This window comes from Lissotriton vulgaris, chromosome 4_1, assembly GCF_964263255.1.
Source record: "Lissotriton vulgaris chromosome 4_1, aLisVul1.2, whole genome shotgun sequence".
Lineage (NCBI taxonomy): Eukaryota > Metazoa > Chordata > Amphibia > Caudata > Salamandridae > Lissotriton > Lissotriton vulgaris.
In genome coordinates, this window is record NC_141691.1 from 1904510563 (window position 1) to 1904798920 (window position 288358).

The 288358-nt window shown below is 47.1% G+C and overlaps 1 protein-coding gene across 1 annotated transcript; it reads right to left on the minus strand.

Annotated features, from left to right (window-relative positions):
* Positions 1-64934: 64934 nt before the first annotated feature.
* DNAAF11 (dynein axonemal assembly factor 11) lies at positions 64935-240835 on the minus strand. Its single transcript, XM_086918090.1, has 12 exons — positions 240787-240835; positions 238892-239059; positions 236602-236679; positions 236039-236211; positions 210035-210258; positions 208522-208710; positions 168430-168504; positions 165483-165548; positions 129013-129082; positions 71178-71273; positions 67969-68051; positions 64935-65141 (listed from the first exon to the last, which is right to left on the minus strand). Exons 1-12 carry the CDS (start codon positions 240833-240835, stop codon positions 64958-64960), a joined length of 1455 nt encoding a protein of 484 aa, XP_086774216.1. The 3' UTR covers positions 64935-64957.
* Between the last annotated feature and the right edge of the window lie 47523 nt (positions 240836-288358).

The window sequence follows — 288358 nt, forward strand, 5'->3', positions numbered from 1 at the left end:
GAGCCCACCTGCATCGGCCGCCACCGAGCCAGGACTGGTAGCCAAACGCTACGACCACCGCAGAGCCCACCTGCGTGGTAGAACAGGCCCGCCGGCCGAAAGTGAGCCCCAGCGCAGGAGAAGCGGACCGGGCAGTGCCTACCTGCGCCGACCGCACCGGTGGCCGGACCCGAGGAAAGCGACGGCGGAGCCCACCCGCGATGTGAATAGGCCCGTCGGCCGGAGGTGAGCCCGGGCACAAAGGAACTGCCTGGGGGGCCGCGCGAGCGAGAGGCGACTCCCCCTTGTGTCCGTAATCAATAAATTGCCCAGTGATAAGGCAGGACTCGCGGAGCCCACCAGCGGCCTGCCTGCAGCGTCCCCGCCGCGTGTTTGAAGTGTGGCGGCGGGGGAATGAACTTTGCACCAGAGAGTGCCCGCAGTGTGAGGGAAGCTGCGGGGCGCCGACTAATAAAGCGGAGCCCACCCGCTGCTAAAGTGACGCTGTGACCCCGAATGTGTGAGCAACGCCGGCTACTGGGCCCCCGGTAAAGCGAGGCCAGCGGAGCCCACCCGCAGCCTGCCTGCAGCGTCTCCCCGCCGCGCAGCGTATGTGAAGTGCGGCGGCGGGGGTGATTAAACTTAAAAGAGCGCCCGCAGCGTGAGGAAAGCGGCCGAGCGCCGAGCAACGAAAGCGGAGCCTACCTGCAGAGAGGGAGAAGGCCCCGACCCGGACAAAGGTGAGCCCTAGCTGCGGAACATGGGCGCGAGGACGAAAGACCAAGGCGGGAGGACGGAGAGCGGAGTAGCTAACTGCTCCCCCATCCCCGCCAAGAGAGTTATATTGTGCCGACTGCTTTGCCCCACCACAGAAGGGGAAAGAGACTACAGCCCTAGCCCCAGCGCAGCAGGCAACGAGGAAAAGCAGAAAAAGAGCCCCATTCCTCACTGAATGTACTTCGTGCTCCCAGAACCAGGGGGCACGGAAACAGAAAGAGACTCACGATTTGAATCACAGTCCTCCGGTCGTAATTGGCTGCCTGTGGGTGTCCCGGGGAGCAGTGTGCACGAGGCTGTGAAGGCCGTAGGAAAACTTCCAATACTCCAGAAGCAAAGCAGCAAGCTCCCCATCAGCAAAGTGCCAAGAGCAACTCCAGGGCTGATCAGCCGATGCTCCATTCCCAGCAGGAAGCATCCAGACCACCGCAAACCCGGGCCCACAACGAGATCAAAGAATACACTGCCATCTAGTGGCCATTTTGGAAAACTACCCCCCTACATGAAGGAATTAAGCAAATGATGGCAGAATGAGAGGCTCCAATGAAAGAAAGGACGTTTAACGTGTTCAGGCCAGATCTGCCCCAGGTAGCAAAGAACAGCCTGCAACATCCCTGAACACTTTTGCCCGAGTGACGCCCAGAGACAGATAGAGAACCACCTGCTGGCAGGTGGCCACTCCCAAGAAGAGAGGAACGCGCCACAAAGCACAAAGAAGGCTTGCAGCAAAAGACTACGAAGGGCAGCAACCTGCACGCCGTCACGTCCAAAGAAGTATACAAGCCATCACACCGCCGAGGAAGAGAAAAGGTAATGGCGCAGGAGCGCGCAAGAAGTGCAAAAGAATACAAACACACCCTGTGAAGTAACGGGAAGCGACTTTGAACACTAAGAAGCTCGGAGCGGTGATGTAACCCTCCGCACCCAAAGAAGCACAAGAAGAGCGTGGACAAAAGCGCGCCAACGCTACAGCACCGGAACGGAGCGAACAGCAATCAAACAGAAGACAGCAAAGCGTGAGGACTCGCGCAGAAGACCACCCGGATGGTCTCCCGGAAAGAAAAGGAGAAGATGACCAGTCAGTTGGTCGCCCGGAAAGAAAGGAAGAAGCTGACCAGTCAGGCGGTCTCCTGGAAAGAAAAGGAGAAGATGACCAGTCAGTTGGTCGCCAGGAAAGAAAGGAAGAAGCTGACCAGTCAGGCGGTCTCCCGGAAAGAAAAGGAGAAGATGACCAGTCAGTTGGTCGCCCGGAAAGAAAGGAAGAAGCTGACCAGTCAGGCGGTCGCCCGGAAAGAAAAGGAGAAGATGACCAGTCAGATGGTCGCCCGGAAAAAAAAGGAGAAGATGACCAGTCAGATGGTTGCCCGGAAAGAAAAGGAGAAGATGACCTGTCAGAAGGTCACAACTGCGAAGACCTGCCAGAAGGTCAAAGCAAAAGCAAAAGTAACTGAACATTCTGACATGAAGACCGACGTGAAGTTCAAGAAGAGGTCCATGGACGGGACCCAGAAGAGGTCTGATAACACCGACCCGAAGTAAAGGAGGAGCGACAGGAAGAAAGGTGCGATGCCTGGTCTTGGTCATTGGAAGAAGAGAAGGCGTGTCCTAAAGGGTAGGACGCAACCAGGGAGACACGTGTGGAGTGCACGCCACATGGAGATGGCCTGGGTGGTTGAAGAAAAGGAAAAGGATCGACCACGTCATGAGAGGAATGGAGGAGAAGAAGGGTACTGAGTGCCACAGTGCCACTAGAAGATCATAAGAAGAGAAGAGGTGTGACCAGCCAACTCACACAAACATCAGGAGAAGATGGCGACATGCACCAGAACACCTGAGTGCAGCGGAAAACAAGGCCTGGCAGGAACACCGGCAGCACAAGTCAAAGATATCCACCTACAAGCCATTCATCCATGTGGCAATCGCAGAAGAGGGCAAGTTTGGATGTTTGACAACAATCTACCTTTGGGGTTGAGCGGAACATTGGATGGCGAGAGTGCTCACAAATCCGGCCGAGGAACTGACCACTCCACACCAACCCGTGGCAGCCCAAGAAGCAAAGGCCTCAAGGGACTCTGGTGGCAGCAAGTCCCGCAAGAGAGACAGATCCACAACGACCCACAGAGAGGAAAAGCTTTGCGTGCAAGAAAAGAGTCAACAGCGTAACCTTCAGGTGGAACTAGGACACAACGGTGAAGATCGTGGAGCGCCCCGCTCACGGCCCGAAGGCTATGGTGGAGCAACATGACCGAAAACACCAGTCCAGTGTAAACCTGGTCCTCCCGGACATCTTGTGAGAGAGGAATACCGGCGAGAGGGGCATCCTAGTGAGAGGGATGTATACACCTACTCCTTTCATCTGCCCAGAAATACTTTGAAGCCTGCCCGAGACATCACCAAGGACCAGGACTGAAGAGGAGAACCGAGAAAACAAACAATACGCGGATCACGTCACCCTTCTATCTAGCTACCAACTGTCACCAGTGGTATGAAACAAAGACAAGGCAAAGGACAACGTCCAGGCGGCGCAGACAGAAAATAGGACCCGCCGAACAACGGCAAGCCATGCCACAGTGACTCATGAGTCCTGGATGCAGTAACTACACCATCTGCGACCTGCAATCCACCAAAGAGACTCACTTCAAATTATAGAGTCCAGTGTTATATTGTATGTACATTTTCCTTCCCACAGGTTGGACTTTGTCGTGGCGTTTGCAAACTGTACTTTTTATTCCACAGGTTAGACTTTCGTTCGTTTTCATTTTCCCCCAAGTTTGGGAGGGATGTAGTGACCCAGAGTCACAGTCAGCGGTCTAGTTGTTTTATGTATGCCCTACACTAAACACCCACCCACCACTGATGTCACTGGTCAGGTGACACAGTTCTAATAAAAGAGGCCGAGCGCACGTGCTCTGGGCCAATTGTACCCTGTAGCTGATGGTGTCTGTGTTAGTCCTTTACAGCATGAGGGCCCAGGGCCCCCAACATTACACTTTCCTCTTGCCCTATAACTTTTGCAGATTCTAGACCTTGCAATCAGAACCTGTTACAGCTTGGTAAGTTGCGATTTAGTGCCTTCTTACTTGTTGTTAATATGCATATTGTTACCTACCTGGCATACCTATTTTTTTTAAAGAGTTTTATATAGCCCAAACTTGACCCGAATCGGGTATCTGAGCGCTTTACATAGCACCAGTTGCATTACATGGGGACACATTCATTTTTGTTAGGCATGGTTGGCTTTCTTTCTACATGCATTTTGTTCGCCACAAAACCAGAGCATTGCCACAAAATATTATGATTGATTACGTTCTTCTTTTTACTTGATGCACCCAACTGAGGAAATGATGGGCTTGATTTCTAATACAACATTGGTCGAAAAGTGTCTATGTATACACTGAGAGCCCACGTATTTGAGTCCCCAGCATCAATGTGTAATACTTTAATTCTGTTACTCTGGATAAATACAAACCATATGTATATCACATATTAATGTGATGACATTGGAAAATTGAGTATTAAAGGCAAAACTCTGTTGGGGCATTGCCGGTACCACACTCACCTGTGCGGACCCCTGGACTTCACGGCTTCCTGCTTCGCTCTCCCCCGCCGCCGCACCTGACCTCGCGGCCGCCGAGAGGGGGGAGCGTCCTTGCCGCCTACATTTACCAGCCTGCCCTGCTTCACCTCGGGGACGCCGGCTGCAGTGTCAGCTTCCCGCGCACGGAGGCGCATAAGAACAAGACGCTCCTGCTGGGGAGCGGGGGCGAAACTCTGTTGGGGCATTGTCGGTACCACACTCACCTGTGCGGACCCCTGGACTTCACGGCTTCCTGCTTCGCTCTCCCCCGCCGCCGCACCTGACCTCGCGGCCGCCGAGAGGGGGGAGCGTCCTTGCCGCCTACATTTCCCAGCCTGCCTGCTTCACCTCGGGGACGCCGGCTGCAGCGTCAGCTTCCCGCGCCCGGAGGCGCATAAGAACAAGACGCTCCTGCTGGGGAGCGTGGCGAAACTCTGTCGGGGCATTGCCGGTACCACACTCACCTGTGCAGACCCCTAGACTTCACAGCATCCTGCTTCGCTCTCCCCCGCCACCGCACCTGACCTCGCGGCCGCCGAGAGGGGGGAGCGTCCTTGCCGCCTACATTTCCCAGCCTGCCCTGCTTCACTTCGGGGACGCCGGCTGCAGCGTCAGCTTCCCGCGCCCGGAGGCGCATAAGAACAAGACGCTTCTCCCGCATCGCGGGACATGCGCGGGCAACGCCGGGCTGAGCCCGGGCAGAGGGTGGGCCGTCTGTGGCCGTCAGAGGTCGAACGAGGCCGGGCTGGGCCACGGACCTTGGTTGTTACGGCCCCCAAATCCCTCAAACCTGTAAGACTCTTTATGCTTCATATTAAATGTCATTTAGTGTGCTTTTATCGATATTGTGGCTTATAACTGAACCTGCGTAAGCAATAGTGGCTGGTTTTGTATTATTTTGCACCGTAATCATCTGATAGATCCCTATAATGTCCAAACTTAGGTCGGCAAAGACCCCTCCTATGACGAGCACTATGGATAACTACTTGGTAAAAGTAGTACATAAAATTAACAAAGAAAAGCGCCTCTCACTAAACCGCATAAGTCCTCCGGCTTCACCTACAAGTCAGGGCGCCCCCCCAGTCACTCCCCCGCTAGAACGCAGTTGCATAGAAGACTCGCAAACAATCATTGAACATGAAACATCTGCACTGATAGTACAATCTCAGGTGGAGTTGGATAATCCTTTGGATATTTCACTACAATCCTCCCCGATATGTACGCCGGCACCCTCTCCGGCACAAAGAGTAGTTAGAGCCTGTAGGAAGCAAGCTGCCAAGCGGGGGAATAGAAAACCTAAAAAAGCTGGGTCAACATCCATTAGTACTGGGGGAGTTATCGATACCTCAACCCAGGCCGAGTTGTTTAACTTGAATTCCAATCAAATTGATTTGCTGGCTAGTATTTTTGAATCTAAACTAGAAATTATGATTAAACCCCTTGTGGCAAAACTAGATGAGGTACCAAAGGAAGTAACCAGATTGGGTGCCTTTTGAACTCCCATTTAACTCAGACCAAAGTAAATCAGAGTGTAAAGGCCGACGAAAATATAAACAAGGAAGTTGTTGTATCTCGAAATGGGGGGAAGAGGCTAACTCATACTGCACACACTGTTCAAACTTCTCCAGTCAGCCAATCGCCCCCCTTACCGGCTATTATTTGCCAACCATCTGTACAAGTTACTCAACTACCGCTCACGACCCCTAGTAACCAATCTACCACAATAGGGAGAAACAATGATGGGAGGATTTCAGGAAAGAAAAGATGCTCAGTTAACCTACCACCAGATTGCGCACCCTACATAGTAGTACTTACAAATGTACCAGAGGGGGACTCCTACCTTACTGAGTCGAGGCCGGAATCCCACGACTCTCTGAAAGATAAATGTCTATCCTGGTTGAGCAGGAATTGTGGGTTACCTCTTGCCTTTTCCAACGACATTATATCGACCTGTAGAGTCAGTTGGATAGGAAACTCTAGGAAGAATGGTAAGGGGGACTGCATCATTGTTAACTTTAAGCATCCGCAGCATGTTGCTACAGTACTGCTTAGAGCGGCCTTCCTATTAACTGCTGATAACATTGTATGTGCACGCCCTCTCGGTTTCTTCTATAATCATCTTCATACTACCACACATCTAAACACCGACCAGCCTAAGCCATTTCAATATCTCCCTAGGCGCTGCTTTGTTACCCCTCCTCCCCAATTTGGAATTCATCCACCAAACAGTCAGGACCCATACTGCTATAGGCTGTCCTGGAATTACAACCAATTTGATCAAGCTCTCCCACTGGCCAATCGATATGCCCCTCTGGCATCTTTGGAGGAAAATGATTGACAGCCAATTGATCCAAGGATTAATATGAAGCCTCCTCATCCTATAGCTAGAATAATGACTTGGAACATTGATGGCATTAAGGCTAAAGTAGGGAACGATATCTGGACTAACTCATTAAAAACTTATGATATTATAGCTCTTCAAGAGACTTGGGACTAGACTAACAGCTTTTCTTTGGATGGGTATAGACACTTTTTTATTCCAGCAACATGCAGTGTGGCTAGTAGAGCCAAGGGAGGTTTACTAAGTCTATTTAAACTTGATTTAAATGGCACACTAACCCAGTGTAATTCAGGTTCTCAGAACTGTTTAATCGTTGAGCTATCATATTCTGATACTCCCAAGATTTTCTTTATTCATTTTTATAATTCATGTCCCAATGAATGTACTGGGACTAATCTAGATTCATTGGAGAAATTTCTGTCAGTCTATAGTACAAATGTGAATACTTTTGAATTAATATTTTTAGGGGACTTTAATATCCATCCCTGTAACCAACCGTGTGCCAGTAATGAAATAGAAGGTCCACCAAATTCCTCATCTATGCATTTTGAACATTCTGAGAGGGGGAAAGCACTTGAAAATGTTCTTGCGAGATGGAATCTTTACGAATCTGGTTGGGGGGAAAGTGATCCTAGGCCCCCTACTTTTAAAGGAACAGACGAAGGCACTATAATTGATTATATTTTCATGACTTCTTTTATGTTATGTAAGGTACTAAGGTATAAGACAGAGGTATCGGTCTTTAGTGACCACAACCCAGTGTTAATAGAGATAAAGTCTTTGGATCTATTAACCCTGAAATCTGTAACTAATAAGGGTGGTCTATGCGTGGCTGTAAAAGATCAAGGCCGTAGGCTAAAATGGTCAAACATAGTCCCCGAAACTTTTCTGCAAGACGTTTTGGAGAAGGTTGAGGACGATGTGGCCATATGCCTTGAGAAACAGGCCCAAAACACAGAGGTGGTCATTGCCTTTGATAATATCTGCAGACAAATGAATTTAACCTTATATGTTAGCCCTAGACAGAGGACAAACCATGGCAAAACATGGTTTGATAAAAAAATGTTCTAGGGCACATGGAGGTTTACTGATGGCCCTAAAAGCGACCCCTAAGGACAGAGCCCAAATAGCTATCCTAAGATCTGCCTATAAGAAAGCAATCTTAGAGAGGAAAAATGAGTTGAAAGATGAGGCCTGGTCACAATTACTTGCCCCTGAGACTCTTAGAGATAGTGGGCTGTTCTGGAAAATTGCAAATCAACCGTTATTCTCAGGAGAGGAGAACACTCCCCTTGAGTCTAACATTCCGGACGAGGGCTGGTTAACTCATTTTGAGGAAATATACTCTACCCCAGGCCCCGAAAGTCGAATGGCCAATACCCATGTTAGTTCTGAAGGGTGCCAGGTGATTTTTGAGGCCAAAGAGATTGAAAGAGATATTGAGCTGACATTAAAAAATAAGGCTCCAGGTCCCGACGGGGTCCCCGCGGATGTTTTTAAGTGCGCCCCAAAATTCTCGTCTAAGATCCTGTGTAGTGTTTTTAACGCTTTAAACCAAAATAATATACCGGTCTCATGGAAAAAATCCATTATTATACCAGTCTTCAAGAAGGGCGATAGGCAAGACCCCTCTTGTTATCGACCTATCTCTCTAATAGATTCCTCGGTCAAAATTTTGGGGCGGGTAATCTTGCACAAAATTACAGACTGGGTTAATGACAGAGGGCTCCTGTCCAATTTACAGTATGGGTTCAGAACAAAAAGGAGTACATTAGACAAATGCCTTAACTTGCAAATGTTAGTGGACAAATATACCAAGGTCAAAGAGGGGTCAATGTATATGGGGTTCATGGACCTCTCTTCGGCATTTGACCTTGTAAACAGGGCCAAGCTATGGCAAATTCTAATTAACATGGGTCTTGATCGGGCCTTAGTTGATCTCCTGGCAGACTTACATTCTGGCCTTTTGGCCTCCGTCAGGGTCACTGCCGAGGGGCGCTGTACTAGTCATTTTAACTCAGAAAGGGGGGTCAGGCAAGGGTGTATCCTGGTCCGCTTCTTTTTACGGTATATATAAATGCCCTTGAACCTGCCCTAAAGGAGGCTACCCTTGACATACCGTGCATAGGGGAACTGGGTATACCAGTTCTCCTCTACGTGGATGACGCTGTCCTTCTTTCACGGACAGGGGTTGGACTACAGCGGCTTCTGGATGTATTTGGGAACTTTATGGGATTCTTGGATCTTAAAATAAATGTAAAAAAGTCCCAAATCATGATTATGGGGAAGTGTTCTAGGAAAAAGCAGTCTAAAACTTTTTTCTGTGGCAAAGAAGAACTTAGCAGGGTGCCCACATTCCCCTACCTGGGTTATTACATTTGATGAGAGAGGGAATTGGGGCCCGCAGCTTAAAAATAGAAACATCTCCTTTGCAAGAACTACCTCTGCACTCCAGGGCTTTACGAAAAAACTTGGGGCTAGGCCGATAGCTGCATTAATGAAGATCTATAAGGCAAAATGCCTCGCAGTAGCCACATATGGCAGCTCAATATGGGGATATAGTTCCCCTGACTGTTTACAGGTGACCGAAAACAAATTTATGAGTTCAGTCCTTTCAGTGCCACAGTCTACGCCCTCATACACTATCCATTCTGAATTGGGGCAGGCTTTATTTCTGACATGATAAGTATGGCTCCTGTATTATGCTGGTTGAAGACCTGGATGTACCAGGAAATCTCCCTGAACCATATTATCATGAAAGATTGTCTCCTTCGGAAAACATATAGCAAGAGTGAGTGGTTGACTTACATTAAAAATACCCTGATCAAACTTGGGAGACCGGAGCTTTTCTAATCTCCGGAGTCAATAAGACCAAAGGATATTGCTCTAATTAAGGGAGCTATGGCAGATTTGCTGTCTCTGGAGAGAGAGGAACGTGAATTAAAAAAACCTATTGTAAGGGCTAATCTCATTATTTCCAGCTCATGTGGACCTGAAACCTACCTTAATGTGGTGAACCGTCCCTTTCATAGGTTTCTCCTAACCCGCTTCCGTGTTAATTTGATACACTTGAATTTAGGACGGTTTCCTTCTTGAAGTACCCTCGAAAATGCACCGCCTTGTTCTTGTGATAACTTTTCCACCCAGAACACATTGCATTTTTTGATGTTCTGTAGTCACTACACGGAATTAAGGATGACATTTTTGGTCCCAATACTTAAGGATGGGGGCTTTTTGCAGGTCAAGCCTGCCCTCCTTTACTTGCAATTATTACAGTCCTCTAGGATCACCTTTCATGTTGGAAGTTTTTTGGTGGGTGCTGTAAGGATTAGAAATAAGAAAAACTGTGTGACTAATTGTACATAAATGAATTTGGATGTATATATGTATAATGACTGTTTTTCAAAAATTGTCAGGGAGGGCACTTAAAAGGGTTAATGTTCTTATTCTATTTACTGTGTTTTTAATTGATGAAAATTTCATTCTATGAATATTCCTGGATGATTTTTAATTGGACTATGACTCTGTTTTTATTCTGTATTAATGAGTGTATTTAATTGTATATTTTGTATAGTTCCATTGCCTTTTTATGATGTTGATTTATCGAAATAAAGTATTCTGACTGACTGACTATTATCATGTTTTTAGCATGTATAATAATTCAATAACCTGTTCTTTTTATTCATACTCTTACTCCCATATGTATCTAAACTGCTATCCCTGATGCATGTTACTCAATCTTTTTTTCTGTGTACTTATTTTTTTTATATAGTTTTATATAGCGCTAGCTAGACCCGTGGGTATCAGAGCGTTTTACATACACAGAGGAAACGAAAAATTACATAACATCGCAGGACATGAGGATGCATAAAGATAAAAGCAAAGACATTATACTTATGTATCCAGTGAGGGGGGAAAGACGCAGGTGGTTGAAACAGTCAGATAACCTCCACCCTTGGGGGTCAAAGTGAAGGGGGAGACCATCATGTTATTGATGCCTAGGTTGGTTGACTTGGTCGGTAAAGTATTGGTTGAGGAAAAGGAGTTTCAGGGCCTTGAAGGAAGATAAGGAGGGGTTGCATCTGAGGTCAATAGGGAGTGAGTTCCACATCCTGGATACGTTACCAGAGAAGGACAATCAATGGGTCGTTTTCCTTTCCAGTTTCGGAGGGATGAGAAGAAGTGAGTTGGTGCTTCTCAGAGTTCTGGATTTTCCTGCTTTTACCAGTTTACTGTTTAGGGAGTTGGGGGATTGGGTGTGCAGGGCCTTGTGGGTGATGCAGGCCAATTTGTAAATGTATCTACCTTCCATGGGAAACCAATTGAGTGCTTGAGGGTTGGTGTGATATGTTCAAATCTTTTTACACCAGTTACGAGTCGAGCTGCCATGTTAAGGACTGACCTTAGTGGGGGTAGGTGAGCTTTTGGTGAGCCAGTTAGGATGGCGTTCCCATAGACCAGTTTGGGAAGGACTAGGGATTGAGGTCATCTTGGGGAATTAAAGGTTTAATTTTCTTGAGGTGTTTTAGAGTGGAGCGCACCTTTTGCAGAGTTCTTAATGTGGTCCTTCATTGACAAGCTCTTGTCCAGGGTAATGCCTAGTGACTTTACTAAGTCGTATAGGACGAGGAAGCAGTTTAGAGCATCAAGGTCCGTGAGCCAGTGCTAAATTGGTCGGTGGTTACTTTTTGGAGAGAACAGTATTAATTCAGTTTTGTCCGGGTTCAGTTTTAAGTGTTTTGCGTTAAACCAGGTCTGGATCTTGGTTAGTGTGACATTGAGGTGTCGGACGTCACTGGGTGATTTTTTTTTGTAGTATATTTGTATATTTAGGTGGTAATGAACCCCAGTTTATTTCAGAATGTTTGCAAGGGGTTCCATAAAGAGATTGAAGAGGGATGGTGAGAGGATCGATCCTTGCGGGACTCCAAGTTTGACTTGTGTTGGTGCAGAGAGGCAGGAGTTAATTTTAATTTGTTGTTTACGGTGCTGAAGGAAGGAAGTGAACCATTGCAGTACTGTGCCATTAATGCCAGAGCGCCTATTCAGAGTCTCAAGTAAACCTAGATGGTTTATTGTGTCGAATGCCGCTGATAAGTCGATAAGGATATGGAGACAGGCTTCACCTTCATCTAAGGCTCTGTGGATATCATCTGCAATATTGAGCATCGCTGTTTCAGTGCCACAACCTTTCCTGAAACCCGATTGAAAGGTGTTGAGAAGGTTGAAGTTATCAATATGTTTATTAAGTTGTTGGAGAACGCACTTCTCCAATGTTTTAGCCAGGAACAGAAGGTTGGCGATAGGTCTGAGGTTGTTTAGCTCATTTGGGTCGGCCCCTGGTTTCTTGAGTATAGGTGTGATTTGTACAAGCTGAAGGGAGTCTGGTACACAACCTGATATGAGAGAGGAAGTGATGATCTTTGTCCAGAAAGGAGCAATGATGTGATCGAGTGCCTAGTTGTCGGTGGTATGATTACGATCTGTTGGGTCAAGGGCGGTTATAGGGGGGCAGGTTGCGAGGGAGGGAAGATTTGCGATTTGGATGAAGGATTGCTCATTTTTTGTGACTTTATCTGTGAAGAAGCTGGAGATTTCTTCCCATCGATCCTTGGTGGCTATTATTTCTTGAGAGGGTGTGCCATTTGTTTGACTTTTAACAATGTTGAAGAGTTCTCTAGGTTTATTCTTCGCCTGGTCTAGTTGGCTGCGGAAGAAAGTGGCCTTTTCTCTAAAAATGTGTTTTTTATATGCCAACCGGGTTGATCTAATGTAATGTAATGTAATGTATGTGTCTTGTAAAGCGCACTGCTGCCCTGAGGCGTTGTGGCGCTGTAGACCGCTGAGGAACCCGTCCTGGCTATCCCTGTGAGATGGTCCCTACTGGGTATCTCCAAGGTGAAACCAGGCATCCCCGGCGAATGTGGGGGGCCGTTGTAGAGATGAGGCAAGCCAATGCCCAGAGTTGCCGAGTGTGATCCCTGGTTAGAGTAGGCACCGAGGCGAGAATTATCAAGTCCGCTGACCATGGTCCACGACCCTGCTGCGTCGGGAATTGAACCCTGGTCCCGGGCCGTTCTCTGCTTACGGGTCTGCCGCCTCTAACCAGTGAGCCACACCACTCCACTAAGTTGTGCTAGGGGAAGAGTTTAGTACCCAAGTCCTTTCCGATTGTCTGAGTTGTAGTCTTTCGTTATTAAGCTCCACATTGAACCAAGATTTAGGTTTCATACATCTCAAATGTTTGAGTGGTGCTACTTGATCTAACACCTCTGTCATTGTGGAAATAAAGTCGGCAGTGAGGTGAGGCGTGGTTTGGCGCGCAACAAGATGGCAGCGCAGTAGGGCTGCTCTGCTAGCCGTCACCAATATCCTTCTACATATCCTGCTCCTGAGTGCCCATCCGTGCGTTTCTGACATCCAAGGGGGAAGGTGCGACTAAGCGCTGCATTTTGAGCCGACTTTGGAAGCTGAAGCGTGCTGTAACTGTATGGAGACGGCGCCGTGAGGAAATGCTGTGCACCAACATGGCGGTCGCGAGATTCTAGCGCGACCACGGCCGTGCAGCGGACTGCTGTCGGATCGGGAGGCAAGTGTGCACTGACTGCCGGTGATGGCACGGGCGGAGTCAGCTTTCACGGAGTGAAGGTGAGGCTGCAAGTGAGCTCCATACAGTGACTGGTATCTGTGGGACAGCCTCCCCCGAGCGTGTGACGAGGCCGGTGCCTGCTCTGGGGCCTGGGGGATCTATGTGAGGGCTCATATCTGCACAGCAGGCTAGGCCCCTCACTATTATTGGCGGCTGGCCTTCCTGGGCTTTGGGCACTGTGTATAGCTTCTCAGCCTATACATTCCCGCACATTACTGAGACGGCGTGGCAGGTGAGAGGTTCCGGTGATCTACTGTGGCCTGGGCAGGGTGCTGAGTGTGCCTGCCGCATTTCATCTGTGTGGCCAACAGCGGGCTTGAGACTGGGGGTCTTGCCTGCATCGGTGCGCCACTCCGGCATCCTCCAAACTTGTGGCCCTGGAGAATCAATGCGGCCTGTGCGTGGTGCTGGGTACACGCGCTGCATCTGATCTGCATGGTAGTCAGCGGGCTTGAGTCTTTTATGCCTACATCGCACGCTACTTAATTGAAACTGGTGGCCATGACTTTTATGGGGTCTGTTAGGGGCTGGGCATTACTTCACTGCGTTGGAGGTGTGTGAGAAATACTGCACCCCTGCGACCACGCTCTTTGGGTTCCAAGATCACTGACTTCTGGGAAGACTCGGTGACCCACCTGTGTTTAGTTGGAAAGGTTGCTCATCTCTTCCCCCTTTTATATACAGGCGAGTCGGTCACTGGGCATAATGCACAAACCCGAACAAAATCAGCCCAGGCTCATGTTTGAGCTCCAAAAGGGTGGAAAATCGACGTAGAATGCTGCATCCTACTCTGAACTTGATTCCACTGTGCAGCCACCAACGGCACTAGAAAGGACGCTGGCAGCAATTCAGGCCAATTTACAATCTATTGACGGCAAAATTGAGGCGCTAAAGGCAGAATGGATCACATGTGGTCCAAACTCGATAAGCATGCACTTCGCCTTGGTGAAGCAGAGCAGAGAATATCCGACACTGAGGATGGTTTACAACAACTGGCTCCAAAAACCTTGGATATGGACAACATATTGATGCTCATCAAGGAAAAGAATGATGACATAGAAGAGCGCTCCCGGCGCAATAATGTGTGCATTTTGGGCCTGCCAGAGTTGACCAACGTGGGTAGGCTGGAGGAGTTTGTTGAAACACTGCTGCAAGAGGTTTGCGGGGCGGACAATCTTTCCAACATGGCTGCTTGTCCCCCCCAGGTGCCCTGCCGAGGCCCATAATTGCCAGATTGCTGAACTTTCGCGATCGAGATACTGTCCTCCGCATTGCACGTCAGAAGGGTACCATCTCACACCAAGGCAACACACCATTGTTTTACCCTGATTTCACGGCTACGGTGCGGGCAGACAAAGGAATTTCAAGGAGTCAAGAAGATGTTGTCAACGGAACAAGTGCCTTATGCAATGCTGTATCCAGCCCGCCTGCGGATAGGGGTTGGTGATAAGGATAAGATTTTTGCTAACCTGATGCAGGCCATGGAGTACGCCAAGACATTCAAGCGCCCAAAACAGGTTGCAAGTGCAACGTCAGACATTGATGAATAATGTTGATGCTCAAGCGAGCTGCTCTATTCTGGTTTAGGTTATAGTTGACCACTGTTCATTTGGTGGTAACACACGGTTGGTTTTTTCATCTTCGCAATTGGGGGACATTGCTAGCACAGTAGTTATTCGCTGCTAAACCCAGGGCCCTATTGCACCTCAGTTCTGTCAAAATTTAAGTTTATGATGCTGCCTTAATTTGTACTTGTTCACTGCCAGTGGCGCTTGTTCTCTCGTTGTGATGGCACCCCCTTCACTGTCAGGAATGATAGATATTATTATGTATTGTGAGCTGTTTTGTTCTGGTGATATATGACCGCTGGTCATATGGTGGTAACACATTGCTGGCTCTTCTCTTTAGGCGGCTAGTGGACATTGCTAGCACAGATGCTAGTGCTGGTACGCCCCAGGCTTTGATACACTCCAGTTCTGTCAAGATTTATGATTATGTTTTTACCACAAGGTATATCTATTCACTGTCACTGGTGCTCATTGTTTTAATGTACTGTCACCCCCTCCCCTGGCAGACGTGGGGGTTATTAGTCTGCATTGTGGTGTTAACAATGCTGCAGGACACTGTTCCTTCCCCTCTTCTTTAACCGGATGGTGCCAATCTGGAGTAATCTATCTACCTGCAGTGACGGCCCCTTCTCCAACACTGCAGAGAGTGGTAGGTGCCACTACGACCCCACAATGGGTATACTGCATCAAGACACTGTTGTTTTGGGTTTGTTTTTTAGGCTGTTGGTTATCAGGAGATGTGGCTTTGGCGTATTTGTGTTGCCAAAGTGGGTGGGGGTGGGTATTTTTCATTGTATGCCATTGTTACATGTGCAGAGATGACTTGCGGATTCGTGATCGCAGGTATGGTTCTTGAGATGAATGTGCTCGGGCTGTTCTGTGCTCCTGGCTGGAGTTCGTGTTGCCTAAATGTAAACAGGTGAAAAATATAACCGTATAACATGGAACATTCGAGGGTTAAACACTCCGAAACAGATTTGTCAAGTGCTGGCTTACCTAGATCGTCACAAGGTATACGTTGCCCTCCTGCAAGAATCGCATCTATGCAAACAAAAGGAAGGTAATATTGCCACCAGATGGTGGTATCGCCGAAGGCGCGCCTAAGGCAAGCCCGTCTGCGCCCGTCCGCGCCTGTCCCGGGCCCAGGGCCATACCCCCTGGCTCTGAAACCATCCATCTTTCCGGTGCCCCTCTGCGATATTCCTCAAAACACCTAAGGGATCTTAATACTAATAAGATCTACCCATGTTGCCAGTAAGGGTGGGCGTAAAATCAGTTTCGCAGGCGAATTTGCGGATTTTCCGCGATTTCGCGATCAGCGAATCTCGCGAAATCGCGGTAAAATCCGCGAATCAGCGGGGACGAATTTTCAGCCAAGCAAGGGTTACAGCAGCAGGTGCAAAAGTTGAACCTAATCTCTTTGTAACCTTTTACAAAAGGGTTACAAACAAATTAACTTCAACTTGGACACCTGCTGCTAATTGCTTCCTGGCGCCTCGTTGCCTACTTGCAACTATTCTCTGACCCTGCTCTGACCCTTGAAGCAGGGTCAGAGAATAGTTACAAGTAGGCAACGAGGCACCTGTCCAAGGAATTAAACCTCATCAGGAAGCACTTACAGATATAAAAAACAGGAAGAAGGGAGAGGATGGCAAATACACCCATTTTGAGTTGTCAGGAGGGGTTAAACTAAAAGAGACCTTTACAGCACAATTTTCATATGCATTTTGCTAAAAATAAAAAGCTGTATGTTCTGTAGGGGCAACTCAGGAATCTGGCCCTTCAGAGATACGGCCTCTCTTTCTTTCTCTCGTACTCTCTCTCCCTCTCTCTTTCCCTCTCTTTCTCTCTCTTTCTATCTATCTATCTATCTATCTATCTATCTCTCCCTCTCCCATAAACGACTGCATGGGTAACTTCGCTGTGCAAGCGGCTCGGGAAGATGCAAAAAGCCTTGCAAACACGCAAAAAAAACCTGCGAACACGCAAAAAACCCCGCGAACACGCAAAAAAACTAAAATGCGCAAATTAGCACAAATTCGCGAATTTTGCGGATCGCGAATTCGCAAATCCGCAAATTCGCAGATCGCGAATTCGCAAAATTCACCCATGCTTAGTTGCCAGACACTGTCACTACTCACCCACAGTATTACAGCTGCAGAAACCTGCCCGGGCTGTAAGTTTAGAATTCCCTCTTCCCTGAGAACAACGAGCCCCCGGACTAAAATCCAGGACTCCAGGCCCACATATCGTATGGCACTAATCAACGCTCGCTCCCTCCCCAAACACCATCTAGAAATCAATGAGTGTATCATTGATCAGGAACTCGACATTCTCTTTGTCACGGAATCGTGGGGAGATGCGGCCTCTGGCCCTGATTTTCGCCCCGCCACTCCCGACGGCTATTGTGTGGCTAGACTGGATAGAACCAAGGGTAAGGGTGGTGGCTTAGCCATTATCCATAAAGCTAACTACCCTGTAAAAACAGAACCCATACATGGATCAGAATGTGAGGCCTTGGCTTACTCCATCTCCCTCAATCACAACCAAGCCTTTAAAGGCATCTTGCTATATCGCCCCCCTGGACCCCGCACACGTTTTCTTTCCTCTTTAGACCAACTTACAGAACTCTCACTAGAAACTCTCGACTACACCATTTTGGGAGATTTTAATTTTCATTTAGAAGCCACTGGTGACAAGGACACCATTCAGTTAATCTCCGACTTACAGTCAGCTGGACTACAACAATTAGTCACGGGCTCTACCCATCAAGCAGGTCATACGCTTGACGGATTATTCACAAACAATCACCACCTCTCACTAGCCACTATTCTCCCTCTGGCATGGTCAGACCATTGCGCAGTCATTTTTACATTACCAGCCCATAACCCTAACCCTCTACAGACCAGAACCCATGTGCCCAAAAGTACAAAAGTCTGGAAGAATCTTGACATCCCACTCCTATCTGCTACACTTATAAATTCCCCATTTGAGACCTCCCAAGACCCAATCCTGGCCTCAAATAGGTACCAGGATTGGATTCAGGAGGCTGTTGACCAATTAGTCCCGACCAAATGCATCTTTCCCAACCGTGCTGCGCCATCTGCGCCATGGTTTTCCGAGGACCTTAGACTCCACCGACAGCACTGTAGGAAGCTTGAGAGACACTGGCGCAAACATTACAGCGCCGAAGACAAACTAACTTATAAAAATGCCATAGCAATATATAAAAGAGCTATCCTGAAAACCAAAAGGGAGTACTTTTCATCCCAGATCGACCTGGCTCAGAACTCAGCCAGGAAGCTGTTCCAAGTTGTTGATTCCCTCGCTAATTCTCCAACAGGCCCTCCCATTGAGGCATCTCAAGACCTCTGCAACTCTGTAGCTACATTTTTCGCAACCAAAGTCACCAACATATACTCCACTTTCACCACCCCTAACTCTCCAGAAATTTCGTTGTCTTACCTTCAGCCCCCTGCCCCCAGACCTACCTTCTCTGCTTTTCACCCGGTTTCATCTCAACAAATCAGTAAACTCACCACATCCATAAAGTCAGGATCCCCCTTAGACCCTTGCCCACCTTCTGTATCTAACTCCATTATGGAGGCTACTACCCTCCTTTTGACAGACATTTGCAATTCCATTTTCCAAACAGGAGTCTACCCGGAAATATGGAAAAAGGCAATTATCAAACCATTGCTCAAAAAACCCTCCCTTGACCCTGGTGAGTCAGCCAATTATAGACCGATTGCTTGCCTCCCTTTCCCCGCTAAAATCTTCGAATCTCTGATGAACCAACAGCTATCAGAGTTCATTGATACTCATCAGCTTTTGGATGACACGCAGTTTGGTTTCAGGAAGGGCCACGGAACAGAAACCGCCCTGATAAAGGCCTCCGATGAAATCAGGAACATCTTAGACCACGGCGGGGCGGCGGTCCTTATATTTCTAGACCTATCCTCCGCCTTCGACGCGGTTGATCACTCCATCTTGATCAACCGTGTCGCAGCCTTGGGGGTCAACCACCTGGCCAAAGACTTGTTCACCTCCTTTTTTGCCAACCGCACGCAGGCGGTGAGGTTAGGGGAGTTCTACTCACCCTTTTTCACCTTACCCTGCGGGGTACCCCAGGGCTCATCGTTAACCCCTACATTATTTAATATATATGTAGCGGATTTAGCGAGAGTCATAAAAATGCACGGATTATCCTTAACCACCTACGCTGATGACACACAGCTGGTGCTAGCGGTACACAGGGACGGACCGGCAGTTGCCTCGAGATTCCAGGAGGGGATGTTAGCCATCTGCTCCTGGATGTCGAGGAACTGCTTGAAACTCAACTCGGACAAAACCGAGGTTATGACCTTTGGCACCCTCTCACCAGATTGGTCTCCCTCTGGTGGCCCGAGCAAATGGGGCCCCCACCGAGCCCGATGACCAAGGTCAGAAACCTGGGAGTCATTTTTGATGACAAGCTGTCATTTAAACACCACGTGAATTCAGTAGTCTCTTCCTCCTTTTTTATACTGAGGAAAATTAAAAAACTACTTCCATACCTGCCAGCCTCAGCAGGAAAAACCCTGATTACCACCCTGGTCTTCTCAAAAATAGACTACAGTAATGCGCTATTTCTTAATGCGCAAGAACAAGTTTTAAATAAACTGCAGTCCATTCAAAACGCGGCAGCCAGAGTCTTGCTCGGCATTCCCAAACATCACTCTACCTCTTTGGCAATACGTCATCTCCATTGGCTACGAGTCAGGAACAGGATCAAATTTAAGGTACTCTGTATCGCCTATAAAGCCATACATGAGACTGGGCCTCGCTTCCTTAGGAATGCATTCCAGATCTATGCCCCAAAAAGATCTCTGCGATAAGCTTCCACTTTCCTGCTACCTGTTCCCCGCACCAGAACCTCAAATTGGGGAGATAGACGTTTTCTGGTGGCGACCCCCAAACTCTGGAATTCTCTACCCTTGTCGATCAAAACCAGTCCCAGGCTCATCTCATTCCGAAGATCCTTGAAGACCTGGTTATTTGATCAATGATTCCATCTGCTGGCCCTTGTCCCCTGAAGTTCAAAAGCGCCGAGACACCCCAGGGTATTTGTTGCGCTATACAAATTACGTAAACATAAACATAAACATAAACATAAACAGATGGGCGGGATATAGATTGGCGTCCTCCTTTTCAAACTATGCCATGGGGGGTCCTGATTTTGGTTAAAAGAGGCATCACCTTTCTCCTGATTTTATCCCACACAGACACTGAGGGTCGATGGGCCACGGTGCAGGGTAAGCTGGGGCTCACTATGGTAACTATCATTAATGTGTATGGCCCAGTTGTAGATGACCCCACAGTCTTTGTCCAACTCCTTGAATTGGTACGTACATGGCCGGAGTCAGCTATAATTTGGGGAGGTGATTTTAATACACATCTCGACCCCAACCTTGATAAATCTAACCCACAGGAAGCGTACACTGTTAGGATTCTGCAATGTGTGCGGGACACCATGTGGGAAATGGTTCTGGTAGATGTCTGGCGGATCCGCAATGCTACCGATAAGGCTGGTACAAATATCACACCAGCTTATAATAGCTGGTCCCGTTTGAACTACTGGCTTGCTAATGAAGAGGCAAACGGGTGGATACAACATGTGCACATTCTCCCTCACACCCTCTCTGATCATAACCTGGTACTATTGTGTGGAAATTAGAAAAATTAATGTACATAAGCGGCGTTCATTTGCCTTTTTCCATTCCCCTCCCTGTAGGCACCATGAACACCGTGAAACACTGACCGCATCACTCCGCCAGTAAAGGCCCGTGCCCCTATGTACATGACAGCCATTTTGGGCACCATGGCCTCTTTGCCCGCTCATTTGGAATCCCCGGCTTCCCTCCTGCACGCATTTGAACACCCCCACCCACTCTCGAATAACCCTCACCCTCTGCGCGACCCTGCTCTGAGAAGTAACCCTCCTGCTTGACCCACGCACCCCCCATCTCCTCTTGAAGAAGCATCCTTCGCCTCAGCTGACAAACCCCCCAGCTGTACCTGACTGCCCCCGCTCTCTCATGCACGGGTCATAAGACATCTCACTCTGTGCGACTCTGCCCTTGGGAGTCACGCTCGCGCCTGACCAACACCTCCTTTCCTTTCATGAATAACCCCTCTGTTGGTAAACCCTCCCTCCGCAATTGACTGTCCACACAGGTCCGAGGCCACCGCCTAAACCGGGAGATACTGTTTACTGCCCCTTATTGTATGGAGTCACTCCTCTTCAAAGGACCCACTATTGATCCTGGCCTCCCCACCCCCTGGGGTACGATCAGGCGCACACATCCTAAGAATCGGCGGAACACTCAGCTGCGCGATAACCCCCCCCTCCTGATGTCAGCAGGGTGAGGGCCTCTATTGTGGATATATGTGGGGTGGGATTGACACGAGGATTACGGGGATGTCTTTTTCCTTGCTTCATAATGTCTTGATTGTAATAAAGAAAGGTCATATGTCATAAACCAGGGTATAAGAGGCCAGGCCTCAGAGAGGTTGTTAGAGCACCTCCCAAAAGACACCGTGTTTCGTGTCCGAAATGACAGGCTCTCCTCATGAGAAATAAAACTTTGTTCTTGTGATTCCTGCCTCCAGCGCCCGTCTCTTTATTTGGTAACTATTCAGAATGGGAACTAAGAGGCGACTTACGCCAGCAGCCCGGGCATCGATAGTAATGTGGGCTCACCTTTTACAATTGAACATCCTTATCCACGCAAACAGACACCTCCCTTTCACAATGCGGTTTAGAGCGGAGATACCCATAGACAAGCCATGATACAATACTTCTAAATAAATGTAGGGTCAGTGGACAGCGCAGCTGTGCTTTGGGAGGCCTTCAAGGTTACAATACGGGGGGTCTGCATAGGTACGTCCTCTGGAATCTTAAAAGACATTGTAGGTCAGTTTGATAGAATAGAGACGAAACTCAAGGAGTGTGAAAAACAATACCTGGTTGACCCAACACCGACTTGCTTGGCTGAAATACAGGGTTTACTTAAGGAATATGATACTATGGCGGAATCAGAGGCTCGCTATATGTCACGCCGACGTGTAGCCAGGGCTTATGGTGAAGCTGGGCGCCCAGGTAGAAAACTAGCCACTACACTGCGTTTTAGATCCGAACATCACCACATCACCAAAAAAGTAGATATTCACGGGGTGGAACACTATAGGCCACAGGACATAGTGAAACAGTGTTGTGCTTTTTACGGTGACCTATATGCAATTCGATGTGGCGGGGAGGATGAGGCCCTGAACGATTACCTTGCGGACATCGCTTGTGTTTGACTATCTGATGGGCATGGGGAATATCTCAGTCAACCTATCAATGAAACCGATGTTAAAGAGGCGATTATGTCCCTACCCAACAATAAGGGGCCAGGCCCAAATGGGCTCACAGCTGAATTTTATAAACGGTATTCCGAGCTCCTTATTCCTCATCTCCTTGAAATGTATGCGGAGGCCCACAACACAGGTTTTCTTCCGCCCTCCCTGCAACAGGCTCTTATCATTACATTGCTGAAAAAGGATAAATCCCCGGACTTTTGTGAGTTATATCGCCCCTTATCACTTATAAACTTGGACGCCAAGATATTGGCGGAAATCATTGCCATCAAACTACATCCCTTATTATCCACTATAGTTCTACCGGACAAATCCGGTTTTATCCCAGACCGATCCACTACCAACAACTTATGCACGATATTTACTATGTTCCACATCCTGAACCCGGACCTTCCAGTGGCAGCAGTCATGCTTGACGCTGCCAAGGCTTTCGACTCCATTGAATGGTGCTACATTGTTTTTTATTTTACCCAGAATGGGATTCCCCGAGGTCCTGCTGCGGTGGCTGCAGGTCCTCTACAGTGATACATCGGCTAGAGTGAGGGTGGGTGGGTTGACATCTGATCCCCTTAGAATAGGACGCGGCACCCATCAGGGGTGCCCCTTGTCTCCCCTGATTTTCGCTATACTTTTGGAGCCCCTTGCTTGCATCATTCGCCAAAGGCATAGACATACTGCGCTTAATTTTAATCCTTATTTCTGCTCTTACCGATTGAACTTTTGGAATATCCAGGATCAGTCTTGCCGCCGCATTTTGTACTGCCTGCAACTTCCTGAGAAGGGCAGCCTGGACCTTGATGTACAAACTATTACAATAATCAAGTTTTGACAAAACTAGGGCAGTCACTACTGATCAAACTACAACCCTTATTATCCACTATAGTTCTACCGGACCAATCCGGTTTTATCCCAGACCGATCCACTACCAACAACTTATGCACAATATTTACTATGTTCCACATCCTGAACCCGGACCTTCCAGTGGCAGCAGTCATGCTTGACGCTGCCAAGGCTCTCGACTCCATTGAATGGCGCTACATGTTTTTTATTTTACCCAGAATGGGATTCCCTGAGGTCCTGCTGCGGTGGCTGCAGGTCCTCTACAGTGATACATCGGCTAGAGTGAGGGTGGGTGGGTTGACATCTGATCCCCTTAGAATAGGACGCGGCACCCGTCAGAGGTGCCCCTTGTCTCCCCTGATTTTCGCTATACGTTTGGAGCCCCTTGCTTGCATCATTCGCCAAAGGCATAGACATACTGCGCTTAATTTTAATCACAGACCCATCGGCATATCCATGTACGCAGATGACATGGTTCTCTTTATTCGTGATCCACAAGTCCACCTCTCTTCAGTGCTTCGTGAATATATCCGGTTTGGCCTGTATTCAGGGTTGACCATAAATTGGGAAAAAATCGATGTTAATTCCACTCACGCTGTGCACCTCCCCTCCCTCACTGGAATATCCCCTCGTCTGGACGACTGACCAGGTTAAGAACTTGGGGGTTTGGGTGCATCCGGATCCGGCAACGGTTATTAAGGAGAAGTACAGCATGGCATGCAATGTCTTGGTGGGTCAGGAGGAGAGATGGACTCTGCTTCCCCTATCTCTGGCCGACGTATTGCTGTGATCAAGATGGTAATTATTCCACGTTTCTTGTACCTTTTTCTCAATATTCCAATCAAGCTGACCAAACATTTGTTCTCTATGCTTAGATCACAACTTCTCTCACTATTATGGGGTGGCAAGCAGGCGAGGTTCGGGTGGGCCACACTTACGCTCCCATTGACGCGGGGGTGGTTCGGGGGGCCAGATTTTTACATCTATTACTTGTGCGCACAGGCTCAACACGCCTACTATTGGTTCAAGCCACACGCATTTACCCTGCATGTTGCTGTGGAGGATGGCGACGCATATCCGACGCCACTGACAGGAATTATCACACACACATAGGGGAAGCCCTCATCTTGAGATAAACACCATTGATACCACAGTGGCAGCATGGCAGGCAATTGGTAAGTTAGCAGATAAGATCCCTCTATATGCGCCGTCTCTGCCGCTGGCCGGACACGCTGCAATTTCTGTCACATGTGTGTCTTGACCACTGAAGGCACTGCGCGAGGTGGGAATAACACACATGCAGGACTTATTCCCAGATGGCACATACTTAGGTGATGATGACATGGGCTTTGTTGCTAATCCTACCCCACTCTTCCTATACACCGGGTACTGATTAAAGAGGGCCATCAAAAGCCACTACCCTTTCTTTCCTGCTGAACACCGGCCCTCAAATCGCTACAGCTACTGATTATAGCTCCCTCCAAGAAAAAGCTCATCACTAAATTGTACAGGTCAATCCAGGAGCAGTTGGTTTGGAATGGGGATAAAAGCTTAGAACGATGGAACTCCATATTAGACCCCCCATAATGCTGGATGACTGGGAACACATTGCATGTTGACAGGGAGGTTATCGCCAAATGGTAACTTGCGGAATTTACATTTCAAACTTCTCCACCAAACATATCATACACCTGCCAAATTACACAAATTTGGGCTGAGAGACTCGCCTCAATGCAGGAGATGTGGACATGGGGAGGCTGACTTTCTCCATCTTAGTTGGAGCTGTGGATCAGTTTTAAATTCTGGGGTGAGGTGATCAGCAAATTACACACCATGACGAAGGTCCTACTTCCATGCACACCTCTTACATGTCTACTCCATCATGTACCCATAGTGAAGGGAGTGCAGGCCAGACTTGTCCGAAAAGCCTTGCTGCTTGCAAAGAGACGTGTAGCGATAGCATGGGACAGTAAACGCATTCCTAAAGCAGATGTGTGGGTCAAAGATTTGGTTTACTGTCAGGAAACTTTAGAACTATAAGCTGAAGAATTGCCTACGACCTCTCGCCCTAAGGACATCTGGAAGCCGTTACGAAAATACCTGTTGCATCAGACACGAAACTCTGATGCCTCTCCCTGAGTCAGTATTGCATTGTTATCTGTATATGTGTACTGTGTACAATTTTAGACGGAGACAGGACATGTCCAGAGTCTCTATACATCATCTTCACCTATAGGTCCCGTACAATATATTTTTCAGCCGTCAACCTGTGCATGTACTGTTTTTTTTCCTTTTATTGTTTTACAGTCTGTTCCAGACATGTGTCAGATTGTTTTTTTGATATAATGCTTTCTGTTTGCACATGCTCTAAAACTTTAATAAAAAAATAAAAAAGTGCGCAGTGAGGTCATCGGCTGTCATAGTGGTGGGCTGGAGTTGTAGATGGGCATGAATCCTGGAATCAGTTCGGTTATGGGGACTCCTTTGATGTTCCTGGTCCAGTGCCTGGGTTTGTCAGGTCTTATTGGTTGGTTTCTGATATGGGAGTCAATATTAAACAGTATGAGGTGGTGATCAGACCAGTCAATGGAAGAGATTGATCTCAAAGAGACCAGCTCATTTTTGGTGATGATTGTATCTAGTATTGCTCCCTTGATGTGTTGGTTCATTGCAGTGTTGTTTGGTTGATAATTTCAAGTAGGTTGGAGAGGTTCTGGGTTGTAATGTCTTCTGGGTTGTTCCAGTGGATATTGAAGTCATCCAGGAACACGTCTTCCGTGTCTCTAAGGGAGAAGCGTGTTATTAGGTTAGTTCTTCCATGAAGAAAGTACGTTCACCAGGAGGATGGTGGATGGTGTGAAATTTGATGGGCGTGGTGCCTTTAACTGTAAGTTCAACACCTAGGTACTCAAGAGTTCGGTATTCTGTGGATTTTAATCTGGTAAACTGTATTCCTTCTTTGTTAGATAGCTAGGCTGCCACCTGTTTTGATCAGTCTGTCGATTCTGATGATGTTGTAGCCTGGAGGAGTGAGAAGGTCTAGGATGGGGGTAGAATGGTCATTGAGCCAGGAATCTGTGAGGAATGCGATGTCTATTTCTTCCTCGAGTATAACTTTAGCAGTATCTGTGACGTGTTGTACTGCTGATCTACAGTTGAGGAGCATGCACGAGAGAGGCTCAGTTTTGGTGTGTGCTGTATGTATAGAAGTGTATTGAGCAGGAGGTCTGGGTGAGAGGACAGGTCTAGGGATTCTCTCAGAGCTCACTAAAACAGGGATTGCAGAAGGGGCCGTGTTCTGGCTTACTGCGACATAATAGTCGTTGATATCATCTGCTTCTCATTCTGAAATGTGGCGGATCGCTCGGTTAGGTCGATGTGCCTGATTCCTCATAGTATTGGTGGGCCATGGGGTGCACAATGGGGCCATGGAAGATGCTGTGTGGGGGGAAGGTGTGTAGCTACCCGGAGTGTGTGAGCAAGGTGGCTTAATCTGGTTGGGAAGGTCTTGTTGAAGGTGTAGGATATCTGCAGCTAGGGAGTCTATTTTCTGCTCCATTCGGGTCAGTAGCTGGGTAAGTGTGCTGAAAGGGCATATTACCTTCGTCTGGAGCAGTGTCTGACTACGGTCTGTGGAAGGAGAGGGTATTAAGTTGTGGGATTGGGTGGCATCATTGGGATTAGGAGAGGGGATAGATTGGACCTGAGGAGTCGGGTCGTTGTTGCTTCTGGTCAAGAGGTTAGGAGGAGGTGTTGTGGGTCTTGGGTCCAAGGGAGGAGATTGAGCAATGGTTAGGAGGAAGTCCGTGTCCAGGGGATTGACTGTGTGATTAGAAGTGGGGGCAGTTTGTGCCCGTGGCAGTGGGTCGGGGAGGGAGAGTGTGCAGTAGTTTGAGGGAGGTCAGTGTCCAAGGGATAATAGGTGATGTTGGATATGGAGATGGTTTGGGAAGGAGGAGTAGGGACAGCAGTGGAGTTGAGGATAGTTTCCGATGGTAGAGTCGGGTCTCCTGAAGTTGAGGGGGGGGTGCCTGTAGTGGGTTCAGTAATGGAAAGACTGTCATATGAGTCCGGTCTGCCTAGTTCAGGATTAGCCTTGCGGTGTTTATTAACTGTGCATTTGCTGGACCTGGTGCTATCGGTTGAAGCCAGTGTAGAGGGTGTTTGACGGCGGAGTGTGGTGATAGGGGTAGTGAGATTATGTTAATGTTAATAAGATTTGTACAGCGCACGAATACCCTCAGGCGTCTTGGCGCTAGCGGAACAAATACTACTGATCTCAACTATACTACTACTGAAATAACCAGGTTTTAAGCTGTTTCCTGAATTCCAAATGATGAGTGATTTTTCTCAGATATAGCGGGAGGGAGTTCCATTCTTTGATGGTATTAAATGCTAGACTCCTTCCACCCCAGTTCATCTTATGGATCCTGGTTGGCTTCATAAGGTAGGCATTTGCTGACCGCAGCACTCTGTTTGGGGAGTACCAACTAAACAGGTTCTCTAAGAACCTTGGTCCTTCTCTATGTAGTGCCTTATGTGCAATGCTGAGAGTTTTAAATTTTATCCGCTGGCGGACTGGCAGCCAGTGAAGTTTCCTTATTTCTGCTCTTACCGATTGAACTTTTGGAAAATCCAGGATCAGTCTTGCCGCCGCATTTTGTACTGCCTGCAACTTCCTGAGAAGGGCAGCCTGGACCTTGATGTACAAACTATTACAATAATCAAGTTTTGACAAAACTAGGGCAGTCACTACTGATTTTCTTCAGGATTTAGGAATAAAAGGCAGGACTTTCCTAATTGTCTTAATCATATAAAATGAAGACGACACTACTTTAGAGACTTGGGTCTTAAAATTCAACTTTCCATCTATAATGACCCCAAGATTTTTTGCTTTTTCCACAGGTGTAGGGGGGTTGGGGGGGGGCCAAGTCTATCCGGCCACCAAACGGGAGACCAGGGGGGAGAGAGATTTCCAAACATTATCACCTCTGTCTCGAATTCAACTTCAAGCAATGGGTCCTCATCCAGTGGCTAAGACACAGCTTTCCAAACTCTTCATGTTGGAGACACACTTTTTGGAGATGCATCATTGTGGGACACAGTAAGGCAGTGTAGCGAGCCCGAAACACCTAAGGGGAGTTCGAAGGGTTCTCTCTTTCTCTCTTTCTCTCGCTCTCCCTCCCTCTGCCTCTCTCCCTCCGCCTCTCTCCCACCCTCTGCCTGTCTCCCTCCCTCTGCCTGTCTCCCTCTCTCTGCCTGTCTCTCTCCCTCTCTCCCTCCCTGTCTCTCTCCCTCTGCCTGTCTCTCTTCCTCTCTCCCTTCATCTGCCTGTCTCCCTCCGCCTGCCTCCCTCCCTCTACCTGTCTCCCTCCGCCTGTCTCCCTCCCTCTGCCTGTCTCCCCCTCTCTCTCCCTCTGCCGGTCTCTCTCCCTCTCTCCCTCCCTCTGCCTGTCTCCCTCCCTCTCTCCCTCCCTCTGCCTGTCTCTCTCCCTCCCTCTGCTTGTTTCTCTCCCTCCCTCTGCCTGTCTCCCCCTCTCCCTCTCCCTCCCCCTCTCTCTGTCTCCCTCTGCCGGTCTCTCTCTCTCCCTCTGCCTGTCTCCCTACCTCTCTCTCTCCCTCTGCCTGTCTCTCTCCCTCTGCCTGTCTCTCCCTCTCCCGCTGCCGATCTCTCTCCCTCTTTCCCTCCCTCTGCCTGTCTCCTTCCCTCTCCCTGTCTGCCTCCCTCCCTTTGCCTGTCTCTCTCCCTCTCTCCCACCCTCTGCCTGTCTCCCTCCCTCTGCCTCTCTCCCTATGCCCGTCTCCCTCTGCCTGTCTCTCTCCCTCTGTCTCTATCTCTCTGTCTCTCTCTCTCCCTCTGCCTGTCTCTCTCCCTCTGCCTGTCTCTCTCCCTCTGCCTGTGTCCCTCTCTCCCTCCCTCTGCCTGTCTCTCTCCCTCTCTCCCTGTCTCCCTCCCTCTGCCTGTCTCCCTTCCTCTGCCCGTCTCCCAGTCTCCCTCTGCCTGTCTCTTTCCCTCTGCCTGTCTCCCAGTCTCCCTCCCTCTGCCTGTCTCCTTGTCTCCCTCTGCGTGTCTCCCTCTGTCACCTCAACCCAGCTTACAGGGCACACACACAGCTACACCAGAGTACTTCGCAGGTCTTTAAAAGACCATTAACCTCTTAATGGGGCTTTGTTGTGAATCACCGCCCCCCATAGAGAAGAGTGTCTCGGAGTCCGCTGCGGCAGACTCTGAGACACTCTTTCAAACGAATGCCTCTTAATTAGCAGTAAGTGCCTTTAATACCGGTGGTGTCATCCCGTGACACACCCACCACTTGCAGGTGACACAGAACTGTGTCGGGACACACAGTTTGGAAAGCTCTGGGCTAAGAGATGACATACAATTATAGAGGTTAAGTGAGTGATTAATATCCTTATCCACTGTAGAAATCACCAGCTGAGTATCATCAGCATATGATGTAGAGATCAAATTGAAGCTTCTAATCAAAGGTGCTAACTCTGCTACGTAAATATTAAAAAGCGTAGGGCTTAATGAGGAGCCCTGTGGGACCCCACAGGGAAGAAAAAATGATGCCGACCTAAAATTCCCCAAGTGCACTTATTGAGTTCTCTCAGATAGGAAAGACGTCAGCAGGGCAAGAGCTTTGCCTCCAATTCCGATTTCCTTTAGACTGCGAACCAAAAGAGAATGGTCCACTGTGTCAAATGCTGCGCATAGGTCCAGCAGCACCAAGGCTGCTGAACCTTCGCTATCCAATGACACACGTATTTCCTCTGTGGTCTTAATCAGAGCAGACTCAGTGCTATGATTCGATCTAAAAACAAACTGGCTATGATCTAAAACTTGATTGTCCGCAATAAAGGTTGCCAATTCGGCATTCATGATCTTCTCCATTATCTTGGCTGGCAGGGGGATTCTTGAAATCGGTCGGTAGTTGGAAGTGTCCATTGCATCTAAATTGCTTTTTTTTAAGAGAGGGGAAAGATCCCTGATCTATCATTTGGTTAAATATTTTAGAAAGATGGGGACCAACCAAATTATTGATAGATTGTAGGATTTTATGGGGGCAGGGGTGCTCTGGAGAGCCAGACTTAATCTTGGTTATTAGTTCGGTGACTTGCGTAGATGAGGTCAGCGCAACTTGAACCCCGAAGCATGTTCGGTACTGTCATTTAAAACTGTTTTATCTACTGCAGCTGATTGAGTGAACTGCTCATAGATATGCTCAACCTTGAATCTAAATGAAAGGGCCAGGTCATTGCAAAATTCTTGACTAACACTAGTAGGCTCATCTCTTTGAACTGTAGTTAGATTTTTCACATTTTTCATTATAATTAGTGATGGTGGATATCCATGAGTTGTAACGTGGGTCATCCGGGGAGGGAGATTGGGTCGGTTCCAGGTTTTCTGTCACAGTGGGGGGGATAGGAGGGATTGGGTTTGATGGTACTGATGATTCAGAGAGGAGAGTAATGTTGGGAAGTGCTGATCAAAAGTGGGGAGGTGCGCTTCAGTGGCCTGTATGAGAATGTTTCCTGTTCTGAAGATGGAAATTGGGAGTTCGCCTTTAAAGGTAGGGGTAACGGTTGTGGAGATTTTTTCGCCATAGGGAATATTTACTGACTTGGTGACTTGAAAGTGAAGAAGGAGGGTGTTTTTCCACTTTGTCGGCCGATTTGTGTAAAACATGCAGTTAGTTTTCATCTTGCTGTTAGTCGTGGTGTGGTAGTTGTCTACTATAAGTGTTTCCGGGTGTTGTTTTAAGGTTCTGTGCCGTAGGTTCTTTTTAGCGTTATCGGTCAGATTTTCTGGGTAATTTATTGACCATGAGTTGGGTCCATGACGCACGAGTTAAGGGTTCTTGGTGGGGTTTGGCGGGTGCATAGTTAATGACTGAGAGTTCTGGCTCTGTATGAATCGATGGAATCGATGTACTTAATCTGCACTTTAAATCACACTGAAATATCCCTCATTTCCACTTGAACTACACTGACACCAATGTCCACCCCATCCCACTCTTCCTATACTGTTTTCATTTTCATAAAAATCACACCAACTTTTCCCCTATTCCCACTTGAACCACGCTGACACTAATCCCCGCCCCCAACCGACCCTTCCTATACCTTTTCCCTTTCCCTCTCATCTTATTTCTTCCTAACTTTTCTTCTCTTTTCCTTTCCTTCCTCCTCAAGTTGACACATATCGTATTTTCCTGCACCTAACTTGCATGTCAACTTATTCTTCTTGGGCCTCTACTTGATACTTGTTTATCCACTATATATTGGCCTATTCCATCTCACTACTGTTTTTCTGATTTATTTATGCTCACTTTTCTTAATCAGCCTTGAAAAAGCCCTTGGCCCGCTGACCGTTTGGGCAAACATGTGTCGGCTGTTCCTGTGTTCACTTGCATTTGAATAAAGAAAAAATACTTAAAGCATAGTATGTTACTTCCTGTATCCACAACGCCTATCAGAATTTGGGATTTCCTTACCCTAGGATTTTACGTACTTACCTCTGGCACAAATCTATCACATTTTTGGAGGAGTTAGCCTCACTGTAGTGGAAAACAATACATGTCCGACCTTTTATTTACACAGCATTCTGCCCTTAGGTCTACCTAGGACCTACCATTAGTATTGACTTATGTATGTGAGTTTAAAGCTTGAGAAGTGGTCTTAAATGTCAAGTCGAAGTGGCGCTAAACTGTACACACAGTCCCTGCAATGGCAGGCCTGAGGCATGTTTGAAAGGCAACTTGTGTGGGTGGCACAACCGGTGCTGCAGGCCCACTAGTAGCATTTAGATTACTGGTCCTGGGTATATGGTACACCACTTTACAAGGGACTTACAGGTAAACTGATTATGACTTTCAGGTATACACCAATGTCACTATGTTAAGGAGTGGTAAAGTTCTAAGAGTCCGAAGGCCAACAAAAAGATACAGCAAAAAGTGGAAGTTAGAAGGCAAACAATTTAGGGGAACACCACCCTAAGGGTAACAGGTCAAACAAAATCATTGATTTGATCTTTACTGAAATGTAATTTAAAACTACAGTTTGATTGGTTAATGATTTCAATTGAGTGCAAATATCATCAACGATCTTGGTTAAGGTACAACTAAGCGCACTCATAGCTGCTAGAACAGGATAAACAGGAGGGGTGAGCGAGGGAAGCTGATTGTTGGACGATATCTATTGAGAGTTAGACTGAACATGCTCCTTCACGTTTGTGCATGCATTTTCATTTATGTTTTCAAGACTTTTTTGTGCTACAAAGTCTAACTCATCTGAAAAGGCAAGATCAGCATTGTGGAAGAAGTCGAAACAGCATTAATAACAACGTTTTCCTTTCTCCTGTGACTAGAATTAGGTTCCACAATGCTATTTGGCAGTAAATCAGTAGTGTCAATGTGAGATATTATATATTCTACAGTGATCACATTTTAATTTGTATTGGTGGAATTACCACAATTAGTATTTTGGCTCAAGATTGGCGTCCCTGGTTGTGATTGTTTGTAGCAGAACAAGTTGTCAGCAATCCTGAAGTTTCTTGTTGACTTGTTTCTTAAAACAGAGCTTGATTATCATCAGGCACAAAGCAAAACAAATTCAAACAGTGGTGGTCCCGAGCCACAGTTAAACCCCCTCCCACAGACATGACGGCAGACTACTCTATCAACGGTTCAGGAGAAAGAATAATGCCAAACCTGTAAAATACCAAAGTGGCACAGAAATACTGGTCCAGTGGTCTGACCACCCATCCATAGTGAAAGAAAGCCAAGCAACAGAACAAAAGGCAGGCGAGCTGGCGGCTGGGATGACTGGTGGTCAGTAGTACCCCTAGAGCAACTGCCGGTTGTGTGCACTTGACCACGACATACTCAACATATACGTTCGAGAGTCAGATTGAGGGCAGGAGCTGTTCCCCATCAGTAAGTAGGAAATCACATGCTAAGAAGGTCACACAACGAGGGGCGTGGCCAAGCAGCATGGCCGACAGTACATAAGCTCCTTCGGCTCCTGGCTGGCCGCCACAGAAATCCTGACTAAACATCCTTCCCAGGTTCCTCGGGCAGAGAAGAGGGGGTCTACGAGCCCCGAGGGGCACATCCTGACCAAATTTGGGACTGCCAGCTTGTCGGAAAGCGGAGGCGACGGCCCGGGCTGTACGGAGGCAGGGCCGGATCACGCGAGGCAAGGGTCTGCGGCCTACTTTCGCATGAGGGAGGCGGCCCGCAATCGGAGCGCCCACGGACATCTTGGCCCCCCGAGAGGAACGTCACCACAGGAGAGGGGCCCACTACCATCCGGGGCCCCAGCGTGGAGGGGATCGCCTGTGGACTGGCCGGACACTGCTGGGGGCTCCCGGAGTAATCGCCGCGCCAGCCTACACTGAACTTGGGGGAGCGGCTCGCACTGCCGGAGCCCCGCGGGCCTACCCCTTGGAGTGGCGATCCGGTTTGGGAGGTGCCCACTGACATCGGGCCCTCCTGTGTGAGCCGGAGCTCGGCAGCCTTATCAGGGCCTGGAGATGGGCTCGAGCGCAGATTCAGGTGAGGCCTGTTGACTGAGTAGTGGCGGTGGGGGCGCCCCCAGCCCTCCTGCTCTGACCCTGAGGAGCAGTTGATGGGCGGGGAGGACATCCTCTGACATCAGGAGCCTCCGGAGGACTGGAAACCTGCGTGTGCTGCTGGGGCCTACCGGAGATCGTCGCTGCAGGCGGCCTGGGCTGAGGCTGCAGCCTGTACTGCCGAGGTGGGGGGTGTCCCAAGACCCGGGCGAACCGTGTGGACAGCCCCAGGAGGGCTGAAGAGACGGCGGGGGGCACCCGCTGCCATCTGCGAACCGCAGGGGGTCCGCTGGGCCTCTGGCCAACCGACACACTGGAGGACTGGGCCTACCATGACTGGTGGAGCTGGGCCTGAGGCCGTCTTTTGGGGAGTCAAACTTGAGCTGGGCTGCAGCGTGTGAGTACCGAGGACCATTGCAACAGGGCCCGGTGGAGGGGTGAGGGTCGGCCCCTCGTGGTCTGGATCATCGGGGCTGCCTTGGTCACACGGCCACCACGTTGAGCTACAAGGGAGAGACGGCGGCACCTGGGGCTAGTGGATGGACCTGGCCTGCCTGAGGAGTTGACGCAGCAATTTTCACCTGTGAGATCCACCACGATTGCGCTGGGACTGGCCCCGGCTGAGGCATCGACATTGGGCCCCGATACCGAGGACACATCTTGAAGGGTCCGTGACGCATGGGAATGACACTGTGGTGAGTTGGTGCGGACATTGTGGGGGACTGCGACAGGGGAGTAAGTCGTGCATCACCTACATCCACGCAGGCCTTTAAGTGGGACTGTTAGGGACTTCTTCGCCATCTAAAAGCCCAGAGGTGGTTCCATTTGATGTCTGCAATGCGTAAGGCTATAAGATGCCCCGTGCCTCGTAGCTAAACACCATAACGCAATACACCACTCAGCGACTCCCCTCGCAGCGGATCACGCGTCAGTCCGGGCAAGACGAGGGGGGGGGACTCCCGACGAACCCTCCCGGGCGGAGTTGCTAAAGGCGATCCAGGGGTCCCACACAGCCCTGGAGCGACAAATCGAAACGGTGTCCATTGATGTGAACTTACTACGGACAGATCTGCGAAAGGTGGCGGATAAGGTTTCTGATGCAGAGGAGAATATCGTTCAGTTGCAAGGAGAGGTGGTGTCCCTCAAAAAAACAGTCTCACAACTTACTGCCACAATGGGGGCACTGGAGCGGAGGGCAGAAAATGGGGAAGGGAGAGCACGCCGCAGTAACATCAGGGTTCTCTGTATTCCAGAACGGGCGGAGGTGGGCAACCCGGAGCGCTTCCAGGAGCACTGGCTTCGTACAACACTGTGCCCCGCGGGTCTGTCGGAGGTCTTTGTGATTGAGTGGGCCCATAGGGCGTTGGTTCCACCCCCGAGGCCTGGAGCTCCTCCACGGGCCCTCATTGCCAAGATCGTTAATTATCGGGATAGGGACTGCATCCTGAGAGCAGCAAGGGAGACTGCAGATCTCACCTTTGAAAATGCAAGGGTCTCCATGTATCCGGATTACACCCAACAGGTACAGGAGCAGCGGAAGTCTTTCCTGGCAGTTAAACAGACGCTCCGGGAGTTACACCTACAGTATATGCTGCTCTACCCGGCTAAGCTTAAGGTTCCATCCCAGGGAAAGGTGCACTTTTTGAAGCCCCTGAAGAAGTCTGGGAGTGGCTAGAGATCAGGGGGATGCCCTTCCCTCAGGAGAATGTGGGGGAGCCCGAAGAACTTAGGGGACACGACCGCCGAGGAGGCGCACTAGCAGGCGAAGACGTCGCTCAAACACGGTTGAGCGCGAGGAGAGGCGGAGCGTCACGGTGGGGGATGATAAGGCCCTCCGCCTAGAACCGATGGAGTCTGTAGGCTTGCCGACGACATCGAAGACTCCCCCTCTGGCAGAAGTACTGGTCCCAGATGCACTGCACCCCACCACAGATATTATTTCACCTACCAGTACTACGATTCCTGAGATGGCGGGGGTCCAGTTGCTGACCTCGGCGGCCCCGTCGTGAGGGGCGGGTATGGTCCTGCATTGTTTGTTTGACACCGGGACTTGTGGCCGGCCTCGCTGGGCCCTCTCTCAGAAGGGAGACTACACTCAGGTTATTGCATGGGGGGACGTAGCTGCTTGTCAAGGAGCAAAGGGTCAGACATATTGTATGATTTTTACCTGTGATGGCCCGAGCCCTGTATTAATGCTGTGATAGCTAGCCTTGCCAGGAGCTGGGTGGGGGGTGGGGAGTTTTCCTTTTTTATCTTTTGAGTGGTTTCGTCCTGTTGGGCGAATGAGGTGGCTGTGCACGTCCTGGCACCAGCAGGGGAAGGGCATATTGGCAAGTTTTGTTGTTGCAAGTATATTGCTCGTGGGTGGGGGGGTTTGGAAAGGGTTGTTGAAGGGGAATGTTTCAGGCATCGTATGTATTACATTTCAGGCACAGGGTTGGAGTGACACCGTGGGTGGGGCACTATGGTGGGGTTGGCCACATCGTCAGACATGGGGTAAAAGGTAATGAGCTGGAACGTGAGGGGGCTGGGCACATGCACTAAAAGATATAGGGTCCTTTCTTTTCTTCGTAGACATGGGGTCTCCATTGCATGCCTCCAAGAGACCCACGTAGCGGGTGAGGGAGCACAGAAATTGAGAAAAAAGTGGCGGGGCAAGTATTCCACTCATCATTTTCCACGTATGCTAGAGAGGTACTGATTTGGGTGGCGCCCGGTGTCCCGTTTGCTATCCAATATGTGGAGGCAGACATACACGGCAGATACCTGCTTCTTAGGGCGAAACTGGATGGGAGGGAAGTCGTTATACTAAACACGTATGCACCAAACACGGATGATCCGGTCTTTTTCCAGACCCTCCAGGACGTCCTGAACCATGATTTGGGGGCGCCAGTCCTTTGGTTCGGGGATTTTATTTGTGTTCTTGATCCTGTTTTGAATAGGTCTACACCCCGAGAGGGCACAAAGCCCCGTATGACTGCATGGCTTAGGGAGGTCATGGAGAATATAGGAGTTGTTGATGTTTGGCGCCAGAGAAACCCGACACAGAAGGTCTATACCTGTTTTTCCCCTATCCATAACACGCACAGTCGCCTAGATAGGGTCTTAGTGGTGAATGCAGAGCCCAATATGTCCCTTGAGGTTTCCCACCAGGCTCGTTTCTTATCTGATCATTTCCCGGTAGCATGCATGGTACAATGGTGGGCCCCGGTTTCCCGTCCTCGGATTTGGAGGTTCCCGGTTGATATCCTTCAGGACCAGGTGGGGAGGACCCATGTGGAAACAGTTCTCGGGGACTACGTGGACCTTAACTGGGAGGAGGGGGGACTACCAGGTGGGAGGCCCTGAAGGCAGTGGTGAGGGGAGCCTGCATGGGTCTCACCTATGGGGTCCGGACACAGATCCACCAGGACCTCTGGAAGGCGGAAGATATTCTTTTAAATGTCCAAACCTCGACGGCCCCTGACGCCTTACAGTGGGAGGAGGAGCAGACCGCCCGGGCTCGGGTGCACAACATTCTTGACCGGCTCCACAAATATACCCTAAGCCAATATAGGCAGTGCCTTCACAGGGAGGGCGACAAGTCGGGCGACTTTTGGCTTGGATCCTTCGGAAGGAGCAGGCCCTGGAGCGTATTGTAGCCCTGCAGGACCCAACCGGGGCCATGGTTCATTCGGAACAGGGCATCCTCGGGGTTCTCCAGTCCCACTTACAACGAGTATATACCGCAGACCTGGCTATTACCGAGGCCTCTTATCTCCCTTAACCTCCAAGGTCTGACCCTGCCGACCCTTCCTGGAGCGGCTCAAGAGGAACTAGATGAGGCCCTAACGCTGGGGGAGGTGCGAGCAGCTCTGGGCTGCCTGCCGCGTGCCAGGTCACCCGGGAGCGATGGGTTGCCTCCGGAATTTTATCAAGAAGTTTGCGGGTACACTATCTCGCCTCCTCTTACAGGTATTCCACGAGGCGTTTGAGAGCGGGTCCCTCCCACAGAGTATGATGCAGGGTAAATTTGCATGATCCTCAAACCGGGGTTGTGACAAGCACGACCCTTTTTCGTATCGCCCGATCATTATGATCAATACTGATGTGAAGATCTTGACCAAGCTACTGGCCACCCGCCTCGCACCATACATGGCTCATCTGGTCCATCCGGACTGCTGTGGGTTTATTTCTGGGTGCAATACAGCCATGAACCTGCGGCGCTTGAATCACATTAAAGACGAGGTACAGGGTAGTGAGGAACAGATGGTTCTGGTATCCATCGACCTCGCTAAAGCGTTTGATACGGTTGATTAGGGCTATTTGCAGGAGGCCCTCCGAGTGATGGGCTTCGGCCCCAACTTTTGCCGATGGATTCGCATCCTATATAAATCCCCTCGTGCCAGGGTATGACTTGGAGCTGCGTGTTCGGAGGAGTGGCAGCTGGGACGGGACACGCGACAGGGTTGTCCCCTCTCGCCACTCCTCTTTGCCCTGGCCATAGAGCCCTTTGCGGTTAGGGTCCGTAATGAGATGTCACAATGGGGCATTCCGGTGGGAGACACATGCAATGTTATCTCTCTATATGCAGACAACGCCTTATTTTCTTTGAAAACCCGAGGGAGGCGCTTCCGATATTGTGGTACCACCTGGATCGGTTCGGCGAGGCGTCGGGACTAAGGCTCAACCGCAACAAGTCTCTGATCTTCCCGCTGTCAGGGCTTGAGTCAGTGCCCTTGGAGGACTTGCCGGAGCTTGGGCTGCACTGGGACCGGGAGGGCTTCCGTTATCTCAGTATTCAAGTGGCCTCAACAGAGGCACAATTGCTGGCCCGGAATATTGATCAGGTGATTCAGTCCCTGCAGCAATCAGTATCCTTTTGTAATACCCTGCCTCTATCTGTAATGGGTCGGCTGGCCGTCGCCAAGATGGTAATACTGCCCAGGACGCTATACGTCCTCCAAAATACGCTGTGTCCTCTTCCCCCTAGGGTCTTTTGTACCCTGAACATGCTCCTCACATCCCTGCTCTGGGCGGGCCAGCGCAGTAAAGTAGCTCTTCATACGTTTGTGCGCTCCTACGAGGAGGGAGGCCTAGAGGCCCCGCGCTTTGACTTATACTCTTACGCGGCGCAACTGCAACCTGCAGCCAGATGGTTCGCGGACGCAAATGTTTGGGAAACACGACTCTTGGCAGGCAGAGCGACGGTGCAGGAGTACAGGTTGCATTGATGCAGGTCAGGGGGGCAAACGAAAACTTGCCCTACGTGGTGCGGAACACGGCGGGCGTTTGGCAAAGATTTGTAGAGAGGGTCCTGCGAAGAGCGCCCTTCCATAGAGAGCTCCCGGTCTGGATAATGGCCCCCCTGGTGGCGATGGAACAACATATGTCCTTTCATGACTGGCAGGAGAGGGGATGTGAGGTTCTGACCGATATATACCCCACCAAGACTTTTTTGACGTGTGAACAGGTGGTGGAGACCTTTGGTCTCGGCAGAGGACAGTATCTACACTATCAGGGCCTGCACAATGTGGTGCGGACGACCTGGCCTCAGTGTCCGGAGACACCTCCAATGACTAACACCCTACATGTTATTTTGTCCTGTGGCAGGGGGCGCAGACTAATCTCCCTGCTATATGCAGCTATGAAACAAGACTCCGCCCCATCGGTGGCACCGGCCTGGGCGGCCTGGGAAGCGGACCTGGGCGAGCTGCTGGAACAGGGTCAGCGCAAGCAAATAGGGGCTCTTACGCGCGAGGTCTCACGTAACGTCGCTTTAAACTGATACACTTTAACTACCTACACCGTACCTACCTCACCCCGATCTCGTTGAGGCGTTTATCTGCAGTCAGGGGGGATAGCTGCCCCAGATGTAGTGCAGAGGGGGTGGTCTTCCTTCATTTAGCTTGGGACTGTCCGTTAATTAAGAGCTTTTGGGTGAGCATGGTAGATCACATAGTTGCCACTTCAGGCCTCCACATCGCACTGAAACCCTTGCATTGCCTACTGGCATTGGTCCCTACGCCTAGGAAACTGAAACTTTCCTATAGATTACTGCAACTGATGTTATTGCTTGCCAGGCGCAGGGTAGCAATTACTTGGATGGGACAGAGGGCCCCAGAGATACTCACGTGGCTTAGGGATGTGAGAGAATGGTTCCTAGCCGAACAAACACATATGCAGCGCATCAGGAGGGATGAGAAACTACCCGAAGACTTACTTGCCTGGCGAGCCATGTGTATTTCTGGATTGGCAGAGAGAGGGCAGTCTTCTCAAAGCGACTCTGAAGGTATAAGTGGCGAATTATTCTTGCCGCAGGGATCGGGTTCTGATGGAGAGGCTGGGGGGGGGTTTCCTAGGGCCTATTAATTACAGGGCGTAGTGCGAGGCCTGGTTGTTTTCCTCATGATGCTATCTATTTATTTGTCTGTTATCCTGTCAGTCCTCATGTGTCCAAGTATATCCAGGTGAAGCCTATATCCAAAAGTGCCATAATGAGAATGTCGATCTGTATACATGTGCTGTTGTGATGCCATCCGGGGGGGTATTTTCCTTTTGTAAACTGTTGAAACTAAATAACTGAAAAATAAAGTTAAAAAAAAAAAAGGTCTCACAGCACAATGGTAATGTCTGCCCAATTGTGCTGTTGCGGAGGAAAGATATCTGGATTCCAGGATATTTCTCAGTGTAACATTCACCAGTGTAAGGTTTGCGCCGGTATTTGCTGTGTAGTGAATTTTTCACTAAACGATTTGTTAGACCTGAGAACTTGGTGTCCTCTTCCACCAAACTTTTTCCCTTTTCTCCTCTTGTTTGCTGAAAATCGTTTTTGTTCGCTTTAGGACTTTGTGCACATTTCCATTGTTAACCAGTGCTAAATTGTTTAGGCTTTCTACTTTAGCCATGGTAACATTGGCCTACACCTGATTGGTACATTTAATGTACTTGTAAGAGCCTAGAATATAGTACCACATGTATACAGGGCCTAAATAATTAAAGGTTACTAGTGGTCCTGCAGCACTCAGTGTGCCACCCAGATAAGCAGCACTTTAAACCATTTTTTAGGCCTGTCATTTCAGCCTGTGTGCAGATTAAACTGCCAATTTGACCTGGCAGAATAAACCTTTTAAAATAATACCCTTTCAGGCATAGAGCGTCGCATAAATTATGCAATAAAGAAGCAGAGAACTGTGGGTACTTCTCAAGTTTAGGTGGAAAGCAGCTCCTGTATAGAGCACCCTCAACACCAGCGACACTCTATATCTGCTCACCTCAAATGTCTGCTTTTCTACCAAAGGCTTTAAGCGTAGGATTAGCACAGTGCTATCCACGCCGAGACAGAAAGAGACAAAGTCTTTTGCCATTTCTACAGCAAAGTCTTTAAGCATAGGACTAGCACAGTACTGTCCATGCTGAGCTGTAAAAATACATAAGCCTTTTACCACTCCAGGCACAGTATTACAACTCTGAATTGGTAAAATATCAACCATGCAACCTGAAATGAATAAAAGCAACCCCCTGACAAGTGTTTCGCTCTCATCAGAGCTCTTCAGAGGTATAGCTTTGTCCAATCAAAAGGGAGAACCCAGTATAAGTCAAAATAATACATCTTCATGCATAGAGTGATGCATAAATTATGCTAAAAAGAAGCAGAGAACTTTGGGTAGTTCTCTTGTTTAGGTGGAAATCAGATCTTGTTTAGAGCACCCTCAAAACCAGTGACACTCTAGATCTGCTCAACTCAAATGTCAACTTTTCTATCAAAGTATTTAAGCGTAGGATTAGCACAGTGCTGTCCATGTCGAGCTGTAAAATTACATCAGCCTTTTACCACTCCGAGCACTGAATTACAGCTTTGAATTGGTAAAATACCAACCATGCCAACCTGAAATAATTAAAAGCAACCCCTGACACGTGTTTTGCTCTCATTAGAGTTCTTCAGAGGTCTTTGATAGAAAAGCAGACATTTGAGGTGAGCAGAACGAGAGTGTCGCTGGTGTTGAGGGTGCTCCATACAGGAGCTGCTTTCCACCTAAACTTGAGAACTATCCCAGAATTTTCTGCTTCTTTTTTGCAAAATAAACCTTTTGCAAGGCCCAAACTATCTCTTTTAATACATTTAAGTCACACCAAATTTAGGCCCTAAACAGCACAAAGGGCATGGTGCATTGTATTTTAAAAGTGGCACGTGTTTTTAAGTTTTACATGTCCTGGTAGTAAAAAACTCCTACATTTGTTTTTCAATAATGTTAGGCCTTCCGGATAACATTGTTACATTATTACATTTAATAGGTGCTAACCTTTGACTTGGAACAGGTCATGTTTGGGCTCAAATGGTAAAGTCAGATATTAAGTCACAATTCTGAAAATGCCACATTTAGAATGTTGAGAAAGGAGGGGGTCGCGTTTTGCGTCCCCGTCTGTTGCACTGCTTTTTAACTGAGGAACCATTCCTCATGCGTAAAGTTATATCCCTGTTATAGTTCGACAATATGATCAAGTATTCCATAATTTTTACATCGTTCTCATGTTTCAAGTGGACTTCACAAGTGGATCACTCCGGAGACAGCCAGATGGTGCTTAAAATGTTTTATTTAGCATTTTCAAATGTCTGATGTTGCCGAGGCTTTTACACAGACATGTGCTTCCAACATTGTTACGAACAAACCATTATTTTCACCCACATATATATAACTTTACGCAAGAGGAATGGTTCCTCAGTTAAAAAGCAGTGCAACAGACGGGGACGCAAAACGCGACCCCCTCCTTTCTCTATCTTCAAGATTGCTGTGTTGGGACAAACACAGTTCTGATTCGCACGCAAATGAAAAGTCTAAAAAGATGAAACGGATAAAGCATTAAAGGGAAGGTGTGCACACGCTACTCCTTCAAATGTTCAACTTTTAGAATGTTGACATTTTCTTGTCCTAACCATTTGGTGCCTGCAGCCTGTGCCATTGGGCACATGACTGAGTAGCTGTCAATTGGCCCTTGTGTATTCCTCTCAGACAGTGACAGAAATGGCGACTAGGTGTTTTGGGAAGATGGGCAGTGTAGCTAGGATGGACCATGTTTGAAGGATGGGAGGGTCCGAGCTGTTCCCTGGCCCATTTACATTTCAAAGGGCTGGCTCCAGCATACAATGAAAGGTACTTGACAACAGCCTTTTGTCACCCTAGATTCCTTGGAACCTGGGCAGGGAAAGGAAGTAACTTTTCAGAACTAGATGCAGGGGTAGACTACTTCAAAGGATGGTAATTTGTATAAGTATTGGATCCTTTGAACCACTCCTCAGAACACACCTGGAGCTGCGTAGGACCACCCAGAAGGACAGCCTTGTACTCCTGAGGACTGCTCAGTTGCTTGAGGCAGTGTGAGCTACAGGGACATAAAAAGCTGCAGTGACCTTGTATAGGAAGCTGGCTCCTTATATAGTATCTTACAATAAGGAGCTCTAGAGGGAAAGAAAATGATCAGTTCGCCCTCCACTCAAATCATATATAGTATACCAAAAAGAGGTATACTGAGCAAACAGTACATGTATTCCCTTATAAGTGGACATGGGTTTGCTCTAGCAATCCCAAAGTGCTCCCTTAGTGGGTAGTGCGTCAGGTAGCCTGAGGCTTATCAGAGAGGAGTGTTAAGACATCAGCAAAAACACCCACAGCGAAAAAATGATGCACACAACTTAATAAGGAGATCCACACCAATTTATAAAAATAACACATATCTTTATAAATATTTACACACCAGAATCAATGCGATCAGGTAAGTACATTTCAAGATAGAAATACTTTTCATTTTCAAAACTTGACACAGTGCAATTTTCAGAGACAGCACTGTTATCCTACAGAGAAAAAACAAATATTGTATAAAGTTACTTCACAGCGACTTGGGAAATTAATCCTTAGCTCCACAACAGCTTGCAGGATGAGTCAACTTTGTGGAATCAGTGGGAACTGCATACAGGCAGGCAGGATTGGCGCCAAGTCAGTTGCTCCTTCCATTGTTCTTGCTTTTGGAAGCTCTTCAGTACTTCTTATTTTTGATTGGCAGGACCCAATTTCCTGGTGCCAGGGACACCCCCTAAATACTAAATTTAGGGGCGTTAGAGGAGTGGAGGCTTGTAGCCAAAGGGCTACTTACCCCTGGGGTCACTCCTCCTATGTGACCACTATCTGTGGGAAGTGGACATAACCCTGTCCCAGGTCTCCAAAGTTTGCCATCACAAAGATGGCAGACTTCTGATTTTTGTATTCACTTCACACAGCCCACTTTAGGGGTGGAACTAGCCTGAGGGTGAAAACGCCTCACTACTAACTTTCCTGCCTTTCCATTGCCCAGGTTGGCATCCTCTCCTGTGAGGGAAGCCAGATTTGCATACCAAAGGCGGTGGGCTCTTTGAAGCTCCCTACCTTGGAATACTAATTTACAGGTCATCCTTTGGGAGGGGGTGTAAACACCCTCTGCCCAAGCAGGCTTTTGTTCCTGCCTTGCTGAGAGCAAAGGCCCTAACCCCTGGGGGCCAGAAACTAATCTGTGGTGGCAGGCTGGCTAGGACTAGTCTGTTGGCACACTCTTGGTTTTCAGGAAGTACCTCTGGGTATATGTATTTATAAATCCATCACTTAAATCAGTGTGGGTTTATTAACACAGAATATTTGATACCATGCATCATGTAGCTGGGGAACTCCTTTTCACCTGTGTCCATCACATGTACTTAAAATGACTTCCCCGGACACTTGTACTGGCAACAATTTATTTGACCGGCACAAGGGCATATTTGCTCATGCAGATAAGTTCATACATGCATTTTGGTGCACCCTGCCTTAGGGCTGTAAGGCCTGCTGTAGGGGTGAGTTACCCAGGCTGCATGCAGTGTATGTGGGCATGGCACACAGGGATGTGTGCCATGCCCTGCATTGACTTTTGTCTGCACCAAGACATTCAGCTTGCAATGGCAGTCAGACTGTGCTTGTTGATGGGTTCCTTAAGGGTTGCAAAATTCATGCTGCAGCCCTTTATGGATACTCTTCAGTACCCCATGCCCAAAGTACCACGGGAACCATTTACTTGGGGGGTGCTAAAGGTATTGCCTAGTACATTTGCACACTTTTAGGGAAAGAGGTCTGGCACTGGAGACATGGTTAGCTGGAACTCTGTGCACTTCGAGTCAAAACTGCATCAAATACCAGGCAAAAAGGGTTGGGTAACCATGTCTAAAAGGGGCACTTTCGTACACCTTGCACCCTGCACCTGGTGTGGGGCACATCCAGACCCCCAAGTGTTACCCAAACGTCCTGTGGTGCCCAACCAGTCCTTGACCCTTGGAAGTAGTGTTTAAGGTGCGCCTCCCGTCAAAACCTGAAACGTATATTAGAAAACTTTAAATCAAAAAGTGGCCTGAGTACCTCCAGGAGAATGGAACCTACTCACTTGCCAATCCGCCCAAAATACATCACTGGTTGGCCTGATTTCACTGTAGTTCCTGCTACATTCTTCTCCACAGCAGCAAATACTTTTCAGAGCAACCTCTTAGAGATGTTATCCGGCATCATGCAGCGCTCGTCAGCAATAGACTGCAGCTTTATCCCACTGGAGATTTTGAACTTCCAAAAAAGTGGCAGATTCTGAATGTAGAAATGTTCAACGTGACTTCATCCAGCGCCTTCCCAATGACAAGGTCTTAATCGGGAACCCAGGCTGCCTTGCACTGCTGAACTTTACCTTTTCAGGAACTTTTCCTCAAGACTGTTTCTAAGTCCAAAGGTAAGAAGAGGTAAGGGCCAATCCACTACGTGTAGCTAAAACATGCTTCATCATGGTGCTTTTGACTTTATCCCGGTCTTGTGGGACTAGATACTTGCGATCGGTGCTTTGATCTTTATGGCGATAGTTTTCACTTAAAACCTAAAGAATTCAAAGCTCCAGGTCTACTGATTGGATTTTCTCTGCCTTGCTGTGTTGATCTGATGCCTGCTGCCCTCTTGCCTGAGTGAAAAGGACTGGACCTGAATCTCTTGAACCGAGAAGCCAGAGTGACAAAGGGCTTGTTGGCTGACCTCCTGGTCTAAAGCCTGACTGACTGAAGGTATTTATAGAGCGCACTACTGCTGAGGCGTCTTGGCGCTGGGGGATGTGATTAAAAGTAATGGCCGACATGTTCAGGGTTGGGGAAAGAACCATGTTTTAATTTCCTTCCTGAAGACAGATCTATTTGGTAGAAGTCTCAGGTGTGTGGGCAGTGAGTTCCAGAGTTTGGATGCCAAGAAGGAGAAGCATTTTCCTCCAAATCTTGCTCTTTTTATCTTTGGGAGTTGTACCAGGCCAAAGCAGGCCGACCTTAAAGACCGTGATGGTATATATCGGGAAAACAGGGATTGCACATCCTTGGCCCCACGACAAACAAGGCTTTATGCACCAGGCATAGCATCTTAAAATCAACACGTCGTCAGACTGAGAGCCAGTGAATTTGTTTTATATTGGTCGATGTAGGGAGATGTTTGGGTAATTTGAGCAGAACTCTAGCAGCCGTGTTCTTTTTGACTGAAGTTTGGCAAATTGATCAGCACCTTCTCCCAAATAGAGGGCATTACAGTAGTCAATTCTAGATAAAATCATGGCTACTACCACTGTTTTCCTCAAGGTAAAAGGAATGAATGGGAGAATCTTCCTCAGGCCTTTTAGCATAAAAAAACAAGCTGATGAAACTTGGTTAATCTGAGAGGCCCAAGTGAGGTCTTTGTCAAACATAAGACTGAGGTTCCTGGCTTTATTGACCAGAGCGGGACAGATACCGGCTTCAGTTGGCCACCATAGATGGTACCAGACCAAGACTTTCTGACCAAACTCTATCACCTCTATCTGCGTTCAGCTTTAAGAAGTTAGAGTTCATCCAAGTCATCAGGGCAGAAGTGCATTTGCAGAATTGGGCTGCCGTAGCATCCACGGACTGTGTTACCGACACTATAAGCTACATGTCATCAGCATATGACACCAGCGTGAAACTTTTTTTTAGTCTAGCCAGAGGGGCTACATATATATTAAAAAGCGTAGGGGATAAGGCCGAGCCTTGTGGGACTCCTCCAGGGAGTGTGAACTCCTCAGACCGATATCCATTCCAAAAGATCACTTGTTCCCTAGACGATAGAAAGGAGGAGAGGAGGGCAAAAGCTACACCACTGATACCTACATCCTATAGCCTTTGTGTTAATACTGCGTGGTTCACGTAATCGAAGGCTGCTGTTAAATCAAGCAGGACCAGTGCAGCCCTTCCTCCATCATCTATCACCTTTCGTATTTCCTCTGCTGCCATGATCAAGGCTGTCTCTATAGAGTGTAATGATCTGAAGCCATGTTGAGTGGCGTCAAGGATGTTATTGGTCTCTAAATAGGAGGTTAGTTCTGAATTCATAGCCTTCTCAAGGACTTTGGCAGGCAGAGGCAAACAGTAGATGGGACAGTAGTTTTTTTCGTCTAGGGGATCCAGCTTGTTTTTTTTAAAGAGAGGACGAATACAGGCTTATTCCAGGTCGCTGGAAAAACTCCTGAGATCAATGTTTGATTTAGGCTTCAGTATCACAACAGGCTTCCAACAACGTTCCACCTCCACCTGTACTCTGCCATCTGTAAGTCTACCCTACAAGTGGTGCCACCCCCATTTTAAACACTTAGAATTCGGTTTAAGGTGCTCTGCCAGTCTCTGTGATCCAGCAGAACTGACACATCTCTGCTGCATGGTGCAAACCCAAGCAGAACCGACTAATCACTGCTGCTGCGAGGATTAGACCCGTCGCAAATACCCTTATCACAGGCCATCGAACCACCTCTGCACAAGGTATCTTCTGCGCAGTCCCTAGCATCCCTTGCCAACGGCAACCACATCAAGAATGCCAGACTCTACATTGCAGCCTCCTAGCTCCTTGGAACCGATGCATCACCTGACTGCTCGCTGCATCTTCGACGGTGGACTTCCCATCACAAGCCCTGGTCGCAGGGATCCTTGAAGATGATGCAAGACCTTGCACTGCAGCCTCACCACATCTCTGAACCAACGCATTACTTCAGCTGCACAACGCATCTTCGACACCAATCCTCACAACACTCAGTAAACCCGGATATAAGGTACTTTGTTCAGCTGGCCTAACTGGGTACCAGTAGCCGGCACCTGCTCTACAACAATCGGCCTGAACTTGTGACTTAATTCCAGTCTGGCACGAACAGATTTCCAGAGTTGACTCTTTGTGCTTTTTGGCACAATTTTTACCTAAATCTAAAAAACTGCCTTCGATCTTATTTTGTTTATTGAAGACATGTCTATGTTTGTAACTTTTATGGGATCTTTTTTGTGTTTTGTTTTAACTTTTACTTTTTTAAGTGTTGCACAAATACTTTACATATTGCCTCTAAGTTAACCCTGACTGCTCTTTGCTAAGCTACCAGAGGGTTGAGCACAGGTTAATTTAGGGTTGGCTTTTGCCTCATCCTGACAAGGATTGTAGTTGCTGCTTGACCAGAGTCACACCCCAGTCAACCAACACCCTTAGTTCTCACAGGCAACCACCCATACCTTGCTTCTTTTTCCTTCATGTAGAGGGGGGGTCTACCCACACCTCCTTCTTCCTGATCGCTGTTCCTTGATCCAATTCATACCTCTGCTGTTTCCCTACCTGAAGAACAAGTTACTTACCTTCTGTAACGAGACCTCAACTTCCACCTGGGGAACAACAATGACAGCAATACCACCACCCTGCTGGACAACCTCACAAACCTCGGACTGAAGCAACTGGTGAACACCCCCACCCACTACGCCGGCCACACGCTTGACCCCGTCTTCTCCTCCAGCAAGCACATCTCCTTCAGCCACTCCACTGGACTCCACTGGACAGACCACAGCTGCGTCCACTTCACCTTCAAGAAAACCACTACCCACCACTACCCGCAACAAGCCCCCCGCAGAAGCTGGAGCAAGAACTTCCGACCCATCTCGCTCCTCCCGTTTCCTGCCAAAGTCATCGAGAAGACGGTTAACAAACAACTCTCCGCCTTCCTCGAGACAAACGGATCCCTCGACCCGTCACAGTCCGGCTTTCGAGCCAACCACAGCACGAGACAGCCCTCATCGCAGCCACCGACGACATCAGGTCTATGCTCGACAATAGGGAAACCGCCGCTCTCATCCTCCTGGACACCTCAGCAGCCTTCGACACGGTATGTCACCGCACCCTGATACAACGCCTCAGCGACACCGGAATCCAAGGCGCGGCCTTACAATGGATCTTCTCGTTCCTCGCCGGCAGAACCCAGAGAGTCCGCCTCCCCCCGTTCCGGTCAGCAGCTGCCGAAGTCATCTGTGGCGTCCCACAAGGATCCTCGCTCAGCCCCACCCTCTTCAACGTCTACATGAGCCCCTTGCGGCCATCGCACGCAAACACAACCTCAACATCATCTCCTACGCCGACGACACACAGTTGATACTCTCTCTCACCAACGACCCCGCCACCGCCAGAGCCAGCGTCCAGGAAGGAATGAAGCTTGTCGCGGAATGGATGAAGCTCAGCTGTCTGAAGCTGAACTCTGACAAAACAGAAGTCCTCATCCTCGGACCCTCGCCCTCCACTTGGGACGACTCCTGGTGGCCACCTGCCCTGGGCACCGCACCCAAGCCGGACCACGCACGCAACCTGGGCTTCATCCTGGACTCTTCCCTCACGATGACCAAGCAAGTCAAAGCCATCTCATTGTCCTGTTTCAACACCCTGCGCATGCTCTGAAAAATCTTCCAATGGATCCCACCGTAACCAGGAAAGCGGTCATCCAGGCCCTCGTCACCAGCCGCCTGGATTACGGACACACCCTCTACGCCGGGACCACAGCCAAGCTCCAGAAAAGACTACAGCGTATCTAGAACGCCTCGGCAAGACTCATCTTGGACATCCCCCACCACAGCCACATCTCTGCCCATCTGAAGAACCTGCACTGGCTCCCCGTCAGCAAGAGAATCACATTCCGACTCCTAACCCATGCACACAAGGCTCTCCATAACGCGGGCCCCAGGTACCTCAACAACCGCCTCACATTCTACACGCCTACCCGCCAGCTCAGCTCCGCCAGCCTCGCCCTCGCCACCGCCCCACGTATTCACAAAACCAACGCCGGAGGCAGATCCTTCTCCTACCTGGCAGCCAAGACATGGAACTCCCTCCCCACCCACCTCCGGCTGACACAGTACCATCTCGCCTTCAGGAAGCAACTCGAAACCTGGTTGTTGGAGCAGTAGCAACCCCCCTTAGCGCCTTGAGACCCTAACGGGTGAGTAGCGCGCTCTACAAATTCCTTGATTGATTGATCTGTAAGAAACATTAGTTAGTTAGATTCCTTACCTTAGATTCCTTACCCCCAGGCGTCAGACTGGATCTGGAAAAATTTGCGTAGCAGTACCCCTGCGCGTCGGTCGGCGTCGTCTGCGGCTCCGCTTCCGTCGTCGGAGTCGTTGGCACCGAGATGACGTCGTCGGAGTACTTAGACGCCGCCCTCGCGCGCTGACGTCAGTTCTTATACACAGCTTTTCTGCCATGAAACTAGGGCCCTGAAAGGGATGACCTTAACCCTAGATATATCGGTTCGCAGAACAAGGAGGATGGGTGGGGCGGTAAGGAATCTAACTAACTAATGTTTCTTACAGATATATCGTTACCAAAGGTAAGTAACTTGTTCATCTGAAAGAAACACGTTAGTTAGATTCCTTACCTTGGAATAGATACCCCAGCAATACCAACCCCGGTGGTGGGTCTGCAAACCAAAAATACACCAGAAAGTCCTGGAGAACAGATCGGCCAAAGAAGTCACCTCTCCGGACTTGGCTGTCCAGGCAGTAGTGTCTAGCAAACATGTGCAGCGAGGCCCACGTAGCTGCCTGACACATGTCCCGCAAGGGGACTCCCCGACCCAGGGCAGTAGTAGCCGCCGTGGCCCGAGTGGAATGGGCCTTCAGCCGAACAGAAGGCTCCTTTTTCACCAAGGAGTAGCAAACCTTGATGCACAAGACGACCCACTGAGAGATGGTTCGTTTGTGCACCGCCCGTCCCTTCTTCGTGCCCACGTAACCAACAAAAAGCTGGTCATCCACCCTGAACTGGCGTGTGCCATCCAGATAGAAAGAGAGTGCACGTTTTGGGTCCAGACGGTGGAGCCTCTCTTCCTCTTTCGAGGGATGCGAAGGCGGAAAGAAGGTGGGCAAGGTGACATAATGCCCGATGTGGAAGGCTGTGACTACCTTGGGCAGGAAAGAGGGACGCGTTCTTAAAACAACCTTATCCGGATGGACAGAAAGGAAAGCAGGTTTAGAAGAAAGAGCCTGGAGCTCACTCACTCTCCTGGCAGAGGTGATCGCAACCAGGAATGCAGTCTTAAGAGTTAGAAGACGAAGAGGGCAATTGTGAAGAGGCTCGAAAGGAGCGCACATCAAAAAGGTCAGAACCAGATTCAAGTCCCACTGAGGCATCATGAAAGGAACAGGATGAAACATGTGAGTGATGCCCTTTAGGAATATATTTACAACCGGGGACTTGAAAAGAGAAGGCTGATCAGGAAGCCATAAGAAGGCCGAAATGGTAGGCCTTGATAGTGCCCACAGCAGAGCCCTGCTGGGCAAGAGAAAGAAGAAAGAGGAGAACCTCTGAAATTGGTGCAGAAAGGGGATCCACAGCCTTTGCTGTGCACCATGCCACAAATTTGTTCCACCTGCAGGCGTATACCGTTTTTGTGGAGGGACGCCTGGCTGCCAGAATGACATCACAGACTTCAGGAGGCAAGTCAAATGGCCTCAACTGCCGCCGCTCAATCTCCACGCATGGAGGTGGAGGCTGGACAGGTTCGGGTGGAGGACTGTCCCCTGCTGCTGGGACAGATGGTCTCCTGAAGAGGCAGACGAATCGGGGGATCGACTGACATGCTGAGTAGCTCGGGATACCAGTACCTTCGTGCCCAGTCAGGAGCCACAAGAATGACTTGGGCCCGGTCGCCCCTGATCTTCTTAAGCACTCTGGGCAGAAGTGGTATAGGTGAAAAGGCGTACAACAGACCGCAACTCCACTCGTGACGAAAAGCGTCTCCGAGCGAGTGCCGCCTTGGAAATCCCAACGCGCAGAACTGATGACATTGCGCGTTCTCTTCTGTGGCAAAAAGATCTAACCAAGGCTCTCCCCACTGCCAAAAGAGGCCTTGCACCACGTCTGAGTTAAGGCGCCATTCATGATCCATCATGCACCGACGGCTGAGTTCGTCCGCCCTGGCGTTCAAGGAACCTGCCAGGTGTTGAACCACCAGGGTGACGCTCTGGTGTTTCAGCAATTGCCAGAGGCCCAGAGCCTCCTAGCAAAGGGTCCACAACCCCACCCCACACTGTTTGTTGCAGTACCACATGGTGGTGGTGTTGTTCGTGAACACCTGCACTACACTCCCCGGACAGAGGAAAGGAATGCCTCCAGTGCAAGCCGGATCGCCCGCAGCTCCAGAAGGTGGATGTGGATCCGGGACTCCGCCGGTGACCAGAAGCCTCTGATCTCCGCCTCTTCCATGTGGCCCCCCCAACCCAGGAGGGACGCATCCGTCACAACTACGTGCTCCGGTTGGGGTAGGGAAAGGGATCTGCCGCTGACCCAATCGCGGTCTGTGAGCCACCACTGTAACTGCCTCGCAGTGCCCTCCAAGATCAGGACATGGTCGGACAGGTTGCCCTGATGCTGGGCCCACTGAAACATCAGGTCCTACTGCAGAGCCTGCATCCGCCACCTGGCGTGATGCACCAGAAGGATGCAAGAAGCCATCAGCCCCAGAAGCTGCAGCGTCAACCTGACCGAGACCCGGGATAAAGGCTGAAAGATCGGAATCAGAGCCTGAATATCCTGAACCCGCTGTTTGGGAGGATAAACCTGAAACTGCGCCAAATCCAGAACCGCTCTGATGAAGAGGAGCCTTTGAGAGGGACACAGGTGTGACTTCGGCACATTGATGGAGAACCCCAGCAAGTGCAGGAGGTCGGCCGTAGTCTGAAGGTGGCTGACGACTGTCTGGGGCGAGCCCGCCTTCAACAACCAGTCGACGAGGTAGGGGAAGACTGACACCCCTAACCTGCGCAGATGAGCTGCGACCACTGCCATCACTTTCGTGAACACCCTTGGGGCGCTGGTAAGGCCAAAGGGGAGCACAGTGAACTGGAAGTGCTGGTGGCCTACCATGAACCGCAGGTAACGCCGGTGGCCAGCAGGACGGGGATGTGGAAATACGCGTCCGGCAAGTCCAACGCCACCATCCAATCTCCGGGGTTCAGGGCTGCTAAGACCTGAGCCAGAGTCAGCATCTAGTACTTCTCCTTCCGGAGGAAGCCGTTGACGTTCCGTAGGTCCAAGATAGGGCGTAGGCCCCCTTTGCCCTTCTTGGGAACCAGAAAGTAGTGGGAATAGAAACCACATCCTACTTCTGGCCCAGGAACGCGCTCGGCGGCCCCCTTGGCCAAGAGGGCCGACACTTCCTCTTGCAGAAGTTGCAAATGATCCCCCGACACGCAGTGGTACTGCGGTGGCATGGCTGGAGGGGTCGCCTCAAAGGGGATGGAGTAGCCCCTGCGGCCGATTTGCAGCACCCACCTGTCCAACGTGATGTTGCACCAGTGGAGGAGGTGATGGCGGACCCTTCCCCCCATCATCCTCCCTCGCTGATTGGACCTGAAAGCTCGGACTAGGAAGGCTTTGAGGCAGATGCTGCGGGGTGGATGTGGACTGGTCTCGCCGCTGTCCCCTGGCACCGCCACGGTGGTTACCACGTCCGCCACCGCACTGGATGTTAGACTGCGGCCCGTGGCTGGTAGGACATGAAGGGGCGCCCCTTCCTTGGCCACGAAAGGAGCGAAAAGCAGACTGCTGCTGGCGCTGGCCCGAGAGGCCCAAGGACTTGGCCGTAGCCCTGGAGTACTTGAAGCGTTCAAGCGCATGATCTGCCTTGCCACAAAAGAGGTGGCTGCCATCAAACGGCATGTCCATGAGGATGTTCTGGACATCAGCCGAGAAGTTGCCGGACCTCAGCCAGGCGTGGCGGTGAACCGCCACCGTCATTGACATCGCCCTGCCCAGCAAATTCGTGGTATCCAGCCCACATCGTATGGAATACTGCGCCGCGTCTCATCCCTCCGCGAGGGCTTGAGCGAACTTCGCCCAGGCCTCCTCCGGGCACTCTGGCAGCACGGCCGCAACCGTATCCCACAGAGAGTGGGTATAAAGGCCCAAAAGGCAAGCGGTGTTGACTGACCGCAGTCCACAACTGAGGGACGAGAACGGTTTCTTACCAAACTGTTCATACCTTTTGGATTCCCGATCTGGGGGTGCAGTCGAGAATACGGATTGGGAAGTAGAGGCCTGGATAACCAGGCTCTCGGGTGGGGTGGGTGGACAGGAAGCTAAGGTAACCCGGAGCTGGGTGGTGGCGCCTGGCGACATTCCTATCTACAGGGAGGCCTGTAGCGGGCATGGACCAGGTGCCCAACAGGACGTCCATGAGAGCCTCATTAAACGGCAGCAGAGGCTCAGGAGAGCCTGTCTGTGGTTTAAAGACATCAGTGAGGATGTTTGACCTCACAGTAGCGACGGGGAGCGTAATCGCTAAGGCCTTGGCTGCAAGAGGTGGGCACCACACTATAAGCAGCCCCCTCCTACGTAGCCACAGAAGGAGGGGAGACAAAGCCAGTGTCAGGGGAAGTGTCGAGACCACTGGCTTCCCCTCGCTCCTCTGTCCAGTCCTGAAAGGACTGACACTCATGTGTCAGAGGGTCCTCAGACCCCTCCCAATCCCCCTCGTCCCGCATCTCCTGATATTTAGGGTCAAAGGATGGACCCGGATCAAAGAAGAAATGCTCTTCAGCCGGCGTCGAATCCGGACCAAGGGAGGGATCAGGGACGGCCCCGTGTGGGGACGGGGGCGGGGGCAACACCCTGGGGGTCGATGTCGACGCCGGTTGGGTCGTTAAGTTGACCAGTGGCGACCCGGAACCGGATCCCGCGGGAGCCTGGGGCGTCGGGACCGGAGTCGCCGATGGCGCCGGGGCTGAAGCACCCAACGGTGCCGGGGCCGAAGCACCCGGCCCGCGTGGACTCCCAGTCGGGGCCATGGGGCCCGGAGGCGCCGTGGGACCCAACGGAGGAGAGAGGGACCTCATGGCCATGAGGAAGGCCTTGATCTCCTCCGGCGTCCATCCAGGAGACCGGCGGGTATGGAGCTGCCCGCGACGCCTGCGGCTCCGGCGGAGCTGCGGGGGCGGTGTCGCCTGGACCCCTGGCCGCATCGAGCAATGTCGTCTCTTCGACTTCTTGTGCCTCTTACCTGAGGACTTGGAGCCCGACAAATGGGGTCGACTCGCCGAGCTAAGATGACTGTGGCCCCGCGACCAGTCCCTCGACCTCCTCCTGGACCAGGACCTTGAGCGGCTGGAGCTTGAGGCGCTTACGGGACCTCTCCCGCCAGCCTTCGAGTCACGGTCCGGCAGTCGGGGCACGACCGGTCATCGTGGTCGGCCCCAAGGCAATACAGGCACCGGCGGTGGGGATCGGTAACCAACATCAGTTGGTTGCAGTCGGTACAGGGCTCGAACCAGGGCATTCCTACCGGCACCGAGAGTCATGAAGACTCGAGAAGAGATCAAAAAATGACCAAAAAAGTTTAGTCAAAAAGTGACTAAGGTACTGCTTTCTCCAGATCTGCTTTTGCTGGCGTGGAAAAAAGAAGAACTGACGTCAGCGCGCGAGGGCGGCGTCTAAGTACTCCGACGAAGTCATCCCGGCGCCAACGACGCCGGCGACGGATGAGGAGCCGCAGACGACGCCTAGCAACGCGCAGGGGTATTGTTACGAAAAAATTTCCGGATCCAGTCTGACGCCTGGGGGTTATTCTAAGGTAAGGAATCTAACTAACGTGTTTCTTTCAGATACTGTTGTACAGTTTATATGCCATGATAGAGTGTATGATTCAGAAAAGGGGGTGGTGATGAACAGAGTGTCTGAATTAAGCAGACCACTCTTACCCAGTCCAAAGATCAGGGCTTGATCCATCACCGTTTTTTAGCTCACTGCACCATCCCAGCTCAGAACTTGGCTATATGCAAATTAGTCTGACCCTGGCCCAGTGCATCATGGAAACAGGGCAGACCAAACTACCAAGCCAATTCTTATACTGGGAAGGAAACAAGCTACCGGGGACCGGTTTCTGGCATTTCAGCCGTCTTCGGCCCGGCTTGCTTGAATCCTGATGGTGCAATGAGCTAGGGACTCACATCTGAGTATACCCTTCCACGCTTATGGTGGACAAAAATGATTCAGAAAAGGGGGTGGTGATGAACAGAGTGTCTGAATTAAGCAGACCACTCTTACCCAGTCTAAAGATCAGGGCTTGATCCATCACCGTTTTTTAGCTCGCTGCACCATCCCAGCTCAGAACTTGGCTATATGCAAATTAGTCTGACCCTGGCCCAGTGCTTCATGGGAACAGGGCAGACCAAACTACCAAGCCAATTCTTATACTGGGAAGGAAACAAGCTACCGGGGACCGGTTTCTGGCATTTCAGCTGTCTTCGGCCCGGCTTGCTTGAATCCTGATGGTGCAATGAGCTAGGGACTCACATCTGAGTATACCCTTCCACGCTTATGGTGGACAAAAATGATTCAGAAAAGGGGGTGGTGATGAACAGAGTGTCTGAATTAAGCAGACCACTCTTACCCAGACCAAAGATCAGGGCTTGATCCATCACCGTTTTTTAGCTCACTGCACCATCCCAGCTCAGAACTTGGCTATATGCAAATTAGTCTGACCCTGGCCCAGTGCATCATGGGAACAGGGCAGACCAAACTACCAAGCCAATTCTTATACTGGGAAGAAAACAAGCTACCGGGGACCGGTTTCTGGCATTTCAGCCGTCTTCGGCCCGGCTTGCTTGAATCCTGATGGTGCAATGAGCTAGGGACTCACATCTGAGTATACCCTTCCACGCTTTTGGTGGACAAAAATGATTCAGAAAAGGGGGTGGTGAAATGCCAGAAACCGGTCCCCGGTAGCTTGTCTCCTTTCTGGTGAAGAATTGGCTTGGTAGTTTAGTCTGCCCTGTTCCCATGATGCACTGGGCCAGGGACAGACTGATTTGCATATAGCCAGGTTCTGAGCTGGGATGGTGCAGTGAGATAAATAACGGTGATGGATCAAGCCCTAATCTTTGGACTGGGTAAGAGTGGTCTGCTTAATTCAGACACTCTGTTCATCACCACCCCCTTTTCTGAATCATGATAGAGTGTAGGCAATGAAATGTCCAGTGCAGAACTGTGTCTGAGAGTAAGAATGCATACTGAGTTGGCCACAATGGTGTACCCCCCGCATTGTGAACTTTACTCATCTTTTTTCCTGATGGTGAAGCATTTCTGCAAACCTAGAAGCAATGCATTAAACGTCTTGCAGGATACACATTGACAAGGATTCTCTTCCAGCCAAGGATAAAGGGATTAGGGGCCTCGGAATGGAGGTAGGCATTTGCACTATAGTATATAAGTATCCCTCAGTGCTCAGTATCAGCTGATCAATTATACATGCCTAACCAGGAGTCACTTTACTTCCGGATTAATAATAACATTTGATGCAAAATGTGATTGAAAATGCCCAGATTGCACCCAAGATGGGGCAAATCTTTTGCACTTTGTCATTGAGAGGTATGGCAGAAACGGATAAAATGTCTGCTGATGGTATTCCACTGCTATAGATTAATGTAGTAATGCCACATTTCCAAAATGCAGTAACATTGAATCGGATCATAGAAACACCAGGATAGTTTAGCCCAAAATATTCTTGTTTGCTATGGTGTCATTACTGCATCATTAAATAATCTGAGATGTAGTACAGCACCCTGAAAGTGCATCTCAGTGTGGAATTGTTAAATTCTGAATATGCCTTGACTTTAGTCTTACAGATTAGCGTGGCAGAAGCCTTCCACAGCATAATATTGTTTGGTTGCTTGTTCACATTAGGGGTGGGTGACGAATTCTCCGCCGGCAGAGTTTGCAGAGTGTTGCCCACTCCACGCGGAGTTCCCAAAAAGTGATGCAGAGCGGAGCTCTTTCTTTGAAACGGCTTGCCAACGGCAAGTTGGTGAGTGCTCACGAGCAAAAGAAAGGGCGTGCTTCTCAATGCGGGCAGGCGCAGTAGGTCACGATCGCTCACGCTGAGAAACCTGCTGCTCTCGTTGAGGAAGCTGTGTCTCGAGTAGAATGTCTACTCAGGCGGCAGAAAGCTGCAGCGCCCTTTGGCGTGACACGTAGGGCCATTCTCCGCTGACTTTACATCACAGGACAAACTCCCAGCATTAAGAATCAGTGCAAGAAGGTTGACTTAATAGACTCTGCAAATGGTGGAACTCTGCGTAACACAGTGGACTTTTTCCAACACTTCGAAGAGCTTCGTGGAGCAACACTCCGCAAACTCCGCCTAGGCCTAGTTCACATCTCAAAGCTTTCATCTCCTCAACTAAAATTGCAGGGCCCACTATTACTTTGGCTAAAAGGAGAATATTCTTGAGATGTACGATAATTAACCCCACGGATTTACAGATGGCTATGCTCAGAAAATTCTTGAAGGCCCTTATTACAAGTTGTGTGGATTACAGTGGGATATTTACCACACCCTGTAAATTCTGTTATCCCAAGGTGATGTATTTAACGAGTATGATAATCCAAGTTTTCAATTTGAAAATTAGGTGTAATATACAGAGCCTGTATTTAACACACTAAGGGACATATATATATATCTTTGTGTTTATGATTACCTAATTTGAGGTGAGGTGTAGCATACAGAATCTGTATTTAACACACTAAGGGCCTGATGTACATACCTTTGTGTTTGCGATTACCTAGTTTGCAATTCGCTATTAGGTAATCACAAACAGTGATGTAATAAAGTGTGTTTTACACTGTTTACGATTCCCAGTGGATCGAAATAGACCTACCTCATTCATATTCATGAGGTAGATCAAAATTGGCGACCAAGTGGGAATCGCGAAAAATCACAGGGAATGTGGCCTGCTGAAGTCAGCAAACCGCCATGTCTATGACTTCTTTCAAATAAAGCATTGTTTTTTTTGTATGCAGCAATGTGTTTCAAAAACTAAAATAAAAAATGCCTATTCATTTTTTAAGAGTAGGCAGTGGCCCATAGGCCATCACCTCCTTGTCCTCTTTCCATCATCTATGTTTGTATCAAGCTTCTCACCAATGGCTGTAGCTTCAGTTCCTCACCTCCACTGCCCTGGGCTCTAACAGCAGTTTGCAGCCTGGTGCTATGAGCCTACAGGCTGTATGCAGTTTTATTCAGGGTGGACACCACCATTGTAGGCCTCACCATGCCTTTCAAATGCAGGCTTGTTCAGTGCCTTGCCTCTCCACTGCACTGCACTGAATTCAGACCGGCCCCCACCACACCAGACATTTCAGTGCTCTTCATCTGGGCTCAATAGTGAAATGCTCATGGAATACACTACCTAACAGAGCTCGAGCTGAATGTACCTTTTGGTTCTGGCCCTTTTTGCAGAGTTATCCCCAAACTTTTTGCCTTCCTCCTCCTATTTTTCTGACTTTTTTTGTATCCGTTAGGACTCTGGGCATTTTACCACTGAAAATAATTGCTAACATGCATATGCTCTCTGTGTAAATTATGATTGTGATTGGTTATTCAAGATTGCCATATTTGATTTACTGGTAAGTCCCTAGTAAAGTGCACTGTGTGTGCCCAGGGCCTGTGGATCAAATGCTACTAGTGGGCCTGCAGCACTTATTTTGCCAGCCACATGAGTAAGCCTGCAAACATGTCTCAGGCCTCCCACTGCAGTGCCTGCAAGTGCAGTTTTAAACTGCCATGTCGACCTAGCAAGTGCACCCACTTGCCAGACCCAAACCTTCCAGTTTACTACATGTAAGGCACGCCTAAGGTAGGCATAAGGCAGCTCCATGGGTACGGTGCAGTGTATTTAAAAGGAAGGGCATGTACTGGTGTGTTTAAATTTCCTGATAATGAAATGCTGCCAACTTCGTTTTTTACTATTGCAAGGACTATATCTCCCATAGGTTATGATTGGAGCTATCTTGTAACATCTTATAAGTGTAATTTCCAATTGGGAAGAGCATGGGATTTGGCGTTTGGTCTACCTGAACTTAGAATTTAAAACTACATCTTGTAAATGAAGTTGGTTTTTTATTTTGTGTGTTTTAAATGCAACTTTTAGAAAGTGGGCATTTAATTGCTTTGCCATTCTGCTCCCCTGCTTGCCTGTGGAATCTATGTCTGGTTGAGACTGATAGTTGGGTTGTTTGTGCATTCACTCTAGACAGTCACACAAAGGGAGTTCAAGTGTGCCTTGCATATCTTGATTGCCCATCACCAGACTGATGGGCATTCCTGAACTAGAGTGGTGGGAGGAGTTGTCACTGACACCTGAATAGGGCTGTGCCTGTCCTCTCACAATGCTTTCTCCCCCGCTTTTAGTGTATCTGGGAGGCTGCACAAGGCAAGGCAGGACCCGTGCACTACAAAGACTATCCTTTAAAGTATGCCTACTTCAAAGGCAGAAAGGGGTATAAATATTGGGCCTGTAACCCTATATGTGGGAAACACTTCAAGAAAGAGCTGTCGAGCTGACAGGAAGGGTACTGCCCCTTTGCTTTGTTACTGTGCTGGGTTGGCCTGCAGTTGCTGCTTCTGCCTTGGAGAGGAAAAGGACTGGACTTCGTTTTGTATCCTGCTTGAGAGAATTCTCATAGGGCTTGAGTGTGCTTGTCTCCTGTTGAGAAGTGTCAGGGTCATCAAAGATTTCAACTGCAGTCCACTGGGCTCATCTCCTGGGAGTTCTGACCTGTCAAGTTTTGCCAATTCCAGTTCTGGGCCCTTGGAGGTGGCTTTGCTGCCGAAAGAAGAAGAAAATATAAGTGAATACCTTCCATGCCGGTTTTTCCTGCGGCAAGCCTGCCATGTGGTTGAAAAAACAACACATCGCCGTGCTGAGGCAGAAGGCCAGTTTGCGGGTGGAAGAATCGACACAGCGCCGGTTTGCGTGGCTCTAAATGCACCACAGCCCGAGTCCCGAGCACCATGTCTCCTCTCATCTCATCTGAGACACCCACTTCAACTTTAAAGCAGGCCTGGCTGTGCGGCTAAAAAATCATTGCATTGCGGCGCTGCGGCCGAAGGATCGATGCAGCGCCTGTTTGTGGCTGGGAGAACTGATGCAGCGCCTGTTTGCAGCTGGGAGAATAGATGCAGCGTCTCTTTCACCGCCGCCCTATCGACCCTCACAAGTCAACATTGATGCTGGCCTTCAGTGTGGAACTAAGGACGCACAGTGAGAAACCGACACACCATCTCCCTGAGCAGTAAGAAACTGAAACATCGCCTCCTCTCCGAAGTAAGGAAGTAAGGAAGCGACGCATCACCTCCCCTCAGTGGCAGTAAGAAACTGACACATCACCTCCCCTAGGAGGAAGAAACCAACGCCGTCGCATCACCTTCCCTGCATGTGCTTTTGTCTTTGATTTTGAAGCATACTAGGTACTTTGTGCTAAAAAGTGATGCATCTATGATTTTATAAGGACTGATCTGTTTAAACCTTTTGAAAGAGATATCTTGATTTATGTATTTTGGAGTTCTGGTCTTGTTTTGATTAGATAAAGATTGGTTATTTTTCTAAACTGGTGTGGAGTCCTTTTGTGGTGTTTTCACTATGTTACTGTATGTGTGCACACATGCGTTACACATTGCCTGTGAGATAAGCCTGACTGCTCGTGTCAAGCAGGGGTTATCTTGGGTGTGTAACTCCCTTACTCTGACGAGAAGAAAGGATCCCTATTTAGACAGGTTACAAGCCACTGGAAAGTAGAGAGCCCCATTTCTGACAGTTCCCTCGTACTATCAGAATAACTCTGCCAAAGGCTAGGTCTTTACTTTGAAGTTAACAATGAACATCCACTTTTTAGTCCAATGGAGAATGAAATAGTCCTACGCAGGCACAGGTTTGAGCTTGGAGTTAATATGCCATACACGAGCCAAATATGCCAATAGGTATATTCCCAGCCATCAACGACAAGAGCACCCGGAAATCCTGGGCTTTACTATTAAATAATGTTGTAAACTTTTCTGCTACAAGTAGATGAACTGCCTGACTGCTAAATGAAATTCAGTAGGCCTGATGTCTACGACTTATCCTCTGGCTTCTCTTTTAAGAGGGGGTGCTTTTTCGGAGGTTTGCCCCTCCTAGGGTCCTGAAATCTGCAGATGAAGACACGGTGGGGAATACTTTGAAGTGTTTTGTGTATAGTGTTGGCATGAGAATGTATACATGTTCGCCACAAATATAGTACAAATTACCTGCTACTTAACAGAGGCTCAACCATGGTTAGACTTTAAGAGAGGAGACACTCGTGTCTATGTTAATTGCTGATTGGATATTTTTTTCTATATTTGAATTATATTTTAGAAGTACCTAGGTTCATTAATGTTAGTTGTTGAGGTGCAAGTTCTTAATTTAACTGAGGCACGTGTAATCATTTTAAAGTTGTCGTAGCGTTTGTACTTTCAATCTGTACACTTCCTAAATTATGATTATCTGTTATGGAGTGATCAACCACCTTGAAATACTTTGCTTGACACTGTGGACAGCAGCAGAAAATAAACATAATAATTCACTTAAATTGCTAGTTTGCCTATTACATTTTAATTAGTGCCATAAACAAGAAGGTTACACGTTTATTTTTGTATTAAATAATCTTCTAACAAAAAATGTTTTCAAGTCTGTCAGCAACTGCAAATACAAGGGCACCACAGGGCCCAAACACTACTAACAATAGAGTTAAAGCTTAGACACTCCTCCCACATGAAAACACGTCTAGAAATGCACAGTGGCACTGAAAATAATACGAAGAATATACTGATGCCGAAACACATCTCTCTATACCGATTTTTATAATATTATGATACAAGCATATGGACCCTGGAACTATGCCATCATCTTCCCCTGAATCCTGGTCCAATGCAAATAACAGTTTATAAGGTGACAGATGCTCATAACCGAACCATAGGTTATTAGGTGAAGGCTGTTTTTGTTCTTGCACACAGGACCCATAAGCAGATTTTATATAGGTTGTATATGATTTGTTAGAAAATCAAATATGAAGAGAATAGTTCTGGCGAATGTATTTCGTAGACCTTTTTTTTGAGGCCCTCTCCTTTTGAATGGCTTTCACTAAATTGACAAAAAACAGCCCTCTAGAAATCAATTTCTTTATTTTCATCATGTTTGATTTTCATTTTTTTGAGTCTTTTGAGCCACCCCCCATTTATTTGTATGTTATTTTTTTCCAAGATCTTCTTTCCTATCTTTCATGCCCCTTCTGCTACTCCTCCCAAATTACACCAGTAAGTTTTGCAAACTCCTTACTCCCGTTTCTTCTTTATTGCTCTTTTTGTCTGCAAACTCCTTACTTCTTCCCATACTTACTTCATTTTTAAATACCCCTTAAGCACCTTCTCACTTTACTACTTTTTTTACAAACTCCTTACTTAAACACTCCTGCTTTACTGTTTTTTTTTGTAACATACCACTTACTCCCATTTTAATACATTTTTTTCAATCCTCATTCTCCTTTCCACCATATTCCCATTTTTACAGACCTTATTCCCCCTCCTCTTTCATTCCTTTTTGAAGCCCCTTACTCAAGCTTTCCCTTTACTCAAGTTTTTATTTTTACAAACACCCTACTCTCACTTTGCTGAAACTTTTTCGAACCCGTTACTCCCATTCCCTCATTTCTTCCATTTTGTTTTTACAAAATACTAATTCGTCCTCCTGCTTTACTCCCTATTTCAAACCCCTTATTTCCCGTCCCACTTTACTACCTTTTTTAACAAGACCTCTACTCACACTCCCATTTTATTCGGCTTATTTTTTTTTCAAACCCATTGCACCCTATCCCGCTTTACTCCCATTATTGTTTTTAAAAACTCCATATTCCCTCGCCTGCTTTACTACTTTTTTCAAACCCCTTACTTCCTCTCCCCATCCTGTATACTCACCCCCATTTCCCTTCTTACCTTTTTATCATGTTGTTCCTTACCTTTTCCACTGAAACATATTCCAATGGAAAATGTATCTCGCCATTTCAACTTTTGTCTAAAATAAAGTTTCCTCAGCCAGTTGTTGCCAGGCTGACTTTCTTCATTTTAGAAATTAGTCACAATAACGGATTACCTTTATAGGTATTCCCTGTTAACTTGAGATCAGTAATATAATATAAAGCATCACAGGAGTAGAGTGAGCTAAAAAGTGCATTTGAACGTTTTACTTGTAAATGATTTCCCATATTTTGTGGGTGGAGAGGTGAGGGTACGGATGTAAAATGCACTTTTGAAACTACACCATGTACATATACTTCATTCCCATTTATGTTTAGGATTACCGTGATAGTGAGAAGATGAAACAAGGGCAGTCGAGGGAGGCACATGTAAAAAAAGATATTGTTATCCTATGTCACTGAATATATTAAAGAAATGTATACCCCCATCTAGACCCTCTCTTCAATTCCATATACTGACTTTCCCTCTAAGGGATATCAAGAACCTTCTGCTGAACCTGGTCACGAGGAATCCCACTGAAATGAGGAGCAACTTTGGGTATGTGAAAGCCCACTGGGCCCAGAAGAAGAAAAATATGGCGGCTTGGGGCAAACAGCTCTACTCCAAGGTGAGTTTGTGGTTGAAAGGGAAGATAAAGAATGTTAGTTCTTTCTAAGACGTACACACCTTAAATGCATCTAGAAACATAAGCAAATTAAGCTTCACAGATAAGACTGTAGATGAATCAACACATCTTGCTGATTTTCCACTGTCATTGTGTGCAATCTTAGATATTAATTTCGTGGGGACAAACATTTTTAGGGGATTTTGCACTTTTCGAACACATAACTCCCTTGCACAAAATAGTTTGTTAGTGTTGCATATAGTGCCTAAAGTACATTACACGTTGTGATTGGTGACAATATAATTTAAAAGAAATTAGGTGTATACTCATTTTATGTACAAAGATAAAAAAATGTGTGATTGTGCCTTATGACCTCGGTAAAGATGATTCTGGAGACATAAAAAGAAATATTATCCGGTAAGTCCATAACTTGCCGTTCCTCGCACTAATATGGGCTACTCCTACATCTTATATTAAAGGTGGGACATCAGCATTATCTTCAAACGCTTCACAGGTCTCAATGCTCATCAGCTTCGGCCGCTGTAACTGGACAGGACCTTGGTGAATCGCCTTTTTTTCTAGAACGATATTTGCCACATCAGGAAACGAATGCAAAGTTGGATCAACTTCCAGCTTTTCAACTGTCTTTGTTCTAATGAAGAAAAGATGCAAAAACCTGAGTGAGTGGTGCATTAATGAGCCTTCTTCATGTACGCATTGTCATCTTTGCCATGGCAGATATCAGAATTAAAGTTACCAAAATGTATAATCCTTTCAGGACACAAAAATTACACACATACTTCTTGCCCATAAAGGTCAAATTGCTTTATCAATAGAGAATTAACTGCTCAAGAAAAGGAAGAGGATACGTAGGAAATAAATATGCAAAGGTGAACACCTTGTGACTACCTGGACTGAGAATGCCCCTACAATTCACCCTGCCAAGGTCAACATCAACATGTTAAGGCTTCTAGGAAACAGAGCGTTGAAAGACTACTATCCAATAACAAAAAACAAGGGCCCAACAGCAAAGAGAGATTACCCTAGGGATGTTCTAAACTAGTATATGCTGACAGAAGAGACTACAGAGACAGAGGCGAGGTAGCCCCGGGGGGCATATTTCACAAGGAGGGCTTGTAATTAATCAACCAGCATTTGTAGAGCGCAGCACTGTCACCCCTGGGGGTATCTGGGCGTTGGGCATGGCTGCCCAATGGCTGCAGACTGGCCGTAGCGGGCACCGGGTCATCCCCCGGTGCGCCTCATGGGTGGTGGCCGGTTTGGTGCCCCTAGGGCCCGTTTTTGTTACTCAGACGTTTTTGCAGCATAACTGCAAAATCAGCCCTGTAACAAAATCGGCCGAAAACCGACCTAGGCAAAGAGCTAGGCGGCATCCACAACCTCCACGGGAGGGGGTGGAGGGGGGAAGGGTTGGTGGCCGGCCGAGCACTTTGCCAGGGCCGGTTTTGGTTCCCAGTCCGGCCCTGGCGTTGGGGTGCAATTTATCCTCCGAAAAGTCAGGTCTTGAGGAAACAGCAGGAGGAAACACGCAGAAAAGGCAAAACAGAAGACAAAAAAGAGCAGCAAATGCAAAACAGGACAGAAAAACAAGCAGAACAGAGCAGAAGAGGGCAAATGAGAGGGCAGAAAAACGAGCAGAAAAGATAAAACAGAGCAAGAAACAAGCAGAGACGGAACAAACAGAGGACAGCAGGTAGACATCCAGAGAGAGTAAAGGACTGTGGGCAAGCTGAACAGGAGAACTGTCACAGGGGGAGCTGGCACGAGGGCCTGCTCATTGGGGTCTCACTGCAGCCTTCATTAAGGGGGTCCTGGAGGAAGGGTGGGGCAGTGGGAGGTCGGAGGAGGGAAATAGCAGGAAGAGGGAAGAAACGAGTAGAAAAAAGGCAGAAAAGAGGGCGGGAACAAGAACTGGAAAGGCAAATCAGAGGGCAGAAAAACAAGCAGAAAGGGCAAAACAGCAGAAGAGGACAAACAGATGACAGAAAAACAACCAAAAAAGGCAAAACAGAGAGCAGAAAAAATTGCAGAAAAGGCAAAACAGAGAGCAGCAGAAAAGGCAAAACAACAGGCAGAAAAACGAGCAGAAAAGACGAAACAGAGGGCAGAAAAGCAAGCAGAAAAGGCAAAACAGGGCAGAAAAACAAGCAAGATGAAAAGTCAAAACAGAGGGCAGAAAAGTCAAAACAGAGGGCCCGAAAACAGAGAAAAATTAGCAGGAAAATGCAAAACAGAGGACCGAAAAACATGCAGAATGGCCAAAACGGAGGGCAGAAAAATGAGCAGAAAGACAAAATAGAAGGCAGAAAAACAAGCAGAATAGGCTAAACAGAGGAAAAAACGAGAAGAAGAGGCACAAACAGAGGGCAGCAGTAGACAGGCAGCAGAGGGTAGCAGAGTGCGGGCAAGCTGGACAGGAGAACTGTTGCAGGGGGAGCTGGCATAAGGACCTTCTCAATGGTTGTGCTGCAGCCCCCATTAAGTAGGTCCTGGGGAAGTGCAGCTGCTGGGAGGAGGGAAATATTGGGAAGAAACAAGTAGAAAAGGGCAGAACAGAGGGCAGAAAAATGAGCAGAAAAGGCAAAACAGAAGGGAACACAAAAGGCAAAAGAGCAGACAGAAAAACGAGCAGCAAAGGCAAAAGAAAGGGCAGAAAAATGAGCAGAAAATGCAAAACAGAGGGCAGAAATCAAGCAAGCAGAAAAGGCTAAACCGAGAGCAGAAAATGAGCAGATAGGCAAAATACAGCAGAAGAGAGTAAAACAGAGGGCAGAAAAACAACATAGGGCAAAAAAACTAGCCGAAAAGGCCAAACAGAGGGCAGAAAAAGGCAACACATAGGGAAAAAACGTGCACAAAGGTAAAACAGAGGGCAGAAAAGGCAAAACAGGGCAGAAAAACGAGCAGAAAAGGCAAAACAGGGCGGGAAAAGGCAAAACAGAGGGCAAAAAAACGAGCAGGCAGTAAAAACAAAAGTATAATTTCTATCAGTTCGCTCTGCGCTCATTGTAATATGTGCAGATCACTTATACCTGCTCCTGCTTGGTATAAATGCTCCATATACTCACCACAGGGTGCAAATCTGTGAATATTGCAAGGAAATGTTAATGTGCACAGTCTCCCCACTGCCATGTCCCTGTTCATATGCGGAATTAGTAATGAATCTTGTGCTTATTTAAGTTGCAGTTGCATTTTATAATTCTGCCATAAAGCAAATGGTTAGAAAATCTGTTGAATAGGTTGCACTGCACAACCAACAATTGACGTAGAACTGAAGCTTTCTAAAAGAAAATATATATAGATTTATTTTGCTAGATAAACCCTATGACATTCATATTAAACCAAAAAACGCTCAGCACCTTCACACAATGTCTGGGGCATTTATTAGTCAGCATAAAACGCATGATTTATTCATCTGAGGTTTGAGCTTTGTCCTAACAAGTAAAAAATAAAATCACCTCTGCTTTGTTTCCATTTTACAGCTTTGATTCCCACTAGATTTCTTGGAGAGCTTTGAAGTAGCCCTGATAATTTCTGTAGCCTGCAGAAAGAAGACGAAAATGGTATTTGCTTCATTTTTAAAGACACTTTTATTTGACTTTTCCATGAAATGTAGGCTGAGAATGAAAGCACAGCGCCGCTTTTAAGATATGACATCTGTAGGATTTATACGGTTCCGGGAACACTCATATCCTGGGACTCCCTGCTAAGGGCATTTAAACTTAGTGTTAGAAGCTATACAAGCATAAAAGATAGACTGGAATGTCAGGATCATCTTGCACTAATCATACATTTCATATTCATACAGAATATTTAAGCATTTTTAGGATAAACTTGTGATTTGTTTTACTTGTAAAGTAGGTCTCTGCTGTACACCGTCTTCTGGGTTAAAGTGATGTTTTTAGGCATCTGATCGCCTTCCTGCGCGAGAGACGTACTCCTACGTTCACTGGGGATTAAGGGCCTGATGACAAGGCAGGCAGAGTGCTATCCACAGTTACTGCTGCGCCTATCTCTTCCCTAACCCTTAATTGGCCATGGGGATCCCATCTTCCCAGGCCAATTCCAAAAGGCCCTGGGGACCCTCTCACCTGGGGCCAAATACAATTAAACAGGGGAGGAGAGTGTGTAGCCCCCCTCCCCGAGGCTAAAAAGCCCCCAGGGACCACATCTCTCAGAGGCAAATACAATCAAAAGGGGAGGGGCGTGAAGCCTGCTTGGGCCCTGGGACCCCATCCCCCAGGGCTGAGGGAAGGGGGGCACGAAGCCCCACTCCCTGACTCTCTGTAGGCCCTGGGGACAAACCAACAAAAAAAGGGGAGGGCCGTGCGGCACCCCTCCCTGAGCCTTCATAGGCCTCTCCCCTTTTTGTGTTTAAAAGGGGAGGTGGGCTGCACTGCACCTTCCTGAGCGGGGAGGGGGGGGGGCCCTGGGACCCCATCCCCTGGGGCCAACGTCAATCAAAATGGGGCCCCTGTAATTAATAAATGGAGGGGGCATGCAGCTCCTTTCCCTGACCATAATTTGGCAGTGGGGACCCCCCCCCTGGTGTCAAAATGTAAATAAAAGGGGGGGGAGGCTGTATGACCTCCCTCTCTGAGCGTTTATAGGCTCTGGTGTCCCCATCCCCCAGGAACATCACTTATTATGAAAGGGAGGGGGCCTAGCAGCGCCCCCTTCCCAAGCCTATTTTGGCCCAAGGACCCCATGCCCCAATCCTATTTTGGCGCCGGGCCCGCATCAGTTACAAATGGGTGAGCCCACCAAGTTACACACCAAGCACAACATTATGGGGCCCCTGCCGGCTCCCCACATTGTGCGGGAGCCGACATGGTTCCCCATGAGGGAGCAGCTATTTATGCTGCTCCCTCCAGGTGGGAGCAATCTGTTGTTCTGTTTCCCTACATACATCAGTGCCGGCAGGGAATCAGATCGCAAGTCTGCTCCCAACTGGCAATAACGTTTTAAAGCTCCAGCTGGCTGGCAGCATACTTAGTATTTGCTCCCGTTTGGCAGAAGATTTGAAAATGCCCCCACCAGCTGGGAGCAAACACGTTTCCCTGCATGGGCTAGTGTGGGGGGGGGGGGGAATTGATGTGCCCTGGTTGTTGGTTACCTGACACACAACATGTGAGCCGGCACAGGAGGATGGAATCCCTGGGGCCAAAATAGGCTCTGGGAGGACTGCTGTGCAACCCCCACTGCTTTTTGTTCAAAATGACGGCTTGAGGGATGGTGTCCCCAGGGCTCTTTTAAGGCTCGGAAAGGGAGACTGCATGACACCCCCCCTCCTCCCCTAAAAAATACTTTGGGTCCCAGAGGATGAGGGCCCGAGGCTGAAAATGGCTGTGCACCCCAATTCCCTTAAGAAAATTTTGGGCCACTGCCAATTTGACTGGTGAGGGGGATCCCTCTGGGTTCCTCCCATGGGGCCAAGAGGTGCAGGGTAGCCCCACCCTTCCCCATTACATCATTTTATTTCACTTCAGGATAGGGGTCTAAGGGCCAGATGTATCAAAGTTTTTTTTGTCTCTATGGGAAAATGAGTTCTAACAGATGGCCTTAAGTCCACGAGTCCAGTACTGGCTGCGAGCAACATTCTTCTAATGTTCCTGGCAGCAAATTTGTTTGCTCGCTCCCAAAAGGTTCTGACTCCTGCAGGAGCAAACTGGCCCAAGTGAAAAAAAGCTCCCTGGGCCACTCAGAATGCTCTATTTTTCATTTGGCACCCCCACAAGACTCTTGCGCACACAACCGTCAAGATATACAAATATTTTTAAACTTACATTTTTCAAAAACTACTGAACAGATTTACACAAATTCACATAAATAACAATCTGTGAATTAAGATTTAGGTTCCTGCCAAATGTGGTGTAATTACGTTCACCAGTTTTTGCAGTAGCACTGCCTTAAGAATTCTATGGAAAATGCATTGGGAAATATGCTTGCCCCTTTTTATCTTGGCCCCCGTCTGACAGATCACCCGGAAAGTTTCCAGGAAAGAGCTGAAGCGAATGTGCTTTTTTTGGAAAGTTTTGTGAAGATCCATCAAATGGCGCAAAAGTTATTAACAAAACAAAAATGCTCTTTGCCTATGGAAATGCTGGCCTAACTATACCTACGGTTTTGGTAAACATATTACAACTTTCATTACTATCTGCATGCAGAATTAAGAAATGCAGGACAAATATTCTAGTAGTGAAGAAAGTCAGTGAACAGTTGAGCAGTACTGTGTGAGCACAGGTTAACGCTTCCAGGTAAGAGATTCTCAAGTATAAGGCCCTCTTATGTAGGGCATCTTGGATCCCCTATTGTAGGGCACCTATAAGAAACCTTCCCATTATAGGGCAGAGCACTCTGCTGTAGTTTGTCTTTAAAGCCTGGCAGCTCTTATTGTAATGCCTGGCCAGCATTCCCTCCAGCATGCTCTCTGCTGAGCGACAGCAGGCACCGAAGAGCTGAGAGCACTTCCAGGCACCCTGCAATGATTATTCTGTCAGAACCACCTTCTGTTTATGCCGGAGAAATGTTCCCTGACGGGAGAACAGCGGCCTGCGCTCCATTAGCTAATAAGATGTTCCATGCCTGACTTGAACATGCTTCTCGAGCACCGCTCCCAGATGAATCAGACATTTCAAAGGCCGCCTCTCAAAGAGACACTACATACCCTTGGCATGGTGATCACTAAATGTCCAGTTGTCTGAGACCTCTTGGCCGAGCTGCTGTCAGGCTTCACTTCTGTGGGGAGCACAAGCTGAAAGGCCTGAAGACAGAAAGCAATGAAAAGTTAACATCAATCCGTACACGACATAGAAATGAGAATATCCACATATTGCCCACCTGTGTCTTCTTTCCCTTTAGAAGAGCACTATATAATGCGCTTCAACATAAAGACGCATTTCACTGATATTTCAATTTCATTTTTGGAAAATATTTTTGCATCTGCACTATCAGAGGATGTTGATCATTTTCAAAAAGGATACTTACAGGAAAGACTTATTTTGTCTGCATGATTATTATGTTAATTTTTGCTTACTGGGAATTACATACTAACTGCATTTTACTCTGTTAAATTCGCCCCAGATTAACCGACACTGGGGAACCAGAACTCACAAGGATTACAGGACAAGCACAGAGGCTCCCTTGAGAAATGAGGAATGAGGAATGAGGAATGGCCAGATAAATTGTACATTCTGCATTCAGTTTCTCTGTGATTCCCCAATCCGTAGAGTTTCACTCAGATTTTGGCCCTGTGAAACTGAGCAGTTGTGCATCACTTCTTGGGATGAAGTGGCAATGAATGGCTTAGCGGCTTCTACCACTGACTCATATGATCGCGGCTTCTCTAAGCTAATGTACACTAAGCAGACATTGATCCATGGACAAGATGAGGGGTTTCTAGGTCTGAATGTACTACAACACATATAACATTAAATATATAGCAAACCTAGAATTAGTAGTCCCCACTTATCTCTCCATGCAAAATGACTACTGATGTTGGATAGACTAAAGATGTTTCAGGTGGGCAATATATAGCTGCCCGAAGAGTAAAACAGATTTTCTGCTTCATAAATGTGCCAGCTATTTTCTATGTCGTCTCCGATTTTCTAAGAAGGTTCAAATCCATCTCGAGACATGATAGTCTAAAAATGCACCTTAGGATTTTTGATAAGACACAATTAACTTTTCTTGAAAATCGACAACTATTCAACCCAATAACCTCACAATTAATAAGGCTTGCTAAGTGTAGGAAGGTTGCACAGGCAGAGTAAGTAAAACTATTACTTTGTTTTGGAACTTTATCCCATGTTGTTTCTTAGTATTGTATTGTATGTCGCTTTCCTAATGTCCCCACACCCTCCTGGGTAACACTCTATTCTACTCCATTCTACACCACCGTTCCTTAAACTTTTCCAAGCCCAGCTTATCCATCTTAATCAAATCTAACACCACATCCTGCACCAAGTCATGTTCAACCAAATGAAGTACCAATGCATTCAGGCACAGCCATTTGTCCTTCACTTTCAATAAGGTGTCCTCATCTCAACCCTCTAAAATTGTTACCTGTAGGAAACTGAGTTATTGGTTAAGGAGGGTGGAAGCCCCACTCAGTCAACAACTACAATCCTAGTCAGTCTGGGTCAATAAAGTGACTAAATTAGATTGTGCTTAATCCACTGGCACCTTGGCACAAACCATTAGGCTTAACTTATAAAGTGTAACATTTGTTACGTATTTACTTAGCACACAAACAGTAATAAAGTGAAAATGCAACACAAGAAGAATCCCAAACCAACCTAGAAAAATAGAGTACATTTTAAGAAAATTATTTCAGAATGACAAAAATCAAATCATCAGAACTAGAGATATTCAATTTTAAAGTTTTCGGGAAAAGTAGTGCATAAAAGTACAAAGTGTCACTCTCGCTCATCTAGTTGTGCTAGACCAGGGTAAAGTCCCAAATTAAGGCCAACCTAGAAGGAGCATGGGTTGGATACAGGGACCAGGTTAGTTCCTCTGAAGAGTTTCTTTCTGAGTCTGGTGCAAAGAGTTCTGGTTGCTGTGGAGGAGGTCATGAGGAAGAACAATAATTACTTACCTGTAATCTGTGGTTCTCCAGTATTGTTATCTTACATAGATTCACATGCCTGAATCATTCCCGTCGTCGGAGTGGGAGTCCCATGGTACATAATAACCATAACATAAGTAACCTAGAACCAGGAAGTGAAGTAGCCATAAACTGCAAGAAAAAAAACTTCCACATCTATGACTAGTCCAAGTCATTATATACAGTCCAAACTGCAGCCAATCAATCAATCAATCAATCAATCAATCAATCAAAGCATTTGTATAGCGCGCTACTCACCCGGAGGGTCTCAAGGCGCTTGGGGGGGGGGGGGGTCCTCTACTGTTCGAACAGCCAGGCCTTGAGTTGCTTCCTGAAGGAGAGGTGGGCTTGGGTCAGGCGGAGGTGGATGGGGAGGGAGTTCCATGTCTTGGCAGCCAGGTAGGAGAAGGATCTTCCTCCCGTTGTGGCTCTTCGGATGCGGGGAACGAAGGCGAGGGCGTGGCTGGTCGATCGTAGTTGGCGGGTGGGGGTGTAGAAGATCAGGCGGTCGTTGAGGTATCTGCGGCTTTGGTTGTGGAGAGCTTTGTGTGCGTGGGTGAGGAGTCGGAACGTGATTCTCTTGCCGACGGGGACCCAGTGCAGGTCTCAGGTGTCCGGTGATGTGGCTGCCTCAGGGGATGTCCATGATGAGTCGTGCTGAGGCGTTCTGGATGCGCTGGAGTCTGTTCTGGAGTTTGGCTGTGGTTCCGGCGTAGAGGGAGTTGCCGTAGTCCAGTTGACTGGTGACGAGGGCCTGGGTGACCGTCTTCCTGGTTTCGGTGGGGATCCACCGGAAGATCTTGCATAGCATGATTAGGATGTTGAAGCATGATGAGGAGACGGCGTTGACTTGTCTGGTCATCGAGAGGGAGGAGTCCAGGATGAAGCTCAGGTTGCGTGCGTGGTCCGTTGGTTTGGGTGCGCTGCCCAGGGCGGTGGGCCACCAGGAGACGTCCCAGGCGGAGGGTGATGATCCCAGGATGAGGACTTCCGCCTTATCTGAGTTCAGTTTCAGGCGGCTGTTCCTCATCCACTCTGCTACGTCTTTCATCCCTTCATGTAGGTTGGTTCTGGCGGTTGCGGGGTCATTGGTGAGGGAGAGGATCAGCTAGGTGTTGTTGGCGTAGGAGAGGATGTTGAGGTTGTGTTGGCGTGCGATGGCCGCGAGGGGGCTCATGTTGACCTTGAACAGCGTGGGGCTCAGTGATGAACCTTGCGGTATGCCGCAGATGACTTCGGTGGCGTCGGATCTGAATGGGGGGAGGCAGACTCTCTGTGTCCGGCGAGGGAGGAGATGATCCACTCCAATGCCTTCTCCTGGATTCCGATGTTGTTCAGGCGCTGCACTAGGGTGCGGTGGCAGACAGTGTCGAACGCTGCGGAGAGGTCAAGGAGGATGAGGGCCGCTGTTTCCCCGTTGTCGAGCAGGGCTTGGAGGTCGTTGGTGGCTGCGATGAGGGTGGTCTCGGTGCTATGGTTGGCTCGGAAGCCGGATTGTGAGTGGTCGAGGGATCCATTCGTCTCGAGTAAGGCGGCCAGCTGTCTGTTGACGGTCTTCTCAATGACTTTGGCAGGAAAAGGAAGGAGCGAGATGGGGCGGTAGTTTTTGAGGTCGGTGGGGTCTGCTGATGGTTTCTTCAGTAGGGCGCGGAGTTCAGCGTGCTTCCAGCTCTCTGGGAAGGTGGCGGTGTCGAAGGAGGTGTTGATGATGTCCCGGAGATGGGGTGCGATGACGGAGTCGGCCTTGTTGAAGACGTGGTGAGGGCAGGGGTCGGTTGGTGAAGTGAGTGGATGGAGTTCATCGTGCGGATGGTGTCTTCCGTGTTGACCGGGGTCCAGGTGCGGAGGGTGGTGATGGGTGGCGTTGGTACGGTCGTAGGGTGCGTCGGCTGTGTGCTGAAACTGTTGTGTATGTCTGGGATCTTGCTGTGGAAGAACAAGGCGAGCGAGTTGCAAAGGTCTTGCGAGGGAGTAATGTTGTTTCCGGCGCTGGGGTCGAGAGCTCTTTGACGATATTGAAGAGTTCCTTGGTGTTGTGGGCGTTGTTGTCCAGTCGTTCCTTGAATGCGGTTTTCTTGGTGGTGTGGATCAGCTGGTGGTGTTTTCGGGTGGCGTGCTTGAGGGTGGTCATGTTGTCTGTAGTCGGGTCTTTGCGCCAGGCTTTCTCGAGGGCCCGGCAGTTCTTCTTGGAGCTCTTGAGTTCGTCGGTGAACCAGGATGCTTTCTTGCTGCCGGGTCTGACGGGGGGTCTTCAGTGGAGCGAGGTCGTCTGCGCAGTTGGTGATCCATCTTGTGAGGCTGTCGGCGGCTTGGTTGGGGTTCGTTGAGCTGGCGGGAAGGTTCTGGCTCAGGGATGAGGTGAGTTGGTCGGTGGTGATCTTGTTCCAGCTTCTGCGGGGAACCTGTTGCGGGTGGTGGTGAGTGGTGGTCCTACTGAAGCTGAAGTGAACGCAGCTATGGTCTGTCCAGTGGAGTCCGGTGGTGTGGCTGAAGGAGATGTCATTGCTGGAGGAGAAGACGGGGTCAAGCGTGTGGCCGGCGTAGTGGGTGGGGGTGGTCACCTGTTGCTTGAGTCCGAGGTTGGCAAGGTTGTCCAGCAGGGCGGTGGTGTTGTGGTCGTTGTTGTTCTCCAGGTGGAAGTTGAGGTCTCCTAGAAGGATGTAGTCAGCGGAGGGGAGGGCGTGCGGGCTGATGAAGTCGGCGATGTCTTCGCTGAATTGTGTGCGGGGTCCTGGGGGTCTGTAGATGAGGGTACCTCGAGAGTGGTCTTGGGGTCGGTGTGTATCTGGAAGTGAAGGTGTTCGGCGGTTGTGAGGGTGTCGTCGGAGTTGGTCGTGATGCGGATGGTGTTGTTGTGGACGAAGGCAATGCCACCTCCGGTCTGGTTGACGCGTTCCCTCCAGATGATCTTGTATCCGTCCGGGATGGCGATGGCAATGCCGGGCGCTGAGGAGGCGTTCATCCATGTTTTCATGAGGAAGGTGACGTCTGGGGATGTGGAGTCGAGGAGGTTCCAGAGTTCGATGGTGTGTCTGTGGACAGAGCGGGTGTTGAGCAGGATGCACTTCAGGTGGTTGCTGCTTGTGCTCGGCTTGGCGGGTGCGGTGCAGGTCCGGGTGCAGGAGAACTTGCAGGTTTGGCAGGTGAAGGGTCCGTGGGTGCGTCCTGGGGTGGCTCGGTGGCAGCCGGGGATCCGGTTGGTGTTGAGTGCTTTGAGGGTGGTGGCGTCGTAAGTCCGGCTGGTGGGACGGCATCTGCGGGGACCAGGGGGTCTGGCGCTGGGCGCGGTCCAGGCGCGGACGGGCGCAGACGGGCTTGCCTTTGGCGCACCCGCTGGGCGTCAACGCTGCGCGTACGCATGGACTCTGCCAAAAATGGAGAGTTGGGGGGGGCGGGCGAGGGAGTAGCAGCTGAGAGGCGGCAGCGATGTGGCAAGTGGGGGGGAACGGTGCGGTGATGCTGGAGGGAGCGTGGGTGGGGCCGCGGGGGAGCAGCTGCAGGGAGCGGGGTGGGGCAGGGAACAAGCAGGGACAACGGGACAAAATAAAGTACAATGCAGAAAACGACGAAGGAACCAAAATACAAAATACAGTACAGTAAACGAGGCAGGCACAGAGGTCGACGGAACCACTGTAAAGTACAATGCGGGAAGGACGGCAATACAGTTACCAGAACACGAAGCAGGCACAGAGGGCAGGCAGGGTCAGGGGGCCAAACCAGCAGGGGCAGAACTCTCTAGGCAGCAGGAGGAGGCCGGGCACACTCGGGGTGGGCCACGCGGCGGGAGGAGCGACCGGGTCTGACCAGGTCAGGTCAGGTCACAGCTCCTCGCCCGTGAGCCTCGCCTAATGAACCCTTGTGGGAGGGAGGAGCAGCTGGGAGGCGGGAGCGGGGTGGCGAGTGGGGGGGGGAGCGGTGCGGTGATGCTGGAGGGAGCGTGGGTGGGGCTGCAGGGGGAGCAGCGGCCGGGAGCGAGGTGGGGCAGGGAACAAGCAGGGACAATGGGACAAAATAAAGTACAATGCAGAAAACGACGAAGGAAACAAAATACAAAATACAGTACAGTAAACGAGGCAGGCACAGAGGACGACGGAACCAATGTAAAGTACAATGCGGGAAGGACGGCGATACAGTTATCAGAACCCGAAGCAGGCACAGAGGGCAGGCAGGGTGAGGAGGAGGCCGGGCACACTCGGGGTGGGCCACACGGCGGGAGGAGCGACCGCGTCTGACCAGGTCAGGTCAGGTCACCAATCAGGCAATCAGGCGAGAGCACCCTCCAGAACGTTCTCCTCAGAGGCTGAGGCTCTCAGATTTTCTCGCACAAGAGTGAACCAAGTGATAAGAGCATAAACCAGCCTCTGAGGGGAGGTGGGTGGGTTGCATGTGAATCTATGAAATATAGCAATACTGGAGAACCACAGATTACAGGTAACTAACTATTGTTCTTCTCCAGCATTGGGGTATCTTTCATAGATTCACATGCCTGAATCAGAGTAGAAAGCAGTACGCCAATAATGCTTGTAAGACGCTATTTGTAACATAAACATATGTACAAAAGACATTATGCAATAACATACCTAGAATGCTATACTATGCATAAATACATGTATATACAGGGCAGTGCTATGATATATGATAATCATGTCTGAAATGAGTCTGAAAAAAGATACGGAAAATCGCTTGTCCCACTGATGTATCTGCATCACTGGCAGCATCCAAACAGTAGTGCTTGGTAAAAGTGTGTCTGCTGGACTAAGTTGCAGCTCTGCAAATTTGATGAAGAGGCACATCCTCAAAGAGAGCAGTAGAAAAAGAGATTGCTCTTGTAGAATGTGCTCTCGGAGTTGTTTGCAATGGTATTCCGGCTTGCTGATGGCAGAGGCAAATTGCGGCAGAAATCCAATGAGTTATAGTCTGCTTGGATACTGAATGTCCCTGCCGCATCCGATTTCCGGTCAAGGGAAGACATGGCTTGGCAGTTTGGGCTGGACTGTTCCCATGAGGCACAGGGTCAGACTGATTTGCATATGGCCATGTCTGAACTGGGGTGGCGGAGTGAGCTAAAGAATGGTGATGGATTAAACCCAGATCAGTTGACTGGGGTGAGTGTTTGATTTGCTCAAACGCTCCGTCCATCATACCCTTTTGTATCGCTTTGTTCGCCCTAAGTTGGCAGGGTATGCTCAGACGTGAGTCCCTTGCTTATTTTGTCACTGGATTCAAGATAGCCTGGCTGATGAGGGTTATGTACCCGAAACCGGTCCTAGGATGCTTGTTTCCGGTCCAGGGAAGACATGGCTTGGCAATTCGGGCTGGACTGTTCCCATGAGGCAGAGGGTCAGACTGATTTGCATATGGCCATGTCTGAACTGGGTTGGCGGATGAAGCTAAAGATGGATGGATAAAACTCAGATCATTTGACTGGGGGTGAGTGTTTGATTTGCTCAAATGCTCCGTCCATCATCCCCTTTTGTATCGCTAATCTCAGAGAGGCAGGGTCCGGGTGGCAGATCTGTCCGTTCTGGATGGATAGGAGGTTCGGTATTGGTCGAAACTGAATGGGATCGCATTCTGAGAGAAGGAGAAGTTTGGTAAACCAGAACTGGCAAGGCCATCTGGGAGCGATGAGAATTAGGCGACATGGCTCTTTCTTCATCTACTGGAGAACTATGGGAACCAACGGTATTGGAGGAAAGGCGTAGGCATATATCTGCGACCAATTTATCGAAAACGAATTCCCTCGTGTCCCCTTGTGGGGAAGCCAACTTGCAAAGAATGGGCATTTGCGTTTCTGATTGGTCGCAAACAGGTCCAGGTCAGGACGACCCCACTCCTGAAAGACCCGATTCAACGTTGGTTGATGTAATTCCCACTCGTGATTGGATACTGTCAATCTGCTGAGGGAATTCGCTAGGACATTGGAGACTCCTGGGACATGGATCGCTGATAGGCTGATTCTGTGTCGTATCGCCCAGTCCCTGATTTCTTGGGCTTAAAGAGAGAGTAGGGCAGACTATGTTCCTCCTTGTTTGTTCAAGTAGTGCATACTTACTATAGTGTTGTCTGTCCGAATTAGTACTGAAGCTCCCAGGATGATGGTTCGAAAGAACTTTAGGGCTAAAAAGATGGCTCATAATTCTAGAAGGTTGATATGCCACGTCCTTTGCTGGATGTTCCACTTGCCGTTGACCGTCATCCCTTGAAGATGTGCCCCATCCCTCGAGGGATGCATCTGTGGTGATGGTGTAATTTGGAACTTCTACCAGGAATGCACACCCTTCATTCACGTTCTTTCTTAGAGTCCACCATAGTAAGTGTCTAATGTGGCTTCCAAGAAGGACTTTATTTGTGATGGAACAAGATGAGACTTGTCGAGGTTGATGGAGAGACCTAGAGATTGGAAAAGTGACAGACATCTTTGAATGTGTGCGCTTGCGGTTGGAAAAGAATTCGCCTTGATAAGGCAGTCGTCCAGGTATGGATAGATTTTAATCCCTTCCAGACAAAGGTGAGCGGCCATTGGAGCCAGAATCTTGGTAAATACACGGGGTGCTGAACGTAGTCCGAACGGAAGGACTTCGAACTGAAAGTCCCCGCCAACCACTCTGAACCGCAAGAATTTTCTGTGTCTGGGTAGGATTGTCACATGGAAATAGGCATCTTGGAGGTCGAGGGTGGCCATGTGATCCCCCGCCGAGAGGAGCTGAAGGATATCTTGAAGCATTAAAATCCGGAAGGATAATTTCTTCAGGAATTTGTTGCGGGACCGAAGGTCACGGATGAGGAGCCATTCTCCCGACTTTTTCATTTTCAGGAAAAATCTCGAATAAAATCCTGTTCCTCTTTGTAAATGAGGGACCCTTTCGATCGCTCCCTTTCGAATCATCAAATTTATTTGGGAAACAAGCTCGTTGAAATGAGCAGGAGGTGGGCCCTTGGGAGGAGAGTTTGGAGGAATCTTTATGAACTCTAGAACATGGCCTCTGGCCACGATGTCCAGGACCCACTTGTCTGATGTGATAGCGGACCAGCTCGAGTAAAATTGGGAGATTCTTGATCCAACTTTGAAAGGGTAGGGCGGTGGAAGTGGTGGTTCTCATTGCTTTTTAGCTGAATCCCGTCCACGGTAGGAGGGCTTTCTTTTATTTTGTGAATAGGTGATATTTCGCTGTCAGTATGACTGTTGTGTTTGGGACTGATATCTCTGATTGCCTTGAAAGGACTGGTATGACCTTTGTTGGTTGTAGCCTCCTCTATTAGAAAAAGATCTACGTCCTTTAGCACCCCGAAAGGGCGGCTTGCGAAATTGAAGAGTACCGATAGATCTTGCTGTCTCTCTGCCTTTTTTAATGGCCTGAAGGGCCTCCTCGACATGCTGGCCAAATAGTGATTCCCCACCAAACGGCATGTCGATAATCTTTGCCTGAACCTCCTGGCAAAAAGATGTCGATTTCAGCCAGCCTTGCTTTCGCAGTAATGCGGCACCCGCTAGCACGTCCGAATCTATTATCTCAGCAGAGATACGCTCTCCTTCTTGTAAGATCTTTAAGGCCTCAGACTTTGATGGTTCCGGCAACATGTTGATGTAGGGAGAGATGTCCGACCACATCTGTCTGTGGTATCGCCCTAACATGGGCATTGAATTAGCAGCACGGACGGTCTTCGCTGCCATGGTAGAAACCTTCTTCCCAATAGCATCCAATCGTCTGCTGTCCCTGTCTGGAGGAGCTGTGATTGGAGAGGAGCGTTTCTAGCTCGTCTTTGTGCCACTGGGGCAATAACAGAGTCAGCTTTCGGCAGGACTATGAGGCATGCAGGTGAGTTATCAGGTGCCTTATGTTTTTGTCTAGTCGAGGCAAGACCGCAGGAATAGAAGCAGGCGCTGTCATGACCTTCAATCCTTCCTTCCAAATGAAATCAATAATGGAAATGGTCCGTATCTGTTTCCTTGGCTGATACTTAAAATCGTAGAGGAAGCACTCATCCTTCTTAGTTTCCATCAGTAGAAGGAACCTTTGTGTTGCCCTTTCCAGATGAAAGCATCCAATATCGACTGGAGGAGAGTCAATGGGAGCTGGAGTTGAAGGGGACGGAGTTAGAATTTGGAAGTCATCCTACTCCGTAAGAAGAGATCCATCTCCCACTTCTCCTTCTTCCCTATCATCGTCAGTGGTGTTAGCATCTGTGCGGTAGGTATCGTATCAGGAGCTGGAGCTACAGACTCCGGGAAAGGATTTTTATCCTGGTCATCCTCCTGATATTTACTAAGTAATTCCGAAGGGCTCCTGGCAGTGCGAAATCTGTCATCCTCTTTGGACTCCTCATCATCCTCCCCAGAGTCCGGTAATTGCTCTGGCAACTCAAGAGGTACTTTGGTAGGTGAGATACGCAATGGAGAGAGGGCCTCCAATGAAGAACCATGTCTCTGCAGTAAAGAAGATGTTGTCGTAGACGATGCAGAGGAGGCCGTGGCCGTAGATGAAGACCATACCTGCAACTCTGTGCAAGATGACAATGGAAGCATCGACGAGGGGGCCATTGACGGTATTGTCGTCGATTGAGCTGGTGTCAAGGAAGTAGCCGTCGATGAGGTAGTTGCCGTAGACGACGCAGCAATCTTCGACGATGAGGCAGTCTTCGCCGACCAGGCAATTTTTGTCGACCAGGTGGTCGTCGACGCCGAGGCAGTCTTCCTCAACGAGGAGGTCGTCAACGACTACGAGGGAGTTTTCGACGACGAGGCGGCAGTCGACGATGAAGTCTTTGACGACAAGGCGACCGTCGGCGAGGCAATCGTCGACGAGATCTTTCTAACCTTTGCCGTTGACGGGGCGTCGGCAGATGTAATTTCCTTCGTTGACTAGATAGGCTTCACAGAGACAGAGACTAGCGTCGACGGAGATGAAGCTGAAGTCATGATCATTTTTGATCTCGGCGACGAGAAGGTAACAGTCGACATCGAAGTCGCGTCGACGATGATTTTCGTCGACAGAGAAAATCTGAGAGCCTCTGAGGAGAACATTCTGGAGCGTGGGGTCGCCTGACTGGCTGCAGTTTGGCCTGTATATAATGACTTGGACAAGTCATAGATGTGGAAGTTTTTTTCCTTGTAGTTTATGGCTACTTTACTTTCTGGTTCTAGGTTACCTAGGTTATGGTTATTATGCGCATATTTATTGCTTTTTTTATGTATCATGGGGCTCCCACTTTGACGACGGGGAATGATTCAGGCATGTGAATCTATGAAAGATACCCCAATACTGGAGAATGGGTAGATCTTTGCGGCTGGTCATCAGTGTAGCGCGAAGAGCAAGCCCAGCGTCATGGGCTATTGACTCTGTAGAGGGAAGAGCCAATCGGGCATTGCCAATGGTCATTGCCTAGGCGTTACATTGGCGGTCACTGCGTGCTGTGTTGCTGTAGCATGAACTGCAGGTCTTGAATTGCAGGCCGTCACTGTAGCACAATGACAGCGCCGGTCCCACCAGAGCTTAATGTTGACGGTCACCGTGGGCAGCAGAGTCTTGGAGCGAACAGGCCCCTTCCCAGTTGCTAGGAGCCCTAACTTCTGGATTTTCACCTTTTCATGTAGAAGAGTACAATCTGATGCTAGCCAAGGCTCCAGGGCCTGGGGGGGCACCTTTTCGGAATCAGGGACTCACACCAGCAGAAGTTGTAGGGAGGCCTAAGAAACCTGTTGTCTTCCTGTAGCTCACACAGGTCAGTTAATTGGCCGTTGGAGTCACTCTGGATTAGCGTGGGATGAAGGTAGGCTGGTCCAATCTTCCCTCTCAGACAGAAGGGCAGTCCTCTGGCAGCAGGTCAGTCCTTTTGTAATGTTAATGTAAGATCGGAAGTTTGTTTCCGGTCCAGGGAAGGCATGGCTTGGCAGTTCGGGCTGGACTGTTCCCATGAGGCACAGGGTCAGACTGATTTGCATATAGCCATGTCTGAACTGGGGTGGCAGAGCAGGCTAAAGAACGGTGATGGATTAAACCCAGATCTTTTGACTGGGTGTGAGTGTTTGATTGGTTCAGATGCTCAGTCCATTACCACCCCCTTTTGTACCGCTTTTGGCCACCATAAGTGTGGCAGGGTATGCTCAGACGTGAGTCCCTTGCTCACTTTGCCACTGGATTCAAGCAAGCTGGGCTGAAGACGGCTGGAATGCCAGAAACCGGTCCTCGGAAGCTTGTTTCCGGTCCAGGGAAGGCATGGCTTGGCAGTTCGGGCTGTACGGTTCCCATGAGGCACAGGGTCAGACTGATTTGCATATAGCCATGTCTGAACTGGGATGGCAGAGTGGGCTAAAGAACGGTGATGGATTAAACCCAGATCTTTTGACTGGGTGTGAGTGTTTGATTGGTTCAGATGCTCAGTCCATTACCACCCCCTTTTGTACCGCTTTTGGCCACCATAAGTGTGGCAGGGTATACTCAGACGTGAGTCCCTTGCTCACTTTGCCACTGGATTCAAGCAAGCCGGGCTGAAGACGGCTGGAATGCCAGAAACCGGTCCTCGGAAGCTTGTTTCCGGTCCAGGGAAGACATGGCTTGGCAGTTCGGGCTGTAATGTTCCCATGAGGCACAGGGTCAGACTGGTTTGCATATAGCCATGTCTGAACTGGGGTGGCAGAGTGGGCTAAAGAACGGTGATGGATTAAACCCAGATCTTTTGACTGGGTGTGAGTGTTTGATTGGTTCAGATGCTCCGTCCATTACCACCCCCTTTTGTACCGCATGTAGTAGAAGTGGGCTGGTACATCTTCAAAGCGTGGACATTGCGGGGCTGGGAGAAATGCAGCCTTGGGCAGTCGTGCCGGTGTAAGATATGCGCAGTGTAAATAGTATATCTGTATAAGGCGAGGTTTGGCAGATATAGTGAGTGTTCTGGGGGCCATAAGAGCGTTCTTCCAGTCTTCTTCTTCTAGAGGACCCACCCAACCTTCCCACCTGTCTCTAAAAGGGTCTAGTGTGGATGGGGTATTGTTTATCAGGGGTCGGTATATTTGGGATATCCCTCCCTTGCCTAGGGCTCCCATGAGAATTTTGGCCTCCAACGGGCTGAATTCGGGGAATGACTATTTGTTGGGGATGTGAGTGGCTAGGGTGTGTTGTAATTGGAGATATTTAAAGAATTGAGTAGATTGTAAGGAGTATGCACATTGTAAGTCTTGAAAGGAGGACAAGTGTTCTCCTTTCCAGATGCCTCCTAAATAGGTGATGCCTATTAGGTCCCATGCTTGAAAGCCCGTCAAAGTCCCCACTTCTCTCAGCCATGTGCCATGCAATAATGGAGTTTGTAATGCGAGTCTGTTGTCCCAGTGGATGTGTCTCAATGCAGATCGCCATGCTAGGAAAGCTGTACGAGTGACTGCTGGCAGGGCCTGAGGGATCAGGGCTCCATACAGCATAGCTTGGGCCTGAGAGAATCCTAGACAACCCAGTTTGAGACGACATGCTGGGTCCGACTACCCCCGTTAAACCAATCATGGATTGTCAGATGATGGGTAGCGAGATAGTACAGAAAGGGATTTGTCATACTCATTCCTCCATCATATGTGGTTCGTTGGCAAGTCGTGAGAGCTAGACGCGCTCTTGAGCCCCCTCAAAGGAAGTTGGTAATCACCCCATATAGATCGAGAAACCAGCTGCGAGGAAGGTGGATCGGGAGATTTTGGAGAACATATAAGAGGTGGGGGAGAACCATTCTTTTGAAGAGGGCGACTCTCCCGAGACGGTTGAGGGGAAGTTTTTGCCAACGAAATAAGTCATCTTTCGTGCGTCGGAATAGTGAACCAACATTTAGAGAACAGGTCAATGCTGGGAGACACACCACCCAGATACCAAGGTATTTAAAGGATAATCTTTGTATGGGCATGGTTGCCTGCCAGTCGAAACAGTCTTTAGAGGCATGAAGGGGCACCACTGTGGATTTGAGTGGTTAAGGCATAACCCAGATGCTCGCTCGGAGTGGAGAATCTGCAGACATCTCTGCCCGGACGAGGCAGCATCAGCGAGGTACAAGAGGACATCATCAGCATACAACGGTCTTCCTGAGATTCTTGCCACCGCCAGCCCTGATCCCGGTCATAGGTCTGGATGTTACGGGCCAGAGGTTCAATCGCAAGAGAGAAAAGTAGAGGGGAGAGCGGACACCCCTTGCGATCGGGAAAACCTCGGACAACGCCCCATTTATAAGGACCCAGGCTGATGGGTTAGAGCAGGGGTCTCCAACCTTTTGTGTAGTGTGAGCTACTTCTGGTCAGTGAAAATCGTCGTGAGCTACTAAACCCCAAGCAACTCGCGCATTTTTCGAGCGACCTTCCCCGTCCAGTTTTATTGACGTTAAGCCTATTTCTTCAGAGCCCATGGCCCCATACTGTGGATTCAACACAATAACACTGAAAGAAACAACTTTTTTTCCCTTTTTACATGTGCACTGCCTTCTGCAGCACAGTGAGACAAAAAGCTAAAGCACAAGCCACAACAGTGACACAACAAAAGCACAAGCGGAGGCTGATGCTTGTCGGAATGGGACAGAAAAGAGGCTCTGGCACCAAATTAAAAGCAGCCCCATAAGCCGGGTCTGATGGCTCACTGCACTAAAGCAGCCACTGCAGGGTCCTGTGCTTGACCTCATGGTCACAGGTTTAAATCCCAGCAGGTACACTCATCCTTTCATCCATTTGAAATCGATATAATGAATAGCCTTGAGTTGGGTAACAATAAACATCTGCTATTCAGCCCCAGTACACCTTTGGGTAATCGTGCGCTTTGCAACTAGACCTGTTATGTTATTAAATATAGGGCAGGCAAATCAAATAGCTAAAAAAAAGTGGCCCAGATTTGCAAAATAAGTAAAACTTAGACATGTTGTAGGACGGTGTTTTTCAAGGTATGGAAGACTACTTGGCTATTTGCGCTTGCAGCAGGCAATGTTTGGTACTATCAGGAAATTTTACAATAAAAAGCAGCCCACCAGCCAATAAAATCGGCACACAAATAGCCAAAAACCCACAGACAAGCATTGGCACAGACTACCAACCAATAAAATTGTCACACAAACAAACCACAAAACAACCATACATAACATCCTGAGTGGCCACACGACACCATGAAACAGTCATGGCCTCACTGTGGAGAGGCCAGAGCTGCCTGTGTCCCTGAAGAGCACAAGGAGGCCAGTGAAAAGGCACATTGTGGTCCAGCCCACCTCTGGTTCAGTCAGCACAGGCTCAGAATGGACCAGCTTGAGAAGCTTAAATGGGGCATGGCAGGGGAGGTTGGTGACAACTATTGGATGTTATATTGAAGTGAAGGCAAGAGCCAGAAAGCTAGCATCAGTGTAACAACAACCTTTTTTGTCAAAAGGCCTCCTGCACCTCTATCTGACTTGTTTTCACATACAGCTGTGTTGCACAGGTCCATCAATCGAGCCTCTTTGCTAAGGGCGAACAGGGTGTCTTCAGTCAGAGGGGTCTCGACATTCAGAGCAGTCTTATCCTCCGAGTAGTTCTCAATGTGTAAAAACCATCATTACGATGTTAACTGCTAACTGCTCGCAATGGTGAGGTGATCAGCATAATATTCCCTGCCCACTCTCACCATGTGCTTTCGATGCCCTCTCCCTACCCGGCTCCATGCCCATGCTATCGCCCCATGCACCCTGTCCCCTGTTTTTGCTCTCTGTCCTCCCCTGCTATCATTCCGTGCTTCCGGTACCCCCTGTCTGTCCAGTTCTGTGCCACAGGACCCTGCCTCTGTCCCACTCCCAACTCACTGCATCTCCATGGCTAAGGTCCCTGCACCTGTCCCTGCCCTGCTCACCACTGTCCTCTATCGCTGCACTCCTTCCTGCCCCTTGTTCTGCCCAACATGTCTGCCTTTCTGCCACTGCTCCCTGTCCCAACCCCTGCACTCTGTCCTGGCTCCCAGACACGCTCTCTGTTACTGCACCTTGCCCGTGCTCCCTGCCCCTTCTCAAACACTACACTGCCCTTGCTCCTGTCCTGAGCCCGGTTCACTGTCTCTGGCTCTCCCTCACTCTTTCCTTGCCCCCCCCTCTCTCCCGGTGTACGCCCTCAGTCTGTCGGTGACATCTCGACAATCTTCTCGTCGAACCCTCTGTCTCTCCCCAGCCCCTCTCTCTCCTCCTACCCCTACTGTCTCCCCAGGCCCCCTCTCCGTCCTGCCTCTCACGGTATCTCTGGGCCTCCACTGTCTCTCTTGAGCCCCTCTCTCTTGCTCCTCGCTGTCTCTGTCAGTACAGCGGCCCCTCTCTCTCTCACTCTCTTTCCAGCGCCCCAGTCTCTCCCTAGCACCACTGTCTCCTCCTGCCCCTGTCTGTCCTGCCCCTCACCGTGTCTCTCCAGCGGCCCCTCTCTGTTTCTCTCGGGCTCCTCTGTCCCTCCCCATCCCCTCCCTCTCTTTCTTTCCAGCCCCTCTCTTAACACCTCTTCAATCTCGTAGTCACAAAACCAGAGATTATCAGGTCACCACCCAGATGGCAAGAACTGAGAGCAAAGACCTACTTTGCTCCAGCATCGCTCTCGTTCCCCCGCCCCTCTCTGGATCTGTCCCGCCGTTGCTTTGGTCACAGAGCTGATAGTGCCCGAGCCCGACCTGTGCAAAGGGGGAGGAGGGTGTGTGTGGGAGTGTGGGGGGGAAGGTGTGAACAACTCTTGCACCAGCTGCAAAATTGCCTCCTCCGCTTCATATGACCCCCCTCGATGACCTCCGCTGATCGACCCTCTCGCAGCTCTGACCCTCCCCCCTGCCCATTGTTTCTCCCTTACCGGGCCCAAGCATTTTTCCAACATCCACACCACTCAGTATTTCCTTCGGTGCGCCCGGCCCTCGTCACCATTCCACCGCGAGACTGCAGCAAAGGAACGTCATCCTCTTTGGCCCGCCCACCCCATCTAAGCGCAAGCCAATTGGAGCAGCTGCGTTGGGTGAGGGCGGGCAACAGACACGGAAATAAGCCTAAATAGCCAAAAATGAAACTAATGTGCTACTAAATTGAGCAGCACTCGGCGAGCTACTCCCAGTGTCTCGGCGAGCTACCGGTAGCTCGCGATCGACCGGTTGGAGACCGTGGGGTTAGAGTAAAGAACCCCTAACATTTTCCAGTAATGGCGTCCGAAGCCTGCTCTTTCTAGCTCGTCTTGCATGTAACACCAGTCAACCGTATCAAAGGCCTTCTCGAAGTCAAGTAAAACTAAAGCCAGGTACGGAATAAGAAGATCCCGGAAGGCAAGAGTCACATGCAGGCGTCAAAGGCGATGAATGGTGCTGCGGTGTGGCATGAAGCCACATTGGTCCGGGTTTATAAGGGTGTGAGGCACTCTTTTCATCCGGGTGGCCAAAATCGTAGCATATACTTTGACTTTGTTATTGATGAGGGAGATCGGGCGATATTGTGTGCAGGAAGCCGGGGGAGGGTGTGCCTGGGTATGACCACAATGGTGACTGTCTGTAAGGGAAGGGAAGGACCCGTCCTCTATAGCCTCTTCAAATAAGGCATGGAGGCGTGGGGTTAGAGTCTTGCAGAACAATGCGTAATACTCTGCAGGGAGTCCATTCGCGCCCGGAGTCTTGCGAGTGGCGAGCATGGAGATTGTTTCGCTCACTCTCTCAATTGTGATAGGCTCATCTATGGTTTTCTGCTCTGCCTCCGATAGCCTTTGGAGAGGGATATTTTTCAAGGAGGCGGAACTATCGCGTGGTGTGTGTGGGGGATCCTCGGAGTATAGTGTCTTGTAGTAGTTCGCAAAGGTTTGTGGAATTGCTACGGGTGTACAGAAGGTTTGGCTCTGTGTGTCACAAATTTCATGGACTATTCAATTGGCCATGGGATGAGTAGCCAGCCAATGGAGCAACTTGCCATTTTTGTCTCCCTCTAGCTACTGAGGATCTCGAAATCATCTTGGTTGACTCAATGGAGATAATTCTGATTTCATCCCCCACTAGTTGCAGTTGTCGGAGTTCCACTTCCCCTTCCGTCATTCCTGACGCCATTTCCATATGGAGCGCCCTAGCTTCAAGTTGAGTGAGCTGGTGGTCAAGGGCCTGACGCCTGCGCTTAAGGAGTCCCTTAGCATACCCCCGAATTGTGGCTTTGCCCGCCTCCCAAAGTGTACTCGGACGCTGCACTGTGCCTTCGTTAGTATGAAAGTATCTATAAAATTCCTCCCCAACACTCTCCTTATATTCTGGGCCGAATGGTCGGATACTCTGCGTGCTAGGATCTAGATTTCCGAAACGGTGCAGCAGTCTGGAGCAGGCATGAACAGGAGGTCTGTACAGGAATGGTTGTGGTGCGCCACAGAGGTGTGTGTATACTGTCGTATCTTAGGGTGCCTAGTGCGCCAGACATCACAGAGACCCAGTGTAGCACTCCAATCCCAAATACGTCTGGCCCCCAATTTTCTATGAGAGGATATGGGACCTGTAACATCCTCTGTGGGCTCCCGGACAGCATTAAAGTCGCCCCCAATTATCATCAAGCCCTGATGCAGAGCGGATAGTATTTTCAGTGCAGCTTGGAGCGTGGGTTCTAAATTTGCTGGAGGAGCATATATTGACACTAGATTAACCTAGGGGATCTATGACAGAATTTCGACAGACATAATTTCGACTTACACATATATCGGCGCAATTATATCGATTGCAAGAATATCGACGCCCTATGTACAACATAGTAAGTACCAAAATATCGATGTTAAAAATATCGTTGTTAAATATATCGTTTTTTTTGGGGGTTTAAATAAACATGAAAAATACTGTAAATAATACTTATAAATTACTTAAACATATTTAAATATATTTAATAATGTTAAAAAAAAAAATTACATATTTAATTTAAAAAAATTACAAATTAACAAATCATATATAAAATATACTTACTTAACAATAATTACTATTCCCACTCCAGAGGGTGCAACAGTAGGGAAAGTGTTGGATAGCATAAGGGTAGAAATTACTATTCCCACTCCAGAGGGTGCAACAGTAGGGAAAGCGTTGGATAGCGGGTGGGTAAAAATTACTATTCCCACTCCAGAGGGTGCAACAGTAGGGAAAGTGTTGGATAGCGTATAAGTATAAATTACTATTCCCACTCCAGAGGGTGCAACAGTAGGGAAAGCGTAGGATAGCGGGTGGGTAAAAATTACTATTCTCACTCCAGAGGGTGCAACAGTAGGGAAAGTGTTGGATAGCGGGTGGGTAAAAATTACTATTCTCACTCCAGAGGGTGCAACAGTAGGGAAAGTGTTGGATAGCGTAGGGGTAAAAATTACTATTCCCACTCCAGAGGGTGCAACAGTAGGGAAAGTGTAGGATAGCGGGTGAGTAAAAATTACTATTCCCACTCCAGAGAGTGCAACAGTAGGGAAAGTGTTGGATAACGATGGGTAAAAATTACTATTCTCACTCCAGAGGGTGCAACAGTAGGGAAAGTGTTGGATAGCGTAGGGGTATAAATTACTATTCCCACTTCAGAGGGTGCAACAGTAGGGAAAGCGTTGGATAGCGGGTGGGTAAAAATTACTATTCTCACTCCAGAGGGTGCAACAGTAGGGAAAGTTGTGGATAGCGTAGGGGTAAAAATGACTATTCCCACTCCAGAGGGTGCAACAGTAGGGAAAGCGTTGGATAGCGGGTGGGTAAAAATTACTATTCTCACTCCAAAGGGTGCAACATTAGGGAAAGTGTTGGATAGCGTAGGGGTAAAAATTACTATTCCCACTCCAGAGGGTGCAACAGTAGGGAAAGCGTTGGATAGCGGGTGGGTAAAAATTACTATTCTCACTCCAAAGGGTGCAACAGTAGAGAAAGTGTTGGATAGCGTAGGGGTAAAAATTACTATTCTCACTCCCGAGGGTGCAACAGTAGGGAAAGTGTTGGATAGCGTAGGGGTATAAATTACTATTCCCACTCCAGAGGGTGCAACAGTAGGGAAAGCGTTGGATAGCGGGTGGGTAAAAATTACTACTCTCACTCCAGAGGGTGCAACAGTAGGGAAAGTTGTGGATAGCGTAGGGGTAAAAATGACTATTCCCACTCCAGAGGGTGCAACAGCAGGGAAAGCGTTGGATAGCGGGTGGGTAAAAATTACTATTCTCACTCCAGAGGGTGCAACAGTAGGGAAAGTGTTGGATAGCGTAGGGGTAAAAATTACTATTCCCACTCCAGAGGGTGCAACATTAGGGAAAGCGTTGGATAGCGGGTGGGTAAAAATTACTATTCTCACTCCAAAGGGTGCAACAGTAGGGAAAGTGTTGGATAGCGTAGGGGTAAAAATTTCTATTCTCACTCCAAAGGGTGCAACAGTAGGGAAAGTGTTGGATAGCGTAGGGGTAAAAATTACTATTCCCACTCCAGAGGGTGCAACAGTAGGGAAAGTGTTGGATAGCGTAGGGGTATAAATTACTATTCCCACTCCAGAGGGTGCAACAGTAGGGAAAGCGTTGGATAGCGGGTGGGTAAAAATTACTATTCTCACTCCAGAGGGTGCAACAGTAGGGAAAGTTGTGGAGAGCGTAGGGGTAAAAATGACTATTCCCACTCCAGAGGGTGCAACAGTAGGGAAAGCGTTGGATAGCGGGTGGGTAAAAATTACTATTCTCACTCCAGAGGGTGCAACAGTAGGGAAAGTGTTGGATAGCGTAGGGGTAAAAATTACTATTCCCACTCCAGAGGGTGCAACAGTAGGGAAAGCGTTGGATAGCGGGTGGGTAAAAATTACTATTCTCACTCCAAAGGGTGCAACAGTAGGGAAAGTGTTGGATAGCGTAGGGGTAAAAATTACTATTCCCACTCCAGAGGGTGCAACAGTAGGGAAAGTGTTGGATAGCGTAAGGGTAAAAATTACTATTCCCACTCCAGAGGGTGCAACAGTAGGGAAAGTGTTGGATAGCGTAGGGGTAAAAATTCCTATTCCCACTCCAGAGGGTGCAACAGTAGGGAAAGTGTTGGATAGCGTAGGGGTAAAAATTACTATTCCCACTCCAGAGGGTGCAACTGTAGGGAAAGTGTTGGATAGCATAAGGGTAAAAATTATTATTCCCACTCCAAAGGGTGCAACAGTAGGGAAAGCGTTGGATAACGATGGGTAAAAATTACTATTCTCACTCCAGAGGGTGCAACAGTAGGGAAAGTGTTGGATAGCGTAGGGGTATAAATTACTATTCCCACTCCAGAGGGTGCAACAGTAGGGAAAGCGTTGGATAGCGGGTGGGTAAAAATTACTATTCTCACTCCAGAGGGTGCAACAGTAGGGAAAGTTGTGGATAGCGTAGGGGTAAAAAGGACTATTCCCACTCCAGAGGGTGCAACAGTAGGGAAAGCAGTGGATAGCGGGTGGGTAAAAATTACTATTCTCACTCCAGAGGGTGCAACAGTAGGGAAAGTGTTGGATAGCGTAGGGGTATAAATTACTATTCCCACTCCAGAGGGTGCAACAGTAGGGAAAGCGTTGGATAGCGGGTGGGTAAAAATTACTATTCTCACTCCAGAGGGTGCAACAGTAGGGAAAGTTGTGGAGAGCGTAGGGGTAAAAATGACTATTCCCACTCCAGAGGGTGCAACAGTAGGGAAAGCGTTGGATAGCGGGTGGGTAAAAATTACTATTCTCACTCCAGAGGGTGCAATAGTAGGGAAAGTGTTGGATAGCGTAGGGGTAAAAATTACTATTCCCACTCCAGAGGGTGCAACAGTAGGGAAAGCGTTGGATAGCGGGTGGGTAAAAATTACTATTCTCACTCCAAAGGGTGCAACAGTAGGGAAAGTGTTGGATAGCGTAGGGGTAAAAATTACTATTCCCACTCCAGAGGGTGCAACAGTAGGGAAAGTGTTGGATAGCGTAAGGGTAAAAATTACTATTCCCACTCCAGAGGGTGCAACAGTAGGGAAAGTGTTGGATAGCGTAGGGGTAAAAATTCCTATTCCCACTCCAGAGGGTGCAACAGTAGGGAAAGTGTTGGATAGCGTAGGGGTAAAAATTACTATTCCCACTCCAGAGGGTGCAACTGTAGGGAAAGTGTTGGATAGCATAAGGGTAAAAATTATTATTCCCACTCCAAAGGGTGCAACAGTAGGGAAAGCGTTGGATAACGATGGGTAAAAATTACTATTCTCACTCCAGAGGGTGCAACAGTAGGGAAAGTGTTGGATAGCGTAGGGGTATAAATTACTATTCCCACTCCAGAGGGTGCAACAGTAGGGAAAGCGTTGGATAGCGGGTGGGTAAAAATTACTATTCTCACTCCAGAGGGTGCAACAGTAGGGAAAGTTGTGGATAGCGTAGGGGTAAAAAGGACTATTCCCACTCCAGAGGGTGCAACAGTAGGGAAAGCAGTGGATAGCGGGTGGGTAAAAATTACTATTCTCACTCCAGAGGGTGCAATAGTAGGGAAAGTGTTGGATAGCGTAGGGGTAAAAATTACTATTCCCACTCCAGAGGGTGCAACAGTAGGGAAAGCGTTGGATAGCGGGTGGGTAAAAATTACTATTCTCACTCCAAAGGGTGCAACAGTAGGGAAAGTGTTGGATAGCGTAGGGGTAAAAATTACTATTCCCACTCCAGAGGGTGCAACAGTAGGGAAAATGTTGGATAGCGTAAGGGTAAATATTACTATTCCCACCCCACCCTATTCCCCTATAAACACACAACACGCTCCAGTACTATCACATAACATTTAATTGAAAATTAATTATCAATTAAATAATTACTTAATCAATTGAAATAATTAATCGCAAATAATTTTTTTATTAAAAAATAAAATATTCATAAAACTATCATAAATTATTTGTAATTAAATCAGTTCCCACCCTATTCCCCTATAAACCGACAACCCGCTCCAGTAGTAACACATTACATTTATTTAAAAATTACATTAATTACCAATTAAATAATTACTTTATCAATTAAAAATATTAATTACCAATTAAAGAATTAATTTCTCAATTAAAAAAATTAATTACCAATTAAATAATTAATTTCTCAATTAATAAAATTAATTACCAATTAATAATTAATTACACATTAAAATATGCTTAAAAAATATTTAATTAATTACAATTAAATTACTTCCCACCCTATTCCCCTATAAACCCACAACCCGCTCCAGTAGTAAAACATATAATTTACTTATAAATATACATAAATTATCAATTAATTAATCAATTAATCAATTAAAATAATTAATTGCCAATTAATATTTAATTACAAAATAAATAAATCATTAAAAAATTATTAATTAATTACAAATAAATTACTTCCCACCCTATTCCCCCAAAAACCCACAACCCGCTCTGGTAGTAAAACATATAATTTACTTTTATATATATTTTTTATATATAAAATATTAAACACATATTATAACAATTAATTTAAATACTTAACTAAAATTTCCAACACATATTAGTAAATCGAAATTACTTACATCGATATATATGCTATCGATATAAGTAATGTCGATATTACTTACATCGATATATATGCTATCGATATAAGTAATTTCGATATTACTTACCTTAGGGTCGATATTCTGTCCATCGATATTCTGGACATCGATATTCTGTCCTTTCGATATTAGCAACTCGATATAAGTGTAAGTCGAAATTAAAGATTCGATATTTTGACTGAGTACCTAACCTAGAGTACCAGAGAGAGCTGGGAAACTTCTTGGGTCATTGTGAAGGGAAGGGATCGACGTAGGAGCATTGCTGTTCCCCGAGCACCTCTGGAGAACCCAGATTGCCACACCCTTGACACGCCAGGAAAGGGCAGTGGTTCCCAACTAGGTTTGCCTCTTGTAGTGATAAGACATCTGGGTTATCCCTTTGTGCATACTTTAAAATCTCCGTTTGTTAATTTTATCTAAGAGGCCATTCGTATTCCACAAGAGGATTCTCATGGGCATGCTCTCATTATATGGACCTGGCATAGTGGCAAACTGGCAATGATTGGGACCAGCAGTTTGGAGGTCTCCAGGAGATCAGGTATTTGGCTCCCGAGGGAAGCTGTGTGTACTCAGAGGTGTTATTCGGGCTGCTTGAGGGAGTATCTTGCGTACGGTGCACAGTGGTACCATAGAACTGATCAATCTGAACAGTGTCTGGAAAAACATTCCTAGAAGAAAACCCCAACCAACCACCCACCCCATACTTCCCCAAATGAAACATCCGTCGCTCGAACAACGAAGGCTTAGAGTGTAAACAAATTTATCAGGGGTCGTAATCAATGTTCCTGCCCTTCTGAGCTCAAGGATGTTTGTTCCTCTGGTGTGGAATTCTGGAAGCAGTACGTAAGTTATATACAGGGGCTGCTGGGTAGCTCAGTGTCATCTAAGCCGTGTCTGGAAGATCCCCCCCGAGTTGGTCTCATCCGGCTGGGCAAGGTCCTTTGCGGTCTTCCTGGTCTCCGGCGAGTCATCTCTGACCTGGATAGAGCTACTTAGCGATGCGTACTGTGTACCTCGGGTCCTGCATCATCTACGGGAGCCTGTACGTTGTCCACGGGGAACTGCAGAGTCTTTCCCAGTTGGACCTTTCGGATTGATTGCTGCTGGTGCATTTTTTGGTAGGCGGTGTGGACACTCCTCACTCGCCCAAGTCCAAGCTGCCTCAGATGTGTCAAAGAAATAGGATTTGTTTAGGAATATCACTTTGAGAGGGGCTGGGAAGAGGAGTCTGTAGGACAGGTTTAGGCCCTGCAACTTTTGCTTAACTTGGGCATAAGATCGTCTATGGGCCTGCACTTCCTTGGTATAATCAGGGAAGATCAAGATTTTGGATCCCTCATAGCTGAGTTCCGGTCAGGCTCAGGCATCCTGCAGGATGGCATCGCCTTACCTGAAGTTAAGGATCCTTACGATTATTGATCAGTGCGGTGCTCCCGGTGGAGGTCAAGAGGCTAGAGAGCGGTGGGCTCTCTTTACCACAAACCAAGGAAACAAGGCCTCCGTAGGCATCCATGACCGAAAGCAATTTTCGACTGAGGTGTTGATTTGGGCTGGCTCTGCGCCCTCCCGAAGGCCAACCAGGCGCAGGTTATTCCGGCGGGAACGTTTTTCAGAGTCCTCCACCCGTTTATGGAGTTCCGATGTGCGAGATAAAAGCAGCTTCACTTGAGTTTTCAATGTAAAAACATCACCCCCCACCTCAGAAATACAGGACTCTGCCGCTGTCACACCGGCCGTTACATTGCGAAGATCTATTTTGTTTTCCATGGATTCCTGGCATGTCTTTATCACTTGTAGTATGGTAGCAAGGTCCCCCTCTGGTCGGCCAGTCGCAGTGGGGCCCGCTCCATCCTGGGTAGACCCGATAAGTGTGAATTGATCCATTCGGGTATGAATTGGACAGGTTTTTTGCCCCTCTGTCCTACCCCATGGTAGGAAGAATGCTCCCAAGCATTTGACACTCAACTAGATTTCACTTTTCCCCGGACGAGGCGGCGGAACACAACTGGATTCAGTCAAATCGGGGGCTAGAGGGACTACCCACTCCTACGATCTCAGGGACCAGGGTTTGGATTTGGGGCGGGGGGGACGATCCCTGAGTTCATATATCCTTAGTAGGTGCCTCGCGGGTCACCCTTGCGGCATCTGCCTCACCAGTCCGTGTTCAATTTCAGGTTTCTCATCCAGGTCACCTCCGTCACCTAAGACCAGGCGAGGGCCCTTTTTGTTGTTCATGCTTCGCCCCCTACATCTCCTGAGTAGCAGTCAGGATCGCTACGGTCGTCCTCAGTGTTACAAAAGCTGCAGGGCTGTTGACTGTCTCAATGGGCCTCACTTAGGGGGACGGGATCCGGGTCCAACCGAGGTGGAGATCGCTCGTCCCGGGTGCCAGGATCCTTGGGAGGGCGAAAGGCCCCAGTCCCCTTTCTGTGTTGTGGGAATCCTGGGTTCTTTGTTCTGTGGCCTCAGCTGGGTAGCAAAGAGCTTTGGGAGCACCCCCACCGCCACTTCAGCGTCAATCGGAACCCACCAGTCTCACCCTTCCTGGGGGAAGGGGGATGAATGAAAGGGAGTTGAATGAGCTCACATGAAGGGCCGACTCCTCCATCGCAGCCCCGGCGGCAGGCGTCTCTCCCGTCTTGCGCCTCCGGAGATCTTTTGCTACTGGAGGCGGGGCCCACCCTACACCAGTTCAGGACTGACCGCTAACGGGTTCATGTCACAGGCGCAACCTTACCGGATCCTTTCAGGGATCGGAAGAAGAGATGGAGCAGCGCCCACAGCAGTAAGCTCCGCGCCTCTTCCACACTTTCACACTCTGCCGGGGACCTACCGACTCACCTTCACCTCCACAGGTGTCCTCAATACTCGGATGGGGCCAGCACCTTCCTGCTCAGCAATGCAGCATTTACTCTGTCAAGTGAGGAGAAGCTGCAGAAGCGCCGTATTTCCTTGCCACTCTGCCCTGAAGTATCAGGTAGGCGCCATTTTGTCTGTCGGGCACGGGGAGGCCTCAGGTTTCCAGTCGCCTTTGATGTTGCCGTCAAGTTTTCTTGCTGGTCTCAGGAATGCTACCACTGATGTTACTGGATGGTGGCATTTTCCACCCTGATCGATGCTCGCCAGAGGATTAGGATGTCAGAGGATTTAAGAGGGGTCTGGAGCACTCCTAGAGTGCGACTGCCATCTTAGCTCGCCAATCCACACCCTCCCAAGCCTTCATGCTTTCTACCAGTCACTTACTGTTGGACTTGGCCCTCTCTGCAGTGTAACCCCAAAGTTTTCCCTTCAATCCCTTCCTTTGCTGAACCCGTTTTTGTTGACTTTTAGGACTCAGCGCACTTTACCACTGCTGACCAGTACTAACATGCTTGTGCCTGCTCCCTAAAACTTTGTACAGTTGGTTAATAGCTGATTGGTACAATTAATTTACTTTGGGGATGAGTGACCATATCGGCTATACAAACCATTGTATTCATTATTCATTATATATATGGCAATATACTCAACTGTTTCATCTTCTTTCTCCTTCACTGACAGTGCCTGGCTGGGCCCCTATGTGTTTAACTCTTTTTGGTGTGCACCATTAACACTGACTGTCCATTAGTCTCATTCCAGGTAATAGACCTATCTGGTATTTATCAAATAAGGATTTTTTCCTTTTTTCTGTTTTGGCAGTTTGAGTTATTATCCCTCTTACTCTATTTCAGGTGTTCCGCATTGTTTGGTCCTGATGAGACCCCTTTACTTGCCTCGGGGTCGAAACGCTGTTGACAGGTATTACAAACAAACCACTCTTTCAGCCTTTATTAATGTATAAAAGGACTGTTAATTTATCAAGCATACTTACCTGTGGTCATTTTGTACAAACTGATACCATGTTTATATGTCACCAACTGTCACTCCCCCTGTTTAGGTTGGAGTAAACTTGGGACACTGATCACACAGTCTGTCTGATTTTATGAGGCAAAGAGTAAAGACTTAGTAAAAGTACTTCTGGAAATCTAAGGTGTGTATGACTTGGATTCTTTCTCTGACGTTCCATTCTCACGAATATATGCCATTGAGCGTTTTAATTACACATAGTCCATAGGAACTGTTGTTCCCTGTTACATATTATTAGAGGAAGGCATCTGCGGAAAACAAACCTACCCTATTATGTCTTAAACTTATTGACAATTAGAATGCAGCTACCTATACTGTGAGGCTAAAGGTTGAAGCTATGCAGGTATGCAGACATCTAATCCGGGAAAGTTCTCTTAGTAGATCTGTAGATATCATAAACATAAAGGGTGTTATCTTAGCCCTTTCAAACAACCTTCTCACTCCCCCCAAACCAATGGAACACAGAAACAATCAACACAAAATGACCCTTAATGTCTGTAGACTTAAACTTCTAGATTGCACTAAATGGGAAGAACTATAGATAGAGGGGTCTCCATCGTCTTCTTCAAATGGGTCCCCTACCATGACAACTTGTAGGCAGGTAAATGCTCCCCCTTCTAAATAAGCCTTCCTCTCAAACACTGATATAACATGAATCTTTGAAACTGCCATTAGACCCTTGTAAGCTACAAAGACAAACTGAAGGTAGCAAAGCACAACAAGCACAACAGCTATGAAGCGATCAGGTTCAGGGCACCGGATCTCCCATATCTGTTTGACATTTCTAAACAGCATTTGGATCACCTCTACCTCCTCCCAATTTAGGTTTGTGCAACAGTTAACCCTTGTAGAGCAAGCTTCACTCATTTCACCATCTGCTGGATGATTTAGATAGTTTTCAAAATATTCACTACTGCACATCTATCCGCGGTAAGTGGATCCTGCATAGTCAAAGTGATCCCAAATACATGTGACTATCTGTTGCAAATGTTTTTGAAAACTAATTTCTCAGTGATAAGTCTGAAAGGGTCACGCCAATGCAGGGTGGTTTGAGCTAACTCATGAAAAATCATGCATGGGTAGTTCTGAAAAAAATATCTTGCTTTAATTCCTTATGGCTTTCAGTACTTCCTCCTGTTCACTATAGTAGTGGAATTTAGTTAAGATGTTGCTAGGCCTCTGATGTTGTTCCACCTTCCGCTGCACCACGCGATGTGCTCTGTCTGTAATAAGGAGAGAGTATCCCCCAGCAACACAATGATCATGATGTCTGATCACTCCACATGTTCTCACAGGCCTCGGACATGCAGATTTTCTCTTATCCATCCATTTTCCAACCCTACTGCTTTTTAAGGAGCACCATTTCAAGGCATGCCATTGTCGTTTCAAGGTGATGCTCAGTGGTTGTGTTGAACGCTCCAAGAATCTCCAATCTTTCTTTGACTTCCAAGACTCTGGAATGCACCACATCGATGTCTTTGGGTATGACATCAAATTTGGAGAGGCTTCGGGAACGGTTGAAAGCTGTTCTCAATGTCTTTCTTGCGGTCACCCCTCAACTCCTGCCTGAAGGTTTGTAGCCTACTCAGCAGATCTGTTATCTTATGGCAATACTAATTTCAGTTAACTGGGCCAAGGATTCAGCCTAGGTAAGGTAAGGAATGAAGCCCATTGGTGACAGTTTTGTAGGATGCATTCAGTCATCTTGATTTTGCCTGCCACTTTCAGGATGCCACTTTGTACTGGATTGATAAGGGAAAAGGGTTGAGATACCACTTTTGAAGTATAGTTAATCCTGACTGCTCACATGTCAACTAGAAGAGGGCCAAAGTTATCCCTTGTGTGCTGTGCAAGAACCCTCAGGTCATTGGCAAAAAAGCAGTATATGTGCCTCATTCCCTTAGTTGGATATGCATGCAAGTACCACAGAGGTGTAGTAGTGTCTGGTATAGGAAGAACAGAGTTCACAAGCAGTCGGCACCCAGGAAATCAGTTCTCCTGCCACACTGCGAATGAGGGGAGCTCTGTGTGCACTCATTAAGGTGTCAATTTATGGTGCAAAGTTCTGATTTTGCTTGCAACAAGGACTGGCACCAAGATAAAGGGGGCATCCTATGGAATACGTTTCATGATATTCCAGCGTCGCCGCTCCTCTGTCTGGCATGTCCCTGCAGTATCGCTTCCCACACCATTTAAAGTGGTAGAGACTTGGAGCACATCATCAGGGTCGGTGGGTGGGTTCTTGGCGAGTGTGGAGGTCAGCGGGTCTTCAGTGACTTTGCTCCAGCAGCGGTGGGGCAGCTGTTGGGTGCGGTGGTGCGTGATAGGGTTCTTGAAGGTGAAGTGGATGCAGCGGTGGTCGGTCCAGTGGAGTTTGGTGGTGTGGTTGAAGGCGACGTGAGTGCTTGTGGAGAAGACGGGGGTCAAGCGTGAGGCCGGCGGTGTGGGTGGGTTCGGTGACGAGTTGGTGGAGGCCGAGGTTGGCGAGGTTGTCGATCAGGGTGGCGGAGTTGGCGTCATTGTTTTTCTCGAGGTGGAAGTTCAGGTCCCCGAGGAGGATGTAGTCCGTGGAGGCGAGTGCATCAGTGCTGGCGAGGTCGGCGATGGAGTCGCTGAATAGAGCCCGTGGACCGGGAGGTCTGTAGACGAGTGTTCCTCTGAGGGTAGTGTGGAGATCGGTGTGGATCTGGAAGTGCAGGTGTTCGGCGGAGTTGAGTTTGTCGTCTGCGTGGGTGTAGACCTGGAGAGTGGACTTGTGGGCGATGGCTAGGCCTCCTCCGATTTTAGGCCTTGCAAAAGCTTCATTTGCCTTCCCTGCCTCCACCTCTGCTTTAACTCCTGCACACTTTCCTCCATAGCAGAGGACAACTGGGTGCCTACCCCACATTTCCAGCAATCATGTCAAAATTGTACGGATTGCTGTAGTATGATCCCTTGCTGAGGATCAGGCCTGTTCTGGCCCACCACCCTAGAGTGAAAAGAACAGTAAAAATGAGAGGCCGGCAATGGTAAATCATTCACAGCATGTCACCATGTCTGCATGGGTCGTATGGGAATCATGAACTGTAACCACAGTTCACTGTCTAACGCCACATTTTATTTTATTTTTTAGCATTCGCTCTCCTCTGTGAGTCGAATTTCTCTGTCTTTTCAGAGTCTTTATAAGGTGCTACACTATACCCCAGGCTTTTCACACAAATGGTACTGGCACAGATTGTGAAAATTTATTTTCCCGAGTCTATGTTTGTTGGCACTCAGGCCATTTAGCATGCTCTCTCTCATCCTTACTCACCATTATACTTCTTTTTGTATTTATTAGCAAATTTCCACCACCCCATTGTATGCAAATTCACTACTTCCTCACTATCACCTTGACTCGTTCACTTCTTTTTCTCCCCCTTTCCCTCCTTCTCTGTGCTAAACATCATATCTACATCTGCACTTTTACCTATCTCACTTTGCTACCCTGCCTGCTCCAGCCTCAAACTGTTTTGCACCACAGCTGCATCCTAGCTTCTTTTTTTTCTAAAGGTTTGTCCCAGGATTCCCACCATTCTTTCTGAAACTTCATAAAGTTCTGACTGATACCCCACTCATCACTGCTCCTGCGCACATCATACTTCCTACTCTCATTCAAATCTGTCAGCCAATCTTCAAGCCTTCATGCTTTCTTTATTTGATATTCAATTATGTTGGTATTTTGTAAAAACAAGGTAACCGATGTAACATTTATATCACTGTGACATGTAAAACATTTCATTACAAACCCAAATTTTATCTCCCCATCAGTAGGCTTAAAAAGATAAGAGAAAGGAAAGGGCACACCCTTAGCGCTAAGAGTAATCAGTCCAATGGTCCTGTCCATTGCCTCATACACGACCATGTTTATTCGGACACCCTCTTGCTTCATAAACCGCTTTTTCTTGGCCAGCACAACCAGTCTACTCCCCTATGCCATTTTGAGATAGAGGGAGATTTGAGTCTTTCCAGGCCCTTGCAATGTCCCTTTTCACAATCAACATGGCTGTTCTTAGAAACAACTTGTCTGCTCGGGACCCGTCCATACCTTCCATCACCCCCAGAAGAATAGCAAGAGGATTAAGGGGAACCTCTCATCCCAGTATGTCACTCAACTCAGCTTAGATTTAAGCTCATTATTTAGATATGACCAAGCAGGATCAGACCATGTAGTAGAAGTCGTACAAAAGGGGGTGGTGATGGATGGAGCATCTGAATCAATCAAACACTCACACCCAGTCAAAATATCTGGGTTTAATCCATCACGGTTCTTTAGCCCACTCTGCCACCCCAGTTCAGACATGGCTATATGCAAATCAGTCTGACCCTGTGCCTCATGGGAACAGTCCAGCCCGAACTGCCAAGCCATGTCTTCCCTGGACCGGAAACAAGCTTCCGAGGACCGGTTTCTGGCATTCCAGCCGCCTTCAGCCCGGCTTGCTTGAATCCAGTGACAAAGTGAGCAAGGGACTCACGTCTGAGCATACCCTGCCACACTTATGGCAGCCAAAAGCGGTACAAAAGGGGGTGGTGATGGACGGAGCATCAGAATCAATCAAACACTCACACCCAGTCAAAAGATCTGGGTTTAATCCATCACCGTTCTTTAGCCCACTCTGCCACCCCAGTTCAGACATGGCTATATGCAAATCAGTCTGACCCTGTGCCTCATGGGAACAGTCCAGCCCGAACTGCCAAGCCATGTCTTCCCTGGACCGGAAACAAGCTTCCGAGGACCGGTTTCTGGCATTCCAGCCGTCTTCAGCCCAGCTTGCTTGAATCCAGTGACAAAGTGAGCAAGGGACTCACGTCTGAGCATACCCTGCCACACTTATGGCGGCCAAAAGCGGTACAAAAGGGGGTGGTGATGGACGGAGCATCTGAATCAATCAAACACTCACACCCAGTCAAAAGATCTGGGTTTAATCCATCACTGTTCTTTAGCCCACTCTGCCACCCCAGTTCAGACATGGCTATATGCAAATCAGTCTGACCCTGTGCCTCATGGGAACAGTCCAGCCCGAACTGCCAAGCCATGTCTTCCCTGGACCGGAAACAAGCTTCCGAGGACCTGTTTCTGGCATTCCAGCCGTCTTCAGCCCGGCTTGCTTGAATCCAGTGACAAAGTGAGCAAGGGACTCACGTCTGAGCATACCCTGCCACACTTATGGCGGCCAAAAGCGGTACAAAAGGGGGTGGTGATGGACAGAGCATCTGAATCAATCAAACACTCACACCCAGTCAAAAGATCTGGGTTTAATCCATCACCGTTCTTTAGCCCACTCTGCCACCCCAGTTCAGACATGGCTATATGCAAATCAGTCTGACCTTGTGCCTCATGGGAACAGTCCAGCCCGAACTGCCAAGCCATGTCTTCCCTGGACCAGAAACAAGCTTCCGAGGACCGGTTTCTGGCATTCCAGCCATCTTTAGCCCGGCTTGCTTGAATCCAGTGACAAAGTGAGCAAGGGACTCATGTCTGAGCATACCCTGCCACACTTATGGCGGCCAAAAGCGGTACAAAAGGGGGTGGTGATCGACGGAGCATCTGAATCAATCAAACACTCACACCCAGTCAAAAGATCTGGGTTTAATCCATCACCGTTCTTTTGCCCACTCTGCCACCCCAGTTCAGACATGGCTATATGCAAATCAGTCTGACCCTGTGCCTCATGGGAACAGTACAGCCCGAACTGCCAAGCGATGCCTTCCCTGGACCGGAACAAGCTTCCGAGGACCGGTTTCTGGCATTCCAGCCGTCTTCAGCCCGGCTTGCTTGAATCCAGTGGCAAAGTCAGCAAGGGACTCACGTCTGAGCATACCCTGCCACACTTATGGCGGCCAAAAGCGGTACAAAAGGGGGTGGTGATGGACGGAGCATCTGAACCAATCAAACACTCACACCCAGTCAAAAGATCTGGGTTTAACCCATCACCGTTCTTTAGCCCACTCTGCCACCCCAGTTCAGACATGGCTATATGCAAATCAGTCTGACCCTGTGCCTCATGGGAACAGTACAGCCCGAACTGCCAAGCCATGCCTTCCCTGGACCGGAAACAAGCTTCCGAGGACCGGTTTCTGACATTCGGCCACCATAAGTGTGGCAGGGTATGCTCAGACATGAGTCCCTTGCTCACTTTGCCACTGGATTCAAGCAAGCCGGGCTGAAGACGGCTGGAATGCCAGAAACCGGTCTTCGGAAGTTTGTTTCCGGTCCAGGGAAGGCATGGCTTGGCAGTTCGGGCTGGACTGTTCCCATGAGGCACAGGGTCAGACTGATTTGCATATAGCCATGTCTGAACTGGGGTGGCAGAGCAGGCTAAAGAACGGTGATGGATTAAACCCAGATCTTTTGACTGGGTGTGAGTGTTTGATTGGTTCAGATGCTCCGTCCATTACCACCCCCTTTTGTACCGCTTTTGGCCACCATAAGTGTGGCAGGGTATGCTCAGACGTGAGTCCCTTGCTCACTTTGCCACTGGATTCAAGCAAGCTGGGCTGAAGACGGCTGGAATGCCAGAAACCGGTCCTCGGAAGCTTGTTTCCGGTCCAGGGAAGGCATGGCTTGGCAGTTCGGGCTGTACTGTTCCCATGAGGCACAGGGTCAGACTGATTTGCATATAGCCATGTCTGAACTGGGATGGCAGAGTGGGCTAAAGAACGGTGATGGATTAAACCCAGATCTTTTGACTGGGTGTGAGTGTTTGATTGGTTCAGATGCTCAGTCAATTACCACCCCCTTTTGTACCGCTTTTGGCCACCATAAGTGTGGCAGGGTATACTCAGATGTGAGTCCCTTGCTCACTTTGCCACTGGATTCAAGCAAGCCGGGCTGAAGACGGCTGGAATGCCAGAAACCGGTCCTCGGAAGCTTGTTTCCGGTCCAGGGAAGGCATGGCTTGGCAGTTCGGGCTGTAATGTTCCCATGAGGCACAGGGTCAGACTGGTTTGCATATAGCCATGTCTGAACTGGGGTGGCAGAGTGGGCTAAAGAACGGTGATGGATTAAACCCAGATCTTTTGACTGGGTGTGAGTGTTTGATTGGTTCAGATGCTCCGTCCATTACCACCCCCTTTTGTACCGCATGTAGTAGAAGTGGGCTGGTACATCTTCAAAGCGTGGACATTGCGGGGCTGGGAGAATTGCAGCCTTGGGCAGTCGTGCCGGTGTAAGATATGCGCAGTGTAAATAGTATATCTGTATAAGGCGAGGTTTGGCAGATATAGTGAGTGTTCTGGGGGCCATAAGAGCGTTCTTCCAGTCTTCATCTTCTAGAGGACCCACCCAACCTTCCCACCTGTCTCTAAAAGGGTCTAGTGTGGATGGGGTATTGTTTATCAGGGGTCGGTATATTTGGGATATCCCTCCCTTGCCTAGGTCTCCCATGAGAATTTTGGCCTCCAACGGGCTGAATTCGGGGAATGACTATTTGTTGGGGATGTGAGTGGCTAGGGTGTGTTGTAATTGGAGATATTTAAAGAATTGAGTAGATTGTAAGGAGTATGCACATTGTAAGTCCTGAAAGGAGGACAAGTGTTCTCCTTTCCAGATGCCTCCTAAATAGGTGATGCCTATTAGGTCCCATGCTTGAAAGCCCGTCAAAGTCCCCACTTCTCTCAGCCATGTGCCATGCAATAATGGAGTTTGTAATGCGAGTCTGTTGTCCCAGTGGATGTGTCTCAATGCAGATCGCCATGCTAGGAAAGCTGTACGAGTGACTGCTGGCAGGGCCTGAGGGATCAGGGCTCCATACAGCATAGCTTGGGCCTGAGAGAATCCTAGACAACCCAGTTTGAGACGACATGCTGGGTCCGACTACCCCCGTTAAACCAATCATGGATTGTCAGATGATGGGTAGCGAGATAGTACAGAAAGGGATTTGTCATACTCATTCCTCCATCATATGTGGTTCGTTGGCAAGTCGTGAGAGCTAGACGCGCTCTTGAGCCCCCTCAAAGGAAGTTGGTAATCACCCCATATAGATCGAGAAACCAGCTGCGAGGAAGGTGGATCGGGAGATTTTGGAGAACATATAAGAGGTGGGGGAGAACCATTCTTTTGAAGAGGGCGACTCTCCCGAGAGGGTTGAGGGGAAGTTTTTGCCAACGAAATAAGTCATCTTTCGTGCGTCGGAATAGTGAACCAACATTTAGAGAACAGGTCAATGCTGGGAGACACACCACCCAGATACCAAGGTATTTAAAGGATAATCTTTGTATGGGCATGGTTGCCTGCCAGTCGAAACAGTCTTTAGAGGCATGAAGGGGCACCACTGTGGATTTGAGTGGTTAAGGCATAACCCAGATGCTCGCTCGGAGTGGAGAATCTGCAGACATCTCTGCCCGGACGAGGCAGCGTCAGCGAGGTACAAGAGGACATCATCAGCATACAACGGTCTTCCTGAGATTCTTGCCACCGCCAGCCCTGATCCCGGTCATAGGTCTGGATGTTACGGGCCAGAGGTTCAATCGCAAGAGAGAAAAGTAGAGGGGAGAGCGGACACCCCTTGCGATCGGGAAAACCTCGGACAACGCCCCATTTATAAGGACCCAGGCTGATGGGTTAGAGTAAAGAACCCCTAACATTTTCCAGTAATGGCGTCCGAAGCCTGCTCTTTCTAGCTCGTCTTGCATGTAACACCAGTCAACCGTATCAAAGGCCTTCTCGAAGTCAAGTAAAACTAAAGCCAGGTACGGAATAAGAAGATCCCGGAAGGCAAGAGTCACATGCAGGCGTCAAAGGCGATGAATGGTGCTGCGGTGTGGCATGAAGCCACATTGGTCCGGGTTTATAAGGGTGTGAGGCACTCTTTTCATCCGGGTGGCCAAAATCGTAGCATATACTTTGACTTTGTTATTGATGAGGGAGATCGGGCGATATTGTGTGCAGGAAGCCGGGGGAGGGTGTGCCTGGGTATGACCACAATGGTGACTGTCTGTAAGGGAAGGGAAGGACCCGTCCTCTATAGCCTCTTCAAATAAGGCATGGAGGCGTGGGGTTAGAGTCTTGCAGAACAATGCGTAATACTCTGCAGGGAGTCCATTCGCGCCCGGAGTCTTGCGAGTGGCGAGCATGGAGATTGTTTCGCTCACTCTCTCAATTGTGATAGGCTCATCTATGGTTTTCTGCTCTGCCTCCGATAGCCTTTGGAGAGGGATATTTTTCAAGGAGGCGGAACTATCGCGTGGTGTGTGTGGGGGATCCTCGGAGTATAGTGTCTTGTAGTAGTTCGCAAAGGTTTGTGGAATTGCTACGGGTGTACAGAAGGTTTGGCTCTGTGTGTCACAAATTTCATGGACTATCCAATTGGCCATGGGATGAGTAGCCAGCCAATGGAGCAACTTGCCATTTTTGTCTCCCTCTAGCTACTGAGGATCTCGAAATCATCTTGGTTGACTCAATGGAGATAATTCTGATTTCATCCCCCACTAGTTGCAGTTGTCGGAGTTCCACTTCCCCTTCCGTCATTCCTGACGCCATTTCCATATGGAGCGCCCTAGCTTCAAGTTGAGTGAGCTGGTGGTCAAGGGCCTGACGCCTGCGCTTAAGGAGTCCCTTAGCATACCCCCGAATTGTGGCTTTGCCCGCCTCCCAAAGTGTACTCGGACGCTGCACTGTGCCTTCGTTAGTATGAAAGTATCTATAAAATTCCTCCCCAACACTCTCCTTATATTCTGGGTCGAATGGTCGGATACTCTGCGTGCTAGGATCTGGATTTCCGAAACGGTGCAGCAGTCTGGAGCAGGCATGAACAGGAGGTCTGTACAGGAATGGTTGTGGTGCGCCACAGAGGTGTGTGTATACTGTCGTATCTTAGGGTGCCTAGTGCGCCAGACATCACAGAGACCCAGTGTAGCACTCCAATCCCAAATACGTCTGGCCCCCAATTTTCTATGAGAGGATATGGGACCTGTAACATCCTCTGTGGGCTCCCGGACAGCATTAAAGTCGCCCCCAATTATCATCAAGCCCTGATGCAGAGCGGATAGTATTTTCAGTGCAGCTTGGAGCGTGGGTTCTAAATTTGCTGGAGGAGCATATATTGACACTAGATTAACCTAGGGGATCTATGACAGAATTTCGACAGACATAATTTCGACTTACACATATATCGGCGCAATTATATCGATTGCAAGAATATCGACGCCCTATGTACAACATAGTAAGTACCAAAATATCGATGTTAAAAATATCGTTGTTAAATATATCGGGTTTTTTTTGGGTTTAAATAAACATGAAAAATACTGTAAATAATACTTATAAATTACTTAAACATATTTAAATATATTTAATAATGTTAAAAAAAAAATTACATATTTAATTAAAAAAAATTACAAATTAACAAATCATATATAATATATACTTACTTAACAATAATTACTATTCCCACTCCAGAGGGTGCAACAGTAGGGAAAGTGTTGGATAGCATAAGGGTAGAAATTACTATTCCCACTCCAGAGGGTGCAACAGTAGGGAAAGCGTTGGATAGCGGGTGGGTAAAAATTACTATTCCCACTCCAGAGGGTGCAACAGTAGGGAAAGTGTTGGATAGCGTATAAGTATAAATTACTATTCCCACTCCAGAGGGTGCAACAGTAGGGAAAGCGTAGGATAGCGGGTGGGTAAAAATTACTATTCTCACTCCAGAGGGTGCAACAGTAGGGAAAGTGTTGGATAGCGGGTGGTTAAAAATTACTATTCTCACTCCAGAGGGTGCAACAGTAGGGAAAGTGTTGGATAGCGTAGGGGTAAAAATTACTATTCCCACTCCAGAGGGTGCAACAGTAGGGAAAGTGTAGGATAGCGGGTGAGTAAAAATTACTATTCCCACTCCAGAGGGTGCAACAGTAGGGAAAGTGTTGGATAACGATGGGTAAAAATTACTATTCTCACTCCAGAGGGTGCAACAGTAGGGAAAGTGTTGGATAGCGTAGGGGTATAAATTACTATTCCCACTCCAGAGGGTGCAACAGTAGGGAAAGCGTTGGATAGCGGGTGGGTAAAAATTACTATTCTCACTCCAGAGGGTGCAACAGTAGGGAAAGTTGTGGATAGCGTAGGGGTAAAAATGACTATTCCCACTCCAGAGGGTGCAACAGTAGGGAAAGCGTTGGATAGCGGGTGGGTAAAAATTACTATTCTCACTCCAAAGGGTGCAACATTAGAGAAAGTGTTGGATAGCGTAGGGGTAAAAATTACTATTCCCACTCCAGAGGGTGCAACAGTAGGGAAAGCGTTGGATAGCGGGTGGGTAAAAATTACTATTCTCACTCCAAAGGGTGCAACAGTAGAGAAAGTGTTGGATAGCGTAGGGGTAAAAATTACTATTCTCACTCCAGAGGGTGCAACAGTAGGGAAAGTGTTGGATAGCGTAGGGGTATAAATTACTATTCCCACTCCAGAGGGTGCAACAGTAGGGAAAGCGTTGGATAGCGGGTGGGTAAAAATTACTACTCTCACTCCAGAGGGTGCAACAGTAGGGAAAGTTGTAGATAGCGTAGGGGTAAAAATGACTATTCCCACTCCAGAGGGTGCAACAGCAGGGAAAGCGTTGGATAGCGGGTGGGTAAAAATTACTATTCTCACTCCAGAGGGTGCAACAGTAGGGAAAGTGTTGGATAGCGTAGGGGTAAAAATTACTATTCCCACTCCAGAGGGTGCAACAGTAGGGAAAGCGTTGGATAGCGGGTGGGTAAAAATTACTATTCTCACTCCAAAGGGTGCAACAGTAGGGAAAGTGTTGGATAGCATAGGGGTAAAAATTTCTATTCTCACTCCAAAGGGTGCAACAGTAGGGAAAGTGTTGGATAGCGTAGGGGTAAAAATTACTATTCCCACTCCAGAGGGTGCAACAGTAGGGAAAGTGTTGGATAGCGTAGGGGTATAAATTACTATTCCCACTCCAGAGGGTGCAACAGTAGGGAAAGCGTTGGATAGCGGGTGGGTAAAAATTACTATTCTCACTCCAGAGGGTGCAACAGTAGGGAAAGTTGTGGAGAGCGTAGGGGTAAAAATGACTATTCCCACTCCAGAGGGTGCAACAGTAGGGAAAGCGTTGGATAGCGGGTGGGTAAAAATTACTATTCTCACTCCAGAGGGTGCAACAGTAGGGAAAGTGTTGGATAGCGTAGGGGTAAAAATTACTATTCCCACTCCAGAGGGTGCAACAGTAGGGAAAGCGTTGGATAGCGGGTGGGTAAAAATTACTATTCTCACTCCAAAGGGTGCAACAGTAAGGAAAGTGTTGGATAGCGTAGGGGTAAAAATTACTATTCCCACTCCAGAGGGGGCAACAGTAGGGAAAGTGTTGGATAGCGTAAGGGTAAAAATTACTATTCCCACTCCAGAGGGTGCAACAGTAGGGAAAGTGTTGGATAGCGTAGGGGTAAAAATTACTATTCCCACTCCAGAGGGTGCAACTGTAGGGAAAGTGTTGGATAGCATAAGGGTAAAAATTACTATTCCCACTCCAGAGGGTGCAACAGTAGGGAAAGTGTTGGATAGCGTAGGGGTAAAAATTACTATTCCCACTCCAGAGGGTGCAACTGTAGGGAAAGTGTTGGATAGCATAAGGGTAAAAATTACTATTCCCACTCCAGAGGGTGCAACAGTAGGGAAAGTGTTGGATAGCGTAGGGGTATAAATTACTATTCCCACTCCAGAGGGTGCAACAGTAGGGAAAGCGTTGGATAGCGGGTGGGTAAAAATTACTATTCTCACTCCAGAGGGTGCAACAGTAGGGAAAGTTGTGGATAGCGTAGGGGTAAAAAGGACTATTCCCACTCCAGAGGGTGCAACAGTAGGGAAAGCAGTGGATAGCGGGTGGGTAAAAATTACTATTCTCACTCCAGAGGGTGCAACAGTAGGGAAAGTGTTGGATAGCGTAGGGGTAAAAATTACTATTCCCACTCCAGAGGGTGCAACAGTAGGGAAAGCGTTGGATAGCGGGTGGGTAAAAATTACTATTCTCACTCCAAAGGGTGCAACAGTAGGGAAAGTGTTGGATAGCGTAGGGGTAAAAATTACTATTCCCACTCCAGAGGGTGCAACAGTAGGGAAAATGTTGGATAGCGTAAGGGTAAATATTACTATTCCCACCCCACCCTATTCCCCTATAAACACACAACACGCTCCAGTACTATCACATAACATTTAATTGAAAATTAATTATCAATTAAATAATTACTTAATCAATTGAAATAATTAATCGCAAATAATTTTTTTATTAAAAAATAAAATATTCATAAAACTATCATAAATTATTTGTAATTAAATCAGTTCCCACCCTATTCCCCTATAAACCGACAACCCGCTCCAGTAGTAACACAATACATTTATTTAAAAATTACATTAATTACCAATTAAATAATTACTTTATCAATTAAAAATATTAATTACCAATTAAAGAATTAATTTCTCAATTAAAAAAATTAATTACCAATTAAATAATTAATTACTCAATTAATAAAATTAATTACCAATTAATAATTAACTACACATTAAAATATGCTTAAAAATATTTAATTAATTACAATTAAATTACTTCCCGCCCTATTCCCCTATAAACCCACAACCCGCTCCAGTAGTAAAACATATAATTTACTTATAAATATACATAAATTATCAATTAATCAATTAATCAATTAAAATAATTAATTGCCAATTAATATTTAATTACAAAATAAATAAATCATTAAAAAATTATTAATTAATTACAAATAAATTACTTCCCACCCTATTCCCCTAAAAACCCACAACCCGCTCTGGTAGTAAAACATATAATTTACTTTTATATATACTTTTTTATATATAAAATATTAAACACATATTATAACAATTAATTTAAATACTTAACTAAAATTTCCAACACATATTAGTAAATCGAAATTACTTACATCGATATATATGCTATCGATATAAGTAATGTCGATATTACTTACATCGATATATATATGCTATCGATATAAGTAATTTCGATATTACTTACCTTAGGGTCGATATTCTGTCCATCGATATTCTGGACATCGATATTCTGTCCTTTCGATATTAGCAACTCGATATAAGTGTAAGTCGAAATTAAAGATTCGATATTTTGACTGAGTACCTAACCTAGAGTACCAGAGAGAGCTGGGAATCTTCTTGGGTCATTGTGATGGGAAGGGATCGACGTAGGAGCATTGCTGTTCCCTGAGCACCTCTGGAGAACCCAGATTGCCACACCCTTGACACGCCAGGAAAGGGCAGTGGTTCCCAACTAGGTTTGCCTCTTGTAGTGATAAGACATCTGGGTTATTCCTTTGTGCATACTTTAAAATCTCCGTTTGTTAATTTTATCTAAGAGGCCATTCGTATTCCACAAGAGGATTCTCATGGGCATGCTCTCATTATATGGACCTGGCATAGTGGCAAACTGGCAATGATTGGGACCAGCAGTTTGGAGGTCTCCAGGAGATCAGGTATTTGGCTCCCGAGGGAAGCTGTGTGTACTCAGAGGTGTTATTCGGGCTGCTGGAGGGAGTATCTTGCGTACGGTGCACAGTGGTACCATAGAACTGATCAATCTGAACAGTGTCTGGAAAAACATTCCTAGAAGAAAACCCCAACCAACCACCCACCCCATACTTCCCCAAATGAAACATCCGTCGCTCGAACAACGAAGGCTTAGAGTGTAAACAAATTTATCAGGGGTCGTAATCAATGTTCCTGCCCTTCTGAGCTCAAGGATGTTTGTTCCTCTGGTGTGGAATTCTGGAAGCAGTACGTAAGTTATATACAGGGGCTGCTGGGTAGCTCAGTGTCATCTAAGCCGTGTCTGGAAGATCCCCCCCGAGTTGGTCTCATCCGGCTGGGCAAGGTCCTTTGCGGTCTTCCTGGTCTCCGGCGAGTCATCTCTGACCTGGATAGAGCTACTTAGCGATGCGTACTGTGTACCTCGGGTCCTGCATCATCTACGGGAGCCTGCACGTTGTCCACGGGGAACTGCAGAGTCTTTCCCAGTTGGACCTTTCGGATTGATTGCTGCTGGTGCATTTTTTGGTAGGCGGTGTGGACACTCATCACTCGCCCAAGTCCAAGCTGCCTCAGATGTGTCAAAGGAATAGGATTTGTTTAGGAATATCACTTTGAGAGGGGCTGGGAAGAGGAGTCTGTAGGACAGGTTTAGGCCCTGCAACTTTTGCTTAACTTGGGCATAAGATCGTCTATGGGCCTGCACTTCCTTGGTATAATCAGGGAAGATCAAGATTTTGGATCCCTCATAGCTGAGTTCCGGTCAGGCTCAGGCATCCTGCAGGATGGCATCGCCTTACCTGAAGTTAAGGATCCTTACGATTATTGATCAGTGCGGTGCTCCCGGTGGAGGTCAAGAGGCTAGAGAGCGGTGGGCTCTCTTTACCACAAACCAAGGAAACAAGGCCTCCGTAGGCATCCATGACCGAAAGCAATTTTCGACTAAGGTGTTGATTTGGGCTGGCTCTGCGCCCTCCCGAAGGCCAACCAGGCGCAGGTTATTCCGGCGGGAACGTTTTTCAGAGTCCTCCACCCGTTTATGGAGTTCCGATGTGCGAGATAAAAGCAGCTTCACTTGAGTTTTCAATGTAAAAACATCACCCCCCACCTCAGAAATACAGGACTCTGCCGCTGTCACACCGGCCGTTACATTGCGAAGATCTATTTTGTTTTCCATGGATTCCTGGCATGTCTTTATCACTTGTAGTATGGTAGCAAGGTCCCCCTCTGGTCGGCCAGTCGCAGTGGGGCCCGCTCCATCCTGGGTAGACCCGATAAGTGTGAATTGATCCATTCGGGTATGAATTGGACAGGTTTTTTGCCCCTCTGTCCTACCCCATGGTAGGAAGAATGCTCCCAAGCATTTGACACTCAACTAGATTTCACTTTTCCCCGGACGAGGCGGCGGAACACAACTGGATTCAGTCAAATCGGGGGCTAGAGGGACTACCCACTCCTACGATCTCAGGGACCAGGGTTTGGATTTGGGGCGGGGGGGACAATCCCTGAGTTCATATATCCTTAGTAGGTGCCTCGCGGGTCACCCTTGCGGCATCTGCCTCACCAGTCCGTGTTCAATTTCAGGTTTCTCATCCAGGTCACCTCCGTCACCTAAGACCAGGCGAGGGCCCTTTTTGTTGTTCATGCTTCCCCCCCTACATCTCCTGAGTAGCAGTCAGGATCGCTACGGTCGTCCTCAGTGTTACAAAAGCTGCAGGGCTGTTGACTGTCTCAATGGGCCTCACTTAGGGGGACGGGATCCGGGTCCAACCGAGGTGGAGATCGCTCGTCCCGGGTGCCAGGATCCTTGGGAGGGCGAAAGGCCCCAGTCCCCTTTCTGTGTTGTGGGAATCCTGGGTTCTTTGTTCTGTGGCCTCAGCTGGGTGGCAAAGAGCTTTGGGAGCATCCCCACCGCCACTTCAGCGTCAATCGGAACCCACCAGTCTCGCCCTTCCTGGGGGAAGGGGGATGAATGAAAGGGAGTTGAATGAGATCACATGAAGGGCCGACTCCTCCATCGCAGCCCCGGCGGCAGGCGTCTCTCCCGTCTTGCGCCTCCGGAGATCTTTTGCTGCTGGAGGCGGGGCCCGCCCTACACCAGTTCAGGACTGACGGCTAACGGGTTCATGTCACAGGCGCAACCTTACCGGATCCTTTCAGGGATCGGAAGAAGAGATGGAGCAGCGCCCACAGCAGTAAGCTCCGCGCCTCTTCCACACTTTCACACTCTGCCGGGGACCTACCGACTCACCTTCACCTCCACAGGTGTCCTCAATACTCGGATGGGGCCAGCACCTTCCTGCTCAGCAATGCAGCATTTACTCCGTCAAGTGAGGAGAAGCTGCAGAAGCGCCGTATTTCCTTGCCACTCTGCCCTGAAGTATCAGGTAGGCGCCATTTTGTCTGTCGGGCACGGGGAGGCCTCAGGTTACCAGTCGCCTTTGATGTTGCCGTCAAGTTTTCTTGCTGGTCTCAGGAATGCTACCACTGATGTTACTGGATGGTGGCATTTTCCACCCTGATCGATGCTCGCCAGAGGATTAGGATGTCAGAGGATTTAAGAGGGGTCTGGAGCACTCCTAGAGTGCGACTGCCATCTTAGGTCGCCAATCCACACCCTCCCAAGCCTTCATGCTTTCTACCAGTCACTTACTGTTGGACTTGGCCCTCTCTGCAGTGTAACCATAAAGTTTTCCCTTCAATCCCTTCCTTTGCTGAACCCGTTTTTGTTGACTTTTAGGACTCAGCGCACTTTACCACTGCTGACCAGTACTAACATGCTTGTGCCTGCTCCCTAAAACTTTGTACAGTTGGTTAATAGCTGATTGGTACAATTAATTTACTTTGGGGATGAGTGACCATATCGGCTATACAAACCATTGTATTCATTATTCATTATATATATGGCAATATACTCAACTGTTTCATCTTCTTTCTCCTTCACTGACAGTGCCTGGCTGGGCCCCTATGTGTTTAACTCTTTTTGGTGTGCACCATTAACACTGGCTGTCCATTAGTCTCATTCCAGGTAATAGACCTATCTGGTATTTATCAAATAAGGATTTTTTCCTTTTTTCTGTTTTGGCAGTTTGAGTTATTATCCCTCTTACTCTATTTCAGGTGTTCCGCATTGTTTGGTCCTGATGAGACCCCTTTACTTGCCTCGGGGTCGAAACGCTGTTGACACGTATTACAAACAAACCACTCTTTCAGCCTTTATTAATGTATAAAAGGACTGTTAATTTATCAAGCATACTTACCTGTGGTCATTTTGTACAAACGGATACCATGTTTATATGTCACCAACTGTCACTCCCCCTGTTTAGGTTGGAGTAAACTTGGGACACTGATCACACAGTCTGTGTGATTTTATGAGGCAAAGAGTAAAGACTTAGTAAAAGTACTTCTGGAAATCTAAGGTGTGTATGACTTGGATTCTTTCTCTGACGTTCCATTCTCACGAATATATGCCATTGAGCGTTTTAATTACACATAGTCCATAGGAACTGTTGTTCCCTGTTACATATTATTAGAGGAAGGCATCTGCGGAAAACAAACCTACCCTATTATGTCTTAAACTTATTGACAATTAGAATGCAGCTACCTATACTGTGAGGCTAAAGGTTGAAGCTATGCAGGTATGCAGACATCTAATCCGGGAAAGTTCTCTTAGTAGATCTGTAGATATCATAAACATAAAGGGTGTTATCTTAGCCCTTTCAAACAACCTTCTCACTCCCCCCAAACCAATGGAACACAGAAACAATCAACACAAAATGACCCTTAATGTCTGTAGACTTAAACTTCTAGATTGCACTAAATAGGAAGAACTATAGATAGAGGGGTCTCCATCGTCTTCTTCAAATGGGTCCCCTACCATGACAACTTGTAGGCAGGTAAATGCTCCCCCTTCTAAATAAGCCTTCCTCTCAAACACTGATATAACATGAATCTTTGAAACTGCCATTAGACCCTTGTAAGCTACAAAGACAAACTGAAGGTAGCAAAGCACAACAAGCACAACAGCTATGAAGCGATCAGGTTCAGGGCACCGGATCTCCCATATCTGTTTGACATTTCTAAACAGCATTTGGATCACCTCTACCTCCTCCCAATTTAGGTTTGTGCAACAGTTAACCCTTGTAGAGCAAGCTTCACTCATTTCACCATCTGCTGGATGATTTAGATAGTTTTCAAAATATTCACTACTGCACATCTATCCGCGGTAAGTGGATCCTGCATAGTCAAAGTGATCCCAAATACATGTGACTATCTGTTGCAAATGTTTTTGAAAACTAATTTCTCAGTGATAAGTCTGAAAGGGTCACGCCAATGCAGGGTGGTTTCAGCTAACTCATGAAAAATCATGCATGGGTAGTTCTGAAAAAAATATCTTGCTTTAATTCCTTATGGCTTTCAGTACTTCCTCCTGTTCACTATAGTAGTGGAATTTAGTTAAGATGTTGCTAGGCCTCTGATGTTGTTCCACCTTCCGCTGCACCACGCGATGTGCTCTGTCTGTAATAAGGAGAGAGTATCCCCCAGCAACACAATGATCATGATGTCTGATCACTCCACATGTTCTTACAGGCCTCGGACATGCAGATTTTCTCTTATCCATCCATTTTCCAACCCTACTGCTTTTTAAGGAGCACCATTTCAAGGCATGCCATTGTCGTTTCAAGGTGATGCTCAGTGGTTGTGTTGAACGCTCCAAGAATCTCCAATCTTTCTTTGACTTCCAAGACTCTGGAATGCACCACATCGATGTCTTTGGGTATGACATCAAATTTGGAGAGGCTTCGGGAACGGTTGAAAGCTGTTCTCAATGTCTTTCTTGCGGTCACCCCTCAACTCCTGCCTGAAGGTTTGTAGCCTACTCAGCAGATCTGTTATCTTATGGCAATACTAATTTCAGTTAACTGGGCCAAGGATTCAGCCTAGGTAAGGTAAGGAATGAAGCCCATTGGTGACAGTTTTGTAGGATGCATTCAGTCATCTTGATTTTGCCTGCCACTTTCAGGATGCCACTTTGTACTGGATTGATAAGGGAAAAGGGTTGAGATACCACTTTTGAAGTATAGTTAATCCTGACTGCTCACATGTCAACTAGAAGAGGGCCAAAGTTATCCCTTGTGTGCTGTGCAAGAACCCTCAGGTCATTGGCAAAAAAGCAGTATATGTGCCTCATTCCCTTAGTTGGATATGCATGCAAGTACCACAGAGGTGTAGTAGTGTCTGGTATAGGAAGAACAGAGTTCACAAGCAGTCGGCACCCAGGAAATCAGTTCTCCTGCCACACTGCGAATGAGGGGAGCTCTGTGTGCACTCATTAAGGTGTCAATTTATGGTGCAAAGTTCTGATTTTGCTTGCAACAAGGACTGGCACCAAGATAAAGGGGGCATCCTATGGAATACGTTTCATGATATTCCAGCGTCGCCGCTCCTCTGTCTGGCATGTCCCTGCAGTATCGCTTCCCACACCATTTAAAGTGGTAGAGACTTGGAGCACATCATCAGGGTCGGTGGGTGGGTTCTTGGCGAGTGTGGAGGTCAGCGGGTCTTCAGTGACTTTGCTCCAGCAGCGGTGGGCCAGCTGTTGGGTGCGGTGGTGCGTGATAGGGTTCTTGAAGGTGAAGTGGATGCAGCGGTGGTCGGTCCAGTGGAGTTTGGTGGTGTGGTTGAAGGCGACGTGAGTGCTTGTGGAGAAGACGGGGGTCAAGCGTGAGGCCGGCGGTGTGGGTGGGTTCGGTGACGAGTTGGTGGAGGCCGAGGTTGGCGAGGTTGTCGATCAGGGTGGCGGAGTTGGCGTCATTGTTTTTCTCGAGGTGGAAGTTCAGGTCCCCGAGGAGGATGTAGTCCGTGGAGGCGAGTGCATCAGTGCTGGCGAGGTCGGCGATGGAGTCGCTGAATAGAGCCCGTGGACCGGGAGGTCTGTAGACGAGTGTTCCTCTGAGGGTAGTGTGGAGATCGGTGTGGATCTGGAAGTGCAGGTGTTCGGCGGAGTTGAGTTTGTCGTCTGCGTGGGTGTAGACCTGGAGAGTGGACTTGTGGGCGATGGCTAGGCCTCCTCCGATTCCGTTGGCGCGGTCCCTGCAGGTTATTTTGTAGCCGTCCGGGATGGCTATGGCGATGTCGGGTGCCGAGGAGTCATTCCACCAGATCTCGTTCAGGAAGGCAACATCTGGGGCGGAGGTGTCAAGCAGGTCCCAGAGCTCGACGGCATGTTTGCGTGAGGAGCAGGTGTTGAGGAGTATGCAGTGAAGGTGGTTGGGTCCGGTCTTTGGAGGTTTGGTGGTTCTGTCGCAGGTGAAGTTGCAGATGTGACAGGAGAAGTGTCCGTGGGTGCGTTTCGGGGCGGCCTGGAAGCAGTAGTGCTCTCGGCCAGTGTTGAGAGCGTGGAGGGTATTGGTGTCGTATCGGAGTCTGGCGTTGTGGCGTGCTCGGGGTCCAGGGGTTCTGGTGCTGGGTGCGGTCCAGGCGCGGAGAGGCGCAGACAGGCTTGCCTCTGGCGAGCCTCCGGTGCGCCATCAACGCGCCCGCTGCACGACCGCACAGCGGTCACCATAAGAAGGGGAGGGGGTGGGAGCAGTGAGGGGATGGGAACGGCCTGGATCGGTAGGCGGGGCCGCGTGGGCAGCAGCAGCGGGAAAACGAAAGGAGCCTGGCAGAAAAATGGGGTGCAAGTAGGAAAGAAAAACGAGGGTACAGAGGCAGAAATAATAAATTTTGCGGGGTACACAATAAAAAAGGGGCGCACAGGGGTGTAATACACAAAAAAAAAACAATAACAGAGCGGCAGGAGCAGTTACCGCCGCGCATGCTGCGGTCTCGAAGCCGGGGTCAGGAGACCCACAGAAGCGCTGAGACCAGGCGAGGCTGCGGAGGGGAGTGCTGACCTTGGCCCGGGGGTCAAGGCTTCACACTCGCTCCTCCACAGAGGTCACCATAAGAAGGGAATGGGGGGCGGGAGCAGTGAGGGGGCGGGAGCGGCCTGGATCGGTGGGCGGGGTTGCGTGGGCAGCAGTGGCGGAAAAACGAAAGGAGCCTGGCAGAGAAACAGGGTGCAAGTAGGAAAGAAAAACGAGGGTACAGAGTCAGAAATAATACATTTAGCAGGGTACACAATTAAAAAGGGGAGCACAGGGGTGCAATACACTAAAACAAAACCAATAACAGAGCGGCAAGAGCAGTTACCGCCGCACGGGCTGCGGTCTCGAACCCAGAGTTGGGAGACCCACAGAAGCGCTGAGAACAGGCGAGGCTGCGGAGGGGAGTGCTGACCTTGTCCCTTGGATCATGTGCAAAACCATGTTTGTAATATACATACTAATATGCCACTGCAATTCAAAGTAGTTTGGAAGTCCACTTGTGAACTCCAAACTCTTGCATTGCAACACATCACAGCTATAGTCAATAAAGATATGCGCTATCAATGAAAACAATCAGAATAAAATACAATAGAAATGGGCAAGTAATCAAGTATAAAAAACAAAAGAGAAGGGGTTTGAAAAAGAAAACCTTGACAAATAAAATCAGGCTGCAATATATCTTTGAGAACAATCATCCCCCAGGGGTTAAACAATGAAAAAGAAATTCACATTCATTTTGATTTAAAAAAAAAAAAAGTTATGGGAAACATTAGAGCTTTCTTAAAAGCCCATTTACATAATAAAGTGTGACTCCTCAAAACAATTAACCAAGGCGACTAATGCCAACAAATACATATAAAGAAAGCAAACTAAAGAAAGAACACTTCCCCCAAATCAAACATAATAAACACATGTGAAACAAGATAAAACCTGAGGATGCTAGTGTGCAATAATGTTCCTCGACAGTAAGCACCAGAGGGTGTAACCATGATGCCCCATAATCACCCACCAGGCATCATTCAGTACTGCAATTCATAGCACTTGATAACCATCATTGCTCATTTCAGAAACCCACCAGAGGAAAGAATGTGAACCTTAGGACAAAATAAACATGGTGGAAGTGACTATCTCCAAGCCTTTATTACCACCCAGTAAAGGGTATTATAAAGAATATTATTTGAACTGGAAATATAAACCCAATTGTGTAAAATCATGACCTTGGTGCTGACAATGATTTGCAAAGTTGTACTGTTAAGGCATATACCCAATAGATTCAAGATTACAGAGGGGGCATAATTAATTTGGACTACCTTACCAATGAGAACTGGGAATTAAGAAGCAAGATATTCATCACAATTCATATGGATGCCTATCATATTCTTGACTGCACATGTGGCATTATCACATTAAACTTCACTTCCCATGAAGACCTAGTAACGGGAAGTAACACACACACTACAGATTGTACAGGTGGTTAAGATAAAAGAAACAGCAAACAGATTCTCCTCAACCTTGATGAAGACCTTAAAGGTCGAAAAATGTTCTCGTAACTTTGCCATCATAAATAACTATTTGTCTTGTGACTCTGCAGTGTGCAACTTAATAAAAAGAGCTTTGGTTTGAATATTTATGGGCAGGTTCTACTGTCCAATTTGATGTATGCCAGGTATGTAAAATACTTGAGGGGTGTGAGGTAAGCAGGCAGTAGAAGTCCCTGCTATTAAGATATAGATACGATTTTTGTGAAGTCAGCAGTGCCTGCAAAGACTTTTTTATTTAACTTTAAAATGGCATCATTAAAACCCTTCCTATCGCAATAAACCATCATGCAAGCCTCCGAAGTGAAATTCAGCTTCCACTTTCGCATGTAGAAGACAAAAAACGAAAACTTGAGCATGTGCATTCACTTGCTTGCTGCTTTCAGCGCATTTGCATAAACATTTTAAAGACTATAAACATCAAGGAGTAACGCCATAAAACTGTATTTTTACAAAACGATGCGGTATTTTAATATCCAAATTCTTTTTTAAATTATGCATACATGTGTGTGTATATATATATATATATATATATATATATATATATATATATATATATATATATATATATATATATATTCACTGCAAAAAAAACAGTTATAGTTAGGGACTAGCATTTAAAAAACCTATTAAATTCACTGAAAAACCATAGGTTTGACACCAGTAATAGTTAGCTGGAAATTTTACTGACATAAAACCATTGAAATTCCCACGTTATAGTTAGTTGGACTCACTATAACTTGCGCGCCTGCAATGCTCTGCTGATGACGTCACATATTACAACACTCATGACATGGTCAGTGACATCACTCATGACATCACTGATGACACCATCCTTGTGACAGAGTGACAGACCTCCTTTCAGTGTAATGTAACCCTTGAAACACATATTCAAAAATAGAAACTAACATTTTCAAAAAAATGGAGATACCCATACCAGTTACAACAACCAATTCAGTAATTCCACCATCTATATACACATCCACTCATTCACCAACAGTTCTATATATTCACTCATACATATACTCACTCATCTATGTTATGGAGAGCAAAGTATTAAACTCATTAACCGTGCTGGAGACAACCACAAGTGCAAAAACAAACCTTAATTTTTTCCTGTTTTTTTTTTGCTCCAGTTGAGCTGTTTACAATTCCCTGTTTTTTGTTTGTCCCCATAAAAATTGAGAAAAAAAAGAATAAAAAAACAGTTCTTTTAAGAACTACCTCCAATTTATAAAAAAAATGCTAAATTTTTAAAAAACTCTGTCATTCTTTTTCCCCATGGTACGCTCCCCGGTACGCGTACCGGGCGCTTCCCCCGCGCAAATCGGAAAAAAAAAAAATGTTTGCCCCGCGGGGCCCTTTTAAGGCCCCCACATAAAACCTAGGGGCTTAGGGGGGGTCTACCCTGCCCCCTTTTGGTCATTTACCCCTTTGTTTTTGCCACCTCTTATGTCTCGATCCTACCGAGACACAAGATGGCGGCTGCTCCGGACTGTTTGGAATGTTGACAGACACCCGAGAGCCAATCAGCTTTCCGCTCGCGAACTCGCGTAGCGCGCTCGAGCGCCCCGGTGTGCGCCCCGGGGCGCGCTTATAGATATATATATTTTTTTTAACCTAAATTACTCAAAATCCACTGGAGCACATATCTTGAGACATAGCAAAGGCACATCGGGCTACCAGTCCCTACAATTTTGCCAAGTTTGGTGGAAATCCATTTAGCCGTTCGGGCTAAAAGTGAGTCCAACCGCCCTATGGAAATTAACATGGGGAAAACACGTTTTGGGACCCCCCTTTTATCTCGGCCCCCGCTTGACGAATCCCCCCCAAACCTTCAGGGAAGGAGCAGAGCGCAGCGAGGCAAATTTAAGGAAAATTACAGGCAGATCCCTCAATCGACGCCAAAGTTATTCCCAATAGAATGTTGCGGATTCCCTATAGAAAACAATCCTAACTATAACTACCTACAGTAAGTAATATATATATATATATATATTCCATGTTGTATACATGCTGTTGTGTATATACATTTTTTTGCACAGCTGCATTTTTTTGCACATAGCAGTAATGTATTTTACAATGAATTTATTCAACAATTACTATCATACATTATTTATTGGTTTTTAACGATTGCTTTTATTGCTTGCTTTCTTACAAACCATGACGTATTTATTTATGTGTATCTCATACTTATATGATGTTTCACATTTGCGTCTCTAATGTTATGAGTATGTCCTCTGTGTCCATGTTTCAGGCTATGTGGCAACCAATCATGTTGCAGCTTTGTTCGCACTTTGCACTTTAAATTTTACCTGCTCCCTCATTGGCGTTGTGTGACCAAGGCCTCTGGGTAGGCCGAAACGTTATGCTGGCAGGCTGCTTATTTTCACAATAAAATAATTCTGACCCGCTATTTCTGGGTCAGCTTTCGTTTCTCTCTGGCGGTGGTGTCCTTGAGTGTGGAGGTTCTCCGGAGATCAGGATTCGAGTCTTTTTGATTATATATATATATATATATATATATATATATATATATATATATATATATATATATATATATATATATATATATATATGTGAAAAGGGCTTACGGGCTTGAAACGCGTTGTGTTTGGGTCACTTGCAATAAAATCATCATGCCCACTTGAAAATACCTTGGAGGTCTGTGTCTCTTTCCTCGCCTGTCTGCTGTGGCGGAAATCAGGAGGTGGTTCGAGTTTTCCAGTAGGAATATATATACACACAGCAGCAGGAGGTTTGCACAAGCCTTTCAAGCGTGATGGTGCGCCGTCATTGTCAAACGCGTTTTGAATTCCTTGTTCACTGACTTCGGCGATGTGGGGAAAGGAGCAGTGAACAGCCCAATTTTAGGTGATTGCTAAGTTTTAGTCCCGCCCCACTGGGAGTATGCTTGCGAGGCAGTCTGGTCACTGTAGTTTTGGCAACATCAAAATCCATAGTGGTTGCCACTCGCTCCTGTATTCCCAAATTACATTTTCCGTTGGGTCGCTATCGGGGACAGGTACAGCCTTCTGCTTATGTTGCGCCAATCCAAACAGGTACGATGTTCCGTTAAGGTGAAAAATGTTGAGGAGGCCATTACAAGACTCTGGGACTTGGTCCCCTGTTCTAAAAACATCCGGGGGGGAAAAAAGGCATAAGGGGACAGGGTAGGGATACCCTGACTCCCTAGCCATTGTGGGGGTGGTAGGGTCTCATAAGGCCAATCTAGTTGATTTATTTTTTTAAAGAATCTCACGGTCCCACCGTACTCCGGTGGAACAGCAAAACAAACAAGTAAAACAAAGGCGCATGACACCCTTTTCTATTAAAATCCTCTCTAGTGTTGGAAAAGGTGCAGGGGGGTCGGTACAATAAATACATGCCTCCCTGAGGCATGTAATTGCCACAGGGAACCCATTCCCTGGGGCCTGCAGACAGTATGTGTCTTGAGGACCCCATCCGCCAGGACACAAATATGATTCTTTCAATTCCTACACACCGGCAGAGGACACTGGATTGTTCCTGTCCGGTGGGAACAGAGATAAAAGCTGCTGACACCATATAGGAGAACATTGAAGAATGGCTGGCTCCTGGCAGCACCTGGGAATGGGCGCTGGCAAGGAGTCAGGGGATCGCAATGGAGGCCTTGGGTCTTCTCCTATGGTCCTGGGGGTTGGGTGTGCCGGGTGGGACTAGAACAACCACAAAAATAAATTAGCCAAAAAAAGAGTGACAGGTTCCCGCCTGCACAACAGACTGGGTGCAGGCAGGGAGCAGATGGGACTGCCCATGCAGCCTCCCAACAGAATGGCAAGCTGTGGGTGTCCGGGACGAGACTTGGACACCCAAAAAATAAATAAAAATGCAAAAGAAATAGTAAATGAGCAGCAGGAGCGGCTCATTTATTGTTTATTGCTCCTAGCTAAGAGAGATCCATAATGGCCTTTGTGGGCTAATCTGTATATGTTTTCCTGCTTGTCGTTCTCCAATCTTAGAAGGAAACCACCCTCTCTGGAATCGTTTGCTGTAAGCTACCAGTATTCTGAGTGCCAAAAAGTAAGAGTTGGTATTATAAAAGTCAACAGGAGAACACGTCACCATCAGTTCCCATCAGGGTTTTGATGGAATTTAAAATTTCTTGTTTTTTAATTGTCGACTTAACTTCTCCCTTTCCTATTCTGGTAAATTGGGAAAAGTTGACTCATGGTCTTTTATTTATATAGTCAGTGGTAGGCCTAACATGTTGCGTACACAACTCTGATCCTGAAGTCTTTCTCCAGATTGTCCAACCAAGCCAAAATACATCATATCTTCTTCCCTTCATCATGCTGTTGGTCTATACATATAGTTTATAGTCATGAGTATGTTATTGGGTTTATATAGCTCATGGCTGCCCCAGTAACGGGGCGTCCCAGAATTGGATCCACAGAATACCAGACAGAAGAGGGGGGAAAATCAGAGTAGTAATCAGGGAAAAGCCAGGGCTTGACTGCCCTCCTGAAAAAAACGTGATCCTATATTAATTGCGGGTTTATATATGCTCCTAATAGTGCGCTGGAAAGCATTCCAGAGAGAGGAGGCTAAGACCATAAATTACCAAACTACGGCCTATGCTCTTCTAACAAGAGGGACACGTAGCAGATGTTGATTAGAGAAGCGGAGGGCCATTTCAGTACGTATGGGGTAAGGAGATTAGCTAGAACGGAAGAGGCTTGTGCATGGAAAACTCTATGAGAGAAACACAAGAATTGAAAGTGAATTCTCCTTTCAACTGGAAGCCATTGCAACTTACGTATAAAATTGGAGGTAGGGCAGGATTTCCGGAGGGCAAAGAGGGTCAGTGCCGCAGCATTATGCACCCTCTTAATGCAACTGATGCCCTCTTTATTAGCACCCAGGTAGAGGGAGTTACAATAATCCAGTCTAAAAAAAAGAGTTGTCTGGATAATGGTCTGGTGTATTTAGCATCAAAAAACCAGAGCAGTGGCTTGAGTCCGCTTTGGGGTCCACAGCAGCTGCCAGCCACCAATTTTGTCTGTGCCTGAAAGGTAATTGTAGAGTCAAACGAAATGCCCAGGTTTTCCACAGTTTCCTTAGGGATAGGGGGAGCTCCCAGAGTGGCGGGACGCCATTGCTCTCTCCAAAATGCGTGTCTCTTCCCAGAAGAAGAGTACTCAGTCTATCTACTACTATTAGCAGGTCACATATTTTGTGGTGCTTTGCCTCTTTTTCAGAGATATCTAACAGTGCCACCTTTCCAAAACCATCAGTTAAGTCTCTAACCTGTTAGTCTGGTCACTCAGATCCTATCCAATGCCATATGTCAAATACTTGTGCTTTTGCAACATATCTTATCCCTAAAGACCTCTTATAAGGCTGCCTGAGTAACCACTGACCCATTATTAAGTGCAACAAAATCTCCAAACAGTCTCCTGATTTTGGAACTCAACGGGACATATTCCAATCCCTATGACTGAAGACACCATGTGAGCACTGGCAAAAGGTGACCATTAGGATTCTACCAAAGTCACAACACTGCTTGATCTGTAAAGGCTTTAGCAAAGAATTAAGCGTTTCTAAAGAGGACATAGTGAGTCTAACCGACACATTTTCCCTCATGTTTTAGGGATAGCACATGCACTGTGAGACTGGATACTAGTCAAAAACTAACCAAATAACAAGGGGAAGAGGCACATTTCCACAGAATCCAAAAGTAACATGTCCTTGGGAGAGACTTCCACTCTTATTCACCATATCTTCATGTCCTTGAAATACTGGTTCTAGATTATGTCTTTCTGTCATGGATGGGTCCCTATACCAACTGTATTAAGCCCAGTACTGAAACTGTTTCAGAAACTAAATTGCATACTCAGAAGATTCTAGATCAACGTTAAAATAACTTATTATACATATTTATTATCCCTTGAGCACCATAATGCTGATGCTTTAATTAACAAATAAACTAATTTCTGCGGGCTGTTGGATGCTCGAGTACTAAAAAGACCTTGGATAAGAGTGGGCTGTACTTGCAAAAAAGCATCAGAGAACTAGCTTAGGTTACACTTTCTCTGCACTCAAAAGTCGACATCATTCCTGTCCAGAGTAAATATGTAGTAGGCAGTCACCAACAGATCTGTTAGGATACCATCAGTATTGTCTCCAAACCAAGTCTACGTAATGCTAAGTATGTACAGATTGTCTTCAATGGTAAGATTGTTAGTCACGCCTTTTTCACAGTTGAACTTCTGAACATGCATGCATTGAACTTTTGCAATATCCTATTGGTGCAGAGATCTGCTTGTGTCTAACTTGGTTAATAATGAAATAATTATACAGCAAACATAGGGTCGTACAGTAGAACAGATGTTCCGTACACAATACTGCTGGGCTTTACACAGATAACTTAATGTCAGGGTAAATCTATTGTTCATAGATCCTTACAGCACGACTTTTAGCTGAAGACAAAGATGGAAAAGTGTTAGACCTTCTTCTCAAATTAGCTGTGTGGATCACCATCGTTTCATACTGCCAAAACATAATTCTGGATACACCAGGCATCGAAAAAATAGCATTCTACTATGTTTTTCAATTTGATTTTTGAAATCCTTCTGCAAAAATAATAAAGGTTTCTCGCCGGTCCTCCATTTTTGCAAATGCATTTCATGGGCTAGACAGTTTCAACCCTGGAGTGGAGGAAGTCAGCTGCCCCAAACAGCTATGTAATTGCAATAATTAGACAAGGCATCTGGCACAAGTGGTGTAAAATGTTTTAGCAGTGTACTGATCCACTGGAGGTGGCATATGTAGCTGCTCAGGTGGTCAAAAGAAAGGAACTCATATAGAAAATATGTGAATCAGATGAGCGGCATGCTGCCAGAGGTCAACTGATGAAGCAGGAGGAGTTGATTAATTGTGTTGAATTTTATGAGATCCAGAACTACCTATGTATGATCTTTATCTCTGGTAAGAAAGCCATTTCCAGATATTGACTGATGGGTGGAAGACAGGTGGAAGGTCATGGAGGAAAAAGTTCTGTACATGGTGGAAAGACTACTTCACTGTCACAGCCGATTCAAAAGCTTTTATGGAAATGTAATTGACCAGAGCCTAACTTCTTATCTTATGTTTTTGATGTAGGTTTTCTCTTATGTAAGTTTCGAACATTTGTAATCCAGTAAGCCGAAACAAAATTAAATGTAATGCAAGTGTGAACTCCTTGACTGCTTCATCACTTATAATATTTGCTAAGTAAAATACTTGAAAATGCAGAATTAGGATAATGGTTCAATCTGTTAGATGATGTTTCATCTTCTTGGACTCTGCCTCTTGACCATTGATAATACAATCCAGTGGAAAACGCACGCCAAAAATGCGATTTTCAGAAACTAATTAACAATTGCAAATCATTTATGGAATTTCCAACGAACTCATTAACACGTACATTTGGAATAAATACTAAGATCAATTCCAAACCTGTGTATCTGACAATCTTTAAAACATTAAAAACATTTAGAGATTCATAACAATGTGTCAGCAAAATGCTGCAATGCTTAGATTTTCAATAACACAAAATTGTATGACAAATAATACCTACCTTACCCTTCACCATTAGACGTACATATGTTGCTTGTATGTCAATGTCAACTAGCGAGGTATCCAGGTATCTTAGGAAAAAATACCAATAATGATTTTTAAGATGTGAAAAATACCTCCTTATGTTTTCAGTTGGAGATATCTTTAGCTTCATCAGTATTTGATATATCATATGTTTGTACCATGCATCCCTCCCAGCACTTCCAATAAGTAAAGGCTGGCACTGGCCCAAGCCACTAGAGATGAGATAAAGGCACTATTAAGGATTCTTTCTGGTGCCTTTGGTGTGCAATGAACCATACTATCACATGATGATCACTGATTCAGTATGAAAGCTTGAGACTAAGCACCTACATAGAATGTGTCATGGGATATTTTGTTTCATCATTTTAACAACTGTTGATTTATTATGGCATGGTACATTGGTATTCCGTCCAAAGTCTATAGATGGTGTCAAATTGCTGCTGAAATTATTCATATGTTGTGAATTTGCACATTTTTGTTGCGGCCAGAAATAGATGTTTAAAAAGGTCTACTAAATGAAGGGGTAAATTCACATAACACATTTTAATGACTGAGGGAGCAAATACTGTTTGTGTTAGATAGGTTTGAGATTATTGTAATGGACACGCTAATTAAATATAGATGCAATTAAGTGACTCAAAATTGAAAGATATGATTCATGACACTGAAAAATGCTAACACGCAATCTGAAAATACTTTATCATGGAATAGAAACCTAAGGTTAATATGAATCACAAGGATAGAGCTGATCGATCTCAGATGAAATGTTTTAAACCTTCCATTTGATGCTCTATATGTACGAGGCTAGAGACTGTTTTCTTTTTACAAACTGTTTTCTTTTTACAACTTGTCAGCTTTCAGTCCAATCTTAGCACAACCACAAAATCTTTCTTGAATAATGTTAATGTTTTTGCCCATCGAGGGCTGCAACCAACGTGAGTAACATAGCATTCCCTGTGTGGGTTAATGCTTTTTTTTTTTACTTTTCTTTTTATCAAAACCAGTGGTACCTATGAGGGAAGTGTGGCCTTTGACTTCCATGGCAATAGTTCTAAAAATTCCTTTGCTAATGAAAACCTAATAGAATAAATTAAAGAAACGCTTCCTAGCATGCGATTAAATATGCACGAGGATCATAAAAGACTGTTTCGGATAAGTGTTGCCAACAGAGAAAGAATGCGCAGATCAACAGTCCCTGTCACTATGTATGGTCCACTATAAATAACATTACGTTAATTAGGTTAGACAAGTGCAGAAAAGCGAACTATTATGAGCAAGTAAGCTGCGGGGTATATTTCAAACTTAGTACTGTAGATAATAAATAACAATCCAGCATTAAATACCTACAAAAAGAGGAGGAGCTACACAGCAACCAAGATGGCCGCATAGGCTCCCGGCACCGCCGACCCCCGCCTGCCGCTTGATGATCCTGCCAGATATCCTGATTTTACGCCCAACCCCCGTGTGGATGAACTGTTGCTGAATCTGACGGTGCGGTCCCGAGAATTTTATCGCCCAGATTGACAGAGTTGTGTCGTGTTTAAGATCTCGGCCTAATCCAGCTGCTGAGCCGGGGCCTCGAGTACTTGCCCAGCCGGGTTGCAGTTGAATAACATCGGCCGTGGGACTCAGATAGGGTCAGGTCTCTTACAGTGGAGGTTATCCTGTCCGTTTTTGGTGGCGAGTGTCTGGTCTGTTTTATACTGACGGAGTGGTGATAGGCTTCGTCTGTGGCTGGGGGGGTGGGGAGTCCCCGTCCCCGGCGACCCGGTTGCCACATCGCGGGAGTGCTGGGCCGGGGCCCTCGCTCACGGTCGTTTACTGCTGACCGATAATGCACCCGCCATTGCCGTCCGCTCCGCTCTTGCCTCTTCTCCCGTAGAGACCCGGCTCTCTGAGGAGCCCGCCCATGCTTGGAACCGAGTGAGTGGAGGCAGACCGGACGATCTGTGAGCCGTCCTTAAAGATCATAATGGCCGCCATCGGGGCACTTCAATTGCATCTGTAGACCATTGTCCATAAAATGATCGCTGGTGACATCGAAACTGGGTGACCGAGTCTGGGCTCTGTTCTATTGCATGACTCTCAACTAACTGATTCTCCCATGATGCCCGTAGTAAAGGAGGATGGAGACCCCGTGTTCGATAAAGTTTTGACGCCATTGACCTGTTTGCAGAATACTTGCGGAATTGTTTCTCTGGGGGTATCGCTGCATTCACCATCGCAGCAGACTATTGTGGAGCTACCTGGTTCTTCACACCTTGAGACTACGACTAGCAAAAACCGAATGTCTCTACTGTCCCTTCCCGCCCTTGTGGTTCTTTTACATCTACTGAGGAAAGGATATCTGGACTGCATGTCGGTGGGGGAGATCTTACCGGTGGCGGATGCTTGCAGAGACTCAATGTGTCCGATTGGTCTCATATTAATCTTAATTGAACTTCCTACGAACTTTGATTCTCCGGGGGCGGTGATGGTGTTACCGGACAGAGTCCGCATGAAAGATCGGAGGGGTCAAGGATGAGACTGTCGGTCTGGGTCTGATTTCGGGGCTTTAGAGGACTAGGGATTCGCTAACGTAATGCTTGCGGGAAGTCGGGCGGTCTTCAACGTCTCCCCTGTCTGGCTCTGTCTATAATATTTTTGAGTACTTGGTGGTCTTTGGACAGGGGTTGTTCGTTTCAGGCGGGGGGAAAGGTGTCCGGGAATTTGTATGACATTCTCCTCCTCCATTCTCCTTCTTTTACTTTTTGTAGTTTAGTTAGTTGGGGCGACAGGCACGCTGCTAGTTGGGGTTAGGCGAAAGCCACATGCAGGGGTGCAGGGTGGGGGGATGGGTCTATAGTTTTGTTAGTTAATTTAGTCTTTATGGTTTCTTTATCTCACGCTTTCCTTTCGCTCTCTTTTCATAACTTTGTGGTATTATCCTGATCTCGTATGTATTCCAGTATCTGGTGACCGCACTTCTTTTTCTATCCTGGCGTCAATGGGTGGGCGGGGCCTGGGTGCGGGCGACTGCGTTGGGTTATAGATTGCTTTGTCGTACATCCTGTTTTGCGCTTGCTATCGCAGGCGTCTCGGTTGTTCCCTTTCAATTGATCTGTGATTATTCTATTTTTGTACCTGCTCACTTTATCATAGTGTTTGAATGTATGGCACCAGATAGGTCTGTCTCTTTTTCCTTGCCTTTTAGATCGGGGGGTGGTTAAACATAAAATGAAACCTTCGTCTTATCCTGTAACGTGTTGTGAGTTCAATATAATGTAGATCCTGATTCGCTGCCGGATCCCAGGGTTGTCGGCTGAAGAGCTGTGTCATTTGATAATATAGTGGGTCTTATTCTTGTGTTGCGGCCGGCCCCTGCGATTGTTGGCCTGTGCATGTAATTTTATTGAACTGTACAATAAAGGTTTAAAAAAAATAATAACTACAAAAAATGTGACAGCAATGTCCATAAAGCAACTTTAAAAATCAAAGTAAGAAAAAAAAGCAGCACTGCCTTATATGATTATGGCTTACATAGGGGTCATTAGGATGGCAGACGGACTGGAGTCGGTCCGCCATCCTGATGTAAACCGGGACCGTCCGCCATGCATGGGGCAGTCCCACACACCCAATCATGATGCGGCCACCACCATGGAGGTCGGATCTTGATTTTTAACATTGTGGCGGGTGCTGCTGACAACAGCACCCGCCACAATGATAAAACAGCATGTTGTGAATTTCACAGCATTACGTGGCAGGCATCATGCGGTGCCTGCCATATTGTACTGTGAAATGAAGGGGGGGAACATGGGTACCCCCAAGTGCATCCTCATCTCCCCACAACACAAGGGAGGCCCGCAACGGGCCCCCCGCCACCAATCCGCACCAGCCTTTCCATTGCGGCATCTCTGCCACGGAAAGGCCTGCTATGGCCAGCAGCCTTATTTGGTGGACGGTGCCTGGTAGGCACAGCCACCATTCAGGGCTATCTGATCTGTCCGCCAGGCAATCTGTTGGACCAAGTGTGATTCCCTCCGCCATCATAATCTGGCAGGGGCAAATCGCGGAACGATTGCGGAAGTACCGCCACTGCATGGCTGGCGAATACGGGCCTTCCGCAATCGTAATCGGGCCCATAGTTAGGAATGCAGTCGGCTTTACATTATATATGGGTGGCGAATTAGGACACATTCAAATAAACAATACACTGCACCAAGGTCTTACTGACATTCTCCTTCCTCACGCATATTTAATCGCGAGCTAGGAAGCATTTATTTATTTATACGATTTGTTTTATAAGTCCATTGTAAAGTGGTACTACATGTACCCATGGTATGAAAATTAAATGCTACAAGTGGGCCTGCAGCACTTGTTGTGCCACCCACTTAAGTAGCCTTTCAAGCTTGTCTCAGGCCTGCCATTGCAACTGGTGTGTACAGTTTTAAGTTGCTATTTCAAACTGGCAAAAAAAACCTTTTGCCATTGTCAAACCTGCCCTTTTAATAGATGCAAGGTAGGCCGTAAAAAGCCCACAGGGCAGGGTGCAATGTATTTTAATGATATGACATGTCATTTTTAGTTTTACATTATCTGGTAGCGAAGAACTCTTAAATTCTTTTTTCAGAAATGTAAGGTCCGCTTCTACCATCCGATAACATTGGATTTAACGTATTTCATTTATTAAGCTCTAACTTCCTAATGGGAACAGGTAAACAGATCATGTTTGGTGTCTTTTGAACTATATATAAAAATCCTCTTTTACAGTAAAGTCAGATTTTGAACAACAGTTTTGAAAATGCCACGTTTAGAAAGTTGGTATTAACCTGCCCTAGGCAGTTAGTGCCTGCAGCCCATCTTTGGGTCACATGCCTGGGTGTAGTTGACAGTTGTTTTTTTGTATTGTTCCCAGACAGCCACACACAATAGAGATCTTAGGTGTGCCTGGGTAGGCCTTCACTGGCAGGATGGGTGGGCGTAGTCAGGAACAGGCCCTCTTACACTTACATAGTCTGTGTCCTGCCTTCACACAAAGGATTGCATACCCCCGAGTTAGTCTGGAGCCAGGACAGGGGAGGCAGTATACTTATGCACTTCAAAGGAAATCCTCTAGAAATTTCTCCTACTTCAAAGAAGGCACCAGGTATATACATTGGACATCAGACACTAACCCTTCAGTACACTGCCAGGACTGCTGTGCTGCTGAAAGGACTGCTGCTCTGCTGGCCTGCTGACCCGAAGGACTGCTGCCCTGCTGTGGGGACCTGTTGCCCTCTTACCTGGGTGAAAAGGACTGGACCTGGACCCAGGACCACAGGAGTGACTCTTGTAACCAGCACCTGGATTCGGCAACGGCAAGTCCTACCCTGCCAAGTGGTGCCACCCCAGTCCTGAACCCTTGGAAGTGGGACTGAAGCTCCTCTGCCACCCCATCTGTGGGCCTAGCATTACAAATGCTTCTCCTCTTCTGGGCGGCGCAATCCAGAGCAGAACAGAAGCATCCCCTCTGTTGCGTGTACTTTCCGGCGCAAGGACTTTGCATCACTGCCGCAGCCTCATCAGAATCACCGCTGAGTAACGCATTCCCAATGCAGGCCCTTGCATAGCTAGCCCCTAGTCCATGGCATCGTTGACAATGCACGACCCCATATCATGAGTCCGGCAGCTTCTTTGGAACCTCAATGCAGGATTTTGCATCACAAGCCCCCTCGTTGATGGCCTTGTCAACAGCAATGCATGACCTCACTTTGCAGCCTCGCAGCTCCTGGAACAGATGCTGTGACACATCATCAGGCAAATGATTATTCAGGCCTTCATCCTGTCAAGACTGGACTATGGCAATGCACTTTATTTAGGAGTAAATAAGACCGAAACCCTGAGACTACAGCGAGTTCCAAGCGCTGCGGCTAGAACCCTTCTGGGCCTCCCTAGAACCTGCCCCAGCTCCAGGGCAACTTGTCAGCTACATTGGCTGCCGTTGCCAGTTGAGTTGAATTTAAGGTCCTTAGTACTGCGCTCAAAATTCTGGAATCCTCCTCTCCTGGCATTTTGTCAAACTTGCTCTCATTCTATTCTCCCTCGTTCCAACTTCGCTTGATGGGACAACGTTTGGAGACTGTGCCTCGAATGAGGAGGGGGAGATCGGGGGTGCGCTCCTTCCGTTTACTGGCTGCCAAGCTCTGGAATGCTTTGCCATTGTCCACTCGTGCCAATAATAATTATCTGGCCTTCCGTAAGGCCATCAGAACACATCTTTACCCTTCACTCTAGTGCCTCCTTCTGGTTTCCACGCTCCATGTTCTGCTTCAGTGCTGGGATGCCTCTTTGCTGAGGCAGCTGTGCGCTTTACAAAACGTGCTAACATAACATAAAATCTCCGACCCAGACCTTGCATTTCCTTAGCTTTGTGATGCATCCTTGACTAGGGACCTCGCAATGCTCCACAACCAGGATTTATGGTACTCTTGTTCAGCAAGCCTAACAGGGTCGCTGCAGCCAGGCCGTGATCCATTGATGTTGGGCTGAACTTGTGACTTTGTCGTGGTCTAGTGCGACCAGATATCCACAATTGGCACTCTGTGCTTTTTCGCACTATTTTCACTGACATTTTTAAACCTGCATATCTCTGTGTCTACTAATTGGATTTCTGTTTTCCTGGTCTTGTTTTATTCATTAAGCATTACTCTATGTGTGGATTTGTCTTGTGTTGTGTTTTCACATTAGTACTGTTGAAGTGTTGCACAAATACTTTACACATTGCCTCTAAGTTACGCCTGACTGCTCTGTACCAAGTTACCAGAGGGTTGGGCACATGTTAATTTGGAGCTTGCTTGTGACTACACCCTCACAAGGATTTTGGTTGCCGCGTGAGTATGGTTTCAACCCCCTAACCCAGTAATCCAATTTTTTACAGTGGTCTGCTTCCAAACTTTTTGCCGAACTTTTGTTTGTGGGGTTTGGGACTCTGTGCACTTTACCACTGCTAATCAGTGCAAATGTGCTTGCTCCCTTAAACATAGTGAAATTGGCTTACCTGATTGTCATATAATTACTTATAATTCAATTGAAGAGTGGTATACCATATACCCAGGGCCTGTAAATTAAATGCTACTAGTGAACTTGCGGCCCTCATTGTGCCGCCCACTTACATAGCCCCTTAAAACATGTACCATGAGTGCCAGTCCTGTATAGTGATATTAAATTGTTGTAGTAACATATTAGTGCGAACTTATTAGAAATGGTAAGTAGTGATCGGTGCAACTACACAAGGGGGCCGGGTTAGAGGGGTAGCTCTTCTAGCTAAAGGTGCAGGGATAAAATTTAACAGAACACAATCTGATAAATTTGGCAGATGGGTTATTACAGAATTTCAGACAGGGCAATCTTCAACGATGACCATCTGCTCAATTTACGGAAATAATAACGATGACCCTTCGGTAATCAATTATTTATCTAATGAGCTTACCAATTGGCCGCTACCAGTCATAATATGTGGTGATTTCAATATAAATCTTCCACATAACTGGTCAACTAAAGACGATTGGCAATATCGGGCCGAAAACCAAGGATCTTTAGAGCTATTAAGCAGTTATGTATCACTCATGGGTTGGTAGATGGGTGGCAGATTTCGAATCATAATCCTAATGATCCTGGCTATACTTTTTATTCTAACCCTCACCCGACACATGCCCGGCTGGATTATTTTTTAATCTCCAACTCATTAAAATCGTTATTTAAACTAGAAAAGCTACCTCGTGTCCTCTTAGATCATAACCCCCTGGTATGTACAGTTGATACAGCTTCTTTAGCCCAGAAACAACAAGGTTGGACATTTGATAGATCTTTGCTACTTGAGAACGAATACTGCAATCACATGAGAAGCTGGATTCTTGAATTCCTAGCAATAAATAAAGGAAGCACAACGGTAAACTTTGTATGGGATGCCCTAAAAGCAGGAATTAGGGGAGAAACTATACAATATTCCTCTAGGATTAACAAACGTGCTAGAGAATCTCTAAGACAGTTACAGGACGAATTAAAGAGGGTGGAAGAAGATCTTATAAGGGTGACAAATGGTCCCTCCAATATAGAGGAAATAGATAATATCCAGCAACAGGTTGCAATAGCCAGAGCATCAATCACAAATGAATACAGCATTAGGGCAGTAAAAAAAGCTACAGCCCATCGCAAAATAATGTATGAAGTTAGCGAAACAATGGGGCAGCAGCTAGCTATACAGATGAGACAGCAGACCGCACAGAATGTCATACTCGAGATCGATGACCCGACAGAAGGTAGGGTAACTGACTCAGGGAAGATCAGAGAAGCATTCTGGCGCTTTTACAGTGCACTGTATACAGAGGAGGGAGAAATAGACCAAGACATGACTACCGAATATTAAGAAGCAGATACCTGTAAGCAATTAAACGTAGAAGACCAGGAAAGTCTAGAAGAGCCCCCCACTCTTGATGAAATAATAAAAACAGTGAAGGATTTCTCCCGTGGGAAGGCAGCGGGACTAGAAGCTATCCCATTAGAATTTTATATAGCATTTCTGGACCCACTTCAAGAAATATTGTTAGATCTATGCCTACATGTATTTAGAGGAGGACAGCCTCCAAATTCATGATCCAGGGCAAAAATTGTGATATTCCCGAAAAAAAACAAGCCCCCGGACCAGATGGGCTCCTATCGCCCTATTACTCTAATAAATGCTGATTCAAAAATTTATTCCAAACTACTGGCTAATCGTATTTCAACAATTATTCATTTTTTTTTTTTTTTTTTTTAAATATATTTTTATTGCAGGAATTAATACAAGTTACTTGCTGACATCCAATTGCGAAAACAGTGTCAATAGTAGTAAAGGGGACCACTTCAGGAAGTAATTTGGTTACACAGCCTGTTGGCCCACATCCCGGAGGCTGGGCGGCGCTACCTAATGTCCCACACAGAATGCTCTGGTCGTCACGTGATGTCAGCCAGGAGTAATGTAAGTCGTCATCTGCTTTTCAAAATAACTAAAATAAAACTCCCCCCCCCCCCGCAGTCTAACCCCCCCCGGAAGGCCCGAGCTAAATAAACAATAACGTTACCGTCCTAATGAAAGTGAAGGAGCAGCGCCTAGCCCTCCTGCCTCCTCCCACCCCCTCCCCACCCACCCCGCCGTTGGTGTGTTAAGCATATGTCTAGAGCTAGCTCTAGGGAACAAATCCTATCAGGAAGGAGAACACGTCGGAAGAAGGTCAGTGGGCTGGATTGTGTGCATCATCATCGCTATCTGAGTCACTGGAAGTGAGGTAATCTCGCAGGGCCTGCACTAGGGTTTCCCATTCCTGCGCCGCCTCCAACATCTTCTCGTTGCGTTGCCGCGCTGCTAATTGGTACCTAAGGGTGCTTTCTCCAGCTGCCCATTTCAAGAATTCGTTGCGCCATTTAGTGCCCGTTGGACCAACTCGTGCCTTCCAGTGTCTAGTGATCTCACGTTTTGCCAGCAGTAGGCCCAGGTCAATGAATTTACTCGAGAGCTTGTTCTTGGGAGTATGGGGGAACCAGTGCAGCACTCCAACCGCGGCATCCATTGTCAGGTCCCTCCCGGTCACCTCTTTTAGAATATCCCCTATCGCACCCCAGTAAGAGGACAGCGCCGGACAAGACCATAGCATATGTATTAAAGTTGCTGCCGGCGTTCGGCATCTGGGGCAAACCGCCGAGTCCGAGGCAAAATATTTCCGAATTTTCTCTGGGGTCAGGTAGGCCCGGTGTAATATATAATAGTGGACCAGTTGAAACCGGGCGTGACGAGTGCCCTTCCACGCATGGCGCACCAGCTGGGCCCATGTAGTCTCCGGTATATCCCTTCCAATATCAACTTCCCATCTGGTTCTGAGGGCCTCCAGGGGGGGGAGCCCTGCATTAATCAATCTGGAATAGAGGCATGTTACCGTCTTGACTGTCCCAGCCGACATCATGACGTACTGGCAGGCCTCCGACGTAGGGGGTTCCTCCTGTCCGGTCCGCCAGTGCGCCTGAACCGCCCTCACCACTGCCGCATGTAGAAGGAAATCGCCGCGAGGAACATCAAAACGCTCCAGTATCGACTGGAATGGCAACAAGACACCTTCCTCGTATAGATCACCTACCATCTGCAGCCCTGCATCTTCCCAGATCCTCAACCGGGACCAATCACCACCGTGCGGTAGGGCACTCCGGAGCATAGGGGCGCCTCAGCTGCACATGAGCATGTACTCGGTTCCAGCAGGACCGAATGGCCCATTCCTCATGTGTGAGGTCTCTCAAGGTCAGCCGTTGCCGTAAAGCGATATAGGACAAGACGTGCCTAGGCATGCCGCGCCCTCTCTCATCCTCCGGTCCCCGGAATTCCCGCGCAATGTCTTGAGTGTAAGTCTGCAGTTGGGCGGCTAGATAATAGTTCTCAAGGTCCGGCTCCGCTAACCCCCCTCCGATTTAGGTCTCATTAGGGTCCTAAGTGCCACCCTGCGGCGGCCCGACCCCCAGAGAAATGATACTAGCATGGAATTCAAGTTCCGGAATGTAGCCGGGGGGATCCAGAGCGGGAGCGTCCTAAAGTAATATAATAGCCGTGGGAGCGCTACCATTTTTAGCAACGCGATACGACCGGCCACTGACAGCGGCAAGGTGGCCCAAAAGCTCATGGAGCCTCTCAGCGCTCGGATGCAGCGAGCAATATTACCGTCTAAGACATCCGCCTGGTCGTGGTACACATAAACCCCAAAATATTTTAGGCAGCACGGTTCCCATCTGATCTCTCTGGCGGTGGCAGGTTGGGGCTCACCGTGTCGGACCGGGAACAGACAAGTTTTTGCCCAGTTCACCTTCAAGCCTGAGAGTTCTCCGAAGGTGGTGAGCGCCGCGTCAGCTCCGGTCAGGGCAGCTTCGGCATCCTCTAGGAACAGCAATAAGTCATCGGCATAGAGGGAAATAAATTGTTGCCCCGAAATGGTCTGCAGTCCCCCAAAATGGGCTCCGGTGCGGATCGATAGCGCCTGAGGCTCCACCGCAAGGGCGAAGAGCAGGGGAGACAGGGAACACCCTTGTCTCGTGCCCCGGGACACCGAATACTGCCGGGAGATCAGTGGGCCTGACCACACCCTGGCCGTTGCCGAGGCGTACAAGACCGCTGTCCACCGCAGGAACCCCTCCCCCACACCAAAACGCGTCAAGACTCTGTGGAGGTATGCCCACTCCAGGCTATCAAAGGCCTTTTCCAGGTCAACTGATAAGACCAAGGGGCAAGGTGCTCCTTCGTGGGCCTCCCCTAGTATTCGAAATAGGAGCCGGATGTTCATTACCGTATTGCGTCTGGGAATAAAACCCGCCTGATCAACATGGATCAGGGAGCTCATGTGGCCCAGCAGCCTTGATGCCAAAATGCTACTCAGGATCTTATAGTCGACCGTGAGCATCGATAACGGTCGGTAAGAGGTCGGCTCCTTACCCTCCTTGCCCGGTTTGAGGAGCGGGACCACCAGCGCCTCGCACATCGACTTCGGCAGGTGCCCCAAGCGTTTCGCCTCCCGATACACCACTAGCAATTTAGGGGCTAGGAGGTCCATGTATGTGGAGTAAAACTCCACCGGAAGTCCGTCCAGTCCCGGCGTTTTATTCCTAGCCATCCTTTTAATGGCTCCTCGGATTTCCCCTAGCTCTACATCCCTCCCCAAGTCCTTCGCCTGTTCCGGCTCCAAAGTGGGGATCGGGAGCAACTGCAAGTAATCATCAATGGGGGTGGTGTCCTGCGACATCTTACTACGGTAGAGTTCCTCATAATAGCGCAGGTAACAGTCTAGGATCTCGGGTTGGGTATATACCTCACCGCCCTCCTCAGTGCGCATGGCCATCGTGGGGGTGGTGCGTCTCAAGGGATTGGCCAGCCACGCCAGGAGCGCCCCCGACCGATCTCCCTCCGCCAATGATCTAGTTAAGTAGATCCTATAATCGAAGCTCCGAAGTCTTTCGACTTCAACTGCCACTGCCTCTCTCGCCGCCAGTGTTTGCTCCTGTAGCTCCGGATTTCCGGGACGGCGAAGTTCTATCTCACGGAGTTTCCGGTCCGCTTCAGCTAGCTCGTCCAAGATAACTTTACGCATCCCCACCTTCTTTGCTATACAGTAACCCCGGACCACCACCTTAAATGCGTCCCACTCCGTGGCTCTCGACCCGGCCGTACCGGCATTCGCTACAAAATATTCGGTAATTTTGTCCTCTAGCTCCGTCCTAAACACCTGATCTTCCAAAATCTTGGGTCGTAGTTTCCAAGTAGGGACAGCGGAGGTACCCGGAGACCACTGAAAGACAGCTAGCAACGGGTTGTGATCGGATAGCGTCCTGGACAGATATTCAGTCCTCACCGTCGCGGCCATCAGGTCCGCCGACCCAAGTAACCCGTCCAGCCGCACGTGTAGTTCGTGCATACCCGAGAAGTGGGAGTAGTCCCGGGCATGCGGGTGCTGCGCTCGCCACAGATCCGTCAGTCCCCACTGGGATTGCCACTCCCTCCTACCCTTGGCCACCCGTCTGACCGGGGAGTCCGGGAGGGGGGGGGGGGTGGGAACGGTTGAGATCGACATCCACCACCGAGTTAAAGTCCCCCCCAATAAGAGGGGCCCCGAAAAACAGTGGGCTAATGAGCCCGATAGCGCGGTCAGAAAGGAGAGTTGGTCCACGTTGGGCGCATAAATGCAGCAAATATTCAGGGCCCTGCCCCCCAAATTACCTGTGATGGCCACATACCGCCCCTCCGGATCCACCACCGATCTAGTCACCTGCAAAGGCACCCCGGCTCTCACCCAAATCAGTGCGCCTCTCGCATAAGCTGAGTATGTCGTGTAGTATACCTGCCCTCTCCACCTACGCTGCAACGCTAGACCCTCCTGCTTTGTGAGATGTGTTTCCTGGAGCATTGCTATCTGCACCCCCCTGCGCACCAGATAGGCATGGATCTTGTGTCGTCTGGACATAGTGTGTAAGCCCCGCACATTCCAGGTAATGCATTTTAGGTTAGATGCTTCAGCCATTGTCCTTCAAAATCACAGTTAGGCTCCCCCAGCAATGCTCAGGTTTGATCGGACCGCTTCGTAGACACACACCATTGGCAGTCATCCCCCTCAACAACAACAAAACACCCCAAGAAACCCAACTCCCACCCCACCCCCCTAGAACAGGTCCCAAATTGTGCCATCTAGTCCCCATCCAAACCATTACCCCAAGATCCCTCTCCCTCCCAACTAACCTGACGGTAGCCACCGCAGGTGTGCCTTAAGGGCTGAGTGGGGGCCGAGCGCCAGCAGGGGGCCGTCACGCACCTGCGCTACTGAGACGTAAGTGTGCCCTAATCATTTATGGCCCGAATGGGATCCAACCCCAGCATCCCCCCACATCCATGAACCAGAGCTCCTCCCAAAGATCTACTCACATACATTGTCTCGCCCTACAACCGGAGTTAGCTCACCCAGGGTTATCCTTGTCCATCCAGCAGGCCCTCCGCCGAACCCGGGGTAATCACGGGCAGAGTGACACTGTCTGTTTCCGAGTTCTCCGTGTTCTCCGTGTCCGATCGATGCCCACCTGTACCAGTCTCCGAGTCTTCCACCCCCGGCCCGCCCAGTGGGCCAGATAGGTTGGAGACCAGTTCCAGCACCCCTCGTCTCTCCGTTGCCGTTTCTACCGTTGACGGTCTGCTCGATCTGCCACGGCGATTCCGAATCCTCTTTGATCTCCGCTGAAGACCTAGCTCCGACATAGCCTGGGAAGAGGAGCCAAGACCGTCTTTGCCTGCCCGATACAACTCAAGCCAAGTGCAGACATCCTCCGGGTTATCGAAAAACTTGGTTGTGTCGTCCAGTATGATGCGGAGTTTCGCAGGAAACAACAGTGAGTACTGAATGCCCTCACTTCGGAGTTCCCGCTTAACCGCCAGGAAGGAGGTACGTTTCCGCTGGGTCTCGTAGGAGTAATCTGGGAAAATGTTCACCTGGCTGTTCTCCACCTGAAATGGGCCATTGTGCCTGGCGGCGTCGAGGAGATGATCCCTGTCCCTATAGTGTAGCAGTCTCGCCACCACTGGGCGTGTGGGGCGGCCCTGCTGTAGTGGTCTGGCCGGCACCCTATGGGCTCGCTCCAGTGTGTAGAAGGAGGATAGTCCCTCAGGGGCCACCACCGTCCAGAGCCAGTTCTCGAGGTAGGACACCATGTCGCCGTTTTCAACTTTCTCCGGAAGGCCCACCACGCGGATGTTGTTCCTTCTGTTGCGCCCTTCCGCGTCCTCCGCACGCCGTTCCAGGTCTCCGACGTGGGCCAGTACATCTTTCATAGCGGCAGCCAGAGTCTTTTGCGCAGGTTCAATCGTTCCCACCGTACTCTCCACCTCCTTAACCCTGTCCGAGAGCTTGCTGTGGTCCGCCCGGAGCAGTCCCAGACTCGTCGCCACCTGTGCGATGTCCTGTTGGAGGGCAGATCGCGTGTCCGCAATTGCCTCGAGGATTCTATCGAACTGTAGCTGTAACTGGGGGTTCCCCGGGTTCTCTGGGGTCATGCCATCGTCTTTATCGGCTGCCTCCGCGTCCGAAGTGGCCGGGGCTCCCCCCTTGGGGCCCCTCGGTTTCCCCATAAGGATCGCGGCCTCCGGCAGGGGCTACCAAGCCCGGGGGTCAGGGAGGTCCCACTCACTGCCGTCCGCAGGCCCGCTCTGAAGTCCTCCGCCGTCGATTGCCAGTTGTGCCCCTATAATAGAACGTGGGAGGGGCCTCGGGACTTTAGCCCCCTTAATGGTATGCCGTGAGCCCGGTCTCGGGAGCCACCCGGGAAGTGGGAAAACCAAGGAACAATGGCCGCCGGGAGAATGCACTGCCTCTGTGCTCGCCAATGTCACCAGCCGCCACCGCGGAAAGTGCGTGCACCCGGGCACAAGCACCACGTGGGCCGAATCACACACGATTTACCGCTCTCGGTACAAATTTCAGGCTGTGGGGCTCCCACCTTCGTACCTGCCCACCTTCTTGACCGGCTGCGCCGTGTGTAATCCAGCGCCCAAGGAAGGCGCCGCTATCAGCTCCGCCAGTCTCCGTGCTGCTTGTTGGGCTGGCGCAGGCTCGGCAGACGTTCCCTGTCCTCTCCGCCAAAGTCCCGGTGGAAACAGAGCTCCGATCTCAGCACTCCGGTGCCGGGTGAAGGAGCAATGGACAGGAGCAGTCCCGGGTCCCGTCCAGACACAGCTGTGGCTCAGACTACAGGGACGGAGCGGGCGCCATCTCGAGCACCGCTCCGTTGTTGCTGCTGCTTCCCGATCCGGAGCCACCAGCCGCTTCCCGGGTCTCCCGAAGGGTCCTCCGTGACAGGTGCACCAGCCCCGGGTAAAACACTCGAAATGGGGGAGCTGAGGTGCCCGGGGACCACTCTTATCAGGATCAAAGACGGCACCGTCTCAGAGCTGAGCGATCAGGCGACGTCCGCCATCGGCGCTCAAGCCACGCCTCATTTCAACAATTATTCATAAATTCATATCCAATATCCAACATGGCTTTATCCCCGGGAGAGAAACCACAAATCATACACGGCGGGTAATCAGCTTATTCGACAGTACTCAGATGGCAGGAGACCCGATGGCGCTAATATTACTCGATGCCGAGAAGGCTTTTGACAGGGTCTCCTGGCAATTCCTCTGGCAGGCCAAGTCCCGGGTGGGATTCAAACAGGTTTTTATACAGGCAATCCAAAAGTTATATAATAATCCACGGGCCATGGTAATGGTTAATGGCTGCCTTTCTAAAGAATTGATAATTACGAGAGGAACTAGGCAGGGATGTCCTTGTTCCCTATTGTTGTTCGCCATCTATATTGACCCGTTTATTCGTAGACTGGAAGGCAGTAGGAACATAGCCCCTATATCGACACAAGGCTACCTAACAAAGACCCTCGCTTATGCCGATGACATTGCCATCGCTACGTCCAACCCAAACTTGGTTATGCCTATTATTGAGTCAGATTCAGAAAAGGGGGTGGTGGTGCACCATCAGGTTGGCAGAAACCGGTCCCCGGAAGCTTGTCTCCTTTCCGGGGAAGAATTGGCTTGGTAGTTTGGTCTGCCCTGTTCCCATGATGCACTGGGCCAGGGACGGACTAATTTGCATATAGCCAGGTTCTGAGCTGGGATGGTGCAGTGAGCTAAATAACGGTGATGGATCAAGCCCTGATTTTTGGACTGGGTAAGAGTGGTCTGCTTAATTCAGACACTCTGTTCATCACCACCCCTTTTTCTGAATCGTTTTTGGCCACTATAGGTGTGGCAGGGTATACTCAGACATGAGTCACTTGCTCACTGCACCATCAGGATTCAAGCAAGCAGGGCCGACGACGGCTGAAATGCCAGAAACCGGTCCCCGGAAGCTTGCCTCCTTTCCGGTGAAGAATTGGCTTGGTAGTTTGGTCTGCCCTGTTCCCATGATGCACTGGGCCAGGGACGGACTAATTTGCATATAGCCAGGTACTGAGCTGGGATGGTGCAGTGAGCTAAATAACGGCGATGGATCAAGCCCTGATCTTTGGACTGGGTAAGAGTGGTCTGCTTAATTCAGACACTCTGTTCATCACCACCCCCTTTTTCTGAATCGTTTTTGGCCACTATAGGCGTGGCAGGGTATACTCAGACATGAGTCCCTTGCTCACTGCACCATCAGGATTTAAGCAAGCCGGGCCGACGATGGCTGAAATGCCAGAAACCGGTCCCCGGAAGCTTGTCTCCTTTCGGGTGTAGAATTGGCTTGGTAGTTTGGTCTGCCCTGTTCCCATGATGCACTGGGCCAGGGACGGACTAATTTGCATATAGCCAGGTTCTGAGCTGGGATGGTGCAGTGAGCTAAATAACGGTGATGGATCAAGCCCTGATCTTTGGACTGGGTAAGCGTGGTCTGCTTAATTCAGACACTCTGTTCATCACCACCCCCTTTTCTGATTCGTTTTTTGGCCACTATAGGTGTGGCAGGGTATACTCAGACATGAGTCCCTTTCTCACTGCACCATCAGGATTCAAGCAAGCCGGGCCGACGACGGCTGAAATGCCAGAAACCGGTCCCTGGAAGCTTGTCTCCTTTCCGGTGAAGAATTGGCTTGGTAGTTTGGTCTGCCCTGTTCCCATGATGCACTGGGCCAGGGACGGACTAATTTGCATATAGCCTGGTTCTGAGCTGGGATGGTGCAGTGAGCTAAATAATGGTGATGGATCAAGCCCTGATCTTTGGACTGGGTAAGAGTGGTCTGCTTAATTCAGACACTGTTCATCACCACCCCCTTTTCTGAATCGTTTTTGGCCACTATAGGTGTGGCAGGGTATACTCAGACATGAGTCCCTTGCTCACTGCACCATCAGGATTCAAGCAAGCCGGGCCGACGATGGCTGAAATGCCAGAAACCGCCCCGGAAGCTTGTCTCCTTTCCGGGTGAAGAATTGGCTTGGTAGTTTGGTCTGCCCTGTTACCATGATGCACTGGGCAAGGGACGGACTAATTTGCATATAGCCAGGTTCTGTGCTGGGATGGTGCAGTGAGCTAAATAACGGTGATGGATCAAGCCCTGATCTTTGGACTGGGTAAGAGTGGTCTGCTTAATTCAGACACTATGTTCATCACCACCCCCTTTTCTGAATCGTTTTTGGCCACTATAGGTGTGGCAGGGTATACTCAGACATGAGTCCCTTGCTCACTACACCATCAGGATTCAAGCAAGCTGGGCCGACGACGGCTGAAATGCCGGAAACCGGTCCCCGGAAGCTTGTCTCCTTTCCTGTGAAGAATTGGCTTGGTAGTTTGGTCTGCCCTGTTCCCATGATGCACTGTGCCAGGGACGGACTAATTTGCATATAGCCAGGTTCTGAGCTGGGATGGTGCAGTGAGCTAAATAACGGTGATGGATCAAGCCCTGATCTTTGGACTGGGTAAGAGTGGTCTGCTTAATTCAGACACTCTGTTCATCACCACCCCCTTTTCTGAATCGTTTTTGGCCACTATAGGTGTGGCAGGGTATACTCAGACATGAGTCCCTTGCTCACTACACCATCAGGATTCAAGCAAGCCGGCCCGACGATGGCTGAAATGCCAGAAACCGGTCCCCGGAAGCTTGTCTCCTTTCCGGTGAAGAATTGGCTTGGTAGTTTGGTCTTCCCTATTCCCATGATGCACTGGGCCAGGGACGGACTAATTTGCATATAGCCAGGTTCTGAGCTGGGATGGTGTAGTGAGCTAATTAACGGTGATGGATCAAGCCCTGATCTTTGAACTGGGTAAGAGTGGTCTGCTTAATTCAGACACTCTGTTTATCACCACCCCCTTTTCTGAATCGTTTTTGGCCACTATAGGTGTGGCAGGGTATACTCAGACATGAGTCCCTTGCTCACTGCACCATCAGGATTCAAGCAAGCCGGGCCGACGACGGCTGAAATGGCAGAAACCGGTCCCCGGAAGCTTGTCTCCTTTCCGGTGAAGTATTGGCTTGGTAGTTTGGTCTGCCCTGTTCCCATGATGCACTGGGCCAGGGACGGACTAATTTGCATATAGCCAGGTTCTGAGCTGGGATGGTGCAGTGAGCTAAATAACGGTGATGGATCAAGCCCTGATCTTTGGACTGGGTAAGAGTGGTCTGCTTAATTCAGACACTGTTCATCACCACCCCCTTTTCTGAATCGTTTTTGGCCACTATAGGTGTGGCAGGGTATACTCAGACATGAGTCCCTTGCTCACTGCACCATCAGGATTCAAGCAAGCCGGGCCGACGATGGCTGAAATGCCAGAAACCGCCCCGGAAGCTTGTCTCCTTTCCGGTGAAGAATTGGCTTGGTAGTTTGGTCTGCCCTGTTCCCATGATGCACTGGGCAAGGGACGGGCTAATTTGCATATAGCCAGGTTCTGTGCTGGGATGGTGCAGTGAGCTAAATAACGGTGATGGATCAAGCCCTGATCTTTGGACTGGGTAAGAGTGGTCTGCTTAATTCAGACACTATGTTCATCACCACCCCCTTTTCTGAATCGTTTTTGGCCACTATAGGTGTGGCAGGGTATACTCAGACATGAGTCCCTTGCTCACTGCACCATCAGGATTCAAGCAAGCTGGGCCGACGACGGCTGAAATGCCAGAAACCGGTCCCTGGAAGCTTGTCGCCCTTTCCGGTGAAGAATTGGCTTGGTAGTTTGGTCTGCCCTGTTCCCATGATGCACTGGGCCAGGGACGGACTAATTTGCATATAGCCAGGTTCTGAGCTGGGATGGTGCAGTGAGCTAATTAACAGTGATGGATCATGCCCTGATCTTTGGACTGGGTAAGAGTGGTCTGCTTAATTCAGACACTCTGTTCATCACCACCCCCTTTACTGAATCGTTTTTGGCCACTATAGGTGTGGCAGGGTATACTCAGACATGAGTCCCTTGCTCACTGCACCATCAGGATTCAAGCAAGCCGGGCCGACGACGGCTGAAATGCCAGAAACCGGTCCCCGGAAGCTTGTCTCCTTTCCGGTGAAGAATTGGCTTGGTAGTTTGGTCTGCCCTGTTCCCATGATGCACTGGGCCAGGGACGGACTAATTTGCATATAGCCAGGTTCTGAGCTGGGATGGTGCAGTGAGCTAAATAACAGTGATGGATCAAGCCCTGATCTTTGGACTGGGTAAGAGTGGTCTGCTTAATTCAGACACTCTGTTCATCACCACCCCCTTTTCTGAATTGTTTTTGGCCACTATAGGTGTGGCAGGGTATACTCAGACATGAGTCCCTTGCTCACTGCACCATCAGGATTCAAGCAAGCCGGGCCGACGATGGCTGAAATGCCAGAAACCGGTCCCCGGAAGCTTGTCTCCTTTCCGGTGAAGAATTGGCTTGGTAGTTTGGTCTGCCCTATTCCCATGATGCACTGGGGCAGGGACGGACTAATTTGCATAGAGCCAGGTTCTGAGCTGGAATGGTGTAGTGAGCTAAATAACGGTGATGGATCAAGCCCTGATCTTTGGACTGGGTAAGAGTGGTCTGCTTAATTCAGACACTCTGTTCATCACCACCCCCTTTTCTGAATCGTTTTTGGCCACAATAGGTGTGGCAGGGTATACTCAGACATGAGTCCCTTGCTCACTGCACCATCAGGATTCAAGCAAGCCGGGCCGACGATGGCTGAAATGCCAGAAACCGCCCCGGAAGCTTGTCTCCTTTCCGGTGAAGAATTGGCTTGGTAGTTTGGTCTGCCCTGTTCCCATGATGCACTGGGCCAGGGACGGACTAATTTGCATATAGCCAGGTTCTGAGCTGGGATGGTGCAGTGAGCTAAATAACAGTGATGGATCATGCCCTGATCTTTTGACTGGGTAAGAGTGGTCTGCTTAATTCAGACACTCTGTTCATCACCACACCCTTTACTGAATCGTTTTTGGCCACTATAGGTGTGGCAGGGTATACTCAGACATGAGTCCCTTGCTCACTGCACCATCAGGATTCAAGCAAGCCGGGCCGACGACGGCTGAAATGCCAGAAACCGGTCCCCGGAAGCTTGTCTCCTTTCCGGTGAAGAATTGGCTTGGTAGTTTGGTCTGCCCTGTTCCCATGATGCACTGGGCCAGGGACGGACTAATTTGCATATAGCCAGGTTCTGAGCTGGGATGGTGCAGTGAGCTAAATAACGGTGATGGATCAAGCCCTGATCTTTGGACTGGGTAAGAGTGGTCTGCTTAATTCAGACACTCTGTTCATCACCACCCCCTTTTCTGAATCGTTTTTGGCCACTATAGGTGTGGCAGGGTATACTCAGACATGAGTCCCTTGCTCACTGCACCATCAGGATTCAAGCAAGCCGGGCCGACGACGGCTGAAATGGCAGAAACCGGTCCCCGGAAGCTTGTCTCCTTTCCGGTGAAGTATTGGCTTGGTAGTTTGGTCTGCCCTGTTCCCATGATGCACTGGGCCAGGGACGGACTAATTTGCATATAGCCAGGTTCTGAGCTGGGATGGTGCAGTGAGCTAAATAACGGTGACGGATCAAGCCCTGATCTTTGGACTGGGTAAGAGTGGTCTGCTTAATTCAGACACTCTGTTCATCACCACCCCCTTTTCTGAATCGTATTATTGAGTCTGAGGCCAAAATATTCGGAAAAATCTCAGGGTATGCACTAAACCAGGGGAAACGCAGATTATTATTAATAATAACTGTGATATGACGGACTCGCGTATAACAGAATCTGCTACCTACCTAAGGGTGAACATCACATCTGACTTAGAAAAACTTGTTGACTTAAATCTGAAACCCGCATTGAATAAAATGCAGAAAGATCTCCACTGTATTAATAATTTACACCTCTCATTGATTGGAAGGGTCAACGCACTAAAAATGGTCTACTTTCCAAAGCTACTGTATATATTTAGAGCCATTAATCTTGAAATTTCAGACCGCTGGTTTAAGACAATGGAGCGTATCTTTACAAACTTTATCTGGTCATACAAACAACCCCGCCGTTCATACAAACTGCTGACGCTCCCCAAAGAAAGAGGAGGTCTAGCGCTCCCAAATCTTAAAACATACTACTGGGCAACAGTCTTGTTATATAATCAGGAACTCTTCCATCTCGAGGGGATAGAGGTAGGGGAAGTTAATGAGACCCCATCAATTCACCGGATAATACTGGGGATAACAGCACTGGCTATCTGTGGAGATATCTATTCGATAGCTATCACAAAAAAGTGAGATTAAAAACGCTTACAGGTGCGTTTAAGGTATGGAAATCTGTGAGGAAGATGGTAGGTTTAGGTCGTTTATCCTATTATACACCAACTCAAAACAATCCCTCCCTACCGGAATTCTTCAAAGATAGCTGTATTAATCGGTGGAATGCGGTTGGGATCACTCATCTGGGATGTTTTTTCTCCTTAGAGGGGCTACACTCCTTTGGAACCTTGAGGGATAAGTTTCATCTGGAATGGAAAGACTTCTTTAAGTATCTCCAGATTAGAGACTTTTTGTCAAGACATACAATGGGAGAGGGTATCATGTGTAAAATAGACATAGCCGACATTTTAAGCCACTCACAGAAAAAATTCAGATCGGGGAGATATATTCTCTATTACTGAGATATCTTACGGATGATATTAAAAAAATCACCCAGAAGTGGCAAAGTAAAATCTCAATCTCCTCTGAGGAATTTGAACACTCATATGGGTGATCTCAAACGGTCCTCATGTCTACTAAACTTCAAACCCAATTCTATAAAATATGTTTTTTTATGTATTATACCCCGGACAAAATATCCAAATGGGGTAGTGGGAGAGGTACATGTTGTTTTTGATGCAATTTACAAAATGCGGACTGTATACATATTTTTTCTTCCTGTCCCGTTTTAATTCCTCTTAAAACAAATATTGCACGTTTTCTGACTTTGATCCTCGGAATAACGATTAATCTATCAGATGAAACTGTAGTTCTGGGTGTTACAAACCCTGCTAACCACAAAGCCGGTCGCGAATGGATTTTTATCTCGATGGCCTTAATGAGAATATGTATAGCCTCGGCTTGGCTAGATCCTAATGCCCCATCATATCAACAATGGTTTGCAAGATTGTTAGCAATTTTTAATTTAGAGATGGCGATATACAAAAACAAAGGCAGGAAGAGTCAGATTAAAGGACAAAAAATCTGGTCTCCCTTAATAGAATGGTCTAAAATGTAATGATATATACAGTAGTAATCAGCTTGTTTTGCTTAAACTGCAACTCAACTTTGCAATTTCCCGAAATTGAATGTTAATGCATCAACTTAACTTGTAAATTTTCCTTTTCAGGATTGTTTTGTTTAGCTTTCAATGATTTTCAATTGGCCAATTTCTTGTTTTTCTGATCTGCTCGACCGAGGAGGGAGGGGCGGGGTCTGTGTTATCTGTTGTATTGCCTTTTTGTTGTAAAATCAAATAAAAATAATTATATAAAAAAAAAAGAAATGGTAAGTAGTGGTAAGTCTCTTGTCGGGGGATGGAACAAGAGTCATCAGGACAAAAACAGAGGCAGGAGGAACCAATTAATTAAGGTTCTCAGTGCGCTCATTCATTAATGCAATAATGTCAATGGCTGTCACAAATCTAATGACAACATGGACATTTGACTTGGCAATATAACCCTCTCGCCAAGCCCAAAACTCCTCTTTTATTGAATCTAAGTCACCCCTAAAGCAGGCCCTAGGTAGCCCATAGACTAGGGTATATCATAAGTAAAAGGTTCCACATTTACCTTTAAGTTTCACATGTTCTGGTAGTGTAATATTATAAATTTGCTTTTCATTACTGTGTGGCCTACCTCCCTTAAAGGAAAACATTGGGTTGGCTTATTACATTTAATAAATGCTAACTTTTGATTGGTAACAAGTAAACAAGTCACGGCTAGAATTCTGTGGTTGGTGCTTTGATCCATTAGGTACTATTTTTGATGCATCATTTTAAGAATTCATAACTCTGGTTCTACTGATTGGATTTTTATCATTTTGGTGTAAAATAATGTATTAAAAATTACTTTATTTTTCTAAATTGGCGTGGGATTTTTCTTGTATTGTGTTGTCACTTTATTGCTGTTTGTGTGCTGCATAAGGACTTTACACATTACCTCTAAGTTAAGCCTGAACGCTTTTGTGCTATGCTACCAGATGGTTAAGCACTGGTTAATTAAGTGACTTATCTGGTTCACCCTGACAGGGATTGTGGCTGTTGCTTGATCAGGGTTATCATCCCATTTCTGAATAACAGACCAAGGTGTGCACTTACATTTTTCTGGTTGCCAATTTTTCATTATTAATTGCCTATCTACATGCTACAAAAATAGAATTTCATTTCATTTTATTGCTTTTTGAGAAAAAGCCAATTGTATTGAAAGTGACTCAGATGACTGTTCCCTCCAAAAGAACAAGTTACTTACCTTCGGTAACGCTTTTTCTGGTAGATACAATATCTGCCTGTGGATTCCTCACCTTGTGAATATCCCCCTTGCGCCAGCAACGTTCGGAAAATTCTTCGTAGCACGCCGGCGTGGACGACGTCATAGGAGCACGGCATCGCGCACGACTCCGTCTGACGTCACCGACTCCATATAAGGCTCACGTCGGCGTGATGACGTCAGTTCCGCCCTTTTTTCCGTGCCTTCGAGGCACCCGGACGGACCAACGAGTACATATATATATATATATACACAATGTACACAGCACATGCAAATCAAAAGCAATTAAAGTGCAAAACTATACAAAATCAGATAAAACCATAAATACATTTGCACATAAAACCAGGTATAGCAGAGTGGACAACGGGGAGGCGGGTGGGTCAGTGAGGAATCCACAGGCAGATATTGTATCTACCAGAAAAAGCGTTACCGAAGGTAAGTAACTTGTTCTTCTGATAGATACATCTGCCGTGTGGATTCCTCACCTTGTGAATAGAGTCCCACAGCAGTCCCCACTCCCGGAGGAGGGTGTCCACTCTGCTACACCAGGAAATCTTGGAGAACAGAGCGCGCAAAGTGGCCGTCCCTCCTCACCTCAGCATCCAAGCAGTAGTGCTTCGCAAAAGTGTGGAGGGATGCCCAAGTCGCGGCCCTGCAAATGTCCTCCACAGGAACACCTCTAGACAATGCAGAAGTAGCAGACTTCGCTCTAGTTGAATGAGCTCTAATACCCTCAGGAGGGTCCTTACCCGCCAGAGAGTAGCAAATCTTGATGCAGAGAATAATCCATCTGGAAAGTGTGCGCTTGTGCACCGATCTGCCCTTCTTGCAGCCAGCAAAACCCACGAAGAGCTGATCGTCTATTCGATAGTCTTTAGTCCTATCAAGATAGAAACTAACCGCTCTCTTCGGGTCCAGGCGATAAAGCCTCTCCTCCTCCTTGGAAGGGTGTGGGGGAGGATAAAAGGTAGGAAGGGTAATGGATTGACCTAGGTGGAAGGGAGTAACCACCTTAGGCAGAAAAGCAGCCCTGGTCCTAAGAACCCTTCTTTCAGCATGGATGGACAAAAACGGGGGATTGGAACTAAGAGCTTGAAGCTCACTTACCCTCCTTGCCGAGGTAATTGCAACTAAGAAGACCGTCTTAAAAGAAAGAAGCCTCATTGGACACTGGTGTAAGGGTTCAAACGGCGAACCCATCAGATAGGTTAACACAAGATTCAAGTCCCAATGAGGCACAATGAAGGGAGAAGGAGGGAACCTATTAGTGAGTCCCTTCAAAAACCTCAATACCACAGGAGATTTAAAAAGAGAGGGCTGATCCGGCAAACAGAGAAATGCCGATAAGGCCGAAAGGTAACCATTGACAGTGGCAACAGCAAACCCTTGCCGAGCCAGAGAAAGAGCAAACAACAAGATATCAGATAAATGAGCCTTTAACGGGTCAACATCCCTCTCCCTACACCAAGATACAAACTTAGACCACCTATACGAATAAATGGACTTGGTGGAGTCACGCCTGGCAGAAAGTATGACATCCACCACATCGTGAGGGAGAGAGAAAGAATTCAGATTGCCCCGTTCAATCTCCAGGCATGAAGGTGTAATGTCTGGAGGTGGGGGTGTAGAACCTGCCCCTCCATCTGAGAGAGGAGGTCTGCCCTGAGAGGGAGACGGAGCGGCGGGTGAGAGGAGAGGTGGAGAAGATCTGTGTACCACACCCTTCTTGGCCAATCCGGGGCGACCAATATGACTTGGGCCCGGTCTTGGCGAATCTTCCTCAGAACCCGAGGAATCAAGGGTATGGGAGGAAATGCGTAAAGGAGCTGACCTCCCCAGCTCAACTGAAACGCGTCCCCCAATGCTCCTTGCATCGGATACTGGAGACTGCAGAATGACAGGCAGTGAGCATTCTCGCAAGTGGCGAACAGATGCACCCGAGGAGTCCCCCACATCTGAAAGATGTTGCGAACAACCTCCGGGTGAAGCCTCCACTCGTGGTCGGCAGAGAACTGCCGACTGAGAATATCCGCACGTACGTTCAGGACTCCGGCCAGATGATTCGCCATCAGACAAATCTGGTGGTCCTGAACCCAGGACCAGAGACGCAGAGCCTCTTTGCAAAGACAATGCGACCCTACTCCTCCCTGCTTGTTGATGTACCACATCGCGGTCGTGTTGTCTGTCAGGACCTGGACCAACCGACCGCGAAGGGAAGGGAGGAATGCCTTGAGCGCCAGACGTATGGCCCGCAATTCTAGAAGGTTGATGTGAAGCAACCTTTCCTCTGGAGACCAAAGACCCTTGACCTCCAGATCCCCCAGATGAGCACCCCACCCTAGAGTGGATGCATCCGTTATCACCGTGGCCACCGATGGTGGAAGCTGAAAAGGCTTTCCTTGAGACAGATTGCCTTCCACGCCCCACCAAAACAGATCCGCTGCAGTTTCTCTGGAGATCTTCACTGACTCCCTGAGATCTCCGTTGTGTTGATACCACTGCCTGCGGAGGCACCACTGGAGTGCCCTCATGTGCCAGCGTGAATGGTTGACCAGGAGAATGCAAGAAGCCATCAGACCGAGCAGGCGAAGGACCTTCAGGACCGGAATAACCGCTCCATTGTAAAACAAAGGAATCATTTCCTGAATGGCGCGAATCCTTTGCGGAGGAGGGAATGCACGACATACAGTAGTGTCCAGTACCGCACCTATAAACAGGTTGCGCTGGGAGGGCACCAGGTGAGATTTGGGCACGTTTATCGAAAAACCCAACCTGAACAACAGCTGCGATGTCTCTTGCAGGTGATGAAGCACCTTCTCGGGCGACTCCGCTTTGATCAGCCAGTCGTCCAGATACGGGAATACAGGTATCCCCGACCTTCTGAGATGTGCAGCCACCACTGCCATCACCTTGGTGAAAACTCGAGGTGCAGTAGTAAGACCAAACGGAAGGACCGCAAACTGGTAGTGTTGCGATCCCACCGTAAATAGGAGATACTTCCTGTGCGACTTCAGGATTGGGATGTGAAAATACGCATCCTGCAAGTCGATCGACACCATCCAGTCTTCTTCCAACAGCGCTTGAAGAACCTGCGCAAGAGTGAGCATTTTGAATTCTCCTGCTTGAGATAGAGATTCAAAATCCTGAGGTCCAGGATTGGACGTAACCTGCCATCCTTCTTGGGGATCAGGAAATACCGGGAGTAGCACCCCTGACCCCTTTCCTGCTCTGGAACCACCTCTATCGCACCTTTTTTGAACAAAGCCAGGACTTCTTTCTGCAAGCGAACAAGGTGGTCCTCCGAACAAAAACCCTGGCAAGGAGGGTAATTGGGAGGGAACTCCTGGAAAGGAAGAGCATACCCATTTTCTACGAGATTGAGAACCCAAAGATCTGATGTAACCAATTCCCAATCCCGTAGAAAATGAGTAAGCCGACCCCCCACCAGAGCCACATGATCCAGAATGGCGGATCTAGGGCTGCTTTGCTGCAGGGGGAGGGGATTGATTATTAGAGGAAGAGGAGGAGGAGGAGGAGGCCTGGCGTCCACGACCACGGCCCCTTTGCTTTCCTCTGTAGGTTTTATACAGAGGATTCTGATGCTGCTGCTGCTGCTGCTGTCCTTGGTTGTAGGGACGAAAATTGGATCTGCCAAAACCCCTGTACTTCCTAGCCGCAGAGCCCCTTGTCTGAAGGCCCAAAGACTTCGCCGTAGCCCGGCTGTCCTTGAATCTCTCCAGAGCTACGTCAGCCTTCTTGCCAAAGAGGCCTGTCCCATCAAATGGCAAGTCCAACAATGTAGACTGAACATCAGAAGAAAAATCGGAGGACTTAAGCCATGCGGCCCTTCTTGTAGCAACAGTAGAGCCCATAATTCTGGCAACAGAGTCCACTGTGTCCATACCACTCTGTATAACCATACGAGCTGCAGCCTGAGTATCAGCAACCACCTCGTTAAAGTTCTTCCTATCGTCCTCCGGAAGCTTAGGAGAAAGCTGTTTAACAGAGTCCATTAAAGCATGAACGTACCTCCCCAAAAGGCAAGTAGCATTGGTGGACTTCAAGGCCATGCTACCCGAGGAGAAAATCTTTTTAGCAGACTGGTCCAATTTCTTAGAGTCCTTGTCTGCCGGCACCTGTGGGAAAGAGCCCGCAGCCCTGCTGGAACAGGCGGACTGCACTACCAGACTCTCCGGTGCAGGATGCGAGGAAAGAAATTCAGGGTCATCAGGAGCCACCCTGTAACGCCTTGCCACTGACCTGGAAACCGCAGGAGCAGACAAAGGTCTCTTCCAGACCTCCTTTATTGGTTCAGTCAATGCCTCTGTAAAAGGAAGTGTAGGCTCCACAATTGAAGAAGGCGAATGCAAAACTTCCGTAAGGATGTTGGCTTGTATTCAACTGTGGGCAAAGTCAAGCCTAGCAACTCTGCAGCCTTCTTAATAACAACATGATAGGGTGCCAAGTCCTTAGATGGAGTGTCTGAAACGGTTGGCAAACCCCACTCAGGAGAAAGTTCCAGGCCACTTGCGTCTTGAAGGTCTTCAAAACAATCCCCCTGATCTTGCAACTCTCCTTCCTCAACCTCGGAGTCCATACACTCCTTCTCCTCCAAGAGGCGTTGAGCCCTGCGCCTCGACCATTCCATACGGACCGAAGTCGATGGATCCGGCAACGACTCCGACGGCGCCGGAGCCGACGTCGAGCGAGGAGCCGGAGGACGGGAAGCACCACGATCCGAATCACCACGAAGCCGATCCAGAGTCGGCGAAGCCGCATGCGAAGTCGACGACCTCGGCAGCGCCGTACCGAGCCAAGGAGTACAAGGCGTCGGCATAAACGGCATAAAGGGGGCCGGGGAATAAGCCTGGGGCACACCCAAATTGAAAGACAAAGGACCCATGGGACCAACAGGCGCACCAGTGGGGTACATTGCCCTCGAGTAAACACCAAACATGGCGTTTAAAAACTGCGAGGGATCCTGACCTGGACCTGGAAAGGGTGGGTACGAACCCAACGGCCGCTCCGAAGGAGGCTGATCCGGCAAAGGCGCACCTTGGCCCTCTTGTTCTTCAGGCTCCACAACCGGAGTCGTTGCTCGAGGAACCTCTTCTTCATGCACCGATGAATGGGGCGACTCCAGATCCTGTTCCGGCTCTTGAACTGGAGAACCAACGTGAGATCGAGCAGGAGAAGGAGACACGAAGTCCTTGTGATGTTTACGTGACTTCTTCCTCGAATCCGAAAACTCCTTGCCAGAGTGGTGTCTGGAGTGATGTTTACTCCTCTTATGCTTTTTTCTCGAGGAGCCCGAAGCATGGCCCGAGGCCGACTTGGATCCGGACCTCGACCTCCCTCTGGACCTTGATCTCTCTCTCGACCTCGACTTGGCCCTCGAAGCCGACCTCGACTTCGACCGCGACAGCTGTCTCGACTTCGAGCGCCTGGACACTGACCTCGAAGACCTTCCGGCTTCTCTTTCCTTCACCTTTATTTATTTATTTTATTTGCTGGTTTTTATAGCGCTTGAATCAACTCCAGATGGAGTATCTCTGCGCTTGTGGTGCCGACTAAACAGAAGATGTAAATTGGAGCAGATGCTAGATCTCATTTTTAAATAAGACGGTTTTCAGTTGCCTTCTGAATTTTAAGTGCTCAGTACACTGTCTTAGGGACAGAGGGAGTCTGTTCCATAATGTGGGTCCTGCAATTGACAACGCTTTATTCCCATGCCTCGCTTTCTTGGCGCGGGGCACCACTAGGAGCAGATTATTGCTTGATCTTAGTGTACGAGATGGAATGTAGGGAATAAATTTGTTTTCCAGATATGCAGGCCCTTGTCCATGGAGACATTTGTGTATCAGGCAGGCTATCTTGAATTTTGTTCTTTGCCGGATCGAGAGCCAATGTAATTGCTCAAGGAGGGGTTTAGATGGAGTTCTTGGCGGAGCATTCAGAACCAGGCGGGCCGCTGTGTTTTGAATGACCTGGAGCTTAGCCAACACGCCTTCATTGGCAGAAAGCAGCAGGCCATTACAGTAGTCGATCCGACTGAGCACGAGTGCCTGTACTAGCGTCCTCCTAAAGGAATCTGGCAGTAAAGGGAAGACCTTCCGCAGCAGGCTGATGGTATGGAAACAAGAACCCAAGATGAAGTTGGAATGCTGTTTTAGTGATAGTTCTTGGTCCAGACGGACCCCCAGGTTTTTCACTATCTGCTTGGGTTCTGGGGCTGCTCCCAAATCCTGTGGCCACCAATCCGGGGCCCATAGCATCCTGGCTTCTCCAAACAGCATGACTTCCGTCTTGCTGACGTTGCACTGAAGGCAGTTGGAGGACATCCAGTGCGCCACTGCCTTCATGCCTAATGAGAAGGAGTTTTTTACTTCAGCGGAGAGGGTTTTAAAGGGGAAGAGGAGCTGGGTGTCATCCGCGTAGGATACTGGGATAAACCCGTACCTACGCATCACTCTAGCCAGGGGTGCCACATAAATGTTGAAGAGGGTCGGGCTTAGACACGAACCCTGGGGCACCCCTTTTGATATCTCCATCTCCGCTGAACGATATGCACCCATGGTGACAGTCTGGGTGCGATCGGATAAAAAACTCCTTAGCCAGGCAAGGGCTTTGTTCTTGATGCCAGCGTTCGACAACCGCTCAGTCAAGATGGAATGTGACACGGTGTCGAACGCTGCAGACAGATCTAAAAGAACCAAGATTACTGAGATGCCCTTGTCCTGGTACATGTGCAAGTCATCAGTGACTGACAGAAGGGTGGATTCAGTGCTATGTTTGGGCCTTTGCAAGCAGAAGCTTCGCCTCCCGCTCTCGCAAGGCTTTGGGGTTCATCTTGTCACCGGAACGACAGTTCTTAACATCGTGACCCGAACCAAGACACCACAGACAGTCGGAATGCGGATCGGTGATCGACATCATCCGGGAACAGGAACCACATTGTTTGAAACCTGTCTTCCTCAACGACATCTCCGGCGATGAAGTGAATTCCAACAGAGAAACTGTAACAGCTAAACAGCGAAAAGATACAAAAGTATCGCAGAAGATCCCAGAAACCGTTAGCGTCGACGACGCGGAAAAAAGGGAACTGACGTCATCACGCCGACGTGGGCCTTATATGGAGTCGGTGACGTCAGACGGAGTCGCGCGCGATGCCGTGCTCCTATGACGTCGTCCACGCGGGCGTGCTACGAAGAATTTTCCGAACGTTGTTGGCGCAAGGGGGATATTCACAAGGTGAGGAATCCACACGGCAGATGTATCTATCAGAAGGATTCCTTTATAAAAGAAAACAGAACAGCAATGAAAGGTCAATGGATCCAGCTAGGCATTAGATTTGTTTAGGTAAAAATGAATACTGCACATGTACTGGAAGTGGCACCTTTGGTGTCTTACAAAGCTCTTCACTGCTCTTCACTGGCTTAGACAACAGTACAGTGAAGCCTCTTGAATAATTCAAGACATTGAAACTACCATATAGGCATACATGTTGTCTATGACATGCCATAATGGAGAACTAAGACCCGAAGTAAGTTATTTTTCCTTGTCAATCATGAGATCTTCATTGATAGAAATAACGTAGTAAGAATGGCAGGTTCATCACTCTAATTAGCAGCAACGAAAAACATTAGCAAATAAGATTTATTAGCCAAAAAAGATTAGCAAGGAAAAGTTGCCAAGCTTAAGTCTGTGCACTAAATTCTGAATCTCGAAAATGTCTTTTGAAAAAGGGTACAAATTTCCAAGTGATTCCCTTCAGATTTGTTAGCATAGCTAAAGAACCTCATTTTGTCCTTGTGAGGTGAGCTTTTGATGTCCCAAAAAGGAGATCGTTAAAGTTTTTTCTAGAATAGCATTATGTGAAAAACCATTCCAGCTATAAACTGCTTGGTAGCATCCAAACCCATCCTGATAGGGCCATAATTGACGAGATGCTTTACTTTTCTAATTCTTTCATGTTTTCTCAGTGGACCCAGCACCCTTCTCACAATGCTGTGTATGAGTGACTACTTCACTGGCAAGAGTTTGAAGCATATGAAATTCTTTTAGGTAAAAAGGCATCATAAGTTCCCATAACTGCTATGTTTTTGAGCAAAGTTGTGTAGGGTTGATGCAAACACAATGTCTGGATTTCGTTTAATATGTGGGTTAATGGAATATCCACAAGGAAAGCGGATTTCAAAGGAAACATGTCATTCACTCCTCCAGGAAAGGACAGGGGTAAAGGGTATTCAAGACGTTTTCTGGAACTGCGATGGCGCTAAATGTTTCTAACTTTCTCATACGTTACAACAGGTTCCTGTGTATTCCTTAAGTCAATTTGGTGAACATCTCCCAAGAGAAAAGTGTGAAGTCTTGCAAGAAGCTCTTTAAAGAAAGTATGATCTCTTCCATAGTCACATATTACTGTGGATGGATCAAGCTCCGGCCTACATGTGTTATAGGAGCTCCTCATGGTGAAGCCTCATGGCCTTGACTCCATACGTACAGCACAGGATGTTGGAATTACACTGAATTGTTCTTCATTTGACTGGGACTTAGGCTATGGGGAAGTTCAGAAAAAGGAAAATTCAGCAAATACCAGTAGGCCTGAAAAAAATGAACAATTTCCAAAAAGTAATTTTAAAAGAAGACTTTCCCAAGAGCAAGCGGAGTAACCACATTCCATTCTGGAAGAGACAACTGCAGAACCAGAGACAACAACTGGTTCAGTCCTTTCAATGAAAACAGCCATCAGCTGCTGCAGGGAAGTCTCCTACAAAATAATTACTCCAGCCTTCCCACACCATTTTGTACCCCGATGGTGGGAGTATTTTCAACTTTATCTTGGCATGGAAAAACTTTACAAAGGACATGTGGACATTAGATATTGTGTAGAATGGTAGAAATTAGATCTTCTTCTTTTCCTTCTCAAATTCCACCAAAGTGGATGAATCCTGGTATGCTGGATCAGCTGATTCAAGAAACACAATTCTCAATGGAGACGCGTGCAATAGAGCGGCTTCCAAAACAACAGTGGAACAAAGGGATTTACTGCTGCTATTTTCTGATCAGGAAGAAAGGTTCTAGAAAGGAGTTTCAACCTATTCTGGACCTTAAGAGGTCAAACTATTGGGTCAGGAAGGAAAAGAATCTGAAAGTTGGATCTTCATCACATTTTCCTTCTTCTTTGAAAGGAAGATAGGATGTATGCTTTGGATCTGCAGAATACCTAGTTTGATGGACCGATCTCCAGCATACAATGGATTTTTTTCCACTTCATAGTTCGCAAAAGACAGTATCAATACAAGGTGCTGCCATCTAGACTTGAATTGGCTCTCACAGTATTTTCAAAAATCATACAGTTGTAACAGCTTTTTGCAAAGCAAGGGGTTCTTTTTTACACTTGTCTCGACTCTTATCTAGATTGGGTGACTAAGTCTGTGTATCATTTGATGTCAAGAGACTTTCTTCATGGTCATGGTGCGTACATCAACTTGAAGAAAAACAGGGTATGTCATTTTTTGCCAAATTGTCTTAAAGTCGGTCGGGTATACATTGGATGCTTTAAAGACAGGTTTTGAGAGTTTTGACATATCTTACGAAGTCTGACTTTCTGACATGGAATTGAAGACTAAGGCCCTGAATTGTAAACATCAAAATTTGTGAGTTGGTCGTACCTTGAAAAACAAACTGGAAAAAAAAATTGTGAGTTGGAATTTAGGTTTTTTTCTACTTGAAAATTCAAATTTAGATAAATGACTATAGTGGGAATGTAAAACCAAATCATTAAGTTTCACAAATTCAAAATACGGATTCACAAATTGCAAATTGGAAACAGCCTCAAATTACAACTGTTCGCATTGGCAGTACTGACGATATCACATAACAAAGAAGTGAGCCAGAAGCAATGTTAGAGAGCAGTAGAGAGATGAACTAGTGTTGAACACTACAGTGAAGAACTCCACCTTACCAGAATGGCAGTCCAGAAGCCACAGGACAATGGAAGAAGGAAGAGGAAGCAAACGTTTAGTTATCATGAGCTGGAAATCCTGGCGAGGAGTATGTTGCAGAATATCACAAGTTATCCAGAGTGATCTCTCATGCTGTACCTTATGTCACAAAGAAATAAATCTGGGTCTAGATCAGGTCAACTAGACATTAGACAAATTACGAAGATACGGTCAGATGTACTGTCCCGATAAAGGAGAGGCTGGCCTCTAGGATACTGGCTTCTACAACCGGAGTCAGAGCAAACAATGCACCACCACCAGTTCCCTTGAAAGAAATCATAGAAGGCACCTTTCAACCAGAGCGGACAAATGAAGACTGCTCCATTGTCCAATCAGCTCCATTACCCACTGCACCATACAAGGCCTAAGAGTGTACTAGGGAGGCATGAGTGGGAAGGTAGGCATAGGCAAACAGAAATCGCACATCACACAGACATGCACCACGGAATGTAGCACCAGACAGTGTTCACAAACCATATGTAATCCATGCCTCTTGTCATGGCTCCCAAACACAATGCACCATTAGGTATGTAGCCTATGTAGTAATGCTCTGTAAGCACAGCTGCACTTGCTGCCCTGTTAGCACACTTGTACTGTACTGGTTTGTGCACCCCTTGAGGATCTGGCATAAACCACAATGCAAACAATTACCATGTACTACCGTAGCACTTATGACTAGCAATTATGTTGCACTTGTAGCAAACATGAGAAGTAGGTCATGTTATCATGGCCATAATTTACTGCTGCATCACAAGTGTTCTGAGCCCTCAGATATACTACAATCCCCGTTGTGCATGTAGACACAAATGCTGTGTCCCCTTCACTTGGCTCCAGGCCTCCTCTCACTCTGTGCTGCTTCCATTCGACTCCCACAGCTCATTTGGTGCTTCCACCACCACAGCCAATCCAGCTTGTTTGTTTAAAATATCTTCCCCAGCCGTGCTCCTTCGTTGCACCACACTCTCCATACTTGTCTCATCTTCCCCGAGCCCTCAGCCAATTATTATTTTTTTAAGGCTTTTGTGCTCACTGCTCTATCAACGGGTGTCGATCTTACATTAGTTATTTACTATTTCAAGAAGGCACGTTCCAGTGTTCACGCGCATGCATGTGCACGGGCACCCAAAAATGGTTTGCATAATTGTAACAACCCATTCAAAGATGCTCAAAGCAAATGCGTGTGTTCAACCAAGGCCATCCTTGAATGGATTTGTTAAAATGAGGCAAATGCATCAATGAGTTTGTTAAAATAATACTATATTTTAATGCATTTCTAAGGATTTACCAAACCCACAGATGGCCGCTGTGGTTGCACATGCATCCACAGGATCTATTGAACATAAGAATCATTGGCAAAGCCGAGCTTGCAAACTTCAAAAGAATGTGCACCATATGTGAGGAAGGGTAGGGACTGGGGGGCTTTGTGCCGAGGATTGCTTAAGAGGCACTTCTGCCACCTCTAACTTTTCCCCTCTCCTCCCCCGAAAAAGTTTGCTGAGGTTTCCGAAGATGTCCTGTTTTACACCCCCTCCCCCCAAAAAATGTAAATGAGCAGCAGCTGTTCGGAGCCTCCAAATACGAGCTGGAATCTCACTCAGTGCATAGATTTTCCTCTCACCTTCCCTATCACTATGTGATATTGGCTCTTTACAGTGTGAGCGTGTGAAAGGAGCCGATATGTTGTGGCAAATGGAAGTGGACATGTCTGCAAAGCTGGTTTCGCTGCGGAGGTCCTCTGGATTTGACAGTGCTTGTTTTATTCTTGTTCTCATGATGCTCCCTTCAGCAGTTGTCAGTCACATGCCTGCCTTGCCGCCTCTTTTCTGATCAGGACAGGGAGAGAAGAGTGCGCTCATCCTCACCCGAATCACTGTCTGCTTCCAATGGCTGACCCTTTTACACGGCCATGCGGTGCAACACTGCACACGTCTGATAATTGTGTTACTGTGCACTCTCACGAATCAATAGACAGCAGAATCCTCCCTTCAGTAATCAAAAATGAATATGCAATCGTTTGGTGGAATATGCAAAGAGAAGACGAGCCACATGGAGAAAGGAATACAGCCCTACCAGCCCCTAAAATTTATGCTATGACTTCAAGGAAAAGGTCTGCCGTATAAATCACAGATAATAATAAAATCTACATTCATTACCGTGAAATATAATTAACAAAGTGTCAGCCTTCACTGTAACCATGTAAACCTCCATCGTAAAAACCAACATCGTAAAAATAAGCATAAATTCGCGACCGACACAGATTAGCGAAGTGAGATGGATGGCGGTTCTGGAACATGGCCAAAGGGCAAGTGTTGGCATCGCATGGGACATAAAACACACTAGATAAACAGAATGTAGTTCCACAAATTACTCAGCTGATGTAGTATGACAGGAAAAGAAGATCAAAAATACCTTCAAACAGTTCAATGTCAAAGCAATAACCATTAAGAACCTTTAAATGCATTTTAATTTAGGAGATGTTCACCTGTAGATGGCGAGGTCCAGGATGAGCTGGTTATTGTCTTCCTCCTCCTTCAAACAGAAGTCCAGTCTAAAGATAAGAAAAAAGTAGAAGCATTCTTATTGGAATGTAGGAGAACTGTTGCAGGCCCCGTCTAAGACGATATGGGTTTCTCGATGTGTTTTTTGTGAGATAAGGGCAGTGTAAAACCGTTGAATTCGCCAAACGTAAACTAGATTTCCTGGCAACATACAGGCCGAGTTTCCCATCTCTGTGACAGCAACTCCCTCAAGCATAATGCTCGGGTTCGCACTGATCTGTACAGGAATGAGCTGAGGTCCTACGAAGCACTCTTGTTAGTCGCGCACTCATTCTCACGAAGATATGAGTTATGTTGGAAGCTAATATTTCTTAGTAAAGCTAGGTCATTCCAGCCTCCCTAAAAGTACAACCCAGAACAGTCCTACTCCTGCTCTGGGGCAACAGTCAGCGCTGGGTTCACACAGAATCTGAGAGTCCACATAGGCTTTCTTTACACACCACTTCATTAGGAGCACACCTGGGGTTGGGTTCTGCTTCCAATCCCAGGTCAGGAAACTGGTCTGGACCCAGAGAAGGGCCAAATCTCAGGTCAAGTTCTAGCACAAGCCTAGAAAGCTGAGATTCTAATTCTACAGGGCCTCATCAGATGGGTTGGGCACAGGATGGACATGGATAATGCCTGCCAGTGGTGCAGTCCTAACACTGTCACACTGATTAAAATATGTCCACTAAGGGGCCTATTACGATGGAGGATTTTCCGCATCCTCCGGGCCGGCGGAAGCCACCGCTGGCCCGGAGGATGCGGAAAATCATTAGGATGGCTGGTGGGTCCTGGTTTCCGTCCGCAGCTTTTCCGCCGCGGTTGGCTTACAACCGTGGCGGAAAAGCTCTAATATGGGGACGGTGTCTCTCAGACACCGTCAGCCAGATTAGGATGGGCTGTGAAACATGCTTTTCCGCGGCGGCTTTTCCGCGTGGAAAAGCATGTGTAACTTCACTGCAGGGGCCCGTTGCGGGCCCCCTGGGTGAAGGGGTCTGGGGGGTGCACATGGGGGTACCTAAGGTACCCCCCTGCATTTGTATGTAGAAATCGGCTGGCACCGCACAGTGCCTGCCGCTTTCTGCATACAAATGCAAAGTATGCATTTTTACCATTGCGGCGGATGCAGCTTGAAGCCGCACCCGCCGCAATGGTAAAAATAGAGGATGTTACCGCCAGGGTGGCGGTCACATCCTAATTGCACAGGAGGGAACTCCGCAGGCCATGCGGAGGTTCCCTCCTACTCTATGGTGGCAGACGGACTCAGGTCGTCCGCCATCATAATCGGCCCCTAAATTTGGTCCCGCGGCATCCCATAAAATATGACATGTCAAATTATACAATGTTAGAATAATTTTGGAATTTTAAACTGTACAAACATATTACTTATAAGCTCAGTTGATGGCAGAAGCAGACATCGGCAAAGGATGTAATTAGAAAAGCCATCGCAGTCTGCAGACAGTTGTGCCATCTATGGCCTTTATGAGTGTCAATGTATTCTTCCTGATTAAGCTACGTGAGTGTTTGCACAACAGCAAAGCATCTTCTGGACTTTGGCCTTATGACTCTGTCCTGAGGACTTTTTAATGTGGATGGTTCTGGCCCCATAAGAAAGATAAGATCGTCCAGAACACCTTGTCTCTGTATGTATTCCGCAATGAGATTTTCTGCTCTAATTGTGTAAATTTGGGGAGAAATGAAGAATTATCGGTAGAATTGGATCTGGAATTACCAATCTGCCTGGTAATTCCTTACTTCTTAGAGGACCCTTAAGGTCTATCGTCTTATCTCCCAGTAACTCTGGCTCTCTGGAGTTATTTGTACTCCAGGTATGGGTAATTCAAGGAAGTCAACGTTACAGAGACGATTAACAGGCCACAGATAATGTCGGCCTTATTGGGGCTAAAAGAAAAATCTGAAATGCAAGTACCGATCTAGTATCAATAGGTGCTCTTTAGCCCACCTACAGAGGAGGTGCAAAGATCTTGGAAAACATGATGCCTGGCTGGTGTTTTATGTTTGTAACTTCCTTTGACAAACATATTTGAGTACACAATCTATTGAATAAAATTCATATGAATATTTTCGAAAACATTTTTGAGAGCCTCTTCATTTGTTTCAATAATTTTTGATTCATGGATTTTAGGTGGCTGTCGAGCTGATAACTGCACAGGTCTTGAAGCTGTGAAGTATGCCATCCAGGAATGGATGGTGAACATCCTCAAAGCAGAGGACCTAATGGCCATGATGACTGACAGACATGTGAACTGGATGTATGTCTAGTGGCATTCATTAACAGCTTGCATGAGGGCCTCTTTTCTGGGGCAACGTTTACAGGACTGGATACCTTGGCAGCAGTACAGTTTAGAAATGTGTGGTGAGGAAAGAGAAGAGAAAATGAGGAGGGGATTGATTCAAAGATGAATGAACCCATGTAGTGACACCCACCAAGTGGAATGTGAATGAGCTATAAGCATAATTTGGACATGTTTTCTGCAAACCATTTTAACACAACATTTACTGAGTAAACTTGAGGTGTTGATAGGACGGAACACTGTTTGCAAGATGTAATCAGAGGTATCAATTCAGTAGTGAAAGTGGGTGCGAAGGGCGAGTGAGCCAGTTCTTACTGCTGTGTGTTATAGTTTGGGAACATAAGTGCGACAACATCTTTCCACACTTTGGGTCTATTATCTCTTAACAATACAGAAAAGATAACTTTGACAGGTTTCCAATGGGTAACAATAATGTTCATTAATTTGTAATGTGAGGTAATGTCACACTGAGAGACGGTACTGCTGTATAACATGGAAGCATATTATCATAAAAAACTTACCAAAAATAAATACTACAAAACATTATTAAAGAAGGTATTTAAAAGGCACGTACTTGGCCTCGTTGACATTCAGCACTCTCCCCTCCGCTGTGATGAAAGTCCTTGGTTTAGTTGGTGCTTTTTCTTCGCTAGGAACAGAAGCATATTTACAATTGATAACAAATCTTCTTCTCTTATGGACAAGGACAATAAGCATTTAAATAGTGGCAAGTAAAATACACCCAGTTTGAATGGTTTCTCGGTTTTACGATGACCCTTGCCACATTTCATTTACAGAGGGGTTATTAACATGCTTGGTATAAAACAGTAGAGTAAAACATGATAGACAATAACCCAAACTACAGAGTGACTAGTGTTGACTCTGTTATACAAGGCAAACAATCAACAAAACCTACAAGAGTCCTAAACTCCCACACATGCGATGTAAACCATAGCTTGCACTCAAAACGCAATAGTCATGACGTCACCCATGATGTGACAGATGATAAAGATGACATTGCTGCTTTCACTGGTGACATTAATTATCACTTTAACATTGGCATTACCAATAGTATAAATAGAAAGACGGTGTCATGTATTTGTTTGGATATGTGTTGTTATTTAATGATGGGTTGTTCTGTTACTTATTGATATTACCAATGTGAGGTGTGGTGTGAGGTGACACCCAGAAGAGATCAAATGACAAGAAGAAATAAAGAATTCCCCTAAGCTTTATTTGAAAGCTACAAAACCACAACTGCATCCAAGAGTCGATCTTGAAACAATAGAAAGGATCTCTCACTCAAAAACACATCTGGATCTAACATAAGCACATTCCGCATAGGAACAATTATAACAAGAGATACCGTAAAATGATAATCATTGAACGTAGATGCAATGAATAAACAAATACCATAAATCAAGACGAGTACTTCTTTGAAGGAGCGACCTAGAGCAATTCAGTGCAGCAATCAGTAAACCGAGCCCTGGCGATGGCCCTCAAACCCTTTGCCAGACATCTAAAATGCTATGTTCAGCGCTAAGAGTTCGTAGTTTTCAGGCAAAGATGTCGGGCTCAGTGATTGAGCCCAATGTTCTGGCAGGGTGAACCCAATGGGCCATATGTAAGTTGGACAATGCTAACTGTGCCTTCTCGTCTGAGAGCCACCACTCCATCTAAATGCCAATTGACCCTAAACTGACAGACCTGGCTTCAGTAGAAGCAAATCTGATAGTGGAAGGTCTTCCTTTCGGGGACCTATTTGCTAAGGACCTGTGGATATTTGTGAACACTTTCATGGCGCTGGCCAAGGCACAGCTGTTCCTAAGAAAAGCCTTCCAACCTAGCCTTTTTAGCAAGGCTAGGTGAAGTCCGGGACACGAACGGCCGCTCCCCTGCCTCCTCCTGCGAAGACCTGGTATCGTAGAGCCTAACTCAGCAGAAATCCCATTGTAGCGCTGTTTGCTACCTTGTGATTGTAGCGCCTGACTCTACCTCTGCATTTAACATCGTAGCGCTTTAGTGCAGACCATCTCCCATTTATTAGCGCTTGACTGCACTGTCTCTGTTTCAACCATTGTGCCTGCATTGCTAGTACTTCACATCGCTAGCGCGCACTTCTTGGCTGTACATATTAGAATTACTCGGTTATTCAAAAGCGCCTCCGTTTCCCCTGCTGCAAAGCTTGTTGTTGTTGGAAAAAAGCTTGTTGTTGTTGCTGCCATTTTAGGTGCATCCCCTGGCCCTTCCCCCACCTCGCTCCCGCCTCCCGGCTAACCCTCCCACCCACGGAAACCATAGGTCGTCCTCACACCCTCCTTAAGCTGTGACCGTCCTGTCCTGGACACGAACGGCCGCTCCCCTGCCTCCTCCTGCGAAGACCTGGTATCGTAGAGCCTAACTCAGCAGAAATCCCATTGTAGCGCTGTTTGCTAACTTGTGATTGTAGCGCCTGACTTTACCTCTGCATTTAACATCGTAGCGCTTTAGTGCAGACCATCTCCCATTTATTAGCGCTTGACTGCACTGTCTCTGTTTCAACCATTGTGCCTGCATTGCTAGTACTTCACATCGCTAGCGCGCACTTCTTGGCTGTACTTATTAGAATTACTCAGTTATTCAAAAGCACCTTCGTTTCCCCTTCTGCAAAGCTTGTTGTTGTTGGAAAAAAGCTTGTTGTTGTTGCTGCCATTTTAGGTGCATCCCCTGGCCCTTCCCCCACCTCGCTCCCGCCTCCCAGCTAACCCTCCCACCCACGGAAACCATAGGTCGTCCTCACACCCTCCTTAAGCTGTGACCGTCCTGTCCTGGACACGAACGGCCGCTCCCCTGCCTCCTCCTGCGAAGACCTGGTATCGTAGAGCCTAACTCAGCAGAAATCCCATCGTAGCGCTGTTTGCTAACTTGTGATTGTAGCGCCTGACTCTACCTCTGCATTTAACATCGTAGCGCTTTAGTGCAGACCATCTCCCATTTATTAGCGCTTGACTGCACTGTCTCTGTTTCAACCATTGTGCCTGCATTGCTAGTACTTCACATCGCTAGCGCGCACTTCTTGGCTGTACTTATTAGAATTACTCGGTTATTCAAAAGCGCCTCCGTTTCCCCTACTGCAAAGCTTGTTGTTGTTGGAAAAAAGCTTGTTGTTGTTGCTGCCATTTTAGGTGCATCCCCTGGCCCTTCCCCCACCTCGCTCCCGCCTCCCGGCTAACCCTCCCACGCTCCGCCCCTCCACCATCCATTTATGGCCAATGTCCCCACGCGCAGCGTCCACGCGCTACGGCCACGCCGAAGGTGCGCCAAAGGTACGCCCGTCCGCGCCTGGACCGCGCCCAGCGCCAGAGCCCCTGGTCCTCGTAATGTCCACCCCTCCCGCATTACTTACGATGCCACCACCCTCCTAGCCCTTAACCCCGGCCGTTCCCCCAACTGCGTCCAAGCCGCTCCTGGACACACCCATGGACCCTTCTCCTGCTACTCCTGCAAGTTCGACGGCACCAAGAACTACTCCTCATCTACGAACACACTACAGATATCCGACCCCAACCACCTACAATGCATCCTGCTCAACACCCGCTCGGTCCACAGGCACGCCATCGACCTCTGGAATCTACTAGACACCATCTCTCCGGACGTCGCCTTCCTAACAGAAACATGGCTGAACGCCACATCAGCCCCAGACATCCCCATTGCCATCCCGGAAGGCTATAAAATCATTCGCAAGGACCGTACCGGCCAAACAGGAGGAGGCATCGCTATCGTCCATAAGAAATCCATCCGCATCTCAACCAGCTCAGACGTCAATCTCGCCAACACTGAACACCTTCACTTCCAGATCCACACCGACCCCAAGACCACACTCAGAGGCACCCTCCTTTACAGGCCACCAGGACCCCGCGCACAATTTAGTGAAGACATCACGGACTTCATCACTCCACACGCGCTCCCCTCCGAGGAGTACATCCTTTTGGGAGACCTCAACTTTCACCTTGAAAAGAACAACGACCGCAACACCACCACCCTCTTGGACAACCTCGCCAACCTCGGACTTAAACAACTTGTCACTACCCCACCCACATCGCAGGTCACACACTCGACCCTATCTTCACCTCCAGCAAACATGTCTCCTTCAGCCACACCACAGCTCTCCTTTGGACTGACCACTGCTGCGTTCACTTTACCTACAACAAGCCCACATCCAACAACCACCCCCAACCCACTCTGCGAAGAAACTGGAACAAAATCACCATCGACCAGATCTCCTCATCCCTTCTTCAAAAGCCCCCCGCCCACTCCTCAAACCCCGACCAAGCAGCCACCAACCTCACCCAATGGTTATCCAACAGCGCCGACATCCTAGCACCACTGAAAAAACGTCAAATCAAACTAGGCAGCAAGAAAGCCTCCTGGTTCAACGATGATCTTAAGAAATCGAAGAAACTCTGTCGCTCCCTTGAGAAGGCCTGGAAAAAAGACCCAACCACCAGCACCAAGGACGCCTTCAAAAACGCCACCCGCATACACCACCAACTGATCCGAAATGCCAAGAAAGCCGCCTTCAAGGACCGACTAGACAGCAACGCCCACAACAGCAAGGAATTATTCAACATCGTCAAGGAATTTACCAACACCTCAGCCAACTCCAACGACATCACCCCCTCTCAAGCCCTCTGCGACTCCCTAGCCTCATTCTTCCACAACAAAATTGCAGATATCCACAACAGCTTCGACAACCAACCCGAAGACCAACCCACCCAACCTTCTGCAGGACCCCCACCCCCCTCGAACGTCCTCAATGACTGGTACCCAATCTCCACTGAGGACACCATCCGTCTGATGAACTCTATCCACTCAGGATCCCCCACAGACCCATGCCCTCACCACATCTTTTACAAAGCAGACTCCATTATAGCACCGCACCTCCGAGACGTCATCAACTGCTCCCTCACCTCCGCAACCTTCCCGGAAAGCTGGAAACATGCCGAACTCAGCGCCCTCCTGAAGAAACCCACAGCTGACCCCACCGAACTCAAAAACTACCGCCCTATCTCACTCCTTCCATTCCCGGCCAAAGTCATCGAGAAAGCGGTCAACAACCAGCTCGCCGCCTTCCTCGAGACCAACAAATCCCTCGACTCCTCACAGTCCGGCTTCCGAGCCAAGCACAGCACTGAAACCGCCCTCATCGCAGCAACAGACGACATTCGAACTCTACTGGACAATGGAGACACAGTCGCCCTCATCCTCCTCGACCTCTCAGCAGCATTCGACACGGTCTGTCATAGCACCCTTTTACAGCGCCTCAGAAACGTCGGAATCCAAGGAAAAGCACTGGAATGGATCACCTCGTTCCTCTCCGGAAGAACCCAGAGAGTCCGCCTTCCACCCTTCAAGTCAGAGGCCACTGAAGTCATCTGCGGCGTACCACAAGGATCTTCACTCAGCCCCACCCTCTTGAACGTATACATGAGCCCCCTCGCGGTCATCGCACGCCAACACAACCTCAACATCATCTCCTACGCCGATGACACTCAACTGATCCTATCACTCACCAAAGACCCTAACACTGCCAAAACCAACCTGCATGAAGGAATGAAAGAAGTAGCCGAATGGATGAAGCACAGCCGTCTGAAACTGAACTCAGACAAAACAGAAGTCCTCATCCTAGGCACCTCCCCCTCCGCCTGGGATGACTCTTGGTGGCCAGAGGCCCTTGGAAAAGCACCCATCCCAACGGATCACGCACGGAACCTGGGCGTCATCCTGGATTCCTCACTCTCGATGAACAGACAAGTCAACGCCGTTTCTTCATCTTGCTTCAACATTCTTCGCATGCTCAAAAAAACATTTCGCTGGATCCCCACCGAGACTAGAAAAACGGTCACCCACGCACTGGTCACGAGCCGACTGGACTACGGAAACACCCTCTACGCCGGTACCACCGCAAAACTCCAGAAGAAACTCCAACGCATCCAGAACGCTTCAGCCAGGCTCATATTAGACATCCCGCGTAAAGAACACATCTCTGGTCACCTGAAAAACCTCCACTGGCTCCCCGTCAATAAGAGGATTACTTTCCCCCTCCTAACCCACGCACACAAAGCACTCTACGAAATCGGACCCGAATGCCTCAACACACGACTGTCCTTCTACTCCCCCTCCCGCCAACTACGATCCTCCAAGCAAGCCCTTGCCACTGTACCTCGCATCAACAAAACCACCATGGGAGGTAGATCCTTCTCCTACCTAGCAGCTAAAACCTGGAACTCACTTCCCACTCACCTTCGCCTTACTCAGAACCACCTAGCATTCAGAAAGCAACTTAAAACGTGGATATTTGACAAGTAATTCCCCACCCTTCTTCAAGCGCCTTGAGACCCTCTGGGTATGTAGCGCGCTATATAAATCCATTGACTTGACTTGACTTGCCAGGCTGTCGGTTTTGCCTTGGATCCCAGTGGTTTTATGCTACAGAGATAATTTAGCTAGTTTGACAGCTCCAAAGGAGGAATCTTTTTTCCATCCAAGCCTAGAGGTAGCCGTAGTAGATACGGTAGAGGTGGCTATTGTGGAAATCTTCCAGTCAGTGCAGGATTTGGATTTAAAAGTAAAGATAATTCCTGTCTCTCAAGTGTTTTTGAGATCAGCCTTATCCAAACAGCCTTTGTCTTTGTGACTAGCAGCCTCAATGGAAGGGTTCTTGACGTCATAGATACAAGTGATTTTTCCTGACCCTATCCACTAGACAACCCTGCAGAGATTGAAGATTCAAATCTGCGCAAGTGTTGGGGGTATGTGAACAACATCACGCTCTTGATGGAAGCAAGAGCATAATTATTTCAGTGCTTGGACATATGGACGCTTAGAATGGCACAGCCTTATACAGATCCCAACCAGAAGTCATCATTGAGTCAGAAGCCAACAGGTGGGACTGGGGAGACAGATGCAGCTTGGTCTCAACGAGGGTCATTGGTCTGAAGTAGAGTTGGTACTTCACATCAACTGGTTAGAGTATCTAGGGTTTTCTTGTCATAAAAACCCTGTCACCCAAAAGGCAAGCTATTGGATACTTATTAGGATTTATATCACAGCAGTTCATTACATCAACTAATTTCAACTAATTAGGGGCAACCGAGTTAATGGTGTTGGCTGAGATAGACAAATATTTCTGGCATTTGCGTCTCTAAAACCAGATTGATGACACCACAAATGGACTCCAAACGAGTTTCATTAAAAAAATGATATGTTTATAAAAAAAGACATACGATGAGACCACACGAAAAAAATGTAACATATGGGTATTTGTAATATTTCACCTTGCCGGTTATTAGGCTAGCAAGCCCTTGTAGGTTCTTGTAGTATTAATGAGAAATTCTCAATGATCCAATTCAGCCTAATGCAATGCTATGCAGTTCTTAATGCAAGAATCAGGCACTGGGCAATGTCAAAATAATGCAGTTCGTTATGCAACAATCAGGCAGTTGGTAATGCCAAAATTATGCAATTCGTAATGCAACAATCAGGCAGTTCGTAATGCAAAAAATAATGCAATGCATAATGCAACAATCAGGCAGTCTGTTTTGCAAAAATAATGCAATGCGTAATGCAACAATCAGGCAGTTCGTAACGCAAAAATAATGCAATGCGTAATGCAACAATCAGGCAGTCCATAATGCCAACGGTTGGACTAGGCCCTTTTTGCAGGGTCATCCCTAAACTTTTTGCCTTTCTCCTAGCCTTTTTTCTGACATGGTGTTGGTGGTTTTAGGACTCTGGGCTCTTTAGCACTGCTGTTCAGTGTAAAGTGCGTGGGCTCTTTGATAAATATGATAAGATTGGTCTACACCTCTTTGGCCTATTTAATTTACCTGCCAGTCCCTTATAAAGTGGTTTCTCATACACCCAGGGCTGGTAAATTAAATGCTACTGGTGGGCTTGCAGAGCATATTGAGCCACCCAACAAAGTAGCCTTTCAAACCTGTCCCAGGTCTCTGCCATTTCAGGACCTGTGCGCGCAGTGTTACTGCCGCTGTGACGTGGCACCTAAAGTGTGTGCCATGTCTGTGACCCCCCTTTTACTGCATGGCAATTACCCCTAACGTAGGCCCTAGCTAGCACTATGGGCAGGGTGCATTGTAGGTAAAAGGTAGGACATGTACCTGAAGTTTGTGACATGCCCTGGTAGTGACAAACAGTCATTTTGGTATCTGACTACTGTGAGGCTGCCCTCCCATAGGAAAGCATTGGGGATTCCCTGATAAATGTTTCAGTGGTATTTCCTAATATGAGATGAGCAGCATGGTCAAGTTTAGTATATCTGGAATAGTGATAAATAAAGCTGCGCAATGGTGTGCGCAGATTTATTATAACTAATTTAGAAATGCTACTTTTAGAAGTTGGCTTTTCTGTGTGCTATGTGTCTGCCTGCCTGATGTGAATTGCATATCTGGCTTTTGAGTGACAGGGTCTGGTGAGGTGTGTGTACCTTATCCTGTGCCCTTGTGGGCAAGGATATATAGGAGAGACAGGGAGAGAGCTGAGCCATAGAATATGTGAACATAGATCGGCAATAAAAAACAATAAAGAAAATGCACCCCTAGTAACCATAGGAAAGAAAAAGGTCACAGTGCAACCGACACTAGATGGGTTGTCCTTGAGAAAATTGTAAAACAAACAAGAATAGGGAACTGCACCAAGCGTAGAAAGCAACAAGAACAATGGTGTATGATAAAATTCGATACCATCAGGAAGGGCCTAAACAGCAGGGAGGATTGGGAAACTATCATTTAATGAAGGGGCCTGTAGGTAACATCTGGAGCAGGCGATTCCTGCTCACTCGGGCAATGACATGCAGATGATGTAATACAGCATAGATCACAGGGGATTAGAATATAGTCTTTTTACCAATGAAGATGCCAAACAGTAATCGGTAGGATAGTACTGTGCATAGGTTAACACAATAAGTAATTTTGAGATAATGGGTATATAGTATTAACAAAATGCCTCCGTATATAATAGAGTAGAAATCTACCCTTTTAACTGGACCGTGTTTGAGTATAGGTTGCATTTAGAAGAGATAAACATAACACAATAAATGGAGTAGTCCCGCAATTTGAACGGCAGTTGTATAGTCATACATGCATTATAAATGATATACAGTGAGACGTTAGTGGGTTTTATATCATCTTAACCCATTTTAAGATGGCCGTGATTCATACGCAGTAGGATAGAATGGACTAATTAAACCACGTAGCCCAAATCACGGGCTGTTTCTACCTGCCGCGATATCTCGTAGCGGTAGAGAATCGCCACCGGGATAAACAAGCATTGGAAATGCAATAGGTCTCGCACCATTAGAGTTAGTGCTTTTAGAATTGTTTATGGTTTTTTTTTGTAAATGTTTAGCATTTTTGTTTCCTGTAGCCAATGCTAAAGTATTACAAATAAAAAAAGCCATAAACATTTCTAAAAGCTCTAACTGAAATGGTCTGAGAACTATTGCACTGTGTGAGGGTGAGGGTGAGTGTGAGTGAGGGTGAGTGTGAGTGAGGGTGAGGGGTTGAGGGTGAGGGTGAGTGAGGGTGAGTGAGGGTGAGTGAGGGTGAGGGGTTGAGGGTGAGGTGTTCAGGGTGAGTGAGGGTGAGGGTGAGGGTGAGTGAGGGTGAGTGAGGTGTTGAGGGTGAGTGAGGGTGAGGGTGAGTGAGGGGTTTTGGGTGAGTGAGGGTGAGGGGGAGTAGTTGAGGCTGAGTGAGAGTGAGGGTGAGTGAGGGGTTGAGGGTGAGGGGTTGAGGGTGAGTGAGTGAGGGTGAGGGGTTGAGGGTGAGTGAGGGTGAGGGTGAGTGAGGGTGAGGGGTTGAGGGTGAGTGAGGATGAGTGAGAGTGAGGGTGAGTGAGGGGTTGAGGGTGAGGGGTTGAGGGTGAGTGAGGGGTTGAGGGTGAGTGAGGGTGAGTGAGGGTGAGGGTGAGGGGTTGAGGGGGAGGGGTCGAGGGGGAGGGGTTGAGGGTGAGTAAGGGTGAGTGAGTGAGAGTGAGGGGTTGAGGGTGAGTGAGTGAGGGTGAGGGGTTGAGGGTGGGTGAGTGAGGGTGAGGGTTTGAGGGTGAGGGGTTGAGGGTGAGTGAGTGAGGGTGAGGGGTTGAGGGTGAGGGGTTGGCGATTCTAAGGTGGCCCCTTACTGCAAAACTGGTTGCGGAAATCCTGGTGCATGAGCTGGACTGCTGCTGGGGCGCATTGGTGCTGTTACAAGGGTGTAAGTGCAGCAAAATCACCCGATTGAGCGCTGGGCGCTGCGCATCTAAAATGACGGCAGCGCACTGAGGGGGAGACTTCCACCGGCTGCGGCAACGGGAGATGTGCACTCTGTTTGTGAGCGGCTGGGAGGCGATTCGGCGTGCAGACTCGCAGCGGAAAACTGCGGAGGCGGCAGTCCTGGGGGAGAAGTCTGGAGGGCGAGATCGCCTTAACCTTCCTGTGGTGCACTACGCTCCCAAGATGGCAGTTATGGGATGCGGGCGGAGGCCTGATGCCGGCGAAGGTGAGAGGCAGACCGAGGCGGTGAGGCGAGGAGGTGCTGAATGCTGGAGTGGCCGCTGGGACACGCACCTTGCGCCCTGACCTACAGCATTGAGAGGTGAGGTGGCAGCGCTGTACCGATCCTGCTACGCAGCAACAATGGTGTGGAGGCACCGAGGACGGAGGCTGACTGGTGGCTCTGAGCACTGTGTGAGGGTGAGTGTGAGTGAGTGTGAGTGAGGGTGAGTGAGGGTGAGTGAGGGTGAGGGGTTGAGGGTGAGGTGTTGAGGGTGAGTGAGGGTGAGGGTGAGTGAGGGTGAGTGAGGTGTTGAGGGTGAGTGAGGGTGAGGGTGAGTGAGGGGTTTTGGGTGAGTGAGGGTGAGGGGGAGTAGTTGAGGCTGAGTGAGAGTGAGGGTGAGTGAGGGGTTGAGGGTGAGGGGTTGAGGGTGAGTGAGTGAGGGTGAGGGGTTGAGGGTGAGTGAGGGTGAGGGTGAGTGAGGGTGAGGGGTTGAGGGTGAGTGAGGATGAGTGAGAGTGAGGGTGAGTGAGGGGTTGAGGGTGAGGCGTTGAGGGTGAGTGAGGGGTTGAGGGTGAGTGAGGGTGGGTGAGGGTGAGGGGTTGAGGAGGAGGGGTCGAGGGGGAGGGGTTGAGGGTGAGTGAGGGTGAGTGAGTGAGAGTGAGGGGTTGAGGGTGAGTGAGTGAGGGTGAGGGGTTGAGGGTGGGTGAGTGAGGGTGAGGGTTTGAGGGTGAGGGGTTGAGGGTGAGTGAGTGAGGGTGAGGGGTTGGCGATTCTAAGGTGGCCCCTTACTGCAAAACTGGTTGCGGAAAACCTGGTGCATGAGCTGGACTGCTGCTGGGGCACATTGGTGCTGTTACAAGGGTGTAAGTGCAGCAAAATCACCCGATTGAGCGCTGGGCGCTGCGCATCTAAAATGACGGCAGCGCACTGAGGGGGAGACTTCCACCGGCTGCGGCAACGGGAGATGTGCACTCTGTTTGTGAGCGGCTGGGAGGCGATTCGGCGTGCAGACTCACAGCGGAAAACTGCAGAGGCGGCAGTCCTGGGGGAATAGTCTGGAGGGCGAGATCGCCTTAACCTTCCTGTGGTGCACTACGCTCCCAAGATGGCAGTTATGGGATGCGGGCGGAGGCCTGATGCCGGCGAAGGTGAGAGGCAGACCGAGGCGGTGAGGCGAGGAGGTGCTGAATGCTGGAGTGGCCGCTGGGACACGCACCTTGCGCCCTGACCTACAGCATTGAGAGGTGAGGTGGCAGCGCTGTACCGATCCTGCTACGCAGCAACAATGGTGTGGAGGCACCGAGGACGGAGGCTGACTGGTGGCTGTGAGGCGTGAGACTGCTGACCGGCGCTGGGTGCTGGTTGAGGAAATCGCAGGCGGCGCAAGATTAACTGAGACACGCCGTCTGACTCTCTGAGGCTCCTTACTGCAGAGCAATACTTGTGGGAAAATAGAAGTGTTTCCCTTTCATAACGGACTTGCTGGGGCTGTATGGCAGAGGGGGAGAGACCACGAAGGCTATGGTGGAGGGAAGAGAGGGGAGGGGGGAGGAGAAATGCGACACGGCGGGAAGGGGAGGGGGCGGAGCGGGTAAAATAAACAACCAAACAAGACGGAGGGAAGAGAGGGGAGGGGGGAGGAGAAATGCGACACGGCGGGAAGGGGAGGGACAACCAAACAAGACGGAGGGAAGAGAGGGGAGGGGGGAGGAGAAATGCGACACGGCGGGAAGGGGAGGGGGCGGAGCGGGTAAACCAAGACGGACGTGCACGCGCTTTTAAGCTCAATGCGCATGCGCATTGAGCTTAAAAGTCACGGGCACTGCAAGGAATCGCCACGATTCCTTGCAAGTTGGGGAAAGAGTGGATAAGTCCCAATACTCTCGCTTGCTCGATGCGCATGCGCATCGACAGGCGAGACCTAAAAAGAGGAAAGGCGGCAGATCTTGTTTGTTTGGATGCGAGGCAACACGCTATAACATAGAGGTGAGACTGACTCGTTTTTTTATAGAGTGGGGGGAGGCATTTCCTCCCTTTCTTTGAATAGTCTAAGTATTACAAAGAAAGTCTCTTCTTGAATAGTCTAAGTATTATAAAGAAAGTCTGACGTTGTATAAGGTGCTATTTGATTCTGTATGTAGTTGAGCTTATAAATGTCAATAATGTACTGACACTGGATACGCGAAAGGCGTTTTTAACGGCAGGCGAGAATTTAATTGTATATAATCCTGCCCAATGTGAGTGTAGGAAAAAAGAGGTATATTTTTTTCTCGTTTGACCCCGGTAAAATTAACCTTTGGGACCAGACTTTGCAAAGAAAGGCGTTTTCAACGGCAGGCGAGAATTTAATTGTAGATAACCCTGCCCAATGTGAGTGTAGGAAAAAAGAGGTATATTTTATTTTCGTTTGACCCCGGTAAATATAACTTTCCGGGACCCGACTTTGCAAAGAAATCCCGTAGTGCCATGCAATGTGAATACTTAAACTGGACAAGGGGAGGCCTGATTCGGCACTCAATATGTAAGGCAGTGTTCTACGATGATAGACTGAAGTATATAATTAATTACTAGTCTTGGGTCTGAAGAGAAAGAAGCTTAGAGATAGCATAAAAATACTAGCTTAAGGTTGTAAAAAGTCGTAGTAAAATTATCCATACTAGAGGGAAAGAAAGTTCCAAAATCGAAAGACATTCCATAAAAATTACCCAATTGAGTGAATATATAGATAGGGCTCATGGGACATGAATAGACCCTCTAAATTGGATATATCCCTATTTTTGTATTGAAATTCCATACAAGCGGCGGTGCCTCATATTAGAGGGATAGACACATCAGAAAGTCTACAGAGAACACAACGTGGGTACTAGAAGACTCTCATTTGACGGTGAAATCACACCAAGTACACCTACAGTTTTTAATAAGGTAAGCGAGGAGTACAGGAAAGAGGTTCTGGAGTCGCAAGAAATAGAGGTCCTCAAAAAAATAGGCATTACCTTATGGAGCCATGTTTTCTCTTATTTTCAGAAGCCATAAGCATTTTGTGGCCAAGGTAACGATCCTGGGTACTTATATATGAAAAAAGGTCCAGTTGATCAAAGAAAAAGAAATATTAATCATGACTAAAGTGTTGAAGGTAATCATTAGCACAACGTTATTAGCATATAGAACTCTACTGCCTTTACACATTTATGAAGAGTTTATTAACCCCTTCAATGCGGCCGCTTTTTTTCCCGTGTGCGGCCGCCGGCCGAACACGGGCGGGCCATGACGAACCCCAGCCGTCATCAGCACACGAGCACCGTAGTGCATGACGGCTGGGGTTCGTCACCAGCATGGAAGGGGTTAAAGGCTCTCCTCTCTTTTTTACAAAATAATCAGGCATTATATCGATTAAGGACCTTCGGATAGGAGTATCCCTGAATCCTATGAATGCCACAACCTACATTGTATTACGGTCAGTAATAGCATCAGATCATGTGAGAACCCGATGGTATGAATGGAGTGTGTGAATAGCATAGATCCAGTCCTTAGTTAGCTTTGTTCCTTCCCCTTCTGCAGCCCATTTAGACTGAAGGGATAGAGATATGAACCTCAAGGTATGAACTACAATGAACCCACTATGAAATATAGTGCTAAATAAAAAAGAGAACAATGAATAAACTGAAATGCAATGCAAGTTCCACAGTAAACAAAAAAGGTGTGTGGATGGCAAGATGATGATTATTTTTTGCGATTTAGCAGATAGGACCATATGAAATATGTGATCGTATAATAGAAATAATACAAGTGGTATAAATTGTTTGATATATGTTGTACTTTTGTAGATAAAAACATATTAATACTATGAAGAAAAGTGACCCTGTATTGATATTTGTCCTGCAGAAGGTGGTTGTTGCATAATAATTCAACCTTTCCACCGAAACTCGTCAACGCTCTTTGTCCAATAAAGTATCCAGCTAACAAAGGGAAATTAGATAAGAAAGAGAATCTCTTACTATATATTCCCAAAAACATCATGTATTGCTATTGGATCACTTTGAATTTTTAAACAGATTACTGTTATTCTGCTGTGTGTAGGGTCCATGAATTTATTGATGTGTTTTATTGCACTTTTATGGGACGCAAAGAAATTTGAATTGTATAAATTGTGATTGTCTTATTCATTGCTTTATTTTCTGTATTCCTAGTATATGTTTTGTAAAATTTTAATTTGACAGTGGAGAGTTAAACTCCTTTTTAATAAAAAAAAAAGATTTTATACATATACTATTTTTCAGTGGTGGGATCATTATTATGTTCGATGCATGTTAATAACCCAAAGAGCAGGGGCGTAGACTGCCAAGATAAACTTGTTGTTCATGGTAGGCAACTTTGAATAGCTTCTCCCAGGTTAGACAACATATACCCAGGGTGGTGAAGGTGAGTAGAATGTATGATAAATAATATGTACTTCCAGGTATTTTTCTCTGCTTAAGAGGTGTGTGCGGCTCCAGGAGGGGCAGGATGAGTCAGCACTAGGCAGAGTAGGACATCTACATTTGGAGTAGTGGGAGGAGTAGCCCCCTTACCCTGAATAGGATTGTGCTTGCCCTGTACAATGTGGGTTCTGCCCCCTATGGTTTGTCTAATCACCGAGCCCCACCTGACAAAGGGGAAAAGAAGCCTGGTAAACAGAGTTCTCCAATACCCCCCTGGACCAGTTGCATCTGGTTCCCCCAAAGCCCTGTACTGCAGACATAGGAAAATTTACTCTAAAAATAGGGGCTGTGACCCCATGAGTGTTGTTGTTCCTGTGCTTGGACGGCATGCTGCTGCTGGGCCTCAGGAGGAACCGCCACGAGGGACTGCCTCTCTGCTGGAGGGCCCTTTGTGCTGGCCTGCCTGGGGCCAGCTTTGCCCACTTCCCCTCTAAGGACTTTTTGCATCCAGCACCTCGTGAGTGCTACATTCAAATTGCCAAAGAGTGTGTGGGCTCTGCAGCATGAACTGCAACTTACTTTGAGGAAATCCTGACATGGGGATTCCCCCACCTGGATGCTGAGAGGAGAGGGAGCCCACCCAGCATTGTGGTGCCGACGGCGGGTGCCCACCCCGCGTTTGGTATCGTTGGTGGGTGCCCACCCTTCTTATGTGGTTAGTTTCAAAGGCGGGTGCATTGCTCCCGAGTGAGGAGCCGCCGGCTGACCCGGAAGGCAGGCGTGTCTGCCTGACTGGGGGAGGGCCTGCCATGTTTGCCGGAAGTCAGGGAATGCCAAGCGGGGCTCCTGTGAGCTGAGGGAAGCCCTGCATACACCACCAGTTGGAGAAGAGAGTCCTCGAGGAGTGGGTGTTCTTCAGACTCCGCCGAGCCTGCCCCCACCACACTGGAGGAGATCAGAGGAGCCCGCACCAAGACCGGTGAGTGAGGCTGAGGCCATTCTTTTTGCTGTTGGTGCTCACGAGGCACCAGGGCAGTCATGCCTGTTTTTACTGAGCGGTCCCGCAGAAGTGCCAGCGACCCGTTGCAATTAGTTTTCCCACTTGCGCCGCCATAGCAGTCAACTGCAAAGTCTTGGGAAAGTTGTATCTGAGTGCCAGAAGAGTGGCTCATGCAGTACAGTGGTGCCAGTTCTGCCTTACTTATCTCAGTTGCACCACCGTAGTGGGCAATTACAACGTTGGGCTACATTTATTGAGAGAGCCCCAGAGCGGGGCCCCAAGGCCCAGTGCCGTTTTTCCTCACAGCTGCACCGCCGTTGCAGGCAGCTGCAACACTGGCCATATTTGTTTCTAGTGCCCCAATGGGAGGCCCGATAGCAACAAAGTGCCAGTGCCTGATTTATTCACCTCAGTTCACCTCTATAGCGGGCAACTGCAACAATTGGGCATATTTGTTGTTAAAGTGCCAGTGGGGACCCAGAGGGCACAGTGATTGGCTGTGCCCACATTTTTCTTCCCAGCTGTACCGTAATTAGCGGCAGCTGCAACATTTCGGCCAGTTCATTGCGAGGAGTCCCAGTTAGGAGTCAGGAGGCACAGTGGTGCCAGCTTAATTGCGCACTTTTAATTCTTCCGCAGTGATAGCCGCCCTGACATTTGGGACATAGGGTATTTGAGCCCTAGGAGAAGGCCAGTTGGCCAGGGGGTTAGTCAGGTTGGTAGGGCACCTGCCCCTAATGTGAATTATATGATAGTATGCTAAATGTGTTTTATGCACCATGATTTATGCCTCTGATGTTTATGGTTAGGAGGGTATTCCCTAATCTGAGGATTATGCTTATGATGTTATTGCCTAATGTGATTTCTGCTTATGAGGTTATTGCATACTGTGTTTATGCTTGTGAGGTTATTGCATAATGTGTTTATGCTGGTGAGGATATTATTGCCTGATGTGTTTAGGCTTATGAGGTAGGTGCTAAATGTGGTTTAACCCTATTGTGATACTGATATGATTTATGTTGCAGGATATAATGCAGAGTCCAGTGTTTTGCCAGTAATTACTGGTTGTATTCTACATGTACTATTTGTGTTTTGTGATAGTCTGACAGTGGCCCAATTGTCCCTGTCATGTGTATATAATCCCTGTAAATATTGCCTAGTGCCAGTTGGCACAGTGTATATTGTGTGATTACTATTCTAATGTGTTTTGGATAATACAAAGGCTAATTTTATATATAACCTTGTGTGGAGTTCCTTTTGTGGTGTGCCTAGTGTGTTGCTGCTGTGTGTGTGTTGCGCAAACGCTTTACACACGCTTTACCTATGGGATAAGCCTGACTGCTCATGCCAAGCTACCAAGGGGGTGAGCAGGGGATATCTTCAGCGTGTAACTCACTTGCCCTGACTAGAGTGGTGGTTTCTGCCTGGCTTAGGCGCAAGCCCTAGCCAACCAGAAATCCCATTTCTAACACCAACAATAATGTTCTCCGGCATCGATCACAGTGCTATGGGCGGTCTCTATGCCACTCTTACTGACTCGTGGTCAGCTACTGCCAAAATATGCCCCCAACATGGGTATGGTGGAAAATAAAGTGCAGCTCCACACTCCGGCCCCGGTAGTACCACTCCTCGGCAAGTACGGGCCATGATGCGAACTTGAGCGGAGGCTCGCGCTGCAATGATGGGAACGGCCAAGAGCGTTTCTCTCGTAGCACGCACTCCACCCCAGGCGTGACACACGCACGCTAGATGAGCGTTACCTGGGGAGTACGATCTCACTCTCCTCTCCTCGCGGCTTGGGCCTCCGATGCGACTTCGTTGATCTTGGGCAGTGGAACACGGACCCCCAACGTGATGGTTCAAGGTCTCTCCTTGGCAAAGGCAGGCAAAAGCCGGCGGCGGTGTATCCTCACAGCTTCTCCGTGGATGCCGGGCCGATGGAAATGATGATCGCAGCACTTCTGGTCATGCTGTCGATCAACTCAGAGAACACGACTGCTCCGGGACAAACCAAATCGGGGCAATTTCTCACGAAGGTCTTAGGCTGCAACAGAGCACACGCACACAGCGTCGCTGAGAATCACTTGAGCCCCAGGTGCACATGATCACAGGGCAATCCTCATGAAGGTCTCAGGCTGCACAAAGCACACACACACAGCGTTGCTGAGACTCACTTGGACTACGGTGCGCACGGTCACAGGGCAATCCTCTCAAAGGTATCAGGCTGCACGAAGCACACGCACACAGCGTCGCTGAGACTCACTTGGACTCCAGGTGCACACGATCACAGGGCAATCCTCATGACGGTCTCAGGCTGCACAAAGCACACGCACACAGCGTCGCTGAGACTCACTTGGACTCAGGGTGCACACGATCACAGGACAATTCTTACGAGGGTCTCAGGCTGCAAAAAGCACACGCACACAGCGTGTGAGACACCTTTGCAAACTTTTATATTCCTGAGTTTCCACAACAGGGGACAAGTTACTTCAGGACACAGCACACAACAAAGTTGTTTCAAGCAGGGGGACACAGCACACAGCAAAGTCCCTTAGCCTCTCCTTGGTTAAATCAGCAAACTGCAGGTCAGCCCCAGAACACACAGCAGTCTCTTCAGCAGTTTCTTCCTTGGCAGAGGTTCCTCTTGACCACAAAGTAGTTTCAATCCTTTTCAGTTTTGATCAGTTTCATTCTTTTTCAGTCTTGATCAGTTCCAATCCAACGTTCAGGGGTTTCAGCTCTCATAGTTATACCCCTAAATGTCTTTGAAGTCTTCATGTTCAGGGGGGCACTGCCCCCTGTGCAAACCAGTTCTAGGTATCTCCCTACCAGTGACACCTTCTTCCTTTGATAGTGTGGGTCTGGATCCTTAATCACTCAGCAGGAGGTGTAGTCATTGTTTTATGGCAGCAGCCCAGGCCTCTTCACCTCCAGGGACTACTCCTCCCCCTACACTCCAGATGCAGGTCAGCTTGTTGCTGACTCACCTCCTCCCCTGGGTCAAGACATTCCCCAGAGCTTAGCACATTCAAATCCAGACAGTCAATTCACAACCAGGCAGAGATACACAGACTTGTTAGAACACAAAAAACAGCCACTACTAAAAGAGTGGTTTCTAAACACACAATGCAAAAACCACCTTCTTAAAAAGATGTGTTATTAAATTGTGAGTTCGGCACACTAAACTTAACCTCTTCATCGAAAGCCTATGGGAAAATAGGCTGGACACATATTACACAGCCTTCCCCATTCTGTCCTATGGGCAAGATGGCCTTGCAACAGTCAAAAAACTAAATGGAGAGTATTTCACTGTCAGGACATGGTACACACCTTAGTACATGTCCTACCTTTCACATACACTGCACTCTGCCCAGGGGGGTACCTTGGATCTACCTTAGGGGTGTCTGATGCACATAAAAAGGGAAGGTAAGCCCTAGCAATTGGGTGCACTTGTCAGGATAACATGGCAGTTTAAAAAAATGCTTGCAGGCACTGCAGTGGCAGGCCTGAGTTCTCTCTTTAGGGCTACTTGTGTGGGTGGCACAATTAGTGCGGCAGGCCCACGAGTAGCATTGCATTACCAGCCCTGGCACACTTTGCTAGGGACTTTACTAGTAAGGCAAACATACCAATCATGGACAACCAATTACCATTACACTTTACACAGGGAGCATTTGCACTTTGACACTGATCAGCAGTGGCATAGTGCCCAAAGCATCTAAGCCAGTAAAACGAAATCCATCACAGCATCAAAAATAGAGGAGGTAGAGGCAAAAAGCCTGGGGTAATCGCGCCAAGAAATGCCAGGTCTAACAACTTTGATTTGGAGAGCGCAACCATGGATTTCCAGTTCTTCTAGAGTTGTCCTTGTAGCTGCTGTTCACGCTGCCTACATTTTTTAAGATTCAGCAGATTTCTGGGGCACAATTACATGACTTGATAATGACGGGCCAGCTAAGGCTTACAAGCTGGAAGTGCTTGAGAAGCACTGGAAGGTGCCAGGAATTTCACAAATCGTTAACTTCTACTTCAATCAGGATAGGCCTAGCAATACCTATAGCAGATATTCAGTTTCCGGGAAGATATGAGAGTGTTTAGAAGATATGCACTTGGTAATACATTTTCTGATCTCTTGGTTTACATGTCAGCAAATAAATTTGGATCTGCTATATCAGCATGATATTCTATAATGGAGGAAAACCCATTGATTAACGCCCATTGGTGTGTAACCTGATTTTTTTTTGTAACATCGTTTGTATTGCAGTACCAAAATAATTGCACAGACAACATATTGGTGAATAGTTGAGTAACATAGCAGTAAGGCACATATTCAATTCGCCCCTTCTAACATGCCATCCACCTCTTCAGGTAGAAGACTGAGCAACAAATGTAATGAGTCCATTTCCTGCTTCCTTGTCCAATGTCCATAGCCAGAAATACAGGAAGACGCGGACTGCTTTTAAATTTTCGCCCCTCCACCACCCCCTATCAACCACCCCCCCAACTCCCCACTTTCCTGAAACACGCCCCCCCCCCCCCCCCATGGCAGCGCTATAGTAGAATCCTAGAAAAGAGATAAGGTCTGGTGTGTGCAAGGAGGAGTTAGACATTCGCTAAAGGTGTGCTCCTAGGTGCGCTACTGAGGTCGGCCGCTTCAGAGTCCGCATCCTCTCCTTCCTCCTCATCATTATCATCCCGAAGTGCCTGTACCATCATTTCCCACGCTGTTGCCCTCTCCATGGCTTTCTCATCCTCGGTCCTCCTAGCCATCTGGTAACGTAAAGTGCTTTCACAAGCTGCCCACCTCAGACGATCACCATACCAGCGCTTGTATGTGGGCCCCACTTTCGATTTCCAATTCCTGGTAATTTCCCTCTTCGCTAATATCAGCCCCATATCTATGAATCTGCTGGTATTCTTATTTTTGGATGTGTGTGGAAACCAGTGTAGCATTGGTGTGTAACCTGATGAGAGTGATCAGTCTGTCTAATCCTCCCAAACCAAAAGATTCCACTTTGTGGGATGTTAATGTAGTGTTGAAGTTACTGAATTGATGGCCAAACAACTTGGGCATATTAAGGAAAAAGCTATGTTATTATGCCTGATTTCGTGCAGAGAAGTGTCTGATATGCAATCCTTGAATTTAACAGGCAGAGTATTCGCCCAAGAGGGGATCTTTTTCCATAGATCCAGACATACTAAAACACATTCTAGATGTATATTGTGCACTGCTTTCCCAGACAATCCTAAATTGTGTGCAGTGCAATGTTTGAAAGCATAAAATGATTGCTCCAGAGAATTTAGATCAGACATTAAGGGCCAGTTGCTCATTGCTTTACAATATTGCACAAACCATTGACTTTGGCTACTGTTTCCAGGTGGGTATAATGGCTTTTATCTGAAACAGGAACCAATATCAGTAAATCTGGGGTACTTTCAGCTTGGAGAGCTATGCCCTCATAGGCTTATTTTCTAGGTTTTAGACTGGAGGTCATTATGAGGACCTTTGATTGGTCTTTTATTTCAACATTGAAAAAGTTTTATTGTAAACCTATTGTGGAAGTTTCTTCTGTTGTTGTGAACAAGCATAAACTAAACCTTCGGTCCAGACATAAAAGAAAAGAAAAATCTAGATGTTGCGTCAAGAATTTTCAGTTCTAATAAGGACACAAAGGCAAGGATTGCCCACTATTATTGTTGATATGATTATAACTTGTTTTTATAGTTGCATCTCAGAGCAATTTCTCTGATTGGATGTAATAAAAGGAGTCAAAGGAGACTTCTCAAGCTTCTATTTCAGGGACAGAATAGAAGCTAGAATGAAACTGGGACTTATTTATGGAACGTTTATAACCAGGAATAGGCTGCAAACAAATTGTACATAGGAAGGCCTAGTCAGAATTTGGAATGCTGCAGATTTAGCTACGTCACAATTTGAGGGCTCACAAAGAAAGTGGCAACAAAATATTGTCACTCTGAGGTTCCGTGACGATTTGAACCCGTGTTTTCAAATTTGTCGGAAATACATAATATTGGTATCAGCGAACCGCAAATGATCCATTTAGTATATCCTGGTGTTTTCGCTACGCTACGAGCAAGAGCACTCCTTTTATAAACACATTTCTGATCTACCCACGGCATCCATCTTAGATCATGGCCGCCATTTTGTGTTTCTTGCCCTCACATACGCAATAACCTCTGATCACTTCATTTCGATTAAGGACACGTAACCTTAGCCGGAGATTCACCTCTTTCATGACACGTGCACCTTAAACCAGATCACGCTGTAGCTGCATGACTCGACAAAGGCTGCCTCCTCTGCCCGAGGCCAGTCCTGCCAAACTGGTCTTCGTGTCCATTGTCCTGATCATGATTAGGCGGCCGAAGCCGGTAGCCTTGCCCATTTACAACCCACAAACATCCCTTATCCCACTTTTCTATCTTCCACACCTGGCTCTGTTTCTTTCTTTCTGAATCTTTATTAGGGGGAGGTAACGAACTTTACGATGAGGCGGTCCGGGTCCTGAATGCAATATTGACAGGGAATTGTGACAAACTAGTGGGAACCCCTCTCTTCGCAATGTTTGGCCTCAGATATTATCGACGGTTCCTGTGTAACGCCAAATATTTATTGTTTTAGACACAAAGGTTTTGGGAATGTATTACATGTAAAGAATTTGCCCCTAGCTTAAAATTCAGTATATAAGGAGCAACCCTCTTTGTACAAATCGAACAGGCTCCTAGTTACTGCCCGTGTGTAGTATCTGTGACTTCTGTGTCCCTGCAGTAATAAACCTTTGGTCTTTGACGCCACCATCGAGAAGCCCGTGTTTCTGTTCATTTGTGCACCAAGGCAGGTGGAACTCCGGGGTCTTTGGGTGTTGTTCCCTGACACCTCTGGACGGAACCAAAAAGTCCAGAACTCCAATTGGCGCCCAACGTGGGGCGACGTCATTCGGTACCGGTCCAAAAGCCTGAAGAGTTCGAGAAGCTTCGTGTGAAGATTCCTGAGGGAGGCGCCCCACTTCATCGATCCCGGCATATCGCAAAAGTGGCCCGAAGTTCTCTTCCACGAGGGTTTCCCGTTCAGGACGGCTGCAGTGGGCCGTTGCCTTGACCGTCGCCCTGTCTTGGACCCGAGGTGCAGTCCTTAGTACGGCGAAACGTGACGGGTTTCTCCTTGGTGACGTCTTCAGTGACTCAGTTAAGTATTTAGTGATAGCTAGCTGGTTACTTTGTGAGGATTGTTAAAATCCTTGATCGGTTCTTGGTTTGGTTTGGTTTTGTAAGATTATCACTGGTTGTTCTAGTTACGATAATCTATTTTGGTTTAGTTTGGGTATCGATACATCAGTTCGTTTTGGTAGGCCTAAGTTCTTGGTTCGAGTGCACATATCTGTTCCGTGTTTTGTTTGTTTTGTGTTCCGGACTGAAAATGGTAAGTCGGAAAATGTTGTCTTGTTTTGGTTGCAACAGTGACTCACGATTGGAGGACTCTTGTCTGGTTCCTCCGATTGGGACTCCCCTATATGATTTATATTGTAAATTTGGTGTGGGTCCTATATCTTATAATGAGGTATGGGTCCGTTATTGTAAGAAGGATGGTGTCCTTAGTTGGCCATTGCATGGTAGTTTTGAACCCGAGATTCTCGACAACTTAGAAGCGAAATTGTTTAGGAAGAAAGCCCGGCCGGCAATGTTTGATTCTTTCCGTTACTGGCGAAAAGAATCCAAACAGAGAGAAATGAAAAAGTTGAAGAAAGAACAGAAAGAACAAGAAGAGTTGACTCTAGAGCAAGCGGCTAAACAGTTGCAGGCTAACGAGTGTGAGAAGGCCATAGATGTAGCAATTAGAGAGCATAACTTAGCGATTGACAAGTGCTATCCTGCCTTGCCATCGAAAATGGCTAAGATACTGGAGGATTCCGAAAACAATCCTCTGTTATCTTATCTGTTGCGGTCACCTCCACCGTATGCACAAGGTGCCACGGCTCCACTTGTCCCGAATGTTCAATTGCCGGTTGCTGGACAACCTGGTGTTCCTGCTCCTGTCCCCCAGAATCAAGTTCCTGTACCTCCTGTGATGAATGTGAATGTTCCTACAGCTCCTCCTCTTCCTGCACTACCAGCCTCTATACCTACATCTGTACCTACTGTTCCACAAACTATTTTTCTCGATACTCCTACTGTTCCGTTATCTATTCCTACCTCTACTGCATTCTCTACGTCTGCGAGTGTGCTAACTCCACTTTCTGTTCGTCGAAGAATCACTGATTCTGTTACTAATATACTGTCTCCTTTATATAAAACTTTAATTAAGACTCCTACTCCTGATTCAGTTCAGAGACGTAGTCAGCTTCCAAGTACTGAGGAACGGGGAATTTTAGATTCCACGGCTCTCAGATGGATTTCGAAGAGTAGAAGATATAGTACGAGAGATGTGCTAGACACATTTATGCAGTGGGGGGAACCAACGCAACGGTACGTCTTTGATGAGATGTGCTCGTTGTTACGTGAAGAAATAGAAGAAGACGATGTTGAATCAGATTTGGAAGATTTAATTAAAGTTCAAAAAGAGTTTGCTGCTGGAATGATAGTGGGTGATAATATAAAAGAAGCGATGGAACTTATTTTAAGTTTTAGGAATGATCCATCTCTTCGTTCACCGAGAGACTTAGAAAAAGGTAAAATGAAGCTAAGTCGCCAATATCCTATGAGGGGGGTTCCTCCAATCTGGCGCGAAGCAATACAACGTGATGATAATGCTGGTATTGCAGCTGCTCCAGCACAGTTCCAACGAGTGTGGATACACATTCCATGGAAGCGAGCTGAAGTGCTAGCGGTGAAACAGGCCTTGCCAGATCCACGTAAGAATCCAGCTGGATATTACAAGGAATTAACACAGACAGTTGAGGCTTGTATAATGAACTTAGCCGACATCGATATGTTATTTGGCAATGTAGTTCCACAACCAGTGTGGGCTAAAATTCGTAGAGAGGATCATCAAGCTGCCTTAGGTGGTGATTGGGCAGCTATCACTGCAGCAGATGGTCAGCAAATAGGTGGTGCGAAACCCGAACCTCTAATTGCTAATCTTCCAGGTAGAATAATTGATCTAATGAAGACTCTGATGCCAGCATTGCGTGTAAATTGGGACAAGCTGTCAGCATGCAGGCAGAAGAAAGACGAAAGTGTCTCCGACTTCTTCACGAGGTTTGAAGAGACTTTTGTAGATCATAGTGGTCAGGACATGAGTACAGAAGGAGGGCAAAGACTGTTTGTCGATAAATTTGTGCATAATTTGTTACCTGAATTATGCAATAAATTAAAAGACTCAGAAAGTGCGTGGGCTGTATCTACAACAGCGCAAATACTTGCGACTGCACAGTACTACGAAAATAGGGATAAAGAGGAAAAGGAAAAATCAGAAAAGAAAACGAAAGATTTAAAAACTAAAGTTCTTTTGCAGCAGGCGTATCCGCCTCGCACGAATCAATCTAATACACAGCAAGGTTCGTACCAAAGGACAGATTATAGTTCATCAAGACCTCAATACCAGTGGAATCAGTGTGCGTACTGTAAGAAAGAGGGTCACTATAAAAATGAATGTCCGATCTTAGCGCAAAATAATGCAGCAGCAGCTCAGAGAGGTCGTGGTGGTTTTGTGCAGAATTCTAGAGGTCGAGGACGAGGTGCTATGCCTCCACAAACGAATGATCGTCCCTCCAATCACTTTGATCAACGAAATGGACAATCTACTCAGCAAAATAGATCTCAACAATATCTTGTTGAGGACTATAATGAAGTAGATGAGGGTTTTCAGCAAAATGGGTACTAGGACAGCCATGGACAGAGAGAGGGAGTAGTATCAGTTCCAGTGGATCAGAGTGGGCCTTATGTCGCAGTAGCAACATCAGGTGTAGTCGAACCGTTTCTGTTGGATACTGGTGCCGCAAAAAGTTCTATCATTCATGCGAAACTCCCTGGCGCACCTTTGTCCGGCTCAACAAATGTTTCCATAGGTTTTTCAGGCGCCCCTGTTTACAACCCGATATCTGGTCCTTTGTCTATTTCTGTTGGACCATACCAATTGAAAGCACCCCTGATTTTGACGACAGGTTGTAATGAAAATCTGCTTGGTTTAGATTTGTTAAAACGACTATATGCGACATTGTACTGTTCTCCGGAAGGAGTACAACTTACATTGGGTAAAAATATCACCTCTCCGATGTACTTGTCGATGGACGCACTCCCGCCGGAGCTACATTCACTCCCTGATTCTCTTTGGGCGACTGGTCCTAATGATGTAGGTCTCCTAGAAATTCCACCGTATGTGGTAACTTTGAAAACTAATGTAAAATTTCCAAGAATTCCCCAATATAAAATATCTAGTGAAGGAGAGCGTGCACTTTTATTGATTGTGCAAGATTTGATTAAGAAAGGTGTGGTTGAAGAAACTAGAGGAAATGTCTGTAACAGTCCTGTATTGCCGATTCTGAAGCGAACTGATCCTACAAAACCTCCAGTTTATAGGTTTGTCATAGACCTTAGAGAAGTTAATAAGATTGTAGTCCCGCAGTTTCCTGTAGTGCCAGACATTACTGCCTTGCTAACATTGATTCCTGCTACAGCCACATGGTTCTCAGTTATTGACTTAAAGAATGCCTTTTTCAGCATTCCGATAGCCGAAGAAAGTAGGGATATTTTCGGCTTCTGTCTAGGAGGTCGCAGTTTCAGATTTAAACGCGCTCCACAAGGCTATTGTGAGAGTCCATCCATTTACAGTCAAGCATTAAAAAGCCAGTTAGATTCCTTTGTCCTTCCTCCAGGTTCTGCCCTAGTACAGTACGTAGACGATCTTCTAGTGGCTGCCGATGACAAGGAAACTTGCAAAGCAGCTACAATTTCCCTATTGCATCATTTGTCTAATTTGAATCACAAGGTGTCTCCTTCCAAAATGCAATACTGCTGCCAAGAAGTGACCTACCTAGGTCATCTCTTGTCAAAGGAGGGAAGGAAGTTGACCCCAGAAAGAATAAAAGCAATTACACAGATGAGTGTTCCACGCACACAGAGAGAAGTACGTGCCTTTCTAGGTATTACCTCATACTGTAGGCAGTGGATCCCAAATTTTTCTCTTTTAGCGAAACCATTGGTAGCTTTGACTGGGAAAAATGTTCCGAGTCCGGTGCCATGGTCTGATGAATGTCAAGAGAGTTTTATTGAATTACGAAAAGCATTGTGTTCAGCTCCTGTATTGGGTACACCTGATTACAGTAAGCCATTCACGCTCTACGTTCACGAGAGAGAAGGTTGCGCGTTGAGTGTTCTGACACAGAAGTTTGGTGATAAACAACGCCCTTGTGCGTATTTTTCATCAACATTAGATCCGGTAGCCAGAGCGTTGCCTAGTTGTTTGAGAGCTACAGCGGCAGCTGCGGCTTCCATCCGACAATCTGCTGGTTTGGTGATGAACAACATGCTAGTGGTCATGGTTCCTCATGCAGTGGATACACTCATGAACCGAACGAAGACACAACACCTCACTAGTGCGAGATTATCTGGTTACGAGCTGACATTACTAGCGAGTCATATTCAGATCAAAAGATGTAATGTATTGAATCCAGCAACACTATTGCCGACTGATCAAGAGTCGAGTGATTCCGAGCCACATGATTGCTGTTTCAAAACGGAGGAAGAGACAAAAGGACGCATTGACTTGAAAGATATTCCGTTATCCGATCCGGATGGTACGCTGTATGTGGACGGGTCATGTTTTAAATTGGAGAATGGTGATGTGACTGCTGCTTACGCAGTAACGACTTTGAAGACGATTGTGGAGACTGCAAGAGTGAGTCAGAATTCTGCCCAAGCTGCAGAATTAATAGCCCTAACGAGAGCGTGTGCTTTAGCTGAGGGAAAGAGAGTGAATGTGTTTACAGATAGTCAGTACGCATTTGGCGTGGCCCATAGTTTTGGCCGGTTGTGGAGAGAAAGAGGTTTCATTACGTCCCATGGGACTAAGATCCAACATGGTCAGCTAGTTAATGACTTGTTGGAATCTCTAACCTTGCCAACTGAAGTTGCGATTGTGAAGTGCAGTGCTCATAAAGCAATCACGGATGATGTTGGTCGTGGGAATGCTTTTGCTGATGAAATTGCTAAACAGACAGCTAGAGACACGATGAGCAGAATGTATGTTGCTACGTCTGCAAGATGGATTGCTGAGTCTGGAATGTGTGAGGATACTATGGAAAGTGTGAAAGAGATTCAGAAAGAAGCAACTAAGGAAGAGAAACGTGTATGGAGAGAAAGTACGGGCAAGTTGGACTCGAATGGATGTTGGATTGATTTGACAGAACAGCAGCGTTGGATGTTGCCCGATGCGTATGTGCTTGCAGTAGTGACGATGGCACATGGAGTAGCGCATATAAGTTCTAAAGGGATCTGTAAGATGTTAGCCCCGGTCTGGAAGAATGAGGGAATCAGTAAGTGTGCAGAGAGAGTGGTGAAAAATTGTATGGTGTGCTTGATGCATAATCCTGGCAAGGGAACTCCAACTCCAGCTGGTCATTTCGCTCCTCCTTCCTGCCCCTTTGAAGTGATTCAGTTAGACTTCATTCACATGGAGCGCTGCAATAATTTGAAGTATGTCCTGGTGGTAGTTTGTGCTTTTTCCAGGTGGATAGAAGCATATCCATTAAAGGACAACACTGCCCTATCGACTGCCAAAATTCTTCTCAAAGAATTTTTCCCTAGATTTGGAATGCCACGGATTGTATGGTCAGATAACGGAAGTGAGTTTATAGGGAAAGTTATGCAGAGTGTGTGTGCCGGCCTAGGACTGAAACAGAAATTTCACAGTGCAAACCATCCCCAGTCTGCTGGTTTAGTCGAGGGTTACAATGGCACCCTCAAGCTGAAAATAGCTAAAATACAAGCATCCACAGGTTTAGCCTGGCCAGACGCACTTCCTTTGGCCTTGTTATCAACGAGAGCAACGGTACATTCTAGAATAGGGCTTAGTCCGTATGAAATAGTCTTTGGTCGCCCGGCAAATATCTGGGGTGTACCAAGGCCTAAAGAATTTTGCTCCATAGAATATCCTATGTTGATAGACTACCTTTACGACTTGACTGCTAAATTGAGTCTTATTCATCAACAGGTTTTCGATGCTTTGCCAAAACCTCCGGAGAGTCCAGGGCATCAGCTGAAACCGGGAGACTTCATTGTCATCAAGAACTTCGCGAGGACGAAGAACCTTCAGCCGAGATTTGTGGGGCCTTTCCAAGTCTTATTGGCAACGAGGACAGCAGTTCGTGTAGCTGGTCGCAAGCACTGGGTACACGCATCACATCTTAAGCGTGTCCCTTTGCCGCTCCCTTACGACGACTGGGTGAAGAAGGGAATTGGTGCCTCCGAATCTGAAAGCACACCGAAGTTCATCTCTTTCAGCGATGCCGAATTGATTACTGACACTTCAAAACCTGACTCTCCTCCTGAAAAGACTCCTTTGAACACTGAACATTTGTCTCCAGCATCACAAGAAACTTTGCTATCTGCGAACTTAAACTCTGCAACAGCTGCTAGTGATACACTATTTTCCGATCAGACAGTACCAGCGAAGCGGAGATATAACCTAAGAAGCCGTAAAATGGACAAATAAAGCAGGCAACTGCATATTGTGATTTTGATATATATTGAACTTTTGCCTTTAGCCAGGAAGTTTGCTATTGTTTATTGTTTTGAAAATTGCCTTGCCGTCTGGGTAGCCGTAGGGTCGTGGCTGTGTGCCTAGTTTGAATCTGCAGGGGTCTGACACAAGGTCGATCTTTCTGTTGGTTCTGGGAACTCCCAGGGCTGATAGAGGCATTTTCATCTACGTACACATCATCAGTGGTCGCGAGCGGATTGTAGAAGATGGAGCTTCCTGCGCTGCAACGAGAAAATGTGATTTATGTTCGCAGAAACAGACTTAATAGAATTCTTCATAGCAAATGCTTTTTGATGCAATGTGCCATTACATTCTTGATTATTTTAGCAACATTGGTGGGTGGAATCGTCTTTAGTATAAATTTGATTTTTGTGCCAGTTACTACAGTACCTCCCCTTGATCCTGCCACTTCTACTCTTTCTTCTATACACTCTTTTCACTCGTTTCCGGAACATGAGCAAGCCCGACGCTCAGAATTCACCAACAACACTTTTGTACAGCTCTTGCACCAACACCAACTGGTAGTTAACACTACAAACTGCTGGGTGTGTGGCTTGATACCCCACACTATGGATAAAGGTATTCCCTATCTGGTTTTGCCTTACAGCTACAATGGATCATTTCAGGCCCTCCAAACCATCTTTGCTTATGCCCTTGAAACCTATCCTCCACGTCCACCACGTTCCACTAAATATAACTCTGCCAACAAAGCCTTAGTCCAGGGAATTATTGACATGGTCAAGGACGTCAATAATACTCCATCTTACCCTAGAGACGAATTGCGAGTATATTTAAGTTGGAATACTTCAGAGTATCGCCTTAGTTTAGGAGAAAGCAAGCGTAAAAGCTCAACTCCAATCTGGGTCGTACCTCACCGAGGTCAGGTCTGTTTGCAAGGTAACGGGAGAAATCCGAGAGCTCAGCTAGGGAGGAGTGAGTGCGTAGAGACTTACGTGTTTACGGCTAACTCTTCCCCTGCCTTTCTTACTGCTAGGGGTACCTACTTCATTTGTCGAGACAGAGCTTATACATGGTTGCCTGCCGACTTTTCAGGATCATGTTATATTGCTGGATTGTTGCCTCCGACATACACTGCTTCATCTGATTACCACAGAACCAGAATAGCGAGAGGTGTCTTCAGCAAGGAAGATACCGCTGGTCAGGAAGCTGGAGACTTCTTCAAAGGCTTCCTTCCGTTCTGGGGGCCTATGGCCAATAGTAGAAACATACGTCAGCTAACACGGGTAGTTGAATCTACTATTACCGAAACTGCTGGTGCCCTTAGCAACTTAACAGCTGAGCTTCAGGCGGATAGGCTAATGACGTTGCAGAACCGTATGGTTCTAGACGTTATACTTGCAGATCGAGGTGGGGTATGCAAAATGATCCAATCGAGCTGCTGTGTCTTTATTCCTAATAATGCTCCAACAGTCTATGAGGCGATCTCTAAGCTACACAAGATTTCCGACTCCATACATGTAGACAAGGGAAACTGGTCCTTCATGGAGTGGTTTTGGACTCTGATATCAGCGTGGGGATGGAAGGTTCTGATGGTCATTGGTGTCATCTTAGTATTCCTATTCTCATGTTGTCTGATTATCCAGTGTGGTCCTGCTCTGTGTAGTCTTTGTGCTGCAACTTGTCTCAGAAAACCACCTGCGTTTGGAGAAAAGGCACGAGAAAGGATGATGATACAACAGCATGTCACTGACCTGATGAGCATAGAATTAGATTCTGACATAGACTGAGTAATTGCCTATGTAAGGGCAAAAGGAGGGTCTGAGGTTCCGTGACGATTTGAACCCGTGTTTTCAAATTTGTCGGAAATACATAATATTGGTATCAGCGAACCGCAAATGATCCATTTAGTATATCCTGGTGTTTTCGCTACGCTACGAGCAAGAGCACTCCTTTTATAAACACATTTCTGATCTACCCACGGCATCCATCTTAGATCATGGCCGCCATTTTGTGTTTCTTGCCCTCACATACGCAATAACCTCTGATCACTTCATTTCGATTAAGGACACGTAACCTTAGCCGGAGATTCACCTCTTTCATGACACGTGCACCTTAAACCAGATCACGCTGTAGCTGCATGACTCGACAAAGGCTGCCTCCTCTGCCCGAGGCCAGTCCTGCCAAACTGGTCTTCGTGTCCATTGTCCTGATCATGATTAGGCGGCCGAAGCCGGTAGCCTTGCCCATTTACAACCCACAAACATCCCTTATCCCACTTTTCTATCTTCCACACCTGGCTCTGTTTCTTTCTTTCTGAATCTTTATTAGGGGGAGGTAACGAACTTTACGATGAGGCGGTCCGGGTCCTGAATGCAATATTGACAGGGAATTGTGACAAACTAGTGGGAACCCCTCTCTTCGCAATGTTTGGCCTCAGATATTATCGACGGTTCCTGTGTAACGCCAAATATTTATTGTTTTAGACACAAAGGTTTTGGGAATGTATTACATGTAAAGAATTTGCCCCTAGCTTAAAATTCAGTATATAAGGAGCAACCCTCTTTGTACAAATCGAACAGGCTCCTAGTTACTGCCCGTGTGTAGTATCTGTGACTTCTGTGTCCCTGCAGTAATAAACCTTTGGTCTTTGACGCCACCATCGAGAAGCCCGTGTTTCTGTTCATTTGTGCACCAAGGCAGGTGGAACTCCGGGGTCTTTGGGTGTTGTTCCCTGACACCTCTGGACGGAACCAAAAAGTCCAGAACTCCAACTCCTATTTGGTTGAATGGATATGGGGTGATTGGTGGATTGGCCTGTGAATGTAATGCAAATGGTTCATAAGAGATAAAGTTGTTGTTTGTATGCTGGTTTTCATTGGCTGCTGTTGATTTCAGTAAAAGAAAAAGAAGCATAATACTCAGCTTCATGTCGTTAATAGAAGTGAAAATGTTTGATATGCAAGCTAAGAAAGTTTTTACTTTATACTCTCATGGCTGAGAAAGATAGTGTTAACGTATGGAAAACGTGTTCTCAATTTAGCTTCAGTAGTACGGTCAGCATTTTTCACAAGATAAAATCACAGAGAACTCACCAGAATTAAAAAAAATAATATAACATTATATTTGAACTAAAATCAATTATCACTATTTCAATATGCTCCTTTTATGATCTTAAAACCTGACATTCACAACACTGTATTTCAAAGAGGACCATGTCCCAGAATCCTGTAATGTCTGTCACAACATGTTTCCGAGTTGTGGCCAACCAATCGGGGGCAGGGAGGGACTTCCCCCAGAAGCCCCTGGGGGTCAGGGTGTGATCATATATGTTTATATATATATATGTTTTTTAACTGATTTACAGGGAACATGTCCCGCAATCCTCTAGTGGCTGCCACACCATTTTGATCATGTTGTGGCCAACTAATCAGGACCAGTACACTTAATTTGGCAGTCAGTGCATATCTAGGCACCAACAGTCTACCTGTATATATAAGATTTTAACCAATTAACGCCCAACCTAAGCCCTTCTTTGAATGCTAATTTCTCAAACGGCTGAACGGAATTACATCATGTCACAAGAAGCATTCTTTCAGAGTAAAGTTCTTACATTCTGCCATCTTATATTTATTTCTGTATCAGGGAGCAAAGTTTCATATGGTAAGACCACACTCAGAGGCACCCTCCTTTACAGACCTCCAGGACCCCGCGCTCAATTTAGTGAGGTCATCACGGACTTCATCACTCCACACGCGCTCCCCTCCAAAGATTACATCCTTCTGGGAGACCTCAACTTTCACCTTGAAAAGCACAACGACCGCAACTCCACCACCCTTTTGGACAACCTCGCCAACCTCGGACTTAAACAACTTGTCACTTCCCCCACCCACATCGCAGGTCATACACTCGACCCTATCTTCACCTCCAGCAATCATGTCTCCTTCAGTCACACCACGAATCTCCTTTGGACTGACCACAGCTGCGTTCACTTTACCTACAACAAGCCTAAACCCAACAACCACCCCCAACCAACTCTGCAAAGAAACGGGAACAAAACCACCATCGACCAGATCTCCTCATCGCTTCTTCTTAACCCCCCAGCCCACTCCTCAAATCCCGATCAAGCCGCCTCCAACCTCACCCTATGGTTATCCAACAGCGCCAACATGCTAGCACCACTGAAAAAACGACAAAACAAACTCTGCAGCAAGAAGGCCTCCTGGTTCAACGATGATCTTAAGAAATCCAAGAAACTCTGCCGCTCCCTTGAGAAGGCCTGGAAAAAAGATCCAACCACCAGCACCAAGGAAGCCTTCAAAAACGCCACCCGCTTACACCACCAACTGATCCGAAAAGCCAAGAAAGCCGCTTTCAAGGACCGACTAGATAACAACGCCCACAACAGCAAAGAACTATTCAATATCGTCAAGGAATTTACCAATCCCACGGCCAACTCCAACGACATCACCCCCTCCCAAGCCCTCTGCGACTCCCTAGCCTCATTCTTCCACAACAAAATCGCAGACATCCACAACAGCTTCGACAACCAACCCGAAGACCAACCCACCCAACCCCTTGCAGGACCCCCACCTCCCTTGAACACCCTCAACGACTGGAACCCAATCTCCACTGAGGACACCATCCGCCTGATGAACTCCATCCACTCAGGATCCCCAAGTGACCCATGCCCTCACCACATCTTCAACAAAGCAGACTCCATCATAGCACCACACCTCCGAGATGTCATCAACTGCTCCTTCAACTCCGCCACCTTCCCGGAAAGCTGGAAACATGCCGAACTCAGCGCCCTCCTGAAGAAACCCACAGCTGACCCCACCGAACTCAAAAACTACCGCCCCATCTCGCTCCTTCCATTCCCGGCCAAAGTCATCGAGAAAGCGGTCCACAACCAGCTCGCCGCCTTCCTTGAAACAAACAAATCCCTTGACTCCTCACAATCCGGCTTCCGAGCCAAACACAGCACTGAAACCGCCCTCATCGCAGCAACAGACGACATTCGAACCCTCCTGGACAATGGAGACAGTCGCCCTCATCCTCCTTGACCTCTCCGCAGCCTTCGACACAGTCTGCCATAGCACCCTTCTACAGCGCCTCAAAAACATTGGAATACAAGGAAAAGCATTGGAATGGATCACCTCGTTCCTCACCGGAAGAACCCAGAGAGTCCGCCTCCCTCCATTCATCTCAGAGGCCACTGAAGTCATCTGCGGCGTACCCCAAGGATCCTCACTCAGTCCCACCCTCTTCAACGTATACTTGAGCCCCCTCGCGGCCATCGCACGCCAACACAACCTCAACATCATCTCCTACGCGGATGACACTCAACTGATCCTTTCACTCACCAATGACCCTAGCACCGCCAAAACTAACCTACACGAAGGAATGAAAGAAGTAGCCGAATGGATGAAACACAGCAGTCTGAAACTGAACTCAGATAAAACAGAAGTCCTTATCTTAGGCACCTCCCCCTCTGCCTGGGACGACTCTTGGTGGCCAGAAGCCCTTGGAAAAGCACCCATCCCGACGGACCACGCACGCAACCTGGGCGTCATCCTGGATTCCTCACTTTCAATGAATAGACAAGTCAACGCCGTCTCTTCATCCTGCTTCAACATTCTTCGCATGCTCAAAAAAACATTTCGTTGGATCCCCACCGAAACTAGGAAAACGGTCACCCACGCTCTGGTCACGAGCCGACTGGACTACGGAAACACCCTATACGCCGGTACTACCGCTAAACTCCAGAAAAAACTCCAACGAACCCAGAACGCTTCAGCCAGGCTCATATTAGACATCCCGCGCAAAGAACACATCTCTGGTCACCTGAAAAACCTCCACTGGCTCCCCGTCAATAAGAGGATCACTTTCCGGCTCCTAACCCACGCACACAAAGCACTCTACGAAATCGGACCAGAATGCCTCAACACACGACTGTCCTTCTACACCCCCTCACGCCAGCTACGATCATCCAACCAAGCCCTGGCCACTGTACCTCGCATCAACAAAACCACCATGGGAGGTAGATCCTTTTCCTACCTGGCAGCTAAAACCTGGAACTCACTTCCCACTCACCTTCGCCTTACTCAGAGCCACCTAGCATTCAGAAAGCAACGTAAAACGTGGATATTTGACCAGTAATTAACCACCCCTCTTCAAGCGCCTTGAGACCCTCTGGGTATGTAGCGCGCTATATAAATTTTCTGACTTGACTTGACTTGTCTGGAAGGTTTTGGGGTGATCGGTCAAGCAGGGACCAGGACAAGTTAGGCTCTAAATGTGTTTTCCCCATGCAATTTCCCATAGGGATTTTAAACAGAACTACATCCCTAACTACTGAACAGAATTTCACCAAATTGGTAGAAAGCTAGATCTTGGTCCAGAAATAGTGAGTTTTGCAATTTGATATAAATCTGTTCTGTAGTTTTGGAGTTATTAAAGTAAAAAGATGTATGTATATCTAGAGACACAGATCCGACACACACCAACAGCAATGTTGGGATTGGCTGGACAAAACCACAGAGGAATGTTGTGGCCACCATTTTGTCCATCTGGACTCAGTTCCCAGAGGGGGAAATAAAATTTAAAAGTGATAGAATGGGTTAGGGTAGACGTGCCATGAACACTTGGTACTGATAGAGGGGTCAGTAAGGGACCCCTCATGTGCAAGAAAGTGTCAGTAAATGTTTTCTTAGCGTGCAAGGCTCAGCGGATTCACCCGGAATCGGGTGGATTTGAGGATCCAGACCCCAATTTAAAAAGCATATACAGCCACTCACAGATCCACACACCTACTCACACTCTCACACCACTTAAACATCCACACAACCATAAACACTCACACACCTATTCCACCACTCACCCAGCCACTCACAGACCAACACAACCACCGAGAGACCTAGACAACCCTCACACAAACACTTACACTCACACATGCACTCACTCACCCATATAGCCACTCAAACACCCACTCACAGACCCACAAAACCACTCACACACCAACTCACTGACCCACACACCCACTCACTTACACACTCACTCACACAACAACACAGCCACTCACAAAGCCACTCCCAGACCCACAAAACCACTCACATACCCACGCAGCCCCTCACACACCTACTCACACACCCAAATAGGCACTACCATACCCAGTCCCAGACACACTCACACACCATCACACACCCATATACACAACACCACGTACACACCCAGGTTACAGGGACAACACAAAAATAGCAGTAGAAATTCGCTGAAATAAACAAAGTTTACAGGGACGTTATAGTTAGGAATCAAAATCTAAACAAACAGAAATTCACTTACAAAAACAGAATACAGGTTCAGATTTTACACACACACAAAACCATAGAATTTCAGAAAGTATAGTTATCTCAAGTAACTAAACCTCGTACCCTTTTCATGCACTGCTAATTACCCCACATATTACATCACTCATGACATCTTCTATGACATTATTGGTAATATAACCGCAACATTTGCAGAGAAATTATTGATGAGAAAACTGTGCTAGCAGGGGTGCAAGTTACAGCTACCATAGGTGACAAGTTATAGTTACTTGAGATAATTACAACTATAACTGCTGAAATTCTATGTGTTTGTGTGTGTAAAATCTAAACCTAACTATAACATCCCTGTAACCTGTTTTTTCAGTGTGTGTATATATATATATATATATATATATATATATATATATATATATATATATATATATATATATATATATAACGCTCCAACTCCTCCTCGTATATGAAGAAGACAACAGCACTCGAGGGTTACTTTCTAGCATGCAGGTTTATTTCTCGCAAGCACTCTCCACAAACGCGTTTCGGCGTGCTGTCTTTGTCAGTGTGGTAACAACATTTTGCACTTTTAGGTAGATTATATAAGACATTTTCGCTTTCTTGTCACAGCCATTGAAATAGACAGAGGACAACCCCACTGTGGTCGCTGTGGGCGCCATCTTTGAATGTCAATATGTGCAACCTAAAGATGATTACAGGTTATGCAATAGAGCCCATAGATGGGCAAATCCATACAGGAAGTGGGTATACACAAAAATTATAATGTTTATGACAAACAGAATAAAATAAAGCCGTGGATCGGCTAAGGTCCTCTATCTAATATGTCAGGTAATAGTCCACCTATTTCTGCAGGCACATAGCATCTTATGTTACCGAGTGAATCGCAAAACTGTACAACTCCATAGCTGGATATAGATTCATCCACATTGTTATGTAAATATGATTATAAAAACCTTGGGACACAACATTATTCAAATCCTTTGCATAGGTGAGTTCTAGGCAAAGGAACAAATTCCAGTATACTTGATCAAGGTCCATTCAACATATTAAAGGGCCCTGATCTCATGAGCGTACGGATAGTGCGAAGATGGTGAGACAAATTATATGTTCTTGAAAAACAATTAAGTATTTCATTATAAAACAAACAAACAGGTACTTCAGCATGCGTCACATTCAACATCTCATTACAGCTACATTGAAGACCCTTTATACATTATCTTTTATATATATATATATATATATATATATATATATATATACATATATATATATATATATATATATATATATATATATATATTTTTTTTTTTTTTTAATACGCACAAATTAAATATACCATATTTATGTATATAGGTGTGTGTACATATATATTTAGATAAAAATATATAGAAAGATCTACATGTATCTATAAATGTATATATTGATAATAGATCTGTCAGTAGCCTTTGATACCATTCCGCATATTAGGCTCCTGGACAGGATGCAGGCCCTCGGTATTGGCGGCTCTATTCTACAATGTCTCTATTCCTTTTTGGTAGATAGAGATCAGGACACCTTCCTTTGCTGCCGCAATCCCCAGTCTTAATGTCAGGGTTTTGCAGGCTCCATTTTGAGCCCCACGCTATTTCATTTGTATATGTCCCCTCTTTCATCACTGACTGAAGGGTACGGTGCTACAAATATCTCATCCGCCGACAATACGCAGTTCCTGTTTACCTCAGACGGGGAGAGGACTTTGAGGGTGAGAAGATCAGAATCTGCTTCTCTAATGTGTTTGCGTGGTTAAGGACCAACCAACTGAAATGTTAACCGGAGAAGTCAATAATAATTTTTTGGGGCACTCCTCCGGATAAATGAAGACACTGGTGGCCAGAAGACATGTCACCTCGGCTCTCCGCCCAACAAACGGTAAAAAACCTGAGCTTTATGATAGACAATACTATGAGATCCCAAATCCAATCACTAGTGGGAACCTGCTTTGGCCTCTTGTGGATGCTGAGAAAATTTCTCCCACTCTTGTCCTTGGGCTGTAAGAAGACCGGTGTCCAGGCACTGGTTGCTTCCAGACTAGTCTATGTCCATGTCCTGTATCTTTGTCTTCCTGAATACCTGCTTAGGCACCTGCAGGTGGCCCAAACCCCAGCCGCCAGAGCAGTTCTTATGCTGAAGCCAAAGAACCATATTTCCTCACATTGCAAAGTTCTTCACTGGCTCCCAGTAAAAAAAGAGGATCAGGTTCAAGGCTTTGGTGCTATTCTTCAAGGCCTTTCATGGGAGTGGCGCGGGCTACTTCAGCAGGAGAGTAGCCCAATACGCGCCACCCAGAGTTCCATCTCCCTGAACCTGGCTTCTGTTCCCAGAATATTTGTGCCCGGACGGGCGGCATCTCTTTCAGGTTCTTAGGAGCACAAGCCTGGACTCACTCTCTATGTCATTGAGATCTGTGACAGAGTTAGCCACATTTAGGAAATTGCTTAAAACATGCTTATTCTGTCAATGATCGCCTATTCTTTAGCATCATTTCACAGCATTAGCGACACGGGCTGTCAGGTGGGTTTGGCGGGAAGGCTTGTCTGAGAGCCGAGACACTGTTGTTGAGTAGCTGTGTGCTATATAAATGTCTTCATTCATTCATTCATTTATACTTGTATTGCTATACATAGTGAAATAGAGAGTGTGTAGTTATGTTACACAAGAGTTTCCATTGAAAAAAACGATTTTTGTTTTAATACCTTTGGCATCGTTTAATGAACCTGCATGGAACTTTAATCAAAAAAAGTTCATCCTACTTGGGTTAGTCTTGGCATATTATTGGGATCTGACAAGGGTGGCTGAAAATAAAGAGGGGGTCAAAAAGTGAAATTTCCATTTTAACTCAAGTAGGATTGATGCTGTCCCCTGCAGAGACAACAGTTTAATGAAATTACACAAAACTTGTCATGAAAGTAGAACTTTACTCATGGAAGTGCCTTTGTTTGGTGTAAATGAGATTTGATAATCCTGTGCTAGATTTGTGACAATAAAAACAATCAAAATTGAGACATAGGTAGATTACCAGACGTATACTACCTCTAATCTTCATGCAAATGGGGTGTTACCATGAACTGGTAACAAAAGTCCTCCAGCGGACCTCTCCGACACCAAAATTTACTAACACACCGTTCATTCACCAGGACGTTGCCACCCAGCTGGAGTCAGACTATAACACATCATCGATGATTCAGATTCTGGTCTGCGATGGGAACCCGAGAATCATATGGTAAAGCACCCCACAATAGCAGCACCACTATGAGGCCGTACTAATGGCAGTTTGGGCACACTGCAGATGCCAATAACCTAACATACAATAGATAATGGTTTCAGAAAATCTGCAGAAATAGTAGAATTTCTGGTTGTTTAAATGAGAAATCGGCATACAAAACAGGATTTGTGACACACTGAAAAAATAGGATTGCCGTTTGAGAACACTCAGTAGGAATCTAAAGCACTGTAAAAAAGTGACGAAACACACGGAGAGACCGTTAAAAATGCCTAGTCTACAATATTTCTCCTTTAGTTAGAAACTATTTAAATTACACAATTAACAATGAGTAGTATAGTCCTAATCCATAATTAACAAGAATCAGTCTGCACTAAATTAAGACCGATGTATTAAATTCAGAAATACCATTACATTCATCATTTGACTTGTGGGTATATTTTACCTTAGCTTGTCTTTAGCTTTGCGTTTCTCCTCCATGTATCTGTGAGTTTCTAATCTAGATTCAGGAGTGTAGAGTGAAGTCTCCTGCCAGAACTTTCGGTCTTTAGTTTCATCTGCTTCTTGCTTTAATTCCTCAATGCGTCCTTCTGCATTTATCTGATTATTTTCTTTTCTGTCAGCACAGTGTTCTCTAAAAATAATTTAACATACATAAAAAAACTAAAACACTTTGTCAGAAATTGTGTTTCTGGTTGTCAGAGTATGCACCCTCTGTAAGCAGGAACCACCACTCTACTCGGATAAGTATAGCACATACTAAGAGTTTGCCTGTGCTCACCCTCAGTTAGCTTGTCACAGAGCAGTCAGGCTCAACAATGTGTAAAGTATTTATAAACACACACACGCACAGTTACACAGAGAAAAGAACACAATAGTACTCCACACCAGTTTAGAAATATAGACAATATTTATCTGAACAAAACAAGAACAAAATGACAACAATCTAACATACACAAAGCAAGATATGAATTTCTTAATATATATTTGGTACTTACAACACCATTTTGCACACAATAAAAGAGACTTGATGAGAAATGAAAAAAAGAAGTAATAGACAACACAGAAAAGATAGAAAGAGTAGGAGTTTTGAGTTTTAAGCAAGTTAAGAATAGCAATTTGAGTCTCTGTAGGGCGTGACGCGGAGATAATAGAAACAAGCATTTGCAATGCAATAAGTCTCGCATTTACGAGCGTTTGAGCTATTGGCATTGACGAACGGCCACCATTAAAGTAAAAGTGCGGTATGCGGCGCGTTGTCCAAAAAAAGCATTTGTTTGTCAAATTGTTAAATAGTGGCTGTTGACATTTCTTTAGACGCGGCTCGTCTAAAGAAAGGGGAGAGGCCTCCATTAACATGAAAGCGCAGCATGAGGTGCTTGTAAACAACAAAAAAAGTGAATAAAAGAAAAAAAAATGCAGCCACGTTAGGGGCAGTGAATAAACTAAAGGTGCAGATGCCACTGTGCCATGCTGTGCTTAAAAAAAAATAAAGCGTTAGGAGAGAGCGTGTTTTTTGCCCGCAACAGCAGGCAGGTGAAAAACATTTAACGAAATAGTGCTCAGAGGCTGTAATTAAAGCCTACTGAGTAAGAAAACACGTAAGTGGGCTAGTCTTTATTGGAGGTTACAAGATCAGACAAGGAGGGACTACTAATCCTATTGACCATTAAAACGCCATCGTTTACAAAGGACAATGACACAAGCCAATGAAAAATATGGACAAAGAGTGAGCGTAGCTTTAAGTCCATACCTGAATACAGCGTGCATCGAAGAGCAGCGCATACGCTGCCCAGGTTTGCCCTAAAAAGCGAAACAAAGATATAAGGGAGCAAAGAGAGTCAAGACAAGCAAGAGAGACTGGAGGCTCTAAATACATTATAAAAATAACCGAGAAATTGGAAACCGATGATCCCCTTTGAACATAAAAGAAGCACTGTAAATACAGCAGTACATACAGAGTGTTGTTGATGTCGGTGTACCAGCGCCCATCGAAGCCAGGCCTGCCTGCCTTCTGTCTTGACAAGTCTTTATCCTCCACTTTTGCCTGCGCCTCTTCTTTCTGCTTGGCTCGTTTCAACTGGTAGGCATGCTCTTGCTCTCTGATTTGTTTTTGCACTACTGGGTAATTCTGCACTGCCCGAATCCTTTCAGTGCGTTCGATTTCTTTGCCATCTAACCACTGTGCAAAACACAAAGCAAAAACATTGAAAGATGAAATACCAGCACATACATACTGACTGCCATCAAGCAGAGGTCGGTGCTGCCATATCTGCCCTAGACTCAGTCCTGCAATGATTCACAGCAAGTAAATATAAATGAGACTATTTCTTATAGGTGTTAGACATGGATACTCAATTGCATGCTTATCCAGCTCGCTGCTTCTCACTTGTTTGCCAATAGGAGCATGAGCCTTCTTCCGACTGTCCACTTTGGTGCTTTGTATTTGTTATGATATTCAATTGTGGGCACTCAGAGACAGACTGACGAACAAGTTACATACCTTCGGTAACGCTTTTTCTGGTAGATATAATATCTGCCTGTGGATTCCTCACCTTGTGAATATCCCCCTTGCGTCAGCAACATTTGGAAATTCTTTTCGTAGCCTCGCGTCGACGTGGACTTGGACGTCATAGAGACACGGCCTCGCACGCGACTCCGCTGACGTCACCGACGCCTATAATAGGCCCACGCCGGCGTGATGACATCAGTTCCGCCCCTTTTTTCCGTGCCTTCGAGGCACACGGACGGACCAATGACAGTAGATATATACACAGTATACACAGTACATAAAGTCAAGATAACACACACAGTGTGAAGCAAATGCAGGAAAGCAATTGAAACAACTCCTTGACAAACAAATTCATATACAATACAGTAAACCAGGTATAGAATAGTGGACAACGGGGAGGCGGGTGGGTCAGTGAGGAATCCACAGGCAGATATTGTATCTACCAGAAAAAGCGTTACCGAAGGTAAGTAACTTGTTCTTCTGATAGATACATCTGCTGTGTGGAATCCTCACCTTGTGAATAGAGTCCCACAGCAGTCCCCACTCCCGGAGGAGGGAGTCCACTCTTCTAAACCAGGAAATCCTGGAGGACAGAGCGCGCAAAGTGGCCGTCCCTCCTCACTTCGGAATCCAAACAGTAACGCTTCGCGAAAGTGTGGAGGGAAGACCAAGTTGCCGCCTTACAAATATCTCCACAGGAACACCTCTAGCTAAAGCCGAGTTAGAAGATTTAGCTCTAGTAGAATGAGCCCTTATACCCTCAGGAGGCTCCTTAGCGGCCAAAGAGTAGCAGATCTTAATACAGAGGACGATCCATCTTGACAATGTTCCCTTATGGACCGCTCTTCCTCTCTTGCAGCCAGCAAACCCAAAGAAGAGCTGGTCATCCAAACAACAGTCTTTAGATCTGTCCAGGTAAAAGGACACCGCCCTCTTTGGGTCCAGACGGTGTAATCTCTCCTCCTCCTTGGAAGGGTGAGGGGGAGGATAAAAGGTAGGGAGGGTAATGGATTGACCAAGGTGGAAAGGAGTCACCACCTTAGGGAGAAAAGCAGCCCAACCAAATGATCAGTATGAATGGACAGGAATGGGCTAAGAGCTTGAAGCTCACTTACCCTCCTTGCTGAATTTATTGCAACGAGGAAGACTGTCTTAAGAGTCAAAAGCCTCATAGGACATTTATGAAGAGGCTCAAAGGGAGCACCCATCAAAAAGGTCGACAAGATTTAAGTCCCACTGAGGCACAATGAAAGGAGTAGGAGGGAACTTATTTGTGAGGCCCTACAAAAACCTAAGAACAACAGGAGACTTAAAAAGAGACGGCTGGTCAGGCATGCAGAGAAATGCCGACAGCGCAGAAAGATAGCCCTTAACTGTGGCAACAGCAAGCCCTTTGCCGCGCCAGAGAAAGAGCGAACTGAATAACATCAGACAAATGAGCTCTCAAAGGGTCAATAGATTTCCCCCCACACCAAGAGACAAATTTTGACCATCTGTATGAATAAACGGTCTTAGTGGAGTCACGCCTGGCTGACAAGATGACATCAACCACGTCAGGCGGGATTGAAAAGGAATTCAGGTTGCCCCGTTCAATCTCCAGGCATGAAGGTGTATTGTCCGGAGGTGGGGGTGTAGAACCTGCCCCTCCATCTGAGAGAGGAGGTCTGCCCTGAGAGGGAGACGGAGCAGCGGGTGACAGAAGAGGTGGAGAAGATCTGTGTACCACACCCTTCTTGGCCAATCCGGGGCAATCAATATAACTTGGGCCCGGTCTTGGCGAATCTTCCTCAGTACCCGAGGAATCAAGGGTATGGGAGGAAACGCGTAAAGGAGTTGTCTTCCCCAACTCAACTGAAACGCGTCCCCCATGGCTCCTTGCATCGGATACTGGAGACTGCAGAAAGACCGGCAGTGAGCATTCTCGTGAGTGGCAAACAGGTCCACCCCAGGAGCTCCCCACATCTGAAAGATGTCGTGAACAACCTCCGGATGGAGCCTCCACTAGTGGTCGGCCGAGAACTGCCGACTGAGAGTGTCCGCACGAACGTTCAGAACTCCGGCCAGATGATTTGCCATCAGCTAAATCTGACGGTCCTGAACCCAGGACCAGAGACGCAGAGCCTCTCTGCAGAGACATTGCGACCCCACTCCTCCCTGCTTGTTGATGTACCATATCGCGGTCGTGTTGTCCGTCAGGACCTGGATCGACCGACCGCGAAGGAAAGGGAGGAAGGCCTTGAGCGCCAAACGTATCGCCCGCAATTCTAAAAGGTTGATATGAAGCAACCTTTCCTCTGGAGACCAAAGACCCTTGACCTCCAGATCCCCCAGATGAGCACCCCACCCAAGAGTGGATGCATCCGTTATCACTGTGGCCACCGGAGGAGGCAGATGAAAAGGCTTCCCCTGTGACAGGTTGCCTTCTACACCCCACCAAGACAGATCCGCCGCAGCTTCTCTGGAGATCCTCACTGACTCCCTGAGATCTCCGTTGTGCTGATACCACTGCCTGCGGAGGCACCACTGGAGCGCCCTCATGTGCCAGCGTGCATGGTTGACCAACAGAATGCAGGAAGCCATCAGACCGAGCAGGCGAAGGACCTTCAAGACTGGAACGACCGCTCCATTGTAGAATAAAGGAATCATTTCCTGTATGTCGTGAATCCTTTGAGGTGGAGGGAATGCACGACATACAGTTGTGTCCAGTACAGCACCTATGAACAGGTTGCGCTGGGAGGGCACCAGGTGAGACTTGGGTACATTTATTGAAAAACCCAACCGGTACAAAAACTGAGTTGTCTCCTGCAGATGCTGGAGCACTTTCTCTGACGACTCTGCTTTGATCAGCCAGTCGTCCAAATAGGGGAATACTGGAATCCCCGACGTTCTGAGATTTGCTGCCACCACTGCCATCACCTTGGTGAAGACTCGAGGCGCAGTAGTAAGTCCAAAAGGAAGGACCGCAAACTGATAGTGTTGCGATCCCACCGTAAAACGGAGATACTTCCTGTGCGACTTCAGGATTGGGATATGGAAGTACGCATCCTGCAAGTTGAGCGACACCATCCAGTCTTCTTCTAGCAGCGCTTGAAGAACCTGAGCAAGGGTGAGCATCTTGAATTTCTCCTGTTTCAGATAGAGATTCAAAACCCTGAGATCCAGATTCGGACGAAGTCTGCCATCCTTCTTGGGAATCAGGAAATACCGGGAGTAGCATCCCTGACCTCTTTCCTGCTCTGGGACCACCTCTATCGCACCCTTTCTTAACAGAGTCAGCACTTCCTCCTGCAGAAGTAACAGATGTTCCTCCGTGCAATAACCTTGACAAGAAGGGTAATTGGGAGGGAATTCCCGAAAGGGAAGAGCATACCCATTTTCTACAAGATTGAGAACCCAAAGATCTGATGTAACCGATTCCCAATCCTGCAGAAAATGGGTAAGCCGACCGCCCACCGGACCCACATGATCCTGAATGGCAGATCTAGGGCTGCTATTCTGAGGCTGGAGGGTTGGAGGAAGTGGAGGAGGAGGAGACTTGTCATCCACGAGGACGTGCCCTTTGCTTTCCTCTTTACGACCTGTACACGGAATTTTGCTGCTGCTGCTGTTGCTGCTGCTGCTGCTGTTGCTGACCTTGTCGGTAATTCCCAAAGGAGCGACCAAAACCCCTGAATCTCCTTATGGACGAAGAGCCTCTGACCTGGAGACCTAAAGATCTAGCAGTCACCCTACTGTCTTTACATCTCTCCGTGGCCGTATCTGCTTTCTTCCCAAAGAGACCAGATCCATCAAACGGAAGATCCAGCAAAGTCGCCTGAACATCCGCTGAAAAGTCCGAAGATTTCAGCCAAGCCGACCTCCTAGTGGCGACAGCCGTGCCCATGATACGTGCCACCGAGTCCACAGTGTCCAGACCACTCTGTATCACTTGGCGATCCGCCGCCTGTGCATTCGAAATAACCTCCTCAAAATCCTTCCTGCTGGCTTCAGGAACCTTAGGAGCTAGAGTTTGCAAAGAATCCATAAGGGCATGCACATACCTCCCCATCAGACAAGTGGCATTAGTCGACTTCAATGCCATGCTCGCAGAAGAGAAGGTCTTTTTAGCAACCTGATCCTGCTTCTTTGCCTCATTTTCACCGGGCACCTGGGGAAAGGCACTCACATTCTTTTTGGAGCAGGCTGCTTGAATGACTAGACTCTCTGGTGATGGATGAGACGTCAAAAAAGCAGGGTCTTCAGGTGCAACCCTGTACCTTCTAGCCACACTCTTAGACACCGCAGGAGCCGACAGCAGTTTCTTCCACACCTCTAAAATGGGCTCCGTTAAGGCGTCATTAAACGGAAGCAACGGTTTCACCACAGAACTAGGTGAATGCAAAACCTCAGTGAGAAGATTGGACTTAAACTCCACCGTAGGCAAAGTCAATTGCAAAAGTTCCGCAGCCTTCCTCATCACCACATGATAAGGCTGGACATCCTTAGAAGGTGTATCAGAGCCTGAAGGTAACTCCCACTCTGGAGAGAAATCCAGGCTCCCAGCCAGATCCTCAAAACAGTCCTCATCCAATTCACCTTCCTCCAAATCTGGATGTGACTCCATATACATCATTTCTTCATAAAGGCGCTGTGCCTCCCTTCTGGACCTCTCCTTCACACTCCTTGCAGCTGGATCCACCAACGGCTCCGACGGAGTCGGGAACGACGTTGGCAACGAATCCGAAGGCTCAGCGGGATGCTCTCGGAACCGGCGTCGACGACGTCGGCGGAGCTGGAAACTGCCAATGCGGCGTCGGAGCGGCATATAAGGCATAAATGGAGCAGGAGGATAGGACTGAGGGACTCCAAGATTGAAAGCCAGAGGACCCATGGGACCGAAGGTGCACCAGAGGGGTACCATGCCCTTGAAAAGACGCCATACATAGCGTTCAGAAACGCCGATGGGTCCTGGCCTGGGGTTGGAAAGGGTGGCTGTAAACCCCCAGGCTGGTCTTGAGGAGGGATTGGATTCGGCTCTTCGGCAGGCGTAGAACCCACATCCACCTGCACCTCTTCTTCATCTCGGGCCGGGGACGGTGCCGGAGACGGATTCGAAGCCAGAGTCGTGGACTGCACCCGCGACTCCGAAGACGAGGCCTCACCTTCTGGTTCCGAGACTTCCAGCGTAACCACCTTAGAACGCACCTTCTTCGGTGACCTCGAACCCGACTCCTTACTAGAACAACGTCGGGACTCATGCCTCCTCTTTTTAAGTTTCCTTTTCGACTTCGAAGCATGGTCTGTAGCGGACCTCGAAGACGACCCCTCTCGAGATCTGGATCTTGACTTCGATCTCGACCTCGACCGCGCCCTTCGAGAACGAGACCTCGAAGATCTTCCTTTTCCAGCCTTCAGCTTTGCCACCAGGAGCTTGGTCTCTCTTTCCCTCAGGGCCTTAGGGTTCATCTTTCGACATGAGGAACATCCATCCACATAGTGGTCTGAACTTAAACACCAGATGCAGTCATCGTGCGGGTCGGTAATAGACATCATTTTACCGCACTCCCTGCAGGGCTTGAAGCCGGTCTTCTTTGTCGACATCGTCGAAGAGACAGGATACAGAGAAGCAGAAAGTGGTAACAAAAAGGCAACAAAGTACCAGTTGGCTACTGAGATTCCTGATAACCGTTAGCGTCGACGACGTGGAAAAAAGGGAACTGATGCCATCACGCCGGCGTGGGCCTATTATAGGCGTCGGTGACGTCAGCGGAGTTGCGTGCGAGGCTGTGTCTCTATGACGTCCAAGTCCACGTCGGCGCGAGGCTACGAAAAGAATTTCCGAATGTTGCTGACGCAAGGGGGATATTCACAAGGTGAGGAATCCACACGGCAGATGTATCTATCAGAAAATGAATTTCAGATCAGACTACTTTCCACGATGGAAAGAGTTGGCACAAACAGGCATACTAACAACAACCACCTGATGTTTCTGGACAATCTACGACTAAGCATGTTGCTACAGGCTGTGTGTGTACCTGTAAGCATGGGGGCCAGAAGGTGCACAGTTGCGAGGTTGTATAGGCTGCTTTCCAGCTAACCCAAAGTTGTGGACTATTCCACTGGGTAAGATTGGGGTAAATCGCATGATTCCTATAGATTCTTGGCAGACAGGCAGACAGTAACGTTGGGATTAAACCAAACCTTTTCTTTTTGTCATTACAACTTAACACTATAGATGAGTCTTGGCTCCCTTGCTAATTGGCAATTTCGATTCTAGATTATCTGCAACCTTATTAGTATTACAAGTAGTATTAGAACTTCTTGTCCTAGGTAAAGGAACATCAAAACTAGTCCATTATGTTTGACTGTAAAGCTGCTTTCAATCAGACTTTAAACAACTTATGACGACAATTATTCGTTTCTGCCCTGTAATAAGGAGTGCAAAAGGTCAATGTGTCCCAAATCAGTTCCTTTTCCTCGAACGCCAGATTAAATGTCTAGTAGGTATGCCCTATTTCAGGAACTGGCAACAGTCGTGTCTGCAGATTCTCTTGAATCTCTAGAAAAGAGTGATAAACCTAAAGTCTTTCAAAGTTCATCACATGACAAATGGAAAACCATGGAAGGATTTTCAAGAGTCCACGGGGATCCTTACCCAATAAAGGACTACAGTAAGCTAATGGGGATTGTAAAAGGCTGAGGCCGAAGGTGGGAAGTGGGTGGAATTGTCCAGCAAATTTACTTTAAAGGGTTTGCTGGAGTAAGTGAAATATGGTCTGTGTTTTGGATGCGTTAGTGAAACTCACAGAAGGAAACTTGCAGAAGGTTTGAGAGCTTCAACTGGTTGAAAGGTGTTCAAGCAAACTCTTTTGGCGCAGTGGGAATGGGACTATATGCTGCTCCCTGTGCTGTAGTTCCTTCACTTTTCCCACTGGTTATGGCCCAGCAAATTATTGCTGGACATTTAAAGGCCTCGTCCCTCCCTCTTGCCAATTGTCTTTTTGTTGAAAAATCTTTATTAGTCACTAGCAGCCCGTCCCGACGTTGTCCGGGGGCAATACAGCTACCAGGAAGTCCCTTACCAGGCGTCATCCTCGGGGGCCGGCTCAGCCCCACGGCCCCAGTGTCGCCGCCGCTCTCTGAGCATTGCGGAGATTGCACTGAACCGGGTGCCAGTTCCGCGCTCCTCCCCACGCTCTTGGCCGGACGGCAGCTTACAGCTACCAGGAACTCCCTTACCTCACCAGGTGTCGTTTCCTTGCTCCTCCCCGCGCTCTTTGCCGGACGCCAACTTACAGCTGCCAGGAAGTCCCTTAACCTGGTGTTGGTTCCGCGCTCCTGGCCGGACGTCCAAACGCTGCGTTACTTTTCCTACGGCTCCACTTTCGCCGCAGCTCTCGCACATTTTACTGAACCGGGAGTTGGTTCCGCGCTCCTCCCCGCACCACGCCCACACGTCATCGCGTATACGCCGCGTTATGCGCCCATGAGGCCGTACGCCGCGTTCTATCACTGGATGCATACGCCTAAGGACTACTTTTCCCCTAACGTTCTCCCCCCCCCCTTAATGTATATGGTGTGGTGCTATAGCCTATGTCCATCTCGTGGACCTCCCCTTTCCAACGCTGTATAGGGTGTTGTGATTGGTGGTGTAGTTCTGGAGTTTACCCGCCTCAAAGGTTCCCAGTTCTCGCTTTATAATAGTAGTATAGATTCGTTGATAGCGAGCCCAATACTAGGGCCACATCTAATATCAAATTAGGATAATACAGTTGCATCGCAACCAATCAAAAGCATAAATTCCAAATGAGTAGAGGGAAAAGGGATTAGGGAGGGGAGATGATGAAGGATCATTTAGTTTCATCCACTCAATCCCCTCTTAGTCCTATATATGGGGTCTGTGGTGCAGAGGCCTTGAAGAGCGGGACATCCAGAGAACAACCAATAAGCCAAGAAAATTGTTTCTTGTTAAATATCCACACTGCGGAAAGACGAAAGGGAAGACCCAGTGCCTTGAGACCCTTACGGGTGAGTAGCGTGCTTCACAATTCCCTGATGCATTGATTGATTGAAGATAGTGAAGCAGGTGCTACTAAAGTTTCGTATTGGTATAGTGAGTTGAGGGTTGCTTTATAGGTGACACATTGTGACCAGAGTGGCATGATTGGGCTGGTGATGGTCACAATGGTTACATATGTTGTACGAGGTCTTGTTCCTCAGCGTTCAAAATATTTTGTAATAGGTATACCAATGAATGCTATTTAGGGGAATGCTTACAAGAATCCTGAAGCTACCCCATTTGCGTATGTTTCCTGGACCGATAATGGTTCACCATCCCATTGTACAATCGATATATCAGTTTCCACTGCAAGAATGTGTGAGCCTAATGGGGGCCTTCATTGGGGGATATTAACTACAGCAAATATAAATGCACAGTAAACAATCAATTCAAGTGTGGTGAGTATGAGCCAAATTTATTGTGTACGTATGAACAATTTGGTCTAGAATATCAGCAATACCAAGCTTGGGGACTATTTCTGTATTAGCAGTTACATATCATGTCCTAAAATGGAGAACACAGGTAATCAGCATGTTCAGACCTGGATTCAACATGTTTACATAAATGAAAAACTACAGTGCACTTGGAACTTACTCCCCACGCCATTTCAGACTGTGCCGTCTATTTTGAACACCTACTTTTGGGCATTAAGATTAATTAGTCCTTATAAATGCTAGACCGAAGTAGATTTGAAGGATATGTTTGTGCATCAAATGTATGCCTCATACAGCACTGTGAATTATGACGATTTTACAGCTCTGGATTTAGCTCAGTTTTCGTGCAGCTACAAGATTCCATGTTATGTGTTTATGCCTGCCATCTGTACCTTGCTGTGATATGTACTTGGCTCAGTATTCTTCACTGCTCGTTCTTCAAAGTGAAATTAATTAAAGTCCCATCTTTTGATTATATTCACTGTGTAAATCCCGAAGAAAGCGGTCAGAAATAATGTAACAAGCTTAAACTCAACATCAAAGTACAGGCAACAAACTAGAGGATCATGCTCAATGTGCTTTCTTGAATACATTTACTGGTGGATTCATTAACAAAAGATGTTTTCCATATTAGAGATCTTTTCTTAGAACTCTGATATCTGGGTTCATCTGGTGCAGCTCTGAGGGCAATAGGACCATTAACCCAGGTAGGTCTGTGTTGCTACAGATTGTGATGTGAAGAGCAACACAATTTCAGCTGAGGGGAGGAGAGACTAATACGGGAAGGGGGAAAAAAGTATGGCGAATTGGATAATTAATACGCAAATGTTTAAAACATGAAAAATTAAGGAGAATTGAGAAAAAGGAACAGCCAGGACAATAAGAAAATTAAATGTAATACCGGCTGTGAACAGGTATGTATGCACATGAGAAGGAGGCCTTGAGGCCTGTTCACTGTTCACTGTTCACCTACATCAGGTGCCACCTGCAACTACCTACATAACACACCCGACCTTTAGGTATGATATCTATGTTAGGGCAACAGGCACCCCGTGAAAATTGGGGGGCAGGTGGGGAGGACATAGTTACAAAGGTTTGGGAACATTTGAGGCAAATGGTGATTCCTATCGTGCAACAGTAAGATGTATCCGCATGCTTGATGTATCCGTGCCTGTTTTGCATGTAACATGTATCATCATCATATAATCTTGTTTCCTGCAGTTCTACAGATTGCAGTCATAACAGTCATGGTGAATATGTGACAAGATGCACAAGTTACTACTTGTGTAACGATATATCTGTAAGAGACATTAGTTAGTGATATATTGCTTACCTTAGAATATCCCCAGGCGTCAGACTGGATCCGCAAACTCCTGCGCAGCAATACCCCTGCGCGTCGGCAGGCGCCGTCCGCGGCTCCGCGTCCGGCGTCGGCGCCGCCAGCGCCGGAATGACGTCGTTGGAGCACCCAGACGCCGCCCATGCGCGCCGACGTCAGTTCTGATACACAGATTTTCCGCGCCAGATACGCAGAGCCATGATAGAACCAACACTGGTGCCATGAAACTAGGGCCCTGAAAGGGGATGACCTTAACCCTAGATATCGGTTTGCAGAACGGGGAGGATGGGTGGGTCGGTAAAGAATCTATTACTAAATAATGTCTCTTACAGATATATCGTTACACAAGTAGTAACTTGTGCATCTGAAAGAGACACGTTAGTGATAGATTCCTTACCTTAGAATAGATACCCCAGCAATACCAACCCCGGTGGTGGATCTGCAAACCAATAATCACACCAGAAAGTCCTGGAGGACGGAACGGCCAAAGAAGCCATCCCTCCGGACTGGACTGTCCAGGCAGTAGTGTCTTGGGAACGTGTGCAGCGAGGCCCACGTCGCTGCCTGGCAAATGTCCTGTAAGGGGACTCCTCGGCCCAGGGCAGTTGTTGTTGCCGTGGCTCGAGTGGAATGAGCCCGCAATCCAGCAGGGGGCTGCTTTTTGGCCATGGAATAACATGCCTGAATACACAAGATGATCCACCGCGAAATGGTCCTCTTGTGTACCGCCTTTCCCTTCTTCGCGCCCACGTAACCAACTGGCGTGTGCGATCTAGGTAATAAGAGAGCGCACGTTTTGGGTCCAGACGGTGGAGCCTCTCTTCCTCTTTCGAGGGATGCGGAGGCGGAAAGAAGGTGGGCAAGGTAATGGACTGCCCGATGTGGAAGGCCGTGACAACCTTGGGCAGAAAGGAAGGTCTTGTCCGCAACACAACCTTGTCCGGATGAACAGAGAGGAAAGGTGGAGAAGAAGAAAGAGCCTGGAGCTCACTCAATCTCCTGGCAGAGGTGATGGCAACCAGGAAAGCAGTCTTCAGGGTAAGAAGACGGAGAGGACAGTTATGGAGCGGCTCAAAGGGAGCACACATTAGATAAGTGAGTACAAGATTCAAGTCCCACTGGGGCATCACGAAGGGAACAGGAGGGAACATGTGTGTGATGCCCTTCAGAAATCTATTTACAATGGGGGACTTGAATAAGGAAGGCTGATCAGGTAGCCGTAAGAAAGCGGAAAGAGCAGAAAGGTACCCCTTAAGAGTGCCCAAAGCAGAGCCCTGCTGGGCAAGGGAAAGAAAGAAGAGTAGAACTTCAGAAAGGGGTGCAGAGAGAGGGTCCACAGCTTTTGCTGTGCACCATGCCACAAATCTGTTCCACCTGCAGGCATATACCGACTTTGTGGAGGGACGCCTGGCTGCCAGAATGATATCACAGACTTCGGGAGGCAAGTCAAATGGCCTCAACTGCCGCTGCTCAATCTCCAAGCTTGTAGATGGAGACTGGACAGGTTCGGGTGCAGGACCTTCCCCTGCTGCTGCGACAGAAGGTCGTCCCGAAGAGGCAGACGAATCGGGGGATCGACTGACATGCTGAGTAGCTCAGGATACCAGTATCTTTGTGCCCAGTCCGGAGCCACAAGGATAACCTGGGCCCGGTTGCGCCTGATCTTCTTCAGCACTCAGGGCAAAAGTGGTATAGGCGGAAAGGCGTACAATAGACCGCAACTCCACTCGTGACGAAAAGCGTCTCCGAGCGAGTGCCGCCTTAGAAATTCCAACGCGCAGAACTGATGACATTGCGCGTTCTCTTCTGTGGCGAATAGATCCAACCAAGGCTCTCCCCATTGCTGAAAGAGGCCTTGCGCCACGTCCGAGTTCAGACGCCATTCGTGACCCATCATGCACCGACGGCTGAGTTCGTCCGCCCTGACATTCAGAGAGCCTGCCAGGTGTTGAACCACCAGGGTCACGCCCTGATGTTCCAGCCACTGCCAGAGGCGCAGAGCCTCCTGGCATGGGGTCCACGACCCCACCCGCCTTGTTTGTTGCAGTACCACATGGCGGTGGTGTGGTCTGTGAACGCCTACACTACACTCCCCCGGACAGAGGGGAGGAATGCCTTCAGTGCTAGACGAATCGCCTGCAGCTCCAAAGATATGGAGCCGGGACTCCGCCGGAGACCAGAGGCCTCTGATCTCCTCCTCTCCCATGTGGCCTCCCCAACCCTGGAGGGACGTGTCATTCACAACCACGTGCTCCGGGTGGGGTAGGGAGAGGGATCTGCCACTGACCCAATCGCGGTCCGTGAGCCACCACTGCAGTTGTCTCGCAGTCATGATCGGACAGGTTGCCCTGATGCTAGGCCCACTGAAACCTCAGGTCCCACTGCAGAGCCCGCATCCGCCACCGGGCGTGATGCACCAGAAGGATGCAGGAGGCCATCAGCCCCAGAAGCCGCAGCGTCAACCTGACCGAGACTCGGGATAAAGGCTGAAAGATCAAAATTAGAGCCTGTATATCCCGAACCCACTGTTCGGGAGGGTAAACACGAAACTGCGGCGAGTCGAGAACCGCTCCGATGTAGAGGAGCTGCTGAGAGGGGCACAGGTGCGACTTCGGCACATTGATAGAGAACCCCAGCAAATGCAGGAGGTCGGCCGTAGTCTGGAGGTGGCTGACGACTGTCTGAGGCGAGCCCACCTTCAACAACCAGTCATTTAGGTAGGGGAAGACTGACACTCCTAACCTGCGCAGATGAGCTGCGACCACCACCATCACCTTCGTGAACACCCTTGGGGCGCTGGTAAGGCCGATGGGGAGCACGGTAAACTGAATGTGCTCCTGGCCTACCGTGAACCGCAGGTAACGCCGGTGGGCCGGCAGGACGGGGATGTGGAAATAAGCGTCCTGCAAGTCCAACGCTACTAGCCAGTCTTCTGGGTCCAGGGCAGCTAGGACCTGAGCCAAAGTCAGCATCTTGAACTTCTCCTTCCGGAGGAGGCAGTTGACATTCCGCAGGTCCAAGATAGGGCGTAGGCCCCCTTTGCCCTTCTTGGGTACCAGAAAGTAGTGGGAGTAACATCCACACCCTACTTCTGGCCCAGGAACGCGCTCAATGGCCCCCTTGGCCAAGAGGGCCGTGACTTCCTCTTGCAGAAGTTGCAAGTGATCCCCCGAAACGCGGTGGCATTGCGGTGGCGCCTCGAAGGGGAGGGAGTTGTTCCCTTCGGACGATCTGCAGCACCCACCTGTCCGACGTGATAGTGCGCCAGTGGGAGAGGTGATGGCGAACCCTGCCTCCCACAGGCGTCACATGGGCCTGAAAACTCGGACTAGAAAGGTTTTGAGGCGGGTGCTGTGGAAGGAGGTGTGGACCGGCCTCGCCGTTGTCCCCGACTGCCGCCACGGCGGTTTCCACGGCCGCCACCACGCTGTTGAACATTCTGCGGCGCACGGCTGGCAGCACATGTGGGGGCGCCCCTTCCGTGGCCACGAAAGGAGCGAAAGGCACCCGATTGCTGGCGTGGGACCGAGAGGCCCAAGGACTTGGCCATAGCCCTGGAGTCCTTAAAACGTTCCAGCGCATGGTCTGCCTTGTCGCCGAAGAGGCGACGGCCATTGAACGGCATGTCAAGAAGTGTGGCCTGGACATCGGCCAAGAAGTTGGCGGACCTCAACCAGGCGTGGCGTCGAACCGCCACCGTCGTTGCCATTGCCCTGCCCAGTGAGTCCATGGTATCCAACCCACACCGGATGGAATATTGCACTGCATCTCGGCCCTCCGCAAGGGTTTGGGCGAGTTTAGCCCTGATCTCCTCCAGACATTGCGGCAGCACGTCCGTAACTGCGTCCCACAGAGTGTGGGTGTAGCGGCCCATGAGACAGGCGGTATTGACAGACCGCAGCCCTAAGCTTAGGGACGAGAACACCTTCTTCCCGAACTGTTCATATCTCTTGGATTCCCGGTCGGGTGGGGCCGACAGGAACACGGTCTGGGAATTGGAGGCCTGGATGACCAGGCTCTCGGGGGTGGGATGAGTGGACAAAAAGCAAGGGTCGCCCGGGGCCGGGCGGTAGCGTCTGGCCACGTTCCTATCCACAGGCGGACCTGTGGCGGGCTTGGACCAAGTGCCCACAAGAACGTCACACAAGGCCTCATTGAACGGCAGCAGAGGCTCGCTGGAGCTTGACTGCGGTTTGAAGACCTCAGTGAGGAGGTTAGTCCTCAAGGCCACGACGGGGAGCTCAAGGTGTAAGGCCTTGGCCGCCCTCATCAACACTACACTATATGTAGACCCCTCGTCCGAAGCCACGGTCGGAGGAGAGACAAATCAAGTGTCTGGCGAAGTGTCAATACCACTGGCCTCCCCAAGCTCAAATGTCCAGTCCTGGTGAGACTGGCACTCCAGTGCCAGAGGGTCCTCAGACCCCTCCCAATCTTCCTCGTCACCAGTTTCCTGTAAAACAGGATTAGTAGACGGGGCCTCCTCATGGAAATAAAAATCTCCAAAGGCCGTCGGAAGCGGCGCCCAGCAGCGCTGTTCCGGCGCCAGAGTCGGACCATAGGGAACATTGGGGACGGCGTCCACAGTGGGCGCCGGGGGCGACACCCGTGGGGCCGGCGCCGGTGAGGTCGACAGGCGACGACCCGGATGCGGATCTGGTGAGGTCCTGCGGCGCCGGGACCGAAATCGCCGGCGGCGTCGGGCCGAAGCACCCGATGGCGCCGGGGCCGAAGCACCCGACGGCGCCGGGGCCAAAGCACCCGACCCGCTAGGGCCTCCAGTCGGGACCGTTGGGCCCGGAGGCGCCACGGAACCCGACTGAGGAGGGAGGGATCTCATGGCCATGAGGTACCGCTCGATCTCCTCCGGCGTCGTGCCGTGCCCAGGGACCCGAAGTTGTGGGGCAGGCGGCGACGCTTGCGACTCCCGCGGAGCCGCGTGGGCGGTGTCGCCCGAGCCCCTGGCCGTATCGTGCAAGCGTTGGGGTGGGTCGGTGGAACGATGACATCTCTCCGACCTCTCATGCCTCTTACCTGAGGACTTGGAGTCTGACGACCGGTGTCCACTCCCAGAGCTGCGATGACTCCGACCCCGCGACCTGTCCCTCGACCTCCTGTGGCACCGGTACCGGGACCTGGAGTGGCGCGGGGCCAACTGCCGGAGCTCGAGCCGCTTGCGGGACAGCTCCCGCCTAGCCTTCGACGTCAGGGCCCGGCAGTCGGAGCAGGTGCGGTCATCGTGGTCGAGGCCTAAGCACTTCAGGCACCGACATGGGGGTCCGTAACGACATCAGTCGGTCGCACTTCGAGCAGGGTTTGAACCTGAGATCAAAAAGATCAAAAAGTTCAGTCAAAAAATGACTAGGGGCAGAGCTTCTCCGGATCTGCGCTAGCTGGCGCGGAAGAAAGAAGAACTGACGTCGGCGCGCATGGGCGGCGTCTGGGTGCTCCGACGACGTCATTCCGGCGCTGGCGGCACCGACGACGGACGCGGAGCTGCGGACGGCGCCTGCCGACGCGCAGGGGTATTGCTGCGCAGGGGTTTCCGGATCCAGTCCTACGCCTGGGGATATTCTAAGGTAAGGAATCTATCACTAACGTGTCTCTTTCAGATAATAGAATATCAGATAACAAAAACGTTGCACTTGAGGAATCGATGAGATTGTATAGGTAGAAACAGATAACTAATATTCTCTAGCCCCACCTGCTGGATGTGCCACAGACTTGAGAGGGGTGGCAGTCCTTATCGAAAAAGCAAGGCAGTTCCTAAAAGATCAGACATGAGGGGATCCCATGGGATGTTATGCAGCAGTATTAGGGATGAAAAATATTCCCTATTTTCATCTGACAGTTCAGGGAGCTAAATGTCACGAATTAGTGAGCAATAATCTTCCAGAGAGTATTTCCCTTCTGTACTCTATATCATTTAATAATTAGCGCCAAATTGGTTGGCGACGTTCTGTGGGTCCGTGACTGTCCCAACCCCCTCTACATTGAGCTCAGACACAAGACGACTATCCCACTCCTTCTTATCCAACCATGCAATAAGTTTCCCTGCCTTGTCCCGATGCTCATAGATTCTGTTGTGTGTTTCGCTTCCCTGGGCCCGGGCTCTATCTGTCGCTATGGCCTTGAACTCATCTTGTTTTAACTGAAAGAGATGCAACTTCTCGGGAGTTACTGTAATTTCCAACTCGTTCTCCAGTCTCAATACTTCATCCTCTACTTGTGTCAACTCTTTCCGTTTTTCTTTTTTCTTTACTGATATCAAAGAGAGAGCCTGTCCCCGAATCACCGATTTTGTAGGCTTCCCACAGGGTCTGGGCTGACTCCACTGTACCCTCATTATCAAGGAAATAGTGATCGGTTTCTTGGATTATTTTCTTTTGGGTGCTTAGGTCTCGGAGATACCATGGGTTAATGGGAGCGTTTCTACCTGCCTTCCTATGGCCCAGAACAATGTGCGTCCAGATTGGTGAGTGGTCAGAAATACCTCTACCTAGATGGCGTATTTCCTGAATGTCAAGTGTCAGTACGGCTGGCATGAGTATATAGTCAATACGCGAGAGACTGCGATGGGAGCTCGATAAAAAGGTATATATCAAGTCCTACCCGGATGCGTTCTCCACCCATCTACCAATCCCATGGCCTCAAGGAAGTCAGGCAGCCACTGGTGTGCAGGTCTAATGTCTCGCAGAGGGTGGCGATCCAACACGCCAGATACCACTGAATTAAAATCTCCTCCCAACAGGAGGGGGCCTTTTGGGAAGGACAATAAGATTGCACTCAGGTCTTTAAATGTCTCACTTTGGAAGCCAGGGGGAACATACAACGAAACAAACGTGAACACTCTAGCCTCCCACAGACTAAAAATACCTATGTATCTGCCCCTATTATCTACCCATGTGGACTGCAGTGAAAAATGGAAACAAGTTTTTCAGTGCTATGCCCATTCCCCGCGACCCAGTCGTACATCCAGCATGTCCCACTAACTTATATCCTCCCCTGTTACACCTTACAGCCTTATACATGTTACCAACTAAGTGCGTTTCTTGTAGGAGGATGATATCTGGGGCCTACCATGCGAAGTTTGATTTTATCCCCAAGCCCATTGACATTCCAACTAAGGACCTTAATCCACGTATCCCACTATGAACTAATTTGGACTCATGTTGCAACACTGCTCCTGTTCTGCATTACATTTTGATGGTGTCGATAAAACAATTACAATCCACAGCTGAAAATTCTCAAAACTGAACAACCCTTCCCAACCTCCCACCTCCCTGCACCCCTGCCCTCCGGGCTTCAAACTGCCCATGATCAAACTTGCAGAGTGCCTGTCGCTCACACACGTTAACTAAATGAAGAAAGTAGGGTGCGTAGTGTGTCCCCCCTTTACTGAGATTCCCATTATACATGTCCCCAAATGCCGATCAACGAATAACATGAATTATAAAGGACTCCTTCCCTCTATGAACGATTTGTACTGCCGCTATGATGGCCTCTGGCTCCCACCAATGTCCAATAGTCTCAGCAACTAACATCTATGTCCATTTCGTCCGCTGGCCCATGTCGCCCCCCCCCCCAACTCCATACATTAAACCCGGACAGTTGCATTTCTGGCGTCAGCGGGTCTCCAACCACTCTGCTGCTGCTTGATCAAAGAACCAGGCCCTACCATTGGCATCCACAAGGAGCCTGGTCAGGAAAAGCATAGCGTACTTGTACCCTTTGTCGCGCAGCGTCTTCTTTATCCCAAGGAAGGAACTCCTTTGTCTCTGGGCCATCTGGGTAAAATCTGGAAAGAAAGTGATTTCCGCGTTGTCATATCGGAGCGGAGGTCCTGCTCTGGCATGTTGGAGTATGAAATCTCGATCTCTGAAGTTTAGGACCCTGGCGAGGATAGGGCGCGGAGGGGCTCCCAGTTTCGGACAACCCCCAGGGACTCTATGAGCTCTTTCAATGACAAAAATCTTTCTGAGTCCATTTGGTTGCAAATGTTTAAGAATGAGGTGTTCCACATAGAGATCCGTAGCCTGTCCCTCTGACTTTTCCGGAACCCCCAAAATATGCACATGATTACATTGTAGTCGCTTTTCGTAGTCATCCATCTTGGTTACTGCATACTTCCAGAAAGTTTGTAGTTCTTTAATTTCCGTTCGTAGCTGGGAAGTGTCATCCACTAGACTCGCAGTCATGAGTTCCAACTGTTTGACTTTCTTACTATTTTTGTTCTGGTCTGCCTTGAGCAAGTTGGCTTCCACTGTTATGGCGTCCATCTTAGGCTCCAGCGAGGTCTTGATTCCTGCGATCGCCTCGAGCAGGTCTTTGAACATAGGTTCCTGGTCCGATTCAGGTAGTGCTCCACCACCTTTGCCTGTGGGTGAAGGATCAGGCAGTGATTTTTTGGGGAGGGTGTAGCGGTCGAGTCTATCCTGTTGCACTGGTTTGCTGCCTCTTGACAATGCCATTCTGTCACGGGTTTCCACTTTGGTTGTACCAGCGGGGGGAGAGTGATCTTCCGGCCAGCCAGTTGGGGTAGTCCCTGGGTACCAGGGCTGCCGGACATCACAGGCAATACCACTAGGTTGAACCTGCAGGAAGGGCAGGGCAACGACAACAGCTCCAGAAGGGAGGCCTTCGGAGTTGGGTGTGACTCCCCTCCCATCGGCAGAGATAAAAAACCTGGGGGTGTGGCTTGATCCTTCTCTGAGTTTCAACTGTCATACCAAGAAGGTGGCGGCTTCTTGCTATGGCATCATCAGAGGACTTCGACCCATCCTCAAATTCTTTGATGCACCCACAAGACAGCTGGTGGTCCAAGCATCAGTGCTGTCCAGGCTGGACTATGCCAGCTCCCTACTGGCGGGGGTTAACCAGTCAGAATTTCAGCGGCTCCAGCGGGTTCAAAACGCTGCGGCCCGACTGGTGACAGGTCTGCCTAGGCGGTGCTCTGTGTCCAATGCCCTGCGCTCTCTCCACTGGCTCCCTGTGCAGCAGAGGATTAGATTCAAGGTTCTCTGCCTTGCATTTAAAATCCTCAAGGGTACTTCCCCACAAATCTTGGAGAAACTGCTGATCCCCTATGTCACCTCTCGCACTCTTAGATCGCTAGGCCAGAACTTAGCAGTGGTGCCGCGTTTTAAGTTGAGCAGAATTGGTGGCCGCTCCTTTCGAGTCCTGGCAGCGAGCTGGTGGAATTCTCTTCCTCCACAAATCCGGGCCATCGATGAGCTCCTTCAGTTTAGACGGGCTATCAAGACCTTTTTATTTGTTTAGCTCATCTGTTGTGCCTCTTATCCTTTCTGCCCGCTTTTAATGCTGTGTTGTGTTTACCTTCTCAAAGCGCCAGGACGCCCCTTTGCTGGGGCAGCTGTGCGCGGTACAAATAAAAATAACATAACAAATAACATAACATTTGTTACAGTGCATGACTCACTGTAGGTTGCCAATGTTAGCACTCACTTGAATCACAGTCTCATCAGCCATGAAGTATGACGTTTTTCAGAGAGGTCAGTAATGTTGGCCCCCCCTTTAGCGCCCAACGTCCAGACCCCGCGAAGTCAAACAGTGTGGCCGTATTCCGGATTCTTGACTCACACCCTTTTGATGGTTCAGCGTAGTCAAAGGAATACAATGTCGGGGCCTTCCGCCAGCTAGCGTGGCTCCTCGCCAGAACCCAGGTGTACAGGCCCTCCTATTGCGGTCCACTGCAGGCGGGTCTGAGCAATGTTCGAATTGAGTGTGACTCTCCCCACCGTTGGTCTGTGAGTCTGCAGTACCACTGGTTGTCCCCTCGCAGCTGCACGGGGCCCGGCACAGTCTGGCAGCTGTATCCACTCCGGGGGATTGCTTTGCTAGGAGCACTGGCAAAATGCGGGTGCCTCAGCATGACTTCTGTGACCTCTCCGGCTCCTGTCCCTCCCACCTCAGCCAGGCTCAAGTTGCGGCTAGCTGCCACCAGGCCCGAGGCAATCTTCTGCACCCACTTGCCTCTAGGCTATGGGGCCCGCAACAGCGGATTACAATTAGGCCCAACCTTTTTTTTCCAACCAAGGGACCAATTTCTAACATCACCAGGGACCCTAGCTCCACAGACTGATGAACACCGCTGCGGACCTCAGACGCTCCAGTCCCCGGCATGCGACACCCTCACTGCTTCACCAGGTCTCGGTCACGTTTGCAGGCCGCCAAGTAGAGGTGAGACGCCTCCAGCAGATGCCATCCGGGGGCCAGGGGGGAGACCCACTCCGATCTCCGGTCTCCAAATTTGCTGCCAATCCTCAGCAGGCGCCACCAAAATTCGATGTTCTGGGCCCGCTGAACTCCCACACGGCCGCCGCCTTTATGCAAATCCCCAGCGTACCTTCTCTGTGTAGGCCCCACTCCGTTTGTCAACAGTTGCGGCTCAGCAGTGCACCCGCGGATTCCGCTGCAACAGTATCGGGTTCTTGAAGTTTTCCGATCCAAGAAATCCTGTTTAGGCAAACGGATAACTTCAACGGATAGAAGGGGGAGAAGGGGAGTTACAGAGCTCTGCTAAGCAGCGGCCATCGCGCGCCTCGCAGCTCAGCCATGCCTCCTCCTCCTCTCCCACCTTTAATATTTTTTATTTTTCCCATTGAGACATTGTTTTTACTAAGAGAGCGTACATGCATCCTCAGAGAGCTATTCTTGACAGAACGGGCCCAGAGCAAGGCACTATGTGATACCCATTGGTGATGCTGTTATACAAGCCGGGATGAGTCCTTTCTCTCTGTCGGCAAGCTGGGACTGGTGTGCATCAATCACCTGACATGTTTGTAATTTTCTAAAGACAACACTGTGTTTGTATGCCCTTGGGGCCCACTGATTCCCACTGTGACACCATTTGCCATAGGGAATCTCAAATGCGGATCAGTCTCTTTTCACACTTTTAGGGAAAGTTTTCCCATTAAATATTGGGTGTTAGGGTGCCAGAGGGTAGTGTTACTAGTGTTTGGGGCTACTCTGCTCTCTACTGGCTCAAATCTCCATGGCTGAGCAAGAGTTTCCCAACTTCTAAGAGGAGGTATGTGGTCTTTTACCCCACTGAGGGAGATTTCACTGAAGTTATTGACCTATCTGTTAAAAAGGCAGTCTCTGAGGCTCTCCAACCACTGGGAATACATAAGTGGCAATTACCTATCGCCCTCAGGAAAATCACTCCACGGGTTCCTGAGACCTCTGCATCCTAGATGGTGGAGGGAGCCTCAAGTCAGCCGAAAGGTAAGGCGAAGCTTAAGCGGGAGAAAGCCACTCCCTGCTCAGAGTCCTTTGAATGCATGAGGAATGCCTTTCTAAAAAGTGCACCAAATCTGGGTCCTCTTCTTCCTGCAAGGGAGGTTGGCAAGTCTCTTGACCCCTCCTTGGATGGAGATGTAGTGGATAAGGCCACTTCTGGTGCCTCTGACAAATTCAATGCCAAAAAAGGTCCTAGGCCCCCGGAGCGTCCTACAGCAAGCAACAAGAAACCTAGATGACCTTGATCATTTAAAGTTAGACGGAATCCATCAGAACAGGACTTTTATTAACTAGGAGACTGGATGGGCCAGCATAGTACCGATTTTCCAACCATACTGCAGATTTCTCCAGTTCTAGTGTTGAGCCCAGGTTTTCGAGTACAAGATCCCTCCCTTCAGACTCTCTTCAACCCTATGGGGTGTCACCAATGTACTTCGTCCTGTGGTGGAGTTTTTCAGGGTAAGGGCATAAGGCTGATAATTTACCTCAACAATATTCTTCTAACTGACCAATGCAGGATTTCATGAGAACTCGAATAGAGACCAGGGTCAATCTTTTCCAGGGACTACAATTTATGTTTAATATGGAAAATTCAGAACTGATTCCGACCCACTCCATTACCTTTTTGGAGTTTATCATGAATTTCAGGGCACACAATTTTTGCCGCCCTTACTAGAAAACACTCAATATCAGGAGGGAATTGCAGAAGTCCCTGCTGAAGGACAACATCTTTCTGCAGTCCTTGGGCATGATATTAGGGCTCCTTTCCTCTTCTATTGAGCTGATTTTCACAGGACCTCTCTATTATCGGGCTCTGCAGAGGCTGAAAGTGTTATATCTTCATAGCGGACTTATGAACTCAGAAGTGGTTCCCATCTTTGTTCTGCCCTGGATCTGATTACAGAGTCAGATGCTAGCTGATGGGTCTGAGGAATAAGCTGTGTAGAATTATCTACCAGTAAAGAGAGGCCCTCTGAGAAGGTCATGTTACACACTAATAGTCTGGAGCTCTTTTCTGGGTCCTTCACAATGAAATACTTGACCAAGAACGGAGTTAGCTAATATGTCCTGCTGAAGATAGACCACATCTTTACGGCCAGAAACAACAACCAACTGGCACCAGGCCAAAGATAGTGGTGGAACTGGCCAGGAACTTCTCTCCTTTCTGCCTCATCAGGTAGATTTTGTTGAGGGAAGAATATCTTGTAGGAAGCAAGAACATGGTGGTGGACTGGCAACACATGTCAGTGCTTTTTTAGTACCTTTTGAGTTAAAAACGTTTTTTGTTAACATCCTTGAATTATGCAGGAGAAGATGGACTAGGTAGCAAATGTAGTAAATGTATAATTATGTGGGAAATGCAGCACAATCACATAACTCCAGTGGCCTGCATCATAATTGATTGCATGGAGGATTTACCAGGATAGATTGTCAATCTCTGGACTTTCGAGACAAGCTGTTGGTGTTATCAAGAGTGCATGGGTGGACAGTGCAACCAAAATATACAGATCTGTCTGATGAAGCTAGAGCAGTAGGTGTCTCATTTATACACTGCTTTCGCACATAAAGCACCAGAATACTTACTCCCATCTCCAGGATGTTACACTAGTTCCCAACCATTTTTTTTCTTGTCCTCAGAATGATTTACTATCACTGAAGGAATTTTTGGCCAAGCTCACAATGTTGCTATGCCTGGTTTTATGAAAGTCGAATGTCCGTGCATTGGATTTGCAAAAGGAATACCATGGTTGCCATCTAATGCAGAGCCCAACTACTGCAGCATTAACCATGGCAAGTGAAAGGAAATTGGTTTTACTCTCTCTTTGCTTGCCCATATGTCAAAACTATGCCCAAAAGAAATATAAGTATAAATGCATAAATAGATATATATGGAGCTGCCTTGAGAATGTCGAGTAACTAGCCATTTATTCTGGGGTTAGTGTGTACCTTATTTCCAGCATGCTGCAAGGTAATTTACTTGTCATAATTCTATTCACACTTTCCTTATATCTTATTTGATCCATATATAAAATAACTGCTGAGATATATAGGCTCTTATGAGAATTTGGGTGACTGTCATAGTATTTTTTCTATTTTTATTTCTTTCACACAATGCATGTGTTTATAAAAGCTAATACAAGATGGAGTCTAGCATTTTGACAAAGGCTGTTACACAGCCGAACAGCGTAGATTCGAGTTACTGATATTTTGCTTGAATAAATATCCACTTTTTCACAGCAATTGAGTTCCAAACTGTGCTGTTTCAGTAGAGTTTACTGTGGACATATATATACAAATATACATATATATATATATATATATATATACATATATATATATATATATATATATATATATATATATATATATATATATATATATATATATGTACATTTGTATATATATGTCCACAGTAAACTCTACTGAAACAGCACAGTTTGGAACTCAATTGCTGTGAAAAAGTGGATATATATATATATATATATATGTATATATATATATATATATATATATTTATATATATATATATATATATATTTTTTTTTTATTTCCTAGTGTCTAGTAGGCTTCCCTTTTCCCCAGGGCAGATAGAAATTGCTACATGCACACCAGTATATTTTTTTCTAAAAGAAGACATAATGCCTGGGCATGTTCTGGGGTGGGGATAAATAAATATGCCAGACAAACACTGCCCCAATCCTTCTTTTTTTCCCTATTTCCCCTTGTGTTGTACTGGTCTTTCGCAGCCGAGGGCAGACTGCAGGTAAAACCTCATTCCCCCTCCACCCGGGGACAGAAAACCTTTTTTTCTGGCCGCGGCTCTTGCCCTTGACCTGGAGTGGGGGATCCCTAAAACCAAATCCTTGTGGTCTATTGGCCTCCTCCACTCTAGGAGGATAGCTTGGGGTAAATTATCCAAATCTACCTCCAGGGGATGAGCAAAGATTGGTTTTAAATATTTAAGAGGGGTGCATTTACCTGTGGCCATGGAAGTTGCTCCAACCCCCGCAAAAGTCTTCTCTGGTGGTGTGGTGGGTGTGGGCGTGGTCTGTTTAGAGACCAGATCCTAGCCCAATTCCAAGGAAGCTCTTCCTTTGCAGTCAGAAAAATCTCTGTTACTTGAATGCATCAGAAGGGTTTCCTCTGGGAATGCTAATGACATCAAGTTCGCCAGAGGTATATGCAGAGGACTTGAAAATCACATTCTCCACATTATGTGGACTTACCATGCATATTCCTCACCTGAGGCTTGACATAAAATGTACACATTCCTGGCTTCCATAACAGAAGGTTTCAATTCTATTAACACACAGATGTAATGAATATCTCCATCTGGTATCAGATTAACCTTCAGGGTTTTTCACCACCCTTAGAGAACAACACCACATAAGACACACGTGAGAGTGTTCTAACATTTATTCATCGTTTAAAATAGTTATTTACCAATTATATTATACGTTTCAGAATGCATAATGTGTCACTATTTTACTTTAGGATCGCCAATTGATTCTATATGTGGTACACATATGATGGATGTGTATTGTTATGCTTTTCTCACACTGCTGATTGCAGGTTGTGATCAGAAGCAAGAGTGACGTTCTTACTGGAGGTTAAACACACACATTAAAGGCAGAAAAGAGAAAGGCATGTGTTTTAGTTGTAATCGGACATTATGGAGTGTTATATGTGATTGGCTGATTACAAAATGCTATTGGCATAATTTCCTGGTCTTATTGGAAATGTATTTCTTTCTGAGATGTTGAACATATGGTTTTACTGTTATCTCAAGTCTTGGAGTAGAACTAAAGAAAAAAGAAGTGCATAATACTTGCCTACAAGTCCTTAACGGAACTGAAACATACTGTTACAAAAGCAATGACATGTTATATTCTGCATGTGTGCAGTGATAGTTACACTGAGCTATCTGAGCTTTCCCCTTCCAGAGACTCTTTGCATATTTCCCACATTGGCGGCTAGACCAAGATCTCAACCAGTCACAACTGAGACCTGGCATTGGAAGCAGACGGGTATGCAATATCAAGAATAAGTAATGACAATGACTACATTAAAATAAAAAGAGGATAGAAACCCATGAAGAAAGACTTTAAAAGAAATTCACTGCCAGCACTGCAGCAATAGACGCTTGTTCTTATATTAGATTTAAATCTCCGTAGCTAAATGCACGTTAGGCCTATGTATTTCCGATATTCTGAAGAAAAAAAACGAATTTGCTTGATTTTTTTCTTTTTGAAAGACCTTACTAATATATGCCTTGTGGTAAAGTGTCCCAGATCTGCAGAGATGAAACACTATCTTCTTGCGAGGGAAAATATGCGCATTATTTATTGAAGAATGATTTTCACTAAAAGAACATACCTTCAATTGTTTCAGCGTTGCCACTACAAACTCTCTGTAGCCTTCAAACTCGGTGCAGGGGTTTCCTACCAAGAAAAGTTCCTGAAGATGTATGTTGTGTTTAAGGCTTTCGATACTAGATAGATGTCCAACAAAATTCACTGTTAGGTCAAGTTTTTGAAGTGATTCACATCCTGATAAGGAAAAGAAATATGATGAATATACTTTTGTATGGGTGTTCAGAAATGCAGGTGTGGGTGTGCCTGACTTATTCCGTTGTAGGATGTTTTAGACGTGTTCAGTTGTGTGTATCGATTTCAATTCACGTTGCTTGTGCGAGGTACATGTGTGTCTACTACTCCTACGTGTCTTCGTGAAGAGGGATATTTAATAACATATAAATGCAAGTGTATAACAATTTCGACAATAGGAGTCCAAAGCACAACATTTTCATTCAGAAATGTATTCCTATGGAACATACCATGCTGGAGTTAAAAAAATAATGTAGTTTTTGCCATGTTTATTACCATACTAACATGGTTCAAACAAAATTTCTGTATGCAAAGAATAACAAATTAACTCACCCTCCAAATTCTCAACTATTTCAATGTTATTCAAGGCTAAGTTTAAATATTCCAGCTTCTTTAGTCTGCTTACATTTTCTGGAGAAAAAAAGAACAATATTGCTTGGTAGACAAAAACAAAAGACAGACAGTGAAGACAAGCAATATAAACAAAATCATCCATTCTGAGGCTATTTAGCAACAGGAATGACGGTTTTTCATGACACTGATTTTATTTAACCTTCTGTCTTTTAAAAATACAATCTAACTGATTTGTATCAAGTCCTAAGGTAAAAAGAAAACTATAAAGAAAAAATGTGTTAAATCAAAATTAAACTTTTCTTCTAATATAAAATTAGACGTGTTCAGTGGAAAGACTTTTTAATTGGCATGTAATAGGCATACAGCAGCAAAAAAGTTAAAAGCAAATATCTAGATTTCCATAGAATTCCACAGATTTCCATCTACTAATTATGTGTGTCTAAGAGATTCACCATAATCTCCTGCATCAATCCTGAACCATGACCAAGTTGTATTTCTGCATGCATACTTCACTTCACAGCAATGCTTGTGTTGATTGTTTACATTAGGGACAATACCCAGGAGAACAAGTGATGGAAAAGTACATTAGTGCTTTTTTAGAATAACTTTTTATGCCGCACACAAAATATTTTTCCAGGTAGCAGAAATACCTCATCCTCTTGTGGATATTTAGTTTTCATTACATTTTCAGGGCGCAAATTACTCAATGTTCATTATTACCCACAAGCTTATGATTTGTACGAAGCATTTTGGAATAACATCCTCCACTCCTAAAAGCTTGATAGCCATCCCTAACAGCAGCACTGTGGATAAACTAGCATTATGAGGGGCTGTTAACTGGGTCCCAAAACTACGCCTGCCGTGGTGTGGTACTCAACAGCTCGTCTTTCCTACAAGTCCAAAACCAGATTTCTCCTCAAAAGAACGATGCTGGCCACTCACTCTCCCTCAGTCAGACAGTCTTCCCTCCATATGCGCTATATATGTGCTGCGCACAAAAATGAAAGATCCCTGCTAGGGCTTTCTTAAAACTGTGCTGGCGGGAGTATAATTCTGTATGCCATACCAGTATCATGTGTGAATCACAGATTCAACCTACTGCATCTGTTTCCTTTCTCTCAACTTTTGATTTATCGAAGCACACACTAACTGATACATTACTCATACACCAGCTCCTGAGGTGTTGCTTTTTCATTAATAAATATGATTCATTATAGTTTAGGTGTCTTTTAGTTACTTTCCCAATTTCAGGAGACAGGATCTCAATGTAAATGTGCCTGTTCCAAATCATCAACGTGTTAATTAAAATAAGAGAACGAGAAGGCAGCACATTATTGATTCTGAAAGTGAACCAGCGACAGTTCATGACCACCAGTGCTCCAAGCTCAACACTTTTAACAGCAGACACCTTTGTGAGTTCAGATGTATTTGCAATATTCTAAACTGAGGCTAGCAGTCATCGATGTCATATGGTGTGCTGCTATATGGGAGAGAAAAACTACAGTCCACAATAGGAGATCACACCTAGTGCAGTACCACAGTCTAAGCAAAAGAGGAGCTAACACCTGCCCTTACCATCAACTCCAGGCACTGTCTTGTGTGGACGGCAACGGAACTTTTAGTATAAGGAAAATATTTAATTTAAGATTATCTGCATCTGGGAATTAATTTCGGCTAAACTTGACCTGCACTTGCCCTCTAGCAGAAAATGTTTTGTGAAGGGCACTGTCCTTTGTGTACTTTAGGCATACGTGGTAAGTAGAAGTGTGTCTGACCCAATTTAATCACAAAATATTATGTGGCATGCCTGTACACCATTTTTAAAATAGTATTTGTCGTCTTTATTAAGAGGCATGTGTTATTTTCTTTCCAAATTTCTGGTCAGTGATGTCCTGGTGAGCCACCTGATCAAAAACAGTTCAATTTACACACTAGAAACCGACAAACGTAGCTATGCTAGGCCAAAGCAGAGGGAGAGAAAAAAATATCCAAATGGAGAATGCATTAGGATTCAACTTCACCAACAAATAGAACACAGCTACATTTAGCAATCAGTGCACAATTCGAAATTTGATAAGAATTAAATATTTTGTTTAAAGACTTAAAACATATGCTTTAAACTTAACAACATATGGAAGTTAAGAAAAAATTACTTCTGAAACTAAGAATAGGTAATGCTCATCATTCGAATGAAAAGTAATTGAAAATGTCAATGCTATCATTATGCGATAAAATCATAGTACTTATACATTCATTGCGTTCAGCTTACCTATTTTTGGAATTAGGTTATTTTGTAGATAGAGAATTTTTAAATCTCTACACCATTTGTCAATATATTCTATCCTTTCTATTTCTTGTTGGTGAAGAGAGATTTCTTCCAGTGAAAAAATTTCACAGTTGTTATGTTCAGCGCGGCGCCTTAGAAGATCTTCTGTGACTGAAAGAAACAGATTTAAATTCTATCAGTAAACCATTTAAACTGCTTCATTTCTTCCTTTCAGCTATCATATATGCCCTATTGCAGTATCTTTTTTTTAACAATTTTCAGGGCTTAAGCCCTACTCAAATGCAAACTAATAAGGCAGCTGTTACTGTAAATTACATATCCTGACAGTTTTTCTAATCACAAATGCCAACTGAGATGGAAAGGTGCAACTATGGGTTGAAGGGGGAATGGAATGTGGTACTGTCAGTAGTGAACATCCAAATGTCATACCTTTGCAAGCAGTCAAATATTTTCACTGCCTTTCCCCACAATCACTGCACTTCTTTACTAACGCCTACTACAAGAGTCTTGGAGAGACACAGCAGCACCCCTATTTTTTCTGACGTTGTAGAAAAAGGGATTTTTCCATACTGAATCTATTTAAAGAAACAAAGAGGGAAAACTGGGAACTGTACGTTAACTCCAATGTTGTGCCAACGGATCTTATGACGTGTGGACATTCCTGTTTTAGGAACAGAGCAGACTGGCATACCCCACGGTCCTTACTTCTGTGAATCAACAAAATTAGTAAAACTACACAAAATGTTTACACACTGACAGACTTACTCATTGTTTTGTGACTAAGAGATTGGTCATAAAAGGAGTGCAACATTTTTAATTCTTTGAATCAATATTAAGCAAACATCTTATAACCTATCAAATAAAATGGTTCAGGAGAGTTTCAAAACATCCAACAGATTCCCCATATGAAATGCAATCAAAGAAAAGGTAATCAATGACAGATGAGTTATTCCATTAGTGTTGCATAATTTAGTGCTTCATGCACTTATAGCTCATATTTACTGATTATAAGATAACCATATTAATCTGTGTGCACCCTATTAATATATACTGTCAGTAGGTGTCTGCATTTACTTGTAGTGAGAGCCACATAGGTAATCATAGTTTAATCAATGTATTTACTCATGTTAACTGTACCAGTTTGGTCACCATATTTTCCCCCATAATATTGAACAGACTTGTACTTATGCCTCAGCCACTCAAATTGTTTATTTAGTGAATGCATTGCAAGTTTCAAGTTCTTCTCTCCTCTGCAGGTGTAGTATCAAGAAGTGCTCATCAGTTAAAATAGGGCTTTGTTTATTGTTGGAAACTGTTTGATTGAAATTTGGCCCTGGACATGAAGTGTGTGGAGATGGGAGAGTGCTTCCTGTACCAGGCAGACCGAACTTTTGCTAATTTCAAGTCTGTGCACTGTGCAGTTGTGTACCTCTTTGTCTGACCATGGGAACCTGAGGACTCTACCTGCTCCCAGAGAACATCATCTCCTGATTGGACCGTCCAGAGGGAGTTGGTGAGAAGAAGCTCCCAGAATCTTCAATTGTGTATTAATTGTGTGTTCTTTAGAATAGTTTAGCAGATCCCATTCTGACTTCGCTGGTAGAAGACCTTTCTCAGACTCTGCGGATTCCCCTGCCCAGGGAATCAAGCTTTATGCTTGAGTACCCCTGCCTTCCTCTCGAACCTTAATTTGGTTGCTCTGAATTTCCGTCACTTTCGATGTTTTGTTTAGAGTAGGAAAATTCATTCATGGAACCAATTAACATTATATTTTGAGTACTCTAAATTGTTATAATTTGCATCTTTTGCTTTATAATATACAAATTCAGACTGCAAAACTATATTGATATTCATAGTTTTTGGATAAATTGACTTACCAAATGACTGATTGGTAAGGTTTACAAATTTTGCTAATAAAACCTTCATGGTTTGCACATCCTTGTTTCTGTTGTTTTTGTGGAGTCAAATCGTTTCCACTGTCATTGAAATGTGTTGCTGATGCTAGCTCCTTTCATACGCTTTCAGTTGACAACCAAAAGTCCATACGACCAGTGCAGACTCCTGTATAATGACTATAGTAGCACGTTCAGATATAAGGAGATCTGCTGCATCAGCATCCATCGCCCACAACTTTCCAATTAGCTAATAATAATCACATAAACTTAGCTCATCCCTCACACTCCAGTTATGCCTTATCTTAACTCTAAGTAAACAGAAGCATGATGATTTGAAAAAGATCCAAGTTAGGCCCCACAGTGCTCTCAAACCCATAGCCCAATCCATTTTCGAAGAATTTTTTTTTAGATTCCCTCACAGACCATAATGGCAGAGAAAGCTAATAAGAGTTGGGCACACTAATCTGCCTTTCTGCCATGAGCACCTTTTCATTCAGGTGTGTGCTACCATGATTCGAAATTAAATTAAACATCAGCATCTGCATCTCTTGTAGCTCTTGTTAGATCGGTAATACTCAGGCTGGTCTTTTCCAAACTTTTTGCCTCTCATTTTTGCTGATTATCTTTGTTGGCCTTATGACTCAGAGCACTTTACCACTGCTAACCAGTGCTAAAGTGCATGTGCTTCTCTCCTAAACATGACAACACTGGTGTAAATCTGATTGGCATATTGTTTGTACTGGCAAGTTCCTTGTAAAGTGGTATACCATATACCCAGGGTCTGTATTTCAAATACTACTAGTAGGCCTGCAGCACTATCTGTCACCCTTGGTCTCTTACACAATTTGCATTCTTTAAGTTCTTTAGAGACAGTCAATCGTGGTGAGCGGGGCGGGGCCATCTAGCTGTTCTAGGACAATTCATGCCGGTTGCAGCGGGGGGTGGGAACTAGAGGTAACGCTGCCGCTTTGAGCATTGTTCATTTAAATATTGTCTGTGTTTTAAACTTGCTTTCAACTGTTTTAGTAATTGCACAACAGTGTATTGAGTTTGATTTGCTCACGCTTTTAATACTCGCATAGCCGCATTTCTATCTGTCTCCCTCGGCCCCTAACGCCAGTCGCATTCTATAAGCTCTTTAGGGGCAGCCAATCACGGTGGGCGGGCCATCTAGCTGTTCCCGGACATTTAATGCTGATTGCTGTGCGGGAGTGTAGTGGACAAGCACAGCGGGTATGCCAACAGCACACCTAATAAAAGCCAAAGGCAAGCCGGTGTGAGCCCGTCCACGCCGGTCTGTGGCGAGGGACAAGCCACCATGCCCAATTTTTAATTTACTCTGGTTCTCAACAATACTCTAAAGACTACTTACTTAACCCTGAGACTCAAGCTAGACTCACTGACATGGGGATCATGAACCCCAGGAATAATCGGCCGGAACTTAACTTACCTCTTCTTATGGGTAACCCCACACGGAAGACGTACACTCATGAACATAGTGCCCATGAAGCTAACTTTGATTTATCTGAACACTCAGTGCATTATGAAACATCAATTGGAAATATTTCATCTTTTAGACTCCATCAAACCAGATATATTCCTGCTTATGGAAACGTGGCTCAACCAGGAGTCCATCTCAGACATTCTTGCTGCTCTTCCCAGCCACTATTACATTATTCAGGCCAATCGGCCTCTAGGGAAAAATAGGGTGGGGGTGGGGGGGGAGGGAGAGGGGGGGGGAATAGCGGCCATAATTTGGCATTAGTTAAAGTTAACTACCCTAACAGCAATAGACATCGCTTTTGTGGACTGTTTAGTCCTCAAACTTTAATCCCTTTCCACATCCTTGATTTGTGTATTGCTGTACAGACCCCCTCACAACATGTCTCTCTTTTCCCAATCATTGGCGGAACAAATGCCTCATGACAAAATATTGTTAATTGGGGGCTTTAACTATTGGGCCAATAAAGAATTGGGTGGCCCACACTCAACAGAAAGGACCAACCTCCTCAATGGGCTAAATTTCACACATGTGACTATGTCCCCTCATATAAAAGGTCATATTCTTGACCAAATTCGGACCACCAATCTTATTGTGTCCAATCTGGTGGGTATCCCCCTGCACTTGACCTGAACCTTTTTTTCTTGAACTTCTCCCTCAACAATTTGCTCAGAGCTAAAACCTCTGTCAAAACGAGTCTGATGACACGGTCTTGGAACCATATTAATATCAGTACCTTCTGTAAATCGTTATAATCCGCCTTACGTATACATCAGACCTCTATTAATCTAAGTGAAGAAAACATTAGATCCTGGATGACAGATGCCAGTAACACCTTTGCCCCCCTGAGGAAAGTTAATATGGTTAGGAGTCATGATGCACAGAGGTGTTTCTCTGATGACTTGAAAACTCACAAATTGACTTTACGCCAGGTTGAACGCACTTGGAGACTGAAAAACAGTCCTGATAAAAAAGATATTTTTCAAACTCAACTTAAGCATTATAGAAAATCTATTCTTCGAACTAAAGCAGCTTACTTCTCGAACAAGATTCTGAAATCTACAAATAAATCTAAAGATATATTTGCGATTGTGAATGAGCTGTCCAACCCTGAAAGAATCACTTCTAAGATAGCACCTACCCAGGCACTGTGTGATTCATTGACTATCTGTTTAATCAATAAAATCAGTTCCATCAAAGATAATACTTTTGATAACCCACCCTCTGATAAACAGGATGTGACGCCCAGGAAACATTACTCGTTACACCAGTTTCCTGCTATTAGCAAACAATCCCTCCCGGACCGGTTAGCCAAAGTGAAATCAGGCTCTCTGGCTGACAGTTGCCCCCACATATTTTAAGAGAAATATTGCTAGCATGCCCTGAGCCAGCCATATAAAAAGAAGTTTTAAAAAAGATATTCATATTTCTACTTTTATTAACCGGATTTTTGTCATTGTGTTCTAATTTTGCTCAGATAAATATTCTCTATTTTTAAACTTGTGTGGAGTCTTGCGTGGTGTATTCATTGTGTTACTGTGTGAGTGTGTTGCACAAATACTTTACACATTGCCTTTGTAGTTAAGCTTGACTGATCTGTGTGAAGCTGCCCAAGGGTGAGCACAGGTTATCTTATTGTGTATCTAGCTTACCCTGACTAGAATGGTGGTTCCTGCCTGGGCTGTATGTAAACATCAGACAACTAGGAATCCCATTTCTAACAGCTTTAACTAGGATTGGAACTAGGAGGAATTGAGTGAAACATAAGTGTTTTAAGTGTTGGCTAATTTGGAGCATATCACCCTTACACAGAGCCACATTAGATGTATTCTCCAAGACGTGTTAGTCCTTTGTCAGGACTGAGAAGTGTTGCAGCCCTACGAAGCGCAGAGCTTTCTGTTTGTTTATCGAGCTCAGCCATCCATTCCTCAGGTATTCAGTGTATCACACTTTGTGGCAGACTGAGCTATTGCTTCTGCTATATAGATTTTGTAAATAGGAGCATAAAACGTTGCATGTGTGCTTCTGGGCCTTAATAAAACCATTGTCAACAGTTTCACGATGAACAGTCTATAGTTGTTTCCTCAGTCACATGGCTAATATGTTATGAGCCTTATTTCCTTTGTCATAGAAGGATTTTTGAGGCATACGTGACACTAATTAGGCTCTGTGAGAAAAGTGGTTAACTGCTCCTTCCCAAATTCAATAGGTCTACGGCTTGCCTGAAAAGGTTCCTGTTGGTTGACCCTCTCAACTACCAGCAATTCCAATATGAGATAGCACTAGCTGCTATTGCTCGCTCTCTCATAGTGGCCTCAAATGCTTCCCAAGTTATTGCAGAGATGTGTATGAGGCTTTATTTTTATCAAAGAATTCCATAACTTCACGTATCCGTTCCGCACTGTAGTCTAGAACCCCAAACAGGTAATATTAAAAGTGACACACCTTTTAGTCTTTGTGCCCCAACATCTCCATTGTGAGGTGAGCATGATTAGAACTGAAATGTCACAAATTCTAGCATCCTGCAGCTTCACTGCTAGAGGCTTAGATGCAAAAAGGTAATTGATACACAAATAGGAATTGAATACAATGTATATTCGGATAGAATCTCCATGTGAACACAAGTCGTTGATACTCAATTATTGCCCTAAATTCCCGAGATATTGTCTTACTAGTGTGGTTTGCCTGCCTTGCATGAACTAGGAAGGGCTACTACACTAAGTGAGCAGTCACTCCCCACTACTAGCTCCCATCCTTTCCTGTACAAGGTCCCTCAACATGGATTTCAGGACACCCTCTGGTTCTGCGGTGCATATTGTCAAGGGTGTAGCAAGTCCCTTAATGTATAGTTGCAATAGGATGGATTGCACGCTCTGGACTCCTACTCTGTGCAGGGGCCTCTGAGGTTTTTTATTATAAGATAGCAACACTTGCAGTCTTGAAACTGGCAGAAGCTTAATTTTCTGTGGTGATATAGTGTTGGATGACTTAAATATGAAATGTTTATTTTTAGAGTAAGATATGCGGCACGAGAACTGGCAGAAGCTTAATTTTCTGTGGTGAAAACCTATGCTTCATTATGAACAGATCATAGCTCAAGAGGGGCATCTCCTAGAGGAAGATTTAGGGGACAATGTTTTGGCAAGGCCCGGAGGCCAATATTATGTAGTAATCCGTTATAACTCCTCACACAGCAGCAACAAGAAATAGCAAGAATTCGAATTAGAACATCTTCCAAAAATCTAGAACGTCGAAAATGCATAAGAACACAACACCAGCAGCCATCTGTCGTACATGTTGTAATTGTTGTTGATGCAGTGAGCTATGTTTCGTAGTATGTTTTCCTTTTCCATGATCTGACATCACCCAGTGTCACCATGGAATGTTCAATACATATTTACATGACGTCACTGTAACTGTTTGACAGATGACAGCAGACTCCCGTGGTGACTGTTGTTCCTATTCCCGCTCCCTGCGGGCCTTTTGTAGTATTATAAATAAAGTAACTAGTAACAACAGTTCTTGGTTTGTCGTGCTGTTACGCTACAATTGGCGACGAGGACTGGTGACATAAGGGCCTGCGGATACTATCGGAAGATCTACGAGTTTGATTGATGAAGCTTGTGATCCAGTTAAGGAGCGTGTAGAGGAAAAAGGACTGATGAAAATAAAAGTCACACGGAGTAAGTACACCGTGATGTATGGCAAGCGCTGACCGAAAGGAGAGCTCTTCTGAATGAAAGTAATTGATAAAGGAGTCGGAAGCGCGTAAACTACTGCATTGGAATCCAAATAAATGTGAAAACGAATCTACGTGTGCGCATAGAGCAAGCTTGGCTGAGTGAAATGAGTAAAGGCTGAAGCACTTCGGGAGAAGTAGATGTAGCTGTGAAACCGGCTTTGTTTCCACCTCAAAATTTGGCGCGCTTCCCTGTCAGAGCTACAGCTGAAGGCGCAGTCAGTCACCTCAGCTGTGTCGCGTGAAGCATGCCGGGAGTGTAAGCTTATTGGACCGTGGCAACACACGTCATCGTACGTGTGCTGCGTGCGGCCATTTTTGAAATTGATTTGTGCCTCAATGTAAACAAATACGAGGCGGTCAGCACTCGTTAAGGAAACATCGCGCTGGAATAAGATACATTTCGGAAGATAAAAATAAAAGACTCAAGTAAGCCAACTAATTAAAAAACGGATAAAGAACATAGAAAATAAGAAAGTATAGAAGCAAAAGAAAAAGCAGAAAGACTGATCTAAGGGAAATAATATAGAAATCTGTGCAAAACATGGCAGAATGCAATAACATATGTGCACCTCCTCGATTCCTAGATGAGCCTGGAAAACCCACAATGAAGTGGAAGAAGTGGATAAGGGCATTTGAAAATTACATTGTATCAATTGATGGAAAAGCATTTGATGCTGAAAGGAAATGTTCACTGTTGTTTGGGCTATTAGGTAAAGCAGGTCAGGATATTTTTGACAGCATGCCCGAATATGAGAGTCCACCAGGAACATTTGTACCTCTGAATGAATATCAAGAAGCATTGAAAAGATTAGAAAAACAATTCGATGAGGAAAATAATATTATGGTTGCAAGACATGAGTTTGCTCTAAGAAAACAACAAGAAGGGGAAACGGTCGATGAATACATTGCATGTTTGAGAATTCTAGCCGTAGAATGTGAATATGAAGAGATGACAGATGTGTACATAAGAGATCAGATCGTTTTCTATTGCTATTCGAAAAAGGTGCAAGAAAGATTGTTGGCGTGAAAAAGGCCAACCTTACAAGAAGTCATAGATATTGCTAGGGGGATCGAGAGATCACTAGTATCTACCAAAGCATTATCAATAGCAGGAAATAACACTAATGTATTTTATTTGCAGGAAAAGAGGAAGGGTGATGGTAAGACATACGAGAAAAATGTGGGTGAAAGAAAGGTAGGAGGTAAGCAATTAAGCTGTTTCAGATGTGGATCTAATGAGCATTTAGCTGATTACAAGAATTGTCCTGCAGTTGGTAAAAAGTGCATCAAATGTAAAAAGTATGGTCATTATTCTACCTTATGTAAAACTAAAAGGATGAGTAATAGCATGAACATAAACACTGTAGGGGATATTGACGAAGAAATGTGTTCAAACATTGTTCTATATGTTGAGATGGAGGAGGGTAGAATAAAGGGTCCTGTCGGTGATGTGAAAATAGGCGAAGTTGAGCTAAAATTCACTGCAGATTCAGGAGCACCCATAATAACCATCTCAGATGTCCTTTTCGAGGAAAAATGGCAGAATGTTAAGCTAGAGGAATCCGATGTTAACCCCAAAGCCTTTGGGGAGAAAGAAATAAATATGTTAGGATATTTCAATGACACTGTGAGTTTCAGGGTAAGAGTAATCGAGACAAAAATTTATGTAGCTGAAAAAAGGAGGATATTAGTGGGGTGGAGAGATCTAGCCCAGCTAGGCGTCATATTGGTGCCTGGAGCCAAAGACCCGATTATCTTGAGAGAGGAATGGGTGAATAGTATAAGCATAGAGGTGGATAAAGTAGACTTGACAGCCACACTTGAAAAACATAAAGAGGTGTTTAAAAATGAAATAGGTTGCGTAAAAGGTTTTAGCCATGACATTAAGTTGAAAGAAGGTGCAATACCATGTAAGCATAAAGTAAGAACCATACCATTGTCTATAAGGAAAGAATTGAAGGAAGTACTTGAGAAATTGATGAAAGAATGAGTAATTGAGGAAGCAGAAGAGTCTGAGTGGGTTTCTGCTATTGTTGTGTCAAAGAAAAAAAAACAGGGGACATCAGGTTGTGTGTGGACCTGAGGTTGTTAAATAAAAACATAATTGTAAACTGTCATCCACTACCAAAAATTCAAGACATACCTCAGTCAATATCAGGTTCTAAATTCTTCTCACTGATTGACTTAAGAGCTGCATATCATCAGGTCTGTTTGTCTGAAAGGTCTAAAAAACTAACCACTTTCATCACGCCATTCGGAGCATTTAGATATGTGCGGCTACCATTCGGATTGGCGTCCTCTTCAGGTGTCTTTCAAAAACTCATGGACGTCCTGTTTGGGGAAATGAAAGGGGTAGAAGCCTTTAAGGACGACATCCTTTTGCATTCAGAGACAGAACAAGATCACATAAAGTTGATTGGAAAAGTGTTGGATGTACTAAAAATGAAAGGTATGACTGTCTCAAAGGACAAGTGCAGGTTTATGACAAAAGAGATTGAGTACCTGGGGCATGTCTTGACAGCAGAAGGCATCTTGCCAAAAGATGATTTGGTACATGCAATAAGGGAGGCCCCGGAACCCAAAAACAAGGAGACCCTCAAATCACTCCTTGGCCTCAGTGAATATTATGCTAAGTTCATACAGAAGTATGCGGAAAAAGTGGAACCTCTCAGAAGACTATTAAAAAAGAATGTAGTGTTTAAGTGGACTAATGAGCAGGAACAAGCCTTCAAAACGGTCAAAGAAGAAATAGCAAGTGCACCCGCATTAAAACCCTATGACCCGTTATTGGAAAACATTGTAACTGTGGATGCAAGTAGTGATGGAATTGGTGCTGTGTTCTGTCAGAAGAAAGGAAATGAAGAGAACACAATTGCTTTCATTTCTAGGAAGCTAAATGAGACAGAGGTCAATTACAGCGCGATTGAACGTGAAACTTTGGCATGTGTATGGGCGGTGCACAAACTAAAGGACTATCTATGGGGAAAAAGCTTCACCCTAGTAACCGACCACAAGCCATTGATATACATGATGGACAGCAAAGGTCGAGGTAACGGAAATGCAAGCTCTAGACTGATAAGGTTGATGTCAAAACTTCAAGAATTCAATTTCAAAATTGAGCATATAAAAGGGGGCAAAAACAGTAGAGCGGATTGCTTGTCACGTTTGCCTGTACGGAATCAAAAAGAAGAAGAGCAGGATGACACAGAATGCGTGGTGGCTCTAATTGATGCTACAATAATATGTGAAGGGTCGATCACAGACAAAGAATGGCAGGAGAGTATGGCTAAAGACACTACTCTAGCAAAAGTAACCACAAATGTGCAAACAAAATGGCCGCATGTAAGGAATCTCCAAAAGGAACTTAGAAACTACCAGAAGGTGAGCGATGAACTAACTTTGGAAAATGGTTTCTTAAAAAGAGGTGAAGTTTTCGTGCCGCCATATGATCTCAGACAAAAAAATATAAAGCTGGCCCACAGAGGACATCCAGGTACCACTGCCACAAAGAATATTCTAAGGATGCATTATTGGTGGCCAGGGGTAGATAGCGAGATAAGAAGCTATGTAGATAAATGCAAGCAATGCTTAAGGTCGGATAAACATTGGAGGGTTGAGAAGAATGAATTGCAAATGGTGGAAATCCCAGAAGGACCTTGGGCCAAAATAGCGATAGACTTTGCAGGACCATTCAACATATTGACAAATGAATGCAAGTACTTAATAGTCTTGACAGATTACTATTCAAAATGGGTGTGCTACAAATTTGTGAGCGTGGTTACCACAGAAGTGGTCATAAAGTTTTTGAAAAAAATATTTGACAGTGAGGGTCAACCAAAGGTCCTAGTGTCAGACAATGGATCGCAATTAGTGTCACGAGTGATGATTGAGTTCTTAGAAAGATCTGGAATTGCACAGGAAAAAACACCACTGTACAGCCCAAAGAGCAACGGCCAAGTAGAAAGAATGAACAGGTTCTTTAAAGAAGGGATTCAAATGGCCATTGCAAATGACATGGATGTAAAAGAATTCATTAGAGTGAAAATTAATGCATACAACAATACGCCAAAAGAAGCAACTGGATATACCCCATTTTACTTGATGAGAGGAAGAGCATGTAACAACATCATAACACCAAAAATAGGTGGATGGAAAGGAACGGAAATTGAGGCGAGAGAAATATGTGAGAATGAGCTCAAAGTGAAAGAGAACATTGAAAAGAAACAGATGAAAAACAAAGAATACTCTGATAGGGTAAACAGGGTAAAAGACAAACGTGTAACACCTGGAGATTGGGTGTTGGTAAAGAAGCCAGGTTTGGTGAGTAAGGGAGAAACAAGGTTCAGTAAACCCATGAAGATCAGTAAAGCATCAAGTAGTGCGGTGTACATAAAAGGCGAAGGATGGCGCAGTAAAGACGATGTGGTAAAGCTCAAACAAGGGCAAGAAAAGATAATAATGAGAAATGTAGAAAGTGGAGAAGCGAGCCTTGATGATAGCGTGCTCGAATGGGAAGACATATCTGGTAGTCTAAAGCAGTCGCATTCTGACGCCAGCCCAAGATATTCTTTGACACTAGGAGGAAGTTCAAGGAGTTCCACTGCTGAAAGTGGGGACACGGTTCTGGACCAGGAAGGCTCTATGGAAGACCCCTGTATAAAGGGAACTAGTTCGCTTGCAACACGCACGAGAGACACTGAAATTGAGCATACAGGGGGTTTGTCTTCCAGAGGGGGTAGAGTTATCAACTTGCCCGAAAGGTTTAAAGACTACGTTATGGAGTAGAATTTCAAAATGTGTTTTCTGATGGGGAAAGGGAGATGTTGTACATGTTGTAATTGTTGTTGATGCAGTGAGCTATGTTTCGTAGTATGTTTTCCTTTTCCATGATCTGACATCACCCAGTGTCACCTTGGAATGTTCAATACATATTTATAAGACGTCACTGTAACTGTTTGACAGATGACAGCCGACTCCCGTGGTGACTGTTGTTCCTATTCCCGCTCCCTGCGGGCCCTTTGTAGTATTATAAATAAAGTAACTAGTGACAACACTTCTTGGTTTGTCGTGCTGTTACGCTACACCATCTTCCTTCTTTTGTTGCAGCTCACGGAGAGATAAGAACATTCATGCTAATGTCCTTTATAATTTAACTGGGGCTCTAATTTAATTCATTTTAATAGGGTTATATAGTGCTGGATGACTTAAATATGAAATGTTTATTTTTAGAATAAGATATGCCGCACAAGAAATAGTATATTTATCAGAAGTTTGTATAAAAGTAATTACAGTTGGTTATGATTATTTTTTAGCGAGTAGATGGCTTTGTACGCGAAGGATGATTAACTTGGTTTGAGGTTTATTACGGAATACATAATACATAAGGAATTTATGAAATAAGTTTCCTACTGTTTTTCGGTTGAATTGCACGAGCTGAGTATTCAGGCCTTGAGGAGATCGCGAGGCAGAGCGCAGAGATTATGACGTGTAAGAGCGCGCTTGGGAAGCGTGAGCATGTATTTGAGTTTACACGGCACGTGATGTGGGATTTTACTTCAGCGTGAATACTTCACTGCTGGGGTATTTGTTAGGTAAGATCGGGCCGCCGTATGCCTGACTAACGTATGGCTGCAATTTTGTTGAATTTGTATATGAACAAGTTTTAAAAAGGGACTCCATATTTTGGGAAACATGAATAAAACGGATTAGGAGTTCGTTGAGGGGCCACTGCGGTTTTTTGACAGGAGCGTTGGAGAGTAGTTGACTTTTACGAGTCATAGCGAAGTTAAGAGATACTTGGAAGAAAAGTATTTATACATTGAGAGAATAGTTTTATTTCATTGAGTAGCTGAAGTTGTACTGTTTTAGGAGTTATTTGGGAATTAAAAGGATGGAGCAAAATGAGGGATCTGTTTTTGAGGATAGGTTTAAAGTTTACATGGATAGGATGTTTGGGAAGTTGTCTGTTAATTTAGAGAGGAAAATAGAGAGCAATGTGGAGAAGAATTTGAATGAGCAGAGTAGCAGAGTAGCCTGTTGAAGAGGAGGTATTTTGGTCTACCGAGGAGGTAGAATTTGTTGCGGGTAGCTAAAATCAGGCTAATTTCAAGAGGAAGGAAAAGAATAATAATAAGGAAAAGATTATGGAAAAGGAAGGTAAGGAACGTAAGGTTCTTGGTGATGAGAAGGCTATTAAGGCCAAAGAAGTCGCTATAAAGGCGAGGAAAAGAAGCCACAGTGTGGTGGCGTGTGACTCCTCCTCAACAAGTGGGGATGTGAAACTGACATGTTCTACAACTTTTGAGGATAGTGATAATGAGGAGTTGTGAGGAAAAGGAGGAAAAGGGATGTAGAACAGATTAAAGTGGAATTAGAGGATTTTGTGGATCCCATGGGTGAAGAGGTGTTCGACCCTTTGTTGATACAACATCCCTTATCGCCACAATGGATGCCAGCTGTACACGTGGCAAAATATATTTCCTATTGGATTAGTAGGGAAATTTCCAAGGAAGTGAAAACCAGGTTATGGTCAGAATGTCCAAGGCCTAGTTTAGAAACTTTGGTGGCTTATACACCTGAACTGGATACCAAGATGATGTGTTTCTTGAACAAAATCAGGAAGAGACCCAAGAAGAGGTTTAGACAAAGATTTAAAAGGGAGTCAAGATAGATTACTTGATATACTTGGGCCTTTGGAGAAGGTTTTTGATTTGTGCGAAGACGCACACACTGGAAATAGAGGTGTTGATGTGGATGAAATGCGCCAATAGGTGCATCAGGCGATCTGCCTTATCGGGCAATGCAAATGCTGTGCTGTGCATTGAGAGAAGGAAAAGTATTCTAATGAAGATTGATCCGAAGTTAGCGGAGCAGGCAAGTAAAGAGGTTGGTGAAAGAAGTAGAGTAGAGTAGAGTAGAGTTTGTTAAAGATTTCTCAAAGTACGTGGGTACTTTCAACTCATTACAAAAGGCCCAAAGAGATATTAAAAAGGTTTTTGGAACAGCCGGGAGGATGCGGGGTCGATTACATGGCCACGGGTAAGGAATCACTCGAGGTTAGTTTTCGAGGTATTCAGACCCTACAATTATGGTCATGGATATGGAAATGGTTCAAGGTTTGAGCATGGCGGATTCTATCCGCAGAGACAAAGATCGAAAGGCAGTACCTCACGATCAGAAAGGAGAGGCATAGCTTCCTCAGGTAAGGCAATGCAGAGTCCCTAGCATCACAGGAAGTAAGAGCATTGGAAGAGAAAGGTGCAATAGAACCTGCAAAATATGTTCCAGGGTGTTTTGTAAGCAGCATTTTTCTGGTGGAGAAATAAGACAAACGTATGAGGCAGGTTATAAATTTGGGAGAGCTGAACGACTGGGTGTTTTACAATGACTTCAAAATGGAGGGCATACACATGTTAAGAGATTTGTTAAGAGCGGGAGCTTGGATGACAAGGTTGGATCTGAAGGATGCTTATCTGACAGTTCCAATGTGTGTCGAGCAGAGGGATTATCTCCAGTTCTGGTAGAACGGAAAGAGATGAAGGTTCAAGAGTCTTCCATTCAGTCTGACGTCGACTCGGTGGTGTTTTAGGAAGGGGATGAAACCTATTGTGGGTTGGTAGAGGTCAAGTGGTATTCGGATGATTGCATACCTGGGCGATATATTGATAATGGCAGAGGAAAAGTGTTGGCTTTGGAGCAGACAAAGTTTGCGATATAAGTTTTGGAGGACTTGGGGTTTGTGGTAAACAGGGAGAAATCATGTGTGTTTCCAGCACAGGAAATACAATTTTTAGGTTTCCAGATACAGACCTTGGAGTGTTTATTGAACTTACCGATGGACAAGGTGAAGAAGATTCAAAAAGAGGTGAAGAGAGTAAAGGAGGCGGAATGTATAACTTTGCATCAGTTGGCGAGGTTGCTGAGTTTGCGGTCAGCGTCGATTCAGGTAATTTTTCCTGCGCCTCTCCATTACAGAGCGTTACAGAGGTTAAAGGCGTATCATTTGTGGCAGGGAGTGAAGTGTTCTCAGAAATTGAGAATGAATCAGGAGACACAGGAGGAGTTAGAATGCTGGTTGATGAGTTTGGAGACTTGGTATGGGTGAGCAATTTTTTGGGGAAAACCACAGATGGTGATAGAATCGGATGCAAGTTTGAATGGATGGGGTGCGGCTTGTGGATAAGTAACGACAGGAGGTCTTTGGTCCCTGGAGGAAAAGAAATTACAGATAAATTGTTTGGAACTTCTAGCCGGATTCTTTGCAATAAGGAGTTTTCTGAAGGGGAAAGTGAAATGTTGCGTACTTTTGAAGATGGACAGCATTTCGGCGAATCGGTATGTGAACAAGTTAGGTGGAGCACGTCCGCGAGGTTTAGCAGAGTTAGTGAAGGAGTTTTGGAGGTTCTGCATGGACAGAGAAATTATGGTCCAGGCACAGTACATTCCAGGGAAGAGCAATGTGGAAGCAGATTGGAGTTCGAGATATTTGAGGGATGTAAGCAATTGGAGACTTAACAGGGAAGTGTTTCTGAGACTTTGGGAGAGGTGGGGTCCATTGGAGATGGACATGTTTGCGGACAGGTTGAATACGCGATTGAGAGAATTTTACAGTTGGAGACCGGATCCGGAGGCAAAAGGGATAGATGCTTTCTTGCAAGAGTGGGGACGGGAAGGATGTATGCTTTTCCTCCATTCTCGATGATACAGAGGGTGTTACTCAAGGTGAGGAGAAAAAAGGTGAATATGGTGTTGATTTTTCCTGTTTGGCAGGCTCAGGTTTGGTGTTGCTGCAGAGTTTCCCTGAAATATTGGTGGATGCACAGGAGAATGTTCACAATCTAGTGATTTCAGGACAGTTGAGACTTCTTAGGTATCTGATTTTAATAGAGTATGGCAGGTGTCAGGGTTATCGATGGAAGCTTCAGAACTCATATGTGGATTGTGGGCTCCAGGAACAACAAAGGCATTTAGGTCAGCATGGCGAAAGTGGTGTGATTGGTGTTCTGAGAGGAATTTGGATCCTGTTTCGGCATATGTAGTTGAGATTGTGAACTATTTGTCTAGTTTGTTTCGAAGTGGTTTTGCGTACAGTTCAGTTAATTTGAGAAGGTCGGCAATTTCAGCTGGTCATTTGCTGATTGGAAGGTTGCCAGTGGGTCAACATGCTTTGGAAAGAGAGTTGTTAAGAGTGTTCGTTTGGAGTTGCCTCCTCGAGCTAAGTACACTTTTCTTTGGGATGTGTCAGTCAGTTAGGAGGAAGTGGAAAGTTGGGGGCCCAATTCTGGTTTGAGTTTAAGAATGTTATCTAGGAAATTGGCTATGCTTTTGTGTTTGGTTTCTTTTAGAAGAGTGTCAGACATTAGAGCATTAGAGGTTACATCACAGAGTTACCAGCCGGAAGGTGTGTGTTTTCGAGATTAGGAGAACAAAGACTATGTCAAGGACTATATTTTATCCGAGTTTAGAGGAGCATAGTAGTTTGTGTGTGGTTGGTTGTTTAAGGGAATATGAGAAAAGAACGGAGGGTTTGAGAGAGTGTGGAAGTTCACAACTTCTGATTTCTTTTAAGAATCAGTTTAAAGCGGTTTCAGCTCCTACTTTAGCTAGATGGGTCAAGGAGGTGATGAAGAAGTCAGGGGTTGATTTGAGTGTATTCAGAGCGCATTCAGTTAGGGGAGCGATGGCAACTAAAGCTTTTATGAGGGGATCAAGTTTAAGTGGTATATTGAAAGCGGCAGATTGGTCTAGTGACTCTCCGTTTAAGAGATTTTACTTTAAACCTGTGGACAATGTTTTGCAGAGAGTTTGAATGAACTTTGAACATGCATAATATTGGCCTCCGGGCCTTGCCATAAAATGCATATTTTCCACAGTTTTAATGGGTATAAAATCATGATTTTATTAATGGCACGGAGGCTAATATTATCCCTCCATAATTTTACCCTACCCTATTGATGTATTGTTATTTTTTCTTATGTAGGACAGAACTAAGAAAGGGAGGAAGACATGGACTTCAGGAACAATGAAGTTTTGAATTTTGTTTGGAGACTGGATTTTATTTATTGGGACCCTTTTTTGTTCATAGCGGATAAAGAAGGAAGATGGCTGCTGGTGTTGGGTTCTTATGCATGTTCGATGTTCTAGATTTTGGAAGATGTTCTAATTCTAATTCTTGCTATTTCTTGTTACTGCTGTGTGAGGAGCAATGAAGGATTACTGCATATTAGCCTCTGTGCCTTTAATAAAATCAAGATTTTCTACCCATTAAAACTGTGGAAAATCTGCATTACGATGCGGTCAGAAATGGCTCCGACCATCGGTCGGAGCCGTTCTGATCGCATCCTAATTAGCCAGTCGGATACCTTTCTGACAGACCCTTTATGAAGGAGTCGGTCGGAAAGAAATGGGACAGGTCATTTCAACTGACTTCCGACAGGCTCGGAGAGCCAGTCTCACAGTTGCAATGTATTCTGTAATCCCACGGGCGGCTCTTTCTGCACGAGGGATTATGATGTTGGGTGGAGACAGCCTTCCTGTGCCGGCCTATCCGACACAGAAAGGCTGTTGGAACTCGACTTTGGGAGACCCCAGCAGAGCCCCCTTTTGTGCATGGCATCCGGTTGGAGGCTGACGTAGCACCTGTGGTGCGCCCATGTTGATCCCTGCACCTTGTGACAGACGCCATTAGGTGCCTGCCACGAGGTGCAGGGATGAACTGCACCTTGCATTTTTTGAATGGGAGCATGCATTCTGGTCGGAATGCATGCCCCCATTGTAAAGTATAGGAGTGCGACCGAACAGTGTTTAGTCGTATCCTAATAAGTCGGTCGGGTCCGCCGACCGGGTGTTGGTCAGTCCCTTGACCTAAGACGATGTCTGGCGGAGGAAACTCAACCCGACATCGTAATAGGGCTCTAAGTTGGAATCTTGTGCCTCAAAAATCTATGCCTATTAGGAAACTCCAAACTTTATGTTAAGAGTGGATAATATAAATTCCAGGACCTATAGCCATCACTGTGCCACCTGCATGCTGTCTGCCCCAAGGAACTGTAACACCCTAACCTTGAAAGCACATTAACAAAGGGACCAATTCCAAAATGGCCGCATAGAAGCCCGGCTCCGCCGCTCGCCCTTACCTCCCGCACTATCCTGGCATAACTCCTGCGTCCTGATTGCGGCCCCGTACAGATGACTGCGTACGGAGCCCGGCAGTGTTACTCCGGCCCGAAATTGGTCTCCCACGGCCGAGATCCATCGTCGCAAACTTCCCGGCCCTTGCACTGCGTGAGCCGGGACCTCGAGTGGCGCAGATGCCGGCGAGCGACTGACCAACATCGGCTCCGACCGGCCATCTTCGCCCGGTGATCCATACCGGGATCGTGATTGGACGTGGCCGAATACTGCCGATTGAAGATTAGCGCTGGCGCCCCCCGAGCAGCCCGACAAAGGTTTTCGCCGGAGCCTGGTTTTGATTGTTTGCTCGGCGATACTTTTTGCCGAACGTTCCAGCCCCGACCTACCCCGGATATTGCCGGTGGCCGACGGATCTCCTCGCAATGCTGCTTTAAGGGGGCTCTCGGGCACGCCTGGTAAGCGCCTTATAGCACGGTGGGTGATCTCGTCTGTGAGTGTGCCTGACAAGACCCATTGCTGTGCTGTTGGCGGCCATTGACTTTCCAATTCTCGGAGGGGTTTGTTTCCTCGCCTGCCTTGGGGTTCCTTGGGAGAGAGGTGCGCCACATAGATTGGTGGACTAGCGATGGAACCCACAACGCGAGACGTCCTACTGGCCCTTAAAGACCTGCACTCCACCCTGAGCAGTCGCTGGATGATTGTTGCTTCCTCGCAGGCTACGGCGAGTTGTACAATGGCGGATGGCCAAGATGTCGAGCCAGAGCCCGTCCTTTCCCGGTTCGTCAACAATGGGGACTCTCTAAAGTGTGTGCAACTGGACAACGGACTTGGTGAGACGTGTGGCCGATCTACTATGTTTGCTGACTTCTACACCTTCCGGCTGGCTAGTATCGCTCTCGATTTGCATTACCCGCCTTCCTCGATGGCTAGGGTGCTATGGAGTTGCACTGCTGCGTGGACTTTTTTGCTCTGTCTTGCTGCTGCATTGGCTTCAAAAGGGACTGTGGACTCATTGACCCTGCTTTCTCCCGATGTGCGACGCATTGCTGCCTTAGTTCGCACCGGCCAAGGCTGAATTCAGACTTACGTGCTCAATGGATGTTTTTGGTGCCGGATGATGACAATGCTTATGATGGTGACTAGGGGTGATTGGGATGATTGTGCAATGCTGCTTGCCCTCCATTATGGTGGGCTCACTTGGTTTTTATCAGGGTGGGTGGGGGGGCGTGTCAGGGGCCGGAGCTTGGGCCCTCCTCCTATTTTCCCTTCTTTGGGGTTTCCTGGGGCTACAGGCATGCCTATGGAGGGGGTGGGGGGGGCCGTGGCCTTCCGCTGCATGCAGGGTGGGGGGTGGGGGTGGGACGTGCTTTTTGTTTCTTCTTTGTCTCTATGGCCCGCTTTTTCTTTCTTCCTTCCTGTTTCTTTATGATATAATCTTCCTTTTTCTATCTTCTTATAGTTGAAGTCCGGGGTTTGGGTTCCGTGGGAGGATCATTGTTTGTGTCCCTTTATGCTACGAGATCCTGTTGACATTGCTGGCTTCATGAGTGGGTCACTGTGGTTTGGCGGGTTTGTCCTTGGATTTATACTTTCCTATTGTTCTCCCACTGGTACGTTCAATTGAGGGCTAATATCCTAGTACGTAAATAGCTTTGTAACTGGTATCGTAATATTGCCTTTCGTTTGATCCTTCAACTTTATTATAAATTGGAATCCTCACACATCCTGTAACACTGTGGGTAATTTTGGTTGCCAATCCTGATTTACTACTGCCAGCCGGGCTTGAGAACGCAGTGCGGTTATCCTTTGTTGCAAGATATATTGACATCTGATGATAATGTATGTGGCCTTTTGGCCCTTCCTTGCTTTGCACATGATGTAATCCTGAGGCTTCCTAATAAAAAAAAATTTTAAAAAAAGAACAAAGGGACCAATTGGGCACATCCTTCACCTAAGATAAATATCTACGCAAATCCCTACTTTCCTTGTTAACAAGCAATACCCCTATTATCCTGAAGAGCATTATCAAAAACTTGAGAAAGAGTAGCAGTGTGTATGTACCTTCACTGCCCAACATTGTAGAGCTGGTCTGCTCCCTAATATTCTAACCAACGTCAGTTCTCCTTTGGATATATAATAAATCAGGTTCATCTCCCCAAGAACGTAGTTACCCAATGCCCCATTCTCCAGGTCTCTGCTCGGTCTGCACCCCTTACGACAGTCAAGCAGGGCACTATACAAGGAGTCGGAGATGTAGCCGGTGCATCAGGTCCATCAAATGATATCAACAACCGACATTTTGACAACTTGCAATCTAAGACTTTACTTCGGTCTGTTCTCAATTTTTACATGTTTCCAGCTGAAGGAAAATGACCCTTTTTGCAACCCCTTTTTTTGGACTGAGCCTGCTTGCATTTTGACTCTGTCCATGGATACTCGGCTAACCAGGTGCCAGGGCATGTGCTCTGAACCCTAAAACAAGTGAGGGTACGGACAGTCGCCTCTAGGAGTCAAAGGTCTGTGTGGGACTTTTGCTTCACTATTGTTGAATCCGTCATCACCCTCCCCCTCAGCATCACCTTGCTAGCTGTTGGGAGAACTTTTGGGGAGTTTAGCGATCATTTAAAGGGATATGCCCGGATGTGGTTAGGGAGCTGTTCTTGCACTCAGATAACTTTAGGCAAACGCTTTTATCGCCACCTCATTGGAGTCAGTGATGAGAATCCTCGGTCAAGGCCCAAGAAGACTGGCCTTTGGTAAGGTTTCGTCCCAATCTGTCTGGTGTAACAGATGGCAACTGTCTATCAAGGTGTGATGACCTGAGGTCCCTGAGTAGGGTGCTGTGGTTACGGTTATAAGTATCTATACATCCAGTCCTGCTTAGTGTTGGGTCAGGAGAAAAGGATCCTATCCCCACCTAACAAGAAGGGTGCATCGGCAAAATAAGATATTAGTCAGGAAAGTTGTGTGAGGAAGTGGATTTTTTCAGCGGTGGGTGCATATGTAGGTCCTACGATGATAGTCCAATCAAGATCCCATAATTTAGCAAAAACCCTTCCCCCCCTTTTTACCCACCCATGTACTGAGGTTCTTACTTAGGAGTCTCTTCCCAATGAGTAAGCATCTGTATCATCTTTGGATGCTGCTCCAATGTTTGAGCACTTTGATGATTCTTTTGATATTGTTAAAATTAGCCCTAATGAGGCGACGTTTTCGTGAAACGCGTGTTAGCCTGTGTTGCTTTTTTTCATGCAAATTTTTTAATAAGAAAGAGTAATAAACGTCTTGAGAAGTCCACTGACACAGTCTTAAGTTTTGATTATTTTCCTGACAAGACCTCAAAACCCAGTCTTTCCAGCAGTTCAGCAGTGACCCCTCCTGCACACCCCACAAGCTGTAGTGACCAAGAAAGCATTTCATCTGCTTCACAAGCTTGTGCTTTGTGTAATCACTTCACTGCAGGGTTGCACATATTGCTCAAGGCATTCAAAAGAGGATCACTTGGAGGTCTCAAAAACTCAAGTCATACAGTCCTAAAGATAATCACAACATCTCACCCACTCTGAATCCGTTACTCAGGTGTTTGCTAAAATAGAGATCAGACAGGTTAGTACCTACATCAGAAGGCTCTCCAAGCCTACACACCTGGATACCTTTCCAAAGTTTTATGGCATCCAGAGCAATACTTTAAAAAACATATTTGTAAAATCAGGGGGGCGTGGCCAAGAGGTCTGACATGGCGGACAATTCTTAGACGAGATCCGTGGGCTTGTTCACTCTGTCCTTCCTTAAATCCTGGTCATTAGCATTTCTTTCAGCCTTCTCCAACCCTCCCACCACACACCGGACGAGCCGTGGCACAGTGGAAGGTCCGCACTGCGATGATTGCAGCCGGAGACCCAAGGCTTAGTTTCATACCATCGCCTGCTGCTGTGCTGCTACTGCTCCAGGGCTTGATCCCGCTGGGGTTCGGCCGCTGCATCTGGAGATTGGGATGAGAGGCGAGGTGCACCCTGACGCCCCAGACGCCCCATGTGAGCCTCTCTGCTATTGTTGCCCGCTGATATGGCATCTGCGATGCCCCACGACCGGGGGATTCCACGGGACCTGGCCCAAGCCCTCTTTGATTCTCTGGACCGGCAGCCATTTTGAAGGGAGCTTTGAACACGCTAGAGCCCACGACCCGTGATGGTGAAGTGGTGCTATGGAGGCCTAGCTGGGGCCAGTGCTGGGTCCCCCTGAAGGAACTTGCTGTTGCGCCTGAGGGATGACTCGCAGGGCACTAGTTGTCACCTGGATCCCCTGCAGCGCGTTGGATTCCTATAGCAGCAGGCTGTTGGCGGTGGCTGCTGGTGGGGTTCCAGATGGCAAGGTGGTGAGTGCACTTGGCTACCTGAGGCAATCGGGTGCAAGTGGGGTGCTGTTGGGGCCCGCATGAAACAGTGACAGTGTGATGGAAGCTCTTCCCCCCTTCAGAAAATTACCCCTGGGCCCGCTACTGTCCCGTGCATTTCCCTCCCATCATACCACTGGCCGGACATTGATATATGTATGCAGCGAGGGGCTACAGTGACATAGCTGCCTGTGATTATGGTGAGGCTCCCTGTATGGGGCCCTCCTACTTCAGGAGAACCAGGATTGTGCCGAGGAGGGTGCTCATCTGCCTGGCTGAGGATCCTCGCTGGTGCTGACAAGTGACTCCTTTACGAGGGGCCAGTGGGGCTTTCCCTGGGTCCCAGCGTGGGTAATTTCATGAGGGGCTTTGAGGCGACTGGGCGGATGGGTGACACCCACTAGGGGGGCGCGGAGGCACCTGTGCGTGGAAGCGGCCGGGCTAGGTCTGGGGCGGCCAGTGTGCCGATTGCTCTCGGCCTGTCTTCCCGCCAAACAGATACGGGACAAAGGATTGGACGCCCTGTTGTGTGTCTGCCGGGTCCACGTGTCTGTGGCCGAATATACCCAGTAGCGCAATACTCCTTATCGCTGGGTCATGATCAAATTGCCAGCACTAAAATGACCAGAAAGAAAGTATCAAAGCAGAGCACCCTGAATCGATATGCAAGACCTGGGGCACACTCACCAGAGACGTCGAGCCAGACTGCTGGGGCTGGACAATGCGGCCTTGATGGTGGAGATAACCCAGTCCAGCGTGGCACTTGATGCAGTATAGAAGAAAAGCTAGGACACAATAAATTACCCTGTCTTCTGATTTTTCTTATATCTACCTTTACACATTTCAATAAAGTATATATGTCAAAACAGATTGGACTGGATACATACAAAAACAATCAATACATATAAATCAACAATAATATATACAACACATATGACACGACATCAATCACATACTTTTTGGGATTACAAAGACAAGGGAAGTTATACACAACAGAATTGCAGAAAATTACAAAAGAACTTATTACAAACACCATAAAATATTATATATACACACATGTACACTCCTCAGCGCCTGAGGTATCACAACCTCCTACCCTGTTTTTCAGGCACCCTGACCAAAACAAACCCAATTATTAACTTGAAATAGGACTCCTCCTAATTCCGTCGACGCAGTCACGGTCGCGTTTCAGCCGTATATTTCTTATGGCTTCGTCAGGACAAGGGTATATCTGATACCGATGCTACGATGGTCACAAAACTCTATATAAAGTCCAGTCGCCTCTGCGAAAGGAGAGCGCCTCCTGGGTGTCGTAGACGGAGTCCTGTCCACGACTACACCCGGCGTCTCCACAGGGATGTACAACTCCTCCACCTCGCTCCCTGAAAGCAAAAATCCTCTCAGGTAGTGAAAAAAACGATACCACTCCAACGGTTCTATAGTCTCAATTCCTTTCCCTTCTTACTAGGCGAATCCAACAGGCATTCGTGCTCACTCTCCGCGCTAAACAAGCCCACTTGAGGCCAAGATCGGAGAGGTGAGATCTGATTTTGCCCTTATCTATTAGGACTTGCGTAAAGCGGTGGATAGGATTACAAAGGCCGAAACACGCATCTCCACGTGAAGGACACAACTGCGTCCCTCCAGGCGCGGGTGATCTCGCTGGAATCCATCATGAAGGAGATGGCGATCAGGGCGGAAGATGCAGAGGGCAGGGCATGGAGAAACAGTCTTCGATTGGTAGGTTTTCTGGAGGGGTTTGAAAGCAACAATGTGAAACAGTTCCTCGTGAAGTGGATCGCGAGCTGGATCCCTCAGATGTCATTGTCGCAGTGCTTCATTATTGAGCGTGTGCACCATGCCCTAATGCAAAAACCTCCAACTGGGGCCCGACTGCGCAAGAGTTTTGAACTTTCATGATCAGGATGCCGTCCTTGCACAGGCCAGGTTGGCCGGCAAACTCCACTTTGATTCTCACCATATCTTAATTTTTCCAGACTATACGCACCTGGTGCAACAACAACACCAGTCCATTACTGCTGTTAAAGCCCAGTTGCAGGACCTTAAAATCCAATATGCTCTGCTTTTCCCGGCAAGGCTGAGTTTCATTTACAAGTCATGTACTAATTTTTTGGACACCCCGGAGGAGGTCTTCGCCTGGACGGATGAGAAACAAAGCCAAAAGCTGCATACTACACCACAATTTGATTCTGAGTCATCGTTCGGAGAGACTGCACGACAGGCGGCGGGGCCTAAGGTAAAACCCACTCGCAGATCACGCTTGAGAAGCCGCTCCAAATCGCAGACTGCTTCTACGTCACGAATAGCGGAGACTCAGCGAACCCCATCACCAACATGATTTGAGGTTGAAGAACTTTCAATATAATGGTTGCAGTGCTGATGACAATTACCGTGTCACAGGTCAACGTGAGGCCTACTCCCCATAACTCTTTTCTCAGTATCTGAGAACTATATCTATGTTTGGGGACAGTTTTTGGGGGAATTCTTGGTATGGTGTTTGGCTCTGTTCCCATTGGGCAGAAACGCTACACTTACCGCGACAGATGCTTCGACTATTTTGAGGCATTGGGTGGGGGAGGGGTTGGGTTTGTTAAATGTTGTTGATCACACTGTGTCCTATTCGCTTCTTTCTGTGGTCTATATGCCCAACGACAGCCCGAAATTGAACTCTTCTATTAGATGCCCTGCCCTGTAATGGACCCTGCTGGAAGCCTCCAGGTGGATAGCTGGAATATATGGGGGGCAATAAATAAGATCAAACGTGGTGCGGTCATTCGACCGGCCAAGCATGCCTTGGCTCATATTCTCCTACTACAAGAGACCCATCTTATGGGTACTAAAGTGTTGTGCCTTGCTCGCTTTGGCTATATACAAGTCTTTCACACAAGGTTCACCAGGGGCTCCTGGGGGGTGGCAATTCTTATTCACAGCTGATTCCCTTATATACCTTCTAAAACGTGGGTTGACCCCCTGGGTAGGTACATTATTGTGTCGGGGACATTACACAGGGATACCATTATCCTGGGCAGCATATATGCACCACCCGCTCTCTGACTCATTTGTAGTGCGCCTGACGACAATGCTGCTAGAAATGCCTATGGGCCTCTCTATTAAAGGTGGGGACTGGAACGATGTGGCAAATGTGGCACAGGACAGATGGCGGTCGCACAATGCACCCGAGACATCGAGGAATACACGTCTGCACACACTGATGGGACATATGGGGTGGTTGGACACATGACGGCACCTACATCGAGGTACATATGGCTCCACGTATTATTTGGCAGTCCATCACTCTTTCTCCAGGCTAGATTATATATTCATACCAAGCTCCTATTATTCTCGAATCGCAGCGACTGATATCCTACCTAGAGGTTTATCTGATCACTCTCCAGTGGCCCTAAACTGCGTCCCCCCTTTCGATGACGCTTGTCACCGTGGTATCTCCAAGACCCGCAATACACGTCACACCTACATCAGGCTCTCACAACATATATTGTCAAGAACTTGGGCACTGTGGACTCTCTTGCTTTGCTCTGGGAGTCTATGAAGCCCACCATCAGGGGGTAGATATTGCATACTGTCCCGCTTACCGGAAGAAGCACTGGGAGGCATTGATTCAGACCGAGGCCCAGATATTGGAAATAGAACAGAAATGTAGAGGTGAGCACGGCAGGGCAAACCACTGCCAGCTTCTCCTTCATCAACAAACCTATGCTGATACGCTCCGCGACGAGGCCAGACAGGCTTGGCTGGCATCCTGTAGTAGAATTTATCAATGGGGTGACAAATCAAGCTCTCTTCTGCATCGCTGGTGTCAGCGAGCTCTCCGCCTAGTGAGCATACCGGGAATTCTTGATGGCGATGGCCAGACACTCACGGACCTATTCAAATTGCTGCATGTTTTGCTGCATACTATACGGAGCTCTATGCCCCCAGGGACGCCCTCCTGGAATCCCATATCCATCAATACCTCGGTGATTTGCCTCCCAAGGCCATTTTGGGCACTGCAAGGGGGATCTTGATGCCCCGCTGACAATTGATGAGATGAGTACTGCTCTAGTCGACTTACGATCCGGGAAAGCACTGGGTCCAAACGGCTTCCTCTGCACATTTTCTTAATTGTTCCAGGCTCAATTCCTCCCCCACTAACTGGGAGCGATGCATGCAGCCTTTGAAGACGGGAAGCTTCCTCCAGTCTGGCGGCATGCTGAAATCGTGGTCTTCCCCAAGCCGGGCCGCCTCCGGATCAATACTCCTCGTATCGCCCTATTTCATTGTTAAATATTTAGGCAAAGCTATTGGCCAAACCCTTGGCCAGTCGTATTCTCCCCTATATGCCTGTTTCTCCCAGATCAGGCCTGCTTTACGCCCCATCCGGCTACCCGCCAAAATATCTGACAGGAGCACAATGTGGTTGTGGCCATTGATCGCCTTGGGAGCCCGGTGGCCCTGTTCTTAGCAGATATTGACAGAGCATTCAACTCGCTGGGATGGACTTATCTGTTTACTCTTCTGCAACGCTTAAACTTTGGCCAACGCCTTAAGTCCTATATTAAACTCTTATATACGGACCTTTCGGCCTCGGTTGGAGTAGCTGGTGTAGTATCGGATCCCTTCCCTATGGGACGTGGTACCCGTCAAGGTTGCCTCCTCTCCCTATTTATTTGCCTTAGCTATGGAACCACTAGCCGTATGGGTTCGTATCGAGGTATGGTAACGGAATTTGGATGGGTGAGGGTTTTTTTGGATCGAATCGCTCTTTATGCAGATGATGTCCTATTTTTTCTTATGGATCCACATCAGACGGGCCAATAAACAGCAGAGGGTCCCTGAAATCTCAATGAGGAGGAAGAGAGCAGGGGAAAAGCACGAGCTAAATTACCAAATCTTCCTCCTATAACTATAATCTTATGGGAGATTCTTCCACAAGATATTTATAGTTGTCCTGCAGATTTTAGACCATTACGACATTTATTTATTCATATTTTATTAGTATCAAAACAACATACAAATCACAAATATATACATTTAAAAATTATTCCATGTCTCGGATCAATACTGTTAATACATAGGCAGAGGCCCGTTTCGGAGCACAAGAACACATGACACGTTCCTTCCTCAGGGCGAAAACATATTTGCAGATGTATGGGGGGCCAACTGGATGTAGTGGAGCAACCACCTGATATGCAGTATAACAGCTCACCAATAGTCAATTCGGTGAGCACAAAGACAAGTCTTCCGTCCTAAAATGAGGCTAAAAGATACTGCAGTAATCCAAATATGCAGCGGTCCTATGATTAATCAAAGGATCCAGATAGTTCATGTCGGGCCATACATGGTAAAATACCTGTCCCGGGCCACATAGAGAGGGGTTAAGAACGTTATTAAATAGGGGCAATCCTGTTTGGGTGATACAGCATGAGGCTCTCGCCTACAGAGTAGAGCAGGTCCACAGGATGAGAAAGGGGCTGACTTTTCACGTCGAAATTGGAAATTATTGAAGACTCCCTCTCCCGGCCAAACAATCCAGCGTAAAATGGCCAGCAGGCGAGATAACCCGGCTCGCAATACCGGGTTGGTGGAGCGTTCCTAGTAGCAAGGTTCTATCTATGATGCGGGAAACACTCTACGGTGTCCTCTGGTAGCGCGGCTCCCTCGCCGCTACACATCAGACGGGACCGCGTATTGTCCGTATCATGCACATTTTCAGCCAGCATACTGGCTTGTATATGAATGCTACGAAGTCTGAACTCTGGCCTGTACGTGGAGGTTCGGATATGGGCACCTGGACAGCGGAGGTGAGGTTGGCCACAACCGGACTGAAATATCTTTGAGTGTACATCTCGGACACTCAATCGGTATCATGGGAAAAGAATATTTCTCCCATCTGGACGCGCATTCAGGCAGTGATGGACTTGTGGTCGCGTATGCCCCCCTATACTGGGCAGATCTGCAATATTTAAAATGGTGTCCCGCCCTCGTCTCCTATACCAACTACAGAACCACCCCTTTCAGATAGCACTCTCCTGGATTCGACAGCTAAACTCCAGGTTGAGCCGCTTTTTGTGGCATGATCAGGCCGCTAGGGTGTCACTCAAGACAAGCTTTCAATCAACCTATTGTGGGGGTATAGCAACCCCCAATTGCATCATGCAGCCTCCCACCTTTTGGTTTTAAGCGACTGGTGGTATGGTATTAGCAATTATCCAGCATAACGGGTACAGAAATGGCTGATGGGTGAAATGTTGCAACACAGACTGCTATATACTCCGAGAGAGCAGAGCAAGTTGACGCCAGCTACTCAGGTTATCTTCGGTGTGTGGATAGACGCACTGAGTCGGGAGGGGTGATTGCAGTGGTTGACGGAGGAGACCCCAGTCTGGCAGAGCGGCCTTATGCCACAAATGACCGCGTTAGTAGGATATAAACAATGGGACACTATAGGTATCTCCACTTTGGGCAACGTTATAAATGGCACGACGATGAAATCTTTTCAGGCCCTAAGGCATGAATATGACAAGCCACATGCACAATTCTACAAATACCTACAACTGAGAAATGTATTACCCCCATATATTACACACCTAGACTCCTTTCCCGAATTCAACCATATTGAAGCCAAAGTTTTGGGTGATCATAAAACCGCAAAGATCTATCAAACTTTAGTGACAAATCGCTCCACGACTTTAGATCCCCTCCGGGATAAATGGCACACAGCCTTGGGCATCCTGGAAAGTGACGACTGTAGAGAAGCCCTGGAATCCCCGAGATATACTGTAATTGCATCCCATGTGAGGCTTATTCAATTCAAGTATTTGCACTGCTCTTATTTCACTAGATTTCGACTCTGGAGGGCGGGCTAGTAGGCTCCCCTATGTGCCTAAGATGCGTACAACTGCATACAACTTGGAGCTGTGATGCACTGGACCAGTTTTGGAGGGGGGTTATTCGCTGTTTATCTGAACTGTTAGGTTGGGTTATACTTCTGTCTCCTAGGCTCATTCTTCTGCATATCACAGATGAAATTGGAGGGCAACATCTATAAAAGACATCTACTGTGCTTGGGTCTTGCCCTAGCTAAGAGGGATATTGCAAGGGAATGGAAGGATCCGGCTCTACCCAAATTGAGTGCTTGGAGGGCGGGTCTCGACTGGTGCATGGGTCAGGAAGAACCCATTTTAAAGGGCGAGGGTGCCCTCAGAAACACTTTAAAATATGGAAACATAGGCAGATTTTAGGGGTCTTTTATTGGAACCACCTCTCCCACACCTTGCGGAAGTCAAAACCGTATAGAGATGCAGCACAGGGCAGTAAGGCTGTTCAGTTAGATATGATGTATATAGGTGGATTTAAAGGGCATGACCGGGGGTTTTGTTTTCAGTATATGACACAGAGTTTCAAAATGTTTGGGGCTGCCGTTTGCGGCCCCAAATGGTTTACTTTCTTGTTTTACAACTGCTATATAATAATCCCCTGCTCATCATTCAACATATGGACGATTGTATGTTTTCACTATTTTGTAATGCCTGCAATTACTATATTTATTTATTTATTTATTTATTTTATGCAATTTATCGAGCGAACGTTTCCCAAGGGTGTCTTGGCGCTTATCTACTGACTCCATAAAAAGTTCCAGAAATCTAAGAATTTTCTATTCATACCACAACTCAGAATCAGACTCTTGGGGCTACATTTCAAGGAATGCTCGAATACCGCTGTCAGACCTGTCATCCTTAGGGAGGTGTTCCCCCAAACATTTTGCCTGCTCGCCTCCTCTTTTTATTCTGACAAATTTTATTAATTTTTAAAAGGTACAAAATGGACAGTGCCCGACAAATACATTACAAATAATAAACGATATAGAGTGTACCATGTTTTTGAATTCCATAACAATTTGGCCTATAAAACATCAGGCCTATCAACTGACAGTTCGCACCGAATTCCACTGATTGCCGTAAACGCTTAGATTTAAGTGTATGTCATCCTCTTTTTGATGTATCTTTTAGGTGACCTTAGGACTCTGAGTACTTTCCCACTGCTAACCAGTACTAAAGTGCATGGGGTTCTCCCCTAAACATGATGACATTGGTGTATACATGATTGGCATATTTAGTTTACTTATAAGCAGGGCAACTGGAATTATGTCGCCAGAGTTGAGTAAATTATGCAGCAGGAAAAGGCAAATTATGTGGCATAATGTGGCACATTTGGTAAATGTATTACTTCATTATTTCGTCATTTTTAAACCTGGTAACACTGGGCATTGGTTGCACCTCAACAGTACCAGTTTAACACCAAAATATAGCAATAAGCAACAGATAGGTGACCAGTCCAGCTTTGCAAAGGGTCTTTCCCTGTGCAGCAACATCTGTTGCTGCACTTTTTGTAACTTTTGAACCGTTCGCGGGAGAAACAAAAATGTTTTTTGGTAAAATCTTCAGATCATGCAGCAGATGATATATTATGTGGCAACTATGGCAAATCCATAATTAGGCAAACATTGACACAGCTGCACGATCGCTCATTCCAGTGGCCCTGCTTATAAGTCCCCTATAAATCGGTATACCATATACCCAGGGCCAGTAATCTAAATGCTACTTGTGGCCCTGCAGCACTCACTGGTTGTGCCACCCACACAAGCAACCTTTTAAACCTGTCTCAGACCTGCCATTACAAAAACTGTGTGTGCAGTTTACTTAAACTCCCCTTTTACTACACATAAGTCACTCCTAAAGTAGGCCATAGGTAGCCCTAAGGGTAGGGTACTGTGTAACTAAAAGGTAGGACATGTACTTTTACGTTTTACATGTCCTGGTAGCGACAAACATCTGAATTTGTTTTTTTCTACTGTGAAGCCTATTGTTCACATAGGCTAGAATTGGGAATTCCTTATTACACAATAAAGCTGTAATCCTGATTAGACGGAAGTGCCTGCATCATTTTTCATATATTTGGACTGGTAATGATCAATCCTCTATTCTGGTAAAGCTGGATTTAACATTACTGTTTTAGAAATGCCAATTTTAGAAAGTGGACATTTCTCTGCTGGTACGGCTCTGTGTGCTTTGCAGCCTCTCTCCAATACATGTGCATTCCCTGTAGACAGCCACAATCGCAGGAAGGGTGGATGTGACAGAGAACTCATCTTCATTCATCTGCCTTCTGATAGCTCTACATGGGCAGGAAGAGAGAGGGAGGAGCTTGCACACCTGTCTGGGCAGTGTCCTGCTTCTGACACAATGGGCTGAATACCCCCTACTGATAGTCTGGAGTCAGGGCTGGGATGAAAGGGGGACCAGTGCACTTCAAGATCTTGCTTTGAAGTCCTGCCCCCACTTCAAAGGCACACTTGGGTATTATAAGTAGTAGGGCACTGACAGTACCAAGACAGTACAGTACTGGACATGTAAAGAACTCTGCCAGGAGTAAAGACTGCTGTGCCACAAAGTCTGCCACTATACTGGACTGCTGCTCTGCTGAGCTGCCCTGCTGATCTCTGCCCTGCTGAGGACAATGACTGGATCCATCTCACTTGAAACCAGAGTGACTTCAAGGGCTTGCTAGCTTGACCCTTATTCTGAAGTCTCAGGGCCATCAAAGTCTTCTTGCAACTCTGTAACAGCACCTGGACTGTGTAATATGAGAGTCCTGCCAAATGGTGCCAATCCAGTCCTGAGCCCTTGAAAGGTGATTTCTGCAGTCCAGAATAATCAAATTAGACGTTGATCAGAATGGACGCATCGCCCTTAGATGGTGACGCAGGAGTCTGACCAAGTACATTGCCTTGACAGACTGTGTGGTTCAAGGACGACAGACAGCATGGCTCGATGATGATGTAAAGTCTGCATAATAAAGGGGTTAGTCACCAAAGCCTTCATTGACTGTGCAGATAGACGCATCGCCTCGATCTATGGGTTCAACACGGCGCCTCCTCACACCGAGTCTTTAAGGTTGAAGCTTTGCTCCATCCAAGTACTTTCTCAGCTGGTCTGCCCTCCATCATGGTCGGCCTAAACTTTGGATTTGCCACGGTCCAGAGCGACCTCAAGTTAACCTTTAGGGGTATTGACTCCTAAATTACTTTTTGATTTATTCTTTCAAAACTCATAACTTATTGGATTTTTATTATTTTGGTCTTCATTTATTCATAAAATTAATCACTATTGTTCTAACCCTGTGTGTAGTATTTTTGTGATATTTTCATTCTGTTACTGTGTGTATGTGTGTGTGTGTGTTGCACAAAGACTTTACACATTGCCTCCTTAGATAAGCTTGTCTGCTCTGTGTCAAGCTACCAGAGGGTGAGCAGAGATTATCTTTTAGTGTGTATCTAGCTTATTCTGACTAGGTTTAAGGCCCGTACATGGACAGGGTGCATACCTCTGCCAACTAAAGATCCCAGTTTCTAACAACTGCACACTTATTCCTGCACTCAGAAATGCCAATATTGTGTGTATCAGTACTTCTGTGTGTGGAATTAGGATCCCCTTTCCATATTTTTTAAGAATAACCTGCAAGTACTGGCATTTCTGCTTTGATTCTCACATTTTAATCTCTATTTATGAGCTATTTTTGCCTGGACTTTTCTGCTACTCTGAGCAGACGAAAAGCCTTCATGAAAAACTTGCAAGCCATTTCTATAGCACTTGGAGTTCCCAGTTTGACTAGAATCTCCTCTTCATTGGCTGCATTCCTAATGCAGCCGTTAACTCCTGTTACCCATTTCATTGAGGCACTTGTAATGATGGCCTAAGTATGGCGGAGATCAGTATTGTTGGGGGATTTTGCATATTAGTCACTTCTGGGAGAAGAGCATTATGGGGAGGTCTTACTGAGCGAATGGCAATGCAAATGTTTAGACACCCCATAAATGTGTCCATTTATAGCAATACACTGGGTTTTGACAACCTGGTAATTCACATAAAGTACCCCAGAAAAAGGAAGAAATTAGGCCATATGGGCGGTTTGAGAAAATTGTTTCCCTGCATGGAAATCCCCAGAACATGTCTGCCACATGCAGTTGTGTGTATTGTATGCCATGAAGGATGACCATCTGATGAACTTGGCGTGACGTTAATTGGTGTAATTGAAGTGCGCATTGAAAACTACAGCTCTTGTAAATTTCCATGTATGTATGAAGGTTTTTTGTGGCTCTACAAAGAGTACAAAATATACTCAAAACAAAGGCTGAAATCGACAGGGCATACGTTATAACTTTTTCGTGAATTAGGCACAAGAGAATAATTCTTTAAAACATGCTTTAAAAAGGCGAAGACACCACGATTGCTATATAATTTACTACTAATATGAGGTTTGTCTTAAAGTACAATGTCATCTATTTCTTCTCCTGATAGAATTTCAACCCTAAGAAAAGAGTTAAGTGTTTTCATTTGCTATGTCTGCATAGTAACACATCATCTTGAAATGATTTGAAAATGGTTTGCATATGTTTGGGAAGCCTACACTTCATAGTTTATCTGTGTACATTAAAATTAAAGTTTCAAAGAGGTGTTCATTTCTACTGCCATGGAAGACCTTGCTGATTGTGCCCAATGCCATAGCGGGATATTACCGCAATAGAACGCTGGCCACGTGAAGGTGTACTTATTGGTGCCTGGTCTAGCCAGGATTCTTTCTGTACAAAGATGGATACCTCCCCTGGATAGGCAGTATCTGGCAGGCCACTTCCAGCTTTTTCAGAAGAATGCCTTTTTTACCATCAAGTAAACAACTTAAAACGTGATGTTGGAAAACAAAAAGACCAACTCACACACATTTTTCAACAAATATAGTTCAGGTACATAACACCTTATAGAATAAAACCTCATGAACTAACTCTGGACTATATTGTCCAAATATCCTGTTTTCTGTACTCTTCCTTAGATACTATCAGTATGCATTTTGTATTTTTCTATATACACCACATGCACCTCATGTAAATAACATTGTGCTAACTTTGTAAAGTGCTTGAATACAAAAATAACTTAAACTACTTCTTTCCTACAAATACCTGGACCCTATCTACCTTGCCTGCCTCTCCTTCCTATAATCCTTCATGGAGCCTGAGCACCACTTTCTCAAAGGGAAAACTGAAACTCCACTCCCCCTGCTGCTAAAGCACTCAACTTGATCTACCTCTGAAATATTTCATACACATATCCTACTGTTTATTGTCATTCATTTTTATATACGTTACCATGTATTTTGTATCCTGTTATTTTATTTACCCTTTATGCACCTCATATAACTGCTGCTGTGCTACCTTAACAACCTCTCCACTATTCTGGTCCATTTATCCTACTGTCTTCTGTTTTATACTGTCACTACGCATTATTCTATGCACGCCACATGCACCTCATGTAACCACCATTGAGCTAACAATGTAAAGAGCTCCGATACCTCCGGGTCATGTTTGCACTATACAAAGCTCGATAAATAAAAAAAATAAAAAATTAAATCTCAACTGTCCTATCACTACTGACTGTGCCCACATTAGGAAATTGGATTTTTTACACATAGAACAGCTCTCTTTTCTCCACATATACTTGCACACTTCTACCATACAGACTGTTTGGTCTCTACAAGGTGAATAAGTCCGTATAGAGAATTAACTGGTCATGTTGTTTCACCAGAGACCTGAACATGGTCTTATATGAAAAAAGTCACAATTATTAAGCAATTTTTCTTATGGTATACACATTCATGAATTAAAATCAAGTTATTGTACCTCAAATATACTAGTTTGATCAAAAATCCAACTCAATTCCTTTGATAGTCGGACGTTGAGGCACGATGGCGGACACGGCTGTGTCCGAGTGAGGCAGGCAATGTGTGCCCGGAGCCGCTAAATCACTCCTGTCCCCAATAACTGTGCCACGTTCACACCTTGCTTCTGAAAATCCTTCTCAACCCCTGGAGTCAGAGGATTGCAACACCTGGGGTTCCTGGCTATGCTCTTGGTTTGGGTCCGCTTTCATCGCTGTGGTCGGAGCTCCTCTTTCCACATCTGGTCTCTCGCGGTGTGCGGCAGATGGCGGAGGCTTGTTGCTGGCTCTCGCGTGGTGGGAGCAGCGACTCTGAACCAGCCGGCGGGTTGTCCCAAAGACACGGTCTGGGTGAGAGTTGCTTCGATGGCGCCCAAGAACGCTAGCAGTGTAGTGAAGGGGCCGCCGCCTCGGGAGGAGCTTCTGCAGGCTCGCCGATGCCTGACACGGGAATTGGGGACACCGGTGGTGGTGCTCGGGGTGCCTCAAACTTTGTGGAAGGAATTACATCTATCTCGTCGGCCCCCACCGGAATGGAGGAGGAGGCTGGGGGCGCTGTTAAGCTGTAAAAATCCCTGGGATATTTAAAAAAAGAACCAAGCCTAAAGGTAAGACTTATGCTTTGGTCGAAGAGAATACCCCACAGAGTGAGAACCCCAGAGCTAGTTCTGAGCCAGTAACGTCTATGGATAAAAATGAACCTTCTTTGATGGCTAACTCTTCTGACTCCTCTCTTTCTGTGAAAGAACTGGTGGCTCTAGAGGCTCTGGTAGCATGTGGGGAAGATACTGCCACTGTCACTGCTGACGTCATGGCTAATGGTCTTGCTCCGGATGTCACTGCAGGACTGCACTGGCAAAAACGGTATCCCATCTCCCAAACATAGGAAAAGCAGGCCTTACTCTTAGCACCCCGAGGACCTCAGCAACCACTGGGACTCGTGCTAAACTAGATAAACCCTCTCAAGGTGCTGGGATTATGACTGAAACCGCTACCGAAGCAACTTCTGAAGCAACTATTGACGTGGATTCTGTTGACTCTGCCAGTAAGTTTTACTCCATGTCAGATCTCTCTAATGCTTCTGATTTAGAGAGTGTGGAGGGGGACTAGCCAGATGATAGAAGTCTGACAAGCCTGACAAGCTCAGTGCCTCCGGAGGAAGACGAAAACAGTCTATTAACAGGGGAGGAAAGGAGCACTGTGCACAAATTTAGTAAGTAAGTAATTAAGTAAGAGATCTGCTTAAGCCCCTTCCCAGAGAAGGCTTTGAGAACGATGGGTCCCCTACATTGGGGCACACCTCTGCGGAATTAGGAGATGGAGATACAACCAAGGTCAGTAGTGGCCATCCAGTCATTTGCCTGGAAGGACATATGGAGAGTGAAATTTCTTTAGCCACAATTTACCAAGCCATTATGTCACACCGTGAGAAGACAAAGGCGGAGAGCTTGCGGACGCAATGAGCAGTCCGCAAGCTCCAAAATGCGGTGCTTCGAGTCATTAAGACTTGTAATGAAATGACAGCTACGTTCGGAGAGGCAGAAGATAGAATCTCCTCAATTGAAGACGAAATGGTGCAGCATAAAACGGATGTCTCCTCTCTGAAAACTCTCTGAGAAGACATTAATTGGAAGTTAATAGACCTTGAAAATCGATCCAGGAGAAACAACCTCCGAATCCTGGGTATAACAGAAGGGATTGAAGGAAGTGATATTCGGCAATTTGTCATCGGACTGTTTTCAGAAGCCTTCCCTGAACTGACTCAATGGAAATGGGAAGTGGAATTACAGAGGGTGCACCGATTTCCTTCCCATAAGTGTAATGGCATCAGGGCGTCAAATGGGAAACCTAAAGTGATATTATTTTGTTAAAACAAATTTCTGTCACAGGAAGCTTTGTATGACTTAGCAAGACCTGACCGTAAGAAAAAGGGGAAGGGAGTCAAACTTTGTGTACGCCCAGATTATTGTCAGGTGACGGTACAGCAGCAGCACCTGCGTCAACTTATACCATTGTTTCAAGCCAAAGGGGAGCAGGCATACCTACTTAACCCCTCCAAGCTTAAAATTATTTATAAGGAGAAAACGCAATTTTTCATGTCTGAAATTTCTGCTAAAGACGTTTTAGGTACCATCTAGGGTGGTGATATGAGATTAGAGCATTATATAGAGCATTATATAGATTGAATCTTTTTTTTTTTTGCGTTTTCTCTTTTCTTTAATGCCAGGAGGATAGGGGTGAGCGGCAAAGTGCATACAGCCTTTCTCCTCATCACAAAGGGGACTATTCAGTCCCTCTGCCTCATTTGGGTGGGTGTATGGGAGGGTGGGGGTGGTCTTTGGGGTAGGTTGGTCGGGTGGGGGGTAGTGGGGCAAGGAATAGCAGAGTTGTGTTTTTGAGTGCAAACAGCAGCCAACATTTGTTAAATAAAAGCTTTATAAGTGGATATTCTGTTTTTTCTGTGTTAACTGTTGTAGTTGGGTTTTATGTATTAGCCTTTGTTAAACACTTGCTTTTTGATCATGGGTAAATTCAAGATTTGCTCTTGGAACATTTGCGGGCTGAATGACAAAGAAAAGAGGGATACCGGCCCAAATTCTTAATTTTATGAGGGTGGACTTATTGTGCTTACAAGAGACCCATATTGCATGGAACAACAGGCGATGGTTTAAAGACCTGGGCATGGAATTAGTGGGATGTACACGGCAAGGCACAACCACAAGAGGTGTGGCTATATTAAAAAAGTATGGCTGGGGACTTGCAAACAGGTAAAAGAAGATTCTTTAGGCCGGTGGGTGATCTGTGAGCTCTCTTTGGAAGGTCTTTCTTTGACCATTTGTGCAATTTACGGTCCTAACCTAGATGACCCAGACAGGCTGAATCAGCTTAGCATGGAGCTGGCTGTCTGGCCCTCTCCTTTAATCTTAAGTGGAGATTTTAACCTCCATTTGGATGGGCATGTAGATATAACTACTGACTTTAACTATCAAGGAAAGAAAAATAAAATTTTCAATGCCACCAGAGGGATAATTAAAGCGTTTGGGTTAGCTGATGTAGGGCATGTGAAAGTATGGGGAACTTCCGGAAGCACTTTTTATTCCGCTTCCCACCAAAAACACGTACGATTAGATAATTAAATTTTTTTGCCACTGCTGGATATGTTAAGAACGCTAGGTTTGATATTCTCCCTAAAATAATTTCCGACCACAATCCTATTACTAATTAGAAATTAGTTTTAGTACTCCCGTTAGGGCCTGGACCTTTGAACGTAAATTATTAGCTGATCTTCTCTATGTCGAACAAATAGGGAAATGGATTGTAGAATTCTTTAGTATCAATCGTGGGTCCGCCTCTGCTCATGTGGTCTGGGATGCCTTTAAGTCCGGGGTACGGGGAGAAACTTTAAGCTATTCAGTTAATAACCAACGGAAAATACGAGAAGCACTAGCGGATGATATGAAGAAACTTCAAGAGTTAGAATCTAAACATATGGTGGCCGTTAGTTCTGGTCAGGACACGGATCAAGTTCTGACTGACTTAGCGGTTCAAAAATCGAGGCTGTATGAGCACTATGCTACAAAGCTAGCTGCACAATTTGCAGTATATAGATCAGAGATGTATGAGGTGGGAGAAAATTTGGGTCGTATATTGGCCGAAAGGATACTCCAGAAGGAGGTTCTTAAAAGGATAGAAAGTATTTAGGATGAGTCAGGACAGATTTACGATAAACCGGAAGAAGTTCTAGAAGTTTTTTGTAAATTTTACAGTAAATTATATAAGGAGGAAATAACATGCGGTGCTGCAGAAACTCCATCGGACTTTAGTGCCGATATTGAAACTTCAACACTAACACCTGATCAGTCTGAAGAACTAGATAGAGATATCACATGGGAAGAAGTAGAGGAAGCCATACTATCACTGGTGGTTGGCAAGGCGGTAGGTCCTGATGGCATCCCCCTCGAGTTTTTTAGGATTTTCCTGCACCTCCTGAAGGAAGACTTGCTGCTAGTTTTTCTCGAAGATCAGAAGGGAAATGTACCCCTCTCATGGCGGAAATCTACAATTACAGTCTTTTTAAAAAAAGACAAACCATCTTTGCTGCCCTCTTCATACCGGCCCATCGCACTCATTAATGTCGACAGAAAAATCTATTTGAAGATTTTAGCATTAAGGCTATCTGGCATAATTTCATCTCTTATCTCGAAATTTCAGCATGGATTTATTCCTGAACGCGATACAACGGATCAAGTTTGGCGCTTGACTGCGCTTGTGGATTGGGCACAGGCAACTAAGTCTGCAATGGGGGTAACCCTGTTGGATGCCGAAAAGGCATTGAACAGGGTCGCCTGCCCATATTTGTGGGATTTGTTAAGAGTGAAGGGCTTTGGCCCTAAAATGCTGCTGGCATTGAAGGTTCTCTACTTTTCCCCAACTGCCTCAATCCGCCTAGCTGGCCAGGAGCCTGTTTCTTTTTCAATTTTTCGTGGGACACGGCAAGGGTGTCTGTGTTCCCCGCTTTTATTTGCCTTATATATAGGCCTTTTTTTAAATAAGTTGAATCAAGCTGAGAACATTAAACTCAGTCATGTTTGTCACACAGATTACAGAGCTCTCACATACGCGGATGATAACATAGTCGTTACTACGGACATCCGCAGTGCGGTGCCGGCTATTGATGAATTAGAAGCTCAGTTTGGCTCCTTCTCGGGCTATAAGTTAAACATCTCTAAGACCCAGATACTGTTTATTGGTGAGAATCCTCCTGCAAATATTTCTACTGTCTCAGAGGTCACCTATTTAGGAATTAAAATCTCACTCCCAGTCTCCAATATTCCAGAGTTAAACATCAATCCTGTCTTGGTTAAAGTAAATTCAATGCTGGAGAGGCTAGATCACCTGCATCTATCTCTGTACGGGAGATCAAACGTTTTAAAAATGATGGTACTACCTAAGCTTTTATATTTGTTTAGAACGATCCCTCTTGAATTCCCTGCTAGTTGCTTTAAGAAATTAGATATGCTCTCCTCTAGGTTCCTGTGGGGATACAAGCGGCAAAGAAGGGCATACAAAAAGATGATCCTGACAAAAGACCATTTGGCTGGGGTGTACCTTATTTTATGTTTTATTATCTGGCGGCTGTACTACAATTTATTAGCCCGTTGGTAGTGGGGGATAGGGCCGGAATTTTGCCTTGCCATGCTCCTTCCATTTATGAATTTGGGCTGGGGAAGGCGATTAAAGGCTGTTTGCTTAAAAATGTAGAACCCAGCTATTTAAAAAAAAAAAAAAATTAACATTTTCAAAGCAGCCCATGTAGCATGGAGACTTGTCAAGCGTCAACTGGGGGTCCCAAAGATTAATGCTTACACTCCGTTTCTAGTACCAGATTTATTACCTTTTATCTTTCGTGATCAAATTGCAAATAGGTGGTGCTCTAAAGGAATTCAGTGTTTAGGCGACCTTCTGCAAGACGGACATCTAGCATTGTTTACTGAGCTGCAAAGTAGGTTTGGGTCGCCTAAACACTACTTTTTTAAGTTTCTACAAATCCGCAGTTATCTTAACACGTTAGGCCCTCAGATGGAACATCAATTGAGGAAGCATCCCCTTATAGAGAGCATGGTGAGGAAAACATTGATAGAGCAATTTTACTCTTATCTTATCTCAGCACTCCCAGATGATCTTGACAATTGCCAAAATAGGTGGGCAACTAAGCAAAGCATAGAGAGAGTTAACATTATGGAAACTGTCATGGTTCAACCGAGAGCGCAACATGCACCATTCTCGGTTGCCTCTGAAAAGGAAAAGAGCTTGTGCTGAGTCCTAGCCTACAACTCCCAGAAACCCTAGCGCCTTGCTCTGCTGATTTGGACCGCCCATATAATCACATGAGCAACCAGGAAGAACGTCGGATAGTCTTCCTGCCAATTCCTGTGTTCTTGAAGCAACTTTGTGTTACCTCGGCTGAGGTAATATAGTATTGTAGATCCTTGATCGTGTCCCGCGAGGAAGATTTGCAGCATTATTTGTGCAGCGGTTTTGGAATTCTCAAGCATTGTTGAGTGTCCTCCGTTGGATGAGCTGCAAGTCCTGCGCTCGTGCGGAGGACGTTTTTTGAGTCAGTTGTTGCTGGCTAGTTTCTTTAATTGTGCCCCCTGTATAGGTGTCCTCAGTTGGATGAGCTGCAAGTCCTGCGCTCATTTGGAGGACGTTTACTATATTGCGAAGGCCAGCCTCTCCGCCATTGAGTGTTTACAGTGGACGGAAATACTGTGTCCTCCGTTGGAAGAGCTGCTTTGATCGCGCTCATGCGGAGGACATAACTAGATCATTGGGCGGCATTGTCGGCCGTAACTTAGCACTGGGTCCTCTGTTGGGGAACTCTGGGACCAGAGCTCATGCAGAGGACGGTTCAGAGTTTACCGCTGTGCTGGAGACATCGTTCCTGAGCAGACTCCTCAGGTATCATTAGACTACTGCTGAACGCAGAACAGTTATACAGGTACTCTCTTTATTCGAACCTACATATTGTTTCTTGTGAGTATTTCCGGACAAAATCAATCTACTGTGGTGATTGTGATTTCCATCCGTTGGATGCAATACACCTTGGTTTCATTATTGCAACATTGGGAACGACAAAAGGTATATGGTGTGTTGGCCTGACGTTATTCACATTCAGAACCCCAACATTACATTGTTGGTTATTTCTCCCTCTGCAGTTCCCGTCTTTGTTCAACGCATCCATAGGGTACAATAACTCCACATCCAGAGTAGATTATAGGGTCTATGTTCTTTTGTTTTACAGGTAGGGCAAAGGAGCACGATAAAAAGTTATGGAAGTGAGATCCAGGGAGTGTGTTAAATGTATTGATCTTTGTGCTTTGTCGTTACATATCTCCCTCCTTGCTGTTCCCTACCTTTCCCTCCCTAGCTTGATCCTCCTAGTGACCTGTGCCTTTACGGTATATCAGGCTGTGGTAGATAAAGAGGTGGAACCCTTTGTGCATCAACTGATCCCGAGGACTTGCAAAGTAACAGAAACACTTACTTTAGCGAATCGCGTCTTGATGACAGGGAGGATGCGTACGCAGCACTATATGGCCTCATATGATTTGTATTATACTCCTAGAAAAATATCTAAATGGGGTACTACTGCCGGGACCAATAGTAACAGATGCGGTCAGTTTGCTGCTGACGCTGTACACAATTTTTTTTCCTGTCCCAAATTAGCTGAATTATTTTTCTTTGTGGAACAATTTGGGGGTACCAATAACTATAACTGGGGAATTGGTACTGATAGGTGTCACCTTAGACACATCTGTTTATGTAAGGTCTAAGACTAGGAAATATTTTGTATTTATCTGTATGGCCGTAATACGTGCATGTATCACGAACGACTGGATCAGTCCTGAGCCTCTCTCTTTTTTTTGTTGGCGTGCGCGGCTATCAGCAATGTGCAATTTGGAATTAGCTATATACAAGACTAAAGGAAGAAAAAGGAGCGTCATTGGAGCTAAGACCTTGGCTCCTGTAACTGAATGGATTTAAAGATACTCGTTTCCATTAGAAATTCTGTTTTGTGTTTTCTTTTTCTCCCTCTTTTCTGCTTTCTTCTTAGCTGCTTGTAAGCTACAGGATTTCTGATCGTGGTCTGCTGCATTATTATGTATTCACATAATGTTTTCTTTTTGTTGCTTTATTCTTTGTGTTTTATCGACTTTAAATGCTGGATTCATCTGATATGTATGTTTGATCTCTGCTATCCTTGCATAAAATGGGGGTAAAAACCAATAAAAAATTAAATTAAAAAAAACATTTCCCTTGATAGTCTTACATAACAATGTTCTCTATTCAAGGTGAATTCAAAAACAACATTAAAAATCCAAACAATAATATAATATTAAATCACATCCAATTAAAAACACTTAAAATAGTTGTCGATGTGACGTTTCGGTGATTGTTTAGTTTTTCTCCACCTTCTTCAGGACATACAATTTATGTTAAAAGTATTGAGTTATTTTGTGACCCAGTCCCTTTTCAATAAGCAGGGTATCTCTCCCAATTTTGTGGAAATTGGGTTTTTCACAGAGGAGGTTGTTAACCCTTCTCAAACGACGACCACAATCCCTGTCAGGGTGAACCACAAAAAGTCACTAAACTAAACTGTGCTTAACTCTGGTACCTTGGCACAAAATCAGTCATGCTTAACTTAGAGGCAATATGTAAGGTATTTATGCAGCATTTAGTAATAAAGTGAAAGCACAACACAAGAAAAATCTCACAGCAATTTAGAATAGCAGAGAAAAGTGTAAGAAATAATTTGACACAAAAACAAATAACATCCAATCCGTAGAACAAGAGTTATGAATTTTGAAAGTTTTCAGTGAAACACATTTCAACCACGGGCACGTTGTCACGCAAGACCGTGGCAAAGTCAAAAGTTATGGCTGAACACGTGATGGGGCACGGTTTGGATAGACGAAGTGGAGTGGGCCCGGTCAAGGCTTACCTTAACACTTAAAAGAATTTTTGAAGCAAAATGTCTAAAAAGGTTAAGTTCAGCAGGGCAAGGCAACTGGCAGTGTCCGAGGTGGAGGAGGCGCCGTCGTTGGGGATCCGCTAGATGAAGTTGTGGTGAAGATTTCTACATTCTGACTTGGTCACTTTTTAGGAAGTTGGAAAGCTTGAGCGGACGGTAGCTGCAGGCTGTTCTTCTATGCCCATCAGGTACACCAGATACTGAAATGTTGTCCTTTCTTGCTCTGTCTTCCATGTCTGTATCCTCACAATAGAAGAATTTGACATTTCGCCCCTAGACCGGGACAAGATCATACTGGGATTCTACTGCATCCAGTCTTTGATCTACCTTATCCAGTTGTGCATGGATAAAACACATCTCCTGCATTATTATTATTTATTTATTTGAAGCGCTTTTAGAGTGCGCAGCTACCCAAAGAGTCTCCCGGCGCTGATCGAGAACAGTAGCATGACGGCAGGATCTAAGGAGGCAGGATTTAATCAGGGTTGCTAATAAGTACAGTTTGTAGCGTTTTACGGAATTGAAGCAGTGAGTTACAGGATCTAAGAGAGAGCGGCAGAGCGTTCCAGAGTTTCGGGCCCAATACGGAAAAGTAGCGACCCTTAAGATGAGCTCTGAGGAACCTAGGCAACGAAAACAGAGCAAGGTTGGCTGATCGTAGCTCATGGTTGGGGACATATGGAGACACCAGAGCTTGGATGTAGGAAGGAGCGACACCGTGTCTAGTGCAAAACATATAGCACAGGGCCATGAACTTGGTCCGTTTGTCAACTCTAAGCCAGTGCAGTCTCCGCTGCAGGGGAGAGATGGACGAAAATCTCTGCAGCTGAAAGAGAAGGCGGCCAGCCGCATAATCTGCAGGCGATGAATCATGGCTTTGTCAGCACCCAGATAGAGGTCATAATCATAATCCAATCTGGATGTGACCCAAGCTTGCAGCACAGTTCTCTGAGCACTTGGGGAGAGGAGGGGGGGGGGGGAGGGAGCAGGGACAGAATATCGAGTTGTAAATGTCAAGTTACACAAATATCAAGTTGGAAATATCGTGACACAGAAATATCGACAGCAAGAATATTCTGGTCAAAAATATCGACTTTAAGGTCAAAAATATCATTTTTAAAAATATCGAAATCATTAATATCGTTTGCAAAAGTATAGTTTTTAAATATCGATTTTTTTAAGTGCTTTCTGCACTTTGGGACTCTGTTGCTCGCCCTGTGAGGACCTGTGTTTCCCCGCATTTTCTGCCACCGTTCGCGACACCCGCTCCGCGGGTGCCGCTCACTGCTGCCTGTCCCGTCCTCCCTGGTGTGAGCGGCTCCACAGTCGGTGGTGTACTAACGCGCTCCCAGGTAGAGGTTAACGCCTGTGATAGCGTTTGGAGCCTACCGGGGGACTGCGAGGTCCAGCAGCCTCAGCTGTACACAGCTGCTGCCTCTTCCCCCGGCAGCCACGCCCCCAGCCTCCGTGAATAACTTTCCCTGGATCTGGCTGAGTGGGCGCTTTCTGCACTTTGGGACTCTGTTGCTCGCCCTGTGAGGACCTGTGTTTCCCCGCATTTTCTGCCACCGTTCGCGACACCCGCTCCGCGGGTGCCGCTCACTGCTGCCTGTCCCGTCCTCCCTGGTGTGAGCGGCTCCACAGTCGGTGGTGTACCAACGCGCTCCCAGGTAGAGGTTAACGCCTGTGATAGCGTTTGGAGCCTACCGGGGGACTGCGAGGTCCAGCAGCCTCAGCTGTACACAGCTGCTGCCTCTTCCCCCGGCGGCCACGCCCCCAGCCTCCGTGAATAACTTTCCCTGGATCTGGCTGAGTGGGCGCTTTCTGCACTTTGGGACTCTGTTGCTCGCCCTGTGAGGACCTGTGTTTCCCCGCATTTTCTGCCACCGTTCGCGACACCCGCTCCGCGGGTGCCGCTCACTGCTGCCTGTCCCGTCCTCCCTGGTGTGAGCGGCTCCACAGTCGGTGGTGTACCAACGCGCTCCCAGGTAGAGGTTAACGCCTGTGATAGCGTTTGGAGCCTACCGGGGGACTGCGAGGTCCAGCAGCCTCAGCTGTACACAGCTGCTGCCTCTTCCCCCGGCGGCCACGCCCCCAGCCTCCGTGAATAACTTTCCCTGGATCTGGCTGAGTGGGCGCTTTCTGCACTTTGGGACTCTGTTGCTCGCCCTGTGAGGACCTGTGTTTCCCCGCATTTTCTGCCACCGTTCGCGACACCCGCTCCGCGGGTGCCGCTCACTGCTGCCTGTCCCGTCCTCCCTGGTGTGAGCGGCTCCACAGTCGGTGGTGTACCAACGCGCTCCCAGGTAGAGGTTAACGCCTGTGATAGCGTTTGGAGCCTACCGGGGGACTGCGAGGTCCAGCAGCCTCAGCTGTACACAGCTGCTGCCTCTTCCCCCGGCGGCCACGCCCCCAGCCTCCGTGAATAACTTTCCCTGGATCTGGCTGAGTGGGCGCTTTCTGCACTTTGGGACTCTGTTGCTCGCCCTGTGAGGACCTGTGTTTCCCCGCATTTTCTGCCACCGTTCGCGACACCCGCTCCGCGGGTGCCGCTCACTGCTGCCTGTCCCGTCCTCCCTGGTGTGAGCGGCTCCACAGTCGGTGGTGTACCAACGCGCTCCCAGGTAGAGGTTAACGCCTGTGATAGCGTTTGGAGCCTACCGGGGGACTGCGAGGTCCAGCAGCCTCAGCTGTACACAGCTGCTGCCTCTTCCCCCGGCGGCCACGCCCCCAACCTCCTCCTTCTTTACTGGATCCAGGTCACACCGCGACGCGGGACGCGCGCGGGGCGACTACCGGGGCGAAGACCGGGCAAAGAGCGGGCCGTTTGAGGCCGTTCGAGTACGAGAGAGTCCGGTCCGGCCCACCCCCCTAACTGCTCCATCACGGCGATCTTCATACAGGCACCTAGTACGCTCTGATCCTCTGAAATCCACCCATTGGAAAATGAACACGCGATCTAACAAACAGAAAAAAGCAAAAAAAAATGGGATAGGAGATAAATTGCTTGGTCCAATGGACGACTTTCTCGCCAAAGCAAATACATTTATCGATCAAAGCATAAGCTTAATAGAGGGAAGAGTTTCAACTGAACTCGCCATTGCTCGCCGATCCTCAATGGGACTACTAGCCACTGCAAGAACCCCAGATCCACAGGCAACGCCAACTCCAACGATTGTGTCTGTGAACAGACTCAGTCTGCCAAACAACGTAGATCTTTCTGCCACCCAACTCTCAGTAGCTTTCTTGGATAGTGACCTCGAAAAAACCCCAGACATCTTCCCCGACCCAACCCCTGAAGAAGTAAGGCAAACAAGAGGGAGGAGGGAGGGAGCTATCAAAAAAGAAATGCTAGCAAAAAACCAGACCACACCGAAAACATTGAAACGGCTGACCTAATAGTCTTGGTAGGCGACACAAACCCTGCAGTATTTCCCCTTCACTCTGTTCCCCCGCCCAGTAATATAGCAATGATACATCAACTACCACACGATCTTCAAGATTTCCCAATCCCGGAACCAAAAAGCCCACGACTACTAGGAAAAGAAAGAGAATCAGCCAGATTAATTAAGGAGATAGCTTCCCTGCTGAATTCTTATATTCGCCCTTTAGAAGCTAGACTTAGCAACATCGAGAGTCTAATTTCAAAAATCTCCAGTCCTCCCAAAATCATACCCTCACACGTCCCTCAAAAGCCTCCTTCAGATTCCTCGATCATAATTCACCCAAACAAGAAATCGGTATTGTTGCCTCCTCCACAGAGCAAAAAACAACTTACAGTAAAAGTTTCAACAGTACCAAACCCTCCCACTGTCCAAAAAATCACTCCCAAGTCCTCGACCATCCCTCCACCACCTACCCCACTTCCGACACCAATAGTAAATACTCCAAGCATAAATACCCCTTCCTCTAAAACCCCCGTGACGACAAACCCCCCTGCCTCCATAACTCCTGCCATAACAAATACAAAACAAACAAAAACAAAAGGTACCCCGAGAGACACTACTGACCAAAGACCCTCTGTAAACCTGCCCCCCGCGGCATGTCCATACGTTGTGGTCATGACAGGGGTCCCTGAACTTACTGGGGAGGGGGCTGAACCCAACTGGTCACTGAAGAATAAAGTACAGTATTGGCTGAACACTAATCGCCCTGTTCCCCAACACTGGAAAAGCACAATAGCCTCAGTCTCCCGGACCTCGTGGGTGGGTCACAGAAAAAAAACTATCCGGGGTGACTGTATAGTAATCACGTTCGAGGATCCAACCATAGCAGAATACATCTGCTCCCGGGAGTTTAATACCTCTGGGGGAATTGCCACAAGACCCTTGTCATATTTCTACCCAAAACGATATCACAACAATAATTATTCCCGTGATATCGATAGCATTTGGAGGAAACCAATACTGCAGCCATGGGAGATAGACATCGCGGGCCCAAAACTAATACCGCGATATAATGAGCCCGACCATCCTTGGTGGCCATCAAACCAAATCCACCCGCAAAGAGAAGCACCATGGCAGATCATGGGCCCACATAACAGATCTAGAAATTGGGAGCAGTGGGAGAGACCACTGCAGAATCCATACGGCACCAGCTACAGAGAGCCCACTAATGGGCAAAACTGGCAAGGGATACCGTTAATGAATCGTTTCAGCGGCCTGGAAATGGTCGATTGACAAAGAAGCAATCCCACGGAGTCAGCATTTACAACTAAGGACCCGATTAATCCTCCAATAGAATTTCCCCAAGTGGAAAAACTACCTTCAGACTATGCACCGTTATCCATTATCTTCTGGAATGTGGCAGGCCTCCGAAACAAAATAGAGGACGGCTCGGCCGCTGGTTTCCTGAAGGACTCACAAATCATTTGTCTACAAGAGACTTGGACAATGACACCTTCACATCTTGCAGGCTACAGGACATTTTTTTCACCCGCCCTTCCCAGCAGCGCAGGTAGACCGAAAGGGGGTCTGGTAACATACCTGGCTAACACAATCTCTGAACTGAAGATTACTAAGGTAGACCTAACTCCACACTTCCAGATTCTCACACTTACAACTGGGAAAAAGCTTTGCTTCACAATAATAAACCTCTACAACAACTTAGAGGATGACCTCTTTCTGAATGTCCTTTCACTAATCCAATCAAAAATAACCGATCACTGGCATGCCAAACAGAAAAAGGAAACACCGCAGATAATCTGGGGAGGAGACTTTAACATACACCCTTGCCCCCTGATTGACACATGTGGGATAAAGGACGAAAATGACAACCCACTGGTACACTTTTCCCACTCAGGAGTGGGGACTGTCATGAACAGAACACTAGCCGATCTGGACCTACAAATTCTGAACCCTATACAACAGCATCATAGTAAACTAGAACCAACCTATAGAGGAAGGGGCCATGCGACCACTGTAGACTTTGTACTTGTGACAGAAGGCTTAAAAGATCA

What these genes read in the sequence shown, in the direction of transcription:
- DNAAF11 (XM_086918090.1), bottom strand. Translation starts at nt 240,835, where the DNA reads ATGAAGGTTTTATTAGCAAAATTTGTAAACCTTACCAATCAGTCATTT. An exon ending in TAACCTAATTCCAAAAATAG is followed by an intron (nt 236,680 to 238,891) that starts GTAAGCTGAACG and finishes TTTTTTCTCCAG; the next exon opens with AAAATGTAAGCAGACTAAAG. An exon ending in GTCTAATGGTGAAGGGTAAG is followed by an intron (nt 71,274 to 129,012) that starts GTAGGTATTATT and finishes TTCTGTCTTCAG; the next exon opens with GCCTTTCAGCTTGTGCTCCC.